This window comes from Rhyacophila brunnea, unplaced genomic scaffold (assembly GCF_057557595.1).
Source record: "Rhyacophila brunnea isolate RB1 unplaced genomic scaffold, BYU_Rbru_1.0 scaffold_20, whole genome shotgun sequence".
Taxonomy (NCBI): domain Eukaryota; kingdom Metazoa; phylum Arthropoda; class Insecta; order Trichoptera; family Rhyacophilidae; genus Rhyacophila; species Rhyacophila brunnea.
Genome location: NW_028232860.1, coordinates 32,867,981 through 33,156,338, shown reverse-complemented (window position 1 = coordinate 33,156,338; position 288,358 = coordinate 32,867,981). Strand labels below are relative to the sequence as shown.

Genomic DNA, 288,358 nt, shown 5'->3' with positions numbered 1-288,358 from the left:
TAAAAATATTTTCATTATGTTATTATTTAGTTTCTCAGCAGCAGCCTCTGAGATCTCATTGATAATTTAATTAATTTAATTTAATTTCATCAGACGTCATGTTTATATCTATGTAAAGTATAAATTAAAATGTAGATTTAACTACAGTAAGTTGTTTTATAATGATTTATTCTGCCAAACTTACCGAATATCTGACATAAAGTATTTCGTAAGTAATTATTATTAAGTAGTGTGGCGCCCCCGTATGGACCCCATTTGGGGATGTCTCTGTGTTTTTGGAGAGGCCCGAATCGGTATAAAACCCAACAAATAATAAAGCGCTGATTACGAAAATAAATAATGTTGAATATCTGCTGGCAACAATGCCATAATTTTGACCGTTGGAGATATTGCAACGTCACCTTGAAAAAAACCGTTGAAAGCGGAATACAAACTGGCGGGCTAAATCGAGAACACGTACATTTCGTCCTCCGTAGAATTAAATTACTGAAAATGTAACTGTTATATAATATTAACGTAAATATACCTTGCCGTTTCCAAAACAATTCCGGTGTGTCATTGTTCACCTCCCCATCCCGAATCAGACGAAAAATCAGACAACAAAATTAAAATAAAAGTGACAGTTTGCTATTCACTTACCAAAATGGAGGGGAGTGATAGTACGTATATGCTTTAACTTGTCTTGCTGTAACTCTGCTTTATAAATTTTATAAAGTAAAGTTACTTCCCTACTTTATAAATCATCAATACTGTGGAACCGATGGGTGGTTAGAAAATTTTACTACTGACAGAGATACAACAGTGGGCAATAGGTATAAAAAGGTTGACTACCCCTTTTCCTTTCCCATCCTTTAAACTTTAAAGGATGGGAAACCTTTTCAGTCTTCCAGTTAGTAATCTGCTAATATCATAGATATTGTGAAACATGGTTACACACACTGTATGCACACTTGTGCACACTTTTTCATTATATGCATCCCAATCATTCGCTTTGTTGTTCAAAAGTTTGACGTTAAATGATTTTTTTTAATTTAAATAATTAACATTTGAACTGTTCGCTAGAAGAAATAAGAAATTTTAACTGTTTCAAAGTATTTGTCAATATTAAATGTTAACTAAAAAATAATACTTAATTATTTATAGGACATGAAAACGGACAAAACCTATAATTGCTTTTAACCAGGAAAAATTAAAAATCAATTTAAGGGTTTAAATCCTGGTACAGAACTTTTTCCGCCGGCGGTATAATACTACAAATGATATAAAAAGGATCTTTTATTATATTTGATTGGGAAATACTGATTTAGATATATTTACACATACAAAAAACATGACAGTGTTGGTGTTTATTATTATTAGATACCTACATTACATTTGTGCAATTTTCGCACGTACTAATAATTTATAGGTAGGTAGGTACCATAATACAATTTGTTTTGAAATGATAAAATTCAAATAAAATTAGTCTCTTTAATTTATTTTATTGTGTTAACTGTCAATAGATACATGGTGGAACTTGCATTGTATTATTGATTAGTTTAATAAAACCCAAAAAAAATTATACTTATTCCACTTTTTTATTTAATAAATTTGGACCAGTTTCGTCCGCCTCAGTTAAAAATGTCCCTTTGAGGCGGACGAAACCGGAAACCGGAAACGAAAACGAGAACGTTTTATTAAATTAATCAATAAGAAAATTAGTATCTACGTTAATTTATTATTGTCAATGTGCCTGCAAGACAAGGACTAAGTGGGGTAAAAAGAACCAGAAGACGTTTTCATCCAGCAATTAACCATGTCACTTTGATTTCTTTGACTTTATAATTTGAAAGATAATTATTGAAATGCAAGAAAGTATTATTTTTAGGGTTTTATATTGGCTGCGATCCAGTGCGCGTAGGGTGCCACTTTTGTGTAGACTCCCGGCCAGCCCTGCGTCCCACAGGGTGTAGAGCCGACATTGGTGATACCAGCGACGTACCAGTTGGTTTGACCATCCACCACATCCTCGAACATGAGAGGTCCGCCAGAGTCTCCGCGGCAGGTATCCTTGCCTTTCTGGCCTCCAGCGCATATCTGGTGAGGACCCACCACGACTCCTGCTCTCGCGTAGATTGGCACGCAGCTCGGCTGGGAAACAACAGGGATTCGAATCTTTAGCTTTACGTCTGAGAGAGATTCTGAAATAATAACATTAAGTTTAGATTCTACCCCCATTCATTATTTTTAAGAGTTACCTCTATTTTCCTTTGGCACATAGATAATGACTTACTGAGTTCTGTTGCTCCCCATCCAGCAGCATAAAGGTCATCACCAACAAAATCTTTATTCAGTAAACGTTGGTCGTATATTGGCAGACAAATTGGTTTGATCCAATCTGTAATGAAAAATAATCAACAGATATTTTTAATATTGCGAAGAGAATATTAAGTTATATGATTAGTATGTTTTGTGAATGACATCAAAATCATATCGGAAAAGTCGACGTGTTCCAGTCGAGACGACTTTGTATGTGCGACTTGGCTTACTGTTGTTATATCAAGTATGCTTACATGTGGATGCGACAGGTGTAGCTAATCTTAGCAGGGCGATGTCATTCAACTTGCTCCTGTTATTGGTGCCGTACTGACTGTGAACAACTGTAGACTCGATTGGGATATCAACGGGAGCGTCAGCGCATAGTTCGTTGTCGGCGGTGCAATCAGGGTCTGTTTTGGTGTTCCACTCGCCTAATCTCACTCCAGTCCTGGAAAGTAATAGTGTGTCATAGTTAGTATGTATAGGGTTCGATGTGAGTTACCCCTGGGAGAGTCGTCGACGTGTCATAGGTCAAGGTGTTGAGGATGATGATGAAGAAGTCGAAGATGTATGCATGAGCGAGTTTTATTAGGCGTGACGGTTGGTACAATAGTATTTATTTATTTAAGAATACAAAGCGTTGTGGTCATAACAAATCTAAATTCAAGACGTACACAACATGAGATTACATTATAAGTCAAACATTACCCTCACAAGAGAGAAGAAGAGAATATAGAAGAAAAAAAATATAATAACAATAATAATAATAACAAAAAAATCAAAGCATAGTTAAGTACAATTTAATACAGAAAAATATATTTTTTTAAAACATAAAACATACAATTGTATGCAGAATAATAAAGTTTCATAAACAAAATGCAAAGTACATCATTGAAAATGTCTTTAGGGAGCGCATTTACTAATCTCGCACCCCTCGCTAATGGTGCCTGACATGAGGAAACGGTTCCAATCCAGAATAAATCATGGCTGTGACGACGTTGGTAATTGACAGGCGCATGTAAATTCAAATTCATTAGGACACCAGGATTGGAAACCATCCCTCGCGGTAACAGGCAAAAGTGTTTCAAGAGCAGAATAGACCGAAGAGTGAAAAGTAAGCATGCCTTGTAGAAAGGCAGTCGGAAAATAATCGTCTGATGAATTATCGAAAGGAAAATAGTTAAATTAATGTCTTAAAATTAAGACATCGAAGAAATTTCTTCTAGACGCGTTCTAAAATAAGCCTATAAGAAACCTCATAAGGACACCAGATAATCGACCCGAATTCAAGAATGCTACGCACTAATGAGACGTAGAGTGTACGTAATACATTTGGATTCTTGAATGTTAAAGTAGTAAAGTTATGTTACAAAAATTATGATACGGATCCATAGTCCGCATCTCGGTACAATAAGATGCTATGCGGTACTATACGGAGAATGAGATTCCAGAAGCCCGGGAACTTATATTCCAGTGACCTTTCGATTAATTATTATTAGCTATTTATGTAGTCAAAATAATATTCTATTATATTGATCGAGTCAGCGACTAAAATGGCATTTGCGTCAATGAACATCCGAGTAGCTGACTATTGTATAAAATATAGATATTGCGGAAATAACAATAAAATAATATTTACTCATTTGACTATAATTCGACACTACGGAAGTGAATAAAGAATTTATAATTGATGTACCTACCTACAGTCTTTAATTTCGCCGATCAAATATCTGCTGACAGTTACATGTACTATAAAATAAATAAATCACAGCCCGTCAGATTTAATATCAGCAAAGGAGTCCGGCAAGGTGATACAACCTCACCCCAACTATTTACAGCTTCCCTTAAGAACTTAATCAGGTAAGTTGGCTGTAATCATAAAAAATCCCGATATATGTATTTATTTAAATTATTCGCCATTCGCTTAACACACTGACTATTCTTTGGATCAAAACACATTGTATAAACATAAACTATTAATGTTATCTAACCATGCAATTAAAACTTCCGAGCCACGCAATGGGAATACGGATAATATAAGGTGTTTTTTGTCATTTTATTATTAAACGAAGTAAATGGGGTTGTAAATCGGAGTGGTACATACGCGTAGTTATATTAATACATATTTTTACGAGAGCACATTTCTCATTCTGCAAACCATTGACTAATTGCTTTGGACCAAACACAAAATTTAAAAAAAAAAACATGATTTTTTGGCAGGTGCGGAGTGGAGCCCGAAGATGTATTATGTGTTAATAAATATATGTACGTGGCCCTTGTAGTCCAATGCGTAAGTTACTAGATTCTCATCCTGATTCTCAGTTAGGTCACAATACATAATAATAATATGTAATATTATCAAAGCCTGAATGTTTGCCAGTGAGACAATACTGTTACTAGTACATTACTTTTTAACTTCAACTTCACTACTGTCATTCGGTCTCAGATCCTATTTTTTTTTTGTATTATTAATAACAATGTCTTTGCTTTTTGTACAAGATGGTTATTAGTAATTTTGAACAATCACAACCACTTAGGCTTTGAGAAAAACACATAAAATATTGTGTCCTCACCGGGAATCGAACCCAGAACTCTCGGGTAGAAGACCAGCGCCTTATGCACTGCACCACCATGCAAACCGCCTGGTCTCAGGTCATGTTGGAGTCTTAAAAATATTAAAAAAGCATTACCATTTCTGCTTCAATGCTTTATTATGCTCAAATTACATTGGCAGAGTGCGTCTGGACCGATCATCTGCCACGATTGCCAAAATCTATTTTCTATGGTTTTCCGGGATCGTGAGCGATCCCGAGCAAATTGGAACAAATTCTATTTCCATCTGTCACGATCCATTCATTAGCAAGCGAAGATTGCCGAGAACGTACGAAAATATTCTAACACGCGCCCTCTACGTTTGACAGCTGAGTTTTGACGTAAAATTGCGCGGGAAAACTGTTCAATGTAGCCACCAATCTAACGAAGAAATAGTTTTCGGTCAACCCATATTTTTAATAATAACAACACTATGTTTATTTTAAACCAATCAAAAGCAAGGACCAACGCGATTTAAAGGCGTTGGTCATGACGGTCGGCGTGTATCGTTGGATCTGGTTGAATCTGCGCGTCTGGCAATGTAATTAAGCCTTTATGCTGATAAAATATAAATATGATAAATTTAATGGGTAGGTACTTACAATCTCCAAGTTGGTGGAATTCCACTTCCACTGACACAGTGCGCAGCTGTCATTACATATTGAGACGATATTAAAACACCTCCGCAGTAAAAGCCTTTGCCGTCAGCTGAAAGTTCAATCCAATAACCACGTTAATAATTAATACATAATACTAATCATGGTGTATAGGTACTATCATAGTGAAACAAAATTTGTAAATAGTTCTAATTTCACCAACGATATGGCAGCACATGAATTAATTACAGAAAACTGTAATTTTTATCAACTCATTCAATACGGTAACTGACTGCAGCTACTGCAGCTCAATTCATGAACACCACGAACGTGACAAAACAGAACAGCCAGGGGAAAAAGAAATTAATTTAAATTATTGTCTATGTTTTTTTTATGTTATCGTGACATGAATTAATAATTTGTCTTTTTCGTGTAAAATAATTAATATTTTATCAAAAATTATAAAACCTGTTACCACATACGCCAATTCGATAAAAAATAATAAACTATTTCACCTACGTTTTGTATACTCCAACAACGCCATCCAAGGAAACTCGTCGAGTTCTGTCTCCGTTCCTCCAAATATCTTGCTGACGGTACTATCACCACACGCTGCCGTGTTGGGGATCTGATTATTTTGCGGTGGCACCACTGGTGATAATTGTGGACTGTCATCAAATACAGCCGAATTACCGAGTGGACAGCATACCTAGAGTTTAGATGATTGTTGTTTAAAGTATTCAAGGAATTAAAGAAGTTATGCGTCTTCTATAAAACTCCGTAAAATCCATTTTTTGTTTAAAAAAGAAAATAAGTAGGTACCTGCGAGTAGGTCATTGTATTTATTTATTTACTTACATAATTATGTGTTTTGTTAAAACTTGACCTTGTAGGAAATAAATAATTAATATTTGGGCCAATAATTATGGTAACGCTAATCCCAAACAAATTTCTAACCTACCTCCCATAATCATTGTTGTGCTTCCAGGCATGTTATAAATAATTCAGTTAGCTGTAGAAAGAAGTAATTCAATTACCCATAAGTCATTATCCATCCATCCATAACAAGGACAGTATCACCGTGAGAGTGATTGTATCAGCTGTCTTAGTGCGTCAGTGGCGAAGGGTGGAGGTAGGCTGTTAAGATCCGCCATAAATAGTGCACATTAAACTTTTTCAGACATACATATTTGTTTTCATTGAAATAAGACTACAATTTACAGATAGTGTTGGTTAGTTTTCAAAATTCAATTAAACCCTGAGAAACCAAGCCATAATAGATAATAGTCAAAAAATACATGTCTATTTATAAAATATCTAAAATTATGCAATTAAATCATACATAACTTTGAATATTTTATAGATAGAATAATATTTTTTATTTATTATAGTTTGGTTTAGTCAGGGCTTAATGAATTTAAAAAAATAACCAACAATATGTGTAATATGTATTTTTAATCCAACGAAAACAAATAACTATGAATGAAAAAGTATCCACAATTTTTTCGTATTCCCCAAATTAGACCAAAACTATTATGGTTTCGTTTAGGCATGGTTTAATCGATTTTTAAAAACTAACTAACACCATCTGTAAATTGTAGTCTTAGTTCATTAAAAAAAATACATATGACTAAAAAAGTTTAGTGTGCACTATTTATAGCGAATCTTAACAGCCTACCTCCACCCTTCGCCACTGTAGTGCGTGAATACAGAACCATCCAGCGCTCCCGTCATCTCAACATCAAAGGTTAGTGACTGGATTGATCCCTGTGTAACCAACTCCCTCCCCCAGAATTCAAATCATCCCCTTCCTACAGTCCACTAAAAATCGCAGCCAATTAATAATATTTACCTTGGGTTGGTTGTTTATAAATCCACACTGAGAGTTCCTGAGGAGTGCAGTGACTTCTGCTGAAATTGGACGTGGCTTGACGAGGTTAAATAGTAGAGGACATGCAACAAGAAGTCGACAACTGCCAGGAAGACTATTTGGCGTCAGGCACGGAGTATCAGTTTCACTTGTGTCGAACGTTTCTGAAAACAAATTAATCTACGTGTAAGTTTTTTTAAATCTGTCATACCAAAAAGCATCAAAAAAATCTTAGTGTGTCATTACGGAGGATCTTGTTTAATTCCCTATTTTTCTTTAGATGGTGCTGCAGTTCAACCAAGCCTTGCATCAGGATCTTCCGTTTTTCTCTCTATTTTTATGGCAGTATTTTTGGCATACGCAGAATACTTGCGAGTCTTGCGACGCCTGCTTAGTTCATGAGTTATATGAATGTGGAAAGTTTCGAATTCACACTACACCTTCACTGATGAGTGATGGGAATATGACTCTTTTCCATAATATTTTTTTTTTTTTTAGAATTATTAATAACCATGTCCTTGCTTTTTCGTACAAGGTGGTTGTTAGTCATTTTGAACAATCACAAACACCCAGGCTTTGAGAAAAACACATAAATGTTTTTGTCATGACCGGGAATCGAACCCAGGAACTCTCGGGTGGAAGGCGAGCGCCTTACCCACTGCACCACGAGAGCCGCCTCCATAATAATATTAGTCAATAATAGTCATACGTGCGGTTATATAATATTATTGTAATGGCTGTTTTAAACAGAAGAATATCGTGTGAACCAAGGCCTGAACAAAAACGATGCATAAGTGCGAGTGAGAAAGTATTCGGCACCCTTATAATCTCTGCGACACGCGCTAGAGTAAGATAAAAGGTTTACAGATACGTAGAAGATTTTGTTGTCAGCGTAGCCGCTAAATCTTAGTTTTTTGCTTAACTAAGCGTCGATACCCTGCGAGCGCGTGTTGCTAATATTGATATTTTTTGTGTTAAACATAAAGTCAGTGGAAAATATTTTTAGTTAATTAAGTAGAAAAGATGGTTCTGTACGCTGTGTTAAAATGTAGTAGTCGTACTGATAAGCAAGAAGATGGTATTACGTTTCATAGGTAAGTTGATACATGTTCGTGATATTATTTTTTGTATACTCGTATTATTATATATTTTAATATCAAGTGACCGTGTTCCTTTAAAATAACTTAAATTATGGATATTTTTACCTAATAAATTGTTGCATTTTGACCGCTTAAAATACTATATAACGTAAAAAAAATAGAAAAATATATTCTAATTCTGAGCGTCTAGTGCGAGCACTTTGGGCAAGCACTAACGAAATGGTCTATAGTCTCGACTTAGTCCTGGGTATCTCTTCCTAGGGCATTCCCGGCCTAAAACTTAACCAGATGCTTCACATCGCCAATATAGGGCCTCGTGATACACTCGATTAAGACCGGGTGTAATGCGTGGCGGGTTTTGGTTTGGAGGGATTAACTTCAATGTAGATACTATCATATAGCAATATACCCAATACCCACACCTCACGAAAATTTGCTCCCATCGGTGGCAGTACTGAGCAATTAGTGTATTAACTAGTCAGGCTATATGAGGATAAGGAAATTAGATTATCATATTGGAAAACCCCGATATTAAAATAGTCATTACGTAACATATTATAAAATTGTCCAATTAATTTATTATTGACATCTTGAACCATTTCTTAGTATTGGAATTTTATGATAACTTCACCGTTTACATCAATTATTTGTATATTGAATTTTAATTGCATTAATTCTTAATAAAAAATTTGTTACTCTATTCACTAATATTTTTTTATGTTTGGGGTGGGACATAGCCCCCACATCCTGAAGCGGACCCACAGGCCAGGAACTTCGGGGGGCCCTTCTATCTATCACTAAGGTCAAAAGCAGTGTGACGCTCTACAGTAGCGTTCAAGTTCACCATTTAAAAGTGTTCAAGATATTTTTAGCTATTTTTTATATTTTTTACTACACTATCAAAAATTGCATCGCACAACCATATATTTTGAAATGTTAATATTCATGAAATAAAATAGCACGACAGGTGACTGTTTCTTCTGTCAGAGCAAATTTGCGATGTGCGTTTACCTCACTTATCTGGTCGACCCGTCACGCCTTCCCCCGCGCCTTGTGAGGTTCATAGGCTAGGGAACCTTCGGTTTTTTGAATCAATCTAAACTGTGCAGAGTTGATTTAATAAAACAACTTTTATTTTTAATGAAAACTCGATTGCACCCACAATATTTTTTTTTTAAATATACATAAAAAACCTTCGACTTTAGTATTTCAGAACGGATTTATTTATTAGGAAAATCCTTCTTTATACTCTGAAGTGCGGTATGATGAAGTAATGTGAATTCGGCTTTATTGGCTTCTACTAAACATATTAATGTCACCTTTAATATTATAATATACACACATCTATATATTATTTATACATATATTCTATTAAGTTGTCAGAGATTTTTACCTTTAGACATTATATACAAAGAAAACCGGATTAAATAATGTTTTAATTAATTTGTACAATGTTTATATAACTCGCATCCGCAGAATAAGACTATCACAACTCAAATTTAACAAACATAGATATTTAGTTTTAGGCTTACAATAATAATTAATACCTTCTATTGTGACTCTTATAAAATATAATTGAAGCGCCTAGTTTCAAAAGCCCCTAAAACGTTTTTTGAAATTTTTTGAGTGAGTTATGTATTTAGATGGATATTTTTGTTACCTATATGATGGCCAAAGATTGAATATTAAAAAACGCCAAAAACCGTCAATACGTATGATCAAAAATTAGGGTAAATTGCAAAACCCGCTAAAATGGTTGGGTGTACTTTTCAAATACCCCTAAAATGAAAAGCCAAAGTACTCTTTAGAATGTGACGAATTAAAAAATAAATACATGAAGTTCATAGATTTAATAGATATGATTTTTTCTCATTTTTCTCTAAACTACCTAAAATCGTTTTTCTCATTTTTCTCAGAACTACCTAAAATCGTTTTAGGGGCTTTTGAAATTAGGCGCACCTAACCTAACCTAACCTAACCAAAAATTAAAGCCTGAAATGCGCATGACGTAGATTAAATTTGACAAATAAAACAACGTGGCGTCTGGATTATATATTATTATATCTTGCTATAAACGTGTACTTTATGATCAGTGACTTACGGTGGGGGTAAGCAGATCATGCGTTGCATATGGTCGGCACATGATAAACGGCGGCGAATGAAGGAATGAATAGGTACAAATATTACAACTTTTAAGAGAGGACATGAAGTGTTCTCTGTACTCATGTACTGAAACTCAGCCGAAACAGAGGAGTCAGGAGTTAAAAGTGATGAATCTAAGCAAGGATCGAAATTATTCCGTCCTCCATAATATGATGCAGCAATTTTTTCAAATGCCTCAAACTTGGCCTTGGTGGCCATTCTGGCCAATCAGGTCCGTGTGTGGACGGCGATTGGCATGTTACTTATGGACGTCACTGCTTATGATGCTAAATACTAATTTGAAGTTAATCTTGATGTTTCGCAAATACTAAGATGGCAGCCCAAATTTTAATTTTCTTATTATTACTATATAGTTTAATTGATTTTTAGTCGATGAAAATTCTTGCGATGTGGCAGTCTTCTATTGGGGTGCGAATGTTTTGCAATAGGTAGATATTTATGTAAACATTAATCTGCCACTTAAAAAACCTGTTTTATTTATTATTTGTATAAGTACTATTAAAGAGACAAATCTAATAATAACTTTAATTTTATTTTAATTTAATTTATTAAAAAACCAATATTGTGATATGCTACTGAGGTCATGATACTGGTTCTTATTTATTTTCCACCGATTCAAATTTTATACGTTTTGTATTAGGCAAAACTTGTATAAGCTCATCATCATCGTCGAAAACTATCTTGGCCACTTCCAAGAAATGAATCTACTCCCTTCTGTCTGGTAAGCTTTTTCCACTGCCTTAATCTCAATGACGCTGTATATCTTCTTACATAATCCAATAACCGAAGTTTACATTACACCATATTTTTTTTTCTTATAATTTTTTGTTGACCTAGTGGTGATAAGTATCATCCTACAATTTGCATACTCTAAAATAGTTGTACTTTCCTTTTCATTTGCATCAAACCTTGTATTCAGAAATACCTAGCTTCTTCTTACCACTTTTTAATAATGCCCAGAAATCCAACTTCCAACCCATATATCAATATGGGCCTGACAATGAATTTCATTCATTCATTTTTTTTTATATATTATGTATATTTATAAGGCTTTTCAGAACTACCTAGGTAAGAACTGTCAATATTTTTTTTATAAATTTCTTAAATCTTGTGTACCTTACTAGCAGTGGCAAAGGGTGGAAGTAGGCTATTAACTCTGCATTTGAACTCCGCCATTCTGGGCAGTGTTGACCTGTGTGTCCCTGATAACTATCTTAGAAATAGAGACCATCAGTTGTTTATTCTTCCAAGGTGCAGAACCAACCTGCCACTATTAATGCCAATTGGGAGGGCGATAACTATGTTCAACGAAATTGCTTCGGGTGTCGATATATTTCACCTACGTGAGGATGAGTATAGGTGGACGTTGTTTTATAAATTCTTAAAATAGGGTCTGCTTAACTCATCCGGTGTACTTACTTGTACCTATCTAATTTATATTTTTTGTATTTACACATTTTTTTTCTACTGTTTAATAACATACTATCTCTATATTGATCTATCTCTTTTTTTATGTAATACTGTTTTATATTTCTTTGTTTCTAAATGTCATGTTGTGAACGTCTTAAACTTATAATTTGTAATGTCCACAATATGTTAAAAATAAATAAATTTAAATTGAATAAAGATTTTACATAAATAGTGCATACCAAACTTTGTCATAGTTATTTTCATTGAACTAAGAATACAATATGCAGGTGGTGCTAGTTCGTTTTTAAAATTCAATTAAACACTGCCTGAATTAAACCACAATAGTTTAGGTATGCTATGGGCGATTTGACAAAAATGGTGCAATAGTGCACACTTTTTCAGTCATACTTATTTGTTTTCGTTCAATTAAGAACACATTATTACAGATTTAGTCGGTTAGTTTTTTTTTTAATTTCATTAAGCACTGCCTATACAAAACCATAATCGATAAAAAATATGTTTCTATCTATAACATTTATCTAAAATGATCTATGGTTTAATGACATAATTTTAGAATTATCTAGCTTGGATAAGGCTGAGTTTAATTGAATTAAAAAAAAAACTACTAAAAAACACTATCTATGCACTGAAGTCTTAGTTCAATGAACACAACTACGTTTGACTGACAAAGTTTAGTGTGAGCTATTTATGTCGGATCTTAATAACCTACATCCACCCTTCGCCACTGTTATATAGATATAATAGTGTGACTTCAATAAATCATATCCGGATGATTTAAGTCTTGGGATTATTGCGAGAGAAAGAATCCTAATGTAATTAGATATTACTTAATACTAAAGGTGTTTTTTGAAGCCTGATAAAACTTTAAATTGTAAAAAGTAACACAAAAAATTAACTTTGAATTATAAAGTTTAGTGTGCACTGTTTATACCAAATCTTTACAGCCTACTACCACCATTAGTCATTGCTTTATTGCGTAAGACCCCGATAGAGGTCAGACCAGTATTTATATGGTTAGTATCCTGCAATTCACCACACCTCAGTACCTACGTGAATATTATATCCCCGTCGGTAAAAACACCCCAACTCTTCATATTTTGTCTTACAACTTGGCTCTTATCCTATTCAATACCTTCCATTGAAAGGCAGTTTAAATCACAATCAGAGTTTCTCTCTATTAGTTCCATTCTTGGTTCATTGGTGAGTTTCTCTTTCTACTTTTTGACTCTCTTCTGAGAAACAACCAAATTGTATCCTCGGAATCTCTTCCTGGATTTTAACCTTGAGGTATCTGCTCTATTCCCATGAAGTGGATATCTGAGAGTACGCATTTTCTTTTTTCTTTCAACGTTAGCTGCTATTTCTCTTCGTACACCAATAGGAATGATGCCAATGACAACAAACACCAATCATTTTATACAATTCGCAGAAAAACTGATAGGTTTGATAAAAAATGCAAAAAATATAGTTTATTACCTGTGTAATAAATACTATAATTATTTTACGGTTTAACGCGCTTGTAATTTATGTTAAATGCTTGAGATTAATAATCATTCTATAACAAGTTTTTGCTATTGTACAATTTATATGTATTACACTTTTTACCATCAAAAATCTCGTCTGAGAAACATAAAACAAAGAAATTAGTTGTAAATTTAAAAAAAAAATATCTTTGTTTTTTTTTTATTATTATTTCATAAAATATTGATTTTTACAATAAATGTTTTACTGATAGATAATCCACTTAAAGCAGATGCTTTGCAAATGCATAGCACTAATTTCCAGTAGGTGCTACTGCTGCCATCTTGGAAAACAGCGGCTGATTTTAAATTTTCATTTAAAAAAATTAAAATATAAAATTTAAAAAAATCAAATTTCAATATGTTTTTTTACATACTGCTTTCTATAGCTCAGTAACCGATGACGATAAATACAAATTATTCATATTAAATGTGTTTTTAAAATTTCTTCAACTTTTATTTTAAATATTTTTCGATATTTTCAGTCGTCAATAAGATATAGCTGGAAAACTTAAAAATATTGCCAGACGTCGGACAAAATGTAATCGTGTTGATTTTTAGTAACTACATAATATGTTGTTACTGGGCACTAGAATTATACATAATATATAATATAATTATGTAAAGTCTCCCCTTTAGATGAATTTATTATTTCCAGATAGGTATATATTTCTAATATGACTGGCCTATTACTAGGTACTGTTAGTAATCAACCATTATCTCGATTTAATAACAAAGGTGGACACGCTTTACCCTTGCGAGGTTTGTGACATCTCTGATGACACAAATATCAGATTTAATTCAGATGAATATGATCAGATATGGATGAATCATGTGAAAAATAAAATAGCCACAAAATTTTAATACTCCATTATGTTTCGTCTGGCTAAACCAATCCTTAAAAATGTATTCTTTCGTCATAAATATAATATATATATACCGCTGAAAGTGATGGAAAAATGAAATCTACCTGCATAGTAATATGTATGTTTTAATTTCCTAACTGCATTAATTTCTATAAGTACAGCAATTTTATTGTAAATTTAATTTTAAAAAAAATCGGTGTGCGTTAGAAGTTATACTTCTATGACGTAACAAAACTTGTGATAACCTATAATATTCGACTAGCTCTGAATTATCTTGATAAATTACACACTCAAGAAAAAGGACCGCTTATTGGAAAGCCGTCGGTTTATTTCCATACACTTTAACTTATATTATTAAATGTTTTTCGTTGTTTTTATTTTTAAAGTACCAAATGTCAATCTGACGTTTAATCCTTTGTTTACGTAACGAATTGCAAATGGCCGACAATAATAAATTCGTTTCCTAGGCATCGAAACAATTCTTCGTACATATAATATTAAATTGGCTGCCTAGGCAACGGAATAAACCATAATAATATACTGTATAATGGTCACGATTGACGACGAAAAAATAAATTATGTGTTACATGTCACACGTCAAAAATATACTCTGATCTGATTTTCCAAACGCACCTAAAGAAGTATGACTTCAAAAAAAAAAAATACAACAACTTTTTATAGGATATAGGTGATTTAAATTTATTATTAATATGAGGGTTTTAGAAACAATACACGCAATTTCTATTTTTGTAAAATGGTAAAATATTGGAAAGTCAACATAAATGTATATTTTTCGAAAATCTTCTCAACAAAGAATTTAAATGTTGTATGTAGTATAAGTAATAAAACAATCATTTTAGAACCATTTGTTTCCAGATCAGTTACACTATTGACTATATTATTATGATTACTTCAAACTGAACTCTACCTACATTTTATCGATAAGGATAATATTTACAGTTTTTTCCCTTCTCCCTATTCCCACGATGGCCATGTATGGATTGGTGTATCCTGTATCAATGTATGTAGAGTTGGGTTTCGGGAATTTCCCGACGGGAATTCTTGAGAAAGTTTCGAGATTTTCTATCCCGAATCTAGAGAATTTAAATTTTTACCATTTCGGGAAATCCCGGATCTCGAGAATCTTTTCTCGGGATTCGGGATTTCTTTATTATCAAATAATAATTGAAAAAAAACGATTTTAAATTGAAATTAATTAACAAAATTTGAGTTCGAGTGTCTCACACAGTGTGCGATCGTGTGATTTTAATTCTATACATAGATATACGATTACGTCTTTAACTAAATGTATATTATGAAAAAACTGGACAGAAAACACAAAACGTTCAAAGACTGATCGGGGCATTAAATTTAACACAATAATTAAGCCAACGTCGACTCAAAATGAGCGCATTTTTTCAACATCAGGGAATTTTGTGTCTCAAAAGCGAAACTACGCGATTGTTAGATGCAGTCATTGACAGTCTGTGTTTATTAGTAATGTTTTGAATTTTTTTTCCTACTTCTACAACTTCGCTTTTACACTGATTTTAGGATTTTTTAAAGGTTTTTTTTTTTTTAATTTTCTAATAAATAATTTCTAATATCTCTGGAATAGGTGGATAGCTGGATAGCCAATCCAGTCTGGTAGCTCTCCAAAACCCATCATCGACACACCCACTTGTAAGAGATTTTTTAACACTGTCAACACAGCTTCGAATGATAGGAACAAACCCCAGATTCTTCTGGATAAGAAGTCACACAGGGATAGCCGAAAACGAGGAAGCTGATAAATACGCTAAACAAGCCACAACAGACAAAAGACCTTTAACCTATACACACTTCCCTCTGAGTTACGCAAAACAAAAACTAAACGAAGATACCATAGACCTATGGAACCACAGATACACAACATCCGCCACAGGATCAATAACGCAGAAATTTATTACAAACATAAACTGTGCCATCACTCTTGCCAGGAACTTAAAAATATCACACGAACTCACACAGATACTAACAGGCCACGGAGCGGTGCGAGCTTATCTAAAAAGATTTAAATTGAGGGATGACGACTGTTGTCCATGTGACGGCAACACATCTCAAACTGTGTGGCATGTCATCAACGACTGCCCTATACTATAAAGGGAGCGATGGACTCTCAGGACTCGATGTAGACAACATAATCACGAAATTGACCTCCAAAAGCCTCACGAAGCACTAAGAAATAGAACAACACAAGAACACTACACAAAATATTTAATCCGGGCCATAAAGAAAATTAAAGATATAAATGGAGGCACCTAATTAGCCCCACATCAATGCAACTAACCCACCCAACCACCTTGTACGAAAAAGCAAGGGCATGGTTATTATTAAAAAAAAAAAATATCTCTGGAATTCTCGAGAATTTTTGTCTGGGAATCCCGAATCTCGAGCATTCATAATTTCATCATTTCGGGAAACCCCGAATCTTGAGATTGAGATTTTCTCGGGAAATACCTAACTCTAAATGTATGCGTATCAAATACATATTATATTACTTTTCAATGTGTAAGTGCAGAGCATGGCCTCGATATGATAACCGAATAGATAATAACTATTCCTCGTAATTAAAGTCTGTTAATCAATCTCACCAAGGTTAAAAATATCATTATAACAAAACCAGTCAATAGCAAATCAACCAGGTAATTGCTTGGAGTTAGTATAGTATGAATCTGTTTACCTTGCCTATTGCATTACATTAGAGCCCGCCTTGGACGAGTGGCAGATTTTGCCGATTCTGAAACCATATAACCGTGGGTCGCGTATTCGAATCCCGCATCTTGCAAATTTAAAATAAATATTTTTTTTTTCTTCAATATGAACTTGGATCTAAACTAAACCATAACCTGACACTTTAATATAATAACTAATACTGTTTTTAAAAATGTATTAAGAAACTTGGGAGGTGGACAAGATATTCGCTAGATTGTAAAATGGATAAGTAGTCAGTCCAGTCGTCACTAATAATCCTAATGGGCCGGTCTTAATAATGGCTCCCACGGGCTGATAGAGCTCTAGCCCGGGAACCCGGCGTGGCTATTCGACCAGTGTAGTGAGATAAACACACACACCATAAATTTGCGATAATAGTGTATTAAAAAGTCTATTTTACTTAAAGAATATTAACATTTAAAAATATGTGGCTGTGTAATGGAGTTAGATGATAATTCAAGTGTAAAATTTTCTTTTTAGTGTATTTCCTGACTAATGAAAATTGCTATTTATCCGATATGTCGAAGGGTTGCATGTTACTTGATTACCACAAAAGGGAGTCGTGATTAGGGATTGCAATACCGGTATTCCAGTATTTATCAATACCAAAATACCGGAATTTTCGGTATTAAGAAAGCACACTCGTTTACGTTTTTGAAAATGAATTATACGTTATGTGCTGATAAAATGCAAATATATTGAGTGAATTCAACAGAGGTGAAAAAATAATCAAACAAATTTCATCAAATATATTTATATAAGTAATTGTCGCGATGAATTATCATAATATTATTTCAAAATATAAAACATCCGTGACAAAAATGTTAAATTATTCTATAATTATTGATGACTGTACAAGCGTTGAATTTAAGAAGCCTTTCCTGCAACCGGATTTATTTGCACTTGATGAACTTTTGATGGCTTTAGTTAAAATTATCAATATATTTAAATTATTTGTAAAAAATTACTAGTTCTACAAGTATGATAAATATAATGTCAACATAATAAATGTAGGTATGTAGGTTTTTGCTATAAAACAATATTTTAAAAAGATTTTAATAGCTATATTAAATTTATTGATAAGCACCTACTTTTGTTTTTCTAATGTTTAAGAAATACCGGTATTCAATAAGAAATACCGAAAAACCAGTATTGACTTTTTTATTCGGTATTGCAATCCTAGTCATGATCAGTGCTTCATAGTATGGTGCCAAAGTTCCGACAACCTCGCGGAACCTTAGGGTTCCACGGAATACCAGTTGGGGAACGCTACTGTAGAACATCACGCTGTCTTTAACTTTAGAGATAGGTGGGGGCTCTCCAAACATCTTGGCCTGGGGACTCGCTTCATTATGTGGAGGCCATGCTTCTAGTGCGAGGCTCGATTGGAGCATTGTGCAAGGTCACTAGATATGGAGCGCCAATATTATATTTATTTTTTTAAACGATGACGGTGGGGAGAGGTTATCAATGCGAATAGTTTAAAAAAGCTTGCATGAAGAGCTCTTGCATTTTAAATGTTTTACTATCAAACATATTTTGATTAAAAATACCAAGCAATTTCTTTGTTGTTTCATTATTTTTTTGTGTTTTCACCATAAAACAGGACCTGTTTTTCACATATATGTGTCACTTGATTTCAAAATCAGCTAAGTCCATAATAGATGAATATGAGAAAAACAGTTTTTTGTTTTTTTAAGTACACAGTCACAAGGGTGAATGTTTATATTATTTCGAGTATAGAATATTTAAAATTATAAGTTCCACATTTCGATAATGCATACATGTTAGAAAGCGGTAGTTTTTCAGGAATTCACAAAAAAGTAAAAAAAATACCTAAAGATGGACTTGGCTGATTTTGAAATCTAGCGACGCATATTACTTTTACTCTGTTTAGATTATGATAAAATACAAAATACACCAAATTGATGATAATGTTGTAGTGTAATAATATTGAAGGCGTAGGTTGAGGAAACGGTGTACAGGAAAATCTCTACACCTGTTTAACAAGTGTAGGCGCTCTTCAAATTTGACCATGACCTTGGTTACAAGCTAGGCACAAGCACTTGGCGCACATAAAAGTGAGCATAAGTACCTTTTTGATAATAGTCGTTTTCACTTCTCAGTAGCTGTAAGATTCCGAGCATATTTTAAATACTCTTAAATTATTGTCAATCATAAAAACCAAATTACATTAGTCAACCAGTAAAACTATGAGTCTGGCTAACTTGGGAAGTTGTTCTCTTTTGAAATAAAATATATGAGAATAATCACAGCTGAAGTGGTTGGTATACTGCCATAAGCAAGTCGTCATCAGCCGGTCTCAATCCACTGCACTTTTAGTTCCTTCTTTGTTTTCAATTTCGTGTTCTTTCCTGATACGCTATATCAGCGCCATCTTTAGATTAACAAAGCCTGAGCATGTGTTTTTGCACAACCAACGAGTGGTCCACTGTTCAGCTGTCAAAATCAGATCCCAGATTGCTTGATATATTGATTCGCCCTTTCTCGTTTCAAATAGAATAAATTCTTAAATCAAATATATTAATAAATTATAAATAATATACATATATTATTATATATACATATATAATATACCGTAAGACCGTAAGAGAAACGAATGGGTTAGGAAGCAGACAAGAGTACGCGATGTAATAGACGTTGCCAAACAGCTGAAATGGAGATGGGTGGGGCACATTGCTCGCCGAAAGGACGGCCGCTGGACAAATGCCGTCATACAGTGGTACCCAAGGGGCACGAAACGGCTACAGGGTCGCCCTAAAAGCCGCTGGATTGACGAATTTGTCAAGTTCGGCGGAAATACGTGGCAGCGAACGACACAGGACTGAGAGAGTTGGAGAAAGCTTGGGGAGGCCTTCATCCAGCAGTAGATTGACCCCGGCTGATGATGATGATGATATAATATAATATACATATTATATGTACAATTATAAATAGCACCCACGATAGCCGCGTGGCTTAAGCGCCAGTCTATGGTGTCGAGGGTCCCAGGTTCGAATCTTGGGTCTGGCAACTACACATATTGTTTTTCAATTTGTGTATGAGTCAGAGTATGGACCTAATAGGTTGAGCAAGTGGCTGACATCCATTTCTCGTAAAAATAAAATCCGTTAATACAAATCTCCACTCTGTGGGGGCCCATATGATCCTATTAGTATCGGATATGGTCGAAAGAAGAATAAATAATATACATTCCTGTTATTCATCAGCTGTCAAAGTCAGACTAGTCCTTACACAAAAACCGGTGGTAATATCGATTTCCAAAAAATATGTTGCATTGATCTATGCATTACATTTTGTAGGTGTGTTAATGCTAGTGTATTATTTATCATGTAACTTATATATTCAAATCAAACCATTCCCTATGTGAACACGACAGACGCGTCAGTATGAGCACTCTATAGAACAATGACAGGCAAGACAGGTCATCCATAGACAACAGCGGGAGGGGCGGAAAAAGTAGAACCAGTCGTTGTGAATGTATTGGCTTTCTACTTGAGTCGGCAATGGTTATATTCATTTAACTCAATTAGTTCGTCAATCCACCAAGCTTTAGAGCATAGTTTAGTGCTCTTTGGGTACCTACCTGCATTTGTTCAGTCGCCGAGGCCTCTATCACAACACGTACTTAACTCTTGTCTACCACTTTATTCATTGATTTATTTTGTGGTCTTTAGCTGTGTCGCATATCTACAACAGTTTCGACTGAAACACGTGGAATACATCGATGTGATTTTGTTGGTATTCACAAATCGCACTCAACTTGAATACAACATTTTAGTTTCTAAATTTCTCTCGACATATTGTGGCGCGATATAATACCGAAATATCGCACTTAGTTATTAATTTTGGCTAGCCGCGTGAAGTCACTATCCCGGAATAGCATCGCCTATGCACATGTAAGAAAGATGCATCATTGCGGCCAATTTTTATTTATGACTATATCACAGTCGCGACATTTTCAATGTGCGATTAGGCTTATGCGTCATGATCAACATGTTCATCCTCATTCCAAGTTTTGCTAGGTACTTGTAGTTTTTGGATTTTTTTTACATTGAGGCTCCATGTTTTACATAGGCACGTGATACATATCGGTTGAACATTTTACGCTTTACACACAATAGTAATACGACCATGTCGCAATTCATCCGTCCATGTATGCACCATAGCACGACATTGTCATTAAGTAGTCCGAGATAGGTAATGTAGCTGTATAAAGTAAGTAGAAAATGCTAATTTCTCGTTATTGAAAGTGATAATTTTATACCGGTTCTGGAAACAATTTATACTTGTCAAAACGCTAGGAGATATATTTTAGAGATACGTAATATTGATAGTGGATCGTCGAAGGTTCCGCAAAAAATCGTATAACCAAGTGAAAGATGCCATGGACCACTCGATACATAAATCTCATGGGTTATTAATCGGGGGACTCATTTCACTTACTATTTATAATCCGACAACATAAAAGTAAACCGTTTGATGTTCGATTGTGTTCGGCCATTTTCGGCCAGTACACGAGCGTCTAAGAAGGAAACAGCCCGTATTAAACGTAGAAAATCATCAAAGTTACTTTCAATATGAATAAATTATTATTAAACTACCTACTGTCTACAAAAAGAGCTCGGCGATAACAGAAAGTCGCTTTAGTCGCATGTAGAAGATTTTTTTGTGTTGTCATTTTTTGAGAAAACCAATCCGGAGAAATTAGGTTTTTTAATTTATAAGAATTATTCTTTTCTCAGTAATTCACTCAGACGCCAATTCGATAATTAACAATATAAAAATAAATTAAAATAATTTCACCTCATCAATTATTAGTATTATGATAGTTAGATTAATTAATACTGGGTAATTATTGAGATGAAACCCACATTAACTGATATATTCCTGCAGATATTTATGAATTAAATAATAAGGAGAACACAAATTATGACTTAACAAAATCACTGCGCACCTTTTAATTAATTTTTAATTACCAGATTTAAATAACATGCTAGTTGCATCTAATGGCCGTTTAATGGGGACAGACGAGTTAAGTAGAAGTGAACAGTATACATATTAAATATATCGATGACTCAATCACGTTTTTTGTATATTTTTTAAATACCTAATGTCTTTTAATTGGTATTTTTAGTAAAGTTGTTATAAAAACGTATACTGTGAAAATCGTTTTATATATCTACCTATCATTGTAATTGTACTGTTTTTTCATCACTTTTAAAAATATTCCGTCACATTAAAAACAATAATTTCTCGTGCTTGTCTTTGTTAAGGTATTTTGTAATACCCCGATTGAGAAATTGTAAAACTGTAAATATACTATTGTATCAAGCAAAACAGACTTTTCACACACATATGCATCATTTACACACCCACTATATGCGCACGAAAGTAAGTGTGCTTCTGCGCAGGTCCGTTTTTAAGTTGTTTAGCTATAATATTATTATAGTAGACTTTACCTTTTCAATAACGCTACCTTCAGCCGTGTATAATATAGACAGCGTGGTACAGAGATTCCTGTGACTTAATTTATTGTACATAATGCGAGTGGAATGACGTATCACACCGGAATTATTAAGTTGTTATTACCTTGGTTACTTACTCTAGGCATGCAACTAATAAATTAATGACACTGATATTGTGTAATGAGAGATGCTGTTTAGACGGAGTCATGATCCTTCTCAGTGAGGACGGGAATAATTATTAAAAAAAATAACAATAATTGAGCAATATGCCATAATACCTGCACAGTAAAAGTGCAAAGTTTTAAATAATTATTATTGTACTTACGGGAATTTGTTCCATATGGAAGAATTAAACATACACACATCACTAAACTAACAACCAACGTATTATATTCAAATAATGACATTTTATTTGTTAGATACATAATATTTTACACGAAGTTTCTAACTATTAAGAAAAGAAAAATAATAAATAAATAAGTATTACTTTAATACCAATATCGTTTGCAACAGAGCGTTACGAACGATAATGTGTCACTGATAGAAAAACAATTATGTCAAAAGAATCGACTAACCGGTCAACACAATTTTAATTTTAACATTATATAGCTAGATGCCTACAGTATGTACGTATTATAATATAATTATTTTTTTATGTAAAAGATGCTGTAGCACAGGGATACTCAAATTGTTTACTCGCCGGGACCGCACTATAAATACAAATATTTTTTTATTACCATGCGGCGTCTAATGTATATTATAGTAGCCTGACTGGTATAAAATATTAAATATTATTAGGTATTTAATCGCGACGCGATTCATTAAACTGTTTTCATTTATTATAACGTTTTTATTAGCTCGTATTCTTGTTTTTCCGGTGGTTGTTTGTTCAGTACAAATCTTGCAATCGATATTTAACTAACTTTCCGACAGAGACCGACAAGAATTCCTCTGAGATTCCGACAAAGAAATTTGAAACTTTTAGAATATATCAGAACATGATGCCAATGCATTCTTTTAATACTTTTAGCCATCTTTAAGCAGAATTGAATTCATTTTCAGTTAATTCCGTTTTGTATGGAAAGTTGTTTCAGAAAAATCCGTAAAAAGTAAAATACTATTATTGGTTGCTAAGGGGGTGGTCCTAGCAACTAAATTATTAATATATACGCGCGTTAATTTGGAAATCAAAATGAAATGTCAAAATGACATTTCAGTATTCTATATTTGTTTGTTTTTTTTTTTATTTACTTCATATCAAGTACTTACAAGTTTGCGTATATTGAGCATAATAATTCAACAGAAAATTTAAAAACGTTGTATTTAAAAAGTTCTTTTTATCTTGTAATTATTTTTAAGAATTAGTTTTGTACAAAGATGCGAACAAATTAGTCACTAACTTAGCTCAATAATACAAAATAATTCATTTAGAAAAGTGTACATATACCTTGCACGAGAAGACCCAAACTATTAGGACTAGATGAACGTATTGTATTAAGAGAACTGTCAAAATGATTGTTTATAACGTTTTGTAAAGTTGACGTTACTGCACCACTCCTTTCACATTATACGGTTTTGACCGTAAGGCAAAAAATCGAACGGCAACATTCTTTTAGTGGCGTAAAGAAGAGCATGGCCGTTTTCATATTACACGGCGACGGTTAAAAACGGAAACGGCGCCGTATAGCAGCCGTCCATTTCCACTGCATTCACGGCGCCCGGACGGCCACCGATGACTCAGTGGTATACGTGACCAAATGCACGCTTTCACATTAGATGGTTTTAAATCGACAACACTCAACCACAAACCGAAAAAAGAGCTTGTGACGGAAAAAACTGTGCATAAACCGTGAAAAGAGCTTGAACTTGTTGCTGAATCGGATTTTTACCAATCGATTTTTTTCCGTACGGTTAAAACCGTATAGTGTGAAATAAGGGTACTTTTTAATGCACTGGTGAGACCCGTGGTGGGGGGTTTCCTAATGAGGTTAAAAGGCATAATAATAAGAAGCTAAAAAGGCATTAACATGTTTGTAAATTAATTTTTCGTTATTTCATTTTTACACTTCCAAGTTATTTTATTACTAAACAAGCTATGTAAAAAATACACAACTTTATTAATATGTTGAAATTTAAAAAAAAATATATATATACTTAAGTACCCCATTTTCTGACGCAGCAAATATTATCGCGCGAGAGAATTTTCCGTCAAGTAGTTGCACTGGAGGGTATTGAAGTTTTCCTATTACAAGTAATAATGGTCGCACTATAATATTCGCAGCGTATGTAACGAGGGTTACAATTTTATTATTCTATCCTCGGGTGTAGGGGTACTGAAAAAAATTCTTAGAAAAGGGGGCAGTGGGTCAAAACGTTTGAGAATCTATGAAACAAAATAATATGTACATATATAATTATAGTGCTTAATGGACTTTAGGCTGCCGAAATTTGATGACACCTTACATGACGCATTATAATAATACATTTTCATATTACTGATATTATGATATTGATACCATAGCATTGGTTTTGATGAGAAACTTCTTAAGGGGGCAAATCCGATTCTAATATGAAACAAATGTGTCATTCGGTTATAACTAAAAAACTACTCGACGAATTTTGATAAAACTGCCACAGCTTATTAAACTCTGCACTTGCAACAATTAATCACGAGTAGGTAAAGTGGCGTAGTCGTGAGGTGAGGTGTATTTGGTCACCCGCATACAATTTACAAAATAAAACCTCTCGTAACTAACGCACTAGGTGATGCTGTCAGATAGAAAGTGTAGAGTGGTGAGATGAGGTATGCGTAGAGGGGTGTACGCCTAGATCCAAGCGTTGTCGAATAATACAATTGCAACTTATAAATAAGTATAAATAAAGTTAATATAGTAACGGTAGAAAGGTGAGGTGAGGAGTGGGTAGAAGAGCGCCCGTAGATCAAACCATTGTTTATTGAACATACATAATTTTGAAAGCAAACGAACCTGCATCTCTCGGGTATCGCGCCCACGCAATTAGTCCACTATGCTAAAGGAGTCATACTTAATTACGACAAATTTTAACTATTGGCCTATTTAATACTCACCGAGGCGCTTCCCAAATTGAGCTACTGTTTGGCGATCGGGTTTTGTATTTGAAATCAATGTAGGTATTACTTTAATTACTTACCGACGTCACGGATCACTCCAAGATTTTTTGTTTGTAGCTTACTTGAACTTGCTAATAATTTTCAATTAACTATTTTTGTTATTCAACGAATAATTTACAAGGTTTAAGAATCTAAGTACTTAATTTTTATTGTTTATTAACAAAATGTCTCGATTTTGAATAAAATAAATGATGAATAAAAAAACGGGACAAAGAGTAGGGAACGAGTGCTTACCAAATATTTATTTTTTTATTATTATTACGCATCACAAAAATACTAAATACCTAGTAATTTTATAAAGTTTGGTCATATCTGTGCAATAAAATTATTTTAAGCGATATTATCTACCTACATATTACCGAAAGTAATAATGCTTGTGATATGATATCCTCACGACCTTTAACCAAGCAGATAGTATTGAATAAACAAAATTAATATTGTTCGCTCAATAAAATAAATATTTTTGTTTTAGCAATTTTGGCATAATTTTACTTTTAAATTATGTTAATTTCATTTTGTTTACATAAATATTGTGTACATTACAAATTATATGCTTAAGACGTTCACAACATGACATGAAACATTATTATAAAGAAGAAAAGTAATAAAAATCTGTCATAAATTAATTGTAAGGTCGCTTCATACTTACTCGATAGGTATACATACAAGTACTGCACTATAAGCACCTGTCAAACTATTACGAAAGCAGCCTATCGTTTGTTTTCTTTCACAACCCGATTAAAATAAATGATTCCTTTATCTGTGCGTCAGTTTAATTTTCAAATTTACGGTTTGCGTTTCCTACTATGTTATCTCTCACCTTACTCTCCTTTCAAATTATACAGTTTTGACCGTACGGAAAAAATAGAACGGTAAAAATCCGAACCGGCAACAAGTTCACGCTCTTTTTTACGGTTTATGCATGGTTTTTTTCGGCACAAATTAGTTTGTGGTGCTGTTTGGTTATAATGAATCGACTGACCGTACGATTTAAAACCGTCTAATATGAAAGCGTGCATTAGGTCACGTACACCACTGAGTTATCGGTGACCGTCCAGCCGCCGTGCTTACAGTGCCAAGGGGCGGCTGCTATACGGTGCCGTTTCGGTTTTTAACCGTCGCCGTGTAATGTGAAAAGAGCCACGCCTGTTTCACGTCACTGAAAGAATGTCGCCGTTCGATTTTTCGCAGTACGGTCAAAACCGTATATTGTGAAAGGAGCATTCATAATACATTACCCTTTTATACGTCTTTTGTCTGTATCGCTCTCTCCTTCACAGTTAAATATGTTTTCTCTCGTGCGTTGTAGACATATAGATTGATAAGTCAAAAAAAAAAAATCTGTATGTATACTTATGTACGCGCGTTAGAAGTTATACTTTTTTGGCGTAACAAAACAAAAACAAAATTTGTGATAACCTAAATTCATCGACAAGCTTTTAATTATCTTGTTAAATTACACACTCAAGATTTTTCTTGAGCTTATTGGAGCGCCGTTGGTTTATCTATACACTTTAACTTAATATATTACTAAATTATATAATTATTTCTCGTTGTTTTTATTTTTAAAGTAACAACTACTGTCAATTTGACGTATAATAGTGTGTTTACGTAAGTAATTGCAAATGACCGACAATAATAAATTCGTTGCCTAGGCAATGGAACAATAATTCTACTATCAACTTACGTTTGTATTCAGCTGATTCGCAGCTAACTTCATACTGTCGCGCACTTTCGTAACGGTGTGCGCCCGCAGCTCTCAATTTCACTCTCTACCAAATGCCCCAAAAGAAATAAAACTTCAATAATAAATCTTAATGTAATATTAATAATTTGAAAATATTTCGCGCCAAACGACCAATTATTGAGTTGTGACCTATATGCTAAGAACCCTGGGTTATACATCAATACTGGCCACATCCTTAGTAATATTTACGTACCGTTACTCTGATTTAAGATGTGGTTGAGTGGCCCTGGCATCGACTTAAAGGTTACTCAATACGACCGCGGGATTTCATACTGGTAATATATGATTGTCAGCCTCTACAATTTAATTAAAATTTAATTCGAGGCTCAGTTTTTCCTCATGGTCTGACATCAGAGGGATTTCAAACACACTCGTTTTTACCAATTTAATATTCCTCATGCCATGACAGCTTATCTATACTAATAAAAAAAATTAAAAGTATGTTCTAATTAACTATTTCTTTTATTCAGCGAATAATTCACAATATTTTAAGAATATACCTATTATTCTAATTATTGAACATACATAATTTTGAAAACACTCATAAGGAAATATATAGAAAAATCTTTTTTTTTTTTTTTGAAAAAAGTAAGACACCCGGCAGTAATCAAACCTGCGTCACTTGAGTATCACACCCCGTGCATTACCACTATGCTACGACTGCCATGCTTAATTGCGACAAATTTTAACTATTTGCTTTTCTAATACCTGCTCATAAACGCTCTCCAAATTAAGTTATAGTATTGTATTCAAAATTAAAGTGTTTATTACTTTAATTACTAACCGACGTCACGGATCACTCCAATATTTTATGTTGTAACTTACTTGAACTTCGTGTGTTACTCAGAATATAATTAAAAAAAATTAAAACACTACGTACTGGTACATAATATGAGTAAATAATAAAAATACATCGAATCTCAGTGAAGTAAGTAGACCTTATATTAAGACCTCATAAAACAGCGTCCACCTAAACTCACCCTCACGTAATTAGAAAATATCAATATTAGAAAAAATTTGATTGAACATAGTTATTGCCATCTAATTAAATCAAATCAAATTTATTTACATGTAATGAACATAACAAATTACAAATTCAAAGCGTTCACGACATGACATAAAATAAGTGTTAACAATTTTTAAAATAAAAATACAGAGGGATGTGACTTAACAATACAATAAGTAATAAAATAAGAAAAGAAATAAAATAAAGCAACAAAAATAAAAGTAGATGGAAGCACAAAGGGTGAACTATCGATAGACCCTATCTTAAAAACTTATAAAACAACGTCCACCTAAATTCAATATTCCTAAATTCAGGCCGACAATAATAAATTCGCTGCCTAGGCAACGGAACATTTCTAAACTATAATATTATACTGTATAATCGTCACAAATGCATTATCATACTATTGCGTAAAGGTAGTGCGTTCGGCTGATAACCGAACAATCGGTGGTTCGAATCCAATCGAGTGCATTTTTTTCGTGTGAAAAAATAAATTATGTGCTACATGTCACACGCCAAAAATACACTCTGATCTGATTTCCCAAACGCGCCGAAAGAAGTATAACTTCAAAAATCCTTTACGTGATTTTTAAGAAATATGTATACTGGGACGACTAAAAGAAAGTTGATGTTAAGTCATTAGACAGTTATAACATTGTTATCGAAGTAGATTTTTAATTTACTTCGGTACGTTGAAGCATTTTCGATAATAGCCACCCTTTATAATGTGACACTTTAGTGTAAACTGCAACAGATTGTCTCTCTCTACAAACATCTGACGGCAGTATAGTGATTCCTCCGACGTACCACTTGGTGGCTCCGTTCCGATGATCCTGGAACATTAACGGACCTCCTGAGTCTCCGTTGCAGATATCAGAGTCTAGCGTTGCTCCACCACAAATATGTCGTGATCCAACTCTCATTGTAGAATTATGTACGACGGGTTTGCAATCTTTGTTGTCGATTATTGGTACTCGGACATTTACCATAATGTCTCCAAAATGACCTAAAAATAATAAAATTATTAAAAGGAAATCAATAGTAATATTAAGATACATAATTATTAATGTGTCGCTAGATTTCAAAATCAGCCAAGTCCACCTTTAGGAATTTTTGACTTTTTGTGAATTGCTGAAGAACTACTGCTTTCTAACATTTATGCATTATCGAAATTTGGAACTTATTAATTTTAAATATCCTATACTCGAAATAATATAAACTTTCACCCTTGGGACTGTGTACTTGAGAAAACAAAAAGCTGTTTTTCTCCTATTCATCTATTATGGACATGGCTAATTTTGAAATCTAGCGACACTTGTCAATTATTAGAAAAAATACGAGGCTGAGTTTTACTCAAATCCAGTGAATGAAATTATATATTATGTTCAATAAAGAATGGTACATTCTCAAATAATCGTAATATTAAGCATCTAAAGTTGTAATTAATTTGTGGTGCATGTCGCCTACATGCCGCCTACTGTCACGCTGTTGCGGTGACAAATTTAGTCTACAGTTTCGTCATTTTGCAGAATATTTTGAACGATCATCATCTCTGTAAATTCACTGAAGAATGGTACTGATGAAGAGTGCCAACTATAATGTATTAGTAATTTGAATTATTATTAATTATTTATGCTAATTTCAATTAATTTTAACAGTTTCCACATGTGCGTACGTTAACAGTACTTGCGACATGACATCCATAGATAATATTTTGAACAGAACCCAACCTGCAGACCATAGATAATAGACAACATTCTTATAGAAAATACATAGTGCCAACCGCTAAAAACAAAAAAAACGTGATTTTGACATAAGTCGAAAAAGTGTAGGTATGTTGAAGAGGATACAAACGTTCATTGAGTCGTGTGTCAATGCAGTTCAGTTCAATGTGAGGTGACCTCATTGTTGTTCTGGTGATTTCGGCAGATCTTGTAACTGACAATGTTAGTTTAAAAAAGGTTCAAAATGTGCTACGGGATGAGAGCATCAGTCTCATAACATTTTAAACATCAAGAAAAACGACATTACACACTTTTTTCCCGCAGCCGCAGCTAACTGTGATGTCACGTGATAGTAGGCGACATGCACCTCAATTTGATCAAAACTTAAGAGCGCGATGGAGAACCATCTGGTTTAACTTGGCAATAAACACCACCCAGAGTACTTCCCTATAACGTACATGATTTCGTTCTAGGCAACTGCCTATTTTCCCTAAACTTATTACCTACTATATGACGTATTACCATAATAGGGATACTGTACATGAAGCAATCTAAATTGCCGATATTGACCTCTTAAAAATAAGCTCATATCTTAAGCTCAAATTACATTGGCAGATTGCGTCTAGCCCGATCGTCTGCAACGACTGTTTAATTCTATTCTCTATGGTTTTCAAGGATCGTGAGCGATCGGGACAAAAGTGGAAAAATTTCTATTATTCCGTCGAGCGATCCATTCATTAGCGAAGATTGCCGAAAGCGTACGAAAATAGCCGAATACGCGCCCGCTCGCGAGCCACGCAAACAAGACGGCAAGATCTCAAAAAAATGTATGGACTAGCGCTGAGGACACGGTCCTCGTCGAACACGTCAGTTGAAATATAGTATATATAAATATAGCATACTCGCTACAATTAGTCTTAATCAACTGGCTTGGAGATTCAAGCTCGCCCAGTTATTCATGATGTAAATTAACAATAAGTATACAAATCTTTCTATAAATGTCAAACGGCCGCGCAAATTGCAAAAACAGATGCTCGCTAGGTTTGACCGCTCAGTTTTTTTGACGTAAAATTGCGCGAAAATACGTTCAGTCTAAGAAATATCTAGTTTTTGATCAACCTATATTTTTAATAATAGCAACACTAAGTTTTTTTTTGAACCAATCAAAATCAATGACCAACGCGATTGAATCGTTGCGTGTAATTGCAAATAACGTTGGCCACGACGGTTGTTGGATCAGGTTGGGTCTGCGCGTCTGCCAATGTAATTAAGCCTTTATGGAGTTAATGCCTTCATTCAATTCATAATTTTCACTGGCACAAGCCTTGCCTATTGTAGAATGCTAAAAGGAGAGGAGTCAACCCGTTAAGAATGCTGTCCGACAGTGAGATCATCCGAGTAACGATCATCAGTCAGGAGATCCTGACGAAGAAGAATAAATATTCCATGCATCTAAATAATTTGTATTTTTTTCGTGCCATGGGCAGGGTCCGGACTCAAACTATCCTTGTTTGCGCGTCTGGAAGTCATAACCCATATAAAATAAAAATATTAACTACAAAATACGAAGCGACTTACGTTCTACATTTTTCTTCCATCCCGTAATATACATAAAATCTCCGACATAATTTTTATTCAATAATCGTTCATCATTGATTGGTAGACATATTGGCTTTATTTGATCTGTAAAAAATACACACATAATATTATAGAGTTTCAAATAAACTACTGAAATTTCCTACGCTGTGATCATGATCACAATGAAGTACCTAACAGTAAAGATTATAGTTATACCCTAGGGGTGGCAGGTTATATGAAAGTATGGTGAAGCCGGTAAGTATGGTGAGGCAGGCTGGTAATCATTTTGTGGCAAATTTTCCACATTAACATTATATTATATAGGTACGTTATAATGGCCAAAGTAAATCCTCCCTGATGGCCTGCATTTTTTTTATCGCGTCGCTATTTCTCGTAAGTTGTCGGCTTTTGTTGGCCTGCTTCATTCAGTTGTATGAGAAAGACGATTCATTGCCCCTCTTTTTATTTAATACCTCTATGGTTATACCACTTATACCTATGGTGATACCAACTCAATCCGTGTCAGCATATTGATCGGCGATATTAAATATATTACTGGAATTATAATTTCTCCAATAATATTCATTTCCTGAAGTGTCCATTGTAAACTCAGTAAATAGCTTACTGCAGATTGTTTCCGCGATATCCATTTTTTCACATAGTCAGCCATATCCGATGACGCAAACGCCATATTATAGTAGATTAATCAATTACAATAATTGTTTCATAAATATTCTTTTCAATATATTATTTTGATTGTGAGTACATCAATAAATAGCGGATCATAATTCATTGGACATGTCACTCGAATATAAGTTCCCGGTCTCTAGGAATCTCAGTCTCTACAGTTCTCAGTGCCCTGTATAATCGTGACGTTATCAGCGTCATCTTAAGGGCGGACGTGCTCAGCGTGGGTCAAAATGGACCTTTTTTCTATTTGCAAAGCATGATCCTGGACATACCTTAAACGTTGTGGATAATCTATTTATATAACTTTGAAGCCTTATTATCCGTTCTAGACAACGTTTAAGGTATGTCCAGAATCATGCTTTGAAAATAGAACAAAAGCTCCATTTTTACCTACGCTGAGCATGACGTACCCCCTTAAGATATGCGAGATGGGCAAGAGACGTAGGACAATTCTCGGTAAGTTTTCTAATGCTTCGGCTTGAACTTGAGTCGGCTTTGCCTTATACATTTATGTCTAGGGCCGTCAAATCGAAAGAAAAAGTATCGAACTATCTGTCAAAGAGTATCAATAGGAGGGTCCTGTCTATAGCATGTCGCACTGTCAGCTGGCAATTAATATTTTCTTAAATAATCTAATATTTTTTACTTAAATAAAACGTAATAATAAATATTTTGCAGCTAACTCCGATTTTTTGACTGCGACATGCCGGTACTGGCTTATTTGATATTATCATTTGATTAAATTGTGAAAACATACTGACCTGTGTATATAACTTCAACAGCAAGACGTAACAAAGCAATATCATGTTTTTGGTTTATATCATCTCTCATGTAATATTCGTGTGTTATTATGGACTCCACTGGATAATCAACTTGGGCTTGGGAACAGACGTTACTGTTCACGCATTCAATATTCTCTCCAGTTGGGTTCCATTCGCCTAGCCTCACTGAGATCCTGTGAAAATACTATGAAATTGAATATCAAATCTAATCTTCTATCATTGTTTATTTACTTGCATACCAGGTATGTCCAACGCGTCGATACACGTAAAAAACGTGTACGTTCAGTTGTATAATTAAGTATATCGTCACCTTACTATTAAGATCTCGTAAATTCGATATTCTGGAAAAATGAAGTTTTTTCAACAAAATTTATACAACAATCTTGGTTCTCTAGATTAGTATGCTGTCCATCTATCGACAAATTTCAAAAACTCGTAGCACTCATAGTTTCAAATATGGAATTAAAACGTCGTATTTTACAACGAGTGTTGGCAGATTCATCGATTAGAGCGGTGTTTAAAATTTAGTTTTTATTACGTTTGTTTCCTTCCCTCAACATTCTTCTCAAAAAGACTTACGAGGTTTTAATCGTAAGGTGAGGATATGAGATTTGTAATGGAGAGTACCTATTAATCATTCTTATTTTACAACGTTTTTATTAAGTCGTATTCTTATTTGTCCGGTGGCTATTTATCCAGTACAAATCTTGCAATCGATTTTTAACTAACTTTCCGACTAGCTAGACAATTGAAACTTTTAGAATATATCAGAACACGATGCCAATGCATTTTTGCCATATTTAAGTAGAATTGAATTCATTTTCAGTTAATTCTGTTTTGTATGAAAAGTTATTTCGGAAGAAATCCGTAAGCCAATCCACTATTATTGGTTGCTAGGAGTCTGGGGTCCTAGCAACTAAATTATTAATATATACGTATATGGAAATCAATATAAAATGTCAAAATGACATTTCAGTATTATTTCTATCAAGTACAATTGTTTTTGTTCGTTTAAGCTAGTCAAGTCAAGTTTATATGATTCAACAGAAAATTTAAAAACGTTGTATATAAAAAGTTCTTTTTATCATGTAATTTTATATCCATAACCAAAACCTACTTGAAAATCTTCTCCGACCATGTCCGATCCTAATAGGATCATATGGGCCTCCACAGAGTAGAGGTTTGTGTTAACAGATTTTGTTTTTTTACGAGAAATGGATGTCAGCCACTTGCTCAACCTATTAGGTCCATACCCTGACTCACGCACAAATTGAAAAACAATATGTGCACTTGCCAGACCCAGGATTCGAACCTGGGACCCACGGCGTGATAGTCCAACGCTTACTCACGTTGCGTCACTCACGGCCTGGTGTAGAAGTGAGAGAAAGAGAAATTGTAAACTTGCGCGTTTTAACTGAGGGGTAGTTTCCTTTTACAATATACTCTTTGCACAGTTGGAGAGTAGTTTGACGTTAAGTAGTGGCCAAAAGGAGACAACTTATTTTTACGAAGAAAGGGAAATTGAGTTTTTATTTGTGTACTTGCAGTTGGACGTTCCTGTTATATAATATTATAGAAAATTAAATATTTATTTTTCACTGTGGTGAAGTAAGCCAGGTGAACCTCTCCTGCGCATATATTGTATACACAAGACTGCTTTCGGCCGCTACGGCAGCTATCTAGGGTAGGTTTGTTTCAAAGTATTAGCACTTATTGCAACAATTACAATAAGGTAGTTGTAATTGTCACAATAAGTGTTATATATTAACAGCACCTCTCTTGGCTATCCTCGGTCCATTTCGAGCGCTGCTCAGGTCCTGGGTCTCTACGGTATCAAGTGAGCTTTTCCTGAGTAAGACGTAATTTAATAAAAAGTGCCATGGGAGAAAAAGGCGTGGAGACTTAACAAAACTAAATGAATTTAATGATTTATATGATAGAAAAAACAAAGCTAAAACAATACGGACAAACAAAACAATGTGAAGAGATCTTCACGTCCGCAATAAGACGCCAAAATTTTTGGAAGACTACCAGAGAAAGGAAAAGAGAAAGGATCTATGTGCTCGAAGTATCTATTATATAGGAAGCAGGAAAACTGGTAAGCGGCAAATTTCTTGGAGTCAACTACCTAAGGTAACTAAGTACACAATATCTACATAATACGTTGGTACGTATAAAGAAGTTGAATTATTAATAGCTTACACTCTCCAAGAAGTATGTATTTTTCTTCCTTTTATACAATGGGCTGCCGTCAAAATGTATCTTTTGGATATAAGGACTCCTCCACAATGGAATCCTTTGCCAGATTCCATATAATTAAAAAAAAAATAGAGAAAATTCCTTGTACACTGAGTATAAAATAATTTAACCCATATTGTTCAAACACTTCGTCTCAATCGGGAGTCAATCGAGATTCGAGTCATCTTGCGATTGAAAGTTTTATTAAAGAATTGTTTCAGTGGCATCTTTCAAAGACTTAGGACTCCCGCCCACATGATGGCTGAACGCAACCACAAATTGTAAGACGTCCTGGGTTTGTTATTTAACGTAGTGGTTCACAATTTTTGGCCTGTAAGGTTTATTGTACACGAGCAGGTGAAATACCACGGGTTTTTTTACTACCTACCACACCATCAAAAATAACCTTTATAATTCGCCCATCTACAATAACGGTATTTACAAAAAAGCGGTCGGAACATCTCAAGAGGCAATAGTAAGCTATTGGCGCGCTGCATCAATTACGTCATGCCATTGAATCACTGTCATGCGTGTTACAGACCACATTGTTTGTGTTTTGCGCGCTCTACATTTTGACGGCCAATTTAGTTTGCAAAATGTAGAAGCGGGTGGTAGATGATAACCCTCAGAGTTTCATCTGCTCTTATAGGATGGTCCTAACTCTTCAATATCCCGTTGGTCTTGCCCTCATCAAATCGACGGTATGGATGATACTCTCTAATGGTAATCTCTTCATGTTAAAACCGTCCCGGAATTGAATATCAAACTTGCGACTTCTTGTGATTTGTGGTTGCATCTAGCCTTCTTATAGCTGATGTCATGCATTTATTCTTATTTCGTCAAACTGATTCCACGATGTCACACGGTAACTTATTGTGGGCTTTGCGCCTAAATTTACTTTCTGAGATAATTAAACCAGAGCGTTGGAGCGGAGCTCGGAGCAGGAGCACGGAGCAGGAGCACGGAGCAGGAGCACGGAGCAGGAGCACGGAGCAGGAGCACGGAGCACTGGAGCAATAGGATTTTACCCGGAGCAGGAGCGAAGCCGGAGCACCGAAAATATGTAGTGCTCCACTGCTCCGGATGTTTTTTTTATTATTAAATTTTCGTCCTAAAATCCAATGAGAATAGTATATTTTGACACTTTGCAACACTGGAATAATTTGAAATATGGCAACACTGCCGAGTGATAAAATAACCTCTCTTTTTTGACAGAAGAGGTAAATGAGCGACGATTTGCTACCAGATTTGTCTAAGAGAATTAGTAATAATGAAAATAACGATTATTTTGAAACATTTTTTTAACATTATTTGTATACATATAATACTTATTAAAACTTTTTACCCAAAGTGGAGCAAGTATTAGGTCCCGGAGCGGTGCTGGAGCAGAGCAACTCAAAAAAGGGTCCGCTCCAACGCTCTCAATTAAACAAAAACCTTTGAAAAAACAACATCTCTGAAGACGATATCGCCAATCTACTGCATAGTACGATGGGAAGTTTTATGTTATGTAAATTAAGTATTTCAAGTAAGCCCCCCCCCCGGAACTGAGAAAATTACATGTAAATGCTCCGCAGCGCCGCCTTATGAAGGCTCCCTATCGAATGAGAATATTATAAAAATGCAAAGTAGATACCGGAAATACAATACTATTTACAAGGATCTCGGTATTAACTGATAGAATTTTATCTGACAGAGGAAAGTCTCAACCTGAGTCACTGCTTCAAGGCAATCGGATTCTACCTACTGAATTATTATTAATTGTCATCCAAAAAGAAAATGCATAGTCTCTGCAATAGCTGAAGATGAAAAATTAAATAAAAGTACGTAAGAGGGGTTATTCAGTATTCTATTTACCGTATAGTAGTGGCGAAGGGTGAAAGTAGGCTGTTAAGATCTGCCATAAATAGTGCACATTAAACTTTGTCAGTCATACGTATTTATTTTCATTGAAATAATACTACAATTTACAGACTGTATTGGTTAGTTTTTAAAATTCAATTAAGCCCTGCGAAACCAAGCGATAATAAATAATAGTCAAAACTCAAAAGATACTCGTCTATAGGATATCTAAAATTCTTCTTAATCATACTTCATTTTGGATATTTTATAATATATAGAATAATATTTTTTATCTATTATAGTTTGGTTTAGGCAGGGCTTCAGGAATTTTAAAAAATGAGCCAAAAATATGACGTGTATGTATCCTTAATCCAACGAAAACAAATAAGTATCTATGAATGAAAGTGTTCCAAATTTTATTTTATCGCCCAAAGTATACCAAAACTATTATGGTTTGGTTTATTCAAATTCATTTTTTTTTACATACCATGAACACTGCAAATTACAAATTTAAGACGTTCACAACATGACATTTAAAAATAAAGACACCGTAAATATATGCAATTTCACAAAAACAGTGTGAAAAGTTAAGTACAAGGTACAAAATTTAAAAATATATATATATATAAAACAATATAAATTATATTTAAACAAGGTTTAATTGATTTTTAAAAACAAACAAACACCGTCTGTAAATTGTAGTCTTAGTTCAATAACAACAAATACGTATGACTAACAAAGTTTAATGTGCACTGTTTATGGCGGATCTTAACAGCCTACCTCCACCCTTTGCCACTGCATAGTATCAATAATAATTATATGGTCTAGTTAAAAAGCATATACATATAAGAATAAGCAAATACTTATGAAATGTGTTATGAATAAATAGCATGCATACTTGTCAGGTACTCTATAGATGCAATCCATGGCAGATTATACCCCTCTATAATAGAAGCATTGTCGACGTTTCTTATCGGTAGACCAACCCCGCATGGGCTTGGATCTGGTACGACATCAACTAGATCAAGCCATAGCACTGGACCATGATTTATGTTGGTATTTGACGTTTCATTAAAACAGCAGACCTGAAATTAATATACAATAATGACGTCAGAAACAAATAATTACAAGATAAAAAGAACTTTATAGCGCACATATATATTAATAATTTAGTTGCTAGGACCACGCCCTTAGCAACCAATAATAGTGGATTGGATTACGGATTTCTTCCGAAATAACTTTTCATACAAAACAGAATTAACTGAAAATGAATTCAATTCTACTTAAAGATGGCTAAAAGAAAAGAATGCATTGGCATCGTGTTCTGATATATTCTAAAAGTTTCAAATGTCTAGCTATTCGGGAAGTTAGTTAAAAATCGATTGCAAGATTTTTACTGGATAAACAACCACCGGACAAACAAGAATACGACCTCAGAAAAACGTGGTAAAATGGTTTTAATTTGTCATTGAATTATGGCCAGATCAGAAAACATTGCATGCAGGATACCATATTTGCTTTTAAAACAATCTATGTCCATCTGATTAAAACCTACTCAAACAAAAATATTGAATTTCAAAGCCTGTCTAAGTATGTGTATTTAAAAAGACTAAAATAACGTTTTAGTTGCTGCTTTCATATTAAAAATCAGGCAGGAATGGTGTTATAATTAATTATTATTTCTTCATTCATTCATTTTAAATTGTCTTATTTTGTATGTCAATTATTTTATAATTAACTATTTCTTTTATTCAACGAATAATTCACAAGATTTAAGAATATATCATTCTGATTATTGAACATAATATATAATTTTAAAAAACACTTTCTGAGAGAATATATTATAACCAATAGAAAAAATCTTTCGATCGATTGAAAAAGTAGCTTGATTTGGAAGAGCACTGATGAGTAGGTATTAAAATTGACCAATAGTTAAAATTTGTCGCAATTAGTATGACGTCACCTCGTAGCATAGTGGTAATGCACGGATCAGGGCATAAACCTGGGAGATACGGGGTTCGATTCCCCGTCGGGTTGGCTTACTTTTTGTCAAAAAAAAGATTTTTTCTATTGGCTATAATAATAATATTCTCTCAGAAAGTGTTTTTCAAAATTATATTATATTCAATTATTTTACGTCAGAATTTTCCTGTTGGCAATAGTTTGGTTTGTGAAGGTATATAGGTGTTGCTAATAGTGTACTGAAGTATAGTAGTACTGATATTGTTAAATGAATGGCAAATAATCAAGAATTTCTGTGTAAACATCATTAAAACCATAAATATACAGTCCTTTCGCCATGCTATAAGGGGAAAAAATACATTATTCTTTAGCTTATTCCAAGGAAAAATTAAGGTTATGAATTGCAGAGAAAGACAATACATTGAATGGTTTATGAGGCTTCGTAATTCTTATGATTGCACCTCAGCCGAATGTTCCACAGCTGATGATAAGGATGCGAAGATCACCCTGATGGTTCTACCCATAATTGACCAAATTCACCACTTCAACTCTATTATTATTTATACAAAGGACAATTTCTCAGCATCAAAAAATCGTATAAGTACTTAAAAAAATTGATATAATATGGAAGGTAATGGAGGGAAAGAAATTTAAAAGCATACAATATTTTTTGTACCTGAGAAATTCAGAGGACCTGAATGAAATACCTACTGCGACTTCCATTGGTGAGGCATATAAATTGATTATTTATTAGGAATGGCTAAATGTGACATAATTAAAGACATAAGGGTCAATTCACCACCAACACCACTAAACAACAATACCACTAAAACATAAACCAAGAGCTCCTATTGGCTAACTTGAAATGAACCGTCTTTGAAACTTAATTATTGTGGAACAAGAATTCATTTGAAAGATTCGCTTTATTTTGATTTGATATGTTGTACATATTATGTAATGAAACCGGGTTTGAGGCTACTAAATAAGCGTATTTTTCTTTACAAAATGTCATTTAAAATTAGCTTTTCAACAATGTTGGAATGAGCCGTGTTTGCAAATAGTATCGGAACTCTACTATGGGTAAATAAATTTTGTGTCATACTTTTTTAACCAGTTCAAATGCCCATGAGATAAAATTCCACCTTCTAAGTTTTATGTCATCAATTTTGAAAATAACCGTAAGTCATTACTCATTAGGTTACACTACTTATAACCCTGCAGGAAACGTTTCAAATTGTAATAGGAAGCTGGTGGTTACCTCATCAGGATTTGTAATCAAAATTAAAAGTTTCATAATACCCTAGGCATCCATCCTTCAATTCCACATCGTGATGCTCTGAGGTATCTTCTTCCTGGCTCAGTTATTGGATTTGATCTTAAGATTTTCAACAGGATGGGGCAGGCAGTGAGCACAATACATTCACCGCTTTGGTTATTGGGTGTTATGCAATGGTTCCTGTTCAAATCTGTACGCTCTGAAATTAATAAACAAAAGGAGGGACAAACATCTACATTTAGATATTATGTATTTAAAGTACATTATTTTTCACATATTGTTTAGCTCTCAATCTCCCTATTGTAGATTACATTGGACTCCCTTCAAGTATATGCCTCCTGCGTTCCAGGAGCCACCTTCCCAGAATGTGGTTGGGGCGAACAGGTTGTCAGTCTACCCATTCACCACTTCTTGGCTGTATGTAGTGTAAGCCCAGTCGCACATTGAATATCGTCTCGAAAATTGTCGTTAATAAAACTCAGTGGAACATGCAACGTTCTTCCATGCGCTTAGGCGAGGCCATGCCGGGACAGGAACCTCACACGGCAAGCTGAAAGCAAATTGAAAAACAATATGACAGTGTACTTACCAAACCCAGAATTCAAACCTGAAACCCACGGCATTATAGATAGACGGACAAAATCAGCGCATATCACGGATTTGCCATTGATACAGGTTCTGCGTGCCTTGAGTTATGAAGAAGGCTGCTGATTTACGATTTCATAATGCAAGTCACAAAATCCTGACGAAGAAGTTGCTTTTTGATTATTTTTAACTGATCCACTGACGACCATTGATTTTTGTTTTTGTTTTTTATCATTTAGAATGAAATCATATTATTGTTTAAATTTTACTCTAAATTTTCCTCATTTATGTTGTTTATTATTATAAGACAATTACTATAAAACATTATTACAATATTACAAATAAATTCTTAGTACTTATACTAACGTATCGGCTGATAAATTAAAATTTTATGTTTGACAAAATCACCTTTTTTGGACCCAGAGCACGTAACTTATATCGTCGCCCTAGTATCGGTTTTTTTGGGGCATTGTAAAAATTTGCTGCGTCGTATGGAGGACGGAATTATTCCGATCCCTCCTTAGATTCATCACTTTCAACTCCTGGATCCTCTGTTCCGCAGAGTTTCAGTACATGGGTACAGAGGATACTTCATGTTATTAACGATAAATGACGGCAGAGCAAGTCAAGTTTCTTTTTATTTATCTAAAACTCTTTCTTTAAGCACTAAGGTGCATGGTTGCTACATCAGTCCCGTGCAGCATCGCTTCGGGACAAGGAAGTATGGCACTAAAATCTTTTCATTCTGACACGGGGGTAATGTCATGGAAGACGGCCGTGCACAAACCGCGGCTTCATATACATGGCGGGTGGAGATGGGGAAACTCAAATCATGTCCAAACCGACAACATGTGAATTGTTCAGGAGACGAAAATCAGAGTCCATTATCTTAGATTGCAATGCTTGATTTATTTATTTTACATAGTGAGAGATATATTAATTAAAATATACTAAAAAAATAATCCAATGATAATACTCATCTAATTAAGAAGGCTTTGCATTTATTTAACAGCAGATACTGCACTTTAGCAGCGATCGCTTCGAATTCTCACAAAATTAATAAAAAAAATATATTATTCAAATGTGTAATTCGGAAGTAGTCAGAAAAGCTAGACAACGCTAAGATTAGAAAACGATAAGCGATCTGTTGACCAATCACCTAGTAGAGGGGGCGATTTCCGTATATCAACCCTTGGCGCCGTTTGGTCCACACTTTGTATAAACCAATACCGAATGAATGTTTTGTACCGTGGTTTCTTGAACACTTTTGAAAAAAATATCTCTGTTTCTAATGAATAATAATATAATATTTTTTTAACGATTTTGATGCGTTTATATTATCAAAGAAATTGAACTGCATTAAATTTCGCCAAAAATGGAGCTTCACAAAACCAATACTAAGGCGACAATAATGTTGAGCAAGTGTCTAATATCCAATTCTCAATTGAAAAAAAAAACAAAACAAACTAGGTCCATATAATCAACAAGGTATAGCCAATTAAAACCGTAAAATAAAAAAAAATATCATCGTTCCTTGGTTTTATACATTTTGTTATAATTTCCATTTTAAATAATCAATACTGTTATCTAAAAACACATTTTTTTTTAAATAAAAAGGTTATCTGCGTTCGTTAAATGAATTCTTTTTTTTTATTACATATTATTATTATGCACACTATGGATGTTTTTATCATTAAAATGTAGTTTAATAAGTTCTCTAGTATGGATATAGGACTTTTTTATGAATTATTCATAGTTTTAACGTATTTAAAAAAAACACCCACGATGGCCGTGTGGCTTAAACGCAGGTTTATAGTGTCGAGGGTCCGAGGTTCGAATCTTGGGTCTGGCAAGTACACGTCATATTGTTTTTCAATTTGTATATGAGTCAGAGTATGGACCTAATAGGTTGAGCAAGTGGCTGACATCCATTTCTCGTAAAAATAAAATCTGTTAATACAAACCTCCACTCTGTGGAGACCCATATATGATCCTATTAGGATCGGACATGGTCGAAAGAAGAAAAAAATATATAAATATATATTATATAAATATCGTATAACCTAAAAGTCTCTTTCTTCTTTCGAATTAAACTGTAGTATTATTATGAACCACATCAAAGTTCGATTCGATATAAGTAAATAAAAAAGTTATAAACATTTTGAAAAAGAAAATGGAGAATCTTCCGCTAAAACACGTGGAGAAAATAACAGTTGATTTTTGCCTGGTGGTACTCACGCACTTGTAATTCGCCTTGCACAAATAAAACAATACATAGGTACTAATGTAACCACACTATTAGTTAATATTATTGTCATTTTTGTTAATTATTAATGGAGTATGATAAAAGGTTAATAATAATTAAAAATGGAATTGTATGAAGTAACTGTGATTACTGATTAATAACAATTTAATAAAAAATCATGTAAATCGTTTTATGTGGGAATCGCACGAGAATAAAAGAAGAAATGAGACATTGTATTTAAAATAATATGCATTAATTTTATAATGAAACTGTTTTTTTTTTTTTTGGGGCTGAGTAGGCATGAGAATAAATTACTCGATTTTAGCAATAACCGAGTATTCTAATATATCCAATGCGATGTTATAGGCTCAGGCCGAATTTAAATCAGCAATACCCGATGCGACACCTTGAGACGAATTGTATTATTGTCAGTGAGGCATTTCTAGCCGGCACATTTTCCCTTTGAATAAGCATAAAGTAGAATAGGTAGTTTGTATGCCAAATTCCTTAAAGAAACCTTAAAGATAAACGTAGCGTGTCTATAAGGACATTAGAAAAAATCAGACTTCACTGTCAGCGTTGCTAATTTAGCGTTTTTATTGCCAGATCTATCATTTTTCGATAGTCATCTAGCTTGTAAAAAATTCATCTAGCCAGCTTTAAATATGCAGAAAATAAGCTAGAATTTTATTTTATTTATTCAGATATTTAATGAAGGTATTTCGGTACTTGAGAAATAAAACAACACAATGAAACAATTCTTGGCTGAATATCTGGTATTATTGTGTAGGCATGTGGCATCGGATTGACGATTACCGGGGATTCCACACTCTGATATAACCTAATTTATTGGGCCATTTATATTGGCATTCGTCCTTTCTTTCCACCAACCTCAAATCACAAATTATTGTCACAAGACCACTAGTTGCGGATCATGATCAACCGTGATGAAATTTATGTTTAGTTAGCTCAAGACAGCGTGTGCGTATTGGTCTTTTACTGCTGAACCACAGCTTATTGGTTGAACCAATTGTACAGATTGATTCACAAGTTGTTCGTGGGCCACGACCAGGTCAGCTTTATATTATAGTGTGACCGTCGTCCAAGCGAAACTTCTGAATACGTGATACCGGCTGTCATCATTCATCAACTTCATATATCATCTATATCATACCGCGCGAGTGATAGTGCCACCATACCACGGCGTCATTATCAACAACATAAAAGGTCAGTGTCTCACATCCTGTTAGCCCCCCCCCCCCCCCCTAGATCCAGAATCCACCAGCATCACCCTTCAAATTACAGTCCACTGCTAAAAGTGTCACCAGTAATAATTATTACACTTGTCGTAGGTTGTTCGATTAATAATTATTAATTATTACATATTTATCAATAAATTAGAAATGAGTTTGTGGGAAAATGTGGTGTGATTTTTACACGTTTATCGATTTATTCCTGTTTTCTGATCGGAAAAAACGGTATTGAAATTTTATTTTCTCAAAATCTAGCACTTTTTCCTGCCAAATAGATTGTTTTCGTGCCTCGGTTGGCATGTTTTTGTCAACGATAGTTGGCAACACTGTACAGCGTACATCAAAGTCATCGTGTAGTTACTCGCTCCAGAGCTTCGACTAGTAGGTCTAACGCCGTAAATTAACTAATTATTATTCTGTTTCAGTGCTCGAAATGGAGAATTTTACGAACCGGAATGCTGGATAATTTTACGAAAATATTTACATAGATAAATATATAAATACTAGCTGACCCTGCAAACGTTGTTCTGCCACATAAATTATTTCTAGTGAATATTTTGGTTGTTAAATAAAAAATAACGAATGTATAGTAAGTGTGTGCGGATGGGATCTATCACAGAAAGAGGAATGGAGGAAAGGAATGAAGCGGATGTAAATGCTCGATGTACTTGTTGGCGTTGTCGGTCATTTGCTCTGCGTGTGTTAACTACGAACCGGCGCGCTTGTCTCCGTTCCAATTGTCGTTGTTGATTTTGCTTTCGCGTTAGCTCGTGCCTCTTGTGATTGAGATGCACGCAATTGCGACATGCTCACTTTGTTCGTCTGTTCTTTCTGCTCTACTATTTTGCATGTTTGTTGCTTTATTCGTTCGACGGCCCAAATGGTCCCCCTTGCGTCTTGCTGGCATTGTTCACTGTAATACACGCACACAAATAGATAAATTAAAATAAATCGTACACAATTTTGCACGCACTGCATTGTGATACGCCGAATGACATGTCAAAATAACGCAACGCTTCTCGTGAATTCTTCTCGGACGTAGCGCCATCTGTCATTTAACAACATAAATAATTTCGTTCTGTTTGAAATACGAACGACGGTTAAATTTGTTCATACAAAAATACTAAAATCGCGATTAAAAAATGGGAGGGTGGGGGTGGGAGGGTGAAAATTTGGGATTATAGGTATTTTTGATGCCAAATAAAAAAATACAAAAAAAAATTCTGGATAGGGACACCCTAATCGCCTAGCGGTATGAAATATACTTTACAACCTATTCTCATACCTAACAAATATACATAAAAAATTCATAAAAATCGGTCGAGCCGTTTCGGAGGAGTGCGACCACAAACACCATTACACGAGATTTATATATACATATATAGATGTAGTTATCCAGTTTTGTGTGTATTTGATAAAAAATAAGTGTGCAAGATTATTTTATTATACTGACTATCTAGCTCAAATGGTCAAATTAATTTTTATCGAGACAGCGATAATTTTATGAACCGGAACGGTGCTCCGGTGCGCTCCGGTCCATTTCGATCCCTGTCCTGCTTTATTAGATTTAGGCAATTTTATTTAACGTTGTCCAAATATTGGGCATCTCTAATAATATTTACCTAATCAGTAATCACTGTCTGTCTGAGTGACGTCTTCCTACCTACTGAGAACAAACAAGTATTATAATAATTGCATATTTATGATGTTGGTAGTGATTTTTTCTCAGTCTTTTGAAAAGATGTTTAGTTGTTGAATAGCTGTTGACTAAGACAACATTACATTCTGAACTTCAAATATTTTGTCTTAAAATTATTGTAGTAAATGACGTTTGATAAAATGTCATTTTATAATACTTTTATTGTTGTATGTATATTTTTAGTTTCGTTAAATGGATCATTCGCAGGTAAGTTATACTTATTAATATTGATATAATAATTGAGTAGATTAAAAGTAAAGAACATAATATGTAAGTACCTTACAAAGCCTGTTTAGAAACCGCAAGATGTATGTTCTTATATTACTGGCAAACAAACTAAATACATTACGTAACTTATTATTTTCAACTTACGTACTAAATGTTTATTTTATGGTTTCGTTAATTATTATAATCGATGGCTCAGTTCCATAGTGCTATAACTAGGAATAAGTAGTTTTGAGTACCTAATGGATGATAAAAGTTTTAACTCACCTATACTGACTTGTAGAAAGTGACAAAAACCTCGGCCCTTCGAGGATAACTAGTGTTTTTTTTTAGTTGTAATTTTGTGGAACTGTAGAGGAGTGATATACAAATATAATGGCTAACATATTAACTCAAAACTGAGCTATCGTTATGTTTAATATATTATGTACTTATTAGTTATATTGTTTTTATTTAAACCTGAATACACAAAATATTTAGAATATTTATGGAAACATCATATTATGTAGTGATAGGAGAGGCATCGATAAATCCTAGAAAAATTCAGTATTCTGTATTGAATAAAGAAACAACTGTTTACATTGTTTACAAGTAGGTACAAAAACTTCAAAAACTAATTTCGCTGACACTGATGTATGATTATCATTAAGTAATAATATTTTTTTGCAAGCTAGCAGTTACATAGTACTACATTACATTTATCATTATATATATAAAACTAATGAATTATATATGGAAACAATAATAATAATAATAAAAGATTATAAGACAACATAAATGACAAAAGGTATACTTAAAATTAAACGATATAAGTACCTACACATAATTATATACCTAACCACTAAAACAATAATAATAAAACCACTGATATAATAATAATATGTACTAGGTTTCCCCAAGTAGGTATATAAAATACATTTGCCATTCCTCAGGATACCTCAAGAGTACCTAAAACAGCGACTGCATTACCTCTTTGGATTTATATGCTTATTCGTTGTCTCAGGTACTCAGTTGAATTAAGTTAGTAATGTCATTTACCTTCATTGTTTAAAGATAAGAAATGCGATCGCCTTCGAATAATTGAGGGACTTTGTAGGTACGTAAAAACATAGTTATTATAAATGATTCGCATCAGTCATAGACGGATCGATAGCTTAAAGTCTAGACTCTAGACTAGAGCAGCGATCGTCAACGCGGCGCCCTCGGGCGCCAGTGCGAAATTGCAAAAATATTTGTTGTGCCCTCAAGATATTATAAAATTATAATACTGCCACTCCACTAACATGTTGAATTTCGTAAGAAAATGGGCAAGTTTATTTAAAATGCAAGAAAAAAACACCACATTGCTGACATGATCAGTGCAAAAAATGCATTTAAATGAAAATATGTTTTGTGTTTCTGAGATTAATATATTATGTATTTAATAGACTACTTAGTTTTAAAAAACACCACTAAAATGAAAATAATCTGTTTTATATTTTCTGTTTCTCACTGTTATGAAGTGTTACTCCTCATATTGCTATAGTTATGTGCCATGGTCTCATCACTCAGTTGGACTAGCATGTAGGTCAGGCATATCCAAATTCAAGTAGGCTGTGATCAATCATTCTCTTCATATATCAATATTAAATTTATACAAACGTATTACCTTTAGTCGAAGACACTGAAGCGTTGCAAATTAAACGACACTATTTGTCTTTTACTTCACAAAAAAATATTGAACTTTACATTCGTCGTGATAATTATAGGCATACTGCGCGACGGTAATGGTACTACGCCTCAGTTTGAAGCGCGCAGACTAACTTACATCTATTATCGCACTCATGCGAGAGGCCGTGAGTGATATAAAGTGATGACATCAGTCACTGTAAGTAATCTGGTAAAATAAATAAAAAAGGAATGGTTTAAACTTAATCTTCAATTCTTTAAATGGTACACGTTTATTACAATATTATCATGGCTTAATTTCTGTGGATCTATTTATAGTGCTCTTATTGTTTTTTTATTCTGCCAATGTGGCCAGAGAATTCCAGAATTTAATGGGTACATATTTTAGAGAGCGGTACCATCACGTTTGTTTCTTTCAAACTGATATAATATTCATCCATTATTCATAGAATACCTACTTTCAAAGAGGTTATAAAAAAATACCTAACATACGACTTTTTCAGTCAGTTATTTACATAGACACAAGATCTATAGACGTACAAGTTCATCGCCCTCAATAGCCATATGTATATTTATTAATATTTTTTAATCATCTTTAATTAATAAATAAATCAAACATCTATTCCGAACAGTAAAAATCCATTATTATTTCTAATACAGGTAGTTATACCGGAATATTTTCTACAGGTAATAAATAATAAATAAACATTTGAAAAATATGCATTTTACATTATTATGTGTTAACTTAATAATAATAATAATAATAATAATAATAATAGCAAAATATTTATTATAATATTAACGGTACATAGGACAGCCAGCCAAACAAATTAATTCAAAAAACCAGTTTTTAAACAAAATCACGTCATTGGCTTCTGCGAATGAAATCAAGAAAACTAATATTTCACAAACTTCATAATAATTATAATACTATTATTTATATTCTATTGACTCAGATGATCAGAAAATACCAACGTAAACATGCATGGTTTTACCACAATGCGATTGCCAAGTAATATTATAAGAATTACCTATTATTATCAAAAAGTAATAATTATCTCAAGAGAGAATAATCAGCCATTATTAAACCAAACAAATTTTAAATTTTTATTTTTATTAAACGAATAATTCATAATATTTAAGAATGTAACATTATTATTTTATTGAACATACATAATTTGAAAACACTTCTGAGAAATATGTACCTAACCACTATAAAAATCTTTTTGAAAAAATATGACTACCATCAAGATTCGAACATGCGCCCCCCGGGATTTGCGCTGATGTGACCACTAAGCTATTATAGTACTTGTTCTAGCTTTGAATCGTTAAAAACATTAGTTAATTTGTCGCAATGAGTTAGGATTATGGCGCCCATATCCTGAAGCGGGCCCCCATACCTATCGTTATGGTCAAACGCAGTGTTACTCTCACAAGTAGTGTTTTAATTTAAGTTATTTTACAAAATTAAGGAAATTCGGTGTATTTTTAACGATTTTTGGTATTTTTTAATACATCCATTTCAAATATAGAGTTGGTACCTACCTAGTTGAGTATTGACAAATAAAAATCAAATATTGCATCGCATAACTACATAATTTAAAATGTTAATATCCACAAACTAAAATTGAGCCGCAGGCGACTTTTTTTACTATTAGTGCAAATTTGCGATGTGTGTTTATCTCATTTATCTGGTCAACCCGCCACGCCGCCCCCCCCTAGACCGGGCCCCCAGGCTGAAACCGTGTCAGCCCCCCTTTGTGGGGTCCATGGTTAGGACACGTAGCTTCATGGTCACCGTATATGGGTATGAACCTGGTCGCAGGTTCGAATCCTGCTGGTGTATTTTTTTCAAAAGATATTTTCTAGTGATTATATATTATTTTTCTCTGAGGTGTTTTCAAAATTCTGTATGTTTAAAGTTACTGTATTGTTAATTCTGTCAAATATATAGAAAAAATATTTAAATAAAATTACTTACGACGTTTTAATATGTAATAAGTACTTCTTATTTACTGCGAAAAAAAATTTTAAAACTATAATAAACGAACTATACTAAATAAGCTATAATGGAACGTGGTTGTATTTTATACATTTATCTAATACTTTCAGACGGTGCTACGGACCGAATTCCTAATGGGCCTTCCTGCGATACTCCTTACAATCAGAAAGGTCAATGCATAGAGTTCACTGCTTGCCCCTCGTTAGTGAATGTTCGTGAAAAATTCCGCAATTCGCAGGAAGCCAAAGACTATCTTCGGATTTCCCAGTGCGGTAGCTTAGAGCTGGGACGCGAGGTAAGAAAAATGTTCTCTTTTTTATTATTTGTTTTTTTTTCGGAGTTAATTGACGAAGTTAGCACTGCGGAATATTTATTTTTACCACGTTTTTATCAGCTCGTATTCTTGTTTGTCCAAGATTTGTATTGGACGATTGAAGTTTTTAACTAACTTCCCGACTAGCTAGACATTTGAAACTTTTAGAATATATCAGAACACGATGAAAATGCATTCTTTTAATTTTAATTTTTATTTAACTTTTAGCCATCTTTAAGCAGAATTGAATTCATTTTCAGTTAATTCTGTTTTGTATGGAAAATTATTTCGGAAAAAATTCGTAAAAAGTGAAACACTATTATTGGTTACTAAGGGGGTCCTAGCAACTAAATTATTAATATATACGTGCGTTACTATGGAAATCAATATTAAATGTCAAAATGACATTTCAGTATTCTATATTTATTCAGTATTTCAAGTACAATAAAAGTTTTTATTAACACATAGAATTGTCAAGTTTATAATATATACATATGATTTTAATTATATTATATAATCATATTATGATTCAACAAAAAAATTAAAAACGTGGTATATAAAAGTTTTTTTTTATCTTGTAATTATTTATAATATCGATATAGCAGATGGAGAGGGAACCAAATGGCCTCTTTTTTGTCTCCCACTGTAGGGAAAAAATATAGACTAAGAACACTTTAAGAGCAGTATTGCTCGTGGTCTCGGAAATTCGGTGGGGATGGCTGGATCGTAATTGTTTAGATCTTTGATCGACTGGTTTGGAAAGTCTGCTGTCATAGATATGTAGATTTTTTTAGAAAGTTTCAGGACGTGGTCGTGAATGGTTTCTACGTTCAAATCTCTATTAAGTGTGGTATTGCGTACAAACCATGGGGCATCTGTGATTATTCTGAGAGATTTGTTTTGTATAGTCTGTAGCGTTTTAAAATGTTTAGTAGAATTAGCATAGCCCCAGACGGGGGCAGCATATGTTATAATGGGACGGGTTATCGCAGTATAGAGAAAAAGTTTGCTTCTAAGGGCGATTCTACCTTTCATTGAGCCTAGTCTGATGTTCGTGACTTGAGCTTAGCGCTTTTTGATTTCCAAATTTATTAAATGTTAGATGTTCGTCTAAAGTTAGGCCTAGCTATTTGACTTAGAACCATTATAATCTTGGTTACGATTTTATAGCACTGTGTGCAGTGTTATGGACTACTGCCGGGGTCCGAGGCGTGAATGTATACCTGAAATTTATACCTGTCCATAGTTCCCCAGATTACCGTTATCGTCCGTAGCCAAGATAATAATATAATGATAAGTCTAAAGCTGCGGATTGCTAAGTGGCTGATCCCCATCTTGGTACTGGTAAAAACTAATGAAATGTGTTAAGAAATACTTGACTTAAAATTAATAGCAAGCATAGCTGAATATAGGTTAACTACCTAAGCAAAAAAAAATTGACTGGGTGTAGTATAAAACACAAATTTATATTTTATAATGTTAAAAATATTATTGATTATCTAGACCAGAGGTTCACAAAGTGTGAACCGCGTGACTTTTTAATGTTTCCCGCCAGATTTATGTTAAATCTGTTTTATTTTTTATTCTTCATATCGAATATTAAAAATTACATTTATAATGAAATATCCTCTGGCAAGAATGAATGGGCAGACACTTTGATATTTGTGTAAGTATAGAGATGTACAAAGTGAGGAAGGTTCGGCGCAGGCGCAGTGACGGGTGCGCCGCTGCTGTAGTAGTTGTGTTGTTAGCTGTCAAATTTTACCAGTTCTATTGAAAAATACAACCCCAAATCAATGAGTGTGAAGCCGAAGTAAAAAATATAAGTTTACATAATATATGTATATAATAATTTTTGATTTGTTTGCCGTATGTTTTTTAAAAACAGAAAATATTTATAAAAGAAAGGACGGCCCGATAATATAGAAATCAAATATATTTCCGACGGAATATTTTTGATTTCGAGATTGTCCCTTTGAAAAAAAGGTTTGTGAACTCCTGGTCTAGACAATCCAATAATAAATCTTGAATTGTGATATAATTTTGTTTCCATTAGACGTAAAACATAATATATCGGTTGTCGATCTCCTTTTGAGATAATAAAGGCATACATTTAAGGGAATAACTTATATGATGACAAAACTGCGACTACGTAACAAAGTACAGTGGGAGCTTTCATTCTCAATTGTGTATTTAGATCGTGACTCGTAGGACACCATCATCACGCAGCTTTCTGTAGGTTCTCTGCTTATGGGCTTACGAAGAACATTCGGTAATCCAATGTTTATTTACTTACTGTTTCAGATATGTTGTCCTACAGACCTCACGTTCATGTTCGAGCCCACACCCACTGTGAACGTCCCTCAGGTAGGATCGCGGATTTCTGAAACCAGCGATCTCTTCCCAGATGTGGCCACCTGTGGTCAGAGAAGAAACAGAAATAATAAGGAAGACAGCGATGGTTTCCCTTGGGTTGCGTTATTGGAATATACGAAACGTATGATTATTTTTATTACTTTGTCACCAATATCGTGATCTTTCTGGTGTGACGTTTCTATAGTTTTATGAAGTTATTAGGTTTGGTCATTCTGCAAGTCATCGACTATTTTGTTAGAGCCAATGGGAAATCATTAACGCAAAATATTTTGTTGATATTTAAATTAAAATAAATGGTGGGAAATTTTCTTAATAATATTTTATTATTAATTAAGAATAAATAACGATGAATCTTGATTGTTAAAATGAGATTCTCAAAAAAAAATTCAGCTCAAACAAAAAAATAAGTTTCAGTAAAAATATTAGGAACGAAATCTTCTGGCTTTGTTTTTGGAGGCATTTTAGGGAAACGATCAAACCAAAGATGTTGCAGAAAGCCTTTTTTGAAATTCGTTTCTATTTAATATGAGGCCTAACCTTATGAAAGTAATGGCTTATAAGAAACATCAGTTTCCAGAATATGCACTGTGATGTTTCTTTCTTCCTTACAAAAATAGCATTTACATCTAATTAAAGTTATTGTCAATATTAGGAACGGAATCTTCTGGCTTTGTTTTTGGAGGCATTTTAGGGAAACGATCAAACCAAAGATGTTGCAGAAAGCCTTTTTTGAAATTCGTTTCTATTTAATATGAGACCTAACCTTATGAAAGTAATGGCTTAAAAGAAACACCAGTTTCCAGAATATGCACTGTGATGTTTCTTTCTTCCTTACAAAAATAGCATTTACATCTAATTAAAGTTATTGTCAATATTAGGAACGAAATCTTCTGGCTTTGTTTTTGGAGGCATTTTAGGGAAACGATCAAACCAAAGATGTTGCAGAAAGCCTTTTTTGAAATTCGTTTCTATTTAATATGAGGCCTAACCTTATGAAAGTAATGGCTTATAAGAAACATCAGTTTCCAGAATATGCACTGTGATGTTTCTTTCTTCCTTACAAAAATAGCATTTACATCTAATTAAAGTTATTGTCAATATTAGGAACGAAATCTTCTGGCTTTGTTTTTGGAGGCATTTTAGGGAAACGATCAAACCAAAGATGTTGCAGAAAGCCTTTTTTGAAATTCGTTTCTATTTAATATGAGACCTAACCTTATGAAAGTAATGGCTTAAAAGAAACACCAGTTTCCAGAATATGCACTGTGATGTTTCTTTCTTCCTTACAAAAATAGCATTTACATCTAATTAAAGTTATTGTCATCAGCGATGTTGAAAGATGTTAAACTGGAAAAAAATTCTTTTCAATAAAATATATTTCCCTCACCAAAAATCTCGAGAATCTCGAAATTTAAATGGTAGCGAAATTAAAACAAATACAATGTATATTAAATCATTTGACGTGAAGCCAAGTGAAGATTGGATAAGCGTCTAAGACCCGCAATGCCAGCAAATCATTCTAAGGTTAATAAACTCAAAAATTATCTTGAATCAATAAATTTATTTAAAAAAATATTATTTTTTAGCAAATGGAAAAGGGTTCAACTGCATGGGGGCTTTGATATCCTCGCGCTATGTCATAACAGTAGCGCACTGTACAAACGGAAGTGGAATACCAGGAACTTGGCAATTGTAAGTTAAATATATCAGTACCTACCAAGTATTAAATGATTCATATTACTATTCGGCTCATCATATTGAGTACAACTAGTTTAAGCGCGAATCAAATTGATGTGCATGTCCCCTACTGTCACGCTGTCGCGGCGACAAATTTAGTCTATGGTTTCGTCATTTTGAAGAATATTTTTAACGATCACCATCTCTGTAAATTCATTGTAGAATGATACTGATGAAGAGTGCCAACTGTAATGTATTTTGTGTATTATGTAATTTGAATAATTGTTAACTATTCATGCTAATTTCAATTAATTTTAACAGTTTCTACGTGTTCGTGCGTTAAAATTACTTGTGACATGACATCCATAGATAATATTTTGAACAGAACCCAACCTGCAGACCATAGATAATAGACAAAATTCTTATAGAAAATACATGGTGCCAACCGCTGAAAACAAAAAAACGTGATTTTGATATGACAGCCGAGAAGTGTAGGCATGTCGAAGATGATAAAAACGTTCATTGAGTCATGCAGGTTTTGATGCAGTTCAGATGATTTTCAGATGTCTGTGGGTATAGAATCTTTTGAAATTACTTTTCTATCAATACATGCATTTTACATTATAAAAATAATCGTTGCCAGTGCATAAGGTACTGGCTACTCATCCGGGGCTCCGCGTTCAATATCCGGTGAGGTCACAACTAGTGAATCCAATCCAGAGCCAAAATCTTGATCCCGGGATTTCGGGATTACGATTTGATGATCCCGGGATCCCGGGACTGGTCCCGGGATTGGTATTTTTTCAATAGTTAATATAAAATTTATATATATACAAATAACGTTGATAAAATCGGTCAAAAATAAATTTAGTAAATTTATACTATTTAAGACATTTATTGTTAATATTATGTACTTTCAATCTTGGAAATACATAGGTTTAATGGAGTAAATAATATTGTAATATGTATAAATAATAATGTGAAAGTAAAACAGTTTTATTTATTTATGAAAAGATATCATTACAAGTGCAATTAATATAAAAAAATGACAAATGCATTAAAAACATGGTGGAATCAGTTTGCTAAAAGTGCGAAGCATTGTTTTTTCCAATCTTCCTTATTTTTAATAATTTCAGTATGTGAAAAAATAAAATGAATTGGCAACACATGGGTAATAAATCGAACTTCATTAAAACTCAGTTTATTTCTAATGTATTTGTATGTTATTAAAAGTATTTTTTCTGTTTTATTTTCGTTTTTATTTTATTTTTCATAAAAATTGATAAAAAAACTCAATCCCGAAAGTTTTGGGATTATGTTTACCAATCCCGGGATTCATAGGTATCGAAAATAGTTCGGGATCCCGGGATTAGAATCCCTAGTCACAACACAATTTTATTATTATATATCTGATTTGTCAAAGCCTGGGTATTTGACGTAATCGTTTCACTTCTACCACTGCTCTACTATACTACTGTCATTGGACCCCATGGTATGTTGTAGTATTAATTGATAGTAATAATTTATATGTGATAATTTTTCAATTGGTCTTTGCGAATTTACTTTGCGTTCTGTATTTTAAATGATATAATATGTATTTTAGGAATCAAATAAAAGATTTTTTAGTGGACCGTTTCTAACTTTACGTACGGATAACTTTTTTACTCGCGGCGGCCCTGATCATATTTGCAAAGATACCCATTATAGCAAAGTTATGGGTTGATCATCACTAGGAATAATGCGATGAGAAAATTACTACAAATTAATAATATCTTAGCGCATTGATTGTTTTCGTAGTACCTCTACAGGGGGATAGGTGTCGCTAGATTTCAAAATTAGCCAAGTCCATAATAGATGAATAGGAGAAAAACAGCTTTTTGTTTTCTCAAATACACAGTCACAAGAGTGAAAGTTTATATTATTTCGAGTAAAGAATATTTAAAATAAATAAATTCCACATTTTTATAATGCAGAAATGTTAGAAAGCAGTAGTTCTTCAGCAATTCACAAAAAAAACTAAAAAATACCTAAAGGTGGACTTGGCTGATTTTGAAATGTAGCGACAGATATATTCTTGAGTATGAAATAAAATAAATTTTCGTAACTATGTTAAAATATTATTTTTTTAATTCAGGTCCGGAGTTAGATTAATTGGCGACAGGAATTTAATTACTTCAAATAGCTATGTGGACATTCCGGTCGAATCTATAACTGTTCACAGCAGTTACAATCCAGATGATAGAAGACAATATAATGATATTGCACTGATTCGGCTGACACAACCCGTCATATTTACAGGTAAAATTAATATTGTAATTATGGAACTAATTTTATTTATCAGTTATCACTTATCACCTTACCGTAAGAGAACAATCTCACTAGTAGTGTATTTATTTAGTAGGTACTTACATTTAGTACCTAAGCATATTTTCACACGATGGAAAACTATTCTTAATGTAAAATTATTATTTCTAAATATAAAAAATATACTATGAGTTAGCAATAAATTAATAGCAGACTTCACTCAACCAATAACAATATCATAATTATGATCAAACCTGATGCGAACCTGGTTTGAATGTTGTCAGTATCATGGAATAATGACAGTAACATTGGTCCAGTATAGGGAATCCAATCCCGAGCCAAAATTCTGATCCCGGGATTTCGCGATTACAATTAGACAATCCCGGGATTGGCATTTTTTCCATTGTTAATACTTTGGACGCGGAAGACGCACACGGTGCGTAATGACCAGGCGGCCGATCGATGTAATTAACGTGCATTTTAAAGGGGGCAATTAAAATCGCATTATCTATTCAGCAGCGAAAGCGTTAATATTATTTTTTTATTTTCACAAATAACATTGATAAAATCGGTCAAAAATAAATCTAGTATAATTTATACTATTTAAGACATTTGAATACGTGTATTAATTAAGGCTCTAAGTACCAAAAACAAAAAAACTGACATTTTCATAGAAAAGTGTTCTACATACTAACGCCAATAACTTCAGCTATGGTCTAAGTGCCTCAAGCAAGTCAAAATAAAGCAAAATATTTAAACCTGTTGACGTTGTAAGTCCGTTGGCCTGTTTTATTTATAATGGTGTAAATAGCACTACAGTGGTCAACTTCATTCAATATAAAATGGCTGACGATGGTGTGTTGACACTTGCGACTTCCTAATACCTAAAATTATAGAAGCTGCCGTGATTGCATCACACTGTAAAACCACATTTTTCAAAAGGTTTGCTTCATGAAATTTTACTGCAATGACTCGGTATTTTGTATCTACAGGCAATACTACTTTAGAGCCTTAATTAATACACGTATTCATTTATTGTTAATATTGTATATCTACGTTCAATCTTGGAAATACATAAGTTTAATGGAGTAAATAATATTGTAATATAAATAATAATGTGAATTTAATATGAGATTGATGTTTCTGATAGTAGAGACTGGATTAGCGAGATTTAAAATAGTAAAGCAAATAATCATGGCGTACTTATCGCCCTTCCGCTTCATAAATCTAATTAGTCAGCCAAATATGAAACTGCCGTAAAACGTATATGAGATCATGGTGGAATTACTTTGTTAAAAGCGCGAAGCGTTGTTTTTTTCCAATCTTTCTCATTTTTAATAAATCATCTGAAAAAATAAAATAAATCGGCAATTTACACATGGGTATAAATCAAACTTCATTCAAACTCAGTATATTTTTAATGTAGCTATTTTTCATTATAAGTATTTTTTCTGTTATATTTTTGCTTTTATTTTATGTTTCATAAAAATTGATTAAAAAATCAATCCCGAAATCCCGGGATTCATAGGTATCGAAAATAGCTCGGGATCCCTAGTCCAGTAACGTGTGAATAGACTGGTAAAATTCCACGCTATAAAATTTAATATAATATCCATACCATCTTTGAATCAAATATCAAGACAGTATTAGTGAGGATATTGTTACAGCGTAGTTCAGAGCTAATAGGTACTTAAATTAAAAATCTTCTCCTGAGACAATTAAAGAGATTCTCATGATTACTGAGGATTAATATGAATCCACCAAAGAAGTAACCTGGAGCGAAGCCTAAACATGTATCATCAAATATATTTGGTATTGAAGGATTTACAATATCCGGTCTTCCGGCATATGTATTTTCCAGCAGAGCAAAAATACTGACCAAAATACATTCAAATATCGCCAACTCATCACAGTATTTGCCCCGTTTACGGTAGTTTTTTACAACGGTCTCAATTCTTATATTGGTATAAATCAGGGATGGCCAATGCGTCTACCAGTCGATCGCGAAGGTATTTTTGGTCGACCGCGGACATAATAATATATTGCACTATGTATTGTTCAAACGAGTCAGAACTACGTTGCTAACGGAGTTTAACGTGAGATTTAAGGATTTATCTAATTTAGAAGATGAGGCTATATCAGCGCTCGAAATGGAAAAATTTACGAACCGGAGCGCTCGACAGTTTTCTGAAGATTTTTACATAGTAAAGTTATCAAAGTTTATGCGTTTTCTTTTCTTCATAAAAATAAGTGCGTTAGATTTTCTATTATATGGCCTATCCAGCTCAGACGGTCTAATTATTTATTCCACGAGACGGAGCGATAATTTTACTGATTTCACGAACATGAACGACGCTCCAGTGCGTTCCGGTCCATTTCGAGCCTTGGCGCTATATTTATGTCATACTCATTTAATGATAATATAAATGCGAAATAAATAGCCATAAAAAAGTGTTTTATTAGATATCGATTCTACACACCTTGCCACACTTGAAGCAGAAATATTGACACTAAAATGCGATGTAGTCCTGAATACCAGAGCATTAAGTCATGATAATTTTTGGAACATTATTTGTGAAAACAAATATCCAGATCTTTGGAAAGTTGCAGCATATTTAACTTGCTTTTTTGATTCTAAATATCTGTGCGAATCGACTTTCTCTTTAATAAATGCAATCAAAGCGAAGCATTGCTCACGATTGACGATAATTTGACTGCGTGCTAACGTCTAGCAGTAACTTCATATCACGTACAATACGTCAATATTGCTGAAAATATGCCATGCAAAGTTTCAGATGAAAATAAAAAATAAGTTATATGATTCCTAATATTTGATATACCTACAGGTAAATTGTGTAACTATGTCGAAATTACAGTTAATGTGTACTTTTTTTTTAGAAGTGAAATACATAATAATTAAATAGTCGCTAATTCGATTTTTTCATATCGTTGTTTTTTATATGTACGTATAAAATATCTGTTTTCAAAATACATAAATACATATTTGAATTATAAAAATTGGATTTTTATTGTTCTCGCATGATCAGCGCTCGAAATGGAAAAATTTACGAATCGGAGCGTTCGACAGTTTTCTGAAGATTTTTACATAGTAAAGTTGTCAAAGTTTATGTGTTTTTTTCATAAAAATAAGTGTGTGAGATTTTCTATTATGTGGCCAATCCAGTTCAGACGGTCAAGTTATTTATTCCACGAGACGGAGCGATAATTTTACCGATTTCACGAACAGGAACGGCGCTCCGGTGCATTCCGGTCCATTTCGAGCCCTGCGCATGATAATATAATTACAAGCGATGTCAGTCGATCGCCATAAATAATTTTATTTAAAAGTCGATCCTAGAAAAAAAAGTGTGGCCACCCCTGGTAAAAATGATTTATTAATAACACACAAATCTCTATGATTGATTTATTTTCAATTAAAACTATTAATAGCTACGAAACCGCCCAATAGAGCTTTGGCGCCAAATTTTGTTTACTGCCTGGTATGAAGGTGGCTGTGGGTCGCGTAGCGCGTGGGCCGCGTCTTAGTGTGATGACCACAGAACAGATAATAAATAGAATACCGATAGGCAATATTCAATACGCCGCATGGTGAAGCAGGCTTTTGTATGTGTGAGTGTCCTACGAAAATGAAGCACGTATTATGCACGTGCAATAGTGTGTGTAGGGATTCCAATCCCGGGATCCCGAATTCCGGGATCCCGGGATCCCGAGCTATTTTCGATACCTATGAATCCCGGGATTGATAAACATAATCCCGGGACTTCGGGATTGATTTTTTTATCAATTTTTATGGAAAATAAAATAAAACCGAAAATAAAACGGAAAAAAAACTTTAAATAAAAAATAGCTACATTATAAATAAAATGAGTTTGAATGCAATTTGATTTATACCCATGTGTAGGTTGCCGATTCATTTTATTTTTTCACATGAATTATTAAAAATAAGAAAGATTGGAAAAAAACAATGCTTCGCACTTTTAACAAAGTAATTCTACCATGATATCATACGTTTTACGGCAGTTTCATATTTGGCTGACTAATTAGATTTATGATGCGGAAAGGCCATACGTACGCCATGATTATTTGCTTTACTATTTTAAATCTCGCTAATCCATTCATTATGTCTTTACTATCAGAAACAGCAATCTCATATTCAATTCACATTATTATTTATATTACAATATTATTTACTCCATTAAACTTCTGTATTTCCAAGATTGAACGTATACAATATTAACAATAAATGTCTTCAATAGTATAAATTATACTAGATTTATTTTTGACCGATTTTATCAATGTTATTTGTAAATATAAAATTTTTATATTAACAATGGAAAAAAATGTCAATCCCGGGACCAGTCCCGGGATCCCGGGATTGTCAAATTGTAATACCGAAATCCCGGGATCAGAATTTTGGCTCGGGATTGGATTCCCTAAGTGTGTGTAATACACCAACATTAAATGAGCGTAAATGCATAAACCGAGAGCAGTTTTTAGTATTCGACGTAAAACGTATTCTTAACACGTGTGTAAGTTTAACCCGGATTCTTCCTTACTCGAGTCGGTTACCTGCTATCGCCTTACCCGTTGTGTATTTCAGTTCCCATTATTTCTGAGTTCCCTGGTGATGACATTAGTTTGAATAATGTATGGCGAAATGTTTCGGAACACCATTGGCATCCATAAATCCCTACCAGATTTATGGAATCAGATGAAGTAATATGACTTAATTCTATTTTGGAATCACCACTCACGATGTAAAAGATAGTTTAATATATATATATATAACACATCATGTCAAAAAGTGGTGTTATTGACTAAAACGGGTCTACATAGAATTGCTCACGTTATTGGAAAGTTTTATTATATTAGGCTGTTAAGATCCGCCATAAATAGTGTACATTAAACTTTGTCATACGTATTATTTGTTTTCATTGAAATAAGACTACAATTTACAGACGGTTTTGGTTAGTTTTTAAAATTCAATTAAACCCTGTGAAACCAAGCGATAATAAATAATAGTCAAAAAATACTCGTCTATCTATCTATAGAATATCTAAAATTATGCAATTAATCATACATAATTTTGGATATTTTATAGATAGAATAATATTTTTTATGATATAGTTTGGTTTAGGCAGGATTATGAAGGCGTCCCCCGAAAAAGGGTCTATATAATACATCATGTCAAAAAGTGATTTTATTGACTAAAACGGTTCTATATAGCATTGCTGACGATATTGGAAAGTTTTATTATTTTAACTGCCACAGTTTTTGAGATATTGGCAATACTAAAATGCTTACCATAGAAGAGGAGTCTATATGATTTATTTTACTATCAAAAATAAAAAATTTTCAATGATAAAGAGTGCACGAACATAATTATTATCACAGATATACTCCAAAAGTCCGCATGATCGAATGAAACGTTTTTTTCCTCTCCTGAACAATTTTGTTTTTCATACAGACCCCTTTTCGGGGGACGCCTTCAATTCAAGAATGTAAATTTAACCTCCCCTAACTTAATCTAACCTAACAAATAATCCAGTATATCGGCTACTTAAAAAAAATATTTGCTGCTGGCTTCCTTTAAAGTGTAAACCGACAAGAACCGTATTTAGAAATGAACTTTATATCAGTACTATACAGTGACGTCCCGTGGGGGTAGGCAGATTGAGCGTCGCTTGGAGGCGGCAGTTACTCGAAGGGCGGCAAATCGAGGTGAATCATTCGGTATACATAGAAATAGCTACATAAACTTATATACTATTAAAGTATATTTTGTTAGTAATGCACCCATTCAACACATTTCTTAGATATTGGAAAGATGAAATAAAGATTAAAAAAACTGTATAAAAAATGGAGCGGAATTTCGGCGCTGCTTAGGGGCGCCATTTTGTCTAGGGACATCACTGGTACTATACGATCCAAAAAGCTTGGACGGTCTTTAATATACGATCATTTATTTCCGACACAACATTTCACGGTAAAGTGTGATACGGCTAACTGCATACGTACAAGTTTCCGGATACGAGTTTTATCACCCTTACATTCAATACAGTAATATGGATGTTCCACCTGGGCGATTAACTGTAAGGTTATCTAATTGTATATTACATTTTGAAAACATCTTTCTTTTTTAGCTTCTATATCTCCAATTTGTCTACCAATCTTCGAGCAAGGTGCCCTGACAGCAAATTTAACCGGACGAGATTTGACCATTGCAGGATCGATCCTAAATAGAAACAGTAAGTGATTTTAGTTACCACATTTCGCATTGCAGGATCATTACATATTGTATTAAATAGAGGTGATTCAAATCTAATCTGATCTCTGAAAAGCTAACAAAATTGCTACTAGTGTTCCGTTCGCATAGACAAATTCGATGTATTAATAATTAGAACCAAAATATGGAAGTTACCCGTTTTTCCACGGTCCTATTTGAACTTCCGATTGCGTATTCTAATGCTTTAACCTTCAAATTAATTTTTCCATCCCCACAATGAGCAAGCGGAGTATATACTTTATACATCTGAAGACTGTTACATCGGACTGTCATCTTGAATAATAGATTTCAGACGTTCGAATCGGATCATGGGCAAATGGCTCCACAGTAACAAAGAAAAATATGTCATAAATCAAAGAATCAATATTTTAAGCTTGTGTATGTATTGTATTATATTATTACTGTTTGCCTGGTGGGACCCACTTGACATTAATAATTAACAATTTGCGTTTTTTTATTGTGTTAACTGTCAATACAATATGTTGGAACTGCATTCTATTATTGATTAAATTTAATAAGAAGCAAAAAAAAAAAATTGTACTTATTCCACTTTTTTATTTGATAAATTTGGACCGGTTTCGTCCATCTCAAAGGGACATTTTTAACTCAATAATAAAACAGGTATTTACCTAAACAAAATCATAAAGGTGACACAAATAATAGTAGGTACTTTGTCACTAACAATTAAATTACAATTAATGAGATTGGATATTATTTCTTACTAGGTACATCATTAAGGACACTAAATAAATATTCTAAAATTAAACATAACCCAAAACGAAAAATGAAACAAAAAGCATTTACAATAACATTTCAATATTATACACTAATATTTATGATAAGTCATTATATAATAAAATATTTTTTTTAAATTAACAATTCATTTAAGGGATACATGCTCAGCGTAGGTCAAAATGGACCTTTTGTTCTATTTTCAAAGCATGATCCAGTTTGAACATGTACCTAACCGATTTTTTTTAAACGGTACATGTTCAAACACGCGCGTTATCATGATCTTACTCCCTACTTCAGTTTTATTTTGTCAATTTATGGCTACGGCCGTATATTGTAGCTTAACCACTGGGGAATGCCAAAAGAAATGGCGTATTTCAAAAAAACACTAACTTATTCTTAGGTCAATAATTATTATACAGTAATCATTATTCGTAGGATGTTTATCACATTTGAATGGTCAAAGACATAGCTTATAATCAGTGTCTTTAGAATTATCTTCAAATGTGTTAATCTTGCCCATTTTTTGAATAATAAAATGCCTAATTCTTGTCAAATTTGTGATCACAGAGATTATCAATATAATTTTTTATCGTAAATATTTCACTATAATAATGTCAATATAAATTCGTGGGTCGGGATGTGAAGTCAGATAAGTCACAAATTGTCATTTTGAGATATAGCAAAAACAAACTTCAAAAAATTCCCCACATTCCCCTAATTATAGTTATGTTTTTTTATGAGTAACAAATCAAAGTACATGTAATTGGCTTTCAATTATATGTCCTAGAAGTATTCTAACTATTTTGTTTCATTAAAATTTAATTGGTTTAAAAAAAAGGGAATTCACTTATCTGGATTTGCACAAAAAATGATTGACTTACCTTACTACGCACAAAGTAATATTATTATTTTTTCATGTAAATCCGACTAATATTAGCAATAAAACTCACATTTTATACATAAATCTTATTGGTTTATTGAACAAAATATTATATAAATTTAAAATTAGAATTTTTATAACTTATTTTTACTTTAATGTTATTTAAGTAGTGAAAAGGCACACACACCTGAATATTATAAAGGTTCATCGTTATCATTAAACTTCAGTACAGATTTCTTCAATTGTATCAGGTTAAATATCCCTGACTGTCTCAGATGTCTCAAGTGACTCATAAAATTCTCTATAATAAGGTGAAATGTATGGAAGTAAGTCTATCAAATCTTTCGTCTTGTCTCGTCTTATATATGAAATTTGTTAAAATGCAGTCGTCTCGTCGAGAGTTCTTTTAAATTTCACTATTCCCGGTTCGTGTTTGTTGAATTAAAGCCACTTAACATCTCTCCAAACAAACTTATTCCCATATGTGTCTATACGATACGAGTAGTTAAAACAATCTGCACGAGTTATTTCAGTGACTTGACAAGGATTTTTCTTTGCAGTCTCGCATATTGATTTGGCCCAATCATGAGGATGTTCGATCGTTCCACCAAATGTCTTTTTTTTCTTCTCAATTATGCGATGGTCACTATCGCACTCCATATGTGTGTGGCCAGGGACTAAAATTTTTTAATCAATTTTGTTTCAAGTCTCAGAATGTTTCGATGCTATCATGCACATTACAGCTACGTGGCTATTTTTGTTTTGACCCGCACATCTATCGGAATACATGATCACATGCTTAATATTATCATGTATCCCCTTGGTTAAGTATTTGAACAGGCATGCAGCGATATCGTTAGCTTCTCTATTAGCAAGAGCTCATGACATACAAAGCAATATCCCTGGTTATTATCACAATCATGCACTGTCAAAATGTCGTTTGTAAAAAGCCAGGGAACTTTCAACAACTGGTGTGGGCATACATTGCTGCATGTCAAATGTTACAATTTGGCAAGAGGAATCTTGCAAGTACTCTTTATCACAACTCTTAGCTGAATATGCAAAGTCAGCTTCGTCATGATATGATGCTCTTTCAATTCCTCACGATTTTTATTTTTTTCTTTATCATCGGTGGAATTCTTAATTTGTATATATGTACATAAGTTTATCGCATTTTTGGCAAGTATCCTTATTTAGCCGTTTGAATGTTAAGTTCATGCCATGGAATATTTCTGCGTATAAACGAATATTGATGGGATTACAGCTAATACTCTTCAAATATTGAGAATACATCACAATTATTGTCAAATGTGGCGGTAAGTATTTTCTGACAGTCACATATGTATCTTTGCTATTTGCCTATCTTGTTCGCTATCTTTGTTTTTAGGGATATTTTTCCTCTTGCATCTTCTTGAATGAGTATACCGGAAGCAGTCGCACGTTTTTTTTTCAAAACATGTTCAAAAAAATTGTGACTTTCACTTAATGTTTTTAATGTACAACCTTTACAAATTGGTTGCCGTAACAGTACAACAGTCAAGTAATATTGAACTGTTACTTGGCGAAAATGATGTTTTCCTGGTTTGCTTTGTCTGATACGACTTTTTTCCATATTCATAACTTTCATTAAAGGTACCTACATTGTAACTTTTGCCAGTAATTCGTGCAACTTCTTTATCATTTCTGGAGGCTTTTGTATCATTCTTTAAGGTGACGCATCAGTGAAACGCCAAATAATGTTCAACTGTACGCGCGACAAAAATTTGTACTTGCTTCGCATTCATTGAGAGAACGTGGAGTCGGACGCACGTCACTTTGCTGCGTGATGGCGACGGGCCAATTAATTCTAAAATCGTGTAAAGATGACTAAAAACTTTACCCATTTACTTTAAAAAGCAAACATGTCAATGAATATATTATTATTGATACTAATAGAATAATAAACAGAACATAAAATGGACGTATGTTGGATTTATATGAGAAATAATATTTCGTTTGACAGGCGTCATTTTCACCCGCGACCCGCAATCCGCACATCGCCTAGCAACGATCTTTTTAGACCGTGCCTCAACTAATGCATGGCCTTAAGTTACGTTTTTGGTGATTATTTCTTCTGAATCGAGAACGAGGGTCATAGCTTAAAACAACGTTGTGATGTGTAATCGTGGAAACATTATTTAAGCATGAAGGGTGTGGTTCTTCAATGTTGGTAAATTAAACTAATAATTCTTGAATATTAAAATCAGGATGTTTTATGCTACCATATGAATCGTCAACATACAAGTTATTGGAGTATGTGGTTGATCCTGGAAGCAAGATTATTTGTTTGGATATTGTTTACGTGTTTTTAGAGTTAAATAAATGAAATTCGATAAATTTGGTATATTTTTTATAATATACTAATAATACATATACTTATTTATATAAGTCATAATTTATTAAAATATGACTATTTTACTAACGTTCTGTTGTTATTTTTTTTTCAAAATTTCTCAAAATATCTTAAAAAAATCGTTAGATTCACCAAGATCAACATGGAGTAGGTATGACGTTTGAAGATAAGCCAACCATGAGTAGTAAGGTAAGTCACACAAAACGTTGACTTATCTGACTACTCATGTGACTTAACTGTGTACACACCCCGTAAAATAAAAAATATGTTTTGACTGAAAATGCATCTCGCTAATGGTGAGACGTACGACTTATCTGACTACACAGAACGAAAGATTATTTTTTTTTAGTATAGTGGCATTCATATCTCATTTTTGCTGTTTTGTGACTTACCTGACTACACATCCCGACCCACGAATTATACTGATGGTTTTATGCGTTCAAAAATTAATAAATGTAAAAAATCTTAACACCACTGCACATTTATGTACTTAAATATGACTATTCTAAAACATTTGAGCGAGAGGTTTAAAAAATGCTATTTTATGTAATAAAAATACTTTTTGCAGTCATCAAATGTTTAAAATAAAAAAACAGGATAATAAGGCTTCAAAATTATATAAATAGATTATCTACAACGTTTAAGGTATGTCCAGGATCATGCTTTGCAAATAGAAAAAATGCTTAATTTTGACCCACGCTGAGCACGTCCGCCCTTAAGTACATATGAAATTTACAAAAAAAATAAACAATTTTACGACCCTGAACGGCGCTCCGGTGTGCTCGCGAGTCCTGCATGGGAACAAGTGTACCTATCAGTACAAATGGAGGTCACTTGTATTTTTCCTATGCCTTTACCTACCCTTTACATAATATATAAAGGGTAGGTTATATAATATAATATATTATATTGTTTATTATTACAGAACCTAACCAGAAACTCCAGAAAAGTAAGACAGTCCGAACTGTCTCACAATTCAACTGCACTGGAATATATCAACAGGCCGGTTTCGAATTGAGTATCGGACAGATGTGTGCTGGACGAAACACCGAAGCGGGTACCTGCCGGGGGGCATCTGGTTCTCCCTTGATGATGCAACAAACAGTAAATGGACGAAGCAATTGGTACATCATTGGCATGGACAGCTTTGGACCTTCGAATTGTGGACTGGCTGACTGGCCTGAGGTGTACACAAAGATTGGGCCCTATAGCGATTGGATTACGAGTAATGTCCTACAGTAATGTTTGCTTTAAAACGTTCTATCTCAGAACTTGGTTTATTGGTGGATCAACATGAAGATCCGTGAATTTGTAACTTAAACTGTGTAGTATTGTAACGAGAAATATTGATTAAAATAATTAAAATTTGATAATAATTACTGGAGATTTTTTTAATTATAAGAAGGTTTAAAAAAGGCTCCACGCCCTTTAGAATGGCCAGCTGCTGCTTACATATTACAACATATTGCAATGTCTTAACGTTGAACATCATCTCAGTGGTTTTAACTGCAGTCCGTTTAGTTGAATTGAATGAACGTCAGTGCATAAACCGAGTGCAGTTGTCAGAACGAAGGACAAGCTTAGAATAATGACATATTCTTGACAGGTGTTTAAATTTATCTCATATTCTACCACACTCGAGATCGGTTGCCTGTTACTCCACACCCATTAGGTATTTCAGTTCCCATTAATTCTGTTTTCATTGAAATAAAGCAATTGATGAGATGTTCGACTTCAAGATAATGCGATGTGTCGCACCTTCTAACCATATCAATGGACAGACGCCCTTATCGTTAAGCAAGACAAAAAATAAATAGTCTCTATCTTATTAAATTTTGACTCGTAGTAGAAGATTACCTACATACTATATTATCTTTAATGTTTACTTGTATCTTAATTATTTATTTTATGCTATTTAATTCAATAGCAACGTTACACAATAAAAAATGTGTTAATTTTGATTTTTTTGGTTTATCTGGAGAATATAAACATAATTAATATATATTATCGTCCTTGAGATCATTGATTAATTATTCTAACTCAACTTATTTAAGGCGATACTTCAGTGAAACGGAAACTAATTTTCAAATATAGCGAAATTTTGGACTCGCTGGCAGTCTGAGAGAGAACGTCTAGGTGTCAATACGTCATTTTGTTTCGTGTTGGCGACGGGGGTATTAATTCTTAAATCGTGTAAATATGAATAAAAACGTTACCCATTTACTTTAAAAAGAAAACATGTCAATGAATATATTATTATTGTTACTAATAGAACATTACGTTAAAGTGCCCACCACCACCCGTCATATATGCACAACCGTGGATATGCACGGCCGCTTTCTATGACGCTTTAAACGTGTCTGAAAGAAGTGATTTTAAGTGCTCATTCCATCCCGAGACGGAGCCGCACGGGACTGATGCTGCAACCATGCACCGTAGTGCTTAAAGAAGAAAATTAAGAAAGAAAATGTATGTTTTTTGGACTGGCTCTGCTGTCCGCTGACGTTAAGTGCTTTGTGTACCCGCATACTGAGTGTCACGAATTGAAATGGATGAGTCTACAGAAGAGTCGGGACTATCCCGCTCCCCAAACGACGCTGCAAATTTTTCAAATGCCGCAAAGTTGGCCTCGGTTGCAACCAGATCTCCATGACTAATTGGGCCCGTGTGAGGACGGACCCTGGCAAACAGCTCCGCTCGTTCGAATTCCATAAGCGGGCAATCCTAGAGGATGTGTTCAACATCTTGGTGGTCATGCCCGCAGGTACAACCCGGCCCATCTACTATCAAGCCAAACTCGTGGAGTCTGGCGGCGAAGTTGCAGGCGCGAAAATTGGTTGCCTTGCTTTCTGATAACTGTGGTCTCGCAAGACGCCCACGGGGTAAAAGTTCTTCAGGGGATGGTGTTGTATTTACGTATTTCATATGGTTATTTTTTTAATAAAAAAAAGCAAACACAGGGCGTAAAATTGTACATCTCCGCGTATAATTATTATTTTTAACACAAAAACACAGGGATATTAATAAAGAACCGTCAATAAATTAACAACGCTAAATATATTGTGAATGTAATGTACCATTATTATTATGAATTATTACTAGGGTTCAAGGCATTTAAGCCAACGAAAAATACAAGATTAAGTGTGTTTTCATAATAACTATAATCGTCTATTCACGATTATACTTGGATAGTATTTATATGTTATTTATTTACTATTATTAATTATACGTTATATTTTCAAAGCTAGATTAAACAACCACTCTTCGTCTTCTGACTGAGTGTACTCATCTCCCTCCCATCAAGATGACTTCATAAAGGATATTGTTTTATCTGTTTTAACCATTAACTGCGAAACGTATCACAGAGAACTCCATCAAGCTATTCTTGCACTGAACTACGCATCGGTTTAAAGCGACATGATTCACATCTTCTTTTCATCAGTTGAATGCAGAACTATTCTAACTCACATTTGAAATATTTTGCAGGTTTGCAGAAGAGTTTTTTGAAACAGCCTACTTCTGTTATTTATTATTTATATGGACAAGTGTATGCACCATTTTTTCATCAATAATCTTACTAAAATATGATGCATCCATTTATCCATAAAGATAATAAATAATTTCAGTAAGTTGTTTCAAAAAACTCTCTCCTCAAAAATTTCAAATGTAAGTTAGAATAGTTCTGCATTCAGCTGACGTTTTGTTCTCGCTCATGCGATAGTGAGAGATACAATACGAATTAATTAATTTAGTGAGGTTACGCTGGCTTACTCATGTCAATTTTAAAACGACTTTTACAAAACTGTTTAATAATAAAAATAAAAAAATAAATGCTTCATTTTCAAGATCTCAATGAAATCATGTTAAATTACAACTCGATATCTATGTACATATGGTGATATTGACAAAAATTCATCCTGCGATGACACGTTGGACATGCTTGATGGATTGGTCCTTATGTAAGCTAAAAATCATATTTATTTATTTTATTTATTTATTTAAAAATACAAAACATTGTGGACATAACAAATCTAAATTCAAGACGTACACAACATGAGATTGACATTATAACAAATATGACAATATAGAATATAATAATGATAATAACAGAAATATAAATTAAATCAAAACATACTTCAGTACAATTTAACACAGAAAAATAAAGTTTCAAGAACAAAATACAAAGTACATCACTGAAAATGTCTATGTCTTTAGGGAGCGCATTTACTAATCTTGCACCCCTCGCTAATTGTGCCTGATAGGCTTGACACGAGAAAACGGTTCCAATCCAGAATAAATCATGGCTGCGACCACTTAAGTAATTGGCAGGCGCATGTAAATTCAAATTTATTAGGACACCAGGATTGGAAACCATCCCTCGCGCTAACAAGCAAAAGTTTTTCAAGAGAAGAAGAGACCGACGAGATTCAAGAGAGTGAAAAGTAAGCATGCCTTGTAGAATGGCAGTCGGAAAATAATCATTTGACGAATTATTGAAAAGAAAATAGTTAAATGTCTTAAAATAAAGACATGGAAGAAATTTCTTCTGGGCGCGTTCTAAAATAAGCTTATATGAAACCTCACAAGGACACCAGATAATTGACCCATATTCAAGAATGCTACGCACTAATGAGACGTAGAGTGTACGTAATACACTTGGATTCTTGAATGGTTTGGATTGTCGCATGATGAATCCTAGAAGCTTACTCGCACGTTGAGCCGTAGAAGTTATATGCGAGTGAAAAAATAATGAAGAATCAAAAATTATCCCAAATCTTTCGCCTCAGATTGACACTTTAATGAATTTTTTGACATAATATAATTATATTTAATCGGGGTTCTCGACCTAGAAAAAGTAATACAAAAACATTTGTCCGTATTAAATTCTAATTTATTCTTTATTGACAAACTTTCAAGTGGACAGAGATTTGTGCAATGTGTATGCAATAGTCCTACTTATTGCGAATTGGTGCATATAATTTCAAATCGTCTGCAAAAAGTAAAAATTCTACTCCATCCATGGCTTTCACTATATCATTGATAAATATGAGGAACATAGTTGGTCCAAGATTTGATCCTTGGGGAACGCCTGAAAGAGTTTGAACGACTTCAGATGCACACCCAGCGTACTCGACATATTGACAACGATGCGAAAAATAAGATTTGTAAAAATTTACAAAATTAATAGATCCGCCTACTGCACTCAGTTTAGTTAAAAGAATATCATGATCAACTCGATCGAAAGCCTTTGACATATCCGTATAAATTGCATCAACTTGACAATGATTGTCTAGTACTCCATGAGGTTGGTAACTGTTGATCGAGTAGATCGAAAACCATGTTGAGCGTCAGTCAGCTGACCATCCACATGTTTATCCACATGTATGTAAAATGGACTCGAATAGTTTGAACTCCATTTAACGTGAAGGTGGAATCTTCTTTTCTTCTTTCGACCATGTTCGCTCCTTATAGGATCATATGGGCCTCCACAGAGTAGAGGTTTGTATTGACAGATTTTGTTTTTTTACGAAAAATGGATGTCAGCCACTTGCTCAACCTATGAGGTCCATACCCTGACACCCACAAATTGGAAAACAGTATGTGTACTTGCCAGACCCAGGAGTCGAGCCTGGGAGCCACGGCGTTATAATCCAACGCTTAAGCCGCGCGGCCACCGTGGGAGGTGGAATCAGCGCCTCCGAATTTACAAATGGAGCTAATAGAACTGCAATCAAGCATAGTATTAAGGTGCATGTTTGAAGGGAATAAGCTTGTGTTTTATCAGAATATATCCTCGAAGATACATTTCCAAAATTATAACGACTTTCAATGTACATTAGTGCATTACAGCAGCATTTGGGAATACTATCGCTGCGAATCGTTCTTTTCGAAATTAAATATGGTAAAAACGTACTGTCGCAGCAGATGATAACACATCAATCAACTGTGATGCACATCGGCTAAATTACCAGTCAATATGAAAAGCTGATATCAAACAATATACAAAAACAAGTACCTATCACATTAATAATTTTAAGGTGATAAAATATTTTCAATAAATTCTTTTTTATGTGTGGCCCACCTAAGCTCAGTAATATTTTTTTTGGCCCATCAAACGATTTGGGTTGGGTACCCCTGCACTGATCGAAGAGGAAAAGGAGTAGGTCACAATCCACTTGCATGATATTAAATATTATTATTTACATGGCTTTTTCATGACCTTTACGTAAGGGCATAAGTTCAACTCGGATAGAAATTGACATCAAACGGGATTATTTTCGATATCATTAAATTGGTTTCCAATGGCAATAATATTATTATAGGTTATCTCATTTATACTGAAATTCGGTTGTTGATTATGTAGGATGACAACTTATGTACTTAAATATAATAAATAAACTGTTTATGTAGGTAATTTAAATAATAAATATATCGGTACTGTTCGGTTATCAGGAATACAGCGTAAAATACATTTTGAAAATACCCGATATACTGGATTATTTGTTAGTTTGGGTTAGTTTAGGTTAGGTTAGGTTGGGTTAGGTTAAGATAGGTAAGGTTAGGTTTGTTAAGGTTAACCTAACAAATAATCCAGTTTATCGGGTATTTTCAAAATGTGTTTCCGCTGTATTCCTGATAACCGAACAGTACCAATATATCTATAATATGAGCAGCCAAAAGATATATAGATATAATAATATGTATAGATCGATTAAAATAAAATCACAACATGCGGTACTTATTACACATAATTTAATTATCATTAGAACCGATTTCGCCTTCTTCAATAAGATATCAATAGAAAAGTTGCAGACCACAGAACTGATTAAGATATACATCTGAAAGCCAGTAGCCATAGACCAAGGTTTTGACGCCGGGCTATATTTACTGCTTTATGACAGTTAGGCCATAAAGTGCACTGACTTTCTTCAAATATTGAATGCGCGTTTCGTTTAAACTTTAACAACCTGGGGATATAGCTTTTGCTTATAGATTTTCCGAATAGGCACACTCTCTTGTTTCTCCTAGTTTAATCGATGTGCGCAATTTTGGACCCGTAGTGCACGTGTCGTTTGTATAGATACCTACAAAGTTAGAGCCTTCTCACATGAGCGACTTTAGCCGGGAAACTTGCCGGCGATTGATCTTTGGAAGTCGTCCACCGCATTTGTTTATTGTTTCATAAATATTTTAATATTACATGATAGTAGGTATGGTTTTATTAATTTGATGGTTTAATGCAGGGTTTCCCAAACTATGTTCCGCGGAACACCAGTGTTCCGCGACCATTTAGAAAGGTTTTATACACTGCAACCCATTTAAAGATCTTCTACTAAGTAGAAGTAAAAAAAGTAAAACTAAAATAATTAAAGAATCTACTTCATATTGAAAGGCGAGTGATGATCAATCTCCACTGATGTTTATGACGTCAAGTATCTATATAGGTCATGGCTCCCACAAGGGGAGGGGGGCTGATAGGCCTCTAGCCTGGGGGCCTGGGCTTACGGGGGGCCTGTCGTGAGAGATCGACCAGCCAAGTGAGATAAACACACATCACAAACATGCACTAAAAGTAAAAAAAAATGTCGACTGCGGCGCTGTTTCACTTCAAGCATACCAACATTTAATAATATGTGGTTTTGCCATACTTAAAATTTTTGATTATTGTCGATATTTAACATGTCCATAATATTGTGCATATCAACATAAAAGTGGGTGTATTAAAAATACAAAAAATTGCTAAAAATTCCCTTAATTTTATCTCGAACACCATTTGGAATATGCAACTGTAGATCGTCACATTGCCGTTAACCTTAGCGGTAAACCAAAGATCCTAACCTGGGGGCCCGCTTCGGGATGTGGGGGCCATGATCTAGGTACAGACGGAGGACCATCTTTTCTCACACCGTGCGCATGAAAAAGATGGGGTATATTGTTTTTAACTGACCGGTCTTGTCAGTTTAACGACAGTTGCCAAAATTGACAGAACGGTTATCTGCGCTAATAAAATAACCTACAGAATAAACTAAGTGTTCCGTTAAAATTTCAGAGTTTGCGAAGTGTTCCATTGCAGAAAAAGTTTGGTAAACCCTGGTTTAATGTATATTGCGGAAAACATCACAGTATAATACATATTATAATATGGAGAGGAGAGTGAGCACTGGTGGTGTCGAATGAAGAAGGTAGCGTGAACGTATGCCTTCCAAATGGAGCGAAATCGCTCAAAATCAACTTACCCAATTATTCTTCCTAATTGGAAGATTTAAAAATCCAATCTTTAGAAACACGGCGTACTTATTTTTTCTGACCTTATTTTTATCTTCAAAATAATTAATACCCATACAGATTCCTCACAACAACTACTGTCTTACATTAAATTTAATGTACCAAGAGTCAATATTCGTCCACAGTTTCACCCTTTTATACATTCATACATTTAAAACCAATTTAGGCTAAATTGTCCGGAGGCTCGACTATGCAGAACCATGAATCTTCACAGTAATCGAGTGGATCTCTTTGTTCTCTTGCCTCTTTCAAATTAAGTTGCTCCAAAATCCACGACTAATTGTGTCTGGACGACTGCGTATTTTTATTGTATTTATTTTTTAAAATTTTATTTTTCTTTTCTTGCATTGCCTGTCTTATCTATGTACCTATATACCTACTTTTTATGTTTTTTTGTTTTTGTTTTCATCCCTCTATTTTTCTTTAACGATTTTTAATAACTCTCCAATTATATTCATTACAGCTATACCTACACTCTATTTGATCTAACTTATTTTGAAGTATTATGCTTTTTGTGTCCGCCTGTTATTGGGACCATCATATATTATTTTTGTCTATATTATATTCATATATTTATCCTCTGTAATTGATAACTGTAACCTATATGAGAGTAAATAGTGCGTTTTCTGAGAGTTTCCGAACCGAGAAGGGAGTTCGTCAGGGAAGTGTTTTATCTCCCCAGTTATTCAATATATATGGAGAGCATATAATGCGAAGAGCCCTAGATCATTGGCAAGGCGGAATAACAATTGGTGGCCAGAAAATAAATAACTTAATATTCGCAGATGATACCACACTAATCGCTGCTGATCAAAGAAAACTCACAGAGCTGCTACACCGGGTAGAAGAAGAGTCGCAAATACGGCCTCCTTATTAATATGAATAAGACCAAGTTAATGGTTGTTGATCGGGCCAACCTTCTACCAACACCAAGTACACTCCAAAACCTTGAAACAGTCGACGAGTTTGTATATCTTGGATCGACAATCAGTGGAAAGAGCGGATGCGAAGCGGATGCGAAGCGGATGCGAAGCGGAAATAAGAAGGCGCACACAACAAAAAGTGCGATGACACGCCTTACCACTATATGGAAGGATCGGGGAATATCGATTGCGACAAAAATGATGCTTGTGCAAACATTAGTGTTCTCGATATTTCTATACGGAGTCGAGTCGTGGACCCTGAAGGCAAGAGAACGGAAGGCAATTGATGCCTTAGATATATGGTGTTGGCGCCGAATGCTTTGCATTTCTTGGACGAAGCACAGGACGAACCAGTCAATCATCCAGAGACTGAAGATAAAGGAACGGCTCTCGACGATATGTCTGAGAAAAATTCTGCAGTTTTTTGGACATATTGTCAGGCGCGGACCGGACAACCTGGAGAGACTGGTAGTTTTGGGTATCCTCCAGGGAAGGCGAAGCAGAGGAAGAGCGTCTGCGCGATATAGCGACCAAGTGAAAGAGCTGACTGGGGGCACCATCCATTCTGCACTGAGAGAAGTGGAAGATCGAGAAGAATGGAAAGTCTTGGTCGTTCAAAGGATGACGAAATTTAAATGTGGTCACGATCCTCAGCCATGAGTGCACGACCAAAAAGAAGAACCTATATAAATAAAAAATAAAAAAAAACGGCCAAATTAACAATGCTGAAGTCAAGCAGATCAGCACACGATCACTCAAAATGGATGGAATAGATGGCAGGTGGTATAGCATGATTTACCTATATACAACGGATATTTTTCATAATATTTTATTTTTCGGGATTTCGGCGTTTGGAATTCCACTTTACGGGATTTCATCCGGCACCCCGAAGTAAGTAGGTACTTTATTTATTTAATGGTTTCATGACAAAACAGAACATGACAAAACAGTAAATGACGAAACAGAATGGTGACAAAACAGAACAGCCAGGGAGGAAATAAAACATTCATTTCTGTGGAATCTATTTTTTAATCAAATACTTATAATACTTGAGTTTATAAACGAAATACCTATTTATATTATAAATATACATTTTTAATTAGTTTTTCAATTTTTAAGTGAAATCATCAACATTACTGTTTATTAGGTATATATTCTTATATTTTTTACAAAACCGTTATTTTGAAAATAATGCATATTTTTATGCTTATGATCTATGATTATCAAAATCAAACAGATAAATTATTGAGGTTTTTACGCCAAATCCACCTATTTTACTGCTGTTAAAATATAGCACTTATTGCAACAATAAAAACCAACTTCGTGTAATTGTTACAATAAGTTCTAATATTTTGATACAAACCTACCCTAAGTTTGATACTATTTATCACTTTAGCGTTCGATAAGTATAGAATAGACCCACAAGTATACTACTTATATTATATTATATATATATATATATATATATATATATATATATATACATATATATATCATCATATATATACATATATATACATACATATATAGTCATCTAATAGGACACTTTCATTCAATCTTGCGTCCAACTGTAATACGGCGTCCGGTATACGGACGCAGAATTGAATTCATGTAATTTTACGTTTTCTCATCTCCCAACCGCTCATAGAGTCTAAAACCGAAAATAGCCCAGACGCAATTTTGTTACCTCATAGGAACAAAATATGTATTTGTAGTTTGCAGTTTTGTCGCTGACGGCGCTACTAGCCATGAGTGTATATTTGTGCCTGAATATTTTGTTTACAATGTGTCGCGTGTCGTACGTCCTACGGTTGGCAACGCTGTATTTCAGCTTTTTATGTCAGCACGGGTGATGCAATAACAATAATTATTATTTTTTATTCATTACTCATTCCTATGTGTGACCTTCGGGACAGACGCGATGTATGGTAAATTAGGTAGGTAAGTATTATTATTTTATCGCATTCCTGTTATTGTTTCGGATACTTACTGTTTTGGAATTTTGGTAACCTACCTACCTACTTAGTATTAGGTTTTTGTACAGTATTATATAATATCTTTATTTTTATTGTTGGTAGGGAAAGATGCTTTATTGAGTTTAGCATTTTTTTGCAAAAGTTTATTACCAGCTATTTTATTGATTCTCGTATGTTTTTATCAACCATCTTAACTTTATTTTGTTACTTATGGGTAATTCTTGTTTTTTGTTTTTGTTGACTTATTTTCCATTATATAAAGGGTTACTTTTTTCTTATACAATGTCATAATTGTGTTTCTACCAAAAACCTAACTTTATTTAGACATTGTTCTTTTTTTTTTTAATTATTAAATTATGTAACTATTTTGAAGTACGTATTGGGTGCCTATTATTTTTATCAACTAATATGTCTACTAATTACCAAGCTAACTTCATTTATTATTATTATTTAAAGTAGTAACTATAATACTATAACAGTTATTATAATATGAATTTATTCAAAATAATTTTGTTGCTTATGACTATTTTTCTTTCACCCAGCATCGGATAGATCCTGGACAATGACATTATATAAAACAAATAAATATCTAGTTTTTTTGTCTTTATTCAGATGTACTTATATAAATGTTATGCTATCAATTTTATATTAAATACGCCCCTTTCTATTTGCTTATACAATTTTATGGATCCGCAAAGTATAGTTTTACTTATCACAGTAAAGGGAATCAGAGAATTATGGATCTTAATTACCACCTTCCAGCAGCAAAGTGTGGAGATAGGCTGTGAAGACCTGCCATAAATAATCCACATTAAACTTTGTTAGTCACACGTATTTGTTTTTATTGAACTAAGCTACAATTTACAGATAGTGTTGGTTAGTTTAAAAAAATAATTAAACCCTGCCTAACCAAACCAAAATAGTTTTGGTATATTTTTGACGATACGACAAAACTGTGTACACTTTTTCATTCATACTTATTTTTTTTTCGTTGGATTCAGAATACATATTACACATACTGTTGGTTAATTGTTAAAATTAATGTTTGTTAAAATTAATGAAGCCCTTCCTAAACCAAATTATAATAGATAAAAAAATATTATTATATCTATAAAATGTCAAAAGTTATGTTTGACTTAATTGCATAATTTTAGATATTTTATAGATATACTTACTAGTATTTATTGACTATTATCTATTATGGCTTGGTTTTCGCAGGTTTTAATTGAATTTTAAAAACAAACCAACCGATCTCTAGTTTTATTTCAATGAAAACAAATACGTATGACTGACAAAGTTTAGTGCACACAATTTATGTCAAATCTTACAGCCTACCTCCATTCTTTGATACTGCCACATACTATATAGAAAATATCAAGATCTACGAGACCTAAAAATAAGTATTCCAGCAAAGACGGAAGAAAATTGAGGCGGGAGAATGAACTGAAAAATGTTGGAAAGTACCTACCCAACAATACAAAATATATCTCATATCACTAACCATAATAAAGAGTACCATTCCAATTGTTCTATTTTAAATAATTGTCTCCGAAAACTCATAATAACGCGCCATGATCATAGCGCTCTTCCCAGAACGCTTTAACATTCAATAACAACCTATCTACATACCTATTAAATCTTTTAAACAAAAACGTAGAGAAATAGTGGCAACATCGCAAGACGTCCGATTGTTGGGACAATCAAACCAAATATACAAGTGGGACGCACGACATGCTACCCACTATGAAAAAATATATGAAGGACCCCCCAATGTATTAATATGAAAGGAGTTCCGATAAGCGGGTCATTGAAAGGTAGTTTTTTATTTTTGTATATTTTTATATAAACGTTTTTCAAAAATTTAAATACCTCACGGTTGTCAGATGAATGACAAGAAGAATATACTTTGTTCAAATTTACTAAAAATCAAGTCTTTCAGATGGACGCTATACTGTGGGTTCTGTAAAAGGACGCAACAATGATAGCTGGATTTATATATATATATATATATATATATATATACATAGGATAATAAGTATACCACTTATTTTACTCAGATTTGTAAACATATTATATATTATATTATATTGTCATAGAATAATAAGGATTTCAGATTATAAACAGTTATATTTTTATAAAAATCGATGTTTTTTTAAATAAATATAAAAAATATTAAAACGATGAATTAGTCAAAAATCTACACAACAAAAAATTGAAAACTTAACCTAACTTTTAATAATAAATATGACCATAAAATATAATGTAACAATAACGTAACTGGGGTCATAAATATGTAACAAATTCACATTTTTTTACAGTTGTAAGTTTATCTTTGACTTAAAAAAAATCTTTTTAATGTTTTCAGATACCTACATAATATATTGTATTAATTAATACAGTTGAACTTGTAAACTATCAAAAAAGTGTCTTAAATTGCAAGCTTCGTATTTTTCCGCTAGGTGCCTCTGGTAGGTAGAAGCTTCTCCATTACATGCTCATAAATATTATAATGCTCTTCGCATATTGCATTTATATAGCCACTATCCAGTAATATCGTCAGATGGCACTGCGTATTGCTGTATTGTGACGAGAAAGGCTTCTGCAGTAACCGTTACGTTGATAAACTACTATCAGTGTCGAAGGTAGGTAGACTGTAGAGATCAATGGTGCACACTAAACTTTATTAGTCATACGTATTTGTTTTCATTGCACTGAGAACACAAATTACAGCTGGTGCTGGTTAGTGTAGTCATATTTATTGGTTTTCATTGAATGAATAGTACAGATTGCAGATGGTGTTGGTTAGTCAATTAAAATTCATGTTACCACCACCTAAACCAAACCATAACAGATAAAAAAAAATATACTTCTATCTATAAAATATCTAGTTATCAATAATTTTAAATATTTTATTGATAGATGAATTTTTAATTGTTATCTATTGTGGCTTGGTACGCATAAAAAATTAACAGATTCCATCTGCATTTTTTGTATTCTTAATTCAATGAAAACAATATAATTATGGCTGAGAAAGCTAAAGATATGCACTATTTATGTCGGATCTCACCAGCCTACTCCCACACTTCGTCACTGGCTGCTAATATCCATATGCGAGTTATCCATGATATCCCGAGATATCCATGGACGAGTTATTAATATCCATTATCATAATATTCACTTCACATATTCCTCTTTCTACTTCATGTCTACGATATTATTAGGTATAGACGCGAGCCGGATGTAAACAAAAAGCAAATTAGTAAAACAAATCGCTAGCTGTACCATTACCCTTTTCAACAACTTCAACTCACACAAAATCTGCACCCTAAAGACGACCAAAGTGTAAAGTCCCTAAAATAGCACCAATATTGTGCTGAGCTTTCAAAACTCATTTAAAACTAAACCGGCTCTCACATCTAAACTTGCCTCGTCTGCAACTTTTCGAACACGTCGATGTGACGTCATCATTATATATAAAACACACGTTGCCAAATGGAGCTCCGCAAACTGGTCGAATGCAAAAAACATCTAGTGCTGCTATCAACAAATCGCATGCCTCTCGGGCTTCGAGTCGAAGACGCCAGAACGCATATGAATACCTACGAAATGGTCATTCTTATACCGGTTCACCAATCGCCGCATCCAAATATCTAAACGTTTCGAGAGGTTACGTGCGACTGTCGCTAGGTAGACGTGCCCGGTTTTCATATGCCACACCGGATCGACGTTCCTAGAAGGTTTGATTTATGGCTGTGCTTCAGACGGACGCGTTTAGATGTGAGAGCCGACTGAAGCTTAATCAAATTTTACTTTAAATATAAATAATTATTGCTTTAGATATAAAATAGACTTCGTTAAATAAATTTAGTCGAGACAGAAAAGAAAATCTGTGTCTAAGATGGAAACTACGATAAGTCCATATTGACTGAATCGTGTCTTCAAAAACCTCACAGACATACTAAGCAACAAAATAGTCCAGAAACATTACATTAAATAAACATATTATTATTATAATAATAATTATTCTGGCCGTGAAAAATTATAGTTATAAATGGAGGAATATGACAATAACCCGGCAGGTACTTACTGCGTGAAATATTTTATAAAAGTTAGGTTTAAAACACAAAATTAATTCTATCGTGCGAGAATATTTTTTGATGAAATTAAAATTTGAATGTTATTATTTTGACTTTTACATTTATGTTTCCAGTTTTTTATTTATTTTTTTACCACGTTTTTATTAGCTCGTATTCTTTTTGTCCAGTACAAATATTTTCTTGTTTTTCCAATACAAATCTTGCAATCGATTTTTAACCAACTTCCCGACTAGCTAGACATTTGAAACTTTTAGAATATATTAGAACACGATGCCAACGCATTATTTTATTTTTTTTTTAAATTTTTAAATTTAGCCATCTTAAAGCAGATTTGAATTCATTTTCAGTTAATTCTGTTTTGTATGGAAAGTTATTTCGGAAAAAATCCGTAAAAAGTAAAACACTATTATTGGTTGCTAAGGGGGTCCTAGCAACTAAATTTTTAATATATACGTGCGTTACTATGGAAATCAATATGAAATGTCAAAATGACATTTCAGTATTCTATATTTTTGTTTGTTTGTTTTTTACTTCATATCAAGTACAAGTTTTAAAAATCTCATATAATATGTTATTCAATTAATAAATGTTTGAAGATCTTATAATTTCTCTCTTTATTACGCATTTGGTCATTTTCTTTCAAGTTGATGGGATAATTCATCAAAAAATTAAAAAAAAAAAGTATTTATTAATACATAGAATTATCAAGTTTATATGATTCAACAGTATTTAAAAACGTTGTATATAAAAAGTCCTTCTTATCTTGTAATTATTAGTAGGCATTCTTGTTGTCCATTATTACTTACGTATGATTTCATATTTTTCGTGTTATATAATCAATAGGTCTTGTTGGTTAATTTCTTGCCGTCTTCTATTTGGTATTGTGCAATGAGCTTTCAAAACCTAGTTTACTGAAATGTATAAAGTATCACGAATAAGTCCCTAATATATTTGATTAAAAATCACATGTGCGTGATTTTTTAGATTACATTTTCGAGTTGGACTTGTAAATATAAAATAAAGTAGTAACTAAAATACGACAAGTTTAACTTTAGGCTTTGCGGCAACACTCGTGTTATTATCGAAGTATTTTATGAGTATTGCCAAGATTGGAAGATATTACTCCCCACTTCCTTGATAAAAACAAGCATCGCTTTTTTATTATTAACACCATGGCCATACCACACCACACACTTGCTCTAATAGTAAAAAAAGTCGCCTGCGGGCTATTTCCCTTTCTGATTATTAACATTAAAAAATATATGTCTGCACAATGTAATTTGATGTGATATGATGTTAATATAATTAAATGATAATTCACGCGTAGAATTTTGTTATACACCTAATTATTTAATGTATCTTTCCTGACTTAGGCGAATATATGGCGAAGGGTTCCATATTACTTGGGCACCACAAAATGAGGTCGCGATCAGTGCTTCATAATTTTCTCAGTGCTGACAACTCAATAAATCAACTGGATTTATTTAAAAATCTGTAAAAATATACGGAATACCCTTAACCCTAGGGTTCCGTGGAAACCACTTGCGGAACACTACTGTAAAAAATCACACTGCCCTTAACCTTAGTGATAGGTAGGGGGGCCCGCTTTAGGATGATTGACACAATATAAATGACTTACCGCATATGTAAATACGAAACGTCAAATGCTTCCATGGTGAGTGGAATGAATAGGGAAGTTTGAAAGAGAATTTTAGTGCATGAGGCTGCCACAAATCAAGTTAAACTGTTTGCATTCGACATAGAATGTTAGTTATGGATATATTGGTTTATAATCTCTAGATAACACTCTTTTAATCTCTTCTCTCAGTTGTGTGTTTTATCCACCTATGGTCTTATATTATCGAGAATCCAGTACATGTATGATGATACCCTCGTGTATATAGCTGGATTTCCAGGGTCTCCTTAACCTTAGTGATAGGTAGGGGGGCCCGCTTTAGGATGTGGGGGCCATGATTAACACAATTTAAATGACTTACCGCATATGTAAATATGAAACGTCAAATGCTTCCATGGTGAGTGGAATGAATAGGGAAGTTTGAAAGAGAATTTTAGTGCATGAGGCTGCCGCAAATTAAGTGAAACTGTTTGCATTCGACATAGAATATTAGTTGTGGATACATTGTTTTTTAATCTTTAGATAACACTCTTTTAATCTTCTCTCTCAGTTGTGTGTTTTATCCACCTATGGTCTTATATTATCGAGAATCCAGTACATGTATGATGATACCCTCGTGTATATAGCTGGATTTCCAGGGTCTCCACACATTTCAGGGCCAAAGCTTACGATGCCGTACTGAGTCATGACCATTGTTTCATCTTTACCAGAAAGCATCATGAGTGGTCCCCCAGAATCGCCGATGCAAGAGTCCCTGCCTCCCTCTCCACCCGCACAGATTAGTTTATCTGATATAGTTACGTTGGATCTGAAAGGAAATAAAATATAATCATCATGATACAAAAAATTAAAAGTAATTCAGATACTTAAAATGATTATTGTTAAAAAGCTATACCTATAACGATTTAGTCCTTTTAGAAGACAATACACATTTCAAAGATACGATGTTTATGTAAAAATATCTGAAAAGACTAAACTCTATTGATGAACCTTTGCAGTATTCTGATATTGAAATTATTTTTTTGAAAATGCGAACACTGCTGTTCATGAATTAACACAAAGTTTTAATAATTCTGCTAAACTATTACTATCTACTTCTTGATATTATATACCATTATAACTATACATAATAGTACAAAATATAATAAGTCCCCACTAATATACCTATTATATTACATAATACAGGTTTTGAAATTTCGGCAATAGCATCAGCCTAATATAATATATAGGTATATATATTTATAGGTAAATATAATATATTATATATGTATATATATTTATAAAAATATATACCTATATATTGAGTACATAAGAAATTATTAATTCAAGATGTTCTTAACATGACATTTAGAATGAAAAGAACAGATATATCAAGTTGGTAGAAAAACAAGTCAAAAAATAATCTTATGAATTAAATTAAATTAAATTTGAAAACACTTCTCAGAAATATTATAAAACTAGAAAAAATCTTTTAAAAAAAAAATCTAGTTGTAACGTAAAAATATATCTGAGAAATTTCAGCCGTATTTCCAAATTATTTACATATTAATATGAATAGATACGTATATTTTTTTATTATACAATAATTTCAAAACTTATGGATTTACGAGTTAAGTTCGCGTTTGTCGTGTGAAGGCTGACAATATAGAAAAGGAAAAATGGAGGTTACGGTAACAATATAAATAATTAACAATATAATATAAAATTACAAGATAAAACGAACTTTTTATATACAACGTTTTTAAATTTTCTGTTGAATCATATAAACTTGACTTGACTAGCTTAAACGATCAAAAAAATTGTGCTTGACAGAAATAATACTTAAATGTGATTTTAACATCCATATTAATTTCAATGAATCAACTGAAAATGAATTCAATTCTTAAAGATGGCTAAAAGTATTTAAAAAAATTCATTGGCATCGTGTTCTAATATATTCTAAAAGTTTCAAGTTGTCTAGCTAGTCGGGAAGTTAGTTAAAAATCGATTGCAATATTTGTACCGGATAAACAACCACCGGAAAAATAAGAAGGAATGTAACGATTTTTTTTAAATTTTGATTCAACTTCAAATCCAAATGGACAGTTAACCGATTATATTTTACTGTAAAATATTATTTATTATTAAAAATAATGATAGAATGCGCATACTTACAGAGTAATAAACTGAAGTATTGTAACCATGGACACCATGACTTTATCTCAAATTTAATACGACTACACTTGCGATAATACTCTGTTAATATTATCAACACACTTTTGTCAATTTCTATGATGAAAAAAAATGATTTGAAAAGAGGTTTTATAATTATTATGACATGTAACGTTTCCTTACAGAATTTTAACTCCGCTTCAGAAGATATTAAAAATTATTAATTTTCGAGTACGTACTCATTTTTGGTAAGGATTTTGGGCTGGAAGAATAAATGAGGTGTTTTTATGGTAACCGGACAAAACAGAACTTGACAAAACAGAAGAGTGGACAAGACAGAACAGCCAGGGGAAAATTGAAACATTAATTTTTGTGGAATCTATTTAGGTTAGGTCATTATTTCGTTGTAATTCGTAATACCTAGAAGACGAAGAACTCACGTGTGAAGGTCGGCTTTGTTCCTGGTACTTTGGCGATGAGAGAGAGGCATCGAGGATTCGTGTTACGGGAATTGATCACATTATATTGACAAAAGCATAGTAAGAACACAGTTAATTAATTTGATAGCGCTCCGCGCAGGAGGGCGATTCCCGACTGAAGCATTATGAAGCACAAGTGATCAGTTGCGCAAACATTTTCACAACATACTTCAACTGTAGCATATTAAAAGTCAACCGCTGGGTGTCACTAGGCCATGCTTTGGTAGTACACATACTTTGACGGTAGGGGCGCTCGCAACTCTCCGTTTGACATAATAAACGTCAGATTTCGTATCGTACGTAATATTGGAGAAAGCTGTTGATCTATTGTTTTACATTTACCACATATTACCGCTTAAATTATTATTTCGTGTTTCAATTCTCATTTAAGGATGTATTTATTGTGATTTTGTAATACAGAAACACACATGTTTGTTTGCAAAATACAACGGAAATTCCGTGTTGTAATCTTGTTGTAATATTGTTATATTGGAGACGTAACTAGCGTGTTCAAAGATTAATTGGTTACGTACTTCAACAATGAATGATTTAATCATGCATCGTTAACGGTAAGTACTGATTAAATATGAAGTCATTACCAAAATGGATAAAAATGTTATTTAATTTCATGACATTGACAATAGTGCCGTCTTGACATGTTTACTTTCTATCTTACTCTAATGCATGGACATGAGGTATAAGCATGTTGAATGCTTTCTCACTCGCACTTATATGCCGTTTACCCGTTTCACTCGAAGCTCTGTACACATAATATCTGCTGTAAAACTAAAAATGTTACGAGCTTCAGTTGAAGCAGTTCGGTGACGTTTTTCGCACTGCTTCATTCAGGAATCGCCGTCCGAGCTGGGTTTATTTATTCAAAACATTGCAGTTACACATGGGGGTAAACATTGATTCAGCATGACTAAGATAAAATTGTAGTTATTATAGGGCACATTCGCGGGGGAATTTGTACTGCTCAGGGGTGAATTTCTGACTGGCTGCTTTTTCAAAAAGCGTTTTCCCACTCGTAAGATGCGGGAGAGGGGCTGGCGGTAGACTTTATTACTTTTTAGAAATCTAATGGTAGATTTTGGCTTGGTCTGTCAAGGTCGGATGTATCTTACGAAGCGTACTCAGGTAGTTTGGGGACGCTGAGAAACCTCATGTTCGTTTGCGAAATATTTATTTTTTAATATTTATCGGGGGTTACAAACTTGCAGGGCAAATAGTGATTTTACAGGACGGTTGTCGTTGTTTTATGTAAGGTTTCTAATATGGGATTAGCGACATCTCTTCGTGAGGGGATGTATTTGGTATCACTAGTCACCCAATCATTTTGAACATATTATTATATTGATTAAGATGAGATATTATCCTAAGCTTGCCGAAAAAGTCCCGTTTATTTGAGGCTTTCTATCGATTAGGAATGCAGGAATTAGGTATATAATTTGATTTGTTATGGCGTATTGAAAATCTGTGCTGTGAAAAATTTATCAACATAATAGAGATAGGACAATTTCAATATTAAATTTATATTTTTCCTGAAAGGTCATAGTTATATTTATGGTTATGCTGTTTTGTCACTGTTCTGTTTTATCATTTTCTGTTTTGTCATGTTCTGTTTTGTCATGCTCTGTTTTATCATGTTCTATTTTGTCACTGTTTTGTTTTGTCATGGAACCGTTTTTATGTCCTGCTGGAATCCCATTTACTGTGAACGGTAAACGGTACTGTGACATTATAAAAGTTTAATTACAGTGGCAGACGCGCAGATCGAACTAGATCCAACGATTCACGCCGACTGTTATGTTATGACCAACGTCTGTACACAATAAGCAATTACACGCAACGATTCGATCGCGTTGGTCCTTGCTTTTGATTGGTTTAAAATAAACATTGTGTTGCTATTATTAAAAATATAGATTGACCGAAAACTATTTCTTCGTTAAATTGGTGGCTACACTGAACAGTTTTCCCTCGCAATTTATAGTCAATACTCAGCTGTCAAACCTAACCTTGCGAGCGGGTGGAAGCTTCGGATATTCTAGTACGTTTACAGTAATCTTCACTTGAATCTTCGTGAATCGTGGCAGATGGAAATAGGATTGGTTCCAATTTACTCACGTTCGTTCACAATCCATAACCACAAAAATCATAGATACCTAATAGATACCGTGGCAGACGATCGGGCCAGACGAAATCTGCCAATGTAATTTAAGCATAAGATTACTTCATATTGCAGAGGTTTACATACTTGGAGTATCTTTTTGAACAGCGTGCATTACTGACGACTGGAACTTTGACATGCAGCAGGACATCAGAAGTAAGAGTTTTCTCGGTGGCACCCCACCCGGCTACCACCATATCTTTGTCATCCAAGTTCACGTCTGCCATTTCTGGCGTCGTCGGAAGACAAATTGGCCGCGTGTTCTCTGAAATTCAATGAATAAATATATCGTAAATGAGTCTGAATATATCGTAAATGTATATTGGGTATAACTAACGTGAACATACGTCACGTTTTTAGGTAGCCTTTCTCGTTGTCCCCAAGCACAGCTTCGGGACGCCGAAATGTCCCGTTTTCATAAAGAGAGACCCATGGTAACATTTTCAAAAAAAAGGCGCGAAAAACCAAAAAATCGATGGAAAAGCACCGTTATAAAGGGTCTTTTCTCTTATGAATAAGTTGTGACAAGCGTAAAAACACTTTTTATTACTTACATATATTGGATGGTCATATTGATTATTCACATTTAGTTTATTAAGTTTTCTAAGCATCGCCTAAGAGATTTTTGACAAGTTCATAGTTTTTATATTTTTTTATATATATTTTAAAAAACATCGATTTTTATAGAAATACTAGCTGACCCGGCAAACGTTGTTCTGCCATATAAATTATTTCTAGTGAATATTTTGGTTGTTAAATAAAAAATAACGAATGTATCGTAAGTGTGTGGGGATGGGATCTATGACAGAAAGAGGAATAGAGCGCTGTAGACGATGACCGCCGATAAAAACAAAAAACATCAACCATTCATTTTCTCAATTCAAAATGACTAATGATGTTCATAATGAATGAATTACCTGTGACAGGATCTCGTTGTTTAATGTTTATGCAATATATGTCTTGTCCCTTCCAGAAAATTAGCGGATATTGGAGAGCGTCGTATGAACGGTATGAGTCAGCGATGAACTCCAGATTATTGTTTCTTCTTCGAATCACGATTTCTCGCGTCGATGTGCGGTCGCCAACCATGATTCCAGCAATGTTGTCAACAACAGGTGCATTGAATCGACGCACGTGCTCTCCAGCTGGTGTTTTATCAGGATTGATGACAATAGCGTGATTGTCACTTTGCAATTCGTGCATGTGTGCTTTGAAGAATTTCAATAATTCATTGTGCTCATTCAACAGGGCGTCCAGATCGCCGACGATGCGCCTGGAAATAGGCGAATTAAGGCCATTGTAGCCGCAACGTGCATCCACATGATTGATGTCCTCACCGCCCATGAAGTAGATTTGTAAAAATTTATGTGCTTCGTTTGGCATTGGCAGCAATGAGCCTACTTTGTGGTATACTTGGCCTTTTATTTTGAACGTAGAATGGAATTGTTGACCATTTGCCGCAGTATTGTGAACTATTTCTGTTGCTCCGAACGAAGTCATTTGGAAGCATGAATTGAATGTGCGAATGGACTTCAGGAACAGGTTTGAATCTGGAACCGTGCCGATGAGCAAGCCGTTCAATGGTTCTGGTGGTATCTCAATTTCTGGTAGTTGCACTTTTCCTGGTGCGGAACACAACCCGGCTGACTCGTGTTTGAATTTGAGCGCATGACAATGGGGACATTCTTTGTCCATAGCACCAATCAGCACTTTCGGATGAGCGGAATATTCAATATCTGGCTCGTATTCGAATGCGAGACGAAGGAACGAAGCGGATGTAAATGTTCGATGTACTTGTTGGCGTTGTCGGTCATTTGCTCTGTGTGTGTTAACTACGAACCGGCGCGCTTGGCTCCGTTCCAATTGTCGTTGTTGATTTCGTTCAGCTCGTGCCTCTTATGATTGAGATGCACGCAATTGTGACATGCTTACACGTACGTTTTTGTTCTCTTGTTGGATTTGTTCGTCTGTTCTTTCTGCTCTACTATTTTGCATGTTTGTTGCTTTATTCGTTCGACGGCCTAAATGGCCCCCCTTGCGTCTTGCTGGCATTGTGCACTGTAATACACGCACATAAAAATAGATAAATTAAAATAAATCGTACAAAATTTTGCACGCACTGCGTTGTGATATGCCCAATGAAATGTCAAAATGACGCGACGCTTTTCTTGAATTTTTCTCGGACGTAGCGCCATCTGTCATTCAACAACATAAATAATTTCGTTCTGTTTGAAATACGAACGACGGTTAAATTTGTTCATACAAAATAATAAAATCGCGATTAAAAAATGGGAGGGTAGGGGTAGGAGGGTTAAAATTTGGGGTTATAGGTATTTTTTATGCCAAATAATTAAAAAAAATACAAAAAAAAATTGTCAAAAAAATAAAAGAAATTTTTTCTGGATAGAGATACCCTAATCATCTAGCGGTATGAAATATACTTGTTGACCTATTCTTATACCTAACAAATATACATAAAAAAAAATCGGTCGAGCCATTTCGGAGGAGTTCGACCACAAACATCGTGACACGAGATTTTTATATATATAGAGATAAATGTGTATAACTTGAAATCCTTAGATATTAAAAATATAAAAACTATGAACTTGTTAAAAATCTCTTAGGCGATGTTTAGAAAACTTAATAAAATAAATTTTAATAATAAATATATACCCAACATGCACATTTCCGTGAAACATTTCACCATTCTAAAATATTTGATGTCTTGTAACTGTAGTTAATCTATATTCTTCCGATTGTAATTTTGTATCCTTTCCTTATAGCATGTTAATTATATCGAATGGCCAGGTAACACAAACGCGCCAGTCACGGTGACAGCACCAAAAGTGTATAAGTACATGGTATTCGTTTTAATTTACTGTTTACAATACACCCTCCACCACCCGCCATGTCTGTACAGCCGTGGATTATGCACGGCCGCCTTCCATAGAGCTGTATTGTTGCGCCATAATCAATATTTAATTGCTCACATTTCTTCCCAAACGGAGCCGCACAGAACCAATTATTCCGTAAGCGCGATTCCCATGAAAATTGCGCCGTAAGCAACCTTAAGGGCTCTAGGTCTAAGTCCCCAATTGTTGCCCTCCATTCGGAGAAGCGCACTGGGGTTTGGCCAAAACGTACAGTTGTCAGCCGACGAGTTATATTGACCCGAGAGCTGCCCCTAAGGAAGACAGCTTCCTTCTTGCACGGGGCAAAGGTCAGTTAACTATTTTACCCAAGGCGTCCGTGGCTACACCCTCGAGCAGGAGCAAATCATCAGCGTACGAGATAGGGGACCAAGGATGGAGCCCTTGGGGTACCCCATAGTCGTCCTCCTGCATATGAGTGAGGGGCCAGAGTCGTATGCTATCTCCCTGTTGCTGAAGTAGCTTTGAACTAATGCAAAGAGGTTCCCAGGGATCTGCCTAAGCCGAAGCTTCGCGAGAACCAGGGGTCACCACGCGGTGTCAAACGCGCCCGCAATGTCGAGAAAGATCCCGGCAACGAGGTCCTTGCCAGAGCTCTCCACGAAGTCGATTACGAAGCGAATCGCATCCTCAGTGGATTTTCCGGGTCTAAACCCAAATTATCTTCGCGAGATTGGACAGTTTTCCGACAGGTGGGACTCAATCCTGCTGTTGATCAATCTTTCAAGGACTTCTCCGAAGACGAAAAGGAGCGTAATCGATCTATACGCTTTCGGGTCGCAAGAAGGGCGACTGCCGGCTTTGGGGAGTTGAAATTGTAAATTATCAAAAAAATGTCTCAAATTTCAAGCTTAGTGTTTTTCCGCAAGGTGCCTCTGGTAGGTAAGGACATCGCCTTAAACGAATTAAAGAAATAAACGGAAGAACATAACAAATGACACAGTAATCAAAACAGACCCATCTAAAATCTCTATGTTATAACAGAACTATCTACTACAAAAAAGCTACGTACTAGTTTCCCTAATAGCCGTGTTCAACCGGATTAGTGCAATATCATTCGAGAGAATCTCGTCGTAACCCTCATGCGCTATCACTTCGAAGGTCTCAAATGTTTGGATTGGTTCCGCGCAGTCATCATCATAATCGCAATCTTGAATCTCGGAAGTTGTGTTATGCTCTCCGACTATGACGCTATGCACTGTTTCCCCTTCTCGAAGATCTGTGACGCAGTGCGCTGCTGTCAGGATGTAATTCTCGTTGATGATCGTTCCTCCACAGTTTATTGTCGGTGTGTTATCTATTAAAAATAATAAAACAAAATTATTCAAAGTATCATCGATGAAAGAAAAAAATGAATAGTTACTTATGGTATAGATTAATAATTATAACATATTATGAAGATTGATTTCAAGTGATTGTATAGAGTTTAAAGAATAGATTTTAGTGATGATTAGATGTGCGATCTATAGATGGATGTACCTATATTTTTTATGAAATGGTTCGTAGAGTAAATCTAAGCTGGAGTAATTTTGGCTGCCTGAATAATGTGCCTGTGCCTGAAGCGGAAAGTGTTCAACCAGTATGTGCTTCTATTTTTTCTAGATGTGTCCTGCAGGCTTCAGATGAGACAACTTAGACCAACACACTAGGTAACTATGTTCTGCATCGCGCTCTTAGTTACTTACTTATATTATTCTTAATAATAGCCATCCATGGGTATTCAAACAGCCTAGTTTTTTCCCCCCTCACCACTCTGTTGTTGTAAAATCGTCCGCAGTCAATGTTCGAAAGCAGGTTATAATTTGGATGACCATAAATATTCGATTGCGACCTGTGGACCATGTACTCGTCCAAACTTTCTCGTGGACAGCATACCTAAAAATCACAAAAGTTATTAAAATTATCGATTGCTTTCATGGGTTATATGAATTATTCTGCAGGTTCCGCCACCTCTGTGAATGTAGTGATATGGCCTATAGCATAGTTTCTTAACCGGGGTTTGCGGACCACTGGTGGTCCGCGAAGATTTTTTGGGTGGGCCGTAAAAATTGTCTGCAGTTCAAAAATAGTTACCTAGAAATCCAAAATTTGAAGTGGCGTAGTATTAGATTTTGACAAGTGTTTCAAAAATAGTGTGAACATAAATATTTATTATTTTATTCTAATGTCTATGGTCCGCAAAACATTTTCTGATTTATTTTTTTGTGGTCCGCGGATGTAAAATGGTTAAGAAACATTGGCCTATACCAGGGGTCGGCAAACTCTTGGACCAAAAGAGCCAAATATGAGTATCACAGCGGTTAATTTTTTTTTCGAGAGCCATGGATATATTTTTATAAATATGATTTATTTCAGATAATGTTATTGTTTATTTATCAAGTGAAGAAGATTTATCGAATAAAACTAACGCAAATATAAGTTGTTTTATTGTTGCAATACAAAAACATTTTTTTACAAAAAATGAGTAACATACAATTTTCACGTATTCCTTAAAACTAATGTGAACAATGACCGTCCTTGCATTCATTTGGAGAGTGTCTATATGTTTGGTATGTAGCTTGTAGTTTTCAATTTTAGGCGCGACTCCAAATTCTCATCGGTTATTTGGCTTTTCTAAATGTTATTTATATTATTCATGTTTGAAAATGATTGTTAACATACATATTATTTGGAAAGCTATACCATGTATTAAAAATCGTAGTATCTACCTTATTATGTAGATCTTTTAGAGCGCTCCGCTGAGTTGTGAAATTAAATTGCATTTTTCTCTCTCCAAATCCTCAATTTTGGTGTCAAGACACAAATTTGGAGCTACATAACTCTTCGTTTGTTAAATCCACAAAAAAAACTATTTCAAAAGTGCCCGTGTCAATATGAAACGAAGAAAAAAAAAATTGTCGACTTTTGCAATGGACGGATTTAAAACGACAACAATTATACCTTTTTTATAAAAAATGTGAATTGGAAATTTGGCAAAGAGCCGCATGTGACTCGTGAGCCGTGGTTTGCTGACCCCTGGCCTATACTACAGGATATAGTATATTAGTCTATGACTATAGGATAGGATACGAGTAGGGCAAGTCCACGTATCCTAACCCAATTAACTAGCTGGGTTACTCGGCGATAATATAATATACTATAATAGCTAGACAACTTTAAAACGGACCTACGCAGAAGCACACTACTTTCATGCGCATATAGTAGGTGTTTAAACGCTGCGTCTTTGAGCGTAAGCCCTCTTTCAGACGGGATTCCGGTGTCGAGCCACCGGCGTGGCTCGATTCCGCATTTACACATAACTAAATGGGAGCGTTCAGACGGAAGACACCCGTATCGCACTTTTTTTAAGCCACCTGTGTGGCGGAGATTCCGCATTTACACATAACTAAATGGGAGCGTTCAGACGGAAGATACTCGTGTTTACGAGAATCGCACACTTTTCCTTTGCCCGCCACAATGTCAAGCTACTCGAACTCATTATTATTTGCGAGCGCGGTTTTTATTACCTTTTTTGAGTAGGTACATAACTTTGGTTATTTTATTGATATGATAATATTTTTTATTATTTGATTAGGCAGAGCATAATGCCGGGGCCACACCAGCAACAAGTCGCGCGACAACTCGTTAAATTTTACGATAATTATCATAATTGCTTAAGAAATTTTACGATAATTATCATGCTTATCGTAAAATTTTATGAGTTGTCGCGCGACTTGTTTTCGGTGTGGCCGCACTTTAATGAGCAGAATAAATTTTAAATTATTGTTTATTGTTAATAAATCGTATTTAATATTATTCTGTTTTCATTAAAAAAAACTACAATTTGCAGATGGTGTACTAAGTTTTTTTAAATTCGATGAAACCTGCGAAAACCATAGCTAATAGTAAAAAATACTCTAAAATTATGCGATTAAATTATAGGTACACAACTTTGGATATTTTATAGATAGGAAATATATTTTTTTATTATTTGGTTAGGATGGGAATAATGAAGTTTGTATTTATCGAGCATTCATAACAGAACTACAATGTACAATACAAAATTTGTCATTGATAGGGAACCTTTTTTTTAACATACGGTAGGTGAATTTTAAACACAGCAAATTTTTCTATGATAAAATTAGGCAATCTCATAATGTATATAAATAAGTACAAATATCACCAACAAGTTAGTATTAATTTAAGTAAACAATCGAAACCGACGTTCTCTATAATTTTTTTTTATTCAATAATATGTACCTATATTTTTTACTGTCATTCAATTGAAAATTTACGCTAGGATAAAAGCGCTTGTATATCAAAATTATGAAATAAAATGTGGAAAAAGTAAAAAAAATAAAAACCTTTTATTTTCTAAAAGTGTTTTTTGAATGAAATATGTAGGAAGGTACCTGCCGTTGCATGTCATGAATCATGTGTCTTTCCACGTTATATATATTTAAATCAAATAATAATACCTCAGTAGCGAAGGGTGGAGGTAGGCTGTTAAGATCCACTATATATAGTGCACACTAAACTTTATCAGGTATTAGTATTTTTTTCATTGAAATAACACCACAATTTACAGAAGCTGTTGTTTCGTTTTTTAATTCAATTAAACCCTGCGAAACCAAGCCATAATAGATAATATTAAAAAAATACCTATCTATAACATATCTAAAATTATGCAATTAAACCATACATAACTTTGAATATTTTAAAGATAGAATATTTTTTTTTAATCTTTTATAGTTTGGTTTAGACAAGGCTTAATGAATTAAAAAGAACAACCAACAAAATGTGTAATGATATTTATTCTTAATCCAACGAAAACAAATAAGTATGAATGAAAAGGTATGCACAATTTTGTCGTAACGCCCAAAATATACCAAAATTAGTATGGTTTGGTTTAGGCAGGGTTTAATTGATTTTAAAAATCTAACCAATAATATCTGTAAATTGTTCAATAAAAACAAATACGTATGACTAAAAAAGTTTAATGTGCACTAATTATGGCGGATCTTAACAGCCTACCTTCACCCTTCGCTCCTGTAATACCTAAATACATGATTGAATAGAACGGGCGTGTGTTCTTTTAGAAATGAACGTTAGCCTGCATTTTATCTACTTAAGGTCTTATAACTAATTTAATCACGGTAAGTGGTATAGTGTGGCATTTCGGATAAGTAGATATAAAATATTCTAAATCTAAATAAATTAACGTTTAGTATATTTTAGTTAGTTATAGTATTACTTTAGGTATATATTAGTTGGTATTTGTATGTCTCTATATTAGTTATAGGTACCTGCGAAAAAGCTATTAGATATCATATAATTATTAAACAACGTATTCTATACGCATTGTATAAAATAAATGGTTTGTTATTACTGCATCGACCAAAGAACATTTTTATTGCGGCTAGATTCACCGTCATAATAATAATACGTAATAATAATAATAGTATTGTATTCGACGACCAACATGTGATTATTATTATATTATTATTAATTAGACGATCGAAATGAAACCGCACCATTTAAATTAAACCGCCTAACGCAAACTTGGTTTTACCTTTCACATTTTTGTACTGTGTTTTCGAAATATATTTAGAAATTGAACGATCTTTTGACTTATAGAGATGAAATTTTTGGTACATGTAGGAGAAGGGTGTACAAAATGGCATAGTGTTTAGTTTAATGAAAAAAAGAATATCAAAACGTATAATTTATTATAAAAACGGAGCATGAATAAAGTAAAACTACCTTAAAAAAAAGAAGTAAAAACGTGTAGTTAAAAATCATTTCACCCTCCGGTTGTACAAAATGGCAAACGACATAAATATTTGTCAAAAATAGAAACAAAAATATATTATCAAATAAAAATTTCATATTTTGACATTCAATTTCCACTGGAAAAGTAGTCATAAATCTTCCAAGATGTTTATCTCCGTTTTTATTGTTTTATTTATATTTAAAAAATGCCTTCTTTAAGTTCTTCCATTCATTTTCACAGCTAAAACTGCCTGATTTATTTTCATTGTATCCCATGTCTCTTACAGAGTTTTACGTAGGTAATTTCGGAACATAATCTTTCAGAAACAATAAAATCATAAATCACATAATATGCCGTTTTAGCCTACCATAATGTATGCCATTTTATCCCAATCAAATGAATTTGGCAAATTCGTTAAATAAAATGCAGTTTACACTTCAGTAATTATGATAAATTTACATCGTATATGAACACTAATAACGGCTACTTAAGCTGGTTTATATTAAATCTATATATAGATTTAATAATATAAAATACATGTAATATTACCTTTTGTCGACAAGCTGCAAAAATATTCGTTTGGTTCACAAATCTTTCCACTGTATCTTCTTGTACGGCTGTTTTGAGTAAACTCAATATGGCTGAATATTTAAAAGAAGGGTCATGCATTGTTCCTGAGCCAGTTGCATCATGTTAGACTGCACCATTTCGCCAGTAGAGCAAAAGTTTATTTTTCCCCACTGTGCCATTTTGAACACATTTCCCCTACTATGAATGATAGACTATTAATCCTTACAGCGCTGACAGCACAGCTGTTGTATCCTCATTTGGTGACCATTATATATAATTAGCATGCTATTTAAACGTGGTATTTAAATAGTAATTAAATGTTCCGCGGTGAAGCGATTAAACGTAATAATTAACTCAAATCATATAATTTTGCACTTGTGGCGGCTTAGTTGTGATGGTGCGATATGAATTCAGTGGCTGCCATAGCCACTGCAGTGTAGAGTGGCTGGATTCTTCGGTGGCTCGACACCGGAATCCCGTCTGTGAGAGCTCTAAACGCTGCGTCTGTGTGTGAAAAGTGTGTTTACTATGCAGGTATTATGGCATACTACAGGTATTATGGCATACAGGTCAAGTATTGTTATTTTTTTAATAATTATTCCCGTCTACACTGAAAAGGATCATGACTATGATGTAGATAAATATTTTTATAGAAAATGATTTTCACAGTAAGTATGCGTTTTATAACAACTTTACCAAAAATATCGAATAAAGATTATATGAAAATTATAAAAAAAATCTGATTGGGTCATTGATATATTTAATATAATATATACTGTTCACTTTTACTTATTAAGTCATGATTTGTGTTCACCTTACTATGTAATTAATACATACCAGTACCAATAATTTAATCAGTTAATGTGGGTTTACTGATTTATTTCCTTCCAAACTCAATATTTACCCAGAATTAATTAACCCAACTATCATAATAAGTACTTTAAGGTAATTAAGAGGTGAAATTATTTAAATTTATTTTTCTATTGTTAATTATCGAATAATAATTGGGCTTCTTAGTGAATTGCTGAGAATAGAATACAATTATTGTAATAAATTAAAAACCTAATATCGTCGGATTGGTTTTCTCAAAAAATAACAACACAAAAATCTTCTACACACGACTAAAGCGAATTTCTGTTATCGCCGAGATCTCATATTGAAAGTAATTTTCTCCGTGTAATATGGGCTGTTTTCTTATTAGAGGCTCGTGTACTGGCCGACAATAGTAGCCAAACACAACCGAACATCAAAAGGTTTAGTTTTATGTTATCTGACTATAGTTAGTGAGTTTTTCCATGATTTTATACCATGGTCATTCTAATTGAGCGTCTGGAGTACGTTTCTATTGTAGAATGGTCACGTATAAACTAATTTAACCAAAAAAATATTCCCTGTTGACAGAATTTTCGTGACCTGTATCCAACTTGACTATGATCTGCTTCTATGTATAATGTTTTATTTTCATTGAGGTGTCAAAGTGTATATTATGGTTAAGGCGGCGGTCAAACATTAAATACGCCTCAGATCAGATTAAAATTTTGACAAAAGTCATTTTCGAAGAATTTTACTTGACAAAAGTGATTATACTTTATTAATTGTGACAGAACCTTTTAGAATTTAAAAATCTTTCAAACTACCCACCCTATTTGCAGAAATATTTTATTTTTTTACTTCACTTTAACTTCTGAAAGCCAACTAATTGGGTGACCTCACACACGGCATGTAAATAAATATGATATTAATACTATCGACCGAAGGTACTTGACGGAATTTGAATTGAAATTCTAATGGATTTAAGTCTTGCACTATTCCATTTGAGTCGTTTTTGGCGACCCGGGTCATTATCAGTGTGTGTTTGCTTTTTTTGAGTAGACACAGTGCCTGAAGATATCGAAAGGCGAAACCCGGTTCACCAAAAACGATTCAAATGAAATAGAACAAGCAGTACAAGACCTAAATCTATTAGAATTTAAATAGATATAAGGTTCGAGATCCATTTTGTCAGTCTTTTCCTCTGGGATTTCTTTTGTGTGATGAATGAGAAAGTTTCATCGCAGTTCAACCAATTGATATAGGAGACTGGACTGACTAAATCAGAATCAACAAAGAGAGAAATCCAATAGTGTGTCGAAAAATGTATGACTGCCGTATTCGTATGCTTGGACTACCGAATTAGAAAGCGGCCACATAAGGCGGCCATATACGTACAGTTTTCGTAAGAGGTTGAACATGCCAGTTAATACGTAATGGCGGCCATACAGTTATCTTTGGTAGATAATCTGCTGCGCCCATAGACGGACACTTTTCGACCTGTCAGATGTGTGCCATGTTCAAACTGCCAGCGACCCCCCACTCCCGTGTTTTTGTAAAATTGTTGGAATTTCAACTAGCCGAAAGTTTTCGGGTGACGTTAGATGTTGGTATCGTAAAGTAGAATATACCGCGCGATACAATTGCGGCTGGTGTTGCTTGTTATAAAATAGAAATTCATTTATTATTAAAAATGTAATAATATTATGTACGCGGTTTTATTCATTTTTACGAGAGTAAAACAAAGTAGGTAATAGTTATTTATGTAAACATATATCATTTTATACAATATAATATAAATGTTAAAATTTTAGAGAGCATTATAAATATTAAGTTATTGTGAAAATATAGACTAATAACTCAGTACTCAAATTTTATTTATTGTATGTAGTGAATATTAAAAATTATTAATTTAAGACGTTCACAACATAAATTAATATACCTAATTGTGAATGACAATGTCGCTAAATCTAAATAAAATTTAAGTATATATTTTAATAATATCATAATAATTAATTATTATACTGATGATTGATGTAAATATAATTTTGTGGCATGTTTAAATTTATTGTATATAAAATCAATACCTTTATAAATATTACCGTTCTCTTACTTAATTAATACTGTCCAATAAAGCGAATAATTTATTCAAAAGAAAAGATTATATTTTATATTTACACGAATGTGTATAATATTGTTTCGGTGAATCGATAAAATACACAATCCACTAGCGAAATCATGATTTATTTTACCAACGTCATAGGTGTGTATTTTATGTCAATTTGTTTCTAATAAAAACAATTATAACCATAATAAATTCAAAGTAAAATAAATTATTCGTGCATTAATATCGTTCAAGTATACTCTACCTTAAACTAATTGAAACAATACCCCTGTGTAATATCTCCGCGAACCTAACCTCCATAGTTTTTGACACTTGCTCTGCCACATACAATAACTGTACGTATATGGGCACGTCTGTTGACAGTTCGACAGATTTAAATGGGGTAGTTAAACTGATCTGTGGTGTGCCCACTAACGTACAGTTATTGAACAGTTATTGTCTGTGCACCCACGATGGCCGCGTGGCTGAAATTCCGGCCTATATAGTCGAGGGTCCCAGGTTCGAATCCTGGGTCTGGCAAGTACACATATTGTTTTTCAATTTGTGTATGAGTCAGAGTATGGACCTAATAGGTTGATCAAGTGGCTGACATCCATTTCTCGTAAAAATAAAATCTGTTAATACAAACCTCCACCCTGTGGAGGCCCATATGATCCTATTAGGATCGGACATGGTCGAAAGAAAAAAAAGAATTGTCTGTGCCATGTTCAACCTGTTACGAAAACTGTACGTATATGGCCACCTATTGAATGTGGACAAGTTAAGAAAGTTGTTGGAGGGAGCAAGAACCAACCCCGGATAATCGTTCTTCTGATAACTGGTTAGTTAATAGCTACTGTGTAATACGTAAGTTAGTACCTATACCATCATGAAACAGAGTTTTCAGTTTTTTGTACTGTTTTGTGGGTATTCGGTATCGAATAAAAAATACTCTATTTGCATAAAATCACGTTAATTTATATTTTACTAGCTGAAGTACCCGGCTTCGCACAGGGTCGCTTCGTGGTTATATTTATCTTAGGTATTTAAAAAATAATAAGAGGTAATTATTTTTTTAATATTAAAATATCTGTGTAATACAATATATCTATATGAAAATAATTCTAATAGGAGTAAGGGTCAAACAAAAGAACACTAAATTAAAATCGAATCCAAAATACGCAAACGTTATTAATGTTATTAATATGCACTAACAAACCAAAATTGGATTAAACGAACTTTGTATTTTATATAATACTAATTTAGAAACCTTTGCAGGTGTGCGCACAACAACTTACAAAAATTTCATCGCAATCAGATGAATGGTATAAGAACGCATACGAATAGAAGAAGATACTGAAGATAGAATAGATGAAAAAGAGGAAGAAATGATTGCCTCAATTCAGAAACCTTGGCGGGCGTGAGCACAATACTTGATCAAAATATCATTGCAATCGGATGAATGGTATAGGAACGCATACGAATAGAAGAAGAAGAAGATGGTTGTACTAATTCAAAAACCTTTGCGGGCGTGCGCACAACAACTGGTCAAAATGTCATCGCAATCGGATGAATAGTATAAGAACGCACACGAATAGAAGAAGATAGAATTGAAGAAAAAGATGAAGAAAATAGTTTTATCAATTCATTAACCTTTGCGGGTGTGAGCACAACACTTGATCAAAATTTCATTGCAATCAGATGAATGGTATAGGAACGCATACGAATAGAAGAAGATAGAATATAAGAAGAAAATGGTTGTACTAATTCAGAAACCTTCGCGGGTGTTGGCACAATTACTGACGAAAGTTTCATCGCAATCGGATGAATGATATAGGGACCATACGAATAAAAGAAAAAATAATGAAGAAGAAGAAGATGGTTGTACTAATTCAGAAACCTTTACGGGTGTTACCACAAAAATTGATAAAGGTTTCATCGCAATCGGATGAATGGAATAGGAACTCATACAAATAGAAGAATATAGAATAGAAGAAGAAGATGGTCGTACTAATTCAGAAACCTTTGCGGGTGTTATCACAACAACTGACGAAGGTTTCATCGCAATCGAATGAATGGTATAGGAACCATACGAATAAAAGAAGATATAATGAAGAAGACGAAGAAATTGTTTGTACAAATTCATAAACCTTTGCGGGTGTTGGCACAACCACTGACGAAAGTTTCATCGCAATCGGATGAATGATATAGGGACCATACGAATAAAAGAAGAAATAATGAAGTAGAAGAAGAAGAAGAAGAAGATGGTTGTACTAATTCAGAAACCCTTACGGGTGTTACCACAAAAACTGATGAAGGTTTCATAGCAATCGGATGAATGATATAGGAACCATACGAATAAAAGAAAATAGAATGAAGAAGAAGAAGAAGATGATGATTTTTCTAATTCAGAAACCTTCATGGGTATGCATACAACCACTTACCAAAATTTCATCGCAATCGGATGAATGGTATAGGAACGCATATGGGACAGACAGACAGACATACAGACAGACAGACATTCATTTTTATATATTAGTATAGCCTATACTCTTCGCGAAAGTGCAAGCAATAAGTTGACAAAGTTTTATCGCAATCGGATGAACGGTATGGCAGTGCATTCAAAACAAACAAACAAACAAACCCACAAACAAATATTATTTTTTATATATTAGATAGTATTATTATTATTGATGTATTCACAATATTTTACCTAATAAATTACCTATTAAATAGATTATTTTGATTTACCATTGTCGTAGAAATGTTGTAACCACATTCACCAGGATTAAGAGCATTTTGGGAACCATCAAGAATGGAACTTTGTGTCATGCGGTCGATCATAGTAGAACATTTATTCTTCTCTTCGCATCTTCCTATTTGGTTATCGGCAGTAATGCATTGGTTTATATCTGAAAAATAATTAACAATGGTTCGTTGATATAATGAATATCGAATATCCATAATTTGAGAACATCCCATGCATACATACTAAAAAAATCATTTTGTAGAAGAAAAAAAATACGACACCGTATCTGCTGGATTCGCGACATTATGTTTTTTCAATTAAACGACGGGCATCTTAGTTAATTACGACAATTTTAACTAGTAATTGTTACATGAAATGCTTATCTAATTGCATATAATTTTGGCTATCGGTTTTAGTATATTAAATTAAGGTAGGTATCAATGATTTCTTTCTAGTGTGTATATGCATGAGATGTTTTCAAATTATGAATATTCAATATATTATCGAATGTTTCATTCGCAAATCTTGTGTCTTATTCGTTGAATAAACAGAAATTATGTATACGCTTTATCGCATTATGTAATTATTGTTATTATATTATAATGAATACATAATTTTGAAAACACTACACAGAAAATATATTATACTCGTAACTAATAGAAATTTTTTTTTTGAAAAAATAAGACAATTAAAAAAAATAAGGAATCGAACCTGCAATATATTGGCATTTCATTCCAGCAAAAGAAATGGCGTATTTCAAAAAAATACTACCTTATTCTTAGGTCAATAATTATTATAAAACAATCATTATTCGTAGGATGTTTATCACCTTTGAATGGTCGAAGACATAGCTTATAATCAGTATCTTTATAATTATCTTCAAATGTATTAACATGTGCCCATTTTTTGAATAATAAAATGCCTAATTTTATTCTTGTCAAATTTGGGATCACAGAGATTAAAAATATATTTTTTTATTGTAAATATTTCACTATATAATGTTAACAACAATTTTACTAATGGCTTTATAAATGCGTTTAAAAATTAATTAATCTAAAAAATCTTAACACCACTGCACATAGATGTACTCAAATATGACTATACCTATTCTAAAATATTAGATCGAGAGGTTTAAAAGAATACTATTTTATTTAATAAAAATACTTTATGCAGTCATCAAATGTTTAAAATAAATATAAAGGATAATAAGGCTTCAAAATTATATAAATAGATTATCTAAAATGTTTAAGGAATGTCCAGGATTATGCTCTGAAAATACCATAAAATACTCCATTTTGACCTACGTGGCGCATGTGGGCCCTTAATAAAGACCGTTCTCCGCTAAAAATATTAATTATTTGACGCACCCTAAATATGTAAAATAAGAATAAATACATGCCACGTCCTACTGGTTTGCAAATTGGCGCCAAGCGTGTTGGGAGATTCCGTAAACCAATGACACTGCGAATGCGATGCCAGCAAACGTATTACTCAATGTGGCAGTATAGTATAAATACGAATATGTAAATAATTATTTAAAAACAACTGAGTTATCACAATAAGTAACAATAATAACGATGTGTAATAAATCTATGTAATTATTGCAAAATACTTTGATGGGAAATCAAAACGTGTTGTGTTACATCTTACGGTCATGCAATTTGTATTATAAAACTGGTTTTCCTTGCATTGTTTCATTACTGTTGGCTATTAGAAATGCACTTTACTTATTTCCACTAGTACCTATTACTGTATTAGTAATTATGGAAGAATACGTTTAAGAAAACATATTCTTCTTCTTCTTCTTCCACCCTGTCACGACCCAGCATTGGGGCGTAGGGCAAGCACAAGTTCGCGCGACTTCAGTATATTATAATTAGGCAGTAGGTTTAACTATATTATAATTATATGGAATATTACTGGTTGTCTATTTTACCACGTTTTTCTTAGCTCGTATTATTGTTTGTCCGGTGGTTGTTTATCCAGTACAAATCTTGCAATCGATTTTTAACTAACTTCCCTACTAACTAGACATTTGAAACTTTTAGAATATATCAGAACACGATGCCAATGCATTCTTTTAATACTTTTAGCCATCTTTTAGTAGAATTGAATTTATTTTCAGTTAATTCTGTTTTGTATGAAAAGTTATTTCGGAAGAAATCCGTAATCCAATCCACTATTATCGGTTGCTAAGGGGGTGGTCTTAGCAACTAAATTATTAATATATACGTGCGTTACTATGGAAATGAAAATGACATTTCAGTATTCTATATTTGTTTGTTTATTGCAAAACAGCAAAAAATGATTTATTGACAAATGCCTTATTTGTCCTAAATTATTAATACATAAAATTGTCAAGATTATATGATTCAACAGAAAATTTAAAAACGTGGTATATGAAAACTTCTTTTTATCTTGTAATTATTTAAACATATTTTTGTAATCAAAATGGAACCAGCTTAATAAATAATACTGGTTATGACTGCATGTCATGTTATCAAATATGTTCATTTATTCTCGTTTTATCATAATATTACACTTTTGATAATAGTGCGAACCACGATTATCTTTCAAAGAGTCATGTAATCATCTCAATCCGAGAGGAAGGTGACTTGCAAGGCTTTTTCACTTGAAGCAGAAACAACAATGCTACTATAGATTTCTTTACTTAGTCATCAATTTGTATACATAAATCATATGATAAAGGAAAGAATATAGTTTCACCCAGGCATATACAATGACAAACTACTTAGGTGAACGAAATATTACTTAGGTACCGCGGTGATATAATATTATTAAATGGTCTAAATATTGCAAATTTGTTAGTTTAATTATTATTGCAATGTAGATAGATTTTATTCATCCGACACTTTATTACGAAAAAACTAAAAAAAAATGGGTTTAATCTGGCATACTATACTTAAGGAAGGACTTTGAATGTTATTTTTATTTTTTATACACCTTGTCCATCTAATAATACATCAATGCTGCTATGTGATAAGCATAAAAGATGAGACAGCGGTGCTCGAAAGACACAAATGGACACGAATGCTCCAAATAAGACCGTCAGGCTACGCGTACACGATAACCAATTGGGGACAAGTCGCAACGACGAGACGCGGCAGGGGCAGAAGCACAGAGGAATTAAATAAAAAGAAGAGCAAGGAATCGGCTTTCTCATACAACTGAATGAAGCAGGCCAACAATTAATAGCCGACAACTTACGAGAAAATAGCGACGCGATAAAAAAAAAAGCAGGGCATCACGGAGGATTTACTTTGGTCATTATAACGTACCTACCCATAATATAATGTTAACGTGGAAATTTTGCCACAACTTGATTACCAGCCTGCCTCACCAAACGTTGATATAACCTGCCGCCTCTAGGGCAGAAATAAATGCTGCTGGTTAACTGTTGACTTTCCGAACTAAAGGTATCAGTAATGATCGCACTCAGCGTATAAAATTTACGTAAGTATAATCTCAATCTTCCCACCGAACATTTTTTTAAATTGATAGATAGCTATTTCACCAATATGCACATTGCGCGAATAGAAGAAGATCTTGCATTCATTGAAGAGCAAAAAAAACCGCTACGGGTGTATGGTTATCAGCGGCGAAGGGTAGAGGTAGGTTGTTAAGATCCGGCAGAAATAGTGCACTCTGAACTATCTCAGTCATAAGTATTTGTTTTCATTGTACTAACACTACAATGTGCAGGCAATGTTGGTTGGTTTTTAAAAATCCATTAAACCCTGCCAAAAATATTGCACACCTTTTCAGCATAGGTGCTTATTTGTTGTCGTTAAATTATGAATATATATTACAGATGGTGTTGATTAGTATAGTTGAATAAAAAAATCGGTGCGTGTACTTATGTACGCGCGTTAGAAGTTATACTTCTTTGTTTGGCGTAACAAAACAAAAACAAAACTTGTGATAACCTAGATTCTTCGACTAGTTCTGGTGTAGATTAGAATCAGGTTCTCAAAATAAATAAAAGTGTTTCTTTGGTTCATCGATCTATCCAAATTATTTGTTTTTCTTATTGGTAGGAAGCTTAAATGGAGTGACGCTAGTTTACAATTATCTTTTTGCTTCATTTCGTATTTATTAATATTATTACAATTTTAATTATTTTGTTAAATTACGCCTCAGAAAAAAGGTCGCTTTTTAGAGCGCTGCTGGTTTAAAATTATTTTATTAATTCATTTCGTAATAATTAATATTATTTAATATCAATATTTTAATTATCTTGTTACACACTCAGAAAAAGCACCGCTTAATGGAGCGCCGCTGGCTTAAAATTATTTTATCGCTTTATTCCGTAATTATTTATTAGGAAAGTTACAAAAACAAATTTGAATCCGCCTAACACAACGATAAGTATTACGCAACTCGAATGCAATATAAATTATAAAAATATGTGTTACATCGCGGCCAGTCACACGCGAAAAATACACTCTGGTCAGTTTTCCCAAACGCGCCAAAAGAAGTATAACTTCAAAAATATTCATCTATCTATAGAATATCCAAAATTATGTATTATTTAATGGCATGATTTTAGACATTTTATAGATAATATGCATAGTCTTTTACTATTATTTATTATGGCTTGGTTTACGCAGAGTTTAATTGACTTTTAAAAACTAACCTACACAATCTACGCATTGTAGTCTTAGTACAATCGAAACAAAGACGTGTTGGTGGTCACTGATGTGTGGTGTTCGATGTGTAGGTAGAGGATGATGATAATGACGAAGTCTACGATGTAGCGGGGTGAGATTTATTAGCAGCGTATCGGTACAATAGTATATTATACATGATAGTTACTAGCTAAGTACTCTGATTCGAGTGACATTGAGATAAATTGCTCTTCGTTATTTATACAATAAAAGTTAGTACATTAGCATTAAATTCTGTTACATAATCATATTAAACTAAATATCAAATCAGCGTTTTAAATTGAATAGCGAAAAGAAATATTATTTATTATTATAGTCGTACAAAAATATAATACATGAAAAGTGATTAATCAGCTCATACCCGTAATACTAATAAAGTATTGTTATATGTAATACTACACAGTCTCTGATTTCGCCGATCGATTTGCTCAGTTGTTTACTAGAAAATGGATTCGCCTTGGAATGTATAATCGCAGAGTAACTTGATATCTTAAACAATGGATGAATTTGATCGTTATTATTCTGCCGCTACAGACGTATGGCTGAGAAAGTTTAGTGTTGACTATTTATGTCGATTCTTAACAGCCTAGCTCCACCCTTCGCCACTGATGGTTATTCTTCGTCATGATCTTCAATAATCTTGATCCAGAAAATAAAAAAGCAATACTATTTTTTCAGCTTGCAGAATATTCTTAAAATTACATTTAAATAATCATTATAATAGAAGTAAGTATTCTTGGCTATGCATTTTGCTGCACTTAGACTTAGAGTTTAGTCATCAGAGATTCCCATTTTTACCACGTTTTTATTAGCTCGTATTCTTGTTTGTCAAGTACAATTTTTTTCTTGTTCGTAAAATACAAATCTTCTTTAACTAACTTCCAGACTAGATAGACATTTGAAACTTTTAGAATATATCAGAACACGATGACAATGAATTCATTTAATACTTTTAGCCATCTGCAGAATTGAATTCATTTTCAGTTAATTCTATTTTTTATGGAAAGTTATTTAAAAAAAAAGTCGTAAATAGTAAAACACTATTATTGGTTGCTAAGGGGGTCCTAGCAACTAAAGTATTAATATATACGTGCGTTACTATGGAAATCAATATGAAATGTCAAAATGACATTTCAGTATTCTATATTTATTCAGTGTTTCTATCAAGTACAAAAAAAAGCATTTATTAATACGTAGAATTGTCAAGTTTATATGATTTAACAGAAAATTTAAAAACGTGCTACATGGTACCCATGTGTAGGTTGCCAATTCATTTTATTTTTTCACATAAATTTATAAAAATGAGAAAGATTGGAAAAAAAGAATGCTTCGCACTTTTAACAAAGTAATTCCACCATGATCTCATACGTTTTACGGCAGTTTCATATTTGGGTGACTAATTAGATTTATGAAGCGGAAAATCCATACGTCCACCATGATTTGCTTTACTATTTTAAATCTCTCTAACCCATTCATTAAGTCTTTACTATCAGAAATAGAAATCTCATATAATATATGTAAACACTATTGATTTTACGAAATTTTATAAATGAAAATCGTTTAGATTTGTCATAAATTAGAAATTCCACATAATACGTACGATGCATGTAACATCCGTAAAGTAAATTTGAGAAATATAATAAATAAATCAAGAAGCATTTAGTTAGACGTTTCAGCCATTTACACATAAGCTGTCTTCTTTTTAAAGAAAGTAAACCATTGCGCCTACCAGAAAATGCTATTCTGGAGATTACTTCGGGCATATTATTCAGAATAATGTTTTAATTACTTAAATCTTTATTTTTTTCAACACAATATGTTATTTTTTATTTTAATTGAAATTGTTTTATTTTGTTCTTTTCATAAATAAATAAAGCTGTTTTACTTTCATATAATTATTTATATTACACAATTATTTACTCCATTAAACGTATGTATTTCCAAAATTGAATGTACACAATATTAACAATAAATGTCAATTATACTAGATTTATTTTTGACCGATTTTATCAATGTTATTTGTATATGATATAAAAATTTAATATCAACTATGGAAAAAAATGCCAATCCCGGGATTGTCAAATTGTAATCCCGAAATCCCGGAATCAGAATTTTGGCTCGGGATTGGATTCCCTAATCCAGAGTGAGGATTTAAAGGTTTGGGAAGTAATTGGTTAATTAATTTTCCTTGTAACAATTCCGTTAGGTAATGTATTTTACATACGGAAATTTACCTTTAATTTACTAATTATATTAAAGTATTATTCACCTGTGCTGCCTAGTGTAAGATAGGCTACCAATCCAATTACAATGGCTACAGCACACCCCACAATAATAATAATTAATGTCGTTGTTTTCACTTTAAACATGGCTTTATTTTTTTTAATTACGTTAGTGAAAATTGTCGAAATAAACAAAAATAAAACTGATTATCTACAGAATATAATACGTCGCTCAGCTTTGTATTAAACTTCTGAGCATTTTTTTTAATCTTGCACAATTAATAATAATCAACTTAACCGACAATTTGATCTTGACCGTACAAATGATCGCATTACAATGATAGTAAAACAGGAAATGATAACGGTATCATATCGTATCAATTTATAATGATTAGCCAGCGAAGACTGTATCCACTTTCCTTATATTTTTTCCCGGTATTTTCCTAAGCAACATGATGTGGAAACACGGAAAATACTATGTTTTCTTTCAATACCATTTTCTGCATAATGAATATCTCCCTATACATAGAAGTAAATGGCCTTATTGTCTCACACCACATTCGATCTTAATCGGTCGTATCAAGGAAGTCTACGTTTGGTGTGAAGCATCAGTATTTTTGATAATTGTGAATGTCTCAAGACTAGTTACATAATACTGAGGCTACCTTGCACTCAGGTGTGGTTTGACTAAATTTAAATAAGCTTGTATACAAATCTGCAAAATAATTTTTAGTGAAGATATCTTCATGGCGGGGTCCCGACAAAACCGCCCGAACCAAATGCGCCCGGACATTGGCATAATATTATATTTTAGATACACAAATAAAAAAAAACATACTTACGACTATAGATATAAATAATTACAAGAAAAAAAGAACTTTTTATATACCACGTTTTTAATTTTTTTGTTGAATCATATAAACTTGACAATTCTATGTATTAATAAATACTTTTTTTGTACTTGATATAAATACTGAATAAATATAGAATATTGAAATGTCATTTTGACATTTCATATTGATTGATATATTAATAATTTAGTTGCTAGGACTGGACACACAAGAAAAAATGTGTACTGGACAAACAAGAATACGAGCTAATAAAAACGTGGTAAAAATCTCAGGCTCAGTTATAAGCTATGTAGCCGCATCGGATTACAGACGTATTATCAGCAAATTTGATTGTGTTAAAAACTGATGATTTTAAGTTATTTCTCTACTAGCTGCAACGGATTAAATCTCAAATTACACTGATTACCGTAAGTATGTAAATTTCTATCGATACGCAATTCGAAAAATCAAAAAAGCACTTGTTTTATATATTTTTGTATTTTTGTTATTGCTATTGGTTTTGTCTAGCCGGATTTGTCCGAGCGGTATTGACGAGCACTGGTACGGACGCATTTGGTTTGGCGGCAATGTCCACATGGTTTTGTCTGGGTGCCCTTCATATCAGTGTAGCAGTGAAAATGTTCTAAATGTAACAAAATTGACGTTTGTGGCGATCAGGTTCAGATATTCCGATAGGGCCCAACAGCTGGTTGAACCAACTTAAGCAGTGTTTCATTTTCCCTATATATTTTAGGATATTGCCAGAGGATATAGCTTATATCCTAAATTTCATTGCCACATGAATATATTGAACGCGAAATAAGACCAATCATAGTCGTATAAGGCCATGCAAACGTGATAACCAGACTGCAACATGTCACATCGGCTCATCGGTGAGCAACCCACCAGTGAATTTATTATTATGTAAATAGGCACTAGATCAGTGTTTCCCTACCGTATTTTTGCCAAGCCCCGCTTCAACGCTTCAAAAATATCCATGCACCCCCTATCAAAATTTTATAGTTACCTACTTAATTCTCAAATAAAAAATGCACAAAGGCAATACTATTTTTAATCAAATTTCGTACGTAAATATATATAGTACGTTAGATGTACAACTCGGAAGAAAATTAGCGTGATCCTTGTGATATGCTTCATCTTCAAATGATTTTCAAGATGATCTTTTTTCCCCCCAAAACATTCAAATATTTCCCCGCTGGGGCGCTGGGGCGTTACATACAAATAGTATACAAATTAGGCCTAGGAGCCAGTGTTTCCAGATAATTATTTTACCTAATCGGGATTACTACCATGTGATATAAAAAAATCGGGACTTAGGAGCTAAACGCATTTTTCAATATTTTTAATGTTTATTTCTATAATATCAATCACAAACGTTACAACACAAACTACAAAACTCTTTAACAACCAAAATCGACACTCGCCTATTTGTCCTTGGCAGAAGATTTTTGTTTCAGCGCATCTATTCTATAGACAAGACTGCTATAGGCCGCTATCGGCAGTTATCGAGGGTAGTTGATCATATGTTTGTATTGAGGGATTATATTTGTTACAATAAGTTAGCCGTCTAAACAGTCAAAACTGTCTTTCTCGCTCTAAAATTTAGCACAGCCAAGAGAGGTGCTGTGAAAATATAGCACTTATTGTAACAATTACAACTAACTTATTGTAAAAATTCTAATAATTCATTATAAAAATATAAAAAACTACTCTCCATAGCCGCTGATAGCGGTTGATAGCAGTTTTGTGTATAGAATTGATGCGCTGAAGATCTTCTTTTTGCTGCTTGTTGTATTGGTCAAATTCAGCAGATTAGTAAATTGAACAAGTAATTCCGATATTATCAACTCAATATACCTAACACATTCTGTTTCTTGCATCTGACAATTCAGATTCATTTGAGAAAATACCCGTTCGGTACAACAATTAAATGAAATTAGCTTAAAGATATTTTTTGTCTCTTTTTTCCGGGAATAACTTGAATATGTATTAACATTAACATCTTATTTGTATTTATTGATTAACCGTGAATTTAGTTGCCCCGTGCGGGACATTCTATTTTACCACGTTTTTATTAGATCGTATTCTTGTTTGTCCAGTACCTACACATTTTTTCTTGTGTGCCCAGTCCTAAATTATACGTGCGTTACTATGGAAATCATCTATCTACATCTATATTTATTCAGTATTTCTATCAAGTACAATAAAAGTATTTATTAATACATAGAATTGTCAAGTTTATATGATTCAACAGAAAATTTAAAAACGTGGTATATAAAAAGCTCTTTTTATCTCATAATTATTTTTCTTAAAAAGCAGGATGACCCACAAAAATTGGGACGTCTGGCAACGCTGTTGGTAGCGTTTTTCATTCACAATAATTTATTATTCTCCCACCTCTTTTACTGTTCAATTCGTCCACTGGATTTTGTTAAATAATAAATTAGTGTATTTTGCTTGCTTAATCCTGTATTGCTATGAAACTACGTACCAGTGGCGAAGGATGAGGTAGGCTGTTAAGATCTGTCTTAAATAGTGCACACTAAACTTTGTCAGTCATACGTATCTGTTTTCATTGAAATAAGAATACAATTTACAGATGGTGTTGGTTTGTTTTTTAAATTAAATTAAGCCCTTCGAAATCCAAGCCATAATAGATAATGGTCAAAAAATACGCTTCTATCTGTAAAATAATTAAAATTATGTAATTAAATCATACACAACTTTGGAAATTTTATAGATATAATAATATTTTTATCTATTAGGTATAGTTTGATTTAGGTAGGGCTTAGTGAATTTAAAAAATGAACCAACAATATTGTGTGATATGTATTCTTAATCTAACAAAAGCAAATAAGTATGAATGAAAAAGTATACACAATTTTATCGTATCGCCCAAATATACCAAAACTATTATGGTTTGGTTTAGGCAGGGTTTAATTGATTTCTAAAAACTAATCAACACCATCTGTAAATTGTAGTCTTAATTCAATAAAAACAAATACGTATAACGAACAAATTTCTTTTATTTTGTTAACTGTCAATTCATGGTGGAACTGCATTGTATTGTTGTTTTTATTTAATAAAACGCATTTTTTTTGTAGTACTTATTCCACTTTTAATCAATAGATTAGGACCGGTTTCGTCTGCCTCAGAGGGACATTTTCAACATAATGTGCACTATTTATGGCTGATCTTAACAGCCTACCTCCACTGCTATATAGACACTTAGGTAGGTTTATTGATTATGTTGAAATCGGAATAAAATGAAACAATAATTATTTATTAACGATTGTGTCAATAATATTATGTTGTAATAATATCGATCAAAAATCAAAATGATATCACAAATTAAAATATTAATTTAGTCAATATTATTTGCGTAAAAAAATGTGGATTAAGAATATTTCTAAATCCGGATGCTATCATCATGCACATCTAATGTAAACCATTTACAACGTCATATTATTATTATTATGTAGTAAGGTACTGGCCGCATAAATTTAAGTAGTGATTTTAGTTCATTAAATCATGCCACACATGTGTAAGGAAGTGAAGTCGTGAAGGATGATGTAAGGAAAACCATATTATTCCCATCCTTTCCTTATTTATCTAAACATGACGTGAACATTATATTATTAAACGTAATGAGTCATATTTTTCATTTCGAAAAATATGATGATATTATATGATGATGATATGAAAATATGATGAAAATATTATGTGAGGGTCGATGGTGTTGTAGATGAAAGACGATCGTGGTTATTCGTGATAATGGAGAAGTGAGAGTTTATTGACCGTTGCATAAGTACAAGGGTACAATCGGTACAATAATATAAATAAACTGATTGTACATATACTGATATATTCGAGTGACATCTCCGATGAATTATTATTCGTTATTTATACATCAAAATAATATCTATCCATTATAATTTAGGACATAACTATGTATATTAATCGAGTCAGCTACTTACCGTCGTTTGCGTAAATGGTAGCTGACTATTGTATTAAGACGGTACTTCAGTGAAACGGCAAATAATTTTCAGCTATAGGTGTCACGAAATTTTAGACTTGCTGGCAATCGGAGAGCGAACGTCGAGCTGTGAACACGTCAATTTGTTTTGTGATGGCGACGGGGGTATTAATTCTTAAATCGTGTAAAGATGACTAAAAAACGTTACCCATTTACTTGAAAAAAAAAACATGTCAATGAATATATTATTATTGTTACTAATAGAACAATAAACAGAACATTAAATGGACGCATGTTGGATTTATATGACAAATTATATTTCGTTCGGCATGCGTCATTCACCCACAATCCGCGCATCGTCTAGCCACGATCTTTTTAGGCCATACCTCAACTGAGGTATAGCCTTAAATGTCGCGGAAATAATCAGTAGTAAGCTATTTACTGAGTTTACAATTAATGAACACTCCGGGAAATGGGTACCTATTATCGCCGATCAATGTACAGGAGGACCTCGACTTTCGCACATAATTGGTTCCTGAAAAGGTGTGCGAATGTTGAATGTTCGAAAGTAGAGGGAAGTAAAAAAAAAAAAAAATTGTGTGTATTTTTGAAATATTTATTTATCAAGTAAATATAAGATGTTTAAGAGACATGTTTAAGTGGGTATGCGGGTGTTTCTTCTTCTTATTTTAAATAAAATATTTTAAATGGTAAATCATTAAATTTACAAGGGGGGACATGCTCGTCGAAGGTCAAAATTGAGTTTTTATTGTATTTTCAAACCATGATCCTGGACACTCCTTAAACGTTGTAGATAATCTATTTACATAATTTTGAAGCCCTATTATCCTTTATAGTTATTTTGCACATTTGATGACTGCATGAAGTATTTTTGTTACATAAAATAGTATTCTTTTAAACCTCTCGCTCTAATGTTTTAGAATATAGTCATATTTCGGTACAGAACTGTGCAGTGGTGTTAAGATTTTTTACATTTATTAATTTTTAAACGCTTTTATAAAACCATTAGTATAATTTATTACGAGATAATTTTTATAAAATATTCACGATAAAAAATTATTTTGATAATCTCTGTGATCCCAAATTTGACAAGAATTAGGCATTTTATTATTCAAAAAATCGGCAAGATTAACACATTTGAAGATGATTCTAAAGATACTTATTATAAGCTATGTCTTTGACCATTCAAGTGTGATAAAAATCTTATGAATAATGATTGCTTTATAATAATTATTGACCCAAGAATAAGGTAGTGTTTTTTTGAAATACGCCATTTCTTTTGTCATTCCCTAGTGGTTAAGCTACAACATACGGCCGTAGCCATAAAATGACAAACTATAATTAAAGTAGGGAGTAAAATTATGTTAACGCGCGTGTTTGAACATGTACCTAACCGAATTTTTTTTTATTTTTTTTTAAACGGTACATGTTCAAACACGCGCGTCAATATCATTTTACTCCCTACTTCAATTATAGTTTGTCAATTTATGGCTACGGCCGTATGTTGTAGCTTAACCACTGGGGAATGACAAAAGAAATGGCGTATTTCAAAAAAACACTACCTTATTCTTAGGTCAATAATTATTATAAAGCAATCATTATTCATAAGATGTTTATCACACTTGAATGGTCAAAGACATAGCTTATAATAAATATCTTTAGAATCATCTTGAAATGTGTTAATCTTGCCGATTTTTTGAATAATAAAATGCCTAATTCTTGTCAAATTTGGGATCACAGAGATTATCAATATAATTTTTTATCGTGAATATTTTACAAAAATTATCTCGTAATAAATTATGCTAATGGTTTTATAAATGCGTTTAAAAATTAATAAATGTAAAAAATCTTAACACCACTGCACAGTTATGTACCGAAATATGACTATATTCTAAAACATTAGAGCGAGAGGTTTAAAAGAATACTATTTTATGTAACAAAAACACTTTATGCAGTCATCAAATGTTTAAAATAACTATAAAGGATAATAAGGCTTCAAAATTATATAAATAGATTATCTACAACGTTTAAGGAGTGTCCAGGATCATGGTTTGAAAATACAATAAAAAGTCAATTTTGACCTTCGACGAGCATGTCCCCCCTTAACTGCTGGCACGAAATGTAAAGTGAACCAATCTTTTAATATTAACGCAGTAAACCAAGGCTTTTTTATTTGATTACTGGAAGCAATTCATTATCCTTCCCTTCCAATGCTCTGGGATTTTCTGGTCGATAAATTAACATTGGCGTCAATTTTAAATCACCAGCCGAATTTCCACAAAGAGGCAATGTCAATCGGTTTTTAGAAGGTTTATGCCCAGGGGCAACTGATTCTTCCTTAGATAAGAATGTACGACTAGGCATTTTTTCAAAATAAACCTGTGTCATCTACATTAAATATTTGGCTAGAGGAATATTCTCTATCTTCGATAATTTTGGATAATGAGGAAATAAATTCTTTTGCAGCATCTTTATCCGTATCAGCCGATTCTCTAGTGAATTTAATATAAACCAACCGTTACTTGCTTGAAAAATCGTGTTAGAATCTTCTTTTTCTAGCCTTCCAATCTTTATACAAACTAAGAGCCTTCGCTTGAATAATTGAAATATTCAGAGGGATATCTTTTTGATGTTGGTCGTCGATCCATGATGACAAATATTTTTCCATTTTCCATCCATAACTATGCCGTGTCTTTTGGAAACAACCTTTAAAGATAATAAATTTCCACAATTTTAAACGTATTCCTTAAGTTTATTTTTATTTTTCAAAATTGAACATATCGTAGTAGACCTGTTTGTATCATACGAACATCCGATTGAAGCAAAAGATTCACCGCAATCAGAACGTCATGTGAAGTTTATAAGTCCTTGATTTCTTTTTGTTCGTATCAACACTGCAGTTTTTTCCGTTTCTCACTCATGTTTATAAATTTTTAGGGTGAAATATTTCAAATGAAGAAAATTAGCAAAACGCACAACATGACACGCCCGCACGCGCTCCTGCGCAAGACTAAACCTATCCTAGCTAGCTCACAAGCAAAGTGACGGGTGCGAACAGGATGCAAGTGACGCAAGAAATGCACTTGCTTGTGAGCGAGCGAGAAGGGGATATCTTAACCCCACGGCCAGCGCGACGTTTTAAAAAAACGATTTTTTTTGAAATGTGCGAAATAGCGATTTGTGCGAAAGTCGAACGTTCGTAAGTCGAGGTCCGCCTGTACTGACACGGATTGAGTTGGTCAGGGCTCGAAATGGATCGAGCGCACCGGAGCGCCGTTCCGGGTCGTAAAATCTGCAACGCTGTCGTTCCGTCTCGTGGAAAAAATATTTTTATCGTTTGACCTAAAATGGCCGCATAATAAAAAATCTTACACATTTATTTTTATAAAACACTCATAAAATTAGATAACTATGTTAATATTTTCAAAAATTTTAACGAGCGCTCCGGTTCGTAAAATTTTCCATTTCGAGTGTTGAAGTTGGTATCACCATAGAAGAATCACCAAGTAGGCAACTTTTTGAGCTCCTAACTCCTGAGACTTTTTATAAAAATTAAAGCTACGATAGGTCCTTTTTGCTTAACTTCATACTATTAGGGAATGACTTCAATGCCCCACATCAATGATATGATCTGTAGATCTTTATCGTTTACCAGAGCCTCAAAAGTGTTGTTTTTCCAATACTCGATGCATGGCAGAGTTCTGTCACGAATATCATCTGTAAGGGATCTTAGCATTACGTTTGAGAGTAAACTGACATTTATTAGCCATATAGTTACCATTTGTAACAAAGCGCTTAAAATGTTGGGCTTCGTCATGCGTACTTCCCGGGTCTTTTCAGATGTTACGGTATTAAAACTTTTATTTAATTCTTTAGTTCGATGCAGACTTGAGAGTGGGTCTATTGTTTGGGCACCGCACCAGTTGAAGTATAACCTTATGGTGGAGAGGGTACAGAAGAAATTCTTGAGACTCCTTTACTTGAGGTTGTATGGATACTATCCGTGGCTTTATCCAACTGACTTTCTCTTAGGCATGCTTACATACTGCAGTCTACAATTTAGAAGAAATCTTTATTTAGCTACGTATTTTTTTCGACTTATACAAGGTATAAATGAGAACTCTGCCATTCTGGGCAGTGTTGACCTGTGTGTCCCTGATAACTATCTTAGAAATAGAGACCACCAGTTGTTTATTCTCCCAAGGTGCAGAACCAACCTGCCACTGGTAATGCCAATTGGGAGAGTGATAACTATGTTCAACGAAATTGCTTCGGGTGTTGATATATTCCACCTACGTGAGAATGAGTTTAGGTGGATGTTGTTTTATAAAATCTTAAAATAGGGTCTGCTTAACTCATCCGGTGTACTTCCTTGTACCTATCTAATTCATCTACTGATATATCTCTTTTTTTATGTAATACTGTTATATTTATATATCTTTGTTTCTAAATGTCATGTTGTGAACGTCTTAAACTTATAATTTGTAATGTCCACAATATGTTAAAAAAATAAATGAATTGAATTAAATGAATTGAATTGAATTGAATTGAATTGAATCTTTGGTTTTGTCGGGAGTTCTGTCAAGGAAGGAGCACGATGATTCCACGGAAGGAACGGAAATGTATTATTTGGATTACCACTGTGGTAGATACACATGCGACATCTCACCTAAATAAATGAGTTCAATTGTCCGATTTTGCGCCTCTTTTATCTGAATCTAACAAAGTCAAAAAATATGTCTGTCTGTCACCTAATTATATCGTCTGTTTCCTGGGTTTCGACACATTGCCCTGGGGACCCTTTGCTAGACGGTGGTTGAGATTGTTTGACTGATAAAGCAGATGAGTGCCGTTCAACTGAGTATTTGAGACACCAAATAAAAATAGAAATCCAAAGAGATAATCCAGTCGCTGTTTTAAATACTCTTGATGTATCCAGGGGACTAAAGGACATATTATTTTATATACTTGGTGAGACCTAGTATTTCAATAGTTTTATAAATATTATTTTAAAAATTATAATATATATTGAAAATATATAGTTAAATTTTACACCTTTACTCGCTTATTTAGTTTTACTCTTTTATTATAAATATTTATTAATTATCAATGTAAAGCGTCAATTACGTTGAGCTACTTTACGAGCTGTTTGTTAGTGAATTTACAATCTTCCTGTAAAGTCGCCCAGTGTAACAAGCTAACAAGCAGATTGTAAACACTCTACCGAGAAAAGTTGAAGCCGGTCAACTTTACACGCTACACGGCGGCGTGTGGGCCTACTGTGTCTGCACAGTAGCAACCTCCCGGTAAAAAACGAACTACGTTTTGTCAAAATAGTCGCTGGCTTATGGCTTCTCAGCAAATGGAAAGTTTTGTGTGTCATCATCGTAATCGCAGTAGCTGAATCGCCTGCTATTAAATTCGCCAATAAACAGCTCGTAAAGTAGCTCAATGTAATTGACCCTTAATTAATGAAGTGTGCAGTTTTAGTAAGTTTTATGAGACACATTTGTCTTCTATTAATCTCCGGATATCTTTAAATCAAAGAGTTTTCACTACTTACATCATAGAACTGTTTTATAATAACTGAGTTGGTAATAATTTTCTTCTAAATAAAAATAATATTTTTTAAAAGCGTTTTATCTTTATTTACTACAGATATTTGCGATTATATGTGATTCTTCATCCACATACGTAATGATGATCTGTATAAAAATACATTTTAGGCTTATAACACTAGATCACTGTCGTTTTATTTAAGCGAAAGAAGACAACTTATATTTCGGCCCCACAGATGTATCTGATATGCGAAAATGACTTTTAATTTAATTATGACGTGTAAGTGGTACTGGTGCTATTTTGTGAGTAGGTCCCAAATATTCTGGGAGTATTTCATATAGTTTGGTTTAAAAGCCTACATTGAAGTTAATCCCTCCAAACTAAACCCGCCCCGCACCACACTCGGTCTTAATCGAGCGTATCACGGGACCCTACAGTGGCGATGTGAAGCATCTATTTAATTTATTAATTGAGTTACGAGGGTGGGTCAATAAGTCCTTAGAAAAGCCGACAGGTGGCGCGACTATTACTGTAAGCGGTTTGTTTTCATGCAGCGGCACTACCGATTCAGTATGCTGCGAAGTTTCAATCAGATTGGTCGGGTTGTTGTGTGTTTCTCGTACATTTAAAAAAAAATTTGCTTGTGGAAAATGGAAAAATGGAAAATGGAGAAAATTGAGTTTAGAGCTGTTATTAAACATTTTAATATAAAAGGGTTAACAGCAAAGGAAATAAAAAATGAGTTGGATTTAGTTCACGGCATATCTGCTCCTTCACTTGCAACTATTTATAACTGGTTAAATGAATTTAAACGTGGTCGTACATCAACAAAGGATGAACCACGCTCAAGACGTCCTGTAGAGGTGACTACACCAGAAATGATCAATAAAATCCACGATATGGTGTTAAGTGACCGAAGATTAAAGTTGAGTGAGATAATTGAGGTTACAGGGATCTCAAAAGGTAGCGTCATTTCTATTTTACATGACAAATTGGGCATGAAAAATATTTCTGCAAGATGGGTGCCGCGTTTGCTCACAGTCGACAATAAACGCAATAGGGTGGTGGCCTCTAAAGCCCTGTTGTCGCTCATGCAACGCAATCCGGATGAATTTTTTCGTCGCTTTGTGACTGTAGATGAAACATGGATACACCACTATACTCCCGAGACGAAAGAACAGTCAAAGCAGTGGATTGCGAAGGCAAACCATGTCCAAAGAAGGCGAAAACCGTAAAATCAGCTGGTAAGGTTATGGCTACTGTATTTTGGGATGCACGTGAAATTATTTTCGTTGACTATTTGGAAAAAGGAAAAACAATAACAGGGGATTATTATGCATCTTTATTGGACCAGCTAAAAAACAAAATTGAAGAAAAATGGCCTCATTTAAACAGGAAAAAAATCCTCTTTCATCAGGACAATGCCCGTGTTCACACATGTTTACGATCAATGGCTAAAATTGAAGAATTGAAGTTCGAATTGGTCGAACACCCACCGTATTCGCCAGATTTAGCCCCCAGTGACTTTTTCCTTTTCCCAAACTTAAAAAAATGGCTAAGTGGACAACGTTTTTTTCAAATGAAGAAGTAATCGATCGGACAAATGCTTATTTTGAGGACCTTCCGAAAACTTATTTTTCTGACGGTTTAAAAAAAATTGAGAAACGTCTAACCAAGTGTATTGAGCTCCAAGGAGATTATGTTGAGAAATAAAAAAAAAATACAAAAATAAAAACTGTTTTAATGCTTTTTTCTAAGGAATTATTGACCCACCCTCGTACCATTTAGGTATTTGGTAGAATTCCATTTTACAAGAAATGAAAATATAAATAATATTAAAATCTAATAAATAATTTAGTCTTGATAATGGTGTTACAACCGAAATAGCTATGGACAAAACTTTTTTAAAAAAAACCTGTAGAATTTAATATTATTTGAAATTTTCATTTCTTGTCATCTATTTAATGTATGACTGGGAATGTCCTGGGAGCAGATACCTAAGACTAAGGTTGCTACGCTCTAAGTGAGCTCTGACTGAGTTTAAAGAATTTACTTTAATGCAAAGTGCCGGGGAGACAAGAGCACAAGGAAATTAAAAAAATAAAAAGAATTTAAGGTATATGTAACAAACGAAGCTAATCATACGGACAGCAAAACTTATTTGAAGAGATCTTCACAATATCCGCAGTAAGACGCCGCAATTTTTTTAAAAGCAAGGTAATTGGCCTTAGTAGCAACCAAGTCGGACGGCCCGATGGGCCCAACAGCTGGTTGGACCGACTTAAGCATCTCTTCCCTTTCGTCATCTTCAAGCACTATGTGCACTCGCCAAAAGGTAAATAGACACTGACAACGAATATAATCAATTCTAACTTATGTAATAAATTTACACAATAAGGTAGGTAGGTAAAAACTTTATCACCCACATATTAAGTCAACAAATTATGAATATTTGAAATGTTTGTAAAAAATCCCTATCACTAATAAGTCAATCAATAGGCTTATACATCGTCAAGCCCTAATAATAAATCATTAAATAATAATCAATACATACTAACTACATCCAAGAGGTCTAACATCGTCAATACTAGGAATTCAATGAATTAGTTAACTAATAAGATATATCTATAATACCTATCAGTCTTTAACACAACAATTTAATACGCGTAATCTCGTATATACATATTATATTTTTTTATATCCATACCATTACACCATAATATAGTCTCGCATGTAAACCATCATTTATTATTATAGTATATATCAATGGGCTATTAGGAAAGCTAAGTTGATCATTCAGGATAGGGAGACTCTGCAACTGTATCTCTAATATTTATTGGTAGAATAATGTATAATCACCAGCATGACTGTGAAGTAATTTTGCACCTTTTTCAATGCCAAACGTATGTTTTTCATATAATATTATATTATAATAAATGATTTGCAAATGTTGATGCATCTTTCTCCAATCTTTGGGCTGCTAAGTGCTCTGAAATTATAATATAAAATTTTCTCGTAGTTTTCCCCACGTAAAGTTTTGGGCAATTGTTGCAAATACCGGATTTATTTTTAAATTAAATGGGGTCTTTATTATTTATCAATAGTCTACCAACTGTGTTATTACAATAAAATGACGGTCCCGAAACCCGGGTCGCAAAAAACGACTCAAATAAAATAGTACAAAAACTTAAATCCATTATAATTTTGAATAAGTAATTTAACTTAGAGTTAAATATGATGTTCTCAATTTATGTGTCGTTAGTACAGAGTATTCTTGAGTATGGGTCCATTATCTGGAGTCCTTATGAAGTTTCCTATAAGCTTGTTTCAGAGCGTGTTCAGAAAAAAAATCTTCGACATCTTTATTTTATTCTAAAATTATTATAATAAAATAATTAAATTATTTTCCTTTTGACAGTTTCTGAAACGAATATTTTCCGACTTACTTTCTTCAAGGCTTGCTCGCCTTTCATTCTCTTGAAGCTTGTAGGTCACGTCTGATCTTGAAGCATTTTTTTCCTGCTCTCACGTTGCATAGTTTCCAATCCCGATTTTATAGAAAATTTGAATTTTTATGCACCGGTCAATTACATGCGTGGTCGCAGCGATGACCTATTTTCGGTGAAAGCTGTTTCCTCATGTCAGGCTCACCAGGAACCAATAGCGAGGGCTGTGGGGCTGGTCAATGCACTCCCTAGAGGTGTAAATATTTTTAGCGATGATTTTAATGTTTAATTTGTATTTTTTTTGAATCATTGTTGTTTTTTTATTTTATTTCTTTTGTTTTGTTTGTTTTCTCTAACTGATTACTTGTACTTTTTATTCTAAATTTCATGTTGTGAACGTCCTGAATTAATATTTTTTATGTACTCAACGTGTCTTTTAAATAAATAAATAAAATATCTATTTATTTTGTTTACATGTGACAAAATCTATAATACACAACAAAATAGTACAATTTTATTCAGTACACACATTGGAATTAAAATTAAAATTTCGTAAAAAATCGACTTGAGAACGTTTACCCTGCAACCCAGAAATATAAAAATCACACGCTTCTTATTTCGCTGCAAGATGTTATAGTTAGTGAATAATATACCGTAGCACTGCACTTAGCCTTCAGAAAATCCAAATCATAATAACTATCTGAACGTTCACTATTATTTAATAGGGATGATTAATATGAACATACTAATAACAGACTAATTACTTAATCCTTTTTATTACGAAAAAAAATCAAATTTTTACAATGTTATTTTTGGTACACATATTATTATAGATATAATATAATAAAAAAGTATATCTACCAATTTAAAATAGTTTACGTCTTAATGTACCTAAATCATAGCATAACAACGACCATAATAACGTTCATAATAATTTATTATCTTTACATAATAAACTTTGGACGCCAATCTACAGATGGCAGCACGAATGATTTTACAATCAAGTTTCTAAATAAAATAAAACATTATATAACATTATTTAGAACACAGACGTTAATGAAAACAATGGCCATTTTTATAACAAAATAATATGTTTATAAAGCATGACTTAATAATGCCCACTAAAGTACATAAACTAAAAATAATTCACAAGTAAATAATAATATTAGTAGTACATATCTACATACATTTTTTTTAATAATATAAATACTTTTTTGTGTCTTTTTGGCTTAGGAAAATCGTATTTAATTTTTCTTACATCAAACAAAAATTTACATAATAAATTAATGACTAAGTATTTGTGTTACAATCATATAATTGATTGAGGATATTTCAAATAACTTACATATTTCGAATGTTGCATAGGTACATACTTATAATAATAAAGTTTCTTTTTTTCCCATACGCATTTATCCAATAAAACACTCCTCACTTATCGTACTGCCCTTATACTTTATATTTTATTTTTTGACAAATATTTCGATCTAATTTTTCTTTCTTCGAGCGATTTCACACCATCGCGATTAAAAAAGTTTTACTTAAAAATAATTAGGTACTAATTAAAATTTAATTTTGTTATCTACACTACAACTCACTTAATTATATTCACATCCATTAAACTCTTTACTTCAACAATTGAGCGTATCTGTATGCAAATTCAACATATTATTATATTAACAGATACCACATTTAACCAGATAATAACAATATGATTTTTTATTTATCTTTTTAATTCAAACAATTCCAATACAGCTGATTATAATACCTATCTAAATTTAATTCTTTGAAAAAATGCAAATGGAGAATTTTGCGATTTTTCTATAAAAATACAGAAGCATATTCCTCTTTCACGTACGTGCCATTGTTGTGTGGAAAAATATATACCCACACGTAATATAACTCTCATTTTTTCAGAGTTTGCGTAAAAATATACGTCCTAGAGGTTCTTTTTGCCCTTTTCCAATATCTTCTTTTTTTTATCATAATCTTGTGTATTTTGTGTATTTAGACCTCTATTTCATTCTTGCCGAGAATTCACGGTTAATAATATGAAATGCAGGTTAATATTATGCGTGAGCCCACGTGCTGTAACAGTCAGAACATTCAATAATAAAAACTGACAACCGACAAAAATATTGTGACAATTTAGCTATCATTGGTATCACTCTTCCAAACAACTGCAATAAAAAGATACGTGACTCTAAAATGTGTTCATTTTCACAAATCAAAAAAACGTTCTACCACGCGTGAGATTGATGATTTTGTGTATTACACGCGAGATTAAGGTCACTAATGTGGTTCTGATACATGTTAGCAAATTTTTCAACTGTCATTGACACTGTTCGTATTCGGCTCTTAAAAATAATACAAGATGAGAGTATCCATTTGATAACATTTAAAATACCAAGTTAAACAGCATTGCAAACTTTTTGCCGTGGCACTAGCTTACCGCGAGATCACGTGTACTCCCCTAACGTGATCAAAATGTATTTCTAAGATTAGTTTCTTTAGTCCCCAAATTATATACACATATGTATTCACACATTCTAATATCAGAAACCTATATTTTAAGATAATCCTATTTCAGTTTTTTAGAGATGATATCGTAGCATTGCGTATCATCCAGTGATAAATAAACATACCACATAAGCTTCAAGTTCGATATTATTTACAGAAAATATGGCGTAGTTGAAGTGATACCGAGCAATATAAAACGAGGCGTCGTATTAAACAGTGGGAAATAGTATCGGTAACAATAATTAAATTCACCATATACATAATTCGTGCTACCTGGAAGAAATCGCGATCTGCGCAAGTTCAAGATTAAATTGTTCTAGCACGTTCGTTCTGTTGAGCATGGATTTTATGACGTGTTTATTTAGACGGGTGCCATTTATGATTATCATAATTATTTATTTCTTTAAAATAAGCGATTTTTCAATTTAATAAAATAATATTTCAACATAGTATATTTTTTGAGATGGAAGAGTAATTTAAAAATTAATGTTTTAGAATAATCTTTCGTTTCTATTGAGCAGTGTTTTTAATATGACGTTTTTAAATAGTTTAACGAAATGACTGAAAAAATTGTAAACGAATATAATATTATATTATGAACAGTGGCGGCCGGTGGTCTTCAAAATAGCATTTTTGGTAGTGCGCAATGGTTTACCTTCTATACCCAGCATTGGAGCATAGGGCAAGCACAAGTTCGCGCCACTTCCCTCGGTCCAATGCCAACTCTTGCGCCTCCCGCCATGTCAGACCTGCAGCACGTAGATCGCTTTTGTAGCACCGCTGCAGGGTGAGGGAGGGCCGGCCATGGCAACGGAACCCTTGAGGCTGTGCCATAAGGGTATGAAGTGTCACATTCTTTGGCGGCATCAGGAACACTTGTCCTAGCCACGTAACGGTCGTAAAGCGTCTCTTCGTGATTACCTTAATCACCGAAGACTGCCGTGTCAATAAGCTAAGATAATATCGTCTCTGTTCTGGCAGAACACACTAACTGGAGAATACTAGTTTTGAGTAATTGGACTTTGAAGTTGTTAAAATGTTTGAAATAATGGTCTATCATGTGAGTTTATTAACGCTTTCGCTGCTGAAGAGATAATGAGATTTTAATTGCCCCCTTTAAAATGCACGTTAATTACATCGATCGGCCGCCTGGTCATTACGCACCGTGTGCGTCTTCCGCGTCCAAAGTATTAAGTAATCGTAAAAAGGATGACTTTAAAATAAAGACTGTTTATTTATTAAGAAGGTTTCCAGACGGTAAAGTTTAAAATAAGGAACATTTTGGTACTAACTCAAAATATAATTTTTTCGAATTAGTGTCTTCTGCCAGAACAGTGACGATATTTTAGTGTACAATATTGACTGTAACGTTGAACTTCTCAGAAGGTAAATTAAATATGTCTTTGTTTATTTATTCTATTTCTTAAAAAAGTTTTTAAAAACTTGAATGATTTAATATCAATAAAGAAAAATAAATGTCACAGTTTATGGCTTTACGCTGCGAACAATGAATGCGTCAGCCAAATTGAACCGTTCTAAAAACGGATGACGACACTGGGTCACTTTGTCAATAGTGAATAGCAGTATGTTTATTTCTTAAATTTCACATTATTATTAATTTAAGTGAAATTATAAAATAAACTAAAATTGCGTGGGTAATATTTATATTGTAAATCAGCGTTCCTTCGAACTCAGATTTATTTCTGATGTATTTATATGTCATTAAAAGTATGTTTCTCTTATATTATCGTTCTTATTTATTATTCAACTACAACCTACTACTCATGTAGTGCTGCTGTGTTTTTTTTATTATATTGAATGTATTTGAGTGGTTTAGAAATAAATGCGGCAGTTTGTATTTTCGTAAAAGTTTGGCGATTCATTGAATCTTAAATGTGAAATTGTTAAAAATTAACTTGCTAACATTGTTATAAAACAGAAAGTGGCGTTTTTGTTTCTAGAGTCCTAATTTCGTACGCCGATCATAAAGTGTGTAAAAAATGCTACACAAAACGCTACTACAGGAACATCGGTCCACGGTTTAAGAAGTATACAATGACCTCATTGTAATCCTGTGCAAACTGAAAATATATTTGGATCGTAATCGCTTTGCGCCCATGAACGAAGTATTGTTCATAATACTGCTACATGTTCTACTTCGCGAAGTGAGTGATACACACATGAATAACTTAAAATAAGTTGAGCGATGTCTTCAAAAATGCAGGCGGTGCGTAGGACTTGCATGGTATTAGAAGAGCCGCCGCTGATTATGAAGGTATCTAAATACTTGATTTTTTAACCAACACAATAAGTGCTTTTCAAACCAATATATGTTAGAGCTTTGATTCAGAATAGTACAGTAAAGTTGTAGTAATCTATTGCAGCATATACTCATACAGTTTCCCTACGAGTTCTATTACTGTGGTAGCATTAACAATTATTTTGTATTGCTTTAAATATTATTTGATGCTCAAATGCAAAAGGGCGTGATTATAATATATTACTCACTCTAGTGATTTAAAGAAAAAAAATGTTTTTCGAAAAACCACGTTAAGTTTTTAATGCACCCCCGATCCAAAGAAATATTGATGTTACCGTCCGCCCCTGGATACGATACGCAGAATATAGATAAAAAGTGGATACCGGTTGACTAAATATATATTTTTTTAATTCTACTAGATATCACTATTGTCTCATATGGTCAAGGATCCAATCCATGTAATAAGCAACTCTTGTGTAAATGTTGGGACTTCCAGCGACACCACACCTGCCTGGCCCGACACTGACGATCCCATATTGAACGTAGCCTGCGTGACCTTCTCTTATGAGGCCGGGCGCCTGAAGAGGTCCTCCAGAGTCACCATTGCAAGAGTCGCTGGCGCCGTCTCCCCCTGCGCACATGTTCATGTGGGTGATGACGATTGGTGTTCTGCAAAATATATAGCAGTTTAAAGACCACGCTAATAAAATAACTTACTTTTAAGGGGGAGGCTTTTACCTACCAGAGGCACCGAGCGGAAAATATGAAGCTTGCAATTTGAGACAGTTTTTTGATAATAATTTACAATTTCAACTGTATATAGATATATATATATATATGTATCTGAAAACATTAAAAAGTAAGAGATATTTTTTAAGTCAAAGATAAACTTTATGTTACATATTTATGTACGCCATGGTCATGACCCCCACATCCAGAAGCGAAACCTAGGCCAGGATGTTGAGAGCGGGCCCCTCTACCTATCGCAAAGGTTAAGAGTATTGTGATGTACTACAGTAGTATTACCCAACTGGTATTCCGTGTATTTAAGCGATTTTCTATATTTTTAAATAAACCTCTTGAATAATTATTGAGTTGCCGGCACTCGGTGACATTTTTCGAACCACTGGTCGTGACCCCCTCTTGTGGTAGCCAAATAGCATTCGACCCTTCGATAATGGATGAATAGCCATTTATATTATTCAGGAAACACTCAAAATAATCATAATATAAAATGATACACGTGAATTAGCATGTAGTTATATTATAATATAACTAATTTCTGGTGTGTGTTTATCTCACAACTTGTCGACCCGCCACGCCGGGTCCCCCCCAAGCCCGGGTCCCCGGGCTGGAACCCTGTCAGCCTCCCTCCCTTTTATGTGGGGGCCATGGATACGGTGTTCTATCAACTGTATTATCGTCAGCTTTTCCCAGTAGGTACCTACCAGATTTCAATAAAACATTTATCTGATTACCCATATAAAATAATATGCAGCATCTACAGGTATTTCCCCATATTATGTATTATTTTATTACCTTCGATAAATTGCGGCGCAATACGTATTAGCCACGATGGGAGTGGACGCAAATTTGTAGTCTGGTGTCCGGTAATCAGCAACCAGATTTAAACCCCAGCCGGATATGCGCATATTTTGCCCTTCAAAATCTTGCACTGCCAAAATCGGAGTTATTGGAAGACATATAGGGCCAGAGGTCTCTGAAATAATAAATAAAACATTGTTACCAGCGTTGCCAACATGGCAGACGGGGTATGAAAACAAGCTATTTGGTAGGAAAAACGCTAGATTTTATGAAAATAAAATTGCAATTAAATTTACTTATTCTACCAAGAACGAGGTCAATACCCTTGCTTTCGCGTATTGAAAAAAAGTGTAAAAATCGAAAAAAAGTCGATACAATATGTAAAAACCACACATTTTAACAGAAATATATTTCAAAATCGACAACAAAATACCTATACAGTGATAATTCTACGATTTTCAAGGGACCCTAAAAAACGATAAATGCGAAATATATAAAAAAAAAAAATTAGAAAACTCGTTTTCCTCCTGGATTTTTTTCGGCGCCTTGAATTATTTTCAGTTTCTCAGCTAGAGTTTTCTTCAAGGGGGGTGGCATTTTAATTGCGACTTATAAAAAAATCGTGATACTCCAATCCAATCCAATTATCCTGGCGCCCAGTTATCCCATTTCCTCTATAGAAGGTTATAACAAGAAATTTCATAAATTGGCCAACATAAACTACGACCTTAGCTAGATAAAATCTTGCAAAAGTCGAAAAAAAATAATGAAACCGATCCTATAAAAGACATTGCCACTAGAATCAATGTCGACTTTTTTTGTAACTCTGCCGCTACATAATTGCCGAATTTTAAATTCATCGGATGACAATATTGTGAACTAGATTAATACACAAAGATTGCCTCATATTTTTTATATTTAACTCTTTGTTCATTTTTTTGTTCTTTATTATTATAATAAGTCGTTGAGAATAATAAATTAGAACACTCATAATATTAATATGGTTGAATTGAAGTGATTAACATACCTATATCAAAGTCAATTCTATTCATCAGTCTAATAAGACCAATATCATTTTGTCTTGTTCTGGAGTCATAGTCGGCGTGCACAAAAGACTCTTCAATAAGATAATCTACGTGTCTGGGAATACAAATCTTTTTCCCAGTGAATTCACAATCAGGGTCCGTTTGGATGTTGCTCTCCCCGACCCTGACTCCGAGTACGTACTTCCCATCGTCCGCATTGGCGAGGCAGTGGGCTGCTGTAAGAATATAGTATTCGCTGATGATTGTTCCTCCGCAGCCGAAGGTCACCACGTCACCTAAGTAATAATTTAAAAAATAACAATTAAATATTTTAATTATAAAATATAAAATACTGACAACATTGTTCTCGGTTTATACATTGGCGCTCATATTTTAATATTGGTGTATTACACACACTATTGCACTATAATATAATGCGTGGTTCATTTTCGTATGACACTCCCACATTCAAAACCCTGCATCAAAATGTAATATAGTGAATATGGCCTATCGGAATTATAATATTTATTATCTGTTCTATGATTTATGCTAATACAGGATGGGGAGTGGGAACTTCCTTTTTTCAATTACATATAAAACTGTACATATTCCAAAAGTTGTTGTTCTTATTTTTTGCCTGTTACTCAACACAACAGATATGATTTGAAACCGTTTTAAAAATAATATCTTGTAAATCTCGCCCCCCATTGTCACTGATTCAGTCGAATTCAGAAGATTCGGTTTATTCTTCAAGCACGCCGACAGGTACATTGGCAATTTCATCTCGGATGTTGTTTTGTAGGTCTTTCAGGGTCCGTGAAAGATTGTTATAAACCATTAATTTGAAATAACTTTACAGAAAATAATCATGGAACTAAATCAGACGAACGCGAAGGTCAGTTTACATCCCCTCTCAGGAAGATCAGCCGTCGGGGTTTGTCTTAAAAAATCCATTGAAACCCTGGCGGTGTGGGCTGTGTGGCCCCATCTTGCTGAAACCACACATTGTCCAATTCTATCTCTTTGAGAGCAGACAAAAAAAACTCCTAGATCATCGTTAAATAATGGTCTGAATTCACAGTTACAGCATGACTGTTTTCGACTTGTTTTATACTACCACGATGGCCGCGCGGCTTAAGCGTCGGACTATAGCGTCGCGGGTCCCAGGTTCGAATCCTGGGTCTGGCAAGTCCACATATTGTTTTTCAATTTGTGTATGAGTCAGAGTATGTACCTAAATAGGTTGAGCAAGTGGCTGACATCCATTTCTCGTAAAAACAAAATCTGTTAATACAAACCTTCACTCTGTGGAGGCCAATATTATGATCCTATTAGGATCGGACATAAGATCATATTGTACAACATCGATTGTTACATTGCTACTCAATTAAAAGGCTATTTAAAATCACTCACAAAAGCATAACAATGAATTTTAATTAAATAATTTATTTTGATTTGAGAATTTAAGGATCATCGCAGTATACAGCTCTTACAAGCCCCTGATCTTAATCTACAAATTTACAGAATGTAAAGTGCAAAAAATAGAATTAGTAACTTACTTTGATTATTGTAAGCGATGAGCGCCTTCCATGGATATTCGTAGATTCCTGCTGTCGAGGTCCCGTATGTTCCGGCTTCAGTCATCTTCCCACAGTTTCTTGGAAGAAGATCATAATTCCTATGCCTGATTACATTAGGTGGGGGGAAATAATCATTTTTGATTTCTGCAGGGCAACATACCTGAAATAAATGGAAGAAACAATTAAATAACGTCCGTTCAGCAAAAGAATGTAACGCAGCTACAGTTGTTTAAGTCTTAGAATGATGCAGAAATTATACTGTTTTTTATATCGTAGTGACCTAACATAACGTAACCCGAATTTTCCAAGTAACTGTAGGTATCTAATTCGGAGATGGATAGATGATGCAGATGAAAGACGGTCGTGGTTGTTCGTGATGATGGAGAAGCGAAAGTTTATTTACTGTTACATAAGTACAGGGGTACAATATAGAAAATACAATGATAATACGATGCGATGTGTTTCTACCGGAAACTTATAATCGAATTACCTTTTCAATCGATTATGATGCGCTATTTATTTTATCGGCGTAGTTACTCACAATCAAAATATTATCTAAAAATTATATTAAGAAAATAACTATTATAATTTATTGAGTCAGCTATGTTATAGGGAATTTTCGTCATCGGATATAGCTGACTATGTGAAAAAACGGATATGCAAAATTATCAATGCAGTCAGCCATTACTGCCATAATTGGATACTACCTACGGGAAATGGATATTTAATATCGCCGATCAATATGCTGACACGGGTTGAGTTGTTTATCCCCATAATCTCGTAATCACCAAATGCGAAAGGGTCGCAGATTAAATGGATGATCCTTTGTATATGCACTGAAGAAGATGCGCTTGTGACCTGCTCCTGATAGAAATACTAAAAATGAAATGTATGTTATTATAGCTGATAGGGTCGTTATGTAGAAAGAAAGTATCCAAACTCTGCATCTATTTCCGGTGATCCGCGAGATCTGTTGGAGGCTCCACGATAACTCGGACCGCTTACCACTTGGGAAGAGAACTTTTTGTTGACTAACCCTACCGATGACAGTAAAGCTGTGATCAAATTGAGATGCATGTCACGTCACCGTCACGCTGTCACGGTGACAAATTTAGTCTATGGTTTCGTCATTTTGCATAATCACCACCTCTCTAAATACAATTATAGAGAGTACCAATGTATTAGTATTTTGAATTATTATTAATTATTCATGCTACTTTCAATAAATTTTAACGGTTTCTACGTGTACGTACGTTAAAATTACTTGCGATATTATATCCATAGATAATTTTTGAACAGAACCCAACCTGCAGACCATAGATAATAGACAATATTCTTCTAGAAAATACAATATAGTGCCAACCGCTATAAACAAAAAACGTGATTTTGACATGATTAGAAAATGTGAATAATATGATAAAAACGTCATGCAGGTGTCGACGCAGTGCGGTTCAACGTGAGGTGACCTCATTGTTGTTTTGGTGATTTTGGCAGATTTTGCCAACTGACAATGTTCGTTTAAAGGTTATGTGCTACGGGATGGGAGCATCAGTCTGATAACATTTCAAACACCAAGAAAAACGACATTACATACTTTTTTCCCGTAGCGGCAGCTTACTGTGACGTCACGCGAATAATAAAACTTTCGATTTCGCAAATGCGGCACTAATATCTTATCAATATTTATTGTTAAGGCGTAAATAATATATTTTATAAATTCTATATGCACATACCTCAATATCTGTTGAAGATAGCAACTTCGAAAATTGTAGTGGGCAATGAATTTAGATAACATTGACACTAAAATGCTTATGGTCGAATTTCTGCTGCAGTATATGGCCATTGAAATTGCATTGATTTCTTGGGCAGTAGGATAGTTCAATGTAGGATAACACACTAATTATCTGATTTCAGCAAACTGACGAAGAGTATTGCATTTGGTGCATTTGCACGAACGGAATGAAATGTTACGAAGAAAAGAAAGCTTGTTTATTGCCCGCAACGTCAATGAAAAAACGCCATTACTGCGTACCTTTTAGATATTTAAAAATGGAATACTTATTATGATTTTGACAGGTGTGCGATGAAAATCGAAAACAAAAGACATTCAAATCATGTACGCCTTAATAGAAAAGTAACTATATAAAAAAAATTGCGCATGCGCATTTCTTCAGTATAAAAACCCTCCCTAGTATAACCCCCCCTCGCAAGAGGATCTGGCTCATTCCAAATTTTCACATCAACGAATACGGACCTCTGACAACGTATATGATTTCCTTTCAAAATATTTGCAATACAAGTTAAATTTCCCTCATACTATGTTAATTTTTATGAATTTTACAGTATTTTATTGATTTTTTTTCCAAAATCGAAACTTTTTTGAATTCATTTCTGGAAATAATAGTAAACGATGGATATTTTTACTTTTTTTAAGCTTGAATATATGAAGATGTAATTAATTATAAATGTTTTTTTTTAAACTATATTTCATTCAGACCCTTCAGAGATTCAGAGATTTTTATCAAGATTTTTTCTAATATGCCTAGGAATACAAAAGTTGCAGTGTTAGTTTTTAAAATTCAATTACACCCTGACTTCTTATAATATCTGTAAAATATCTAAAATGATGTGCTGTTGAATGGCATAATTTTAGATGTTTTATAAATAAACCTTTATTTTTTCACTATTATCTATTGTTTTTAATTAACTATTTTTTTATTCAACGAATAATTCACAGGTAGGTAGGTAAATACTTCGCCTTAATTTTATTTTAGGTATGATCCCAATAGTTAAGCTTGATTTGATATAAATAAAAAGGATTTCAAGTTATACACATTTATATTTTTACAAAAATCGATGATTTTTAAAATAAGTATTAAAAAATATGAAAACGATGAATAAGTCAAAAATCTACACGGTAAAAAATTGAAAACTTAATAAACTAAATTTAATGATAAATATGACTATAAAATAATATGTAATAATAACATGGGACCCTGCACTAAATTATCTTAAATAATTGTGGGTTTATCTTTTATAAAACTTAAATACTTACTTAAATACTGTAAATAAAAAATATTTTTCTTTTTAATGTTTTCAGACACATATTAATTTTATTAATAAATACAGTTGAAATTGTAAATTATCAAAAAAATGTCTCAAATCGCAAGCTTCGTACTTTTCCGCATAAGCATCGCCCTTAATGTTTTAACGAAAACAATTACGTCTACCCTTCGCCACTGGTATGTCATAATCAACGATGTCGAAGAAACCCCATTTATATTATAGGTATTCTTAACATTATTCATAATTCTTCGTGTATAAACGAGCATGTTGTATTGTAGTTGAAAAAGTTTGGATGATAATATCGTTTACCTTTGGTTGTGATGCATTGAATCCACAGTGCTCTTCTTTCAGCTTTTCCCTTACATATCTAGGCATTGGCCTGCCACCATCAATGGTCAGAGTCAGAATTGAGCGACATTGAGCCAGCTCTGTGCATATTCCTAGATGATAGTCGGCAGTTACACATTCGTCCGGGTCTGTAATATCTAGAATTTAAAACATGTTTATAATAATTTTGATTATGTTCACTCAAACTTGCCAAAGCGTCAGAATTATAATATCAATGAATGTTCAAATTTAGAAATACACTATTTCTACTGGGCACTCGATGTCAGATTTTCGAAACAAATCAAAGTAGTGTTACCGTCGGTAGTTTAAAATACACCTAATAGAAAAGTCACCCACCACACCATGTTAACTGTATATTTAAAAAATAAATCTTTATCAATTTTATGGAGACTTATTCTATAATTCCCGCCACTGATGAGTATATAAAAATATATAGATGCCCACGATGGCCGCGCAGCTTAAGCTCAAGCGTCGGCCTATAACGTCGTGGATCTCAGGCTCGAACCCTGGGTCTGGCAAATACACATATTGTTTTTCAATTAATTTGTGTATGAGTCAGAGTATGGATCTACTAGGTTGAACATGTGGCTAACATCCATTTCTCGTAAAAAACAAAATCTGTTTATACAAAACCTCCACTCTGCTGAGGTCCATGAATCATATCATATGAATACGTGTATTAATTAAGGCGCTAAGTACCAAAAACAAAACACTGACATTTGTATAGAAAAGTGTTCTACATACTAACGCCAATAAATTCAACTATAGTCTAAGTGCCTCAAGCAAGTCAAAAAAATACAGCAAAATATTTAAACTTGTCGATGTTGTAAGTCCGTTGACCTGTTTTATTTATAATGGTATAAATAGCACTACAATGGTCAACCTCATTCAATATAAAATTGCTAACGATGGTGTGTTGATACTTGCGAGTTCTTAATACCTAAAATTATATAAGCTGCCGTGATTTCTTCACACTATAAAACTGCATTTTTCAAAAGGTCTGCTTCATGAAATTTTACTGCAATGACTCGGTATTTTGTAACTACAGACAGTACTACTTTTTGGTACTTAGAGCCTTATTTAATACACGTATTCATTATGATCTTATTAAGATCGGACATTGTAAAAATAAAAAAAAAATCATGAACAAACTAACATCTATCACAATCCGGATAAGTGCTTTTATAATTACGCTTACGAGTCATGTTAACCAGTATATAATACACGTAATAATAATTTGTCGTACTTGTGATTCATATAAGGCCAATATTATAGTCCGGTCGTCAGCACATACAAATTTAGCATGACCTGAATAATATGTCGGGGGACAGGTGTTATTTGACCGTTCTCACTTAGTTTATTTTATCATAATCTGCCACCTGCCACTTTGGCATCCTTAGGTAAATACTGCCATCTTGAAAACAAAGTGACCAAAATGTCATTTGGATTATTTTTACTCATTCATTATCGTTACCCATAATATTATGTATTCTAAGATGAAAATAAAAATCGTTAAATTCTACAATTCTACACAAAAAAATGTGTCGACTATAATTTTGATAAATTTGATGGTTTTATGATTTCCTAATGTTTTTGTCAACTTAGAAAGAATTTTTAATTTATAATTTCAATGATAAATGTACTAACATACACATTTTATAACATTGATACTTAAAGCACTTCAAATGTGAATTGTCAATACATTGTATACATTTGCAATTTTTATATTTTGTCGCTTTATCCCAGTAGAGTGTTCTTCTCAAATCACTAATTCTCTGCGGACAGTATCTTTGCTGTAGAAGTAACCTTTTCATAGTGTTTATGTGTATTCCAACTTCGGTTTTTCCAGAATGAATAATTATTATCTTTTTTCCATACGTGTTAATTAATGTATTGATATGTAAATAGTGGGTATCTTTAAAACTTCCAACCAAAAAACACTTCGGATTTTCTACTTAGGTAGGTACCTACTTCTTTACTTAATATTTGTATTCAGATTTAAACGAGAACTAACAAAATTTTAGTTCAATGTGAATTTGTCATTAGTGAAAATGTAATGTGTATAGTGCCTGAAGATGTCGAATTGCAAAACCAGGATTGAAAAATGATTTACAATGTCTTTTCGTGAATAGAATATGTTTGCGGTGGTAAACCGTTAGCAGTAGCGAGGAGATAAGCGAGTGGACCAAGCAGCTTCTCATCACAATGTGAGTGAAAAGGCGACGATGAGCTTGGCTCTGCCGCGTGCTGCAGATATCTTAAGAGAATGTTACCCTGGCTTTCCTGTTGTTCAACCCACCAAATTCTAGCGTCCTGGAAGGCTGCTAAATACCATCCACAGAGTGTATACATAAGAGTTACGGGATACTGGGTTGACTTACGATGATATAAGAATACTGGCGAGAGACTGGGATACTTAAAGGTGCCGTGTGGTGTCCATGTATTCTGAGGAGCGAATATGGTCAAAAGAAGACTATGGAACTGTTAAAAGAGACTCTGGCAAGAAGAAACAAGGCTCTTCGTGTTGTATTCTTATTACAATTATATTTGCATCCTCTGAGGTCGATAGCTCGTGACTCATTCAATGTGTCAACAGTTTAGTTTGAATTTAAAAACACCAATAGTTACTTTAACATAGGTCCGGTCCGATTTACTGAAAAATTACCCGTTCTGCTCGCAGTCCACCAATCCATATTTGATTCTATCTATGGAGTTACTTATTGAAGATGACAGAAAGAAAATTGACGACAAAAGTATCTCAAATATACCTGCCTTTAACGTAAACTTATATATACTTTGAAAAACTTCTGAAACATACCTGTTGAAAAATTGGCAAAAATGATATTACGCCGGGTAGAACTTGAACCTATGTCCAACGGATTATGATCAATAATAAGCTTTACCAATTTAGCCACATGCGTCCTGTCAAATTACAATCATTAATTAACTAGTAGTCATGCAACTGAGTATATGCTGGCTAGTTATCAATGTATGTACATATTATTGGTACCTTGATTCAAATTGCAAAAGCCAATCACCAATAATAATAATATCGTCACCTCAATAACTAAATTAGACGTCACCTAGATAACTTTAATTTGGTCATCATTGTTGGGAATTTTTTACTTGATTAACATAAATCTAGGCTATAATTATTGTGATTTAAAATAAAAATGGAAAATTGTGCTTGTCTAATGTTCAATTGTATGAAAAAATATTGTCGATATAATATTATTTTATTTATTTAATTCATTTATGGTTTTAAAGTTAACTAATATTTTCAAACACAAAATTAATACAGTTCCCATTAACTTCTGACTTACTTAGTTGTACCTATAATTTTATCGAGAAGGAAATGTAGAATTATATTCAATAGCCATCTCAAAAACTGTGAAAATCAAGTTATCTAGTTGTAGTATTGAGGTGACGATAATATGTTAGTTTATTCTTGAAAAAATAGCATACATCTTTTCTAAAACAAGGGAAGTATGTATTCCTATACTACGAGTAGATTGCTAATATAACAATATCACCGCTCAGCTACTTAACTGATGTGATTATAGATATTAAATATATACATTAATGCATTCAATTTATTATTCCAGGTGTTTGCCTCGGATAACCAGTTTCGATCGGCGTGATATTGCCTTGTAGATCTTGAAGGCTGTGGGACTTTCCCAGATCACATCACTAATGAATATTTACAGCAAATAAACTGAATGGCTTCTTTAGTAGACTATCATTTTTTCCCCTTTTTTAGAATTAAAAGAAAATAGTAAATATCTCACTAAATAATAGTATACAGTCGAAGGTGGATATTTTATTTTATTACGATCACGGAATTAGCGAGATCTCGGATGTAATGAGGAAACATTCATTGACATTTTAGTTTATGATTTTCTCCATACATTTATTCACTTTTATGACGAGCTACTTCTCGGGTACACCGAGCAAAATTGTAATATTGTGTCGATCGTTTAAAAACAACATTTTCGACCCTAAGCAATAAAATCCGACCGGGCAGTTAACTAGACCGATGCCGCCGGGATCGGATTACGTTTTTGACACTAGTTAAGCGTCTAAGTACCTAATTGGTGTTTTCACCGACAACAGTGAAAAAGTATCCACGCATATGGTTGAAATTGCATGTAAAAAATTCAAGCTTTGTGAAGTCAGTAGGTACCTACCAGCACCGGCGGCTCAGCACTTCTTTACAACAAACAACTTATTTTGTAGTTTATGAATGCCATGCTTATTTCGGGGATTTTTACGATGGTTTTCATATTTTTATGTTCTATGCTTAAGGCTATACCTCAGTTGAGGCATGGTCTAAAAAGATCGTGGCTAGGCGTTGCGCGGATTGCGGGTCGCGAGTGCAAATGACGCATGCCGAACGAAATATTATTTGTCATATAAATCCAACATGCGTCTATTTAATGTTCTGTTTATTGTTCTAATAGTAACAATAATAATAATATATTCATTGACATGTTTTCTTTTTCATGGAAATGGGTAACGTTTATAGTCATCTTTACACGATTTAAGAATTAATACCCCCATCGCCATCACGAAACGAATTGACGTATTGACACCTCGACGTTCACTCTCCGAATGCCAGCGAGTCCAAAATTTCGTCACGCCTATAGTTAAAAATTATTTGCCGTTTCACTTATGTATCGTGGCGCGAAAAATGTTATATAACTATGTAACGAGTAATGCTAATAACGAGCAAATTCAGTCGGTCCCATCTTCCTCGTAATAACCAAGTTCAACTGTATATTTTTGTGTGTAAATTTATGAATTAGGTAAATAAAATTCGACATGACATACCTACATAGAAGAATATTCTCGATACCCGACATAACCACTTTATACACTGTGGTGCATCTATCAACGTTACATATCTTCACCTGTATAATTCCATTCTTTATCTCTACTAGGTGAACACTGATAACCTGAGTAATTTCACTAAAGACATACCGATAATTTTTTTTTTTATATAATATCAGTTAGGTTTGTCTGATGTTTGTGATACTCGTACTTATCCCAAATCACACCGCTTTTAATATAATTCTGGAGATTTATACTATCATCATCATTATCATTAGTGGTCTATGTGCGTGGGTGCGTTACCCGAGTGATGCAAGTTCGTGTCTTACTTTTTTCAAAAAGATTTTTTCTTTTGAATATGATAAATTGTTTAAAACTCAGAAGTGTTTTGAAAATTACGTATATTATATTATAATTTTATCACATATAAATAAAAAAAAAACAAATTGATTAAAACTATGTAGAATTAACATTAAACGATTAAATGTTTGGAAATTCCCACATTAAACAATAACAGTCTCTCATTTATTTTAAATTATGAAATTCACTATTGAAATTTATTAATATTTTATATTATTTATATATAAATGAAAAGGACCGTTGCGTCATTAATTTTTTCTTCTTTGTATTGTTTGCTTCATAACTAGGGATTGCAATACCGAATGAATATATCAATACCGGTATTTCGGTATTTATTATTGAATACCGGTAATAATACTGGTTGCAAAATATAGATTGCAAAAAATGCGATGACACGTCTTACCACTATATGGAAGGATCGGGGAATTTCGATTGCCACAGAAATGATGCTTGTGCAAACATTATTGTTCTCGATATTTCTATACGGAGTCGAGTCGTGGACCCCGTGGGCAATTGATGCCTTTGAGATGTGGTGTTGGCGCCGAATGCTTCGCATTTCTTGGACGGAGCACAGGACGAACCAGTCAATCATCCAGATACTGAAGATAAAGGAACGGCTCTCGACAATATGTCTGAGAAGAATTCTGCAGTTTTTTGGACATATTGTTAGGCGCGGACCGGACAACTTGGAGAGACTGGTAGTTTTGGGTAGCCTCCAGGGAGTGGAAGGAGAGGAAGAGCGTCTGCACGATGGAGCGACTAAGTGAAAGAGCTGACTGGGGGCACCATCTATTCTGCCCTGAGAGAAGCGGAAGATCGAGAAGGATGGAAAGTCTTGGTCACTCAAAGGATGGCGAAATTTAAATTTGGTCACGATCCTCAGCCATGAGTGCAAGACCAAGAAGAAGAGAGATTAATACTGGTATTTGACAATACATATTATAGAAACAAAGAATTACTTATCAATACATATAACTATTAAAAAATATTTAAAACACTATTTTATAGTAACTTGAGTACCTACCTACATTTATTATGTTGAACTTTCTAAGTAATATGTATAAATCATTATAGGTACCTATTTTAGAACTCATATTTTTTACAAAAGTCCAGGTACAGAAAGATTTCTCTGAAATTCAATGTCTGTTAGATGTAGTATCAACATTGGATTAATAGAGTTATACTGTTAATTTATAGTGACAATAAGTATATTAAATGAGCCAAGGAGAAGTCGAGTGAGCCAACCGACATTTTTGAAAAAAATGATTTAGGTGCGTTATGGTATTCTACATGTCATAAACTATCATAAAAGTGAAGTGAGCTAAGTACATATATACTAAAATAGTGTTTTATTGTTAAAATAAAAATGTTCATTGAGCTATTGTATTATATTGTCAAATGGTGAAGTGAGCCAAGTCATTAGCTCACTTCACCGTTCCTACCGACTGGTTAACGTGTTGTTATCCTATGGAAGTGAACACGGCTAACACGTATGTCGCTATGGTAATATGCTTGTTAGCTGTGTTCACTTATATGCATTCATGCTTGCTTCCCACGTAATGGTGAACACGACTAACATAAGCTAAAGTGAGCCAAGAGTGACATTAATAAGTAAAGGTGAATTAAACTCACCCCTTGTATTATCTTATTATAATCAATCTTATCAATAAATACTTTTTTCTATTTGTTTATGTAATAAACTTATTTTTAATATAAAAAAAATAATACAGCTCAATACGAAAAAAAATGTAAAAAGTTCATTAAACTAAAACCTTCAATAAGAAAGTTTCACCATTTTGTCACTTGGCCTAATTCACTTCTTGAGGGCTCAAATTTGAGGGATTTTGTTTTAATGTTATTTATTTTTTGTTGGTTTCCATCAATATAATATTTGTGTTTTGGCAGCATTGAACATGCACTAAATTTAATACCTATACAATTTTATTTATTTTTGAAAATCATACACGTTATAATATCTTGATCCAGTCGCTTTAGTGATGATGTTGCTCCATCTGGTAATCGCGCACCATTATGATCTTCACCCCCTATGGATAAAAAAATCCACTTCAAGATGTAGCATTGTGAAGAAACATAAATATATAAAAAAAAACAATCCCAAGCTACTGTGAATGTACTAAAATGAATACACAGAAAAACTTACTTTCCATAGATGATTTTTAAGTTTTTTAATGACCGGCGTGGAGTGTAAAAGTCTAAACTAAATACTCTAAATGAATTTTAGATATTTATCTTTAGGAGCTATGTAAGTCTGAACAAACCGCAGACCGTACAAACGACGTTTGTATCGTTAATATAATCAATATATCGGTGTGATGCACGTAATATTGACTTGAGAATAATATATTTTAAAATGTGTTATAACCAACACTCGAAATGGACCGGAATGCATCAGAGCGCAGCTCCACTCTGTGAAATCTCCGAAATTATCGCTTCGCCCCATGGAAAAAATATATGTTGCTTTCCGGTTTGAGAATTATTATTGAAAAGTAAAAAAATAAATTTATTTCTATATGTTATAAACTTATTGGAATCGTAATAAAAAGCTTATATTTATGACGAGACGTATGTATACCTCGATTTTTATAATCGTGTATGTCACAAGTTTAAAATTTGCTATTCCATTTGCAACATCTATTACACATATTGTTATAATATATAAAATATTTAAGTACCTTAATATGCTCCGGTTCGAAAATTGTCCATTTCAAGAACTGCTTATAAGCATAGATATCATTCTGATATGAATACTAAAATGTGGCTTTATTTGCAATTTCAAACAACAACGTTTAAAATGTTATTATTTTTGATAAATTTTATAAATTATAATAATTATCATCGGTGTGAATTTTATACGATGAAAGAAAAAAGGCCACATTATACAACCTGTCCTACAATGACAACAGTTTATACAGATTGTATTTCTTTGAGTTGGTTTGTTCAGGAATAGTTATATAAAAAATATATTCACTTGTGCAGTAGTTTCCAAAGTTTTTAATCAAGTAGGTACCCCTTAGCCATAAAACAGAAAAGGCGCTTATAATATTATATAAGTACGTTAATCTTTATTATATACAATGGACCGTTTAGTTAAATTGAGCCCCCTAGGATAAAAAATGACATTATAATCAATTTGTATGAAATACTTATTTTCGTTTTTAAAATTTCATTATAATTTAATAACTTTGCTGCTGGTTTTAATCCTTCGGACTTTCAAAGGCCCCCTTGTAAATTTTCTGGCAAATCGATCGCGTTATTTGCGTCAACGAAACGCACTGTTATATGGACATATTTGCGACTTAAATGAGCAGAAATCTATACTAAAAGGTATAATAACCAGAGAATACGCGATAATATTATCATTAAACAAGTATTATTACACAATATGTATTTCAAAATCGGTTATATGTAAATTGTATGTAAAACATTTCACCATGGCACAGTTCGCCGTGAGCTTCCTATCGGAAAGAGATGACCGTGCACTTTACAGTCTCCAATTGTATTAGATTCAATATGAATAATAATTCAATTTTCATAGCTGATTTTGGCAAAATTCATGAATGTATTTAAGAATGAAAACATAACCTAACCTAACAAATAATCCACTAAGTAAGTATATTTGCTATTTTCAAAATCCTGTAAAGTGTAAACCGACAAGAACCGTATTTTATTTAGACATGAATTTTATGTCAGTACGAGTAGTACGACCCAAAGAGGTTGGACGGTATTTAATATACGGCCATATATTACCGAGACAACATTTCACAGTGAAGTGTAATACGGCGAACTGCATACGTACAAGTTTTCGGACAAGTTCAAAAAGAGCTAACATACATATTAATTCTTTTCTTTTCAATTTAACGTAAACAATGGAACTATATTTGTCTAATAATATCTAAACAATGGAACTATATTTGTCTAATAATATCTAAACAATCTGGTTTGGTGTTCTCTGATACTGCTATACTTAAGCGTATATGTTTATTATTATTAATTTATTTGGGTTTATGAACGTAGAGGCCCGAGATGTTTATTGATTTTGAGGCTCCCACAATTAAAAATAAAATAAAAACCATAAAGCCTAACTACATAATAAGTGAATATATCAATGTATCTCTTTCCTATATTCCCAAATTACTGTTGGTAAAAATAATCATTAGGTATTGACGATGACAGTGTGGGACCAGGGATTTCTTCAAAATCATCAATTATTTTGGTCAGCTGTGATTTTCTTTGACGCAATCGATTCGTCAGAAGATTTAAAAATGTACCTCAAAGCAATTCAATTATTAAATTATACAAAATATATGTATTTGTCGCAAAATGATTATAACATTATATTACCCAAAGCATAACAAAATCACTATAACTACATAGTATCAAAGATATCCATAACATAACCACAAAAACAAATAATATACTTGTACACAAAAATACACCACGAAATGTTAATTACACAATAAAATTGTTATTCTCAATAATAATATTATTTGACATGTATAGTTTTTATTCTATTTTTTTTATCGTGGGGCCTCAAAATCACTCGGCTCGTCGAGTCCGTCTTTAACTTTTTAGAAAATATTTAAAAAAAAAAATAATGAATTTTAATTAGTAAAATGATTACGAAAAATAAAACTCACATCCTCTTACAGAAGTGGTGAATGACATTAACACAAACAATGTCAATCGTAAGAAACCATAATATTTATTCACATCCATTCTGTTCAGTTTATTTTTCTATACACTACGCGAAGAAACTAATATTGATTCTGAATCAATTCTAATGGCATTTGAACAAATAATTGTTTGTAAGAATAATCAGCATTACGTTTATTTTATAACGAGTTATGATAATACGTAAATGGAATTATAAGGTACACGACGGACTATTGTTGTTCAGTGTAAGTTAAAAATAAATACTGATTATATTGATAAAGTTGCCAGGCTAAAATATTGTATTGTGAGGTAAAATAAATTAATGTTACTATCAGAAACAATCGGCGATTGCCAGTTTCACCCTGCTAGGCCTTGCAGACAGCTGCTTTTATTTTATTATTTATTTATTCCAATTATTATTTTTAAATATTATGAGATAATTAATTTTAGATGAATACTAATAATACTTTATTAATTTACAAATAAAGGGTACACGGTAAAAATAAGAAATATCACACAAAATTGAAAAAAAATACTTAATTATTCTAACAAGCTGTAAAACAAAAAACTATAGTTCTCCTAAATAACGATTTCTCAATACCCCATCCAAAAGTGAGTAGGTCGCATGATGTGTAATGGACTGTAATAAGGAATGTCAACTGTTATGTTATGTTTTTACCGATTGGTATTTGGTATTTTGCATTGTGTATTTTCGAAGTGTGTCGAGTTTTTAATTTTTGTTCATTAAAATGTCCGATATACTTAGATGAAAACTACAATATAATTATTGCATGAAAGATAAAAAAAATAGTTCTTTTTCTACCAATACAAAAACTAGGAATGTTCAAAGTGTTCAAAAATAAAAATTTTAATTATGACAACTTTTGGTTTTCTGACATTTCTTGTTTTCTCCGTGTATCCTTCAAATATAAACAGAGCTTTTACATGTATTACAAATAAGCTATCGTGTATAAATTCATTAAAAACGTATATTAGTGGAATAAAAATCGTTTTATAAATTACTGGAACGTTCTAGAGAGTCTAGAACCAACTTTCATCAGCTGAATGAGATATAATTTATGATTATAAACTGAGGGTACATACTTGTTAGCAATTTCTTGATTTTATATTCACAATAATTATAAACTTTCTAAAAAGGTATTTATTATAATTGTCTACATGGAATAAACTGTTCGTAAAAAAAATCATAAAAGCTCATGACGGCATCTGCGGAACAATTACCTAAGTTTAAATTAATGTCACTTTTAAATAGGTACTTATAGTATTTTTTGAATCTGAAAATAGGTACCTGCCTAATACATACTTATGTTTTGCCAACGTATTATTTAAAACCATTTAACCTATTTTTCTTAGTGTTTGTATTCATTTACGATTCATTAGTTACAATAGTATATTGATACGTGCAGACTACTTTTTCCTTAGTGCAAATCGATCATTTGAGAGTTGTAGTTGATTTGTGAATATCATCCATTTCCGATGTGACGAACATCTTTTTAAATGTTGTCAGCGCTTTGTGAAAACCGTCTATTCAATTGTGCGAATATATTTATATTCCCCATATTTTAACCAGCAGTAGAGTAGAGGCAGAATGTCCTCCATTGAATTCGTGATTTGAAACTTACCCAGTGACAAATTGGACGTAGGTATTTTTGTAAACCCAGATTGTTGTTTTAAAAAATATGATGTGTGATTATTTAATTTAAATATCTGATGGGATACTTGAATAAAATTTAATAATCATATATCATTTTAAATCAATATAGACTCAAATACTGAATTTTCTGAAAACATGTGTCGGTTAGATCTTTTTTTTTTGCGGAAATACGTCCAATTTAGATGCTGTTTCTTTAATAAGTATTAAAAAAGTGAAAATTTACATTTGTATACATGTGAGCTATCAAATTCTTTTAAATTAGAAAAAGAACTTTTTTTATTTATTTGAACAGTGTTAAAGGTTTTGATTCACTCGTTATGTGTTTTACATTGAAAGCAATAATAAAGGAGAATAAAATAAATGAAACATTTAATAAATAAATTGTTTAATAAATTTTCTGTTTCTTTTTTAATATAAATAGTTTATTTTACAGTTATTATAATAATTTAAGATATTGGCATCAAATTTAAGTATACCAAATATAATGTTGGTAATATATTATTATTAAATAATATTCTTAAAACCTTACTTACAGTATTTTAACAACTTTCTTAATTATTTCAATTACATAATTAGGCCTATTATTATAAACGTATAAATGTATACTTATACAAGAAGAAGATTTGAAATAGTTTGTCCTATGATTTAAGAGCGATATTTACATAGTGATTGTATAATAACATAATTGTCGTTCCAGTTTATTATAGCATTATTAGAAATCAATATAATATTCAGTATTACCCACTATTGGTACACTATAATAATAAGAGATGTCGCAGTTACTATTGTCGATAAAGCACACTCTATAGTCTACAATCTAAACTACTACTTTCTGTGAAACGCCATTTAAAACGTACAGTAAATAATATATGTGAACATAGTAAGATTTTGGTATTACAAGTCAACAATGTTAAGTGATTTTGTCTCTTCAAATGCCAATATCACCCAAGCAGCTCGATTTTAAATATTAATATTTTTATAGTGGGAATGTATGGGAAAAAGGGAAATAATTTAGATTTTTTTTGTGAAAACAAGTTATCAAAAAAATCCAAAGATAACATATTTTACCTATAACAATTAACCATTAAATGCATGATCTAGGTAAATATTACTTTTCTAATCGATCACATTTATTAGTATTGTACATGTGTATAAAAACTATAAATATTTTGGCAGTTCACTTTGTCCTCTGCAAAAGATTGTATATTTTTTAATATAATTTCATTAATATAATAAAATATAAAAAAAAACAATAACAGTTTGTCGTTGAAATGTAATGCCATGCAATTAAGGATTAAAAGAAAGAGAGAAACTCTGTAGAAAAACAATATTTTATTTACTTCGGGTAAAAATAATCGCGACGGTTATACCAAATATTGTTGATTTATAAAATTAACTTCTTCCAGGTATATTATGAAACCTTTTTGTATGAACTTCCTCCTTCAGTAATTATAGAGGTTTCAGAGAAATTCACGGCCTCATGCAATCAAGTATCCAGTCCACATAATATGCTACTCTAGTGTAGACGCTGGGTTGTCCGGCAACACCACACCTATCTGGACCGACGCTGACAATTCCAAATTGAACCATACCTAAACGTGTCGAGATTATATTGGCGGGGTATTGGAGGGGTCCTCCTGAATCACTATTGCAAGAGTCGTTCGCGCCATGTCCTCCAGCACATATATTCTTTTCACTGATTTTAATTGGAAGACTGAAAGAAAGGTGACATGCTATTAAAATTGGTTCCTTGACAAAACAGAACAGTGACAAAATCGAACAGCCAGGGGGAAAAGTGAAATCATCAAATAACTGTTCATTATGTATAATATACATTTTTTACAAGACCGTTATTTTAAAAAATAATACATATTTTTAGTCAGCGATTATTATTAGCCAATGCTCATACAGGTCACCTTGAAGTTGTAAAGAAAAATTATGAGACCCTTAGTGCAAGAACGCAGTGGTCGGCGGGCGGTGGCGTCTAGCGAAACTCAAACGTATAACCGTGTGTGAAATGTTTGTAGACAATGTCTTTTTTGGGGCATATCACACACGGTTATACGTTTGAATTTCGCAAGACGCCGCCGCGCCGTTGCCCGCCCGTCACTGTGGCCAAGGGCTTAGTGATCGACTGGCAATTAATAGGTGTGCATTATTATCAAAATCAAACAGATAAATTGGGGTGTTGACACCGAATGGCCAACATGCAGTGATTGCATTATATTTTTTTATTTTCTATTATTAAAAAAATTATATTATCAAAAAATATATATTTCGTTAATAAACTTAAGTTTTATAAGTATTTAATTCATAAATGGATTCCACAAACATGAATGTTTTATTTTTCCTCAGACTGTTCTATTTTGTCATGACGTTCTGTTTTGTCACGTTCTGTTTTATCCTGTTACCATTAAAATTAAATCAAAAAAAATCATGCAGTCATAATTTCTATTACTTTGTTACTGTCAATTCATGGTGGAAGTGCATTGTATTGTTGTTTTTATTTAATAAAACGCATTTTTTTTGTAGTACTTATTCCACTTTTAATCAATAGATAAGGACCGGTTTCGTCCGCCTCAGAGGGACATTTTCAACTTGTCCCTCTATGTTGAAAATGTCCCTCTGAGGCGGACGAAACCGGTCCTAATCTATTGATTAAAAGTGGAAGAAGTACTACAATAAAAATTCGTTTTATTAAATAAAAACAAGAATGCAGTCATAATACAGAGATTTTGTTGATAATTTGAGAAATTGGAGATATTGGATAATATTAATATGTGTATGTAGGTACTATAAATAAAATGATAAATATAACAAGTTTCAACAGCCTTTCACATTTTTAATCGGTCACCTAATTAATCATATTGTGGATGTCCTGTGGTGGTCTTGAACTAAAGTTATAAATCCGTTGGATTATCCAAAATTTTGGTAAAGATTTCCATTTGATAAACACTCAAACATGTGTTAGATAAATTTAATTCAAACTCACAAAATAGAATAAACAATATTAAACATAGTATACGAGTATAACCCTCTAGAGCAGTAGTTCTTAACCTTGTTGGAGGTACTGACCCCCACCAGTTTCATATGCGCATTCACCGAACCATTCTTAATTGGAAAAATAAAATAATATTTTTTTCAAATTCAAAACATAGGTATATATTTTACTGGTGCACAAAATGAACCGTGCATCAACATCACTGTGTTCAAATAACAAAACCATCTAAACATGATTTTCACACAAAAACAAAAATATAATAATGAATATTTACTGCAAATCAGTGTAACTTCTGCTGTTGCCTTTCAGAGACCAGTTCAGAAATGCGCGGCTTCACCTTGGCAAGTGCCACTCTCATGTCATTTTCGCAACAAAGTCTATTCGTTTTCTTCGTTTTTATGTCCAGCATCCTCGAAAAGGATTGCTCGCAAAGATATGTTGTAACAAACGGTATGAGAATCCTCAGAGCTTTCTTAGCAATAGCAGGGTGCGTTACCATTTGTTGACACCAAAACGTTGAGAGCGTTGTTGTTCTGAAGAGTTGCTCTTGAACCTGGCTCTGCTGAATTTTAATGATTTCATCGAGGTATTCATCATTGACATCTGTTGTCTCGTTGTCTCTCTGTTGTCACACTAAACGTGAACGGCTGTCTCACCCATGCTGGATATGACTCTTTTGTAGGGAAGTATCATATGAGTCGGGTGTGTGTCTTGACCTCCGCCGAACCCCTGAGACTGACTCACCAAACCTTTGGGGTTTGATCAAATCCAAGTGAAGAACCACTGCTCTACAGTCTACCGTTAAATAGATGACAGTATAATACGGTCTCCAATGTTATTGGATTCAATATGACCATTATTTAAATTTTCATAGCCGATTTTGGTAAAATTCATAAATTATTCAACCTAACCTAACGTAGGCACCTTAATCTAACCTAACCTAACAAATAATCCAGTATATCGGCTGTTTTCAAAATTTGTTTGCCGCTCGCTTCCTGTAAACTGACAAGATCCGTGTTTTATTTAGACATGAATTCTACCTCAGTACTATACGACCCAAAGAGGTTGTACGGTCTTTAATATACGACCATCAATGACATTATTAATGGACAACGCACTCAATACAGTAGCTAGCAATTAAATTAACGCACAGCGACATTTGCACATGTATAGGTAGACGTCACGCAATTTCCATTATGCGATACCACGCATCGGGAATTTATAGCAATATCACCTTTATTGTATATGTTCATTTGAGCGAACCCGTTCGAACCGAACCATTCGGCAGACCCGACAAAAAGCGTCGGGAATTTATAGCAATATCACCTTTATTGTAATGGCGTAAGAACAGATTATCCCATTCGGCAGACCCGACAAAAAAGTGAGTGTCATTTTTATTCCCAGATGTCCATATTAATGTCATTGACGACCATATATTTTCGATACAATGTCTTACTGCCCTTTCCCAATGATGTTTGTAATTATTGAATGGGCTTACTTGCGATAAAGAAGACCGCAGTAGTTATTGTATATAACAGGAACAAATGCGCGTTGGTATATTGGTGAATTATAATCTGTTACTAAGTTCAATCCCCAGCCAGAAACAATTGCAGTTTTGTTTTCGAGATACTCAAGATTCAGTTCAGATGAGTTGTTTAATATTGGTAGACAAATAGGACCAAGAGCTGTAAGTAAAAGTTATAATTTGTTTATTTGTTGAATATTTTTTTAACATATAGTGAACATTACAAATTATTAATTCAAGACGTTCACACCATGAAATTTAGAAACAAAGAAATATTATTATATAAAAATTATTAAATAGTAAAAAAGTGTAAATACAAAATATATACTTATACAAACTGCCATTATGCATGGGTTTTATAGACTATGAGAAGGCGTTCGATTTGATAAGGAATCCCTGGGCGCTACATAAATATTTTCAATAATATATACAGTAGCGCAACAGCATCTGTCAATCTCCATAAACCATCGCGCAGATTTCCTATCAGCAAAGGAGTCCGACAACATGATACAATCTCACTTAAACTATTTACAGTTACCCTTGAAGACTTATTCAGGCAACTTGACTGGAATGACAAAGGGATCCACATAAATGGAGAATACCTGAGTCATCTGCGCTTTGCCGATGACATAGTGATTTTCTCGCAAGACTCAGAAGACCTCCAAAGCAGAATGCAAAAAGAGATCCTCATCAATGGCATTGAGCTCGAACAGGTGAAAAGCTACATCTATCTGGGACAAGTGTCTATAGATGGATGTATATTTGATGAAATTTTTCGCAGAGTAAAGCTAGGCTGGAGTGCTTTTGGCCGCCTGAATAATGTCTTCAAAAGTGACCTTCCACTGTGCCTAAAGCGCAAAGTGTTCAACCAGTGTGTGCTTCCCGTGATCAAATATGCGTGTGAAACATGGACCCTAAGTAAAAGAGAGATCCAGAAACTTAGAGTAGCACAACGTGGTATGGAGAGGTGCATGCTGGGCATAACGCGATAGGACAAAAAGAGAAATGAGTGGATAAGGAAACAGACAAGGGTTTGCGATGTAATAGAGTTTATTAAAAGCCTTAAATGGAGATGGGCTATACATGTAGCTCGAAGAAGAGACAATCGTTGGACAAATCTAGTCATCCAGTGGTATTCAAGAAGTACAAAACGTCTGAAAGGTAGACCTAGAGGCCGCTGGATCAATGAAATGATAAATTTCTGCGGAAGTACGTGGCAACACAATTCACAGGACCGAGAGAAGTGGAAGTAGCTTGAAGAGGCCTTCATCCAGCAGTGGATAGATTCAGGCTGATGAAGATGATGATACAGTACTCTCTCAGATGATGATGAGATAAATTAGATACAAGGAAGTACACAGAATGAGATGATCAGACCCTATTTTAAGAATTTATAAAACAATGCCCACCTATACTCATCCTCACGCAGGTGGAATATGTCAATATCCGAAGTGATTTAGTTGAACAGTGTTATTGCCCTTCCAATTGGCATTATCAATGGCAGGTTACTTCTGCACCTTAGGAGAACAACTGATGCTCCCAATTTCTAAGATAGTTATCAGGGGGACACAGGTTAATACTACCAAGAATGGCAGAGTTCTCATTTTCACCGCGTATAAGTCGGAAAAAATACGTGGCCAAATATAAATATCGTCTTTAAATTCGTAAGTTCTAAAAAATTTAGCTGTGGCTGCACAATTGACATTGACAGTTCTATGGAAACGTCTGGTGGCAGCACCAAATTTCACTTTTGTCGTGTTTGAAAAAAAATATTTTATTTACCAAAAAAATGGATCAATTTATTAAATAGACAAGTCCATCTACTAAAAGACATTTGAACATTTTAGTACATAATTATCTATTTATTTAAAAATAATGCAAATGGAATTCCTCAATATTCCTTTTTTCCAATGCAACTACAACTAACTTCGACCAATCTTTTTCAACCGTGGTATTATTAAAATGGTTTTTTAGTACTTGATCAATACTCATTTCCAATAACGCATATTTAACGTTAGCCCAGTTAATTAAATTAAATACTGAAAACGATGCGGCCACCAGGGCCGCACATGATAACCACTGGTCTAGAGTTTGGGCTACAGTACGTAAGCATACCTAAGAAGAAGCTAGTTGGATAAAGCCACGGATAGTATCCATACAACTTCAAGTAAAGGAGTCTCAAAAATTTCTTTTGAACTCGCTCCACCATAAGGTCGTATTTCAACTGATGCGGGCCTCACGCCTTTCTCGATAAAAAGATACCCAAGTTTTGGGATAATTTTGATACCTCCACGTTTCTACGTGCATGGAGGACCCCTTTAGGGTGAAGTACGAGCAAAGATATGGATGCCACATTCATGGTTCTTATAGTCCGCCAAGCCAAAGTCCTTCTATCGTTGCTGTATGAATACATTGATTTGTATTAATTAACTATAAATGTTGTTTCTTTTGGACTCAATTCTTTGAAATCGCTGTAACTTTCAACTATCTGGCAAAAAGGTGACTTGGACGACCCTTAAGGTAAAACCCATGCAAAGGCCAAGCATTCTGCTGCGGGCAAGAATGATAGAGAGGGGTGGACGTTCAGGGCTAGATTGAAAGGGACAGCGATAAAGCCAAAAAAGGAGACCTGGCCGCGGCACGCGGTAGGTGTCCAGGCTGGCGGGGCAGTAAGCCCGAGCCTCCGACTCACTACGGACTTTGTGTCCCGCTGAAAATTAGCTTCGCGAATAATATAATTTGTTGATTGTGTACCTACCTTTTAAAAACGATTTCTGTATCGACAGGAATGATCAAGTAAGCCCGAGTCTCCGATACGCGACGGACTTCGTGCCCGTTGATTCTTAAATTTTAATTGACACAGCCTACGGCGCCCATCATTAATAAATTTAGGGCTATTGAAAAATTATAAGCCGTGTAAAACTTAATATTGTGCATTGTGTTGTGTATGTAACTTTTTGTGAACCCTAATTAATAATAAAAACTGTTGACCTTTGCGTCGGTTAATTGGTGCGTTCATCATTTTTATCACCCCGACGTCCTATATTTACCCCAACTGTCAAGACCTACCGTACACTGAACGTGCTCTACCCAAACACAAAACCCAGCTTCAATTGACCGCCCTAAACAATTTCAATCACTGAGCTAGTCGAAAATCTGGAAGCTGGTCGTGTGACTCCCACGAACCGACCGACGGCACGCTACCAGGGCGTCATCGACGCCCGGTCGACCGGTGAGCTGAGTGCGGAGGTCAGATCGGGCTGTGCGGCCCCGACTCCCCTCCCTACCTGGACTTCCGGGGTGTCAATATTATAGTACTTATATGTGTAATAATATGTTTTAAATATTTTATAAAAGTTTCCCGGCACGGCCTGAAAAGAGCAAAGAGGACTGAGCCACATTACCTCTTTGCCAGGAGAATGGCACATGTTTTAGACATGGATTATTGTATATAGGTATTGTCAAAATATTGTATAAGATATAAAAAAAATATAGTTAGCTAATTTGACACCGATGCCATTATTGGGTGTCTAAAAATATAAAAGTGCTTTTTTATATCAGACTTTGTATGAAATTTAGAAATCATAATAGTTCTTTTTTTGTTCCATTTTCCAAATATGTTTACGGTCCATCTTTATACAAGATTTTTGACAACATCTTTGATTATATAAACGTACCGTCAGAGAATGTTATTTTACTTGCCAGTCTAATAAGACCGATATCATTTTGTCTCGTCATGGGATCGTAGTCCGCGTGAACGAAAGATTCTTCAATGAGATACTCCATGTATTTAGGAAGACAGTCCGTAATCTTGAAAAACGATTGACAATCCGTTTCTGTCTGAAGATTAAAATCTCCAACTCGCACTCTGGTGACATACATCCCATCGCTCAGGTTGGTGAGGCAGTGGGCAGCCGTCAGGATGTACCTTTCACTTATGATGGTACCACCGCAGCCGAACTTTTTTTGGTCATCTAGATCATAATGATAAAAATGTGTTAATAAGGCATCCATAAAGTTTTCATATTAGTATTTCTAATAACGGATGCATTGATATACTACTAGATGAGGAGTTCCCATACAAGTGTCATTTTAACTATGTACCACAAAAGAAGATATTATGAATATCGTCTTATAATATTTCCTTAAAGGTATAATGCGTTAAGACCGTTAACATGGATTTCCGAATTTCACACTTATTGCCTTGGCTGTAAAACTAAATTTGCATTCTTGGAAAAGTGACCCTAAGGGTTCTGCAACCCAAAGCTTGCAAGCTACCAAAAATTCATGTCTGAGCGGACAGAGCAAGTCGTCATGCGCTGACTATTAGTTAGAGTAAGATGCAAGCTAGATCGGGCTTACTCTTAATTATTGCCAGGTCGTTTTCGAGACAAATATTAAGTGAGCTTATATCGAGTTTAGTCCGCTGATATTAAAACAGTTAGTTTTAACACTGGCCGAGTCGCTGAATATCGGGCGTCATTTTAAGAAGCATATTATGATTCATCCAGTAGTATATCAATGAACGGATGTCAATTTAAAATCCGTTTCATTGATTTGTATGCATGTATATCAGGGGTGGACAACCTGGTCCCTACCGCCCATTAGTGGGCAATCCAGCTTTCATGAAGGGCGTTAGGGGGTTTAAAAACAAAAAGTGAGCCAGATATCCAGTATTTAGAGCTAAGCCACACGGGCACTACGTACGCTTTGCGTCGAGAAACCGCTGTATTCCGACTACGAGTGGAAGTGAGAACGCACCGCGTACTCACTCCCACTCGCAGTCTGAATACAGCGGTCTCGCGACGCAGCCCGTACACAGCACACTATAAATAAAATGATTAGCAAGTTGTTTTATAAAGATTTATTCTGCCAAACTTAGTGAAAGTATTTGGGAAGTCTTTCTTTCTTCGACCATGTCCGATCCTAATAGGATCATATGGGCCTCCACAGAGTAGAGGTTTGTATTAACAGATTTTGTTTTTACGAGAAATGGATGTCAGCCACTTGCTCAACCTATAAGGTCCATACCCTGACCCACCTTGTAAGAATTACCACAGAAGCTGGACCTCTTGTTATTGGATCTATGTACGTGGAGCCAAACGCTGACATTGCCCCAACATTGGGAAAACTCACACTGCTTGGAGATGTTTCAATCCTCATAGGGAGTGACCTAAACGCAAAAAATGTGTGGTGGAGGAGCGCGAAGACCGATAGAAGGGGCGAAGAAGTCGCAGATTTCCTTTCAGAACTCAATCTGAACATTCTCAATGAAGGAAATCGACCCACCTTCGAAACCTATCGTGACAACCGTCACGTCACAAGCGTTATAGACATGACATTCTGCTCTTCAAGTTTTCTGGACACCGTTCACAGGTGGAGAGTAGAATCAAATGATAACCAACTCAGCGACCATAATCCTATTTCTTTCGAAATTTCCACAAAGATTTGGAATCCCACAGATCCGAAAACTGCCCTTTATAATACAAAAAAAGCGAACTGGGAAAAATTTTCGAAAAATATTAAAAATAAACTGAGGGAAATTAACGCTTCTGAAAACTATTTTTCTGAAGTGAGCAACTCGCTTGTGTTGGAAAAGAAAATAAACACATTGATGGACATCTTGGGAGAATCGTGCAAAGCAAGTATACCAATCAGGAAACCTTTCAAAAGACAGCCCTGTCCTTGGTGGAACGCTGAACTCGATAAGCTCAAGAAAGAAGCAATCAAATGTAAACACAGACTTCAGAATTCAGGAAGACTCCGAAGAGAGACCATAACGCTTCCGTAATATCTTGAAGCGAAACAAACTTATAAAGATGCAATTGCGAAAACCAAAATCGAGTCTTGGAAAAATTACTGCGCATCACAGACAAGAGAAACCGCTTGGTCTGCAATTCACAGAGTTTTGGTAAACCGAAGAAAGACTACTCCACCAGCGACGCTCAAAGATGGCGACGAGTATTTAGCTTCGGCTGAAGAATCTGCTCAGCGGCTATTGGAGAAGTTTTTCCCGGACGACACCATACAAAATGAAACCAACGAACAGATTAACATCAGACGTATGGCGGAAATTCTACCCTACACCCCAAACGACCCGATATTCACTGAAGAAGAGATCGATGATATAGTATCAAACATAAGTCCACATAAGGCACCCGGAGAAGATCACTTCACCGCCGACATTTGCCTTCATTTCTTCAACGTGGATAGGTCATTAGTATTGGGTATGTATAACGCATGTCTTAGAGTGAGCCACTTTCCAGCTCAATGGAAAATAGCGAGGGTTGTTGTCATTCCCAAGCCGGGAAAAGACGACCTTCAAGACATCAAGTCCTACAGACCGATCGGCCTCATTTCAGTATTTGGAAAAGTACTGGAAAAGCTGATGATAAATCGGATAAACTGGCATTTTCATCGAACAGGTAAGTTGAGTCACAAGCAATATGGTTTTACGCCCCAGAAATCAACAGAAGACGCTCTGAACGCTTCAGTCAACGAAATCAGGACTGCGCTGCAAGACAAAAAGATGATCATAGCAATCTCGCTCGACATCAGAGGAGCCTTTGATAATGCTTGGTGGCCATTTCTAATGTGCCAGCTGAGAAGCAAGAAGTGCCCTCGGAACTTGTTTACGCTAGTGAAGAGCTATCATCAACAAAGGAAAGTCATACTGTCACATTTTGATGCCACGCTCCAGAAGGTTACGACCAAAGGATGCGTTCAGGGATCATCTTGCGGACCGAGCTTTTGGAATTACATCTTAGATGATGTACTTCAGGAGGACTTGGGCCCTGGAGCTGAACTGAGAGCATTTGCGGATGACCTGCTATTGATTGCTACAGCCAACAATACGACAGAGCTTGAAAATATGACTGACAAGGCGTTGAAAATTATCACATCATGGGGCTCAAAAGCCAAACTACACTTTGCAGAAGACAAAACCAACGCGATGTTCATTACCAGGAAAAAGGACCGACAACCAAACATTTACATGAACGGAGTTCAACTAAAATACGTGGATCACTTTAAGGTTCTCGGTCTCACCATAGATAGCCACCTTAACTGGTCCAAACACGTCGACAACATTTGTAAAAAGGCCGCAAGCATCACGAACAAATTGATCAGAGCCGCCAAACCCACATGGGGTGCGTCGCCGGGGGTTATGCAGCAAATATATTTAGGTGCTGTCGAGCCTCTGATAACGTACGCTTCCAGCGTGTGGGCGGACGCGGTAAAGAAAAAAGTCAACCGTAAGAAACTGAACTCCATTCAAAGACAAATTGCCATCAGATCTTGCAAAGGATACAGAACGATCTCTCTAGTTTCTGCTCAGGTCTTGAACGGCTTCATGCCACTTGACCTGAGGATCAAGCAGCTTGCAGAATCATATGAGGTAAAGAAGACTCTCACCCTGCAGGACTTGCCGCAAGACAGAGTCTACTAGGGAACCGGAGACTTTTTCTCACTCCCTCATCCCTCGGAACGCAACCGGATTGACCATGGATACTATGACCAGACTCTGCCTGAGGCAACACAGAATGAGCTGAGAATCTTCACTGATGGCAGTCTCTTGAACGGCAAAGTGGGTGCAGCATTTGTACCTTACGATGGCGTGAGAGAGTTGCCGTCGAGAAAGATCAAACTCGACGATATCTGCTCAGTGTTTCAGGCGGAACTTCTGGCGATCCGAGAAGCTTTGAGCTACGTTCTGAAGAAATCACCAAACAGATGGAAACAAATAACGATCTTGACAGACTGCAAATCAGGCGTCCATGCAATAACGGACCGAAATTCGGTCAATCCTATTGTCATGGACATTAAAACTGATATCCAGGAACTACGATGCAGAAAACAGAACGTGCACATCGGCTGGATAAGGAGTCACTGCGGAATCCTAGGAAATGAAAAAGCGGACGAAAAGGCTCGAGAGGCTACTCATAAAAAGACGGCCCCAGATTTTGCCAAGTTTCCGCTTAGTTTTGCCAAAAGGAAAATAAAAAGCAGGACTCTTCAACTCTGGAATGATCGATATTTGAAAGAAACGACAGGAAATATTACTAAAATGTTTTTCCCAACAATTTTCCATGCTTTTGATTTCAGGAGAATGCAGGAAGTTGGCTTTGAACTCACACAATTCCTCACGGGTCACGGTGGGTTCATGAGCTACCTGCATCGATTTAAGCTCTCCGAGATCGACAGCTGCCCGTGTGATGATATGACCCCTCAAGATGTCCCTCATCTTTTTATGCATTGCCCCATTTTCAGCTTCCAAAGACAGCAGCTGGAGGCGCGATGCAGGAGTCTTGATGAGGACCTATGCGACATCGGATCCGTGATAGTTCACAAGGAACTCTCACGAAAGGTAGTATCATACATGATCAAAATAGTGCAGGATATTGGCAAAATAAACGAAGCCAGGACACAAAATGCCGAACACTCTTCAAGTGAAACGGAAGGCCTGGTGATTTCTGTCAACAGTCCGTCTTCTCCTGAAGAGTTTTCTGTGGTTTCCTCTTCACAAGAGCAAATGCGGAGAAGTTCCTGTTAAGACCCACAGTAGTATATCCCTCCTGATCCCAACACTATATAGTAGAAAAAAAAGACTAATAAATAAAGAAAACTCCAATTGAAGATCTACAAACCTTGTACATAATAAGCAAGGTCAATAATAAATGCAACTCCCATATAAAAAAAAAAAAAAATACCCTGACCCACACACAAATTGAAAAACAATATATTATGTATTTGCCAGACCCAGGATTCGAACCTGGGACCCACGGCATGATAGTCCAACGCTTATGCCGCGCGGCCACCGTGGGCGACAAAAATTTGGGAAGTACCTAAGTATTATTATCTGTTCAACCAAATCGTTTCGGATGTTGATATATTCCATCTACGTGAGGATGAGTATAGGTGGACGTTATTTTATAAATTCTTAAAATAGGGTCTGCTTAACTCATCCGGTGTACTTCCTTGTACCTATCTAATTTTTTGTATTTACACATTTATACTGTAGAATCTCTTTTATTATGTACCTAATATTGTTTTAATAATATTTCGTTGTTTCTCAATGTCATGTTGTGAACGTCTTAAACTTATAATTTGTAATGTCCACAATATGTAAAATAAATGAATTGAATTGAATTGAACTTACTGTAACTCTGTTTTATAAATTTTATAAAGTAAAGTTACTTCCCTACTACTTTATAAATCACCATTACTGTGGAACTGGTGAGCGGTTAGAAAATTTTACTACTAACAGAGATACAAAAGGGGGCGGTAGATATAATTAGGTTGACTACCCCTGATGCATACCATAATATTATTGTTGTTGGAAAATTTTCTTTCGCACAAATATGTCAAAGTAAACCAACCCCCTTAGAACTGCTGATTATAGACAATAATAATTGAAAATTAATTACATAACTTGAAAAAACCTCAGATACACCCACAAGAAAAAATCATATTTGAAAAAAATACGAAACTCGACGGGACTCAAATGGTTTATTAAAAAAATTGTTAGAAAGTTCAAGTAGACGTTATAACTAAAATATTTGGCGAGGGCCGGGCGTCGGTTAGTAATTAAGGTAATTAATAATCCTTGATTGAATACACAAAAACCGATATTCAATAATAACGCAATTTGATAAGCATTTCATGCATGACCTACTAGTTTCAATTGTCGTAATTAGATAGGAGGCTCTTATCATAATTGGTTATTGTACAGATTGGCGCGACACCAATGGTTATACGGGTTCAAATCCCGTCGAGTTTCGTACTACTTTGAAATATTATTATTTCTAGTCGGTATATTATTATCTGAAGTGTTTTCAAGTTATGTAATGGTTTATTAATAATAATAATAAAGTTTGGTCGAAGAAGTCAATGTCACTGATTAGGATTAGTCTTCATGTTGATGTCATTAGGATGTGATGTTTCATGATGCTGTGTATCGTGCGATTAGCTTATTTGATGGCACCATACAGGTTGATTTATTTTTTATTAACTATGTCATGTTTATGGACGTGTTAAATAGGTTAAATTTATAAGTGTATTTATCATTTTACTTTAATATCTACATAAGCACATACTTTCTTGTTATATTGGTTGTTATTTGTAATAAAGTCATTTTTATAATTTGTATTTATTATGTATTATTTACGCATTGGCCAATCGCTGTAATACCATAATACTCTTTCCTAAATAAATAATCTGATATAGAAAAAATAATATTGGGATAATTGGCTTACTTTGAGTATTGTAATCGATGAGTGCCTTCCACGGATACTGATGCATGTCTAATGAATTCGATAATCCTCTATCTTCAGCCATTTCTCCGCAATTCTTCGAAAGAAGATTAAAATTTGGATGTGCTAGCACGTAGGGTATGCGAAAATCAGTCTCCGTAAACGTAGTGTCAGGATCAAACCTTTGCCCGATGGACTCTAGGATTATTGGTGGACAGCATACCTGTAACCAAATTTAAATAAACTTGACAACTAAAATAAATCAAAACAGGGTGAAACATAACTTTTTAACTTTCTATAGCAAGTACAGAGCATAACCATAGAAAAAATTCATCGACGTCTTGTTTGGTCACTTACCCACCGATACCAAATCTATACCTGAAATTAATGCCTGAATCTGATGGCTGATGATAATGATTTGTTGATATTGGTTTAAAGAGTTTACATCAACTGGTAGAAAAGGTTAATGAGGTTAGTAATTCTTATGGTTTAAAAATGAACCTCAAGAAAACAAAACTATTACTAGTATCAAAAACAGCGGCACCAGACACCAACACAAATTTTGTCATTAACAACGAACCAATCGAACATGTGACCCATTATAAATATTTAGGTACATGGGTCAATGAGAAATGGGACCAGTCTCAGGAAATAAAAACTAGAATTGAGATCGCAAGGAGCGCCTTTCTCAAAATGAGACGCCTCCTTAGCAATTGAGATCTTAACCTAGGTCTGAGACTGCGTAATGGTACGTTGTTATGTGCTCTCAATTCTTTTCTATGGTATGGAAGTATGGACGCTAAACCAATAGATGTCACGGATACTTGAAGCTTTCGAGATGTGGCTGTATAGACGCATCCTCAAAATTCCTTGGACTGACCGGGTGACAAATGTTGAAGTTCTCAATCGAATGGGGAAGGACCGAGAAGTTCTACGTAGTATCAAAACCAAGAAACTACAATACCTCAGCCACATTATGAGAGGACAAAAATACAGCATTCCCCAACTTGTCATTCAAGGAAAGATCAATGGGAAGCGTAGCAGAGGACGGCGCCGCATTTTGTGGCTTAAGAACCTCCGTGATTGGTGCGAGTGCAGCTCCACCGAACTGTTCCGGGTAGCAGACGACAAAGACAAGATCGCCTTGATGGTGGCCGACCTCCGCTAGGGGATGGCACAATAAGAAGAAGATATTGGTTGGATCAACGTCCTTTACATCAAAATTTTTGCCAACGATAATAAATTGATCTATCGACAATATGCTTAAAAAATCAAAAAATATTCCGATTAATCTAACTTGGTGCACCAAAGAATAATAAATGGTTCTAATTGTAGTTTTCTCTAAATAGGATGTTGGCTAATTTTACCTTTGGTTGTGTGCCATTGAACCCACAGTGATCTTGTTTTAGTTTTTCTCTAATATCATTAGTCATCGGATTGCCTCCATTCATTGCTAGGGCGGCCATAGGGCCACAGTTTGTCAGCTCAATACAGGTTCCAGGTCGGTTATCTGATGTCATGCAGTAATCACCTGCCGCAAGATTTGCATCTGAAAAAATATTATATTAAACTTTTTTTAATAATCGTGGCAAGAGAAACATCAAACAAAAGAAAAAGGGAAGCAAGGTAAAAGATTAGAAAGCCATTTGAGGAATACCTTGGAGAGACTAAGACCCGTTTCACACGGGGTACCTGTACACATAACTGAATGGGCGCGTTCAGACGTGGACACACGAGTGTCGCGTTCATTTTTATATGTAAATGCGGAATCTCGCGACGCCGGTGGCGCCACATAGGTGTCCCGTGTGAAACGGGTCAAAGTCGATGTAAATGCCTGAACGAAACCGGCACGTGTGTGCGACAGAAAAAAGTTGTCGAAATCACCAGTGAGAAAGATATTAATTAGAATGAGGTGAAATAAACTGTAATGTAAGCCAAAGTTTCACAGCCTTTAAACCATTTTATTAGAATTATTTGGCTAACCGATGGCCAGCATAATAATATGGTGTGTTTTGATTAACCTTGTTGTTTGCCTAAAAATAAAGAAATCGTTAAATTACATATAAACACGATTAACTGTATATACTGTAACTAAACTTAGTAACTAACCAACGCTATTATAATGCTTTAATACCTATAATATTAGATCCTTAACCTTCCCTTTACGAGGTTACCATTGGAGATTGATAATGTTCAGCGCTCGAAATGGAAAATTTTACGAACCGGAGCGCTCAATACTTTGCCGAAAATATGAACATAGTTATCTGATAAAATTGTATGTAGGTATACTTTATAAAAAACAAGTTTGTTAGATTTTTTATTATATGGCTTATCTAGCTCAGAGCATCTATTCTATACACAAGGCTGCTATTGGCGGCTATCAAGGGTAGTTTATCATATTTATATATTGAGGTATTATAATTGTTACAATAAGTTAGCCGTCTAAGTTGCCAAAACTGTCTATCTCGCTTTAAAAGTTAACACAGCCAAAAGAGTTGATTTTAAAACATAACACCTTTTGCAGTTCTGACGGTTAACTTATTGTTACAATTAACCTCCTTAATACATAAATATGATAAACAACCCTCGATAGCCGTCGATAGCAGCCTTGTGTATAGAATAGATGCGTAAATGGTTAAATATTTTTTTCCATGAGACGAAGCGATAATTTTGGGGATTTCATGAACCGGAACGGCGCTCCGGTACGCTCCGGTCCATTTCGACCCCTGATAATGTTACAATAGGTAACTGCTAAATATCTATTTTGGCAACATATATATCTAAGTCAAGTCATCATTATTTTTTTTTATCTATAAAACGATCAAAAAGGCATCAAAACCTAATTATAATCATATGACTATTTCTATACATTCTTAAAGCCTAAAATTCATAATACTACTTGATCTCATGGCTTATTTTCATAATTTTTTCTCACAATTGAGCATGTCTCCCTTTATCATTGCCCACTGAAGAAGGAAGCCGATACATTACACACTGGTCCTACTTTTCGCCCCTCGTGTTCACTTGTCGGAGTATTCTTAGTTTCAAATTTCTTGGAGACCTTGGAGTTCATCTGATTTAGTGGTTATGTGTTATTAATAATTGGAAGTGACGATCAAAGTAAGTAAACTTCTTCTGTGTATAATAATATCATAATACACTAGGACGTTTGTCAATGTGACAGTCGATTCTAAACGACAATAACTAATAACTTATTTATACCCTTCAGTCATTATAGAATACCAAACTCTGCTTGCAAGTTCGTTATCAATAAATAGTATGGCAGTGGACCACTCGTTGCTTGTGCAAAGAGTTATGCTCAGACTTTATTAATCTAAAGATGGCGGTGTCTATATGCAATTTGCATTGACAGGTAAATTAATGTTTTGAATATCTATCAATTATAATATGTATTTACTGGATAATGCTAGCGACTTTGAAAATAATAACATTTTAATTAGATGCTATATTAATGATTCTAAGAATAGCGGAAACCTGAAGATGACGAAGTGCATATTAAATGAAATATTTTGCAGTTTAATAGGCTGGGTAACCCAAGCGACATTATCAGTAATGGTAAGGTTAAATATACAAACCATGAATGTAATTATAATACAGACAATTAATTCTCACTGAGCCCACGATGGCCGCGCGGCTTAAGCGTCGAATTCTGGGTCTGACAAGTACACATATTATTGTTTTTCAATGTCGGAGAATGGACCTAATAGGTTGAGCAAGTGACTGACATCCATTTCTCGTAAAAAAAAATTCTGTTAATACAAACCTACACTATGCGGAGGCCCATGAATCATATCATATTACGATCCTATTAAGATCGGACATGGTCGAGAAAGAAAAGATTTAAAACAGTTCAAATGAAATCAGTATATTTATTCATTTTGTAATACTTACATTGATTTTATTTCCGTATTTCACATAGATAACATCGCATGCTATCAGTAGTCGATGATTCAATTCAAGAATTCTTTAGCCAAAAAAAGAATTGATTAATAGCGTTTACGTGGTAGACCTACACTATACTGGTTTTGAAAGAAAATTATATTTGTTAAATCTACTTTAAATGAGTCATTTACGGTCGACTATAACTACTTCAGGGATTACCTTAAGGCACCGCCATCTTTAGATTAATAAAGCCTGAGCATAACTCTTTGCATATCCAACGAGTGGTCCACTTTTTAGCTGTCAAAATCAGATCTCAGCCTCGTGTTCACTTGTCGGACTATTCTTAGTTTCAGATTTCTTGGAGACCTTGGAGTTCATCTGATTTAGTCGTTATGTGTTATTAATAATTGGAAGTGACGATCAAAGTAAGTAAACTTCTTCTGTGTATAATAATATCATAATACACTAGGATGTTTGTCAATGTGTCAGTCGATTCTAAACGACAATAACTAATAACTTATTTATACCCTTCAGTTATTATAGAATACCAAACTCTGCTTGCAAGTTTGTTATCAATAAATAGTATGGCGGTGGACCACTCGTTGCTTGTGCAAAAAATTATGCTCAGACTTTATTAATCTTAAGATGGCGGTGTCTATATGCAATTTGCATTGACAGGTAAATGAATGTTTTGAAAATTATATTTGTTAAATCTACTTTAAATGAGTCATTTACGGTCGACTATAACTACTTCAGGGATTACCTTAAGGCACCGCCATCTTTAGATTAATAAAGCCTGAGCATAACTCTTTGCATAGCCAACGAGTGGTCCACTTTTCAGCTGTCAAAATCAAATCTCAGATTGCTTGACATCTTGATTCGCCCTTTATCGTTTCAATATAAACTATTAAAAAAATCTCAAATCAAATATATTAACTATCAGTGTTAATTATAAATAATATACATTCCTGTTATTCATCAGCTGTCAAAGTCAGACTAGTCCTTCACACAAAAACCGGTGGTTATATCGATTTCCAAAAAATATGTAGCATTGATCTATGCATTACATTTGTAGAAAGTGTGTTAATGCTAGTGTATTATTTATCATGTATCATCTCCAGTGGCGCACCCAGGATATAATATTGGGGGGGGCCCAAGGAGGAGAATGTAAATTAGTCCCATAGGCTCTTTTTCTTCTTCACAGCCTAATTTCTCGTTTATCGGTCTTTTGTCTATTGCACTCGGTGTACCTACACCATGGTCCTAACATCCTGAAACGGGCCCTCAGGCTAGGATATTTGGCGGCCCCCCTACCTACCGCTAAGATTAAAGTCAGTGTGAAACACTAAATTAACGTTTTCCCAATTGTGTTTTAGTTCAAATTAAGGGTACTTATACGGTGAATTATTGGCGGTTTTTAATACATCTACTTTAATAATGGAGCTGTCGAGTGTCGACACATAATAATCAGAAAACATATTGCACAATTATATAAGTAATTGAAAATGGTCATGGCCATGAAGAATAATAGCGCCGCAGGCGACTTTTTTTACTATTAAAGTTAATTTATGATGTGTGTTTATCTCACTTATCTGGTCAACCCGACACGCCGGGCCCCCCATAACCCGGGCCTCCAGGCTAGAGCCCTGTCAGCCCTCCCAAGCTATGACCTACACCACTACGGAATTCGGGTGGAATCCGGGTGGTTTTTTTACAGTTCCATTAGGGGTTGGGTTTCTAAAAAAACCCGACATTTGTATTTCGAAATTTTCTGTTAGAAATTAAAATCTATTTGTCTAAGCCCAAAGGTATAGTTTATTGGCTTTCAATTACAATGTTTAAAACGGGGGTTTGTTAAAGTTTGGTAAAAGTTTAAAATGTTTTAAAATGGGGGTGCCAGGGCCCCTTGCCCCCCCCCCTGGGTGCGCCACTGACTGTTGGTCACTAAAGACTAAAATTTTTGGGGAGGTGAGCCTTGAATTTTTATTTTCTAATTTCGGGGGCCCGTGGTATGAAAAAGTTTGAGAAGCACTGGTCTAGACTCAAGAGCTACAATATGTATGCCAAATTCCACCGAAAAAAATGTTCTTTTGATTTACACCACCGCCGACTGTGGTGGTTTTAGTCGTTCTTTTCGCCGAATTTTTATTGTCGATTTTTTAATATTGAGGTTCCAAAATATTAATTGACAATGGACAAAAAAAAGTATTATTGTATTTAACTTATACACAAACCTCTTCAACACAATACAGCCTAATTTCTCGTTTATCGGTCTTTTGTCTATTGTACTCGGTGTACACCAGTCCGGAATTCGAGTGGACACCGAGAATTTTTTGACAGTTCCATTAGGAATTGGGTTTCTAAACAACCCCGACATTTTCGAAATTTTTGTGCTAGAAATTAAAATCTAAGAAATTTTTCTATAAATGTGCTGGTGAATTACATTCTGATAATTTTTATTTTGGGGGGTGCCAGGGCCCCCTGGCCCACCCCCTGGGTGCGCCACTGATCATCTCTATAAGTGAACATGAGAGATGCGTCAGTATGAACACTCTATAGAATAATGATAAGCAATGACAGGTCATCCATAGACAACAACGGGAGGGGCGGAAAAAGTAGAACCAGTCGTTGTGAATGTATCGTATATTCTACTTGGGTCGGCAATGCTTAAACTCAATTTCAGACAAAAATACATTTCCGACAATGCATTAATTTGTACTTAAAATATTTATTTTTGTAATATTTTATGGTACCTAGTGGATGTGGTCATCATACACCGGAGGGATTGTGGTCAGAGTGATAAAGGTCATTTAACGATCGCAATTAATTTTGATAAACTTGTTTTTTCGGTTAAAATTACTTTTCACGCATGATTCATACTTGATCAAATATAGTTAACATAATAGATTGGTCAGGGGCGTGCCAATCGGGGGTATAATAGTGCGAAACACCCGATCGTCAAGGGTGGATGCAGAGGCGGTAAAAATTAGAAAAAACACATTTTCTAATAATTTTATTAACACATTATAATATACTTATACATACATAATTTGAGAACACCTTAGATATACCTGCTAGAAAGATATTTTTTGAAAAAAATACGACGCCCGACGGTACTTGAACCCGCAACCACTGGGTTTCCGCCAATCTATAACGGACATCCTAATTAATTACGACGAATTTAACTACTACCTTATTCTCACATGAAATGCTTAACAAATTGCGTTGATTTGCGTTAAATTCGTCGTAATTAAATAGGATGCCAGTGCCCTAATTGGTAAAGCACATTGGCGGAAATCCAGTATATTATCTATTATGTATATTCAAAATATAGAATGTCGTATTCTCAAATCTTGTGAATTAATGGTTTATTATATAATTTTATTATACTAAAATAATATAAAAGTTTCAACGGGATGGATCAGTGTCCAAGCACAATATCGTGTGTCTTGAATTTGTTTCAATGATAGTAAAAATATTTAAATCTATTACATTTTTTTTTATTTATATTGTGCTTCTGTGCTCCATTGACACACATCATTCTTTTCTAGTCGCTTTACGTTATAATTCATGATTTTATATAAGTTAAATGTCGTATTTTTTAATTTAATTACTTAAATATTTTGGTCGTAAATAAAATAAATATTTTAACTTTTTTTTCCGTTTTCATATTTTCACAAAAAAAAAGATTTAAAGAGGGCAGTAATTTTGGAGCAGCATCACCAAACAGACAGAAGTCCCGAGATTGATACTCTTTCTCTACCAGGACTACTCTAGTGAGAACTTTCTTTAATAAAACGTTTAGTCGTGTTGATGCCTATCTCAGAGAACAAATACTAGAGGTACGACATTGTCTGGCTGTATAGAGTAGATGTCTCTATATATAATATGATTAAATTACTATTAAGATGAACTATGCTATTTTTATTATTATCACTATTTAGGTCAGCCAACACGATCAATCACAGAGAATAAGTATAATTGTAATATAGAATAAAATAATATATGTGAAGGTCCCTATAATAGACAGACACATAAGGCATAAGCGGACAATTCGATTATACTGACTATTATAATATGAGGAGGCTAAAATTATGTACCTACTCCAAACAATGATAAATTCGAATAGATATAAATATTCGACCGATCAGTTTATTTTAAATATTATATTATTTTATTAATACTATCGACTGAAGGTACTTGATGGATTTTTTTACTTACACTTCAACTATTCATGATTTGTTTATTATATTTTTTGTGACCTTTGACTTGATAGGTAGGTAATGGAGGTTTTACCTACTTTATTGTATTGATATATTATATAAGCTAGAGTAAAGAGTGTTCGTTGGCACTGTGTGTTTACCTTTGGTGAGTGTACACGGCGCCTGAAGATGCCGAAAGGCGAAACCCTGGTCTTAAAAACGACGTAAATGGAATAGTACAGAGTTTGAGAGCATTAGAATTATATTATTTGTAAAAAAACTTTCTCAATATCATTTTATAAATAATCGCTAACTATCTACATACAAAATATCTGAGACTATTATTGATATATTATTATGATAAATTAATTTCATATTATTTTCATGAATACTTAGTTTCTTACAATATTATATTGTTTATTATGAATTGAATAATATAATGATTTACGTCCACGTGAAAATTGCATTAAGTGGTTTTATTATGGTCAATTCTTATGTTTATTTATTTGTTATGTTGATGTTGAAAAAAGGTAAAATTTATAATTGTCAAATATCGAGTCTCTGTCACTGCAAGAAAGGCGGTATCTGTTATCACGATTTATCCACATTTTTTGAAGCTAAGAAGTTAAGATACTAAAATGCGTTTTTAATTGTTAAAATTGTTAAAAAAATATCTAATTTATACAGCATTAAATAGGTACATAATAGTTTTCAAATGACAATTTTATCTAATCATCGTCAATACAAAATTATAGTTTTTTAAGACTCGTAAACGAACATAACAAAACAACATAAAAATGTATTTTATTCAAATAAGAATATCGTACCGAAGATATCCCCGTTAAAACCGAATAGCAACATATTTAAATAAGGCGAATAATGGTGTGTTTAACAAAACCCACAATGGAGTACATTGCATTAGGTAATAACTTTCATTTCAATATGCATTTTTTGGAAAACAGTTTTATATTAGTCGCCGTATTTTACGCGAATTTTCGACAACAACAATCTGATAAAAGGAGAAACACAATTCAATTAATAATTCTGGATGTAGTTTTGAAAAATAATCAGTCAAGTACCACATAAAATACATTATTTTGTAGACCATCGAGAGCTCTCTTTGAGAAACCATATTATATTATTATACTTTTTTATGTTTCATCACCTATGACCTCTGATAAAAGAAATGTGTATTTACGCTGACAAAAATAATATAATTAAGTAACGTACAGACACTACATGTATTGCAATCAAATAATATAAATAATTAAAAAATAAAAAGAACTTCTTATATACAACGTTTTTAAATTTTCTGTTGAATTGTTATGCTCAATATGCTCAAACTTGTACTTGATATGAAGTAAATAAAAAAACAAACAAACAAACAAATATAGAATATTGAAATGTAATTTTGACATTTCATTTTGATTTCCATAGTAACGCACGTATACATTAATAATTTAGTTGCTAGGACCACCCCCTTAGCAACCAATAATAGTCTTTTACTTTTTACGGATTTTTCTAAAATAACTTTCCATACAAAAAAAATTAACTGAAAATGAATTCAATTCTGCTTAAAGATGGCTAATGAATGCATTGGTATAGTGTTGTGATATATTCTAAAAGTTTCAAATGTCTAGCTAGTCGGGAAGTTAGTTAAAAATCGATTGCAAGATTTGTACTGGACAAACAACCACCGGACAAACAATAATACTAGCTAATAAAAACGTTGTAATAAATAAGTTATTTCTTACCCCCTTCACAAATACTGACGTACATAATTAATGCAAGAATAGTCCAATAAAATACACTTGTATTTAAATTCACCGCCATTTTATGTAATATTTATAATAAACCACAATAATTATTATTAGTTTGTTTGTTTCTAAGAATAAATAACTTCAAACTTGAGTTTAAAAGATTTAAAATTTTTTAATTAAGTAAGTATTGTAAATACTACTAAGTAATTAAAACAACACGCTACGCTGAATATTTCAATCACACTGTCAATTATTTTTCAACGTTCGCCAAACTAACATACGGAAGAGTCCGAATGTGTTTCATAATGTTGATATTTCTTTTGGGAAGAAGATAAATCACTCATCATTGGGCTTCATTGGAAAAAAAAATATTTATAGATTTTATGTGATTTTGTAAATAAGTATAATATTACAAATGTCATCATCAACGTTAATGTAGATTTTTGACAGCCTCAGCTGCTTTATAGAAATTATATCTTTATTCCATTCATCTTCGAATCGCCGCGAACGATTCCGTGGGCGAAATGTTTGTCGCGAATATTTAAAGCGACCTCTGTAGAACGAAATTGTAGTTATAAAATCTATTTTACCACGTTTTTATTAGCTCGTATTCTTGTTTGTCCATGATTTGTATTGGACGATTTAAGATTTTTAACTAACTTCCCGACTAGCTAGACCAGTGATTCTTAACCTTTTCGAAGTCACTGTGCACTTTTGATCATAAGAAAAAATTGCGGTGCACCAAAATCAAACGGTCGGAAAACAAAGAAAAATATGCGGACATAACACTTACTACAAATTAAACAGATAACAGAACAGTCTGGGGAAAAATATTAAAGAAAACTAGAAAAGATATGATATACATTTTATGGAAAAACTTAACTAAAATTACCCTTAACAAAATGGAATTTATTTGATATTATAAAAATCAATTAGGTAATATTGTGATACCTGAGCTTGTCGGATTTTGCAGATTTCAGAAATATTAGGTCGAATATTTGATATAGCTATCCTTAAATCTTTTTGCACAATTGCTTTTATCATTTTTTTCGCGGTGCACTTGCAACAAGCTAGCGGTGCACCAGTATTCCGCGGTGCACCGGTTGAACCACTAAGCTAGACATTTTGAAACTTTTAGAATATATCAGAACACGATTACAATGCATTCTTCTAATACTTTTAGCCATCTTTAAGCAGAATTGAATTCATTTTCAGTTAATTCTGTTTTGTATGGAAAGTTATTTTTCGGAAAAACTCGTAAAAAGTAAAACACTATTATTGGTTGCTGAGGGGGTCCTAGCAACTAAATTATTAATATATACGTGCGTTACTATCGAAATCAATATGAAATGTCAAAATGACATTTCAGTATTCTATGTTTATTCAGTATTTCTCTCAAGTACAAAAAAAGTATTTATTAAAACATAGAATTGTCAAGTTTATATGATTCAACAGAAAAATTTAAAACGTGGTACATAAAAAGTTATTTTTATCTTTTAATTATTTATCTTAAATTACTTTACCAAGACTACTAATTACTATTACTACCTATCTATATGATAGACTTGTTGGCTGTTATTCTTTACTTCACCGTATAGTAATATTATAGCAACCGATTAATCTAAATTTTGTCATAAAGAATGTTACGCATGTTATCAGGGGCGGCTATACCTTAAGGGTTCGTGGGGCCCATTCCCACATCGTTTTCATGTAAAAAATACATGTCTGATATTTTTATCATTGTCATAATATAGCTACTTAATTACATGATTAAAATGAACGATTTAATTTATTTTATCCATCTAAAAACCCACCGAAATTTTATAGAGATATTTATTATTATTATGCAAATAAATAAAGCAATGATTATAAATTATTATGTAATAACGTCATAAAATCATGATTACGCAGTATTCAAATAAATAATTTAATTAAATACGGCTTACACCTATGTATAAATTAAGAAAGCTACGGCGTTTATTTTTCGTTGACAGGGGGTTACTCAGTACCATACTGTCGCCGTGGTACAAATCTTGTTCTACAAAGGATGTGAATGCATTAGCAACGTATACGCATACTAGGGAGCAAATCAAATAACCCCTAGGTGAGTAAAAATGCTCGCTGTATGTCGTTGTTTAAAACTGATAATGGTATGTGTATAATAATTGTTATTATTAATTAAGTTATTATTTTAAAAACGCTTTTTAGATGTGATTAAGTAACGACTCAGATAATCATATTATTTATTCTGAAAAATATTCATTTCCTCAAATAAAAACATGTTGTTATACATGACAGTATATGATTTAAAATATTTTTTTATTTAAATTTTGTCGAACAAACTTTATTTTTCCATAATATCAGTTTTACGAGGTCTTAATAGTATGGTGACGCTTAGGGATTCCAATCCCGAGCCAAAATTCTGATCCCGGGATTTCGGGATTACAATTTGAAAATCCCGGGATTGGCATTTTTTTCCTTTGTTAATATACAAATTTTATATTTACAAATAACATTGATTACATCGGTCAAAAATAAATCTCGTATAATTTGTACTACTAAGACATTTATTGTTAATATTGTATACGTTCAATCTTGGAAATACACAAGTTTAACGGAGTAAATAATATTTAATATATTATATTATATTTAATATAAATAATAATGTGAATTTAAAATGAGATTGCTGTTTCTGATAGTAAAGACTTAATGAATGGATTAGCGAGATTTAAAATAGTATAGCAAATAATCATGGCGTACTTATGGCCTTTCCGCTTCATAAATCTAATTAGTCAGTCAAATCTGAAACTGCCATAAAACGTATGATATCATGGTGGAATAACTTTGTTAATAGTGCGAAGCATTGTTTTTTTCCAATCTTTCAATTTTTAATAATTTATGTGAAAAAATAAAATGAATCGGCAACCTACACATGGGTATAAATGTATTTGTTTTTTGTTATATTTTCGCTTTTATTTTATTTTCCATAAAAATGGATAAAAAAAATCAATCCCGAAATCCCGGGACTATGTTTATCAATCCCGGGATTCATAGGTATCGAAAATAGCTCGGGATCCCGGGATTGGAATCCCTAGTGACGCTATGCAAAACAGACTCAAATAATTAAATAATAAGGTATAAAAAGAGTCAGACGAGTTTTAGGATAGATTTTTAGAAAAATAGTTTGAACTGGCTTACCCTACTGGGTATGGTATAACAGGGTTCAGACCTCAAGTAGGGAGAATAATTGGATAACCTAACACGTGTTAAATGATTTTATATTTTCGATATTTACGTCTGTATTCAAATATACATTTAAGTTTGTCACGTAAATAAAATTCGCATCCAATAGTTGAAGACCGTCTACGCGCTTTTTGTTCCTTGGGTCATGACATAATAATAAAACAACCCGGCTTCAGAACCCTGGTCCAGGAAAACTGGCTTTCACAAATTATATTAATTTGTTCTGTGGAATAGACTGAAATAATAATATTGTGCCCAAAATTTATTGATAAATACAAGATATATTGCACTCAATGCAGCATTGATGTCACTAATCGAACATAAACTTATCCTGTCAACGTTTTGAATTTCATAGTAGGTACGGTTGTTACGGAACGGCAGGATCAACTTGGTTTAGTTTGGTTTAGTCTTAGTTTGTTGCTTAACTAAGCGTCGATAACCTGCAAGCGCGTGTTGTTAAAATAGCTATTTTTTGTGTTAAACATAGTCAGTGGTAAATATTTTTAGTTAATTAAGTAGAAAAGATGGTTCTGTGTGTTGTATTAAAATGTGGTGGACGTACTGATAAGCAACAAGATGGTATTACGTTTCATAGGTAAGTTGATACATGTTCGTGATAATTTATTTGTATATTATTGTATATTTTAATATGAAGGGACCTAATGTTTCTTTAAAATAACTTAAATTATGGATATTTGTACGTAATGGTTGCATTTTGATTGCTTAAAAATACTAAAAATAACGTAAAAAAATAGAAAATTATATTTTAATGCTGAGCGTCTAGTGCAAGCACATTGGGCAAACACCAGCGAAATGGTCTATGGTCTCAAACTCTCTCTTTTGTGAAAAATCGACCCCATTGCGGCCCACCGAGAATTTTTTCCAAAGAAAACGACCCGGCTGCGGCCCGCCCCGAAACCCTCGTCTAAAAAAGCGAGCCGTCTGTGAATAAACGACCCGATTGCGGCCCACCGCGGAACTTTTGTCTAAAAAGAATGATTACTATTCAGAATCTGAAATCTACTGATTTTTTTTTCACATTCTTCTTCTTTTTCTTCCACGGCGCTACATCCCGGGGTGGGATTCTCCTCCTCCACAACCGCTCTCCACTCACTCCGGTCTCTCGCCACACTTCTCCAGTTACCGGGTCTTCCTATATGAAGCCAGTCCACTTCTACGGCGTCAGCACATCTCCTTCTTGGATGGCCTCTGGGTCTCTTCCGTTGGGGTAGCCACTTCGTCATGATCCTTGGCGCTCTAACTTCAGGCATTCTCTCCACATGTCCCGCCCATCGTAGTCTTTGGGACTTACAGTATCTTATGATTGTTTGCTGTTCAATCAGCTCTTCCAACTCGTGGTTCATTTTTATTCTGTACTTTCCATTTTCCAACGTGGGTCCAAAGATTTTGCGGAGTATTTTGCGCTCGAAGACAGCTAATTTGTTTTCCTCGTTTTGAGTTAAGCACCAAGTCTCGCAGCCATAGTGACCACTGGCCTTATAATTGTTTTATAAATTAGAAGTTTACTTCTTCGGCCTAGAATTTTTGACCCCACCAGTCGCTTGCAGGCATGCCAGCATTTATTCCCGGAGATAAGGCGGATTTTTATCTCCTCTGCTGTCTTATTTTGGGTATATAGGCTAGATCCGAGATACGGATCCACCCCTTCATATGCATGCTGTCCTATGTCTATATTCTGCAGCGGTACCTGATTGCGTGTGCTGACCATATACTTAGTTTTTGACTGGCTTATTTGCAGCCCAGCGTTTTCTGCTTTTATTTTCATAGTGCCACCATGGTCGATCATCCTCTGTTTGGATATGCTTGTAATTAAAGGACCATACATAAATAAAATTTGATATAAATAAAAAGGATTTCAAGTTATACACATTTATATTTTTTATAAAAATGTTTTTTAAAATAGATACTTATAAAAATATTAAAACTATGAATTAGTCAAAAATCTCTTAGGTGATGCTTAGAAAACTTAATTCACTAAAGTTTAATAATAAATATGACCATAAAATATATGTAATAATAGGGTGCGGTCCGATTCAACAAATTCACATTTTATTACATTTTTTATAATTGTAAGTTTATCTTTGACTTAAAATAAAAAGTATGTTTCTTTTTAATATTTTCTGATACATATTTATTCATTAATACAGTTGAAATTGTAAAGTATCAAAAAAATGTCTCAAATTGCAAGCTTCGTATTTTTCCGCTAGGTGCCTCTTTAAAAAAGGCTTAGTGAAGACTTCGCCTTAATTAAATATTCATCCACAGTGTTAAGACTTTCGCGTACTAATCACAAACATCTAAAAAATGGCGACCATTTAAATGGATACTACAGAATATTACACGAGATTTTCTTGAAAATCACACATGCCGGCTTTTTGTACCTTAGAATTTTATATAATCTAACATACAATATTCAAATGACCTGATTAATTTTTGATTGTATGATTAAGTCGTTATTAGTTTGACTGAATAATTTAACAGTTGCAACAGTACTGCGTATAGATGGCACTGCGGCCCGAAAGTGATCGGGAACTTCGAACATCCGATCAACCTCTCGCCACAAACTTGTTGACAAAATAATATTATATTTTGTAAACAAAAATTATCACATCAATTTTTTGATGTATGTTATTAAAAATATACTTTTTAAAACGTCGTAAGATCATTTATTATGCATTTTTTTTAAATAATATACTCAATTATTAATAATTCAAACGCACCATGTTGTTATTTTATTATCGCAGTGACCTTTGCCTTGTGAGACTGTATTTATATGTTTTGTCTTATCATTCATTAATTCCAAAAACGCTTGTGAAAACTCCTCCTTTAATCGTCAATAATAATATAATATGTCAAATGGACAAGTTAAATACAGTAGGGTAACAATGTATTTATTATAATTCGCTAGACGATGACATCTGAAATATATTTTATATAATATAATTACCATCATTGATCAATAAAATTATTTATCTTTCAAGTTTTTTCAAAATGTAATATTGTAAATAAAAGTGTTTTAATCAGTAAAGTAATGAAATAATTCTGTGTGTACCTACATTAGGTATTTATTATAATACAGTGAATAGCTTCGTACTTCATTTCTTCAATGAGTGATATAACAAAATGTACTTACGCAATATCCTTGTCATTCTATATTTTGCATTTATAAATAAGTTCACAATATGTCTTCAATCTTGTAAGTTTTTTTTATCAATATTTATTATGTACGTTATAATTACTATAATATTTTTATGTAATCAGAAAGAAAAATTATAATATATGACGTTGACGTATTTAATAATACCTATATCATTTTTTCTTTCTTTTTTATAGTGTAGAAACATTTCATAATCTCTATATTATTAGATTAGTTTTTTGAAAACTTTTGTTGTACACCAGATATTAATATAATATTTTACAACGTTTTTCTTAGGTCGTATTCTTATTTGTCCGGTACAAATCTTGCAATCGATTTTTAACTAACTTCCCGACTAACTAGACATTTGAAACTTTTAGAATATATCAGAACACGATGCCAATGCATTTTTTAATACTTTTAGCCATCTTTAAGTAGAATTGAATTAATTTGTAGTTAATTCTGTTTTGTATGAAAAGTTATTTCAATACCATTATTGGTTACTAGGGGGTCCTAGCAACTAAATGACTATAAATAATAAATAAATAAATAATATATACGTGCGTTACTATGGAAATCAATATGAAGTGACATTTCATTATACAGTATTTCTATCAAGTACAATTTTTTTTGATCGTTTAAGCTAGTCAAGTCAAGATTACATGATTCAACAGAAAATTTAAAAACGTTGTATATAAAAAGTTCTTTTTATCTTGTAATTATTTTAGTATTGCTTAATACCTATTATGCACTGTGAACTTTTGAATTATTGAATATTTTCACTCTTGGCCGATAGGGAACTGTAACTCAGTGGCGTGGGCAGGATTACTGAGTAGCAGGTAATTAATAATATTATTGCCAAAAGATCCAAAAAATGGACAGAATATTGATCTCATTTGAGCGGATCGTGCTACGCGGTATCTTCGTGCCCATTAATGAAATATAGTCGGGGTTGAAATGGGAGTAGAATAACGAACTGTACGCTTTCATTTCGATATCAGTCTAGTGCTGAAGGCATCAGTTTTGCATTCATGGGCAGCGGGTGCGAATCCCGGTGACCTCACAATATATTTAAGTGAATTGTAAAATCCTGGATGTTTGTGATTATTTCGCTTCTATTACTACACTACTATTTCACTCCACTACTGTCATTGACCCATATGCCCTGTGTTATAGCACGGTCTAACCAAGCTTCTATATTAATTATTGAAATTTAGTAATTAACGAATTTCTCTTATTAAAATACTTTATTGTATTCAATTAATTGTAAATCAAGTATTTAAAATAACTTAGATGCGTAATATTATAGGTTGAACACTGAAGAGGAATTTATTGTTAGTTGTGATGTTCTCATGGACAAGTGTCATCGTGAAAATATCTAGATCCCCTACAAGCATATTATGTTCAAACAAAACATCATAAAATATAGATTTTATTTTGTAAGCATTACAATTTATATTCAATACTACACTATAATAATATAATATTTTTTCTAATCATTTAAAATCATTCTTTATGCAATAATGTAACAACACATCGATAGTATTATATGAAACGCCTAATTTCAAAAGGTCCTAAAACGATTTTAGGTAATTCTGAGAAAAATGAGAAAAACAATTATAGGTAGTTTTGAGAATAATCTATTAAATATGTGAACTTTATGTACTTGTTTATTTTTTAATTCGTACATTTTAAAGAGTATTTTGGCTAATCCATTTTAAGGGTAGGTATTTGAAAAGCACACCCTACAATTTTAGCGGGTTTTGAGATTTACCCTAATTTTTGAGCATACGTATTGACGGATTTTGGCGTTTTTTAAAGTTCAATCTTTGGCTATCATATTATTATAAGTAACAATAATATCCATCTAAATACATATTATTATCTAACTCTTAAATTCTCAAATACCGTTTTGGGGAGATTTGAAATCAGGCGCTTTATATTACCTACTCTAGGAATTTAGCTAGTTCTTAAATTTACATAATTATTAATCTTAACTTAGTCTATTTAGTACTTATTCTAAAGGTATCTCTTATTATTATTGATATAAAAATATCCCTTCCAATAATATTTAACAATATAAAATATTACTGTAAGAATTCAGTCAGTTATTAACATACTTATTGATTTATGTCTTCATTATCTAAAAATATGTTATAACACCTTCAATATTGTCACCTACTCAGCACCGTTAAAACATTTTTTTAGTTCCTATTTTGATAGACGATGATGATTATTGTGTTACTTCGGACCATCAGCCAGGGAAATGCATTGAATTGGTTGAGTGCGCTCCAACTCATGATCTCCTTATAAAAGCCGGTCGACCAATCCCCGCACACATCAGGCAGAAGTTAAATGAGGACAATTGCGGCTATAACAACCGTATGCCAAAGGTATGGTAATTGTCCCATTGAAACAAATGCTGCCCCCGTCTGGGGCTATGCTAATCCTACAAAACATTTTAAAACGCTACAGACTATACAAAACAAATATCTTAGAACAATCACAGATGCCCCATACGCAATACCACTCTTCATAGAAACTTGAACGTAGAAACCATTTACGACCACATCTTGAAACTTTCTAAAACATTCTACAGCTCCATGACAGCAGTCTCTAGTTTCTCTAATCTTCTCTAATTCTCTAATCTAATCTCTAGTAATCTCTAGTTTCGAAAACATTACCAGCAGCACTAAAACCTGTACTTGACCAAGTTGTAAATATGGTAAATTTCATCAAATCGAGACCTTGAAAAACACGCATTTTTTTAAAAAAAAACTTTGCATTTCCATGGAAGCTAGGTACGAATGTTTGCTTTTTCACTCTGAAGTGAGCTAATATTTCTTAAATATGCAAAATCCGACAAGCTCAGGTATCACATTAATTGATTTTCACATCAATAAATTGTAATTTTAATTACAGTTTTTTATATTATGTATGTGTGTTTTCTTTAATAATTTTTTTGAGTGATATGTAATCTGTTAAATTTGTAATACTAGTTATGTCCGCATATTTTTCTTTGTTTTCTGTCCGTTTAATTTTGGTGCACCGCATTTTTTTCTTATGATCCTGAAAAATTGATAATTTAGAGTTAGTGTGTTATTCCATGAGGTAGTCGATATTATTATAAAGTTCTTTAAAACGCTTGATGTAGATACACGGTTAAATCTGGTGATAAAATAATTTAAATAAATGTATATAATTGTGTTGTGCCTACAGAATAAAAAAAACTTCTTTTTTCAGGTATGCTGTCCACATGTGGCAGCGAATGGTACTTATCCAAATCCGTCACCATTGGAACCACCGCCAAATGTCAGTGCACATCGAAACTACAAACTTTTGCCAGAAAATTGCGGCATGGCCACCGTTAACAGAGTTTTTGGCGGAGAAAAGACTGGATTGTTTGAACACCCATGGATGGCGCTTATTTCATATTATAATAGTAAGCAACAATCTTATACTTATATACCTACTACTTCTCGAAAATAACACACAATGTAAGTGATCAGATAACAATGGTGGAGTGGTGAAGGTAGATGCGGGTAAAGGTGCACGCGTCTACAACCAACCTTTGCCGAATAGCACTCTCGCAATCATTTATCACGAGTATCTACAATAGTCAATTATCAGCGATGTACTGGTGAGGTGGGGGAGATCCTATCATTGTCTGTCTGGTTGATTTACCAATTGTCTCAGTTTTAAAATGTGAGAAAATAGAATTTCAATAAAATTTTCATTAAAAACAAAATGTTTCACTACTGTCACGTGTTCTCACTAACACATTTTTTCTAGATGGAAAATCTTCATATGGATGCGCCGGAACCATCATCAGCATGGACTATATCTTAACTGCAGCACATTGCCTCACGAACTTGAACCAAGGAATGACGATCGCCGGAGTCAGGGTCGGGGAGTACAATCAAGACACCGAAGAGGACTGTGAGATTAACTCCAACAACACGTTGCACTGTGCTCCTCACGTACAGGATATTCGAATCCAAGAATCTTTCGTGCATGCGTCGTTTAACAAAAATACCCGCCAAAATGATATTGGCCTTATCAGACTAAAGGACAGTATCGATGCTTCAACACGTATGTATACCTAACTTATATCATTTTGGGGCACCGTCGAATCTTCTTAAAAAATATATTAACTCACATCGGTACCTATAATTTTATTGACCTCCTGCTCAAATGACAGTGATGAGTACTCCGTATCAATGGAAAGAGCAGCTTGACATGTTATTTTTAACATAATATGACGTCATCGTCTAGGGCAAGGGCCGGCAAACTCTTGGACCAAAAAAGCCAAATATGAGTATCATAACGGTTAAAAAAAAATTTGAGAGCCATACATATATTTTTATAAATGTGATTTATTTCAGTGAATGTTATTGTTTATTTATCAAGTGAAGAAGATTTTTCGAATAAAACTAACGCAAATATAAGTTTTTTTATTGTTGAAATTATAAATATATTTTTTACAGAAATGAGTTACATACAATTTTCACGCATTCCTTAAAACTGATTTGAACAATGACCTTCCTTGCATTTCTTTGGAGAGTGTCTGTATGTTTGGTATGTAACTTGTAGTTTTCAATTTTAGACGCGACTCCAAATTCTCATCGGTTATTTGGCTTCTCTAAATGTCGTTTATATTATTCATGTTTGAAAATGATTGTTCACGTACATATTATGTAGACTCGATTATGAGTTCGGAAAGCTATAACATGTATTATAAATCGTAGTATCTACCTCATTATGTAGATCTTTTAGAGCGTTCCGCTGAGTTGTGAAATTAAATTGCATTTTTCTCTCTTCAAATCCTCAATTTTGGTGGCAAGACCTACAAATTTGGAGCTACATAAACTCTTTGCTTGTTAAAAGTGCTCGTGTAAATATGAAATGGAGAAAAATTCAATTTGTCGATTTTTGCAATGGACGGATTTAAAACGACAACAATCATACCTTTTTTGTAAAAAATGTGAATTGGGAATTTGGCAAAGAGCCGCACGCCAATACCCAAAGAGCCGCATGTGGCTCGCGAGCCGCGGTTTGCCGACCCCTGGTCTAGGGAATAAGAGCCTCGATAAGGACAAGTAACCGTTTCAGATTCTGACTTGGATCTTGGTCATTTGATCCTACATATGACGCTATTGGGTCTGCATCCCAGTTTCTTTGTGTATTAATATAGAGAACCTCAGAGTTCCAATCCCCCTCAATAGTGACAAAGTTTTTTCTTTATCGCGCATTATGCCTTCTGAAACGCGCGAGTGAGTTAAATGATACGGAGTTTAGCAACGCCTTATGTAGTGTTAGTATTAAATTCAAACGTCATCCACCGGAGATCACTCATTTCTTCCATAGGTTTCTCAACAACATATACATAAACCCACTAAACCACCTGCTCTGCACCACACTCGGCCTTACTCGAGCATATCACGAGGCATTACGTTAGGACGTAAAGCATTAGCAGTATTTTAGGCCTGGAAATGTTTCAGAAGCAGTACGCCACATACTATGTACTTTGACAGAATTCAAATTGACTCATTTAATAAAAAATTTCCTTGGGGGTTCGAAGAACTAACACAAATTAAAAACACATATATAAACATTAATATAAAACAAAGCTAATTTAAAACTGACGTAAATTATATATGAAGAAATATTATCGTTCGCAGTGATATGCTACAAATTTCCAAATGCAATAAATTTGGTCTTTGTAGTAACCAAGTCAGATGGCCTGGTAGTCCTAACAGCTAGTTGGAATGACTTGACTATCTCTTGCTTTCCCGTATGCAAGGGGTTGTAGTTTGCATCCTCTATTTCTCCGTGACATTGACATGTGGTCGGATAACAAGTCCAAACTCATAAACTTTAGTTTATAGAGAGGTTTCTCAACATAGATCAACTTTCATTTATAAATTAATAATCTAATGATTTTATTATTCTAGGTAATGTTCAACCAATTTGCCTTCCAATACTGCCAAACCTGGCAAACAAAAATCTCACCGGCAATATCATGACCATAGCAGGGTGGGGACTGACGGAGAATAATTTAACGTCGAATGAGCTCCGCGCAGCAAATGTTCCTGTAATCAACAATACACGCTGTAGTGCCATTTACAAACGGTAATAAGTTACTTTCTCAGTTTTCGTCTTTATCGAAACGTCGCGACTAAGGCCCGTTTTACACGGGACACCTGTGTTCAGCCACTGGTGTTTCTCCGTCTGAACGCACCCATTTATTTATGTGTAAATGCAGCCGCTCGACACACCGGTGGCTGAACACATGTGTCCCGTGTGAAACGGCTCTTAGGATCTTTACCCGAATGATTGTTTGATGTCAAAATTTCATATGCATATTTTATACCAATTGGAAATATCATACCTGATTGACTTGCTTTTATTTTGTGTAAAGGTTGTCCCTTTTCGAACTTCGTGTTGCAGTGTAGTGTTTTTTGACTCTCCAATCTCATTTTGATGTCAGGCCTCATTCGTCCATATAATAATATTATTATATTATGTTAATGCACTATTATTTCTTAGGTCTTCGGTCAGATTGATCTTATTCTAGAAAATCGTATTAATTTATACACAAGCCTTAGATTATATAAAATAAAATTTATATTTATTATTATTATATATAATTTATATAAAAATAATATTTTCGATGGTTCAGGTATTTATAATTCGTGGGTCGGGATGTGTAGTCAGGTAAGTCACAAAACAGCAAAAATGAGATATGAATGCCATTATACTAATAAAAAAAATAATCTTTCGTTGTGTGTAGTCAGGTAAGCCGTACGTCTCACCATTGGTGAGATGCAGTTTCAGTCAAAACATATTTTTTTATTTTACGGGGTGTGTACACAGTTAAGTCACATGAGTAGTCAGATAAGTCAACATTTTGTGTGACTTACCTTACTACTCATAGTTGGCTTACCTTCAAACGTCATACCTACTCAGTGTTGATTTTGGTGAATTTAACGTATTTTTAAAGATATTTTGAGAAATATTTGAAAAAGAAATAACAACAGAACCTAAGTAAAATAGTCATAGGTATTATAATAAATTATGACTTATATAAATAAGTATGTGTATTATTTGTAAATAATAAAAAATATACCAAATTTATCGAATTTGATTTATTTAAATCTAAAAACACGTACATAATATCCAAATAAACAATCTTGCTTCTAGGTTCAACCACATACTCCAATAACTTGTATGTTAACGATTCATTGATAGCATAAAAGATCTTGATTTTAATATTCAAGAATTATTACAGTCTAATTTACCAACATTGAAGAACCACGCCCTTCATGCACAAATAGTGCTTCCACGATTACACATCATAATGATGTTTTAACCTGTTACCCTCGTTCTCGATTGAGAAGTAATAATCACCAAAAATGTAACTTAAGGGATGATACAAAGCCTTCAGAAATGATAAAAAAGTTGCACGAAATACTGGAAAAAGTTACACAATAAGTACCTATAATGGATGTTATGAATACGAAAAAAAGTCGTATCAGACAAAGCGAACCATGAAAACAACATTTTCGCCAACAGTTTAATATTACTTGACTGTTGAACTGTTACGGAAACCAATTTGTAAAGGTTGTACACTAAAAACATTAAGTGAAAGTCACAATTTTTTTGTTTTGGAAAAAAAAGTGCGAATACTTCCGGTATACTTATTCAAGAATATGCAAGAGGAAAAATATCTCTAAAAGATAGCGAAGAAGATAGGCAAATATCTAAGACACATATTATACTCTCAATTCCATCATTATGAGAGTCATTACTCTAGAAGGAACTGTCAGAAAATACTTACCGCCACATATGACAATAACTGTGATGTATTCTCAATATTTGAAGAGTATTAGCTCTAATCCCATCAATATTCGTTTATACGCAGAAATATTCCCTGGCATGAACTTAACATTCAAACGGCCAAATAAGGATACCTACTTGCCAAACATACGATAAACTTAACTTAATTAAGAATTCCACCAACGATGAAGAAAGAAATAAAAATCATGAGGAATTGAAAGAGCATCATAACGAAGCTGACTTTGCATATTCAGCTAAAAAATTGTGATAAAAAGTACTTGCAAGATTCTTCTTGCCAAATTGTAACATTTGACATGCAGCAAAGTTCCCTGGCCTTTTACAAACGGCATTTGACAGTGCATGATTGTGATAATAACCAGGGATATTGCTATGTATGCCATGAAACTCTTGCTAATAGAAAAGCTAACGATATCGCTTCATGCCTGTTCAAATACTTAACCAAGGGGTACATGATAATATTAAGCATATGATCATGTATTCTGATAGATGTGCGGGTCAAAACAAAAATAGCCACGTAGCTGTAATGTGCATGATAGCAGTAAAACATTCTGAGACTTTAAACAAAATTGATCACACTTTTTAGTCCCTGGCCACACACATATGGAGTGCGATAGTGACCATCGCATAATTGAGAAGAAAAAAAAACATTTGGTGGAACGATCGAACATCCTCATGATTGGGCCAAATCAATGTGTGAGGCTGCAAAGAAAAATCCTTTTAAAGTCACTGAAATGACTCGTGCAATTACAAATTTTTAGAAAAATAGACACAGATGGGAATAAGTTTGTTTGGAGAGATGTTAAGTGGCTTCAATTCAACAAACACGAACCGGGAATAGAGAAATTTGAAAGAACTCTCGACGAAACGACTGCATTTTAACAAATTTCATATATAAGACGAGACAAGACGAAAGATTTGATAGACTTACTTCCATACATTTCACCGTATTATAGAGAATTTTATTAGTCACTTGAGACATCTGAGATAGTCAGCGATATTTAACCTGATACTATTGAAGAAATTCATACTGAAGTTTAATGATAACGATTAAACTTTATAATATTCAGGTTTGTGTGCCTTTTCATTACTTAAATAACATTAAAGTAAAAAAAAGTTGTAAAAATGCTAATTTTAAATTTATATAATATTTTGTTCAATAAACCAATAAGATTTATGTATAAAACGTGTGTTTTATTGCTAATATTAGTTGGATTTACATGAAAAAATAACAATATTACTTTATGCGTAGTAAGGTAAGTCAATCATTTTTTGTGCAAATCCAGTTAAGTCAATTCCCTTTTTTTTAAACCAATTAAGTTTTAATGAAACGAAATAGTTAGAATACTTCTAGGACATATAATTGAAAGCTAATTACATGTACTTTGATTTGTTACCCATAAAAAAACATAACTATAATTAGGGGAATGTGGGGAATTTTTTGAACTTTGTTTTTGCTATATCTCAAAATGACATTTTGTGACTTACCTGACTTCACATCCCGACCCACGAATTGGTATCAGAAAATTTCATGAAACATATAAGAAGAAACCAATAAAATTCATGTTAAAATTCCTTTCATGTGAATATTAAAAAGCATTGTCATGTTAATTATAACACACTTGATTATGGTATACCATAATCAAGTGTGTTATAATTAGGGATTGCAATACCGAATGAATATATTAATACTGGCATTTTGGTATTTCTTATTGAATACCGGTATTCGTCAAAACATATTATATAAAAAATAAGTACCTATTAATAAGTAATATGACTATTAAAACCCATTAAAAACATTATTTTATAGCAACCTAAAGTACCTTATGCATAGATCATAATATTTTACAACTGCTCCGGGTACAGAAAAATCTCTCTTAAATTCAACGTTTGTTGGATATACTATCAACGTTGGATCAATAGTTATAAAATAATTGGAAATATTAGCCACGAATGTTATCTTTTTCGAAATATTATGTTAATTCATCGCGACAATTATTATTCTATGAGCATATTTGAGGGATTTTGTTTTAATGTTATTTAATTTTAATTTGTTAGTTGCAGTCAAATAATATATTTACATTTTGACAGCATAAAACTTATGCATTAAATTTAATATACAATATAACACACTAATGTCAAAATAACATTAATTTACATTTCGAAAAACATAAATGTGTATGCTTTCCTAATACTGAAAATACCGGTATATTGGATTTTTGAAACCGGTATTTCAGTATTGATAAATAATTTATTACCGGTATTTCAATCCCTAGCTATAATTTATTAAATGTCACTTTAATATTATAAAGGTTGAAAAATACTGATACAGTACTCTCTGAGTAATGCACTGCTCGATAATCCGATAACTTCAATAGTTCGCCGGTATTCGTATGTAAAATTCAGTAGTTCGCCGCATGCCTATATCAGCTGTCGGCCGTCGACGAGGCATGGAACAACCTACCGAAACGAACCATAATTTAATCGTGAAAAAAGCTGTGGCCCTCTATGACAGAAGATGATGAAAACTGGGAACCGGGAGACTTAGTTCCATTAGAAGAATTGATTCAGAAGGCGGCTGAAAACTAAGAGCTAACGCGAAAATGTCTTAAAAGAATGGATAGCAGAAAGCAGCTGAGGACTATGCGTCACTTTCGATTGAAGATGAGCTCATAAATACATCAAGAGGCTTGGATTTGGATAAAGGCAATAATTGTCAACCAACCACAGCTCATACTGCCGCGTTACCATTAAGACGATACTTCAGTGAAACGGCAAATAATTTTCAACTATAGGCGCGACGAAATTTTGGACTCGCTGGCAGTCAGAGAGCAAACGTCGAGGTGTGAATACGTCAATTTGTTTCATGATGGCGACGGGGGTATTAATTCTTAAATCGTGTAAAGATGACTAAAAACGTTACCCATTTACTTGAAAAAGAGTCTTCTTCTTCTTCTTTCACCCTGTCACGTCCCAACATTGGGGCATAGGACAAGCACAAGTTGGCGCCACTTCCCTCGGTCCATCGCCAACTCCTGTGCCTCCCGCCATGTCAGACCTGCAGCACGTAGGTCGCTTTTGTATCATCGCTGCAGGGTGAGGGAGGGCCGGCCACGGCGACGGAACCCTTGAGGCTGTGCCACAAGGGTACGAAGTGCCGCACTCTTTGGCGGCATCCGGAATACATGTCCCAGCCACGTGAATCGTCTCTTCGTGATAACTTCAATCACCGAAGGCTGTTGTGTCTTCTCACGAACTCGGATATTTGTAACGCGGTCGTACCAATGTACCCCTAAGATTCTGTGGAGACATCGATTCTCAAAGCTCAAAAGCCGTGACTCTTGAAGCTTAGTAAGATGCCATGTCTCACAGCCATACAGGAGCACAGGTAGCACGCACGCGTTAAACAAACGACATTTGGTCCTCACAGAATACAGCCTTGACCTCCATGCGACTCCAAGTTGGTTGAACGCAGAGCCCGCCACACCCATGCACAATGAATATATTATTATTGTTACTAATAGAATAATAAACAGAACATTAAATGGACGTATGTTGGATTTATATGACAAATTATATTTCGTTCGGCATGCGTCATTTGCACCCGCGACCCGCAATCCGCGCATCTCCTAGCCATGATCTTTTTAGACCATGACTCAACTGAGGTATAGCCTTAAATGGGCAGAGGAAAATAATGCAACCGTCAACACATTGAATATCATGTTGCTAGTACAAATTTCTCAATAAAAATATATTTTATATTATTTTGTATTTATGCATTATAATCCACCGTTTTCACTAATTTGACACTTGTCTGGTTTTGGGGATGGCGGATTACCGAGAGAGTACTGATATAAGCATTTCACTAGTAGCCTCCATTGATAACAATTTATTGTACAATGTTTGTTTTCAGTTCATCTATTAAAATCTTTCACAAGCAGATTTGCGCCGGAGGAGAGGCGGGTGTGGATTCCTGCAACGGTGACTCCGGCGGCCCTCTGATGATGGTGGACAACATAAGCTCCACCTTCGCTTACATTCAGTACGGCATCATCAGCGTCGGACTGAAGAAGTGTGGAAATCTTGGGACGCCAGCTGTGTACACGAGGATTGCCTACTATATGGACTGGATTCTTGATAAAATGAGACAAGCAACTGAAGATGATTATGACGACTGAAGAATGAATGTCGACGTTATATGAAATCGAAATAACAACGAAAGCCATAAATCTGTCAGAATATAATGTCAGATGCAAACATCCTAATTAACAAAAGAACGCTCCATTCCGCGTTTAAAATTGTTGCCATTTTTTATATTAATTTTCCCGATAATTATTATTAAAATATTTTTAATTGACATAGGTAGGATGTACAATGGTAACGTGTAAAAACTACGTAATATAAATTGAATAATATTATAAAAAGTATTTATTAACACTGATAAGTTTTTGTGGGTGCCCAAAATATATTTTCTTTGTCATAATCACGTAATAATAATAAATAAATAATAAATGACATTAAAACCCATATATATTTAATTCTTGATTAAAATATAAAATATTATTACTATTGACCAAGGGTACTTTCTGGAATTTTAATTTAAATTCTAATGGATTTAAGTTTTGTGCTCAAGTGGAATAGTATAAAACTGAAATCCATTATAATTTAAAATATATAAAAGATTGTTAGCGCGCGTATACCGCTGTATGCACATTTGTTCTCCATACTAAACGTTATATTCCCTATCAGTTATCTAGTAATTAGTTACACTATATGTATCTTGGAGAATAAATAAACGAGAAGTAATGATTCGCAATTCAACTTTTTGGTTAGGAAGAAAAAAACATCTGTTACAGACCTTCAAACTTATCTCTAGAATGGATGGGCGAACCGCTGTCGAAAACTACCCAATCAAGACACGCAACTGGACAGAATCTAACATTCGAATGACGTTTACAAAATGGCATCCATACGGTAGTTCGTAGTTCCATTTTGACCTTTCTTTAGATAAGTTTGTAGGACACAGGTTTGGTAGGTTTGGTTTCACACTGTATGTTTTTGTCGGCGAAAAAAAATATGTCAGTCGCAATGCGTGTTGTGGTTAGCAAGTAAACAAATTTGGATGTGCTTAATATTTAAAAATCTTCAAAATAAATTATTATGATGTGGTTAGCAGGGTTATAAAATTGAGCAAGAACAAAACAATAATTGCCCTAAGCTATAAAATAATGTATGTGCTTGTAAATTAAAAACATGGTCGGCTGATAAACTAAAATGACCTTTATTATATTTCATTTAAAAAATGACAACAAAGGTGTCTGTTCTAAGTAACGATGGAAATAATGTTAATTACCAAATTCTAGCCTCTTTACAAACAATCGCTTGTAAAGTTTTTGAAAACCTGTGGAAAAACTTTGATGATTCTTATAGGAGAAAAAAGAAAAAGAGGCCTTTAATTATTCAATAAGTGATTTGATTACCTATTCAATATACTTATGCAGGTTATTTAATTGTGTTTACTGTCAATGCATTGTATTATTAATTTAATTTAATAAAACGCAAAAAAAAATAGTACTTATTCCACTTTAATAAATAAATCTGGACCGGTTTTGTCTGCCTCAAAGGGACATTTTCAACTGAATAATCTTTATAAAACAGGCATTTGACACAAATTATCTACCAATACATCAAAATATCCATCCAATAATACTTCGTCAATAACAATTATGAAGTCAGCCTGACACTGCGCTATTTGTTTACCCTCGGAAGATATTTCCAGAAACATTCTATATTATTACACCCCATTTACAAACCATTGGTGATGTAATTCAGTGGTTTGAAACTAATTATGTCGCATAAGACAACATTTACGCAATGTGAATCCTTTTCCTGTCATGTCACTGCGGTCAGTTTATGACTCTATGCAACTTTGGGATTCCACGCACGTGATTCTATATCGTGGTTTTTGATGGGAGGTGTGACAACATGTGTGACGTTCACATGTTGGCATGTATCAAATTATTCAGGAATTTCGGAAAGAACAACATCAAATGGAAAGTTTAATACCTACTTCTCAGTGAACCCTCCCCAAAGCGGAAGAAGACGCCAATCAATCGATAATATAGGATAATGAAGTTTGTAAATAATGGGATTGTTCTGGCTTTGATGGACTATCTGCATGACTGGGGAATCCAATCCTGGGATCCTGGACAATTTTTAATTCGTATGAATTTCGGGTTTAGTAAACATAATCCCGAAGCTTTTGGAATTGATTTTTTATCAATCACAGTCAATTAGTATGTGTACAAAATGATGTTAGTGAAGTGTGTGTACCTGCACATGTCACAGAGGGAATCGCTGGATGCTCACGGATAATAAATAACCATTGTTTGTTGTCATACGCAACCGTAAAAAGATCATTAAAATAATAAATTTGTTCATTTAACCAACTAGATGCCACTGACGTTCTGGCGCGCTAACGGCGTCTAACCGCCAGTGCTACGGACTTGCAGGTAGGCACTTGTTTCTACGTCGATTTTTATGAATGTTATCTTTTCTTTACTAAATTAAAAATAATAACTGTTTTACTTTCACATTATTATCTGTATTACAATATTATTAACTCCATTAAACCCAAGTATTTCCAAGATTGAACGTACACAATAATAACATTAAATGTTTTAAATAGTATAAATTATACTCGACATTTTTGACCAATTGTATCAATGCTATTTGTATAAATAAAAAAAAACTATTGAAAAAAAACGCCAATCCCGGGATTGTGAAATTGTAATCCCGTAATCCTGGGATAAAAATTGAGGCTCGGGATTGGATTCCCTATTCATGACATTGCACATGGTATTTCTTATTAAAATAAGTGTAGTCAATAATGTATGTTTTTAAAATTAATACTTTTTAATAATAAATAATGAATATTATGTCTCGCAATCTTTCATTTAATTTAATATTAATAAACGAATAACTAATCCTCGTTTCCTTAATTTCCAGCTCGGGATATAATAATCATGACAACTTATTAAAAGATGTATGTAATATACGCAATTGCAGTGCAGAAAGAAACTCAATTCCATACATAATAGTAATAAGTTTCATATTAAACTTCTTAAAAATCTTCACAATAAACTGAGGATTAAAAGGATCCAAGATCCAAGTATATTCATCAAATTTAGCAAATTGACTTCAAGTATATAATATACCTACAAGTATACAATATTTTGCGATTGTAAATTCTACATAACAGTTTATAAATAAAGACTGATTCTCAAATTATACATTACTCTTATAATATCAAGTACTTAAAACAAAATATATTTATCCATTTACCTGTAATAATAAAATTCCTATAAATTATCCATACAAAACAGTAGAGTTAAACGGTTGAATTTTTGTATTTTATGTATGCATGTGTATTAATTTGAAAACTACTCCTAACTTATAAGATATGGAACAAACATAATTTTGAAAACACTTCTGAGAAAATATATTATAACCAATAGATAAAATCATTTTGAAAAACGTAAAAGTAAAGACGTGCATCTCTCGTGTATCATACTTGTACTTAATTGCGACACATTTTAACTAATCGCTTTTTTAATACTCGCTGAAGCGCTTCCCAAATTGAGCTACTATTGGCGATCGGGTTTTGTATTTTAAATCAAAGTAGTTATTACTTTAATTACTAACCGACATCACGGATCATTCCAAGATTTTTTGTTGTAACTTACTTGAACTTGATAATAATTTTTAAATAACTATTTTTTTTATTCAACGAATAAAAAAATACTTAGTTAATTATAAAATATCATTTGTACCCATTTAAACGTCAGCCCCTTTGTTCTGAATCCATATCTAAATTTAATTTGTTATGCTGATAATAAATAATTACAAGATAAAAAGAACTTTTTATATACCACGTTTTTAAATTTTCTGTTGAATCATATAAACTTGACAAATCTATGTTTTAATAAATACTTTTTTGTGCTTGATATAAATACTGAATAAATATAGAATAGTGAAATGTAATTTTGATATTTCATATTAATTTCCATAGTAACGCACATATATGTTAATAATTTGGTTCCTAGGACCCCCTTAGCAACCAATAATAGTCTTTTACTTTTTACGGATTTTAATCCGAAGTATTAAATTTAATTTTTCAATAAAGTCCAATGAACGGTGATTTATCTATCTTCCATAAAATAAAGCCTTCATCAATTTTTTTTATCATATCGGTCAATTAACTATAAACAAGTTTTTGAGCTCGCCTCTATTCAGTGTTGTCAACCGTACTATAATTATAGTATTTGTACTATAACTTTGGTCTGCGTACTATGTGCGATATAAAACAGTTATAGTACGCCCAAAATACTATAATTTTGAATATCGGAAAAAATATGTAAAAAATACTAAAAATTCGATATTAAGTACTATAATTTTGCAATATAAGAAGATTTGGAGAACTTGGGAAAAAAATTGCTCGAAAAACGAAAAAAAATCTCTTGACTATGGTTTAAAATGAAATTTCTAGAATTCTTCGTTAAGCATTTTTGGCCGGAAGAGGTACCTACATAAAAAGGGGTCTCGGAGTTTCTCAAATTCTCCGTTATTTTTTTTCTGAGAAACAAAAAACCTATACATTTTCAACAGATGACAACGCGTACTATATTTTTTCCCCAAATACTATAATTTTGGAGAATCTGTACTATAATCCCACTTTGAAAAGATGGCAACACTGCCTGTATATTAGTCTGGTGAACGTACCATAATATCAGTGTGATTAGAAAATTCAGCATAGCATGGTGTGTTTTAGTTAATACATACACTATACCGAGTGCAAAACAGATTTATATTCAAACGGTATTAACCTAATCATACCATTATTTTTTAAACTAAGTGCAAAGTTATTTATTATTTTTTTAAAAATGGCGATAAAAAAATTATATACAAGTGTTTTTTGGCCTATTTTTATGTTAATCGTGCATATCCATATTTCTGAGGGAGGTAAGAAAAAATATTATTTATATTATTATTTTATAATAATATTATGTAAGTACTTATATTATTTTTCTGATGTTATTTCATCTAGCTATCACAGGTCAAGGGTGATAAATAATTATATATTATATGAATCTATTATGACATTGAAATCACCCGATTTTTTTTAATTTTCGATAATCTTAAAATTAATCTCGAAAATCGAAATAACTCAAAAAGTTTAAAGCATTGCTGTTTACTCAAACAATTTGAATTATAAATACAATGTATCAAAAATTGAGTTTTGGTTGCGAAAAATTTCATGATTCTTTTGTTTTGGTTGAATAAGCATCAATATTTTATAAATTCTTAAAATAGGGTCTGCTTAACTCATCCGGTGTACTTCCTTGTACATATTATCTAATTTATCAACTGATCTATCTCTTTTTTTATGTAATACTGTTTTATATTTCTTTGTTTCTAAATGTCAGGTTGTGAACGTCTTAAATTTATAATTTGTAATGTCCAAAATATGTTAAAAAATAAATAAATTGAAATTGAATATAAATATTGTCTGCGTTGGCCGCAATGTTTTTAAATACAAAAAATAAATCTGCCGATTTGACATGTTGTCCTATGAGATAAACGTTTTTTAACGGGTGGGTTCGAATGTTTTCGGTCAGTTACGAAAATGGCAGCCCGTATTACACATAGCAAATCGTTAAAATTACTTTCAGTCTGATCTATTAAATTACTAACCATATAAATCGCACACTACTATGACATCTCATATGACTTCCTATTCTGTTCTGAAAATAATTATCATCACTCTCATCCGACTCCGCACCAACGTTTATTATCAAGTTTTCCATGTGTTAAAGCGTCAATTACATTGAGCTTCTTTACGAGCTGTTTGTTGGCGAATTTAAAAGCGGGCGATTCAGCTACTGCGATTTAATGATTACACACAAAATTTTCCATTCGCTGAGAAGCCACAAGTCAGAGACTATTTTGACAGAACGTAGTTCGTTTTATTTTACCGGGAGGTTGCTACTGAGCTCTATTGCGCAGATGCAGTAGGCCCACATGCCGGCATGTAGCGTGTAAAGTTGACCGGCTTTCAACTTTTCTCGGTAGAGTGTTTACAACATGCTTGTTAGCTTGTTCGATGATTACACTGGGCGACTTTACATGCAGATTATAAATTCGCCAACAAACAGCTCGTAAAGAAACTCAATGTAATTGACGCTTAAATCACTTGCCCTATAAGAATCTTCGATGTTTGTATCGTGCTCACAGAATTTTTTCCATTTATTCGGGAATAACGAATAAAGAATACTTATAAATTTATGCTACGTCATATCTATCCATACTCCCTGTATGGCACTAATAGGTACGCCAGTTGCTTCGTTTACTGATTTAACAATACATATTATATTTCAAATTGTAGGTACTGTTTTTTCATCACATTTAAATATTCGGTCACATTAAAAACAATAATTTCTCGTGATTGGCTTTGTAAAGGTTTGTTTGTATACAAATACTATTTTGTCGTGTAAAACAGACTTTTCACACATATATGCAATGTTTATACATCTACTATATGCGCACGAAAGTAAGTGTACTTCTGCGCAGGTCTGTGCTTAAGTTTTTTTAGCTATAATTATTTTTCTTCATTATCTCAGCCTCACGAAGTTGATTCGACACATTTCTTTTAGTGATAAATTGATGTTAGCCACTTGCTCAATCTATTCAGTCCATGATTTAGATCCAAGCCCATTGAAAACAATATGTGAATTTTGTCTAATTGAACACAATACCCTCGACTTACCAGTCGGATACGTTACCACAAGGCCATTGTGGGCAAAATGTAGCCCGTATACAATACATATTACCTTAGGTCATAATACTTTTTTTTAAAACAAACTTTTTTAAGACTTCATCCATTAATGATTTTTATTATCTTAGTGCGGTCCTGGAAAGTCGATCTATTATAAATAAATCTACTGTACAATGAACTTTTTAAGCATTAACTTTATTAATGCCTTTGTCTGTTTCACTTTCATATTATAATAAGTATAAGGCGTAAAACCCACTTAACGGAGTTGTGGCGTGTAAATCATCGAAAATACAACGTAATCAAATACGCCAGCGCGCACTGGATTTGACGACGCATTGTGCCCGCCTACCCCATGAGTCACCGTTGTGTGGCTTTTCAGCCGGACGAATTAACGAAAATACAACGTAGTCTATTCATTAAACACGGCGAGCAAAAACACGCTCTGGAAGCGTCGTCGATAGACGGGCGAAAAGCCATTATTTAATAACAGTGAACTCTTTGTTTAGTTATTGTGTCATTACAAGCCCCGAGAAATAATATAATATTTTTATTGCTTTGTTATGAGAGACGCTGATAATAATAATTATTTTATGCTTCTTGGGCCCCTTATTACATTGGTGAAGGGTAATGCGCGGGTGGGAAGGGGCCTACTCAGTAGTGAGCGCACCGAACGCTTTTTTGGTGGGCTTTATGCCTAAAGGCTACATCTTAATAGAATAATGTTTTTGGAACATGTCCGGTTATACCCATAATATTTTTTGTCATTGTGATTCATAAAAATCTAAGAACAACAAAAATTATATCTGTTTAGCTTGCTATTCTAGTTTAATGGGTATTTCCAAGGCGTAATCATCTGATGCGAATAATATATTATTTTTTATAATCGTTTGTTTTCGTTTCCTTGACGTTCTAGTAAGTAGTGGTAGGCAACCTATGTACACTGATGTACCACATTTTTTAAAACTATTAGATACTTTGCGTGCCCGCCACATGATTTTTTAATAAAGTAAGAAACCACATTAAAAATAATCATAAAACAAAACTTTACACGTATATCACCATTTATCTATGATCATAGTACATATTCTCTTACTTTATTTATATCTGCATATGAATTATCAATCATCACATTTTCTTTTATGTTACAATGTTACGACTAGGGAGCGGATTTATATGCAACAAAAAACATGATTATATGCATATACATAATATGAATTTAAAATCATTAAAATATGCACTAAAAACGAAAAAATATGCAGTTAAAATTGGAGTATTATATGTGGATAAAATGTAGATAGGTACTTCACCCTATATTAATGATGAAAATTGGAAAACGAATTAATAATTTTAATATTATAATACAATAACAAAAGAAAATACAATATAATATTAAACTAAACAGAACTTTAAAAAACAAAAACGACACACTTAATTTTTAATAAATACTATTTAATTACTGTTTTTTTTTCGAAACAAGAGTTACAATATTTTTTAAATGTGTTTTGGTATTAATTTTTTCGGCATTTCTGCCAGTATTTGTTTATATGTATGCGGAAAATGACCTCTCGACGTCCACAGAGATGACTGGGAAAAAAATAAATAAAGGTCCCTGAGTTTTCACTTTTCTGATAAATCCACAATGAAAACATCATTTTTGTTAATGATTCTCTAAATCTGAATTTCTGAAGCTGTATTAATTAGGTCCATTTGAAATGCATAACATTTTTAACGTTAATGCAGTATAAACTATGCAGTTAAACTTATTAACACCATCACTCTCATTTAGTATAAGTATCATTATTTTATTCTCATTCAATGTGATTATCTTGTAAAAAAAATACAACCAGTAACATACAGTTGGTACAAGATGATAGCTATCGACAATGCAAACCACAGATAATACACTCACTAACTTACACTCACTAACTTACACTCACTAACTTACACTCACTAACTTACACTCACTGACTTACACTCACTAACTTACACTCACTAACTTACACATAGTCATGTTTACAGTTCAGAAAAAAATCAATATGTGCGGGAATGACTTTTTCCTGAACATAAATTTTAAATAAATACTGATAATGATTTCTTCCCCATTTTTACCCGTTAATACGATAGCTATCGTCACAGTGACTTTTTCCAGACATAGATATCGTAAAGATTAGTGGATATAACGAAAAAATTCATTTTGGCCAAAAGTGCACATAATGAGTTTTACCTGCAAACCAGCAATATAATATAATAATCTTCGAAAATTAATACATTATCTGATTAAGGCATCCACTGGTTCCTTAATATATAACTGTTTTATTTTAATAGTCAGCATGATCAGTGTAATGATCCAGTGGGTTTTAGAGTGGATATAATGTCAAAAACCACAAAAATAAATCACTAACAAGTAAGCATACAAGGAAGGTTTCGCAATATTATATGTCGTCAAACATTTTTTTTTATAAATCCAATGTATCGAATTTCCTTTACTGATACCTAACTTTAACTCTTCTAACTAGAAATTGATGGGTTGGAGACCCATTCTTTAGATCAGTGTTGCCCAACCACCGGTCCACACAAACTTTCGGCCGGTTTGCAAATAGTTGTAAAATGCATAATACTTATCCCAAAAATTCCAGGCAAATCGTCATTCAGAAAAGTAATCCTTTTATGGAAGGCTTCAATCAATACACAATTATTTTGATAGTCAAGAATAAGGAAAAACCAATCCTGTTTTTTGAAGTAATGGCGTGGTATCAAAAAACCTTCCCGCGTGCAATATATTGCCGACCACTGTCATAGTCAGTAATTTTAATATCATTTTTTGTTGAAATAGATTAACACGAATTGATTTGATGAAATTTAAATCTGTAACGTAATCAACGCTCAGTAGATTAGTCCATTTTTTACAATTCAAACATTTTTTTTATGTTTGCTTACCCACCCATGTATAAAAATACGATCAGACCCCGAAATCGGACAAAGCCACCTTCGTGGAGTGACGATGACTCAATATAAAACAAATATTAAATTTAAATTTTACCTTGGTTTTAGAAAATAATTCAAATTTTAAAGTATTTATTTTGGATATTCATTGTAAACATTACAACTTCAAGATGTTCATAATATGACATACAAATAAAAGAAAATATATATTAAAATGGCACACGAGTGAAACAGTAAAATTTGCAAGTTTTCGAGGCACTTGTCTCACTTGAGTCACTGATAAACATCTTATGAATAAAGTAATTAGTACGTATATTATGATTCAATTGAATGATAGAACAGACGTTATTGTATAACAGCAATACAACATTAAACAAAATGTCAAAAGTTTGCATCGAAATATCGAAAAGCGGGTAAACATCATGTTTTTGTCTACCTACTATATCGTAGTGATATTTAACTATTTATAAACTACATACCTACATACTTTGTTTTTTATTCACTTAGAAATTAGATCGCTAAGCTATAAATTTGCACATGCCGGGACTATTTCGGTACATAACATTTAAAATATTACTCCGCATGACCTTTCCAATCGTGTGTTGGTCTTATGAATCATGTAACGCCCTTTGAGTGGTATGATGTTGAACATTTAACTTAAAAAGTAAAATTGTATTCTTGCCCTTAGAAAATAAATCATACAAATTAATATGTTAATAAATCATATATGATTTTGCCATAGATGTATATTTTCATGCGCCTGAATGTAATTGAAAACATAAAATATGACTTAAAAACTCTATTGCCTTTGGAAAATAAATCATTTCAATTAATATTATTAATTTATTCCCTCACAAGTCACAATAGATTTATAGACACATATTAGGACGTTTTTAGTCGACAAACAATCAATATCTAAGAAATCGTATTATGATTTCTTAAATGCTCTTGACGCCCACGGTGGCCGCGCGGCATAAGCGTTGGACTATAAAGCCGTGGGTCCCAGGTTCGAATCCTGGGTCTGGCAAGTACACATATTGTTTTTCAATTTGTGTGCGGAATTTGGGTATGGACCTAATAGGTTGAGCAAGTGGCTGACATCCATTTCTCGTAAAAAAAAACAAAATTTGTCAATACAAACCTCCACTCTGTGGAGGCCCATATGATCCTATCAGGATCGGACATGGTCGGGGGAAAAAAAATGGTATCGCCAGACCCAGGATTCGTACCTGGGACCCACGACGCTATAGGCCGACGCTTACTCCGCGCGGCCATCGTGGGAGACATATGTGTTTTTCAATTTGTGTATGAGTCAGAGTATGGACCTAATAGGTTGAGCAAGTGGCTGACATCCATTTCTCGTAAAAACAGAAATCTGTTAATACAAACCTCCACTCTGTGGAGGCCCATATGATCCTATTAAGATCGGACATGGTCGAAAGAACGAAAGAAGATATGCTACCGTGTATTTTTACAACCATATATTTACATCACCGAATCACTTCATGATTTATAATAATATACAGTCATAACATTATTTAAATAATAAATAGCATAAAAATGGTAAACAATCATGAAAAATCATACAAAAGTAGGTACCTAAATGGGAGTGCACCTACTGTGATTGTACATAGCAACTTGAATGTTTCTTTATTTGGCCACTCATTGCACTAATAGTTAAAATATTGTCATATTGTGCTAAGAGTTTATTGCGTGACGGTAAGAAGAAACTAGATCTCAGTTTGAAGTGCGAGAATTGACAACTTCTTTTTCTTTCACTCCTGCGGTTAACGTGAGTAATATAATACTTTAAACGGCCAAATCGTTTGGATCTCCTCATGCATGAGATCCCGACTGAGAAGAGAATTGGTCCCCTACACACTCCCCATTTATTTTCAAAAGTGTTTGATGTTTTTCCCGCGATGATTTTGTTTCCAATGCTTTCTTAATATAATAATACTTAATTAATGTTTGTTTTTATAGATGTAAAACTTACGGACAGTGATCACTGCGTGACATCTAACAACGAACCTGGAACCTGCATTGAGCTGATCAAATGTTCTCCAATGGTCACACTGGCAATGAATGGTGGCTACCCCATGACTAATGATATCAGAGATAAACTAAAACAAGAGCACTGTGGATTCAGTGGCACACAACCAAAGGTAAAATATTTCTTTCAATAACCTTAATACGAAAAAACTGCCATTAGATGTATTTAAGATTTTAAAATTGTCTGTAGTAACTGCTTATCCAAGTTAATTTATTAGTGAAATTAAGTTCTTTTTTGACTTGTTGGCTATATTGTCGGCAGATGCTAAAATTCATCCGATAATTGATAGGGAAATTGGCGCAAAAAAATCTTTACTCGATTGAGACAGGATACCTATGGACTTTATTCTCTGAATGACCCTCAATTTAAAGTGAAAAATGTTGACAATAATGCTAAAGAATTATCGTGAATGGTGGAGCCGTTTACTTTGCAGACTTCCAAATTTAATAATAAAACTCAGAATAAATAATTATAAGATAAAAAGAACTTTTTATATACAACGTTTTTAAATTCTGTTGAACCATATAAACTTGACTTGACTAGCTTAAACGATCAAAAAAATTCATATTTGCCATGTCATATTGACATAGTAACGTACGTATATATTAATAATTTAGTTGCTAGGACCCCAGACCCCTAACAACCGATAACGGTGTCGAAATAACTTTTCATAAAACATAATTAACTGAAAATGAATTCAATTCTACTTAAATATGGCTAAAAATGCATTGGCTTGTTCTGATATATTATAAAAGTTTCAAATGTCTGGCTAGTCGGGAAGTAAGTTAAAAATCGATTGCAAGATTTGTACTGGACAAAGAACCACCGGACAAAAGAGAATACACGCTAAGAAAAACGTTGTAAAACAGGTCCACTGCTGAAGGCAAGTTTAAATGATGCTACTCACAACCGACTATATTCAGGTCTATATTCAAATGCAATGCAGTAACTTGTTTGCAATAAATAACTATTTTCAGGTGGACGTTTTGTTCAAATTCTTACCATTTATTTCAATATATTATGTTCAACAATAATCATTTTCTATAAATTAATAATTTAGCACATTGCAATCGAAGTATGAGCAATTACTAGTACTACCATAGAGTTTTATTTTAAATTTTAGACAGATTCTAATGTTCCCATTCTGAAATGAACAGTGTAACCCATGAAAATGAACAGTGTATCTGCAAAATCTCACAAAATGTATCAGCGCATCTATTCTATACACAAGACTTCTTTCGGCCGCTAAAACAGCTATATAGGGTAGGAAAGTATCAAAATATTAGCACTTATTGTAAAAATTACAATACGTCTGTTGTAATTGATACAATAAGTGCTATGTTTCAACAGCGCCTCTCTTGGCTATGATAAATATCAGAGCGAAATAGTCAGTTTTGACTGTTTAGACGTCTAACTTAATGCAGTTGTTAGAATAAGTGTTAATATTTCGATACTTTCCCACCCTAGTTAGCTGCCTTAGTGGGCCGAAAGCAGTCTTGTGTATAGAATAGATGCGCATAACCACAATAAGATCACCTCACGCGTATCTCGCCATACTACCAACCGCACGCGTGATAGAACATTTTTTTATTTTTTGAAAACTTACACATTCTTGAGTCACGTGCTCTTGCGATATGATTATTGCCTAATGATTTTAGTAGTTTGGAAAGAGGCTATAAACGACAGATTATTGAAAAAATATTTGTGTAGTTTGCCAGTGTTTATTATTGAATGTACTGATTGTCACGTGACGTAAATTTAATGTGTTTCTAGCATTAGCGATCACTACAAGATTACGTTTTTCTTCTATGGTTACTAATTTATATTACTTAGTACATACGCGAACGTTCTATTTTCGATATAATACACTAAAAAGTTTATGATTCTCCCTCTAGTAATATAGTACTTTGTTAATATACTTATCCATTTTAGCTATATTTTACTTAAAATAATTATTTAATATAACATTTTTTATAGGTATGCTGTCCACCAATAAATCTTAATTCTATCGTAACAGGGTTTTATCCCTACACTACCTCCGAGAAGGATGATTCTATTCATCCACCCAATGTACTATCACATCCAAATTATAATCTTCTTCCGAAGAACTGTGGCAAAATGAAGGAATCTAAATCAGGACACTCTTCAGACGACATCTATCTATATAACTGGAGGGCACTCATCAATTATAAAAATCAAAGTAAGTCACTAAACGAATATTTTTTTCTCGTACATTAATTTTATCTTCATGGACTCCACTGCCTTTAAAGTCTGTGACTCTTTTGATGATAAGCTAAGCTCTGTAATCCTGAAAGTCGTTTTCATATACCTGACTAAACTTTTACAGAAAAAAGACAAACGCTATGAATCGGACGCATCCATTGCGTAAAATATAAGATAGAATTGCGTGAGGTCACAATACATTAATTTATATGACTGTTTCCCTTATACTACCACACTCTACTGTTGTGGGACCTCATGGCTTTCTGTGGTATTAAAAATAACATAAAAGATAGATTTAAAAAAAGGTTATATTATATTTTTCTAAGCAAAGGGATGTTTCGTTAAATTGGTACGTAGGTATGATTATGATCTAAGAATTAGTTACATTAAAGTTAAAAATAAATATTAACGGATATCAAATACGCCATCATTCTAGAGGAAGGCGTTACTTTTGCCTATTGTACTAGTGTCGATTTAATAGAAGTAGGTATATAAAATTGTGGTGTTTTCGTGGATATATTCAGAATGAATTTCAAGTCTCTGTGTACACGGTTAATAGGCGAAAAACTGTTGATACTACTTAAGGGACAGATACGAATATATTATAAATAAACATAGCATACTAAGCCGAAGTGAGGTTAATACAAAGTATGTAATAATTCAAAATAAATTGAATTTTGATCGTTCATTATTCGTTCGATATTTTTATCACGGTATTTTGTAATAGAAGCACAGAATAGATAATAAATAGAATTTCGATAGGCTATACACCATATGGCTGCGAGACGTAGACCCTCAACAAGAGAGATGTCCAAAGGCTAAGAGTCGCACAGCGAGGTATGGAGAGGTGTATGTTGGGCATCACGCGAAAGGACCGTAAGAGAAACGAATGGATTAGGAAGCATACAGGAGTACGCGATGTAATAGACGTTGTCAAACAGCTGAAATGGGGATGGGCAGGGCACATTGTTCGCCGAAAGAACGGCCGCTGGACAAATGCCGTCATCCAGTGGTACCCAAGGGGCACGAAACGGCCACAGGATCGCCCTAAAAGCCGCTGGATTGACGTACTGATAAAGTTCGGCGGAAATACGTGGCAGCGAATGACACAGGATCGAGAGAGTTTGCAGAAGCTTGGGGAGGCCTTCGTCCAGCAGTGGATTGACCCCGGCTGATGATGATACACCAATACAGTAAATTTTGACGCAGGGTTTTGAAGGTGTGAGTGTCCTACGAAAATGAACCACATATTATAGACGTGCAATACACCAATATTAAATGAGCGTCAATGAATAAACCGAGAGCAGTGTTGTTATTATTCGACGTATGACGTATTCTTAACACTTGTTTAAATTTATCCGGTATTCTTCCTTACTCGAGATCAGTTGTCTGCTTCTCCTTACCGGTTAAGTATTTCAGTTCCCATTATTTCTGAGTTCCCTGTTAACAAGTGTTAAATAATAATTGTATTAGCACAGCAATTGGTAATATTAAAAATACGGCAGGTATGTTTAAAAATTTTTATAGCGGTTACCAAATGTCTCATTCAGATAACCCGGAATAAAGACCAGACAATATTAACAATAAAATCTTCTGATTTTAGCACACGTACAGCGTGTTTTTTTTTATATCACTGTCTTTTCATGAAAATGGTTTTTTTAGGTACTGATCCAGTTTATCGGCTATTTTCAAAATGCGTTTTCCGCTGTATCCGCTTTAACCGAACAGTACCTTTTTTTATATTTGCCAATGACTACCATCTCCAAATGACTATGTGCATACCAATCACCAACAATTATTTTTAATTGACATCATTTGTTAGAAATGCTTACATAGGTACAAACTTTAGCAAGTCTAAGTACGTTCTAAAAATTAAATAATGGAGTAATCCGCGACGTCGGTAAGGAATTAAGGAATTAATTCATACCTACCTTAATTTAATATATTAAAACCGATAGCCAACCTGATAACGTTATTCAATAAGCATTTCATTTAACAACTACTAGTTAAAATCGTCTTAATTATCTAAGGTGCCCGTAGTTTAATAATTGGTAAAACATACTGGCGCTAGATACAGGTTCAAGTCCCGTCGGGTTTCGTATTTTTTTTTCTACAAAACGATTTTTTCTAGTATGTATAATATGCAAGAGATGTTTTCAAATTATGGATATCATATTAATATTTTTTTATGTTTCATTATCCTCAAGATGGCCAGAAGAAGTTCGGCTGCGGTGGATCCATCATCAGCGAAAAGTACATTCTGACTGCTGCCCACTGCCTCACCAACCTGGAAAATGGGTTGTATATCACCGGAGTGCGAGTAGGAGAATATAACCTTCAAACGGAAACTGACTGTGAAGTGACCGACGTAGATAACATAATATGTATTCCTAAATACGTGGACTATCTCATTGAAGAATCTTTCATTCACGTGGACTATGATTCAAGAACGAGACAAAATGATATCGGTCTCATCAGACTGGCGAAAAAAATAAAATTTTCTGCAGGTATGTTTGTGACCACAATTTTCTATATTATTTAGTCGGGGTCGATTCAGTATTCATTCATTTACTTATTATATCATTACTTATCTTTTTGAAGTCGCAGAACTTCAATTCTTCCATTCAAGGCTTAAAGCAGGGATGGCGAACTTATGGCAAGCGTACCACTGATGGCACGCGTTTAAAGAGAAAAAAATACCTATAATATTAATAAATGACACATCGCATTGTATAAAAATAGCAGGCAAATACTCTTCAAGAATAAGCATTAAGTTAATGTAAATATATAATTGCATAGTTCGGTCCTTAGATCTTATGTGTCACATATAATAATATTCTCACACTAACCTCACCAGGCGTCGGACGATGCCGCGCCGCGAACCTCTAATTTTGATCGATTTACAATGCTTGAAACCACTGTAGCTAGAGAATGCCTGATCTGATCTGAGCAATTATCATGTCAATTTGTGCAATAAGAAACACACTAATTAAAACAATAACAAACAATTTATTTCTACCCACAAAAAATGACTGCACCAAATAAGAAACAAAAACTTGGTGACGCTAGTAGTAGTAATTCTGGCAGACATTTTCAAAATTGGTGGACTGAAATATATGGTGTAATTGAAAAAAATGATAAAGCTATATTCGTGTTATGTTCTGTGAGTGATATCTAGAACATTATAATTTTTTTAATAGAATTATTCGAAACTATTTTTTCCTCATGAAAAACTGCTCGGCACGTCAGACAGTTGAAAAATAATATTTGGGAAAATTTGGCACGCGTACATAAAAAGGTTCGCCATCTGGCTTAGGGCAACCCTGTGGCCGCTTACGGTGTCTTAAATACCAATGTATGATTTTAATAAAATTGTTCAGTGATTTTCCATTATCTGAGGAATGTTCTAACCACCCTGAGAAAATCTGCCGTACCGCTCGGCAATACCGCCCGGACAAATTCGTCTAGACAAAACCACCAGCAAAAATACATTAAACAAGTTTGGTTTTTGGAATTTCGTATCGATAAAAATGTACATACTTAATTTGAGATGTATTCCATTGCAGCTGTTTGTAGAGCAATAACTTAAAATAATCAGCTTTTAACACTTAGTACTAAAAACAATAAAAATGCCTATACTACGTGTTTAATCCGATGCAGCTGCATAGCTTGTACCTGAGTTCCCTAGTGGAATACCTGAAATATCTAATATTTTATTTTATATCTTTATTTTTATATATCTTTATTCGTACGTTTTTTTTATTTGTGTATCTAAAATATAATATTAATATGTATAAATAAAAATTGTCTCATTTCTAAGGCGGCAATGTCCGGGCGGTTTTGGTTCGGGGGATTTTGTCGGGACCCCGTTCTAACCCATTGATGTCTATAATATCGCGTTGTCTTATCGGCATATTTCCATTGGTTTCCTCTGTGGTCTTTCGACGTGATCCCTAACATGAACTTTTCTGTGACATCTTGTGTTATACTTAATTTTTAAATATATCTTACATAGCCTTAATGTACTTGACCAAAAAAAAAATATTTTCACATTCAAAGCGTTCACATTATGACATAAAAACAAAGAAAATAAGTGTTAGCAACATTTAAATTAAATACAGGGTGTTAAGAAGAGTGTAAAAGTATATTATGGATATTAACAATGATGACTAAGATACTATATTTAAAAGAAAAATAAAAATAAAAACGTTTACCTAAGCTCAGTCTTACGTAAGTGGAATATATCAATATACGAAGAGATTTTATTTAACACGGTTATTGCTCTTTGAATTGGCAATAAAATCGTGATAGTGGAATCATTTATTAAATTTATTTAAATGAATTTGAAGCTTTCTACATAATTTTGTGTTTCTTCCAAATTGCCATGTTTAGGCAAAAAAAATACAATGAATTTTATCCGCATAAGTGAGAGTTCAAAGGATGGCGAAATTTAAATGTGGTCACGATCCTCAGCCATGAGTGCACGACCAAGAAGAAGAGAAGTGAAAGTTGCTTTCAAAAAAATGTTGTACTTCTCTTCCTATTTCTTCCTATATCGAAAATATTCCTATATGAAGTATCTCACTTTGGTTTCATAATATTCTCTTCTCTCAAAACACGTGAAAATGTATGTATATATATAAGAATATCTAAACACGTATTTTTCTAGATTCACTTGGTCCCGTGTGTCTTCCAACGTCAAAGAAATTATCTGAAGAGAATTTTGAAGGAACAAATTTAGTTGTGTCCGGCTGGGGACTGAACTTGATCACAGAGTTTAATTCGCCAAAATACCGATACGCAATTGTTCCGGTTGTCAACAATACTCAGTGCGCACTTATGTATAACAGGTAATGCATATAATTATTTTATTTTGATATTATTTTGTCTTCTGCATTGTAAATGACTCCAGCGAGTTTCTCCTGGCTTATTATCAAGAATCGGTGTGGAAGTTCGTCAGTAAGCAACAGGGTCGAGATTTATAATATAATACGTCACCTAGATTCCCAATAACTCACAAAATAAACATTTATATTATCATATTAAATCGATGGCTTAGTGTCAAACAACACTATCTACAAAAGTGCAACTTTACAGGAGAGCCAAAAATCGTTATTTTAGATTCTTGTAACTCAACAAGGGAAATGTTTATTTAAAACCTAATGTTAATATTTTATAATTTATTGTGTATTGTACATTTATCTTGCTTATGATGATGTTAAAATTTATAGAAATAGTTTTTAAAAAATATGTAAACAAGGGTAACTTATGTAGTTAGCGTTAAAATTTACTGACGATTTAATAAGAAATTAGAAAAGATTGACATAACGTTGTTTGACTATCATGTAGCCGTAAATGTAAAATAACGTTATCTCAAAAAAAAAAAAAAAAAACACTTTTTCGTAGATAACGTTGTCTGACTTTAAGCACTCGAAATTTGAGAATATATGTGTTAAAATATGTCTTCCCAATAAATCAACCATAATAATTGCTATATAGATTCTATCTCAAGTAACATGCCTAGACAAAGTGCGATCAATGAGAGCCGTGGGTCCCAGGTTCAAATTCTGCTTCTGGAAAATACACATATTGTTTTTCGGTGTGTGTTTGGAGTCAGATTGTGGACATAATAGGTTGAGAAAGTGGCTAACGTCCATTTCTCGTAAAAACAAAAATCTATTAATACAAACCTTCACTCTGTGGAGGCCCATATGATCTTAGTAGAATCGGAAAAAATATAGGTATAGCTGATATTTTAAATATTTTTAATAGCAAGAATAATAAGGTACCTACCGTAGATTCAGCGGGAAAAGATGAATTGTGTCGCTAGATTTCAAAATCAGCGAAGTCCACCTTTAGGTATTTTTGACTTTTTTGTGAATTGTTGAAGAACTACTGCTTTCTAACATTTCTGCATTATCATAATGTGGAACTTATTAATTTTAAATATTCTATAATCGAAATAATATAAACTTTCACCCTTGTGACTATGTACTTCAGAAAACAAAAAGTTGTTTTTCTCCTATTCGTCCATTTTTTTAAATCTAGCGACACAATTATGCTATACGTCCTATTTTATAGTCAGTATTATATTGTATTGTAAAATATTGTCTACTTCTACTGCATTATTTTATTATTTTAAATGGATACGCTTAGACTTTTTTTAATTATGATATAGGTATACATAATATATGAACCACAGGCAAAAATTTTATTGAGTTTAAAGAATCTATTCTTAGAAGTTGTATTTTTTACTTTTCCTTCTTAATTTTCTATCCTCAAACATCGAATAACCTCATAGTCACACGAAAAATTACTGGAGCTACCATTAAACTATATCTTAAATACATATGAACATTTCCATATATTATTAATTATTATCTTCCTGCGAGTATCTTTGAAACAATTCGCTAAGTTGAGTTAGGTGCTGTTAAAAGACGATGTTAGACCGACAGAAATAATTACTGTAGGTCATCAGTCATCACACAATGATTAGACAATAGCATATAATATTATCATTGTAATCGTGCAACAACGCTTTTTAAATATTATGATTGTCTGGTTTCTTTTTCATACAGCATTCAGTGATCCTAAATATTGTAGGTGACATACGAGGGCGCAGCGGCACATATTTTGAATACCACTGCTACCTGATAATATTATTTAATAAATCTTGTTGTTTTCAGAATTCTTATTTCTATAATATACCATTGATCTTAAAAGATGACTATCAAATTACTTTCTTTACCAAATTTTTCAACTCTTTGGGAATTCCAATTAGAAAATTTCAGAACATACATAATTTTGAAAACACTTCTGGGGAAATATGTTATAACTTATAAACAATAGAAAAAAATCTTTTAAGAAAAAGTAAAACACTCCGCAGGAATCGAACCTGAATCTCTTGGGTTTCACGCCCATGCACATAGACCATTTTGTAAAGGCGTCATACTTAATTGCGACAAATTGCGAGAGACGCGGGTTCGATTCCTGGGAGATTTCTTTCTTTTTCATAAAAGATTTTCAAAAGTATGTATGTTCAAAAATTACAATGTTATATTCTTAAATCTTGTGAAGTATTCGTTGAATAAAAAAAATAGTTGATTAAAAATTTCAGGTCAATATTACCGAAAGGCATGCCCAAATATTGTCATCTTTTATCTTTTTAAATATCGTAAAAGGTTTATGACAAATATTATTATCAATATTGTCTAATATCTACAAAATTGTCATTCAAGAAAATGTTATATTTATCTTTTGATTGATTTCATTATCAATACTATGTCACCTTTCTTCCAGAACACCAATTAAAATCACTGAGAAGGTTATGTGTGCCGGAGGACATGGGGCTACTGACTCTTGCCACGGTGATTCAGGAGGACCTCTTCAATACCAGTACAATAACGTAGTTCAATTTGGAATCGTCAGCGTTGGTCCGGACAGATGTGGAGTCACGGGAAGTCCCAGCGTCTACACCAAAGTTGCATACTATATGGACTGGATACTTAATCGCATGAAACCGTAGGGTTCTCAGTACCTCCACATTTTTTTAAGTGGATTTTTTCATTTATCGTGTCCTGTGTACATTGTTCGAGAACAGGGAACACAAAAATAAGAGAGAAAGAAATAATTTATTGCATCTTATTATAAGATATATTTAGATATTTTACGTTTTAGTATTCACCTCATAAAATAATTCTTTACTCACAGTTCACTATAAGTTGTCATACCAAAATAAATGACAGTAAAGCATTGAGATAAAAAAATGATGGATCATTGCAAATAGTAATGTTCCAATTTAATTAGATTTAGTAAGAATATTCGTTTGATATTGATTGGTATCAAATATTTGATAAACAACTCCGTCATTAACATCATATATAGGTACGACTTGACACTTAGAAACAGATACCATAATTTTATGTACATATATACTATATACCTAATTATATTTCTAATTTACTTACCTACCTATTTTGCTTTGTATTTCCATTGAATTCTTGTAGTTTTATTCCGATATTTTAAGTGTTTTTTATATATGAAATTGATCTCAATACTATTCGGCTATCTTTTTCGGATACAACAGCTCACGGTGAAGTGTGATACGGCCAACTCGTGTAGAAATCTACACACGGAGTGAGTCGCGTGTTATAGAACAATCTTCATATTTATGATCAGTGACCAGAAGCAAAGTGCCACTCTTATGCCTTATCGTTTACTAAAGCCTCGCGAGTATTATTTTTCCAGTATTCGATGGATAGCAGAGTTCTCTCGCGAATATCATCTGTAAGAGATCTTGGAATTACGTTTGACAGTAAACTGACTTTTAGTGGTCATATTATTATAGATTCCATTTGTAAAAAGGCGCTAAAGATGTTGGGCTTTGTCTTGCGTACTTTCCGGGTCTCTTCGGATGTTACGGTACTAAAAATTCCCTATAACTCCTTAGTTAGAAGCAGACTTGAGAGTGGGTCTATCGTTTGGGCCCCGCATCAGTTTAAGTACGGCCTTATGGTGGAGAGAGTCCAAAAGAAATTTTTGACACTCCTTTACTTTCGGCTGTATGGATATCTATCCGACTAATTTTCTTCTAGGTATGCTTTCATACTGTAGCTCAAAATTTAGAAGGGATCTTTATTTAGCTACATATTTTTTCAGACTTATACGCGGCGTTAATGTGAACTCTTCCATTCTTGGCGGTGTTGGCTTGTGTGTCTCTGATAATTACCTTAGGAATCGAGGGCATCCGTTGTTTGTTCTCCTAAGGTGCAGAACTAACCTGCCATTAGTAATGCCAATTGGGAGGGCAACAACCATGTTTAATGAAATCGCTTCGGATATTGATATATTCCACTTACGTGAGGGTGAATTTAGGTGGACGTTGTTTCATAGGTTTTTAAGATAAGGTCCATCAAAGTTCACTCACTCTGTGTGCTTCCATCTACTTTTATTTTTGTTATTTTATTTTATTTCATTTCTTATAGTATTTCTTATTTTATTACTTATTGTATTATTAACTCTCTAACGATCATTTCTCTGCATTTTTATTTTTAAAAATTATTAACACTCATTTTATGTCATGTCGTGAACGCTTTGAATTTATAATTTGATGTTCATTATATGTAAAGTAAATAAATTTGATTTGATTTGATTCCATTTTAGTCCCAAATTTTATATAAATACCTATTTATTTTACTATTTTCATGAATATTTTAAACGAATACTTATATTAAAAATCTTCTTAAAAAAGGCAACATTAAAAAATCATTTTCAAGAAACCTTTTCAAACTTATAATGTTTGCATTATTTTATTCATTTTCAAAACTTTACAATATGCCACCCATAAGCATTGCATGATCCGCCTTACTCTACTAAACGTCAATGTATGTGGTGAATACCAATTATTTTTATGAAGTTGTTGCTTTATATAATTAATATTACTGTTACCATTTTGTGATAGCCCGATGCAATATTATGGTATTGATTGTTCGATTTAATTGTATTTATTTCAAGCTTCCCGCTCTTTCAAGTGACTCTCTCGTCTCAAGTAGTAATTATTAGTTTTTATTTTTTTTATATCACATGTCACCATTGTACATACTGTTTGATTGTATATATTTTTTTAAATAAATAAATGTTATTTTGATTTAAAAACAACATGTGCATCCTTGTCAGGAACCCATAGAACATTTAAGCCGTTTTTATGAATACTGTCAGTTTTGCAGTCAGAAACGCGACCATACTAACAACTACAAAAATTACAAAAATAAATAATTAACAACTTTATGAAAAAATATCCCTTGTTTTAATAAATAGTATTTAGATATTAACAACTTATATATATTATTTACATTACATACTTAATTAATAACAAACATTGAGACACTGTTTCACATACATAAAGACGTAAATTTATCAAATTTCATCAAACAATAAAAACCTCTACAGAATATACAAAATTACACTATGAACTAAATAAAATTAATATAAATAGACGTATCAGTAGTTGACAGTAAAAGGTCGAAATATATCAAATACAAACAGTCTTTTAATTATACATTTATTGATAAAGACTAAATATTATATGAACACATAATATATTATCTTCATGGCGTATCACAAAGAATAAATGAAAAACTCTACATTTTTTGTAGCAAAAAAAGCAAAACACACACTCTAAAATAATATATCAATAGTTGACACGCCAAAAAATCATTACAATAACTCAATTTTGAATTAAAATATCTAATTGATCCTGATCTTAATAATCGAACAGTGGAATAAATAGAATAGTAGCTTTTTTTTTTATTTTCAATACCTAATACTTAAGTATAATATTTTTTCACTAACATTTTACAGTTAAAAGGCACCACTAAGAGTGAACGTAATGCCTCTGCGAGCGAATTTTAAACCTGCAATATATTGACAATTTATTTTCAGTATAAATAATCTCAATAAGTATCCAAAAACATTAAAAATATTTTTTTGTTCCTCGACACTAGAGATGGACAGGAAGTGTCAACTAATGGTGATCTCCGCATATAATGTACTTACCTGTAATTGACATCTTTTGTAGAAATTAAAATGAAGCTCGAAAAAAGCCTAACTATGAAACTGTTATAATACTGAAGAGTAGAAGAGGTGTAAAAAAACGTGCTAGAATACGTATTGAACGCTTGATAATATAATAAAAATAGTTTGACTCACCACCGTTTCAGACGGGACACCAGTGTCGCGCTCGTATATAATAAGGATGCCTTTGTATTCGAATAAAGGGGCCTTTGTATTATGTTTATGAAGCCCCAGAGCTAATGAGTCAACACGTGTCCGGTACACTTTTCCGTCGGCCGCTATATTCTCAAGCCGCCGATACACTTGTTTTTATTACCGCAGCGAGTTTTATGTTCTAATTTATAACGCGAAATTATACGTTGACTTATTAGCTCTGGGACGTTCATAAACATAATACAAAGGCCCGTTTATTCGAATACAATGGCCTCCTATATTATATCGAGAACGACACCGGTGTCCCATCTGAAACGGGCCTTACTTTCACGCGTACACATGACACATAACAGAATGATATGCTTATCAACTGATTTTTAATTCAAAAGTGTCAACTAACTAATACCTCTACCCTAATTGTAATCACTAAAATAACATCAATCAATAATATTAGTTAATGAATAGAAAAATCTCATTGGTAAACAATTTAAATGTACGTTTTACAGAAACACTTCTCAAAACAAAACTCTTCTCAAATGGGTCCAGAACGATATGGCTCTGCCATCTGGAAGTCAGGACAACTTCCATCTTGGCACCAGTAAATACTAATGAAATGCATAATCACATGTACGTTATAACATCTAACTCTAATCAGTATTCACATTCTATTATTTCATCACTTATAGAAAACGTAATCTTACGTTACCCTTTGTATTTTTCACATTGATTTTGACTTATTCCTCAGTCCTCGTAATCTTCTTCAGTTGTGGGTCTCATTTTATCAAGTATCCAGTCCATGTAATAGCCGACCCTCGTGTACACACCTGGCTTTCCAAGGCTTCCGCACTTATCCGGTCCAGCGCTGACGATACCGTGCTGGATGTAAGCCAAAGTGGAACCTACTCGATCAAGCAACATCAAAGGGCCTCCTGAGTCTCCGTTGCAGGAATCCACCCCAGCTTCTCCACCGGCGCAGATTTGCTTGTGGAAGATTTCAATAGTTGAACTGAAGAATAAAATTATTATTATTTTAGCTGAGTTTCTTTAGCCCCTATACTGGCGTTCATTTTAAAACATATACTAGCCTCGTAAAATACCATAATTAATTATTTCTAGTTTATTTAGTACTTTATTAGACGTTATTAGATTAGACATTGCCAACGAATTTTTGTATTTTATGTAAGAAATAAAATAACCTGGTGACGATATCTGGATAGTAGGACTACTTAACTGCACGATTTCTATGTAGGCGTCAGTGAATATGAATGAAATGCATAGTCAAGATAAGTTTTATAGAGATTACTCTAAAAATTATCAGTTTTCATAGTCAAATATTCTACTGCTTCGAATCCCGCTAGAAGGCGTATTGTTTTCAAACGATTGTTTCTAGTAATTGTAAATATCTTAGGTGTATTCAAATTATGTACTTATGTTCAAATAAAACGTTAACGTTACATTTTCAATTTTTATGAATTATTCGTTGAATAAAAAAATAGTTTATTTAAATTATAGTACAGAAATTGTTTGAACTATAAAGGCAACATCTAACATACTAAAATCTGTTGTTTTATTAAAAATAAAAACAACATATATTCAAAATCCTTAACGGCCCACATGCTCAGCGTAGGTCAAATGGAGCTTTTATAGTATTTTCAGAGTATAACCATGGACATTCCTTAAACGTTGTAGATAGTCTATACATATAATTTTGAAGCCTTCTTATCCTTTATATTTATTTTAAACATTTGATGACTGCATAAAATATTTTTATTACGTAAAATGATATTATTTTAAACCTCTCGCTCTAATGTTTTAGAATATAGTCATATTTCAGTACGTCCATGTGCAGTGGTGTTATAATTTTTTAGATTTTTAAATTTTTAAACGCATTTACAAAATCATTAGTAAATTTAATGTTAACATTTTATTATATTTTATAATCTTTGTGATCCCAAATTAACAAAAATTAGGCATTTTATTATTCAAAAAATGGACACGATTAACACATTTGAAGATAATTTTAAAGATACTGATTATAAGCTATATCTTTGACCATTCAAATGTGATAAACATTCTACGAATAATGATTGCTTTATAATAATTATTCACCTAAGAATAAGGTAGTATTTTTTGAAATACGCTATTTCTATTGGCATTTCCCAGTAGTTAAGCTACAACATACGGCCGTAGCCGTGCGTACAAACACGCACAAATACAAATAGTTATCTACAACGTTTAAAGAATGTCCAGGGTTATGCTCTGAAAATACTTACCATAAAAGCACAATCTTGACCGGTTTTCAATTCAATTGATTTATTTTGTGATATATGTGCTATTTATATTACAGCACCGTGTGGCGTTTCATGAATTGTATTATTTCTTTACCTTTATTATTTATTTTAAGGGATATTAGGTTATTCGAAAAGGTCATAATAACATTAAATACAAAAAGATGTTAGTACCAAAAAAGAAAATGGTTCTAATATTCCTCAATATTGTCTACAAATGTATTCTAAAGAAAGGCGCGTATTCACAACATTCACGTTTCAAAAAATTATCCAATACGAGTACCAATAGTAGCGTATGAATATGAAAAAAGAATTCTTCTAGGTGAAAGTCTAAGCCCAGTCACACATTGAAAATCGTGTCGACTAGGATAATAGTCATAAATCACAACTGGGCGCAACATGCAACTTTCTTATGTGCACATATCAAGGCCGTGTGAGGACAGTGACGTCACTCGGTAAGTCAAAATAATGACATTTCGGGATTATACCTGCGCTGCATGTCGGGTGAAAATAGTTGCATGTGCCTCCATAAGTGTTATTCAAACTAAAATGTTTTATTCCAGCAGTGTGCGAAGGTTCATAAGAAAACGTGTGTTTTGTAAATAACGATGATGTCACGTCGACGTATTCGGCACGTTGTAGACGATACGAGTTTAGATGTGAGAGCCGGCTAACACTAAGAGTACCGCAACGTAGCACAAAAAGGGTGCACATTAGGCACAACGTGGAAAAACCACAAAATAAACCAATGTTATCCAAGTGATACTAAACGACTAAGAATTAGAGAATAAGCCAGCAGTGGATCAACACTACCTGGTAATGATTATGATGAGCATTTTTTCTTTTAATACAATATTATTGATGTGAGTATTTGTGATCTTTGCTGCTTATGTCTAACATGCCTTTTTTATTAGTAGGTATTGTGAGAGTAAAAATATTACCTGCTGTAGATAGCACTGCAGCGCGTGTTTTCGACCACAGCAACACTTGCAGCGAGTAGCTCATCCGATGTGAAATTATTTTCTGTTACTCCCCACCCCGCAATTATCATAGTCTCACTGTTCAGATTTTTATTTGCCAGTTCTGGTAGTGTAGGAAGACAAATTGGTTGAGTATTATCTGAAAAAAGGATGAAACGTGTAAGACAATTAGAAGACAACCATACAAGAATGGAATTAGCAATGATCCAAGAGCCTGTCACGTTGCAAATATACCTTAGGTCAAAATATGTATATGGATGAGCAAGTAGAAAAGGACGCAAGATTGATTTTATCTTTTGCACCAACTGGTAACCCTGCGGCAGAAGAGAAGGGCTTTATTTTCTTTGGACTCAGTCACTTTAACCTTGGCGGTACAGATGGACGGAACTCTTTAATAAAACAGTTGACCTTGACGTTCGCCGATCGGACGGTTGCCAACCTTAAATTCAGTATTACAAGTAGCTTTATTTAAAAAATTATAAGTAGAATCAGTGATTATCTATGGACGAACACAAATGAGTATCCACATCTGTATTATATTTTTTTTTATAATTTCTTTTTCTTTGCAAACATTGATCACGAGTCTCCAATATTATGTCTGTATTTTTGTATTTGTTTTAATTAAATGGATAATTTATGTATTGTAACTTCTAAAAAACAATTATTGTTAATTATAATTATACTGTTTTCTTTAAATCTACAATATTTCATCATGTACATACAGTCGAACTTGGTTATTACGATCACGGAAATAGCGAGATCTCAGATGTAATGAGGAAACATTGATTGACATTTTAATCTTTGATTGTCTCCATACATTTATTCGCTTTTATATCGAGCTGCTTTTCAGGTATTTCGAGCAAAACTATTAATGTTTCGATCGTTTAAAAACAACATTTTCAACCCTAAGCAATAAAATCTGAGCGTGCTGTTAGCTAGACCGATCGTGAGCCTAATACTACAAGGTTCTAAGTGTTCGTCCTTGAAAAAACAAACCCAACAACGAAGTAGTATTCTAAGCTGTCTCATTGTTACTTTTGTTTCTCCAAGGACAAACACTTAGAACCTTGTAGTTCTCCACTCGCGCGATGTCGCCGGGATCGGATTACGTTTATGACACTAGTTAAGTGTCTAAGTACCTTATTAGTATTTTCGCTGACAACATTGAAAAAATATCCACGGATATTGAAATTTCATGTAAAAATCCAGGCCTTGTGAAGTCAGGAAGTACCTACCAGTACCGGCCGCTCAGCACTTGATTACAATAAACAACTTCTTTTGTAGTTTATGAACGCCATTTTTTATGTTCTATGCTTCGAAAACAAAACAAAAACGAGTAATGCTTATAACGAGAAAATTTAGTCACTCCCATCTTCCTCATAATAACCAAGTTCGACTGTATTTATAACATACTTGGCGCCGCAATTATTAATAAATTATACACTTACAAGGCTTGCTTATTTAAACATTCTACTTCAAATCCATTTTTATATATTCTATAGATTCAAGTTTCACTGATAGTCATATCCACGTGACAACGCGATCGCACGCCCTGAGGCCTTATGTTATACCTTGCGAGTTGAAGTCGCCCGGTCGACATGACGTCATATGACATCATAATGACGTACTAACGGAGTGATAATAGCATTCGAGAAATTAACGCTACTGAAATAGTGGCGTTATCCATTGTCCCCATACACAAATAGGTGTTTCAGCATAATAATATCTATGGTGAGCCATGTGCGTTGGGCGGCTTGCCTCGAGCGTGTATTGGCTTACGTCACAATTACGTCCTGTCGTCAGATGATACACGAGTCGATAATTAGGAAATCGCAGGCCTGATCAGTTTAATGATCATGCTTTATTTTTTCTTCTCTACTAACAAACACACCTCTTTTTTTCTATTACAAGCCTTACAAAAACTCTGAACCCAAATCAATAAAAAATAATTTAATCATACGTACATCTCGAAAAGTCGATGCTATTTAGCAGTCTTATGATGCCGATATCATTTTGGCGCGAGACTCTATTATATGATTCATGGAAAAAGGACTCCTTGATAAGAAAATCCTGCACTGGAGGAGCACAATATCGTCTCTTGGCGCTCCCTTCACAATCTTGATCGGTATTCAGATTGTGTTCTCCGACTCTGACTCCAACGACCGTCTTTCCTTGCCCCAAGTTCGTGAGGCAGTGTGCGGCAGTCAAGATATAGTCCATGCTAATGATGGTGCCGCCGCATCCATACGAAGTCTCTCCATCTGAAAAAGATTATCAACAATCGAATAATTTTTATTAGCTAGTTCTTTTATTCAACGAATAATTCACAAATTTTAAGAATGTAACTAAATTTGGAGAGCGCTTATGAGCAGGTGTTTAAAAAACCAATAGTTAAAATTTGACGCAATTAAGCATCGCAGTCGTAGCATAGTGGTAATACACAGATGGTGATACCCAAGAGACGCTGGTTTGATCCTGCTGGGTGTCTTACTTTTTTCGAAAAAGATTTTTTTCTATTGGCTATATTTTCTCATGAGTGTTTTCAATCATTTAAATCGAATAATTATTTTAGCTATACGATTTTAATATTAAACCATCTAATTATTGAGCATTTTCGAGCCCACTAAAAACACTACTATTAACAACTCTTAATATCAGTTAGGTATGTCCAACTGGTAACTCTCAGAAGTTTAGTAGCCCACCTTCTTAGTTTCTGCTTCAATCTGTTAAGTGCCATTTTTTACCTTTAACTTTTTTCATCCCCTAAAAATATCACATTCGGCGCACTTTTTCAGTTTTAATGATAATACAGAAGCTATTTTTTATTCAACATAAAAAATATTTTTGTTCGAAAATTAACAATAGAAAAATAACTTCACCTCTTAATTATTATTATTATGATAGTTAGGTTAATTAATACTGGGTAATTATTGAGTTTGGAAGGAAATAAATCATTTAGCTTTAGTTGCATCGTTTGCCGATTTAACAATATTATATTATTTCTGTACTGTTTTTTCATCAGTTTTAAATATTCGGTCACATTAAAACACTAACTTCTCGTGCTTGTCTTTGTAGAGGTTTTTTAGTTTTTTTTAATACCCCGATCGAGATGGTGTATTTATTGCAATGCTGTAGATATACTATTAATTGTATCGTGTAAAACATACTTTTCGCACACAGACGCAGCATTTACACACCTAGCTATAATAGATGTTAACATATATTATTTACAGTGCCTACTTAATTAATTGCAAACATTGAGACGCTGTTTCATATACATAAAGACATAAATTTATCAAATTTCGTAGCCAATATACTTTACCAATTTAGACACCTGCACCATACCTAATTACAACGCAATTAGCTGATAGTCTACAACTAAAGAACTTATCAAATTTTACTAATATTGGCTACTAGTTTTTATGCCTTAATTTCTAGCCATCGTCAGGATCTATCCAAATTTTAGTCTCATCGTACTTGCACTTCCCACGATGGCCGCGCGGCTTAAACATCGGCCTATAACGTCGTGGGTCCCAGGTTCAAATCCTGGGTCTGGCAAGTAGCCGTATTATTTTTCAATTTTTGTATAAGTCATAGTATGGACCTAATAGGTTGAGCAAGTGGCTAACACCCATTTCTCGTAAAAAGAAAAACCTACGGGACACTACAGTGGCAATATGAGGTATATATTTAATGTATGACTGGGAATGTCCTGGGAGCAGATGCCCAAAACTAAGGTTGCTACGCTCTAGATGAGTTCTGACTGAGTTTAAAGAGTTTACTCTAATGCAAAGTGCCGGTGAGAGAAGAGCACATAGAAATTACAAAAATAAAAAGAATTTAAAGTATATTTAACAAATGAAAAGAAGCTAATCATACGGACAGCAAAACTTATGTGAAGAGATCTTCACGTCCGCAGTAATACGCCGTATTTTTTTTTAAAGCAAGATATCAACCAAGTCGGGCGGCCCGATGGGCCCAACAGCTGGTTGGACCGACTAAATCATCTCTTCCTTTTCGAAGCACATATTCGGACATTCCCAGAGGATGTGGTTGGCATCCTGTATTTACCTTCGCATGGACATGTCGGACGGCTTGCTAGTCCAAGCTCAAAGAGCTTTCCAGCGAACCCCCCGTGGCATGGTCAAAAGAAAAGAAGTACTCGCACTTGCTACTAATTAATTTAGCAATATTTATATTTTACTAGTAGTTTTTTTTGGCCACACGTAATAAAAAATTTAAAATATTTACTGAAATAATGAGCAATCAACGCCATCCAAGTGTACTCAAATATCCCTGTCCTCCTGCCACCAATAATTTTATTCTCATCATTCTGTCCGCAGGTTTTTGGCAAAAGGTTGAAGTTTGGATGTGCAGTGACATTTGGCGGTGGGCTGATTGGTGTTGGAAGTGAGTAGGGGGTCACCGTTTCACCATAACTGTTCACTGTTGCGGCTGGACAGCATACCTGAAAAAAATATATTTTCGTACTATGTTGCAATGATTACAATTATTGAATAATTGTCATTATGCAATTTCGTTTTAGATCATGAATCGGAGCGTACTTCAACGACAAATCATTTTCAACAGTAGGTGCGACGAAATCACCAATCGGAGACAGACAGTCGAGTGTGCGCACGTCGATTTGTTTTGTCATGGCGTCGGATGAATATATTCTTAAATCGTGTAAAGATGACTAAAAAACTTTACGTATGTAGGTACTTGAAAAAGAAAATATGTCAATGAAAATACTATTATTATTAGTAATATAACAATAAACATAACATTAAATGGACGCATGTTGATTTTTTATGACAAATTATATTTCGTTCGGCACACGTCATTTGCACAATCCGCACTTCACCTAGCCACGATCCTTTTAGACCGTGCCTCAACTGGAGTGTAGCCTTAAAGAGACTAAAGCGCGAAATATAATATTATGGTGCATGTCGCGGACTATCACGTGACGTCACAGTAATCTGCCGCGGAAAAAAAAATGTGTAACATCGTTTTTCTTGTTATTTAAAATGTTATCAGACTGATGCTCCCTTCCCGTAGCACATTTTGAACCTTTAAACGAACATCGTCAGTTGGCAAAATCTGCCGAAATCACTAAAACAACAATGAGGTCACCTCACGTTGAACCGCACTGCATCGACGGCTGCATGACTTTGTGAACGTTTTTATCATATTCTACACGTATACACATTGTCAAAATCACGTTTTTTTTTTAGTGGTTGGAACTATGTATTATCTGGAAGAATATTGTCTATTATCTATGGTCTGCAGGTTGGGTTCTCTTCAAAATATTATCTATGGTAATTTTAACTTACGCACACGTAGAAACTGTTAAAATTAATTGAAATTAGCATTAATAATTAATAATAATTCAAAATACTAATATCTACATTAGAGCTGACACTCTCTATAATCGAATTTAGAGAGGTGGTGATGGTTCAAAATATTCTGCAAAATGACGAAACCATAGACTAAATTTGTCGACGTGACAGCATGGCGGTGACGTGACACGCATCTCAATTTGATCACAACTTAAAAATCCGATGCATGGATTATCGCGAATTGACATTAGCTGTATATCGGCTGTTTAACGAATGACGAAAAAAACGTTTACGAATTCTTGCGCCTTTTACTTAACCACAGTAACATCTCCTAGAAAAGAAAGTTATTTCGAGTACCAAGAACCAAATTTAAGATTTTTTACAAGGAATATATTTACATAATACTGATTTAGAGACAGCATTGCCAACATAGCGTTTTTCTTACCACATCTATTTGAATAACGTGTTCAGTGGCTATGAAATTATTATAAAAACCTCTTTGTTTTCTGAGTTTGTTAAATTTACGGCCGATTTTTGCTGCTGGAAGATCTAGAAAAAGTTTTTGACTTATGTAATGAAGGGAATTTGTTAAATATATATGTGCATTTTTTGGTTGCAAGAGTTAAAAAGCTCTGGACTTCTTAGACACTCAACATTCACAGTGTTGCTCGCAATGAAAACCTTTTATATATATTTTTAAGTTGATCGCATTTCCACACTTTATAACATTATTTGATGTAAGAATTCAGTAAAGACGTAGCATGGTTGATAAAACATTGCAACATCTACAGAAACTAGACAAAAACTACACTGAAGCGCCTAGTTTCAAAAGCCCCTAAAATCATTTTAGGTAGTTTTGAGAACACTGAGGAAAACTCATAGCTATTAAATCTGTGAACTTTATGTATTTATTTTTTAATTCGTTACATTGTAAATAGTATTTTGGCTTTCCATTTTAGGGGTATTTGAAAAGCACGCCAAACCATTTTAGCGGGTTTTGAAATTAACCATATTTTTTTATCATACGTATTGACGGTTTTTTAAAGTTCAATCTTTGGCCATCATATAGGTAACAAAAATATCCATCTAAATACATATTATCTAACTCAAAAAAATTCAAAAACCGTTTTAGGGGCTTTTGAAACTCGGTGCTTCAATGTGTGAAATACCCGACGGTAATTCAAATATATAATATTATATTTAATTTTACATCATTCTTACTGAAACGGGGTAACGATAATAATATGACTAATCATATATAGTAGGCATACCTTTGGCATGAGGCCGTTGAAGCCACAGTGATCTTCTTTCAGTTTCTTCCTCATATTAGCGGACATTGGTCTGGAGCCTTTTGTAAGGAGCTCATAAGTTGGACCACAGCTGATTAAATCTGTACATTTTCCTGTCTGGCGATCTGACGTAACGCAATGGTCATAATCTGTCAAAATATAAGACAAACAAATCGTCACCTTAAGTATTAAAATATTAAGGTTTAATGACCGTAATTCGTACATTCACCATGTAAAAACAACATACTTATATACACGTCTGAAGAAATAGGAAGTCGGTAGTGATAGATAGGGATTCCAATCCCGGGATCCCGAGCTATTTTCGATACCTATGAATCCCGGGATTGATAAACATAATCCCGAAACTTTCGGGATTGATTTTTTTATCAATTTTTATGGAAAATAAAATAAAAACGAAAATATAACAAAAAAAAATACTTTTAATAACAAATAACTACATTAAAAATAAACTGAGTTTGAATGAAGTTTGATTTATACCCATGTGTAGGTTGCCGATTCATTTTATTTTTTCACATAAATTATTAAAAATTGAAAGATTGGAAAAAAACAATGCTTCGCACTATTAACAAAGTTATTCCACCATGATATCATACGTTTTATGGCAGTTTCAGATTTGACTGACTAATTAGATTAATCTAATCAGATTTTTGAAGCGGAAAGGCCATAAGTACACTATGATTTGTTTTACTATTTTAAATCTCGCTAACCCATTCATTAAGTTTTTACTATCAGAAACAGCAATCTCGTATTAAATTTCATTATTATTTATATTACAATATTATTAACTCCATTAAACTTATGTATTTCCAAGATTGAACGTATACAATATTAAGAATAAATGTCTTAAATAGTATAAATTATACTAGATTTATTTTTGACCGATTTTATCAATGTTATTTGTAAATATAAAAATTTTATATTAACAATGGAAAAAATACCAATCCCGGGACCAGTCCTGGGATCCCGGGATTGTCAAATTGTAATACCGAAATCCCGGGATCAGAATTTTGGCTCGGGATTGGATTCCCTAGTGATAGATAATAATACTTGAGAGGTTAATTGATTTAAAAAAATGCCAAAACTGAATAAACGTCAATCAATTTATTATCTTATTTTTTTTATAAAACTTACAACGGAAATTTTAGCTGTGCGGGGAAATACCGAAGGAAACGAATCATTGTAAAAATATTAGATTATAAATTAACTGTCTAATGTATTTTATTATAAAGAACTTTGGTAAATCCCCGAAAATATTTTTTCCTTGTTGATGTTTGCATACATTATAATTATTTTTATAAGTAACATTTTTTCAATGGTAGTGTTTTTTTAAATAATGAAATAGCTATCTGCCTAATAATGTAATCAATGAATTCTCATTATTTATTATTCTATGAATTGATAAATACAGACATTATTTCTTAGAATTTGGAAGGTTTGTTTTAGCCATGGTTGTGTGTAGTTTTCTGATATTTGACGTATTGGTCTTATACATAATGTGATAATATGCCTATGTATACAGCAGCTTGAATTCTTTTCCCATAACCCCTGAAGCTAACCAAACACTTGACAAACCAACGGTGATCGGTTTAGGTAAGTACTATAATTATGATTCTCGAACGACTTTTATACGAAATGTAGAAAAAAACAAATAATAAAAAATGAGTAGCTACCGTAAATCAATACATACTGTCAGAAATCGGGACCCGAATATTTAAGATAAGCCTGCATAATTACAGAATTATGTACATATAACTACAAAATTTACGCGAACGCCTTCCATGTCACATTTCTACACAATAAGTATATTTACTTATGTAAATATAATATATAAATTTCAAAAGAGATAAAAGTTTTTATGTTATTGGAACAGAAATTACATCAAATATTAAGCATTGATAAATCCATCGCAAATAATAATATTATATACGTCATCGTCTTACAGACTTTCATTCGATTATTGAATCAAAATAAAATTAGTTACGATACTAAACTTCAGTTTTTCAATACCAGAAGCGACGATTAAACATTGGGTAGATAATTCGAATTTAAATTTACTCTATTACACACATTTATTTATCATTCTACGTGTATATAATGAAAATACAATTTTGGAAACTAGCGCCAACTTTAAATATTATCGTATTATTAAGTAACTGATCTTAAATAATAATTATTTCAATTTGTATCAACATATTATATTAAATTACTAGTGCCTCACTTTGAAGAAATTAAAGAAATAATTTTCTATAATTAATAAAATATATGTTTTAATAATCTTAGCATATTATTCAGTTTATTCAGTATTTTGAGTAAAGCCAAATATGAAAGAACAATAATTGCCGCGCAATTCAGAGTTACTATATAAGTATATTAGAACACTGTCAAAATGTGTTAAGTATATTGTTATTTTCGCCTAGTATAATTTAACAGACAATAGACAGAAATAAAATTAATTTTTTGAGTGTTCTATTTCCTGGTCAGTTTATAGGTAGATACATATATAATTTTAAGCGAAGGTTTTTGCGTGTATACGTAGGTAATATTACAAATTAATAAATGTATTCATACCGGATTGAACGGATGTGAACCTGTTTATAAACACAACACATAGAATGGCGTGAAAAACATTGATCTCCATTATCTTTAAATCACTTCACTTAGTTATTAAACAAATTAAATTTCTATTATTTTTTAAATTAAATATACAAACAGAATCATTAGCGTAAAAAGTGATCAAAACACATATTTTGTTAAATATAAATAATTAAACTGATATCGCCCGCCACGATTGGAAAAAAACTTCACTCATGTTCTCGAATAGGTTTTGTACACTACTGAGAGAGCCCGTTTAAAATGTTGGTTAATAACATGATTACGCAGTGTTGTTCAAACCGCTTTTTTCTTAGTAATGATAAAAATAATAAATAACAAAGTAATCTTTATATTATTGCGAAGGTTAAACACTTCCGATCTAGAAGAAATACTTCGACTTATCTACTAAAATAATTAATTTTAAACAACCTTTTTCTGAAAAATGTTATATTTTTTATCTCCACTGAAACTCGCGCCAATTGAATAATTTTAATGTAAGTTTGTTCATACACAAGCTGATAATTCTACCAATTCGACGAATTCGACGAAAAATTCCGGATACACTGTATGCTGATCGTTTGGCGAGCTACCGGTAGCTCGCGATGGCATTTTTGGTAGCTATCGTAGGATATTTTATCACATTTATGAATTTACCTGTCAAATTTTATTATTTGACTCCGAAATGAAATGAAGGCATTGTTTTGTTCTGCCTACTTATGTGAATCAACGTTTTTCACTATAAAGGTGGTTAAAAGTAGAATCAGAATCAAAGGTGTACATCTTGATATTTGCCATCAAAATAATGGGAGTGATAAGGAACTCACCGGGAACTGAAAAGAAATGTGGAGGAAAGTGAACGCCATTCTTTTCACTAATTATTTTTACTTTTACTCACACTTATTTCAAGATATATTTCAATTATTATTTTGTTTATAAATAAATAATTAAAGTACGCATTTTATGTTTTATTGGAAGTCCGATGTCCTAATTTATTTTTAGTACTATAATTATATTATGTATGGTACGATAAAGGATGTGATAAATAATTATAAAGAAGGAATATGTATAAGTAGCTCACCAGACAATTTCAATTTCAGAAAGTAGCTCACATCCTTATTGAGTTTGGAGATCACTGCGTAGACCATGAAAGCAATCGTTGCAAATATACACTGAATTTAGTACTGGAATCTATAAAAAATATGGTAACTTGTATAAATAATCGACAATCACCACCTACTTTTTCAAAGCTAGGTTTCCCTAATTTGAATCAAGGATTTAAGAAACTGTGTGATAATTCATAAGAGGCCCGCCCATTTCATGGTTACACGTAAGTTGGACGTATTCAGTTCATCGTGGGACACTACTTATTCGTGCGCCACAGTACGTAAAACATGAGTTCGTATAACATTTTATCAAATGACGAGTTCTTCGTTGAACATTTCACCGTGGAATACCTACATGTGTACGTATCTTACAAAATGCGGCGATAGTTTGCAAATAGTATTGTTCCAATTAGATTAGCTCTAACCTAACCTAACCTAGTAAAGACATCTCATAAAATTCGCCACATGTTGTAGCATACGTACAAAATATATACTCCACGGTGAAATATTCAACAAAGAACTCGTCATTTGATTAAATGTTACAAGTGTCCTGCAGTGAACTGTTTACGTACAAATTTCCGGATACGCCATTTCATTAACTGTGATTCATTTATGGGGGAAAATATAAAGACTAAGGGCGCCACGAAACGAAAAAGTTTGAAAATCACTGTGTTGGGCAAGATTGCATTCATGATTATTTACAGGAGCACCGCATCCTTATGTACGTATAACGGCTCTCGTAGTCTAGTGCGCAAGGCGCTGGGTTTTCCTCCAGGGGCTCCGGGTTCGATGCCCGGTGAGGTCACAATATTTTTTTGTGATTTTCTCAAAGCCTGTATGTTTCACTTTTATTACTAACTACACTACAGGTTCAACACACTAGTATTATTGGGCCTCATAGCCTGGTGTATTGTTAATAATAATAATAATGTATACTTATTTAATTATCATATTAGGATTTCTATTTTTAAATACTATACAAACTTCAACCTTTAAAACAATTCTCATACAGTTCAATTTTAAATTAATCTACTTATCTAGATTTGGCAATTGTGATCTACCAATTTAGCCTCTTGAACCATACCCAATTTTAACAAGATTAACCTTATCACTGGTAGCCACTGTAGGCCAGCTATTTTTAGAATAAAATAAATCCATTAAAAATCATGAAATAGGTGCAGAATGATAAAATATATTTGTGCAAACATACCAAATCAACATGTATCTCGAGTTTATCGTGAATATTTTCACACTAAAATTATAAAAATATTGTTTCAAAAATATACATAAACAGGGTTGTCACAACTTCAGTATTTTAGTCACTTTACAGAGTTAACACGTCCATGGCCTGACGCATCATATATGCTTTAACGAGTTAACTCGGCTCTGGCAGTGATCAGTGAGTAATGATGAGCAGTGATGGCAATTATGCGGTTGAATTGACCGTTTTTTTGCAATTTGCAGTTATAGATCGCGCAATCAGAGTTGAGGCGGCGAATAGTCACACAGACGCATGCAAAAAAGAAACAGTCTGTAAAAGAATAGTGTATTCCTCAGAAATTCACACAATTTTTCATATCTGTGTCGCATCAACTCTGGTTGCGCGATCTATACAAACAATATCTATTTATCTCAATTCCTAGCCGACGTCCGAATATTTCCCAATGTTAACCATAACAGCATTACCGATTAATGTATCATCCACCCCATTTTAGTTGATTGCATCGTCATTGTGTGTGGTTTAATATCTTCTATTCTTGAGATATGGCTTGCTTAAAATCAAGATGTTGGTCGAAAGAGGAATCACTTTGGAATGCATCGGCATACAGTTCGCGGTTGTCTCCTCCGGGCCACATGTCATCTTTATGTAGTGACCTTCACCGAATCTGGAAACTTGTACGTATGCAGTTCGCCGTATTGCACTTCACCGTGAAATGTTGTATCGGAAATATATGGACGTATATTAACTCATTTAGTGCAAACACCGCGACTGGCGCGTTTGGAGTACTTGGCCATTAGATATAATTTAGGCTATACTTCAGTTGAGGCGTGGTCTAAAAAGATTCTGGCTAGGCGATGCGCGGATTGTGCAAATGACGCGTGCCGACCGAAATATAATTTGTCTTAAAAATTCAACATGCGTCCATTTAATGTTATGTTAATTGTTATATTACTAATAATAATAGTATATTCATTGACATGTTTTATTTTTCAAGTACATACGTAAAGTTTTTTAGTCATCTTTACACGATTTAAGAATATATTCATCCGACGCCATGACAAACCAAATCGACGTGCGCACACCTCTACTGTCGGTCTCCGATTGGCGGTTTCGTCGTACCTACTGTTGAAAATTATTTGCCGTTTCACTGAAGTACGCTCTTAACGTGTTATTTAAATGTGGTATTTACAGGGTAATTAAAAGGTTACCAGTGATTGTGTTGAAGACCGTTAAACCTCTTTAGGTCGTATTGTACTGACATAAAATTCATGTCTAAATAAAACACGGTTCTTGTCGGTTTACACTTTACAGAATGGCAGCAGCAAACAAATTTTGAAAATAGCCAATATACTGGATTATTTGTTAGGTTAGGTTTTCGTTCTTGAATTCTTGAATTTTGCCAAAATCAGCTATAAACATTAAATTAATAAATAATGTTCATATTGAATCTAATAAAATTGGAGACCGTATAGTATACGGCCATCTCTTTCCGATAAGAAAGCTCACGGCGAACTGTGCCACGGTGAATTGTTTTACGTATAATTTACATGTAACCGACCTTAACAACCTTCTCCTATATTTTAATTTATAACAAATACTTACTCTCGTTTTTCTTGGTCTATGGCCCTAAGTCCAAGCGCCACAAAAGTAGGAATATTCCAAGTCAAATTGTTAAATATATGCTGTCATTTTTCAGTTTAACCGGACAAACAAACATACACATAGACGCTTATTTTATTATCAATAAAAATGGTCTCCCTACGTCCTTGGGAGGGTTTTTCATCTCATTTATAAATAAATATCAGCTTTCGTGGTGTCATCTCAATATTTAATATATTAAAGTACCTAAATATTTTTGTTTAATTATAAGAATACATTGGGTGCATACGTCATATTATTTGGAAATAAAACAATAGTTGGTTATTATTTTTTACAAAAATTTAATTGCCAAACAAGTTATTAAAAATAGTTATAAAAATACAAAAAATGGTTCATTTAAAGTTATTCTGAAAAAAGTATTTAAATTACTTGAGAAAAAATATGTATTAATAAAGTTTAAACAAAATTAACTATAGGCAAATACTTTATACAAAATGGCACATTGCTTAATAATATTTTTGATAAAAAATATTTCGTCTATAATGGTTGTTAAAAGATTGTTTCGTGAAACTTAAACACTAAGTAAATGCCACCCTTTTTACCACAAATTACATACTCCAAATCAAAGAATATAATAATTATTAACAAAACAGTACTATTTTAATGAAATAAAATGTAAAATATAAATTAGATAATTTTAATGTTTTATACAAATAAAAAAAGATGGAGAACGCTTTTTTGGAATACATTTACATAGAGTGACGAAAACATTAATTTTTATAAATGATAAATTAGGTCAGATAAAAATAAATATAATATAGAAGTAGCATAAAAATAATATTGTCTTTTTATATAGTTTATGTTGTTGTGATGATGTGTAAAAAAAATTACTGAAATAAATAAACGTTACGATAATATTTTAGTTAAAGTATTATGTTGGGTTCGGCCATTTCCGTGTTGATATCGGTAAAGTCAAAAAAATTCTACCAATGACTGAAATATGAAAATCATTATTATGTCACATTTTAAAATAAATAGATAACGAGGTATATATTTATTTCAAAACAGGAACCAATTCTCCTCTCGGGATAAAGAGGAAAACTGTAATTACCGTCATTAAAATCAGCATTAGTATAGCATTTAGTTATTAGGATATCAATAATATAATATAAGACATGACTTTTTATCACCGGTGTAAATTTTAAATTAAAAAAATATAAGTCAAATCCAAGATTGCATTTCATTAAATTTAATTATGGATATCTATAAAATCGTTGCTTAAGTTGCTAACTGTAAAATCTATTCATTGTGAGCGTTCATCCAACCCTTTTATTTTAATTTATAAATATAAAAATTAATCCCTGATATTGGACGAGATCCAGTTTCCGTAGGAGGCAACCTTAGTGTATACTCCTGGCCATCCTGCCTGTCCGCAAGGTGTGGGACCAAAGCTGACAATGCCTCCGACGTACCAGTTGGCATTTCCATTTTCAACGTCCAAGTACATAAGAGGTCCGCCAGAATCCCCGCGACAGGAGTCCTTTCCCCGTTTTCCGCCAGCACACAACTGACCGGATCCGAGAACTCTTCCGGCTCTTTGATAAACGGGTGCGCAGCTTGATGTGGAGATGACAGGAACACGAAGTTTCAGCTTAATGTCTGATTCAGATTCTGAAATAAAACAAAGGTTATGTATTAGAGTTATTTGCAATTTAATGAATTCTGACGTAGCTAATCTATAAACAATTATTGGCACTAGGTACATATCACCTTCTTGCAACTATAAAGAGTATTTATAATTATTTATATCATAGCATATGTATGACTATGGTGCAACTCAGGTCCATGTATAAAAATAAGTAACTCCCGTTTCATACGCAGCGAATATAGTAGCGCCTGTACACATGCATGTAATTACTGTCGGCAGTTGTGCTTATTTTAAACTGTCATGACAATAACTGTTTACACGTAAAAGTGCTGACTGTCTCTCCAATCTCATTCTTCAAGAGTAAGCGAGACGCGAGGTTGTCATTTTATACTACTATCTGACAGGTCGTATTGAAAATCAGAGCTCAAAATGTGTAGTTCGTTTTTTTGCCGGTAGGTTCGCTACGATCGCTCTACTGCGCAGGCGCAGATCTAAAATAATCCTACTGTCGCATTGGAAATTCGGAATCTTCCAATCTTGTTTGATTTATGCACGCAATCTTGCCAACTGCAGGATAATACATATTTCCCCATACATTTTCTTACTGTGCACAGTACATCCATGCATGTGTAAACGAGGTATAAGCATTTGAAGTATATGAAAACTTTTTCATTACACTGATACATTTTCTACTCAATTTCAGCAGCCTGTATATGATAACACCAACACAGATTTTCAGTGTGGGGATGCTTTCGATATGGATCAGGGGTTTTACACACGCGTCTCTCTGGCAGAGATGTACGCAACATATTAAGGTCGTTGATATTCCATTACAACTGCACTTATGGTATGAGCGAAAGACGCGTTTTAGAAATAATATCTATATATTGTGCTGAAAACAAACTGATAACCCATTTCATAAATTACTAGCTGAAGAACCTGGCTTCGCACGAGGTCGCTTCATTAATCGATTTACACTTATCTTTATTAACAAAGCAATAATAATTATATACTTCAATAACAAAATATCTATATTTAGGTACACAACATATCAAAATGAAAATAATTCTGACAGGCAAGTCAAACAAAAGAAATTAAAATCGAATGCAAAATATGCAAATGTTAGTTGTCATGAAAATTCAAAATTGGAATTGATAGGAAAGATAATTTGAACAGACAACTTTTGCATTAAATTTAATATAATACAGGTGTTGTATAACTTTGAAAATGAAAACAAAATGGTTTACTGCTGATAATATTTTTATTAAAAGTTGGGAATTACGTATGGAAGATAACGTCAGCTAAATGCTCGCCTCTGTTAACCTACAAATGCGGACTCTTTTTACAACATTTTCATCACATTTCAACCGGCATTTCATTAATTTAGTCACAAAGGTTTCGTTTAAGTTGCTGAAGTGTTTCTGGTTTGTTGGCATAAACTTTGTTATTTAGATATCCCTACAAAAAGAAGTTCGGAACTGTTAAATTCGGTAACCGTGGAGGCCAATCGACATCGCCATTTCTTGAGACAATTTGTTGTGGAAACAGATCTCTCAGTAATGCCATTATAACATTAACTAAATGTGAAGTGGTACCATTTTATTTAAACCACATGTCAACCAACCCCAAAGCATTTAATTCTGGTGTTAAAAAGTTGTCAATCATGTTATGATAACGTTCTCCATTAATAGTTACCGTAACGCCACGTGCATCTTTAAAAAAGTAAGAGCTAATGATTCCTCCAGACCACATAGCACACCATACAGTCACTACTAATAGATGCAAAGGTGACTGATGAATAATTTGGCTTCTAATTATCTGCTATATAGCCTCTTTCTTCATAATCATTCACTAATCGATAAATAGTGGGTTTTAATTGCATATTATTTCTACCAAAAATTTTACATAATTTTCTAGTCGTCGTAATAATTGATGATTGATTTCAATAAAATGTTTTTACTATTAAAACACATTGGTATATCGAATTTTTTTGAATAAGAAATTTTCCACATCTATACTTGACGATTTCCAAAAATGAACTGTCGAAATTCATTTGTACCAATATGGCGACGAAACAAAGTAGTAAAGCTTTTCAGCGAACACCCTATATTATGTAGATGTCAGATACAACTACGAGAAGTAAATCAAGCAAACGTAATTTGATTTTTATATTAAGTATATAATTATAGATAGATCATGAATTGTGTTACTCCCATAAGGTTAACGCTGGAAAGACAAGAAAGAAAGAGACGGTATTTTAGAATTTCTTAAAACATAAACTGTTTGTCTTACTCGGTAAACTCTTCACAATTAAAACTAAGTACCTATATTTATCACTGTTTTTACATTAGGTTAAACTAGGTCTTAGTGTATTTTTAATTTGCATCATTTACATTACTTTACATAACTTTATATAACTTAAACAAAATGTCATGTCATAAATTTCCAGAATTAATATACATAATGTGCCAAAATAAAAATAAATTAGGTAAGTACGTATTAGGAATTTGAATACAACTATAATAATAATGGCGAATAAATAAACTGACTTGTTTCGGTTTTTCCCCATCCGGCAACAAACAAGTCTTCGCCGACATGATTTTGGGACGCCAATCGCTGGGAGAAGATTGGCAGGCAAACTGGTTTCACCCAATCTGAAAATATAAAATAAAACATATTTATTACATTAAATAATCCACACGATATTACGACAGAATGAATATTATTTTCATAGATGTCCACAGTATAACAAAGTTTATTATTATGTGGTTTACGTATTTTTAGTCATGTAAACATAATACATGGAAAAAGATACAAAAAACCGTTATAATATACAGTAGAGCCTCGATTATCCAGATTATTTTCATTAAGACAAATTGGATATAACCGATGCTTTGAAACGAGGTGACTCGAGACGTTATCTATCTAATTAATAATATGGTGTCGGAACGTCAATCATCTCGGATATAAAAAAAACAAAGTAAAACTATTATGAAGTTTACTAATTGTTTAATGTTAGAAGATGGAAGCTCAGAGCGGAAAGCTATGAAAAAAATCAGGAAATAAAGATGTTGAAGAGTGTATTTTTATGTGGTTCATCCAAAGACGAAAGAGTCACGTCGGTAATAAAATAAATAACCGATGGATCAGGGTGTAATAGAAACCTTCAAACGTTTATATAGAAAATGCTTCGACGATTATTGCTAGACGAAAATAATGAAGAAACAGTTATCAGCTTCTACAAGAAAATAAATTAAAAATATTGTTGCTACATGGCAGCAGGTAGTTGGAATTCTTTAGATGTGTCAACTTTGAAAAAATCATGGAACAAAATTTTGAAAAGACCATTTTAGTAAGTTCCAGTAACGCGGTAAAACCTGCTTTAAGCAAAAATCAATAAACGATTTTTTTAATAAAAAAAATGATTTATTAAGTTTAGTATAGGTACATACTAATAATTACATGTAAACATAAACAAATAAAAATTATGCATACTGAATATACATGTCTTTCCGTGTCAATTATGATTTTTTTTTTCGATTATTCGGATTTTTCCTTATCCGGACTATCTTCATCACCAATTAGTCCGGATAATCGAGGTTCTACTGTATATTATAATTTTAACCGTCTTCGATAATAATACTATCATATTAAGGACCTCTATAGAGTGGAGGTTGTATCAATATTATTTTTGTTTTTACGAGAAATGGATGTTATCCACTTGTTCAATAAATTAGATCCATAATCTGGGTTCAAACACACACGGAACTCTCAACATCATAAAGTATAATAAACCCCTGAAACTGACATCAAAGCACCCCATAACATAACCTTCTAGCATATACCTGCGCACTTGTACAATATACAAAATAAACTAACAATATATTATTGCGTCACGTCGTCGTCAATAATAATTATGTTCTGTTTAAGTATATTGTGTTTTATGATGTTTATTTTATAGTGTATGGCATAGGTTCTCAAAAATCAGTCAGTTCGTCAGGCATCTACGTTCACCCAATATTAGTACTTATTTTTTGATATTGAGGTTTTCATACGACTAACCTAACTACTAAATACTAAGATATGACCACGGTGGCCGCGCGGCTTAATACTTTGGACGCGGAAGACGCACCCGGCGCGTAATGGCCAGGCGGCCGATCGATGTAATTAACGTGCATTTTAAAGGTGCTAATTAAAAAATCATTATCTACTCAGCAGTGAATGAGTTAAGCGTTGGACTATAACGCTGTGGGCTCCAGGTTCGAATCCTGGGTCTGGCAAGTACACATATTGTTTTTCAATTTGTGTGTGAGTATGGACCTAATTAATAGGTTGAGCATGTGGCTGACATCCATTTCTAGTAAAAAACAAAATCAGTTCATACAAACCTCTACTCTGTGGAGGCCCATATTATGATCATATTAGGATCGGACATGGTCGAAAAAAAAACATGTAAAAGGTCCACTATGTGGGATGTTCAACATGAAGTATTTTTGGATAGAGTACCTACCATTATAATATGTTTCGTAGTAAACTTATAAAAAAATACCTATATGAATTTGAGTGAATTCATAAGCCGAAATCCATATTTCATTTTTCCACTAAACGGAGCGTTAATCTCGGAGGTCTGATGAACCCGAGCAATGCTCCGATGCGCTCTGAACCATTTAAACCACTATGACCACTAATTTGGACCACCAAATATTAATATATCCATCGTTTTTTATTGATTACTCACCCGTAACTGGCACCGGGTTTGCTAACCGTATGAGTGCAATATCGTGATGCTGGTTTTTGCTTCTCGGGGCATACTGATTATGGACAACCGTTGATTCAACTTCCACATCTATCGGAGTATCGGAGCAGACGCCATCATCAGCGCAGTCGGGATCAGTCTTCGTGTTCCATTCACCTAATCTTACTCCAGTCCTACATTAAACATAATAATCAAATAATGTAGTTTATCGTAAATGAAGTAGGGTAGGGGAGGAATATCTGTGATATAGGCAATATGGTGACAAAACATTGAAAGAGTTTCATACAGTTACCTATTGAATTTATTGGATATAACTTAGCCAACGTGTAGCCATACGTGCGAAAGAGATTCCGAGGCTTTCCAGAAGTTTCTGCTAGCGACTCTCACATTGCCAGCAAAGTCATAGTTGACAGAGAAACTTTATGTTCGTGTTTTGAGTGCACCTACTGTGATTCACTTATAAAAACGACATAAATAAAGGTAAAGTTATGGTTTTTTGGCCGATTTTTTGAATAATAAAATGCCTAATTCTTGACAAATTTGAGATCACAGAGATTATCAATATAATTTTTTATCGTAAATATTTCACTATAATAATGTCGATATAAATTATACTGATGGTTTTATAAATGCGTTTAAAAATTAATAAATGTAAAAAATCTTAACACCACTGCACATTTCGCGACCCGAGAACTACAGGGTTCTAAGTGAACAACTGCAGCAAAAAAGTTATGGGCTGTTGAAGTTTTGAACGCTTGTATTTTGTTAATTGTGAATGTTTTCAATTATTTTTTTGATTGAATATATCAATAATGGTACTGCAATGTTGTAACTATCAATAAAACTACTTTAAAATTAGTTTTTAATGGTTAATTTTATATATCATAAATTCAGTTAGAACTTTGTCCACCTGAAACTCAAACAACTCGCCTTTACTACAAGGTTCTAACTGAAATTTGTATGGAAATCCTGGTGATTCAGGACAGATAGTTTCACTTTTCATGTTAAAATAAATAAAATTCTTGAAAGTTATCTATTATAATATTTTTTTCGGAGAAAATGTATGAAAATTGTTGAAATTCGGGAAAACTTAAATATCTTTTTGTAATTTTTGTTTAATATAAATGTAAAATGAAAATTATGTTGAAAATATAATTTAATAAAAATACAAAACTATTGTTGATGCAACAAGCCCAATGTTTATTTTTCAATTTCATTTAGCTTGTTGTCTTTATCTACATCATATACATTTATTGTAATTGTATATACAAGATTGTTGTTACTAATGGCTGAGGGAATGTTGTGTAAAAAATTCTTCTATTAAATTATTTGCCTCAGTTTTAGAATAAACTTCAAACCAGCAAGAGGCATATCTTTCAGTTCCATCATAACATCATAATGATATTGTATAATTATTAATACACTAAATCTCTATAGTGTAGGAATTCTCAGGAATAGGGATTTAGAATACAACATAATCATTTCTTCATCTCATCTACTGAGATTTGAAACATCTCAAACATTTATATCACTTACAGGAAGACTTATAACCTAAAACATTAAATCAATGAATGAAATAGCTTTAAAATACTCTCAATATTTACACATTACATATGATATGTAACTATAACGTAGTTTGTAACGAAAATTTAAAAAATAACGATAATATAATTAAACCCTACTTACGTTTCATAATATTATTATTCATCTATTACTGAGTTCACAATTTACTGTTGATATTAAATATCACGAAATATTTTTTGAGGTTATGTATCTCGAAGCTATACTAGTTTATGTAAATACTCGTGGTTTATTGTTTAATATACTGCATTAAGTCTTAATAATAAATTTAAAATACAAAACAACAAGATTTTACTCTTCATATTGCTATTTACACCATTTAATCAACTTTAAATGTATTCACAACCACGAAATGTCAAAGCAGATAGAACTTTGTAGAACGACGGATCTTTTTAGATTATGATAGAACTCTGTAGTACCACAGATATATTGTAAAGTGCACATAGAACTCGGTAGTATTGGGGTTTAATGAAAAAATATAAGAAATATTGACCTCATATTGATATAGTATGTAGATAATATGACTTGGAAGACTGCCTCATTATTACTTTAGTTTGGCCAAAAATCGACACTTAGAACCTTGTAGTTCTCGGGTCGCGATTTATGTACTGAAATATGATTATATTCTAAAACATTAGATCGAGAGGCTTAATAAAATACTATTTTATGTAATAAAAATGCTGTATGCAGTCATCAAATGTTTAAAATACATATAAAGGATAATAAGGCTTCAAAATTATATGAATAGATTATCTACAACGTTTAAGGTATGTCCAGGATCATGGTTTGAAAATAGAAAAAAAGCTCCATTTTCACCCACGCTGAGCACGTCCGCTCTTAAGAAGGTAATAATGACACATTGTGTATACCACTTTATAGTAGAGTTAATGAGAGTATTTTTAAAATTGGTGTTTTTGTTCCCTGGTCCATTTTTTTATCACCAACTTACCTGTTGTTAATTATTTTTTATGTTCTTGTTCCTCCAGAAGCCACGAGTTTGATTAAATCAGACTCAAAGTGTCGTCAGTATGCTGCAAAATGTTATGGCCAAAGATTCCAGTGCTAAATGTTTGACCCCGATACCAGAAAATCAGGTCATATCTTCGGTTAAGAAAAAAAGTAAGACTGGAAAGGGTAAAGGTACCTACATGGAAGAGCAATGTACAAACTAGGATTGCTGATAATGATTGCGAGTGTGGCGTTTGCTGTAAAATCTATTCTGACGATATCCATGCCAGAAATGGATTCAGTGCTCCTTCTGCATTGTGCCATATCCACAAAACGTGCTGATTTTCTTTAGGAATTGACGTGGAAGAAGAAGAAGAATTGTATTTCCAATGCCAATTTTGAAAACATATGAAAGTAATAATATTCTTCCTGGCACTTGAACCAAATGGGAAATGACATTGATTTGTGTATATTAATAAAACTTTAAAATTTCTTACAATCTCCAGTCACTGGGAATGTCTGGTCCACGAACGCAATGAGCTGCTGTAAGGACATATCGCGAAGAAATCAACACTCCTCCACAGTAGAATCCTTTGCCATTTGCTGAAAATAACCGAATTTCATAATTAGTCAACAAAAATGTGTTAAAGAATAAAGTAACATGTTATAGAAATTTTAACTCTGGTTGAGCCAAATTGTGGTCGCATTCATAGTCCCCTCTACTCAAATCTACTTAGTCTCTAATTAGTCCCCTCTACTCAAATCCCCTTATGTATTATTGTTATACTGCCCTTCTAAGGAAGAAGGCAGTAACTCGCAAAATTTGTGAAATTGAGTTATGAATGCCATCCGTTAGGTAATTTTGAAAGCTATATATTCTGCTCACTTTAAAATCAGTATTGTCACTAAAATACCGTTAAAATCCTTACTGAAAAAATAGATATCTTCTAAAATAATACATTTTTTTCTGCCTGTTTATTATTACTTTGTTTGTATTTTAACATCCAACTAATAAAAATTACTACCGTTTTTTTATTAATTCACAGTAATAAAGTTTGAGAAAAAACACATTATGTTATTTATCTCGAAAGTGTGTGAGAGTCAATTACTGACTTCTTCCTTAGAAGGGCAGTATAATACCAGGTTGTGAGCAATTACTGGTCAGGAATCGACCATAATTTCGAAGGACATTCAGTTAGCTCAAATAATTTGCAGCAAGCGGACATGGGCAAGTTGTTATAATTCACCTTCGCTCTCTACGTACAGCGTGACTCAAAATTTAACTCAAAACATATCTGTTCGCCCTTCGTTGCACTAAGTCTGTTACGGTTTGAGTGAACGTCGCATTCTCATCAATCATACAACTCACATATCATCCATAAACAGTGTATCGTCAAGTGCCGCGCACCAGGTAACCCAAACAAACAATACCGCGCGAGTGACAGTTCAACCAGACCACGGAACCATCATAAATCATTATAAAGGTCAGTGTCTGGTATTCTGTTAAATTGCCTTCACCCCTAGATCCGGAATCTACATCACCTTCAAATTATACAGTCCACTGCAAAAAGCGCCACCAAACTTAATTATCTTAGCATTTTTGTATCATTCCTGCATCCTACCAATAAGACGTCGGTCGTTGGAGCCAAAGCTTACGTTATGTTACGTTCTTAAACCTTGTGAATTCGTGATTCGTTGAATAAAAAATAGTTTATATCTTTCATATCCTTTGTCTCATTACTGAGGGTGGTGATCACTGAAATCATACGAGTTGCCAATAATGGTCCTTCCATCTCAAGCGATTCATGCACTGAACTTTTCTTCAGTTACTGTTAATTCAGTCGCTTTCTTGACGTAGTCACTCTATCTGTAAAGCACACGCCCTCGCATGGTCCTCCCTTAAATGCCACTAGAAATTACTCTTCTCTCCAGGTTGCTTGGATATTTTCTTATAACATACCAAGCTCTTACAGTACAGAGACAGTTGTATGCCTGACAATTCATAGCATGCGGAGTATCCACCACCAGCATCACATCTCGAACGCGTCGATTCTCTTTTAATAAGACTCTGAACGTCCAAGTTTCAACACCGTATGGGAAGATTGAAATTATTATTAGTCTTTTTTAGTGGTTTTGTGACATTGTCTTGGTAAAACGATTCATAGCGTTTCATGCTTGGGCATCTCACTTCTTCGCCTAATTTCCTTCTCGCAGCTACCAGAGCCATTAAGGTTTGAGCCAAGGTAAATGAAATTGGTCACACGTCCCAATTATTGGTTTAGTCTACCAGGAGAACAAGCTTGTCATTTTCGATCGCCAATCATTAACTCAAATTCGTTAGTGACACCGATAATAAGACCGAATTCAGCGCTTGCTTTTTCAATCCGCTCAAGAAGATTGCACATCTTATTTTTGGTAATTGCAATACAAATAGTATCACCCGCATATTGGAAATTAGCGAAAATTTAAACTGATGAAAGGATTTTTTTGCTCAGAAACGCCATTGATTGAAGAAAAATAAGATAATAGGAAAACCTTTTTTTTTAGAATTATTAATAACCATGTCCTTGATTTTTCGTACACGGTGGTTGTTAGTAATTTTGAATAATCACAAACACCCAGGCTTTGAGAAAAAACATATGAATCGAACCCAGAACTCTTGTGTGGAAGGCCAACGCCTTACGCACTGCACCACGAGAGCCGCCTTAAGGAATATATTTTACTTGTGAACCATTTAACACGTCATTGATTACCAATTTTGGAATGACCTGACATGGAATTATTGAAAGGAAAATAATATTATGAAACCTACGTTTTGTGTACTCCAACAGCGCCATCCAAGGGAACTCGCCGATGTCTGTGGCTTCTCCTCCATATACCTTGTTTTGGGAGTCATCTCCACAGATTGTAGTATCAGGAATATTAGGATTTGGTGCTACAGGCCTAGATGAGGTCTCGGCCCCTGCAGGAGTTCCCCCATCTCCACCGCCGCCGCTGTTCAAACCAGTTGAGCCATCGAGCGGACAGCAAACCTATAAAGATTTTATAAGAATACTAACTAAATAACATTTTGAACATATTTGAATTACAAACAATGTTGATAGCGGCGAGCAACCTTGCCATGTTAGTCACGAGTTTTATTCAATTCAATTCAATTTTTAGCATGGATGCATGCTTTTGTCTTGACTTCCTGGGCGGATTCGTTACAAAAAATCGCACAGGCGTAACGAAAAATAAAGTCACAAAAGTATCGCGGCCGCTAGAGACTACAATCGGCCGCCAACGGCGCTTAGAGAATGACATGTAAACCCGCGCCCCGCAATTTATTTTATTTTCTTTCGAATTTGGACAACCAGTATTCAGAGAATCAGTAGGCATAGCATGTATCCATGTTTAATAATTTTAGCCGTCAGGGTTTAATTTTTCTTAAAACCCGCATCATTTTATGAATATATATATATATGTTTTTTTTCATTTTACCACCTACTTTAATTTTCAATTTTACCGTGTGTTTTTTAACATATTGTGGATATTACAAATTATAAGTTTAAGACGTTCACGACATGACATGAAGCATTATTATAAAGAAGAAGAAAAGTAATAAAAGCAATAAAAATTAAAATATAAAAAGAGAACATAATACCTATAAACTTACAAAAGCAGTGAAAATATAATTCGCACCCGGAGAATATAGTGGTCCTTAAACGGAAACTTGTCATTTTTGAGTCAAGTATGTAGAAATTTTCCAAGATATCATTTCTAACCGCACAAATAGCGGCATAATTCTTAAAAATATAATGATGGCCTTAAAAACATTTTTGTCATTATCATATTATAACATTTTACTTGAATTAAAGCAGAAATAGTGGCACAATGATCATTGTGCCATTGTTATTGCGGATAACATTCAAAATGACATACTCAAGTGTGCCAACTTCACGCTATTATAAAGTAATTAAAAAAAAACTGATTTAACACAGCAAAATAAAATATTCAAACTGCTCTCCTGCAAAAACAAGTTTTTCTAGTTGTGCCACTATTATTCCACAGGTGCAAATAATACATCTATAGAAGTTCAAAGAAGTACATCGAGGTTGCTAAGGAGACCCTATTTTAAGAACTTATAAAATAGCGTCCACCTAAACTCACCTCACACAAGTGGAATATATCAACACTCGAAGCAATTTGTTTGAACATATCTCTTTCCTTCGTTTTTTTTCTGTGCATTAATTAGTCAGATTTACATAAAATTTACATGCTATGCATCAGGGCCTGAGAAAAGGAATTGAATCTGTATTTTTCATTATAATCATATTCCATTACAATCATATTTAGATTATTTACCTTTGGTTGATTTCCTGCGTATCCGCACTGCGACCTCCTTAAGTGGGTGGTGGCTTCTGGAGTGATGGGCCGCTGCATGATTAGGTTGTACAGCGCTGGACAACCTCCTAGGGCCACGCACCTTCCTTGCTGTCCGCGTGGGGACCTACATGGTGTGTCATCTTGGCCTTCATCCCAGTTACCTTCTGAAATTTCAATGTATGATATTAGCAACAAAATGTGCATGTTGGGCATAATCGATAAAGACCACAAAAGAAGCTAATGAATAACGAAGCAAACAGAAGTAGGGGATGGGAGGATGTTACCAAGCTGATGATAATGGGCCGAACATGTCACTTGGTGAGTGGAAAACTGATAAAATTCGTGAAACCCAAGGAGTAAAAAATGAGGCAGGATGACATGAAACCTTCTAGATCGACGAAGAGCGTATTGCCATTTTAATAATAAATACAAAAAAAATGCTAGGGATACCATATCCTCAATATGTGCATTTTATATTCAAGCGAATCCCTGATGAAGCAAGCATTACTGCGAGCATTTATTATTATTTTATCATTGTATGTGTATTTAAAAATATTTCAAAATATTACAAAGGGTCTGAATTTTAAAAATGGCGGCACTGTCCATTGCCAAAAGTCATGTTATCATAGTCTTGTTGTTTTTTCAAGCTATCCACATAATGAATTCATAATATAAATTGATATCTTTTTGGTTTGGTTTCTTGCCATTTTAACCTTAGACCCCTCGCACACTATGACGGCCAGTCAGTGTGACATGTAGCATAACCATGAAAGTGGACTGGTTATAAATAGAATAGTCAAGATATAGTGAAAATAATAAGCTGAGGTAAGAAGAAGATGCAACACGTCATGGAAGTAGCATGAGGTCGTCCGGAGGTAAGACGGGATGCGTAAAAACGTCTGGTGGTTAGTTTACTCACCATCAATTACAACTAGCCGTTATAGTGAGATAAAGTTTTAATTTTCTACTACTTATATTGATTTCATTATGACTACTAAATGTCTACTTTGGTCGTGATAAAAATCAACAGATTAAAACGTTCAATAATAGTGTACGTTGTCGGTTCAAGTAAAGTACATAAATATTAAAATATGTGAAATAAATTGGTATTACTGAGGTTATCATATAATTATTATTACAGATAGCAAATTAACACATAGTACCTACATAAATAAAGTTAATAACAATATTTTGACGTGTTAGATATTCACGTTTATTTTGTAAGACTCTAGCGTTATCAAAAACCGGTTTTCCCGGAAAGTTTGCGGTATTATACTTTGTTTTTATTTTTGTAGACGTGACATAAACAAATTATTTCAAATGTTGTTGAATAAATCTTTATTTCGAACAATAAGGAAAAACCTCATTCGCTATAATATACAGTTATATCGAATAATATACAGTATAATATTCCATAAAATAATACATTAACTGAAATTTGCATCTTATCATATTTATCAGTTAATATTTATTATGTGTATCAGGTTTTTGTATCATTTCTTTTATGTCGTGCTTATATGCACACACGGTGGCCGCGCGGCTTAAGCGTTGGACTATAACGCCGTGGGTCCCAGGTTTGAATCCTGGGTCTGGCAAGTACACATATTGTTTTTCAATTTGTGTCTGTCAGGGTATGGACCTAATAGGTTTTACAAGGGGCTGACATCCATTTCTCGTAAAAAAACAAAATCTGTTAACACAAACCTCTACTCTGTGGAGGCCCATATGATCATATTAGGATCGGACATGGTCGAAAGAAAAATATTGTTACTATTGTGATATTATGGCCTGGCTTAATAATTGGTTTACCTAAATAAATGAAATTTTATTTTATTTAATCAAAATTTCTCTCCCTTTCGGGACATTAATTCAAAATATATCGATAGAGGCATCAGCCGACTAGACGCAACTCGCAAAGTTGCTACTATAAAGTATCTACAAAGATAACCTTAAAAAAAAGCGTCACTCCAGAAGGACCGTGCGAGAATACGCCATTTTTATTATTAACCCATAAATAAACTGGTGTTTAATTATTGTAATCCAATAATGTTTAGCATACATAATTTTGAAAACACTGAGAAAATATATTAAAACCAATTTAAAAAATTCTTTTTGAAAAAATTAAGACCCCGCAGGAATCGTACGTGCATCTCACAAACAAAAACTCTTGGAGTGATCCGTGACGTCGGTTAGTAATTAAAGTAATACTTACTTTAATTTAAAATACAAAAGTCGATCGCCATACATAATCGAGCATACGTAATTTTGAAAACACTTCTGAGAAAATATGTTACTTATAACAAATAGAAAAAATCTTTTTGAAAAAAGTAAGACACCCTACCCCGCAGGAATCGAACCTGCATCTCTCGGGTATCGCGCCCATGCGCATAGACCACTATGCTAAAATCCAAGTTCAAGTAAGTTACAACAAAAAATCTTGGACTAATCCGTGACGTCGGTTAGTAATTAAAATAGTACCTACTTTAAATTAAAATACAAAAGCCGATCGCCAAATGGTAGCTCAATTTGAGAAGCGCTTCAGTGAGTATTAAAAGGCCAATAGTTAAAATTGGTCGTAATTAAGTATGACTCTTTTAGCATAGTGGATTATGTGCATGGGCGCGATACCCGAGAGATGCAGGTTCGATCCTTACTTTTTTTTCAAAAATATTTTTCCTATTGGTTATAAAATATTTTCTCAGAAGTGTTTTCAAAATTATGTATGTTAAATAATACATTCTGAAATCATGTGAATTATTCTTTGAATAAAAAAAATAGTTAACCAATTATATTTATAAGTGATATTTCTAGAGCAACCTAAAATATAACGATATGTAATATTATTATACTCAAAATTATTGTCTCCACGTGCTAAACGATTTTTTTAAAATACAAACCCACCTCTATCAGAAATCTCGCTCGATCATCTGTTATGTTTTGATAAGTTGACCTAAGGTCTTTAGTTTAAAATACGTATGCTGATTTTTTGAAAATATTTTTTGCGAAGCCCTACTTATTATTAAAATCATAAGAAATATGACATAGTATATTTTGTCATGTCGGCTATTTAAACTTTTAAATACATTATCTCTACTGGATACTCACTGACAATTTTTCAAAACGAATTAATCCAGTGTTACTGTCATTGGTTACCAATTAAATTAAACATGAATGAAACTTTTTTTTATTAATGGAGTGAGTTACTATTAATATTTCATGAGAGTGAAACAAAACAATAAAACAGTGCAACGTACTGTCCAACAAGAACTTCTTGGCTACGTGTTAAAACTGTGAACTAACTAACAGGGTTTTTTCTTGTGCCTAAATCTTCTTGTTGGACAGTATGTTATAGTTAAAATATTTTTCCATTAAAATATATTTAAAATTGGTCACGTCTTGTGTAAACATTATTTTCAGCTTTTAGTATATTATATAGGTACCAATATTTTCAATAAAAAACTATGCTCGTTTATAATACTTAAATGTTTTATTAAAGCTACAGACTAGAATAATAACAGTAATTGTGATAGTTAGTACAATTTGTATTCGTGAAAAAGGTTCCACTTTATGGAAATGATATTGACTATGTTGTATTCCATTAAAAAAAATCCTTCTCCATTGTCTATCTCTATGGGACGTCCGTCAATTAAATACGAAAACAACGTCATAGACTTCTGTCCCGCAGACCCTAATGCCAAGTATCGTATGGCTGACAATAAAACTGAACGGACAGTAGTCAGTAAAACAGGTATACTGCATAACAATTAAGTGAGTTAACACACTTAGCCAACAAAGAAGTTGAAGAAGTCAGTTTGCATAATTACTCTTCAAGACGGGTTTCAAGAATGTACCTAGAGCGTCAATCTGTCAGTGATTCCCAACCAAGATTTCACAAGAATTCATAAAACGTTGCGATTTTTTAAAAAAAAAATATTTGCTTATAATGTAAGAAAAAACATGGATTTACTGGCAGCAATAGTGAGTATTTTAAACAATCGTGACAATAACTGTTTACATGTAAAAGTGATGACTGTCTCTCCAATTCATTCATAAAGAGTGAGCGAGACGCGATGTTGTCATTTGATGGTACTATTTCGTACTATTTTACAGGTAGTGAAAATCGGTCAAACTGAAAATTCGTTCGTAGTTCGTTTTTTCCGGCAGGTTCGTCACTATCATTCTACTGCGCCGGCGCAAATCGAACAAATCATACTGTCGCATGAAAATTCAGAAGCTTCCAAACTTTTTTTGATTAGTGCATGCAAACTTGCCAACTGCAGGATAATACATGTTTACCCATACATTTTCTTGGTATGTCCGCGATAATACTTACTTTACTGTCAACAGTAAATCCATGCGCGTGTAAACGGGGTATAAAGCAGTAAAACAGGGACGTGGCAAACAAAACAGTTTTAATTATAATATAATTAACAGATACCTATATTTCATAAAATAAACTCTCTTTATTAAACATTCATTCATGAATGCTCCCATGTTACATTGCTACTTATTCATAATATATCAATTTAATATACTTTATATTATTATGTAAAAGGTGTAACAATATTTTGATGACAATAAAATAATTGTATCAACTTTTCTTTGACTTCTGTCATATTTTAAAAAATGTTTTCATGTGGGGGGGGGGGGCAGCAATTTTGAGTTGGCACTCAGGCGGCAGCCACCTTTGGCGTGTTCCTGTAGTGAAATATATTAAATGTGTAGCTTGGTCGAATATATGTTGCGATATTGATAAAAGTATAAATAGTTATAATTGAAACTTTTTTCATTTCGCGAAGATTGTATTTTTAGTTATAATCAACTATTGATCATGAAAATAATATCGACTGTGTTTAGGAAAAAGGGCGTAACCGCCGATTTTTCGAAAAATGCTTTATTATATATTAATGTATACAACTAAATACACGTTCTGTAAAAAGGAAGTAAGCCGCAAATGCCGAATTGTTACATAAATTCAGGTTTAAATTGAGCTCTAATTCAATTTTAATTTAATTACAGCATTTACTGTCAATTTTAATGGTTTTTCTGAAGTTACTTTTTTAATTATTATTAGATCGAAAAGATATTACACCAAATCATCAATCATCATGCACTCAATGTCTGTGTCTATTTTTTTTTAAATTTTGAACCAAATTCATTCAAAAAACGTTTTTTGCCTCTCCTGTGAAATTTGTTCTGTGAGGTTTACGCCCTTTTTCCTAAACACGGTCGATATATAATTCTTCTACAAATATTTAAGTTTATTTCATATTTCTCCACACTTGAGAATTGTACCATCTTACAGCCACACCCATTAGATAACCAACTTTCCTCATTCTTGTGTCTCTTGTGTGACACTAAAATTTAATAGTAAGGCCATCCGCTCACGCAGAAACTAAAATCTGACGAATTAGTTAGTGATGGAACTCATAAACTGGCCAGTGACTGATGCTTCGCACACGGCATTACTGAAACCTAATAATCTCATAACCTCAAACTCTGTCAAACCCATTGTCTTTCCTACCTCATTCTAAGCCTTTTCCGTAATATCTATAGTGAAATATTCTGGCAACTGGAATATTCTGGTATTTCTCAACATCTGCCACATATTCTTAAACCTAAAATCGGTTCGCCCATATTTAACTTTTAATTTGTTAACTATTAATCTACTGATATTGGCACCACTGTATGTGTGACTGGAAACTGAGAGACTGGGAGACCAGCATGTCTAGCGTCTCTTCGGTTTCAGTCGAGGACGATTTGAAACTGAGAGATTCCAGTCTTGTCGTCAGCGAGCCGCCATTGAAATACATTAGCTAGATACTGGAGTTTCACTCTCATCTTTTTTGAGTGAGTTTCACGTGAGCGGATGGCCTTATGGTCGATATTTTGAGTCTGCTTAAGATCGGTACTTTGCCTACGTATTACTGTCCATTACTTTTGTAGAAACATGTAACCTAGATGTCTTTGCACAAGAATGATAACTAAAACTGCACTCATGAATATTTCGTAGTACTTCTTTTGTCATTCTTCGCTCCAATGCTGTATTAAATACTTTTAATTACACACCTACAACTCTCAACATATTATACAGTATATTTTGTATTTTACCCATCTGATCTTAATATCCATCAGCTAAGTATGGACTTTCCAAGATGTTTTTGAAATGTTTCAATGGAGCGGCCAAAAAAGATTGGAAATCACTGCGTGTGTATAGTCTCAGACAAGTTGTCCTTGCCCTGGCATTAATCGGAAGCGATAAATGTTTACATCGAATCCGTTTCAATGCCAATTTTGCTTGCAACAACAATACTGTATATAAATTCAAATAACAGATGATTCGATTTATTTTAGATAGATTTAACATTTAAAAAATATAAGGGCTAATAATTATTGTAGGGTACAACTAGTGTACAACACCCATGATGACCGCGCGGCTTAAGCGTTGGCCTCGCATCCTGGGTCTGACAAGTATACATATTGTTTTCAATTTGTCTATAAGTCAGAGTATGGACCTAACAGGTTGATCAAGTGGCTGACATCCATTTCTCGTAAAAACGAAATATGTCAATACAAATCTCCACCCTGTGGAAGCCCGTTTGATCCTATTAGGATCGAACATGGTCGAAAAAAATAAACAACTAGTTTTTTTTAATGACACAAGCAGTGTTTTGTTCACTACACAAAAACATATTATGTTAAGTTGATATGTTAAATTACTACTTATAATCCAAAAATACAATACTGGCTACTACATTTACCCTGGTCAGAGTGTTGAGATTTGACAAACATCTGCAATATTATCCGTAAAACAAATATATATGCAAAACTAGCATTTTTTCTGTGTGAGCTGTAATACAATGTAATAATAACATACTTATTATCATTCGTGACTCTAAATTCTTGATCTAGAACAGGGTTAGCAAACCTTTTTACATACGCGTGCCAAAATTTCCCAAGTATTATTTTTTAATTGTCTGACATACCGAGTAGTTATGGGAGAAAATAGTTTGTTAAAACTCTATTTAAAAATGATGATGTTCTAGATACCGCTCACAGAACAAATAGCTTTATCATTTTTATCGATTACACCATAGATTTTGGCTCACTAATTTTGAAACTGTCTGCCAGAATTACTACTATTAGCTTCACCAAATTTTGTTTCTTATTTGGTGCAGTCATTTTTGTGGATTTAAATAAAAAATATTGTCAATGTATTAATTATTTTGGTTCTTTACGCACAAATTGACATCAGAATCGCTCCGATCAGATGAGGCATTCTCACTACATCTCTACAGTGGTCTCAAGCGTTGTAAATCGATCAAAATTAGAGGTTCGCGGCGCGGCATTCCGCGCCGCCTGATGAGGCTAGTGCGATGATATTACATGTAAAGCATAAAATCTAAAGACCAACTTATGAAATTATATATTCAAATTAAACTTAATACTTATTCTTGAAGAGTATCTTCCTGCTATATGTTATACAATCCGTTCTGTAATTTATTATAATTATAGTTTTTTTTTTCTTCAAATGCGTGACACTGATGACACGCGTGCCATAGGTTTGCCACCACCGATCTAGAATAAATGGTCTGTGTTATAAAGTTCACATCCAAACCATTTAAATATGTCATTTTGACGTAAATTTCCACGTTTTATTAACTTTATTCCAGCTGAATCTATTCTCTACATTACAGTAATTAATTAAGAGCATACTCCAGTGAAACGGCAAATAATTTTCAACAATAGGTGGGACGTAATTTCACGTCAATTTGTTTTGTGATGGCGTCGGAAGAATTAATTCTTAAATCGTGTAAAAATGACTAAAAAATTTTACGTATTTACTCAAAAAACAAAACATATAAATGAATATATTTTTATTATTACTTAAATAACAATAAACATAATATTAAATGGACGTATGTTGAATTTTTATAACAGATTATGTTTTTTTCGTCACACGTCGTTTGCACAATCTGCGCGTCACGTAATCACGATTGTTTTAGACCGTGCCTCAGCTGAAGTGCCTTAATCTATCCACAGTTTATTCAAAGTATCTCATAAATGGCATTTTGTAAAATTATTAATGCAATATTCGATTGCGCCTAACTATTTAAGCATGATTCAGTTTCGTGTTCCCACATGACAGATGAAAAATTATGACCGTTTTCACGTCAAAACTAACCGTTCAATTCATTCTTCAATACCAAAGGTTCGTTCTGTTTTAAATAAGTACTTAATAATTATTCTATTGACATGTTAAAGCACGCAATCACTGTGGTGAATTGACTTTTTTTGTTGTTTTGTATGTAATACTAGTTGCTGATTTGTCAGTACTTCTCTATTTCTAATTTAATAATTCAAATATTACATTATATTTTACCTGTCCATAATATTGTACGAGTATTAACATTGTTTTGTGTGCTCAGTTTTGTTTTATATATTTTCTTTTTCGGATGCATACACCGTTTATAAATAAATATTTAAAAAATACCGCAAGATATTATAAATTGTTTAAATGTGTTTTTGATAATGATTCTAATAATTAGGTTAACCCACATATTTGATGAGTCACACTAAATGTTTATTTACAAATACCGTTAATCCACTTCTACATGAAATACTATCATTTTGGTATGCAGAATGAAGAAATAGACCGATTCGATTTATTTTTTTCAAATCAATAGTGTAGATAACAGTTGGATATAGATGCACCACTCCGCCATTGATATCTGACCACTTTATCTAATGCAGTATTATCGATAAATATATAATACTATAGTAATTTTGATGTATTTTTAGATATAAATAAGGTTGTATGAGGATTGAGGACCCCATGTTAGGAACGCATTAAATTTGTATTAAGAATATACTCTATCTAATAACGTTTTATCAATTTTGGTCTAACAGTTTTTTAGTTATAATCGAATAAAAAATGTAAACGAACATATAAACAAGACACTCTTGATTTACTCAGTAGTCTGTAAATATAGAATAAGTATATATAATAAACAGTGTGATTAAAAGTCCAACTACATAAAAAAAAAGATTCCATCTCTATATATATAAAAATCTCGTGTCACGATGTTTGTGGTCGAACTCCTCCGAAATGGCTCGACCGATTTTTATGAAATTTTTTATGTATATTTTTTAGGTATGAGAATAGGTCAACAAGTATATTTCATACCGCTAGGTGATTAGGGTATCTCTATCCAGAAAATTTTTTCTTTTATTTTTTTGAAAATTTCTTTTTGTATTTTTTTTATTATTTTGCATCAAAAAATACCTATAATCCCAAATTTTCATCCTCCTACCTTTACCCTCCCATTTTTAATCGCGATTTTATTATTTTTGTATGAACAAATTTAACCGTCGTTCGTATTTCAAACAGAACAAAATTATTTATGTTGTTGAATGACAGATGGCGCTACGTCCGAGAAGAATTCAAGAGAAACGTCGCGTCATTTTGACATTTCATTCGGCATATCACAACGCAGTGCGTGCAAAATTTTTTATGATTTATTTTAATTTATCTATTTTGTGTGCGTGTATTACAGTGCACAATGCCAGCAAGACGCAAGGGGGGCCATTTGGGCCGTCGAACGAATAAAACAACAAACATGCGAAATAGTAGAGCAGAAAGAACAGACGAACAAATCCAACAAGATAACAAAAACTTGCGTGTGAGCATATTGCAATTGCGTGCATCTCAATCACAAGAGGCACGAGTTGAACGAAATCAACAACGACAATTGTAACGGAGTCAAGCGCGCCGGTTCGTAGTTAACACATGCAGAGCAAATGACCGACAATGCCAACAAGTACATCGAGCACTTACATCCGCTTCGTTCCTTCGTCTCGCATTCGAGTACGAGCCAGATATTGAATATTCCGGTCATCCGAAAGTGCTGATTGGTGCTATGGACAAAGAATGTCCCCATTGTCATGCTCTCAAATTCAAACATGAGTCAGCCGGGATGTGTTGCGCATCAGGAAAAGTGCAACTACCAGAAATTGAGATACCACCAGAACCATTGAACGGCTTGCTCATCAGCACGGTTCCAGATTCAAACCTGTTCCTGAAGTCCATTCGCACATTCAATTCATACTTCCAAATTACTTCGTTCGGAGCAACAGAAATAGTTCACAATACTGCGGCAAATGGTTAACAATTCCATTCTACGTTCAAAATCAAAGGCCAAGTATACCACAAAGTAGGCTCATTGCTGCCAATGCCAAACGAACCACATAAATTTTTACAAATCTACTTCATGGACGGTGAGGACATCAATCGTGTGGATGCACGTTGCGGCTACAATAACCTCAATTCGCCTAATTCCAGGTGCATCGTCAGCAAACTGGACGCCCTATTGAATGAGCACAATGAATTATTGAAATTCTTCAAAGCACACATGCACGAATTGCAAAGTGATAATCACGCTATTGTCATCAATCCTGATAAAACACCAGCTGGAGAGCACGTGCGTCGATTCAATGCGCCTGTTGTTGACGACATTGCTGGAATCATGGTTGGCGACCGCACATCGACGCGAGAAATCGTGATTCGAAGAAGAAACAATAATCTGGAGTTCATCGCTGACACACACCGTTCATACGACGCTCTCCAATATCCACTAATTTTCTGGAAGGGACAAGACGGATATTGCATAAACATTAAACAACGAGATCCTGTCACAGGTAATTCATTCATTATGAACATCATTACTCATTTTGAATTAAGAAAATGAATGGTTGATGTTTTTTTGTTTTTATCGGCGGTCATCGTCTACAGCGCTCTATTCCTCTTTCTGTCATATATCCTATCCCCACACACTTACGATACATTCGTTTTTTTTTATTTAACAACCAAAATATTCACTAGAAATAATTTATATGGCAGAACAACGTTTGCCGGGTCAGCTAGTAATATATAATATTATCTTAAATGATATAAATATAGTAGCAATATCAGAACAAAAGGCATTTCCCGCACTGCAAAGGTCTGACAAAAAAATGTAGATACGAAAAGGAAAGAACTAGATCAAATTGATAAAAATTGGAAAAGCCTAAAGGCTGAAAAAAATAAGCTAATAAAAATATACAAGACAATTGAAATTTTACATCTCCGTATATCAACCTGATAAGTCTTGTCTTAAGGGCACACATGCTTACCTAGAGTTTCTGTTTTTTCATTTAAAGTTGAACTATGACATTGAATACTAGGTATGATTTTTAAAGTGAAAGTGATATTATGTTACATCTCTTTTACGCATGCTAATATGATTAAAAAGTTTTTCTTTCTCTTTCTGTCACATTCGAATTTGATTACCAAAGTTTAAACATTTACTATGCGTATTAGCTGACGTGCTTCGTCGTTTACAAATTATAACATGAATTTAAAAAATATATGTATTTATAATATTAAATATATTTTATAATGTACACAGATTTTTTTAACAACTATATTATATATACTTTTATTTATTTGTCGCATATTCAAAATGTTCTTGCTATATTAAAATCTTTTTTTTAGCCGGCCAAGTAAATCCGTATTTTTGGCCATAGACTAATAGAAAAAACTCTCTGCTGTCAGATTATGTTGATAGCAAATTGCAAGATACCTAACGAAGGAATTGTGTTTTATATCAGGAATAAGAAACACTATCTGTAAGTACAATATTATGTTATTTATTACTGTAGTAGTATTCTGTGTGTTTTGCATATATTATTCAAGTGTTAATTTATTGTTTTCTTAGTCTACATTAGTTGCGTGGTTAGTTTAGAGGTTATTGCGAGAATGCCTGTGATTTCATATTTATTTGTTTGATATAATCTAAGGCGTTCTAGTTGTTATTAAACATGTTACCTACCTGATTACTTTATTTTAGTTAATCAATCTTTTTTGATGCTTTGTATTATCACTAATCCGTTTTAATTACCATTCTTCAAACAGTCGCACACTATAAAAGATTAAAAATCACACTATTAACAGTTCATATGTTATGTTTTTTGCAGATGGAGAAAATGTCTACCGAGATCTTTGCTTGTCGACGGTTTCATATGAATAAGATGGAATGAAATAAATCTTTTAATTAATAATGAAATAAATCCAACTTTCGGCGTACGATCCGAACATGGCGTGATTCATATAATATTATTTATGACGTAGACCATCAAGCATATATACCCATTTTATAGATTTAATAGTACAATTACAAAAGGTAAATATAAAGTGACTAATGTTTGTAACCTATAGCTATGTCTATCTCGCATACATATTTAAAAAATAAAACAATTTTATAATTACATTTTTGCACTAAATTTATTATCGATAATGATATAAAAGTTGCTAAATTGATTCATAATATTCTAAAATATAATATAATTTTGCATATCAGTTACTTGTATCATATCAGGTATGTCATTTGGTAGAGCTTACTCTCCAAGTCTTTTCTTTTTCATCCTCAATATCACTTTGATATTAGAAACATTGTCTTTCTAACACCATTTCAAAGACTTTAAGTTTTCTAGATGCTGTATATTAATTCTTCTCTTCGGCTATATCTGCATCTTAGTTGCAGCATATGGATACAATGCGGCGCCTCCAAGAATCTCTGTCACTCTAGTTTTTTTGCATCGTTCCAGGTCATACTAGCAGCCCGTAACTCCGCCAGATATGCTATATAGATAGTATTTAGCGGCCATCCAGGACGCCGGAATCCGGTTGGCTTGAAGAACAGGCAAACCAGATTGGGATTCTCTTCAGGCACTCGCAGCACGTGGCCGGGCCAGGTACAAAGTTGCGTATTCACTCTCAACGTGATGCGAGGCTATTTGGTGCGTTCTTTTATCTCCCGTTACTTCTAAAATTACCGCACACCCAGTATCCGTCGTAAACATCTGTTCTCGAAGCTCAGTATACGGTTGCTCGGAGCCTTTGTAAGGTGCCATGACATAAAAACTAGTAAGATATTTAAAATAGCTGCTAGAATGAATACATTGTTGAAAGGAAATGAAAACTGATAATATGATATATCAATTAATTTGTCCATCTGAAGTTGTAGATATCAGTTAATAATTATGTGTTATACCAGTAATTAAATGCTGACTTCAAATGAAAATTGACTATTAAATATTGAAATAATATATTACCAGTTTTGATTTTTTTAAGTACTATACTATATCCATGGTTCATATTACAATGTCATAGTAAAACTTAGAAGAATAAAATATGTCGTAAGACGAAATCAATCTTGGGGTTTTAATATAAGTTAAATAAATAGTACACAGCTAATTTGTTATTACTTTGAATACATGCCATGTCTTTACATCAATAAAAAACAGAAAAACAATTTAATAATGTATAAATATTTATATAAGACTTAACAACGTCTAGTTAGACATCTAGTTAGACACGATGACCTCCATTTAATTTCCTCTTATTTTAAAATTCACCAAGATATATCCTAATAAGTAGGTAAGTATATTACATTTGTACATATAATAAGTAAATCAAGTACTTAACATAAATAATTATACTGTAAAATTAAATTACAATTGAAGCAGTATATATGGACCCCACAGAGTAATTAACAATATAATAATTTATATAATTATATCGGGTATATACTATATTGACACATTTTAATGAAGTCTATTTTTCTTGGTACCTACGTTCAATGATAAATGTTGTTTTATATTGTAACATAAACAATGGTAATATGCATTGATCTTTCTGATTTTTAAACTGTGATATCTATTTTATATATCTATTGATTTCTATGTGTATTATTGATACATTATTTATTTCAAATACAATAATTTCAAAACTAACAGTAAATAATATATAGAAAGCGTCATGTTGTTTAGTTGGAACATCTACTAGGAAATTCCATCCAATCCAAATTCAATTTTTACCAGGTGGGTACTTGTAGGTCAGTTATTTTTGGAATAAAATGAATCCCTTAAAAAATATGAAATAAGAATAGAATGATAAATATTTGTGAAAATTTACCAAATCAACATGTTTAACGTGAATATTTTCACACTAAAATGATAAATATTGTTAAGAAAATATACACAAACAGTTCATTCAGAAGTTATGACGTTTAAAAGATCCCGCGAGTTAACTCGTGCGTGGCACTGATCATGAGGTGATATCAGTTATAATCATTTATGAGGAATGGTTATAAGCCATTGGCACAACCAATTTGGTTTTTGACCTTGAGAACAAAATGTACTTTTTACACGGAACCAAAACTCACGGCTGCAGAGACGAATGCTTATACAAAATATGGCGCAGTGGAATCGCCAGCAAGATCAGGTATCATTATTTAGATGTAAGTATACATATTATTTTGAATTTCATAAAATTACACTCGTTCTGGGTGTCTCGTAACAGTAAACTATATTAGTAAATTAGATATATCTTGATGAACTATAAAATAGTGATGTAATATAGACTTGTTGAAAATATATTAAGCATAATAAAATTTAAAATAAAAATTTAGAAATTCAGCCTTTCTGGTTCTCTAATATTCATAGATCTACTGGTTCTGGGATCTACTATTTCTGGCAGTAGACAATTCATATAAAAGTGATATATCTTTTTTTCAATCTTTTCAATCCAAAATGTCTCGTCTTTTTTGATTAATTCTATTTTAACAGGAAAATTATGTCCCATCCAAACTCCAAATAAACAGACATCTTTCTTAGTAATATGAAGCTGCCCCTGAATCTGGAAGTACCAATCGTGATTTTTATCTATTACCATATTCCTGTCTTTATCTACTTTCCAAAATTTAATTTTTTTCTGTACAATAGCTTCATCTGCACTTATTCCAGCAGCTGAGAAAGGACATTTTATTTCAATAATTGTATCATCATCGCTGATGCCATCTGGCGTTGCACCGATAAAATCATACACATCATCGATAAACAATCCACATCTCTCAATCTTAATCCGTTCTTGTACACTAAGCTGTTGTAAAGCTATTGATTCATTTTCTTTACCATATTTTACCGCTTTCACGTTGGCTAATGATTGGCTATATAATAAACGTTTTACCAAAGGCCCAAATTTTGTATTTTCTCGCCGCTTACACACCTTACCAAAAACAGAGGCAGTAAGAAGGTTTCGTCGCCTTTCTAGCCATTCTGCACATTCAGATTGTAATACGGTGCGTCTTTCTATATCCCTCCTCTCATAGTTTGTCAGTTTGAGTTTTTTCAAAAAAGTTTCTTTTAACAATTGATATTGATTTTTGTCCATATCAGGTTTTTGGCAACTCTCTCCATAATCTGGATTAGATAAAGGAACAGTATGTATTGGTTTTCGCCAAGATTTTCCTATTTTTTTTTTATTTATTTTCAACCTTCTTGATTCTAAGCGATTTATGAAGGCTTTTGGGCTATTTTTATAAACTTGTTTTTGAATTGTGCAATGTAACTTATTTGTATTAAATGCGATTACCGCCGCTGCACATCGTCCCATGTACGATTGTCTTTGAGAGTAGTTAATTCTCTTGCCGCCTACAAATTTTGCAATCATGTTATTAAAAGATTCTGAAATATTAGTAGAAAAATTATAAATTAAACTTTTTGAATTTAGCACCAAACGAGAATTATATATCATTAATTGAGAAAATAGACTGCATTCTTTTAATGCTGGTACATAATTTACATCAAGCATGTCCTCTGTATTTGGTTCATTTGTACAAAAATATGGTAGACAAGAAGTATGGTCTCCAAAAACATGGTGCGGTCCATTAAATAAATCTTTTTTCAGAGCGATAACCTTTTCTTCGAAAGTACTATCTTGTAGTTTTCTATACTTGATTGCACCTATGACGGCTTTCCGCAGACGTCTTTTTCTTGACGCAATGATTTTTCTTACATTCAAGGGATATCTTGTGTCTTTGGTTAATGCCTCTATTTTGCCACAATAATTTCTAATTAAATGGTTTTTACATTCAACTTTCTCGACAGTTACATTCGGATAAGGGTGACAATCAAGAATTTTTTTGTATGTGCTGGAATCTCCATCAGCAATCAATTTTGAATAAATCAATCCATGTGTATTAATAGATTCTTTAAAGCCTTCTAATATTGCTGTAGATTCCATTCCACCTGACGGACCGGTATAATTTAAAAAGCATTTATGTTGTTGAGCAGGGATATTTTTATTTTTAGCTTTGGCGCACAAATCGCAATATTTATTTTTCACTGACATGTACAAAATCTTTCCGGTTCTTTGACCAATGATCGTGGCAGCGCCAGATGCTGCGGAATAATTGCATCTGTATGAACGTTTCGACCAACAGCCGTCTGCAACAACTGATATCATGGGAATACCAGAAGAATCGACGTCACCATTTTCGATTGCAAGTTGTCGCTCTTCTTTCGCAGCGTTTTCCATACTCTTATTTTTGGTTTCTTCAAACCACTCGTACACCTTCTGTTGACTCTTTCTGTATGTTCTTGCTGTAATCGATGGTACGTCAATTGCTGAACACATTTCTTCCAGATTTGAAAATCCACTGCCGATACTGATTATACTGGATACAAATGCGTCACACAGATTCATTTTGTTTTTGTTCATTTCAGTGGTATATAATTTTAATTTTTTACCACAAAGTTTACATTGAATAAAAAATGTACTACTAAAGTTATCCCGATTTTCCCCAAAAAGTTCTAAATGTGATAAATTACAATTAAATGGAGAATCATGGTGGCTAATTAATTGAAGTTGTTGGAAAAAATATGAAAAGTCTATAATTCTACGGCCTTCTACACGGAATTTAGGGCTTGAATCTTCAATTTCATTTTCTATAATAAATTCTTCGTGTTCGTGTTCAAATGTGGGATGAAATTCTGGTTCAGGTAGTATGCTTTGAGGATTTCCATGCTCAGGCATAGTCTTCGGCAATATATCAATACTATAATACATTCAAAAATATTAGTTTAGTAGATAGTTAACAGAAAACAAAATGTATAGCTGCTATTAATTATTGTACCAGATTATAATTTTTGTCACAGACACACTAATTTCGAATAAGACATGGCACAAACATAATATAAAAATAATATAAGTACAAATGATCATTATACTTAATTGTGTGTATTAATAAGTAATACGCAAAACTTCCTTTTGCAAGATAAATAAATATTGTGAACCAAAATTTTCTGTGAAATGTGGTTTTTTCAACTATGTATAATTATGTCAAATTATAAAATAATAATTTCAAACCTTTGTGTTTTTAATGTATTAATATTTCCATCTTTTCTCCTACGTCTTTTTTTGGAACTTCCAGCCATCGGATAGTGAGTTCGTGGCATTTTTTGTAAGTACAATCGATATAAATAATTGTGATAATATTGTTAGGTACCTATGTCAAAAACCGAGGATGAAAATTTCGCATTCCCGCTGAAATAAATGACGTTCATAGTATTGCCAGGCTAAACTTTCGAAATTAAAGTTAGTTTTTAAAAAAAAAATTACATTGGAAAATATTATGTAAGTACAGGCATCCATTATTATGTTATTTGATGAAAGTATTCTTTAAAATCATCTGTATTATTATAATCTCGCAAATTCATAATTTAGTAAAAGTTAAATTTTCTGTAATATAAACATCAGTAGGTACCTAACCTATGTTGATTCATAATTTTGGCTAAGTAAAAAATATAGATATTTTTACTTCGCGATGTGTTTGGGGTGTTCTAAATTATGTAAGTATGTTTAATAACAAATGTGAAATTCGTAAAACCTCATGTGTATTATTTATTAAATAAAAATAGTAAAACTAATAGTAGATACAAATGGTGAAAAACTTCATTCTCTTATTTACTAAAATATCAATTCAATAATATTTTAGTAGATATGGCAATACTGGACGACCCGATATATGTCACTGAAATAAAATAAAATCTATCACAATTTATAAAATACATACCTACTACAATCATAATTATTTTGAATGTAGAGGGAGATAGTTATAGAAAGGGACAGAAAACTGATTGCTATGTTGCAATATTAGGCAAAATAGATTGCAACAGTGTTAAAAATTATAATGTATGATTTAGTATGACATAACGTAGAATTGACGCAAATACAAATTTCTTCAGATTTTTTTTTGTTTTGTCCTCAAATGTCAAAATATGTTTTCCTTTTGAATAATATGTTCGAATTTGTGTTTGTTTCGCCTATTTTTGTGTTCAATTTGTAGCATTCACTTTTATAAACATATTTTTGTACAATACTTGTGTGTTGGCGTATTTTTTTGGTCATATAAAGTTAAAATAATACCAGCTAAAGATTCCATACATCATACACCAATTCGCAGGTGGGTCTGGCGGATATCAAGATGGTCGAATATTTCGTGGAAACAGTTGTTTTAAAAAGGTCTCTATTTAGTATTACAAATTTATAACTAACAAGATATTTCATCATTTATTCAATGATTAATGATAAACCTTCTGATACGTAGCTTTATATTATTTCGTATGTCTATAATTGTAGCATATTTAAATAACAAAATGTCCACTCGCTTCCATTAGATTTAGAACCAATAGAAACTGCAAATATTATAATTATACTGAATATATTTTACTACATTATGTTTTATAACATTACAACTATCTATAATAAATCGTTTGAGATAATAATTAAGGGAAAAATTTGTCATCATCACAGCCTATTAATGTCACAAAAATATGGCTTCGTTCTCAATTATCACGTTTCACGGTTTCAAAGAATATTATTTTACGTCATAAAAATACTTTATGTAGTTATCAAATGTTTTACATAAATATTTGACGATGAATAAGCTTCATAATGATATAAATAGTTTTTCTACAAATCTTACGTACTATTCAGGCTTAACCTCTGAAAATACCAGAAAATAGCTGACATGGAACACCTTCCCCCTTAATAATATATTATTTTACCTACAATAAACAAATAAATACTAAAGAATTACACTGGAACATAAATGCCAGCATGGTTTACAGACACTTCACATGAAGACTAAAAATAACACTTCCATTATGTCCATACAGATCGAAGTGGTGCGTCTTGGACAAGGCCAAATATAGTCGTCCTTGATTTTGGGATAAGTGGAAGCCAAATATTTTGAATGGAAGCTATTGAAAATCCGTAATGTTGGAATGCAAGGAGCAACCTTAAAATGTACGCTTCGCGCACTGAACAATGACCCCTATATCGTCTCATATGACGAAAGCAAGAAGATTCGGTTATACAGGCTCAAGACTATGGATTCCAATCCCGGAATCCTGAACTATTTTCGATACCTATGAATCCCGGGATTGGTAAACATAATCCCGAAACTTTCGGGACTGATTTTTTCTATCAATTTTCATGGAAAATAAAATAAAAACGAAAATATAACAGAAAAAATACTTTTAATAACATATAAATACTATATATCATTTTTTCATGAATAAATAAAACTGTTTTACTTTCACATTATTATTTATATAACAATATTATATACTCCATTAAACCTACGTATTTTCTTCTTTCGACCATGTCCGAACCTAATAGGATCATATGGGCCTCCACAAAGTAGAGGTTTGTATTGACAGATTTTGTTTTTTACGAGAAAAAAGTCAGCCACTTGGACTATAACGCCGTGGGTCCCAGGTTCGAATCCTGGGTCTAGCAAGTACACATAGATTGAACTAACACAATATTGACAATAAATATCTTAAATAGTATAAATTATGATAGATTTATTTTTGACCGATTTTATCAACGTTATTTGTGTAGTTATATAAAAAATTTATAATAACTTTTGAAAAAAAAGCAATCCCGGGATTGTTAAATCGTAATCCCGGGATCAAGATTTTGGCTCGGGATTGGATTCCCTACTCAAGACTATCAATGAAGAAAAACACACAAACACAACCACCCAAGAGGCTTCTCTTCAATATAAATTCGGAAATGGAGATCTAAATTGCGGTAAATGTTTGATCTAATTATTATTAAAATGTTTATTAAGATTTAAGTTTCGTGTAATATTATGAGCTATAAAATTTTAAAATAACTGTACATACTCGTACTTCAAGCCGAAGGGCACAGTAAATTTATTAATTACTCCATACTATTATAATTTCAAACACCCGCGATGAACCAGTGTTAACGTTTCCGCTTGTAAAGTCACAGGTGTGTAAAGCAAAGTTGTAAATATTTTTGCGATACATTATTCTCTCTGTCTTGAAAAAATAAGGGTGATCCTTGTCGATTTTCCTCTTAACAAAACTTGGCAACATCTGTAATCATATTTTTAGCCTGATACCACAAAGTGTTAGACATTATTAAATCGATAATTATTGACATTTCGGCACATGACGGCGCGACAATTTGATACATCCTAAAATCGTTAATCAGGAGCGATAGGTAGGACAAGGGTGGGACGCTCTGTAAGAGGGGGATGCATATTTAGTTTCGACGGAGACTTCCATGCGCACTCATTAACCAATTATTCGCAAATCTGCACGTGTGGTTTCTAGTCACCAAAGACGTCAAAGGGCAACGAAAGTAAACTAGACATCGCGAAAAAAAAATACACACCTGTTAAATCTTTTATGTTAATTAATACATTCTATTTTTAATCAGTGAGCTGAATTTTTAATTTAAGATATTTTCGTTACCATGTACTAAGTTTAGGTAGCTATTTCTATATGTATATACCAAATGAATAATATCCTCGTTTGCCGCCCCCAAGCGACGCTCAATCTGCTTACCCCCACGGGACGTCACTGACATCGGACTGAAGTCGCAATAAAAAATAAATGGTATAATATTATTTACTAGCTGCGGCAAGAATAACGTGAAGCGTGGCCGTTTCGAGAACTACTAGTATTATAATCCTCCCTAGCCCTTTCCTTTTCGTTCCCCTCGCCGTTCAATCATTATATTTGACGTTCGCTATTTGTGGATGCTGCAAGTTCGTGTAAGTAAAGTGTTTAATAGTGTTAATAATGCAAAAAGTGTTGAAAAGTGATAGCAGGAGGATTATAAGTCGTGTTATAAACCTACTGCCAAGAAGAAAAAAACAAAATATGGCCACGGTCCAAATAAGCTCTATGATAAAGTTGCTGCAATGATACATAGATATTCTTTGACGTTTCAGTGTTACCATATAACTAAAAATATCCCTACAGATTGGAAAAATATTGTAGGTAGATAGCACATTCTGAACTACGTAAGTATAACTTTATTAGATATAACGTCACTCATTCATTAAAATAAAGTAAAGACACATTTTCCTGAAACGTCATAGGGAGATACCTACGTAGTTTTGCGATACCCTTGATGATAACGCCTACACTAAAGCACAATAACCTATTCTCATGACAGCTTTAGATAATATTGCGGTAATGTGTCATTTTTCATACTGTTGCTTAGTAACCCTATTTTGACAGATAAAACAATTTCGTGGTTCATTATTTTATAACATTACTTCACCACCAGTTTCTTTTTAAAGCATTAAGGGCCCACATGCGCCACGTAGGTCATAATGGAGATTTTATGATATTTTCAGAGCATAAGCCTGGACATTCCTTAAACGTTGTAGATAATCTATTTATATAATTTTGAAGCCTTATTATCCTTTATATTTAGTTTAAACATTTCATGACTGCATAAAGTATTTTTATTACATAAAATAGTATTATTTTAAACCTCTCGATCTAGTGTTTTAGAATATAGTCATATTTCAGTACATCCATGTGCAGTGGAGTTAATTTTTTTTGGGTTTATTAATTTTTAAACGCATTTATAAAACCATTAGTAAAATTAATGTTAACATTATAATATAGTGAAATATTTACGATAAAAAATTATATTTATAATCTCTGTGATCCCAAATTTGACAAGAATTAGGCATTTTATTATTTTTAAAAATTGTTACGATTAACACATTTTAAGATAATTCTAAAGATACTAATTATAAGCTATGTCTTTGACCATTCAAATGTGATAAACATCCTACGAATAATGATTGCTTTATAATAATTATTGACCTAAGAATAAGGTAGTATTTTTTTGAAATACGCCATTTCTATTAGCATTTCCCAGTGGTTGAAGCTACAACATACGGCCGTAGGCATAAATTGACAAACGATAAATGAAGTAGGGAGTAAGATCATGTTAACGCGCGTATTTTAACATATACCTAACCGAAAAAAACGATTCTGTTAACCAAAGTAGCACCCGTTTGCTGTTATTACTCTCCATTTTATTTCTCCATCGATGATATTTTTGTTGGTTATCAGGGAATCGAAGACCACAAAGCTATATACACTCAAATGGCGTTGATTTGGATATTTGGGGGAATCTATGATTGTTGTATAGATATGATAGGATACCTACTTTGTTTTTATTGTATTGTTCTATAGACCGGTAAAAGTTCAAATAAAAGCTTATCTTGATCTGACTATGTCTCCATATTTAATCTCGGATAGCTCTAATGCTGTGTTAAATATTACACAGGCCAGTGCATCAACTTGTTGAAGTACATTATTATGTGTCACTGTGGTGTATTATTTCCGGCTTGGCCAATAAACAATTAATACTGTTTTATATTTAATGATTGCAGCATTATTTATATAATTTTGGAAATCAAATTTTTCCAGTTTAACGAGTTGCAATTATGTTTAAATAAGTTTCACGTTTGAATTAATTACCCATTTCTATGTAAACTTGCAAGCATTTCTTGAAAGATAAAGAGGGAGACGCATGCCAGCAGAGAACCTAGCGGGAAAATACGAATATTGCAATTTGAGATTTTTTTTTTGATAATTTACAAATTTAACTGTATTAACTAATAAATATGTCTCTGAAAACATTAAAAAGATTTTTTTTAAATTCAAATATGAACTTATAATTGTAAAAAAATGTACTTAATAAAATGTGAATTCGTTGCAGGGTCACATCTTATTATTACATTATACTGTATGGTCGTATTTATTATTAAAATTTAGTATATTAAGTTTTCAATTTTTAGTCGTGTAGATTTTTGACTAATTCATCGTTTTAATATGTTTTATATTTATTTTAAAAAACATCGATTTTTATAAAAATATAAATGTATATAACTTCAAATCCTTTTTATTTATATATCAATCACGAATAAGTCAAGTGATCAGATATCATCAGTCTAGGATCCAAGCATTAGCTTTATCATTTAAATAGAAATATATTTCATGAAGACAATATTGTCATGGCTCATTATTAGTTATTGATATTATAAAGCGAATAGAATTGCGTAACATTTTGTTTCCAATTAACATTATATTTGTATGCATATATTGCCAACTGACCAGTGAATCACAATCTTTTTTGTTTGGAGGAACCTAGCTAAATTATTTTTTTTTTCAATAATTAATATAACAAAAACCACAAAACACTTTCATTCCTGGCTTACCTACAGAGATGATAAAATAAGTACAGATGACAAATGATTGAAAAATTATCTCTTACCTGTTTTCCATCAGTACATACCTATTACCTACATACTTATTTATACATGAAACTGAATTCAAACATTTTAAAATTTTGTATTAAAATAATATAATTGTACCTATATCAATTTTTTTCCTAACTTTATAGTGTATCTCATTGATGTTTAATGTCATTATAATTAAATTTGCATATTAACTGTATAGCTGTAGTCGAACTTGGTTATTACGAGGAAGATGGGACTGACTGAATTTGCTCGTTATAAGCATTACCATTAAGTAGTGTCATAAACGCATTGATATACCACTAGATGAGGAGTTCCCATACAAGTGTCATTTTAAAAATGTACCACAAAAGAAGATATTACGAATATCGTCTTATAATATTTCCTTGTAGGTGTAATGCGTTAAGACCGTTATTATGGATTCCCGAAAAAAACTAAATTTGCGTTCTTGGAATAGTGACCCTAAGGGTCTGCAACCCAAAGCTTGCAAGCTACCAAAAATTCATGTCTGAGCGGATAGAGCAAGTCGTCATGCGCTGACTATTCGTTAGAGTAAGATGCAAGCTAGATCGGGCTTACTCAGAATTATTGCCAGGTCGTTTTCAAAACTAATATTAAATGAGCTTATATCGAGTTAAGTCCGCTGATATTAAAACAGTAAGTTTTAACACTGGCCAAGTCGCTGAAAATCGGGCGTTATTTTAAGAAGCATATGTTTCATCCAGTAGTATATCAATGCATAAACGTAATCCAATTCCGGCGGCGTCCTGCCCGGTCGGATTTTATTGCTAAGGGTCGAAATGTTGTTTTTAAACGAGCGACACATTAACAGTTTTAAAATAAAAATTGACGATATTTTTGTTCGGTCTACCAGATAATCAGCTCGTTATAAAAGTAAATAAATGTATAGAAAAAATTATAAACTAAAATGTTAATGAATGTTTCCTCATTGCATCCGAGATCTCGCTATTTCCGTGATCGTAATAACCAAGCTCTTCTGCATTATAATTTACATGTATTGACTTGACTAATCCTCCTTCAAACATCAATAGACATAAAGAATTGTAATACTTTTTCACGGAAAAGTAATGAAGGATTATTTGAAAATATAATCTCATTTACAGGATGTTGGATACCAAAAATTCATGTTGTTTATTTGATTCAGCACAATGGCACAATAGTTTGAGCGAATAGCAAACAATACTCGTAAAAAGTTTTTTAGGAGCAATAATGGTTTTTTTGTTAGAATAAAATTGGTAAATCGTAATTTTTCGCAAATAATTGCGGTACCCCAGCGGGTCTATTCTATACAAAAGGCTGCTTTCGTCCGCTAAAACCGCTAACTAGGGTATGTTTGTATCAAATTATTAACACATATTGTAACAATTATTATTAGCCAGTATTAATTAATTTGCAATAAATGATATATTTTAACGGCATGCCCCCTGCCTGTGCTAAAATGTAGAGTATGAGCGATAGAGAGAGAGCGAGAGAGAGACAGTTTCAACTGATTAACTGATTACAATACAATTACAATTATAATATTTCAATATAAAATGTATGTAACAAATACTAACACATTATCAAGTTAGCACGTTAGCACGTTAGCGGTTGATAGTCGCCTTTTGTATAGAATAGACCCGCAGGTTGGGTTTACAGCGGTTACAAGGGGGTTATGACAGGGTTACAAGCGGCCTTATAATATGTTATTTTATTAATATTATTGTTGTGTTCAAAATCAACACGTGATTAGAAAGTTCATGGTCAATAATATAAACAGGTATTTTTATTTAATTTTGTTATGACGTGAAACTATAATCGGTAAATGAGGAAAATATTTGCAGATTTCTAATATTATACATGGTTGATTATTGTGAATATGATTTGAATATACCTACATAATATCAAGTCTGATAATAATTGAAGATCATCAATATATTATTATCTATTATATCAGGCAAAGATTTTGATCCTTTTTGAGAAAATTTGACATGCTGCCTACAGAATATACCTGGTGAATTTAGCGAATTGCCAATAACCAAATCACGTTCAAATGTTAATAAGATACCATTGATAATGGCGGTAAATTTAAACTTCTTGGGAACAAACACATACACAATATTTTACTCAATTTTGAAGTTGTCATAATATTAAAGTTGAATCATATCTATTTCAAAACCATAATGTTTTAGGTTTCAGTAACAAACAGGGAACTGAAATACCTAACGGGTAAGGAATAGCAGGTAACCGATCTCGAGTAAGGAAGAACCGGGGATAAACTTAAACACGTGTTAAGAATACGCCATACGTCGGATATTGACAACTGCTCTCGGTTTATGGATTAATGCCGATTATAGTTTACTGTTGTTTTTTGGTTTATTTTTAATTCAACGATATTTAATTTGACCCTCGATATGTTTCTGCATGTAAATATAAATATATTAGGTTTATAGCCCGCAACAGCTGTTAATGTAAATAACTCAAAAATAGAATTAACAAAAATAACTTTGTTTCATAAGCATTAATGATACGATACTTGAATATACAGCAAGTTATTGTTTGTCTATAATAGACTAGAATAGGTTTCCCAAACTATATTCTGCAAAAATCTGGAATGGTTTTATATGGTGCAACGGCTGCAAATACTATTCAAAAACTTTGGTAAAAGACAGGAACCTCAACAAAAGTATTATTATTTTACTTCCGTTTACTACGACATATATATGCAAAGCTTCTTATTGTGCTGCAATGAACTTAAAATCCAAAAACATGCTCATCGCCATACTAGATATAAGAATTCAATTACTTTCTAATGTTGTGCCTGATATCAAGAAGATTTGCAATTCAAGGAGCCAAGTCATTAAGAATTTCATTAACTTATATATTATTTTGTATATGTTATGTTTAAAAAAATACTTGGTAAATAAATAACTACCTATTGTTTTTTCTCATTTAAATTTTATTGATTATCTATTATTTACCTACCCTCAATAAATAAAAAAAGATATTACGTTAAAATTTTAGGATTTGCGAAGTGTTCTATCGCATGAAAAGTTTGGGAAACCCTTCAGACTTTAAACTTTTAAAAAGTGCTATGTTTTAACAGTTTTAACTCTCTTGGCTGTGTTAACTTTTTGATCGAGACGGCTAACTTATTGTAACAATTATACCAGTCGATAACAATCATTAGCCGCCTCTTGTATAGAATATACCCACTGATATATAAGGTATTTGATTTTAACCGTTTATAATCTATTATTGCTATTACAACCGTTTGCAAGGAATGGTCAGTTATTTTAAATTTTTTCAAAAAAAAAATCTCGAAAAAAATGATTCATTTTCTTTTGGTTAAGTTAAATTACTTCTTTTCTTATTATATTATATTACATTAATTGCATATTTTACTACCTCCTTGCATTTCTGTGGTCTGGAATATTTTGGTATAAAAATCAATTGTCACGTCTTGCATACTTTTATTGCCAATTAAAAATCATGAATGATTAAAAATTATCATTCAATGGATATAATAACACTTTATAGTGCTTGTACATAATATCCTCTGTATGATAAATTCTTAGCTCGGTTAATCAATTAGCTAATACACAAATATATAATATAAAATTCCAACGTAGCGACTGGAGGATTTTTTGTATTATTTTTTTTTTTTATGACTGAACCTGGGAAATCCGAGAAACTAGATTGTTTCACTATGTACGTTAGCTATTTATTGATCAGAATGTTTATATAAAAAATATTATTATGGATTCCTTATAAATTATTTACAATTTGTGATTTCCAGTGCAAGCAGTTAAGGTAAATAATATATTGTATTCAATAATCTTAGATACTATATACCTTTCTAAAGGCGAATAAAATATATTAACTACATAGTGTGGTGTCTTTTCTACAACCATATATCTCAAAAAAAACACAACTTTTCACGAGAGGTAAAAAACAACTTTATTCTCTCAGTTTTCAATTCAGAAATATATTTTCTTCTATAAAATATCTATTTAGTATAATTACACATATTTTCATGAAAAAAAATTTGGGTTTCTTCAATCTATTGCACAATACTTTCGACTGATCAGCCATATTATCGAAGATACGAGGATGCGTTGTAACTTTACTGTGAATCATTCCATAATATTACTTCAGTAAACACGTATCTTGACTTTGGTCGGAGTTCAGTATTCTGTGTAAACACGTATCTCAAGATACGAGTTTATAATATTTAAAAAAGTTTTTTATTTTTTTGTGACTGCTTAAATCTATTATGTTATTAAGTATATTTTGAGATACTTGTTATTGGAAAATGTGCGTACCTATTCAAATTCTGAATTCATTTCATAAAATAACTCAAAACTGGCAAAAATTGAGGTCTTTGTTTGTAGAAAATTTGTGACCAATTAGATATTAAAGGTAAGTATGCTACCGCATAATGTCGTGGATCCCAGTTTCGAATCCTGGGTCTGGCAAATACACATATTGTAATATATGGCCGTATATTAAAGACCGTCCAACCTCTTTGGGTCGTATAGTAATGACATAAAATTCATGTCTAAATAAAACACGGTTCTTGTCGGTTTACACTTTATAGGAAGCCAGCAGCACACAAATATTGAAAATACCCAATATACTGGATTATTTATTAGGTTAGGTTATATTAGCTTTTTATTCTTGAATTCACGAAAATTGAATTAATGTTCATATTGAATCTAATAAAATTGGAGACCGTAGAGTATACGGCCATCTCGTTCCGATAAAAAGCTCACGGTGAATTAATGTTTTACGTACAACACTTAGATAAAACCATAAAAAATTATAAATAAACAGCACAAACAGGGAAACGGTAAAACATGACATTTATTTTTGAATTATTATTGTTTTTCGATTAAGATACAGCCACAGAACAGATAATAAATATAATACCGATAGGCTATATTCAATATGCCGCATGTTGATGCAGGGTTTTGAATGTGTGAGTGTCCTACGAAAATGAAGCACGCATTATGCACGTGCAATAGTGTGTGTAATACACTAACATTAAATGAGCGTAAATGCATAAACCGAGGGCAGTTTTCAATATTCAACGTACAACGTATTCTTGTCACGTGTGTAAGTTTAACCCAGAATCTTCCTTACTCGAGTCGGTTACCTGCTATCGCCTTACCCGCTAGGTATTTCAGTTCCCATTATTTCTGAGTTCCCTGGATACTACTTATGAAGACATCTTCAGTAATACGCACGCCTATCAAGAATGTATAAAAAAATTAATGTTGGTTTTTAGATTTTTACTTACAACCGTAAGTTATTAAATTATTTCATATTATATTGCATCGTATGCTGTCACATTTAAAATAAACACGAATATTATAACAGCAGTATGTTGAATTGAATTTAATAGATAAATGTAATATGGCTTTGAATATTTTATTTACTTACCTAAAATTTAAATTCACTTGACCCCTACGAGCCAAATGTCGTATGGAGGAGTTTATCGATTGTTTCTTATCAAAATAACACACACATTCAGTATTTTTATTATACAAATCATTATGTGAATATTATCTAAATAAGTATTCGCTCAATAATAAGTAAGAGCTAAAATAATTGTAAAATTGTTGTAGGAAATAGCCTTTCGCCTATATATTTATTAAGGTAACCGGACAAAACAGAACATAAATAATCAAAAGATGAAGAAACAGAACGGTAACAAAACATATATATTTATTAATTAAATATGTACTTATAAAATTTAAGTTTATAAAAGAAATATTAATATTTAATATTATATCTCTATATATATAAAAATCTCGTGTCACGATGTTTGTGGTCGAACTCCTCCGAAATGGCTCGACCGATTTTTATGAATTTTTTTATATATATTTGTTAGGTATGAGAATAGGTTAACAAGTATATTTCATACCGTTAGGTGATTAGGGTATCTCTATCCAGAAAAATTTTCTTTTATTTTTTTGACAATTTTTTTTTTGTATTTTTTTAATTATTTGGCATAAAAAAATACTTATAATCCCAAATTTTCACTTTCCTACCCTTACCCTCCCATTTTTTAATCGCGATTTTATTATTTTTGTATGAACAAATTTAATCGTCGTTCGTATTTCAAACAGAACGAAATTATTTATGTTGTTGAATGACAGATGGCACTACGTCCGAGAAGAATTCAAGAGAAGCGTCGCGTCATTTTGACATTTCATTCGGCATATCACAACGCAGTGCGTGCAAAATTTTGTACGATTTATTTTTATGTGCGTGTATTACAAACAAACAAACAAAAAGTGTAAAGCAACAAACATGCAAAATAGTAGAGCAGAAAGAACAGACGAACAAATCCAACAAGATAACAAAAACGTGCGTGTAAGCATGTCGCAATTACGTGCACCCCAATCACAAGAGGCACGAGCTGAACGAAATCAACAACGACAATTGGAACGGAGCCAAGCGCGCCGGTTCGTAGTTAACACACGCAGAGCAAATGACCGACAACGCCAACAAGTACATCGAACATTTACATCCGCTTCGTTCCTTCGTTTCGCATTCGAGTACGAGCCAGATATTGAATATTCCGCTCATCCGAAAGTGCTGATTGGGTGCTATGGACAAAAAATGTCCCCATTGTCATGCGCTCAAATTCAAACATGAGTCAGCCGGGATGTGTTGCGCATCAGGAAAAGTGCAACTACCAGAAATTGAGATACCACCAGAACCATTGAACGGCTTGCTCATCGGCACGGTTCCAGATTCAAACCTGTTCCTGAAGTCCATTCGCACTTTCAATCCATGCTTCCAAATGACTTCGTTCGGAGCAACAGAATTAGTTCACAATATTGCGGCAAATGGTCAACAATTCCATTCTACGTTCAAAATCAAAGGTCAAGTATACCACAAAGTAGGCTCATTGCTGCCAATGCCAAACGAACCACATAAATTTTTACAAATCTACTTCATGGGCGGTGAGGACATCAATCATGTAGATGCACGTTGTGGCTACAATAGCCTCAATTCGCCTAATGCCAGGCGCATCGTCGGCGAACTACACGCCCTGTTGAATGAGCACAATGAATTATTGAAATTCTTCAAAGCACACATGCACGAATTGCAAAGTGACAATCACGCTATTGTCATCAATCCTGATAAAACACCAGCTGGAGAGCACGTGCGTCGATTCAATGCGCATGTTGTTGACGACATTGCTGGAATCATGGTTGGCGACCGCACATCGACGCGAGAAATCGTGATTCAAAGAAGAAACAATACTCTGGAGTTCATTGCTGACACACACCATTCATACGACGCTCTCCAATATCCGCTAATTTTCTGGAAGAGACAAGACGGATATTGCATAAACATTAAACAACGAGATTCTGTCACAGGTAATTCATTCATTATGAACATCATTACTCATTTTGAATTGAGAAAATGAATGGTTGATGTTTTTTTGTTTTTATCGGCGGTCATCGTCTACAGCGCTCTATTTTTCTTTCTGTCATAGATCCCATCCCCACACACTTACGATACATTCGTTATTTTTTTATTTAACAACCAAAATATTCACTAGAAATAATTTATATGGCAGAACAACGTTTGCCGGGTCAGCTAGTTATATAATAATAATATAATATAATCACTGCATGTTCGCCATTCGGCGTAAAACCCTCAATAATTTATCTGCTTGATTTTTATAATCATGCACAACTTCTCAGAATAAATCATTAAACTCATTATTTCGTTGTACCTAGTCATAAGCATTTTGAACATATTATATTGATTAAGACGAGATATACCTAGCTTGCCGGAAACAGCGAGTTGAGTCCCATTTAATTGAGGCTTTACAATAAGTGCTAATACTTCGATACAAACCTACCCAAGATAGCTGCCGTGGCGGCCGAAACCAGTCTTGTATATAGAAATAGAATAGATGCGCAGCAGTGGGTTGACCCCGGCTGCTGATGATGATGACACAGTTTTTTTATATATTATAATATATTAAATTCAGATAGGTAACGAAAATATGAATACACGGAAAGATCGCAAAAACAAAAATCGATAATAAATCAAACAAGTCTACGTGAAATCCTAATACTTACATGACGGATAAAGCTAATAGTTTATATACCTAGGATAGGGTATTTTTCCTTTTTAAAAATTACGAATAGCGTAACGTGGTATAGAAAGGTGCATGTTGGATACAACACGCTAAAACCACAAAAAAAACCAACGGATAAGGTCGCAGACAAGAGTACGCAATCATACAATGGTACCCAAGGTCCATAAACGATCACAGGGACACCCTAAAATTCGTTGGATTTACGAACTCATAAAGTTATGTGGATGTACGCGGCGGTTAAGAACTAGGGACCGAGAAAAGTGAAAGGAGCAAGGGAAGACCTTCATCACTATTATATACTAATATGTACGTACACATATAAAAGAATATCCTTACACTGCATTGCTAGAATTCGTAGATATGTTATATTTTGTTATTCCAAGTATAGTGCGAAACCAGTTTTTTGTATTTATTTATTTAATAATACTGCAATGGAAAATAAATATAGAAAAACTGGTTTTATGACCATAATTATTCTAAATCTATGCAATATAGTAACGCAAAGTATTAAAATGCTTTATAAAATTAATATATTATTACGTAATTATTAGATATTGTAAAAATACTAAGGAAAATAAGAATTGATTATTTTATTATAAGTTACAATTATAGGCACCTTTTAAATCAATATTATATAATATTATCATGATGTTAACTATCAATCAAGTGAAAAATATTCATCATGAAAAGCAGAAAATTTAGACTTCCAGTAGGTACCTACAGCAATGAAAATCAATATTTACCCATTAAAACTTAACGCGTAAGCCTTAAAGCCGGTTCGGATTAGTCGAGTAATTTAGTCGAGTGGCAAATAATTTAATAACCAAACGTGTACGAGCAAACAAATTTAGTCGAGTAATTTAGTAAAATCATTTAGTCGAGTCAATTCATTTTGTTCTAATTTTTCGGTCGAGTAGCGACCCCCACCACCTCTCACTAAATATTAAGCAAGCCACGAGATAGATAAAGTCGACGATAAAGTCTGAACACGTTATCTTTAGTCAAGTTCATTAGTTGTCGTAGAATTGCTTCCTCCGATTCTTCTAATATATCCATTATAAATGAAGTTATTAAATTATTTATTTTTTGAACATATATAATTTTAAAACGAATTCGAATCATGCTGGATGTCATATTATTATTAAAAAAGATTTTTTTTCTATTGGTTATATATTTCTCAGAAGTGTTTTTAAATTATGTGTGTTCAATAAAAAGAATGTTACATTCGTTGAATAAAAAAATAGTTAATTATTAATTTTTACTTTATTACGTTACGTCACTCACTAATGTACTACTGTGCTCGGACACTTTTCAGTTACTAAATCATTTAGTGGTAACTAAATCACTCGCCACTCGACTAATCCGAACCGGCCTTTAGGAAAGGGTAGAGAGCAGCAAAATGGTATTATAGAAGGAAAATATGATAATATCCGCCACGAGTACGATGCATTCGCAAGAAAATATAGAATACGCATCGTCATTTAACGTAGGTATTGACACAACCTCAGATAGTGTATGTTATTAGCATCTTTATGCATTTCATTCACGGTGCCTTAAAGAACCTACGACCGATAGAATAATTAACAAGAATATAAGTAGTTCTTATTTTAAAGACTCAGTGACGTCCGTAGGGGTAGGCAGATTGAGCGTCGCTTGGGGGCAGCAGTTACTCGAAGGGCGGAAAATCGAGAAGAATCATTTGGTATATACAGAAATAGCTAAAATTATTTTGTTTATGCGTTGTACATAATAGCATAGTAAAAATGCTGTGAAAATAATACATCTGTGTATTGCTGAAAATAGTGCAAACCAAATGTGTCAGAAATATCAACCAAATAAGACCTCAGCTCTGGTGATTTGGGTGAATGTCTAACTTATATTATGTTTCCTCGCTTTCTATATTTAAATTTAACTTTGTATGTTTTTGTGATATATTTTTTGTAGCATTGTATCCACACAACACATTTCTTAAATATTGGAGTCATGAAAGGATGATAAAAATACTGTATAAAAATGGGATGCGCTGCCTAGGGGCGGCATTTTGTCTTGGGATGTCACTGTTAAAAGACCGCATGATTGGAGCACAGAACCTTTCAAAAATCTCTCTATAATATAAGTATATAATATTTATAATCTTTATAATATACTTATAGTTCAATTACAATGTAATTTTCATAAAAAACATTAAATACAGTGGTTTATTTATCTACATTTTTAGTCAAGTGAATGTATCAGTAAAATCACTAGGGTTTCTCCCAGATAAGAACAATAATTATTTATCGTATTGTTTTTTACTTTATATTAACAAATAACGTGTATGTAAAATGTATGCTTTTTCCTGTGTATACCGGTACAGTTCTGTAACAATTAACCGCATTTCCTTCAAGTTTTTTTCTGTCAACGTTACGTTACCATTTTTTTAAACCACACGAATGTTATAGAGTTAAGCCGCCGATATATTTAATTCCTGTTACTCAAACATGAATTAACCGCGATTTTTTTTCATAAACAAATTCATCATCGTCATGCTGGGTAAAGGATTCTCCAAACCGACTCCATTTCTTTCAGTGCGTATGTATTGCATTGCCACGTATTTTCCCAGAACTTAACTATCGTCGATCCAGCGTCTTTCCAGATCCAGATCTTTGTGTTTTATATTTTCTACCTCTTAGATAACTAGATTTATTTTTAAAAGTCTATAAGTCTGTAAAAATCTAACAAAAAATACACGCATAATATGTAATTATTAAATATTATTTAATAATTAACCCACAGACGATGACATTTTATAATATTATATATAATAATAATAATATTATCTATAATGTATAGGTATAATATGAGGTAGCAAAGCCTAGTCATCATAATAATATTATAGTACTCGCATTTGTACACCTATTAACGAAGACTTCATGGCCCTACGTCGTGGGTCTGAGGCAACAATGATAAAAAAATAACAGCAAAAAATAAGGGTTATATAATATTATATATTATAAGAAATGATATTTTATTTCCTATAAACATTTATTTCCTATACCTACTGTATATTTTTACAATATACTTCTTTAAAACTACCTAAAGCATACGAAAAAACGTTTAAAAAGCTTATGACTTACAGAAATCGAGCAAATAATACTATAAGCGCGCTTCAGTGAGTATTAAAAGACATTAGTTAAAATTTGTCGTAATTAAGTATGACTCCTTTAGCATTGTGACCAATGTGCGTGGGCGCTCTACCCCAGAGATGCTGGCTCGATTCCTGCCGTGTGTCTTACTTTTTTCAAAAAGAATTTTTCTATTGGTTTTAATGTATTTTCTCAGAAGCGTTTTCAAAATTATATATGTTCAATAATTAGAATGTTACATTCTTAAATCTTGTGAATTATTCGTTGAATAAAAAAATGAATAATTAAAAAATAGTTATTTATTGAAAAATTTATATTATTCTTCTATTTTTTATTCTTTTTACAACCCGTAATAGTCGAGCACTATCAGAATATGAAGCTGTGTGTGTGTCAATTAACTTCTAGCAAATAGCAAATAATGTTCAACATATATTTGATCCATACTAAGTGTTAAGAGAATGGAACAACCCTTTCTCGCAAAAGTCTGTTAATATAACCTGTACTATATTATCCAGACCCATACATACACTTAGGAGCGAAAATTGTAATGAAAATGTTGTTTAATGGTGTAATTATGGTCACCATCAATTAGGCATAATGTCATTTTATTAAGGTATGGTATACATATACCTAATATATATTCAAATTAAAATTTATTTTACATAATAATGAACATAACAAATTATAAATTCAAAGCTTTCACCCATTGCCGACTCAAGTAGACAGCCGATACATTCACAACGACTGGTCCTACTTTTGCCGCCCCACCCGTTGTTGTCTATGGATGACCTGTCATTGTCTATAGAGTGCTCATACTGACGCGTATGTCGTGTTCTCACAGGGAATGGTTTGATTTGGATAGATGAGTTACATGATAAATAATACACTAGCATTAACACATCTACAAATGTAATGCATAGATCAATGCTACATATTTTTTGGAAATCGATAATACCACCGGTTTTTTTGTGAAGGGCTAGTCTGACTTTGACAGCTGATGAATAACAGGAATGTATATTATTTATAAATAACACTGATAGTTACCTAATATATTATTGATATGAGAATTTTTTATAATTCAATTTGAAACGAGAAAGGGCGAATCAATATGTCAAGAAATCTGGGATCTGATTTTGACAGCTGAAAAGTGGACCACTCGTTGCTTGTGCAAAAAGTTATGCTCAGGCTATATTAATTTAAAGATGGCGGTGGTTCACCATATGACATAAAATATTTTTTCAAATAAAAATACAATAAGTAATAAACAAGTAATAAAATAAGAAAAATAAAAGTACATGGTAGCACACAGAGTTAACTAGGTTTATAGTCCATATCTTAAAAACTTATAAAACAACATTCACCTAAATTCACCTCTCGTAAGTGAAATAATATATCAATATCCGAAACGAGTTGGTTAAACATAGTTATTGCCCTCCCTATATTATATTAACAGAAAATTGATTATAAGTTAGGTGTTATCTCGTCGGACATTGTGTTGACCCCTATACTCACCGACGGAAACTATATTAAAATTCATTACAATTATAATATAAAAAATCCAATATTAAATAACGATCAAGTAGCCCTCTTATTATTATTTCATTGCCGACCATAAAACAATGTATTCACTAAGTAATAATAGTATTAAACTTATTTGAATTTAGAATGATGTATAAATACATTAATTAATCACGTGATTAAGTTCAGGGAAATGATTCGATTGAATTATATTGCATAAAGGAATTGGTTTAACACGGTTAATAATATTATAATTACAGTACTTACGCGCGTTGGATCCATTTGATGCTGCCAGCACTACAAACGTTATTAAAAATAATATATTTAACTTATCTAATAACATTTTAAAACTATTGTTGTGTCGCGGCAGAGGGAACAGAACACGCGAAATCGACATATCAGACTGAAGACAACTTTAGACGCTACCGGTTATGACAGCGATTTAAATAACAGCCACTACACAAAACCAGAGCTAAGCAACAATTGGGTATACGTGCACCGACTCAAAATTATTATTATGCATATTGACAGAAAATTATAATTGTAGAAACACTAATTTTATTCTGGTGGCGCTTTTCGCAAGTGGACTGTAATTTTAAGGCATAAAGCCCATTGACGCAGCGAGTGCGGCGCTCGCGCAAAATTTCTACAAGTGACGCGTAAATCATCAAAAATACAAGGTAATCAAATACGCCAGCGCCCACTGGACTTGACGATGCCTTGCGCCCCGCTTGCCGCATGAGTCACCGTTTTTCGCTTCTCGGCGATATGATTTAATGAAAATACAAATTGAACACGACTACCAAAATTACGCTGCTCGAGGCGTCGTCGATCGACGGGCGAAAAGCAATTATTTAATAACAGGGGACTCTTTGTTCCGTGTCCTATATTTCGCTGGTTGAATAATGTCGTCGTAAATATTTATTACAAGCCCCGAAATAATATAATATTTTTATTGCTTTGTTATGAGAGACGCTGTAAAAATAATTATTTTGTGCTGCTTGGGCCGCTTATTACATAGGTGAAGGGTAATGCGCGGCGAGAGACGTGTGATTATGGTTATGAATAAACACTTCATACGCCGACTTCGCCCGCTCGACGCGTTCTATGGGCACCATCGCTAAGGGTTCCATGACAAAATATAACATGACAAAACAGAACAGTGACAAAAGGGAACAGCCGGGGGAAAAATAAAACATTTATTTTTGTGGAATCTATTTATTAATTAAATACTTATAAAACTTAAGTTTATGAACGAAATATATGTGAATAATTAATATATTTTTTTTAATTTTACGTGAAATCATCAACTGTTTATTATGTATCTATATATACATTTTTTTACAAAACTGTTACTTTGAAAATAATGCCGTTTACTAAATCACATTACATTACATCACTTATGTATTAGCCACATACTCAACCTACTAGGTCCACACACATTGAAAAACAACATGTGAATTTTACCAGACCCTGGAGCCAAACCCAAGACCAACGAGATTATAAGCCGACACGCTACCGCTCGGATATCGTTAGCTTAGGTACCATTTTCATTCAATGAATGTACCTACACAAAAAATAATAATTTTGCATTAATTAGTGAACATAAATAGTACTTAAACCCTGACGGCTAAAATTATTAAACATGGAACATGCTTTGCCTGCTGATTCTCTGAATGTAGGTTGTCCAAATTCGACAGAAAAATTATTTATCAAAGTAACCGAATCCAAAGGATTCAAAAAATTTTACGTTTCTGACAATTATGTAATTTCAATAAAAAAACTAAAGAAGTAATAATAACAGGCGAACAACACGTCGCACAGAATGTAGGCCTAATAATTATTCTACGTCTATTTTTCGTAACGCTTTTGCGTCGGAGATCATGAGTGAAACATGTTACATGTTAAAAATTAGTGGGTAGTTATGTTTCTTAGATATTCCAAAATATTTAACAAAATTACATTTTACTGTTGAACTATCATATTATTATATCTACATTAAAAAATATACTTTTTACAATAAATAAAAATAAATATTAATTACATAATAGTATTAAAATGCTGTAAACTGTTCGACCTCGTCTCCTCACGTTGCCGACTTCTGCTGTAAACTATGACAATGAATAAACACGTCAAGAGCAGCCATTTTAATTATACTACGCTTACGTATATTATTAAAAACCTCTTAATATTTTTATAATTTAATTATGACAATGCTTTAGTTACCCGCTCATTATCGTCATCATCGAATATAAGTCGAACTTGGTTATTACGATCACGAAACGTAATGAGGAAACATTCGTTGACATTTTAGTTTATGATTTTCTCCGGGTATACCGAGCAAAACTGTTAATGTGTCGATCGTTTAAAAACAATATTTTCGACCCAAACCAATAAAAGCTGACCGGGGTGCAGCCGGGATCGGATTACGATTACACTAGTTAAGTGTATAAGTACCTAATTGGTGTTTTCGCCAACAACATTGAAAATGTATCCACGCATATGGTTGAAATTGCATGAAAAAATCCAAGCTTTGTGAAGTCAGTAGGTGCCTACCAGCGCCGGCGCCTCAGCACTTCATTATAATAAACAACTTATTTTGTAGTTTATGAATGCCATGTTTGTTTCTGGGATTTTTACGATGGTTTTCAGATTTTTTTTAATGTTCTATGCTTAAATAGAACGTGGCGCGAAACATATTATACAACGATATAACGAGTAATGCTTATAACGAGCAAATTTAGTCGGTCCCATCTTCCTCGTAATAACCAAGTTCGACTGTACTTCAATGCAAATAAAATTAGTTCGAGATATCGTCAGACTATTTTGTAAAATTTATATACCTAATCAATTTTGATTCTATGATCTATTTTTTAAAAAAAATAGAATTTTATGGAATGTGATAGGACTACCTTTGTATAATATTCTTAAAAACATAACATGTTTAACTATTTCAATAACACCTCCTCTAATATCTCCTAACGTAACGTCGTGTATTTTATTTATAATATTATGTAAAACAGAAAAAAGTACCACTCCAAATGCCAATAGTTGTTTCCATTACATTATTAATGGTATTTTTTTTCTAGAGTTTGTTCTTTTGTTTTTTCATTTTGTTGAATTTTGAATTTCGAACTTATTAAAACTAAAATTACTGCCTCATAACAAAAAAAGTTATTTTGAATTCGTGAGGGTTACAATATAGAACCAGGATATTGTATATTTCAGATATACATAGATGGTATTGTTTTAAGAAAACACAAATATAAATGTATAATATAGATGGATGTATCAATTACTATTAATTGAACTTGCATTTACGTGGTAGTACTTTATAATGATTTAAAAAAAAAAGTTTTTTCTTTATTAATTTTATAATATTTTAGTTGTTTATTTCAACGACTGTTTTATCCCATAAACCTATCCTAAGAATGATTTATGGTAAAAGCTATATTATTTTTATGATCGTTCTGAGTGTAGATTTATAACCCAAAACAGCAGTGAAAGTTCACCAAGAGTAGATTCATAATAAGATGGACCATACTTCTTACTTTTATATAAATTACGATCAATTTATATACTTATATTTTTAATGTCGTCAGAAAAAGCAATGTTATTAAATGAAATATTCCTTTCAAATAACTAGATAAAAAAAAAATTCATATTTTAAAGAAAATTGCGAACAATCGATTATTCATTTCACAAGTTAATTGCCTTACAAGTTTATCCACAATGTTACAACAATATACTTGACTCCGTTAAGTAATTTCATAACTGAACAACTGAAATTTCAAACAAACAAATCAATGAAGTAGTACCCACTGTTACACCCCCGAATGGTCCCCATTTGGGGATGTCTCTGTGTATCTGGAGAGGCCCGAGTCAGTATCAAATCCAACCAATAGTAATGGCTGATTGCGAAAATAATTAAATAATGTTAAATATCTGACCGGCAACATTGTCTGAATGCCGTTAAAAAAAAAACGAATGGCAACGCCGCATTTTGTATGGCTAGCAAGTGACCGTTTGTTTTAGCGGGCAATTATGACAGCAACGCAGTAAGCGGTGTTAACCTTGCTATCCGTCAAAATCAAATTGAAACAAATTTGTATAAAAATGTAACCATTTAGAATATATTAACGTAAATATACCTTGCCGTTTCCAATACAATTCCAGTGGGTTATTTGTTCACCTCGAAGTCCTAAATCCAGACTAAAATCCATACAACAAAATAAAAGTGACAGCATGTTCGCACTTTCCAAAATGGAGGGAAATGACACTACCTATGAAGTAGTAGGTACCTACTTTGATTTAATAAACAAAAACCGATTGCCAATAGTAGCTTGATTTGGAAGAACGTTTATGAGCAGGTATTAAAAGGCCAATAGTTAAAATTTATCGTAATTAGTATGTCACCTGGTAGCATAGTTGACAATGCGCAGAGGGGGCGTAAACCCAAGAGATGCAGGTTCGATTCCTGTCGGGTCTCTTAGGTTTTTCAAAAAGATTTTATCTATTGGTTATAATACTTATATTTTTTTTTCAGAAGTGTTTTTCAAAATTATGTATGTTCAATAATATTTATGTTATAACAATATGAGGTATTAACAATATTATTATTAATTTATCAATTTAGGTTATAGCATAATAATGCGGTATTTTTAAACCGAAGTAATTAATACATTTTTACTGTAATATTATTACTGCCACCTTAATCTATTGAATCTACCGCTGCGGTTAATTGATAAACACATCATGAGGAACATAATATTATTTACACAAGCATTAATTATGAAATACAGGTAATGCGGTTGTCAATAATCTGCACCTATATATTATTATTATTAAGTACTTACATATTTCCGCTTTGGTATTAGTGGACCATAAACCAGGTAAGTCCAACTTCAAGTAGGTTGTGATCCAGTATCAAAATTGGTAGTGATCTCACATACTTTGTCATTGTTCAACTTAAACAAACCAACCTATTATATTTGGACACCTAATCATAACAAATTAAGGGCGGACGTGCTCAGCGTGGGTCAAAATGGAGCTTTTTTTCTATTTTCAAAACATGATCCTGGACATTCCTTAAACGTTGTAGATAATCTATCTTTATAATTTTGAAGCCTTATTCCTTATTATTGCCTTATTTATTTTAAACATTTGATGACTGCATAAAGTATTTTTATTACATAAAATAGTATTCTTTTAAGCCTCTCGCTCTAATGTCTTAGAATATAGTCATATTTCAGTACATAAATGTGCAGTGACGTTAAGATTTTTTATATTTATTAATTTTTAAACGCATTTATAAAACCATCAGTATAATTTATGTCGACATTATTATAGTGAAATATTTACGATAAAAATTATATTGATAATCTCTGTGATACAAAATTTGACAAGAATTAGGCATTTTATTATTAAAAAAATGGGCAAGATTAATACATATGAAGATAATTCTAAAGATACTAATTATAAGCTATGTCTTTGACCATTCAAGTGTGATGAAGATCGTACGAATAATGATTGCTTTATAATAATTATTGACCTAAGAATAAAGTAGTGTTTTTTTGAAATACGCCATTTCTTTTGGCATTCCCCAGTGGTTAAGCTACAACATACGGCCGTAGCCATAAATTGACAAACTATATTTGAAGTAGGGAGTAAAATTATATTAACGCGCGTGTTTGAACATGTACCGTTTAAAAAATAAAATTCGGTTAGGCACATGTTCAAACTAATAAAATAAAATAATAATAAAAATTAAATAAATATAAAGGATAATAAGGCTTCAAAATTATATAAACAGATTATCTACAACGTTTAAGAAATGTCCATGATCATGCTTTGAAAATAGAACAAAAGCTCCATTTTGACCTACGCTGAGCATGTCCCCCCTTAAGCAATAATACTCGTCATTCACTATCTCAAATAAATTAATTTCACATTCGTCGTAAAGTGATAGTGTGGTCTACTTTTTGGGGACGAACTCATCGGTAAACTATTATCTTACTGTGTAAAGAGCCTGCTGCGCGACTGCAATGTAAACATACGTATGTATGGGAATACTGTT

General features: G+C 33.2%; 9 protein-coding genes and 1 long non-coding RNA gene across 12 annotated transcripts; 4 read left to right on the top strand and 6 right to left on the bottom strand.

Moving 5' to 3' along the window:
* Positions 1-1,456: 1,456 nt before the first annotated feature.
* Positions 1,457-23,218, bottom strand: LOC147071560 (CLIP domain-containing serine protease HP8-like). Its single transcript, XM_085948306.1, has 7 exons — positions 23,005-23,218; positions 7,339-7,520; positions 6,006-6,195; positions 5,493-5,598; positions 2,553-2,746; positions 2,273-2,377; positions 1,457-2,180 (listed from the first exon to the last, which is right to left on the bottom strand). Exons 1-7 carry the CDS (start codon positions 23,102-23,104, stop codon positions 1,864-1,866), a joined length of 1,194 nt encoding a protein of 397 aa, XP_085804432.1. The 5' UTR covers positions 23,105-23,218; the 3' UTR covers positions 1,457-1,863.
* A 4,940-nt stretch (positions 23,219-28,158) lies between these two features.
* Positions 28,159-35,648, bottom strand: LOC147071559 (CLIP domain-containing serine protease HP8-like). The gene is made up of 4 exons (XM_085948313.1): positions 35,560-35,648; positions 33,337-33,530; positions 31,886-31,990; positions 28,159-29,589 (listed from the first exon to the last, which is right to left on the bottom strand). Exons 2-4 carry the CDS (start codon positions 33,404-33,406, stop codon positions 29,258-29,260), a joined length of 507 nt encoding a protein of 168 aa, XP_085804439.1. The 5' UTR covers positions 33,407-33,530; positions 35,560-35,648; the 3' UTR covers positions 28,159-29,257.
* Positions 35,649-46,505: 10,857 nt separating this feature from the next.
* Positions 46,506-68,715, top strand: LOC147071558 (serine protease ea-like). The gene is made up of 7 exons (XM_085948311.1): positions 46,506-46,664; positions 50,463-50,647; positions 52,970-53,162; positions 54,628-54,733; positions 56,853-57,016; positions 63,187-63,291; positions 68,262-68,715. The coding sequence occupies exons 1-7, from the start codon at positions 46,583-46,585 to the stop codon at positions 68,576-68,578; spliced, it is 1,152 nt and encodes a 383-aa protein (XP_085804437.1). The 5' UTR covers positions 46,506-46,582; the 3' UTR covers positions 68,579-68,715.
* A 14,593-nt stretch (positions 68,716-83,308) lies between these two features.
* On the bottom strand, positions 83,309-111,235 carry LOC147071557 (CLIP domain-containing serine protease HP8-like). The gene is made up of 7 exons (XM_085948312.1): positions 110,927-111,235; positions 103,972-104,132; positions 93,670-93,859; positions 92,997-93,281; positions 89,142-89,319; positions 84,902-85,062; positions 83,309-84,546 (listed from the first exon to the last, which is right to left on the bottom strand). The coding sequence occupies exons 1-7, from the start codon at positions 111,024-111,026 to the stop codon at positions 84,542-84,544; spliced, it is 1,080 nt and encodes a 359-aa protein (XP_085804438.1). The 5' UTR covers positions 111,027-111,235; the 3' UTR covers positions 83,309-84,541.
* Positions 111,236-129,014: 17,779 nt separating this feature from the next.
* Positions 129,015-147,182, bottom strand: LOC147071556 (phenoloxidase-activating factor 1-like). Of its 2 annotated transcripts, XM_085948304.1 has the most exons (7): positions 146,922-147,080; positions 144,228-144,308; positions 137,035-137,210; positions 133,639-133,819; positions 132,082-132,375; positions 131,049-131,229; positions 129,066-130,178 (listed from the first exon to the last, which is right to left on the bottom strand). In XM_085948304.1, exons 1-7 carry the CDS (start codon positions 146,998-147,000, stop codon positions 129,935-129,937), a joined length of 1,236 nt encoding a protein of 411 aa, XP_085804430.1. In that variant the 5' UTR covers positions 147,001-147,080; the 3' UTR covers positions 129,066-129,934. The 2 variants fall into 2 exon arrangements, with proteins under 2 accessions (XP_085804431.1, XP_085804430.1); XM_085948305.1 differs by lacking the exon at positions 144,228-144,308 and having other exon boundaries at positions 129,015-130,178; positions 146,922-147,182.
* A 2,742-nt stretch (positions 147,183-149,924) lies between these two features.
* Positions 149,925-173,498, bottom strand: LOC147071555 (CLIP domain-containing serine protease HP8-like). The gene is made up of 6 exons (XM_085948310.1): positions 173,248-173,498; positions 164,756-164,937; positions 163,392-163,611; positions 156,816-157,112; positions 153,112-153,298; positions 149,925-150,326 (listed from the first exon to the last, which is right to left on the bottom strand). Exons 1-6 carry the CDS (start codon positions 173,324-173,326, stop codon positions 150,083-150,085), a joined length of 1,209 nt encoding a protein of 402 aa, XP_085804436.1. The 5' UTR covers positions 173,327-173,498; the 3' UTR covers positions 149,925-150,082.
* Positions 173,499-179,290: 5,792 nt separating this feature from the next.
* On the top strand, positions 179,291-192,036 carry LOC147071554 (serine protease ea-like). Of its 2 annotated transcripts, none has more exons than XM_085948309.1 (6): positions 179,291-179,713; positions 181,862-182,046; positions 182,897-183,095; positions 183,446-183,745; positions 185,608-185,785; positions 191,424-192,036. In XM_085948309.1, exons 1-6 carry the CDS (start codon positions 179,641-179,643, stop codon positions 191,686-191,688), a joined length of 1,200 nt encoding a protein of 399 aa, XP_085804435.1. In that variant the 5' UTR covers positions 179,291-179,640; the 3' UTR covers positions 191,689-192,036. The 2 variants fall into 2 exon arrangements, with proteins under 2 accessions (XP_085804435.1, XP_085804434.1); XM_085948308.1 differs by having other exon boundaries at positions 179,507-179,713; positions 181,877-182,046.
* A 4,264-nt stretch (positions 192,037-196,300) lies between these two features.
* On the top strand, positions 196,301-214,815 carry LOC147071553 (CLIP domain-containing serine protease HP8-like). Its single transcript, XM_085948399.1, has 6 exons — positions 196,301-196,531; positions 203,271-203,452; positions 205,318-205,540; positions 207,771-208,070; positions 210,233-210,413; positions 212,863-214,815. The coding sequence occupies exons 1-6, from the start codon at positions 196,453-196,455 to the stop codon at positions 213,086-213,088; spliced, it is 1,191 nt and encodes a 396-aa protein (XP_085804525.1). The 5' UTR covers positions 196,301-196,452; the 3' UTR covers positions 213,089-214,815.
* A 1,097-nt stretch (positions 214,816-215,912) lies between these two features.
* LOC147071551 (transmembrane protease serine 9-like) lies at positions 215,913-282,709 on the bottom strand. Its single transcript, XM_085947968.1, has 12 exons — positions 282,550-282,709; positions 245,999-246,183; positions 244,467-244,686; positions 242,152-242,257; positions 239,108-239,298; positions 236,919-237,023; positions 234,078-234,392; positions 226,167-226,333; positions 223,808-224,024; positions 221,521-221,817; positions 219,518-219,695; positions 215,913-217,294 (listed from the first exon to the last, which is right to left on the bottom strand). Exons 1-12 carry the CDS (start codon positions 282,677-282,679, stop codon positions 217,030-217,032), a joined length of 2,376 nt encoding a protein of 791 aa, XP_085804094.1. The 5' UTR covers positions 282,680-282,709; the 3' UTR covers positions 215,913-217,029.
* LOC147071552 (uncharacterized) lies at positions 257,601-259,351 on the top strand. Its single transcript, XR_015070836.1, has 3 exons — positions 257,601-257,686; positions 258,035-258,240; positions 258,665-259,351. It is a non-coding gene; the product is annotated as an uncharacterized LOC147071552 (long non-coding RNA).
* Positions 282,710-288,358: the final 5,649 nt, after the last annotated feature.

What these genes read in the sequence shown, in the direction of transcription:
- LOC147071558 (XM_085948311.1), top strand. Translation starts at nt 46,583, where the DNA reads ATGACGTTTGATAAAATGTCATTTTATAATACTTTTATTGTTGTATGT. An exon ending in GCTTAGAGCTGGGACGCGAG is followed by an intron (nt 50,648 to 52,969) that starts GTAAGAAAAATG and finishes TTACTGTTTCAG; the next exon opens with ATATGTTGTCCTACAGACCT. An exon ending in ATACCAGGAACTTGGCAATT is followed by an intron (nt 54,734 to 56,852) that starts GTAAGTTAAATA and finishes TTTTTAATTCAG; the next exon opens with GTCCGGAGTTAGATTAATTG.
- LOC147071551 (XM_085947968.1), bottom strand. Translation starts at nt 282,679, where the DNA reads ATGTCGATTTCGCGTGTTCTGTTCCCTCTGCCGCGACACAACAATAGT. An exon ending in ATCAAATGGATCCAACGCGC is followed by an intron (nt 246,184 to 282,549) that starts GTAAGTACTGTA and finishes TTGAAATTTCAG; the next exon opens with AAGGTAACTGGGATGAAGGC. An exon ending in ATGGGGAAAAACCGAAACAA is followed by an intron (nt 234,393 to 236,918) that starts GTCAGTTTATTT and finishes GTTTTATTTCAG; the next exon opens with AATCTGAATCAGACATTAAG.
- LOC147071553 (XM_085948399.1), top strand. Translation starts at nt 196,453, where the DNA reads ATGGCGATAAAAAAATTATATACAAGTGTTTTTTGGCCTATTTTTATG. An exon ending in TCAGTGGCACACAACCAAAG is followed by an intron (nt 203,453 to 205,317) that starts GTAAAATATTTC and finishes CATTTTTTATAG; the next exon opens with GTATGCTGTCCACCAATAAA. An exon ending in CATCAATTATAAAAATCAAA is followed by an intron (nt 205,541 to 207,770) that starts GTAAGTCACTAA and finishes ATTATCCTCAAG; the next exon opens with ATGGCCAGAAGAAGTTCGGC.
- LOC147071557 (XM_085948312.1), bottom strand. Translation starts at nt 111,026, where the DNA reads ATGTTTAAAGTGAAAACAACGACATTAATTATTATTATTGTGGGGTGT. An exon ending in CACGGCTATTAGGGAAACTA is followed by an intron (nt 89,320 to 92,996) that starts GTACGTAGCTTT and finishes ATTGAATTTCAG; the next exon opens with AGAACACGCGGCCAATTTGT. An exon ending in TGTTCAAAAAGATACTCCAA is followed by an intron (nt 85,063 to 89,141) that starts GTATGTAAACCT and finishes ATTTCCTTTCAG; the next exon opens with ATCCAACGTAACTATATCAG.
- LOC147071559 (XM_085948313.1), bottom strand. Translation starts at nt 33,406, where the DNA reads ATGAGAGATGATATAAACCAAAAACATGATATTGCTTTGTTACGTCTT. An exon ending in TGTTGAAGTTATATACACAG is followed by an intron (nt 31,991 to 33,336) that starts GTCAGTATGTTT and finishes TATTTTTTACAG; the next exon opens with ATCAAATAAAGCCAATATGT. An exon ending in ATGGAAGAAAAATGTAGAAC is followed by an intron (nt 29,590 to 31,885) that starts GTAAGTCGCTTC and finishes TATTATTTTTAG; the next exon opens with GTCATTTTGGAGACATTATG.
- LOC147071554 (XM_085948309.1), top strand. Translation starts at nt 179,641, where the DNA reads ATGTACTTACGCAATATCCTTGTCATTCTATATTTTGCATTTATAAAT. An exon ending in GCTTATTTCATATTATAATA is followed by an intron (nt 183,096 to 183,445) that starts GTAAGCAACAAT and finishes CATTTTTTCTAG; the next exon opens with ATGGAAAATCTTCATATGGA. An exon ending in CAGTATCGATGCTTCAACAC is followed by an intron (nt 183,746 to 185,607) that starts GTATGTATACCT and finishes TTATTATTCTAG; the next exon opens with GTAATGTTCAACCAATTTGC.
- LOC147071560 (XM_085948306.1), bottom strand. Translation starts at nt 23,104, where the DNA reads ATGTATCTAACAAATAAAATGTCATTATTTGAATATAATACGTTGGTT. An exon ending in GTTGTTGGAGTATACAAAAC is followed by an intron (nt 5,599 to 6,005) that starts GTAGGTGAAATA and finishes TTGAACTTTCAG; the next exon opens with CTGACGGCAAAGGCTTTTAC. An exon ending in ATTCCACCAACTTGGAGATT is followed by an intron (nt 2,747 to 5,492) that starts GTAAGTACCTAC and finishes ATTACTTTCCAG; the next exon opens with GACTGGAGTGAGATTAGGCG.
- LOC147071556 (XM_085948304.1), bottom strand. Translation starts at nt 147,000, where the DNA reads ATGGATGTGAATAAATATTATGGTTTCTTACGATTGACATTGTTTGTG. An exon ending in GGATCAAGATATTATAACGT is followed by an intron (nt 137,211 to 144,227) that starts GTATGATTTTCA and finishes TTTAAATTCTAG; the next exon opens with ATATTACAGACCCGGACGAA. An exon ending in CATCGCTTACAATAATCAAA is followed by an intron (nt 132,376 to 133,638) that starts GTAAGTTACTAA and finishes ATTATTACTTAG; the next exon opens with GTGACGTGGTGACCTTCGGC.
- LOC147071555 (XM_085948310.1), bottom strand. Translation starts at nt 173,326, where the DNA reads ATGGCGGTGAATTTAAATACAAGTGTATTTTATTGGACTATTCTTGCA. An exon ending in TCAATGGCACACAACCAAAG is followed by an intron (nt 163,612 to 164,755) that starts GTAAAATTAGCC and finishes ATTTGGTTACAG; the next exon opens with GTATGCTGTCCACCAATAAT. An exon ending in TAAAATAACATTCTCTGACG is followed by an intron (nt 153,299 to 156,815) that starts GTACGTTTATAT and finishes TTTTACTTACAG; the next exon opens with CTCTTGGTCCTATTTGTCTA.